The sequence below is a fragment of the Vicugna pacos genome, chromosome 1, assembly GCF_048564905.1.
Source record: "Vicugna pacos chromosome 1, VicPac4, whole genome shotgun sequence".
Classification (NCBI taxonomy): Eukaryota; Metazoa; Chordata; class Mammalia; order Artiodactyla; family Camelidae; genus Vicugna; species Vicugna pacos.
The window spans coordinates 14,122,680-14,385,243 of record NC_132987.1 but is presented as its reverse complement, the minus strand read 5'-3'; the positions used below and the strand labels follow the sequence as shown (position 1 = coordinate 14,385,243).

At 44.1% G+C, this 262,564-nt stretch overlaps 5 protein-coding genes, 2 long non-coding RNA genes and 2 other non-coding genes across 13 annotated transcripts; 4 read left to right on the top strand and 5 right to left on the bottom strand.

Annotated features, from left to right (window-relative positions):
• The first annotated feature begins 18,126 nt into the window (after positions 1-18,126).
• On the top strand, positions 18,127-72,532 carry RAB6B (RAB6B, member RAS oncogene family). Of its 2 annotated transcripts, none has more exons than XM_006214559.4 (8): positions 18,127-18,583; positions 45,873-45,931; positions 62,142-62,195; positions 62,367-62,472; positions 63,866-63,977; positions 64,884-64,977; positions 67,730-67,796; positions 69,394-72,532. In XM_006214559.4, the coding sequence occupies exons 1-8, from the start codon at positions 18,514-18,516 to the stop codon at positions 69,456-69,458; spliced, it is 627 nt and encodes a 208-aa protein (XP_006214621.2). In that variant the 5' UTR covers positions 18,127-18,513; the 3' UTR covers positions 69,459-72,532. The 2 variants fall into 2 exon arrangements, with proteins under 2 accessions (XP_006214621.2, XP_072811075.1); XM_072954974.1 differs by lacking the exon at positions 18,127-18,583 and adding an exon at positions 43,884-44,095.
• Positions 72,533-78,777: 6,245 nt separating this feature from the next.
• Positions 78,778-100,958, bottom strand: SRPRB (SRP receptor subunit beta). The gene is made up of 7 exons (XM_006214561.3): positions 100,757-100,958; positions 100,031-100,125; positions 99,036-99,113; positions 96,242-96,324; positions 87,358-87,494; positions 84,342-84,396; positions 78,778-80,918 (listed from the first exon to the last, which is right to left on the bottom strand). Exons 1-7 carry the CDS (start codon positions 100,908-100,910, stop codon positions 80,705-80,707), a joined length of 816 nt encoding a protein of 271 aa, XP_006214623.1. The 5' UTR covers positions 100,911-100,958; the 3' UTR covers positions 78,778-80,704.
• On the top strand, positions 99,488-99,560 carry TRNAT-AGU (transfer RNA threonine (anticodon AGU)). The gene has a single exon. It is a non-coding gene; the product is annotated as a tRNA-Thr (tRNA).
• Positions 100,959-101,058: 100 nt separating the features above from the next.
• LOC140691347 (uncharacterized) lies at positions 101,059-133,257 on the top strand. Of its 2 annotated transcripts, XR_012066991.1 has the most exons (5): positions 101,059-101,225; positions 105,674-105,847; positions 114,992-115,076; positions 117,001-117,141; positions 132,882-133,257. It is a non-coding gene; the product is annotated as an uncharacterized lncRNA (long non-coding RNA). The 2 variants fall into 2 exon arrangements; XR_012066983.1 differs by lacking the exon at positions 117,001-117,141.
• LOC102544452 (serotransferrin) lies at positions 105,633-135,776 on the bottom strand. Its single transcript, XM_072954698.1, has 17 exons — positions 135,565-135,776; positions 133,399-133,568; positions 127,570-127,678; positions 126,608-126,784; positions 125,697-125,844; positions 124,964-125,019; positions 124,260-124,438; positions 123,364-123,541; positions 121,997-122,151; positions 120,590-120,680; positions 119,978-120,016; positions 118,465-118,623; positions 115,705-115,849; positions 114,496-114,560; positions 110,873-111,057; positions 109,470-109,659; positions 105,633-105,826 (listed from the first exon to the last, which is right to left on the bottom strand). The coding sequence occupies exons 1-17, from the start codon at positions 135,605-135,607 to the stop codon at positions 105,792-105,794; spliced, it is 2,124 nt and encodes a 707-aa protein (XP_072810799.1). The 5' UTR covers positions 135,608-135,776; the 3' UTR covers positions 105,633-105,791.
• An 18,936-nt stretch (positions 135,777-154,712) lies between these two features.
• Positions 154,713-190,884, bottom strand: LOC102544716 (inhibitor of carbonic anhydrase-like). Its single transcript, XM_031677907.2, has 17 exons — positions 190,784-190,884; positions 185,102-185,274; positions 181,674-181,782; positions 180,685-180,843; positions 179,260-179,407; positions 178,218-178,273; positions 176,065-176,243; positions 174,548-174,719; positions 173,510-173,652; positions 171,234-171,324; positions 170,005-170,061; positions 168,721-168,876; positions 165,802-165,943; positions 157,930-157,994; positions 157,081-157,265; positions 155,624-155,810; positions 154,713-154,832 (listed from the first exon to the last, which is right to left on the bottom strand). The coding sequence occupies exons 1-17, from the start codon at positions 190,824-190,826 to the stop codon at positions 154,798-154,800; spliced, it is 2,100 nt and encodes a 699-aa protein (XP_031533767.1). The 5' UTR covers positions 190,827-190,884; the 3' UTR covers positions 154,713-154,797.
• Positions 190,885-203,150: 12,266 nt separating this feature from the next.
• Positions 203,151-207,900, bottom strand: LOC107034571 (uncharacterized). The gene is made up of 4 exons (XR_001460098.3): positions 207,168-207,900; positions 206,914-206,970; positions 204,583-204,656; positions 203,151-203,442 (listed from the first exon to the last, which is right to left on the bottom strand). It is a non-coding gene; the product is annotated as an uncharacterized lncRNA (long non-coding RNA).
• A 78-nt stretch (positions 207,901-207,978) lies between these two features.
• TOPBP1 (DNA topoisomerase II binding protein 1) lies at positions 207,979-262,059 on the top strand. 3 transcript variants are annotated; one of them, XM_072954389.1, is made up of 28 exons: positions 207,979-208,163; positions 208,797-208,887; positions 210,795-210,929; positions 212,429-212,572; positions 213,240-213,421; positions 214,645-214,841; positions 216,296-216,475; positions 217,228-217,382; positions 219,223-219,386; positions 219,536-219,786; positions 224,777-225,120; positions 225,783-225,955; positions 229,750-229,961; positions 231,216-231,502; positions 237,738-237,911; positions 238,002-238,111; positions 241,416-241,539; positions 242,140-242,286; positions 242,404-242,506; positions 243,805-243,997; positions 245,799-246,019; positions 246,865-247,034; positions 247,268-247,379; positions 249,906-250,069; positions 250,841-250,978; positions 256,730-256,819; positions 256,997-257,158; positions 261,245-262,059. In XM_072954389.1, the coding sequence occupies exons 2-28, from the start codon at positions 208,804-208,806 to the stop codon at positions 261,386-261,388; spliced, it is 4,560 nt and encodes a 1,519-aa protein (XP_072810490.1). In that variant the 5' UTR covers positions 207,979-208,163; positions 208,797-208,803; the 3' UTR covers positions 261,389-262,059. The 3 variants fall into 3 exon arrangements, with proteins under 3 accessions (XP_072810490.1, XP_006214624.2, XP_072810540.1); XM_006214562.4 differs by having other exon boundaries at positions 217,213-217,382; XM_072954439.1 differs by lacking the exons at positions 207,979-208,163; positions 208,797-208,887 and adding an exon at positions 211,429-211,558 and having other exon boundaries at positions 210,806-210,929; positions 217,213-217,382.
• On the bottom strand, positions 228,753-228,825 carry TRNAV-AAC (transfer RNA valine (anticodon AAC)). Its single transcript has one exon. It is a non-coding gene; the product is annotated as a tRNA-Val (tRNA).
• Positions 262,060-262,564: the final 505 nt, after the last annotated feature.

The following is a 262,564-nucleotide window of genomic DNA, read 5'->3' as shown; positions in this document are numbered from 1 at the left end:
CAGCCCTGCTTCTCCCCAGAGCCTGGAAACCTTGCAGCGCCCGAGACTAGGGCCAGCTCCCTGGGCACACCCCAGCCATGCTCCCCGCCACGCCAGTCCTAGGAAGCCTGCCCTCTGCCTCACTCCCTCTCCCAGTCCCTCAAGGGATGAACAAAATGGAAGGAAAGGAAGAGTCTGCAGGAACCTTTTAATTGCATCCTTCCTTGACCTTTCTTGGCTCCAGATACAGAAAATGCAGTGATAATTAAACACCATGTTGTCATAAATTATCCTTTGGCCCAAAGCCCTCTGGAGTGATCCTTCCCATAGCCCCATGGTAGAGGCCAGACTGGTCTTCAGGCCCCAGTTGAAGATGAGGAATTTGCAATCAAGGAAGTAACCACTGGGGTCAACTCTGTGCAAATAACTGGCCAGACCTGGACTCAAACCAGGCTGTCCAGCCCTGTCTGTCTGCTCCAGCTCCAGCTTATACTGAAATTGGAGGCGGGTGGAAGTGCCTCTGTTCCCAAGGGAGTTCACTGGCCTGCCAGGGGCAGGTGGGGGCATCTACTGAGGGTGAAGGGAAGTGGGTGATGGAGGTGGAGAGAGCCAGGTAGTGTTTCACTTACCCACCTTCTATTCAGGTCACAACACAACATTACAACTGTTCATTAACCAAGGCAGCGTCAGCCCTATCGCACCCGGAGTCAAAAGAAAGTCACAGAGAAAAGGGACAAAGGAAAAAAAGGCCATCAGGAGAAAAGGCCCCCAGAGGGCTGCACACAGACAGACCTTCAAGGGGACACCTCCACCTGGTGACGGGTTAGCAGATCCTCGCTTGGCAGATTCTCACGAAGCCACATTGTGATTTTCTCCAACCGCCCTCAAAGATGGAGAGATACAGCTAAGTTTGGGGCTGGATCTAGTCAGTATCAAGTTGATATTAAAATATTATATTACAGATTCCCAGAGGAGTTGGCAGGTGCTGTGTGTGTGTGAAAGAAAGAAACGGGAGAAAAAACCCCAAAACAACAACCCAAAACCCCGTGAATCCAAGAGAAAAACCTTACCTTTTACAACCACAGGAACTACACACCTGGGAGAAGTGTCTACCTCCTGCTAATAGCACAGATTTCACTATAACCTTCCATCAGAGGTTAAATATGTGAACAGGTCGTGGGCAAGCCCTTGGCAAATCGTTACCGGAGAGAAAGTTTTTCTCCCATGACACACTCTGCCCGTTCGTCCACTCTCTGCTCCGTCCCCGCCCCTGCTGTGCTGTTGCCACACTGCACGGTGTCACCGCAGCCTGCTGGCGTCCCTGCCCCCTGGGCACCTGCTCCAACTCAATAACAGTGCACGGACCTTTACAGTTTGCAAAACCACCCATTCATTAAACAAATTCCTGTAACTGTAACTCAGCATAGGCTTGGCTGTGCTGTAGTAACAAACGTCATCCATCTGTCATGTGACATGACGGCAGTGCATGTCTGGCTCACCTAAAGTCTACTATGGGTCTGGGTGACTCTCCGGGACATGTGGTAGCTGAGTACCTTTATTTCATAACGTCCTGCCTCAGGTGATGGGGCAGGGCCAGGAAGTCCCCGCAGGTCTTGCACTGCTAAGGAAATGTTTTGGCCCAGAAGTAACATGCCTCGCCTGCACTCGGGGGCTGGCTCTAACGAAGCAGAGTGGAGTGGTGGCAGAGGGCGATGCAGGGTCAGGGAAGGGTTCTCCTGTGATGGTAGAGATGTGCTGGGGCAAAGAGCCACAGGATCCAGGAGGCTGAGGAGTCAAAGAGAAGGGCCCTGAGGAGGGGGTTGGTGAGCTGATCCCCAGTAGAGGAATCTCACCCAGATCTTCCCGCAGCCCCGGGGAGGCCGGTACAACTAGTCCTGTCCTACAGATGGGGAAAACAAAGGCCCTCTGAGTTGTCACTCGTGCCTCATTTATTCACTTAGTACCTGATGTCCATGAGGACAAAAGGGAACACACACCTGGTCCCTAACCTTCAAGGGCACATAATTAGGAGCAAGAATAAGACTTTAACAGAAGGCAAAGGCCAAGTGCTGCGAGCTCATTCAGAGAGGTCAGAGAAGCGGCTTGATCCTCGTCTTGCAGGATAGGCTAGATTCCAAGAGATTTCAAAGTGCAGGTGAAGACATTCCAGGCGTAGGTCAGGAAGCAAGGAAACCTGTGCCAGTTCTGAGAACTTGCTGGACACAGGATGTGTGAAGGAGAGCCAGGGTCATCTCTGGAGAGGTGGTCGTGTCCCGGCTTAGAACTGGAGGGTCTTGAGGGCTGCCTTGCACCATGAGTGGTGGGACCAGTCTGGTCCTGTCTCCTGGCTCAGGGCCCAAGCCCACCTCTTCCCATTCAGGGCCTGAGAGGAGGGCCTAGGAGCCCCAGCCAACCGATCCCAGGGAGGTGCTTCCAGCTTGGGTCCCCTCCTGGACTCTGGCTACCCTGGGAAGGGGCTACTGCATGGGCCATGTCATCCTTCAGGGAGGGGCCCCCAGTACCCCCAGCACACACCAGCCCACCCAGCACACTCCCAGGGAGTCCCCACTTCTGGTGTTGGGAGGAACCACTCCTTTGCAGCCTCCTTCTTGGCCGGAGCTCCAGGGCTGCCCCAGCCCCGGGGAGGGACTGGCAGGGTCGGGGTGGGGTGGGATGGAAGCTGCTCTATCCCCTCCCTTCCCCCTCCACCTCCTATCTCTCCCTTTCCGGGTGCTGAAAGCCCAGGCTTGGAGCTGGGAGTCAGAAAGACTGAGTCTCAGGGCAGACTGGGGCAGCTAATTCAAAGGAGTGTCCATTCAGACCCCCGGTGTGTCTATCATCAACCCCTTTCACTTTGCTTTGTGGTCCATAAATGTGCGATACGTCGGGTGTCCCCTTCTACAGACACCAAATCCATAAACGTGACCTCAGAGGTCCCAGATAGGGGCCAAAATTTGCTTAAACTTCAGTCTTCATTATGAGGCAGAAGCTTTCCCTTGGGTCCCCACTGGCAGACCCAGGCAGGTTTCAGTGTTCCGGTCCAGCTCCTTCGCCCCGGTTGCCTCTCCAGACACGCCGAGGTTCCAGAAGGGCTCCTGCAGCCCAGCCTTTCAATAGCTCAGGTGTGTTGAGCGCTCAGACATGGTTCTAAGAGCTTCCCATACGTTTGCACCTTTAATCGTCACCACAGTCCAATGAGATGCAGTTATCAGGCCGTTTGCCGTGAGGAACCTGAGGCACAGCGGGCTATAGTCCAGGTTCCTTTTCTCTCCTTTCCACCGCAGACAGGCGGCGCGGGGCAGGCGGCTGGGGTCTGCAGAGCCCAGACCCGAGCCGCGGGAGCCAGGCCAAGCGACAGGTGGCCACCAGGGGGCGCCGCCCGCCGCGCCGGGGCCCTGCAGCGACACGCGGGCGCACCACGCCCCGCCGGCCGGACGGACGCAGGGGAGCCCCGCTCTGCGTCCCGACCGCGCACCTTGCCGTGGGCTCCCCGCCACCCGGCCCCACGCTCCTCTCTCAAACCAGCGTCCTCGCCCTGGCGTCCTCGGGCCTACCGGGCTCCTCTCGCCCATCCCACGCCCGCATGCATCCTTCCATCCTGACCTCCCCGAGCAGCCCGGGTCTGAGCCCGCCTGCGCCTGCCCACCGGACGTGGCCTTGAGATTTCCCTCTCCTGTCCCGCGATAAAGCACCATTTAGTCTGTTTATCTGTATTTTCGGTACAAAAGTGTGATAAACACATTACAGGATGAGAAAAGTAGAGAAAAGGATGCCAGGAAGCAGCGAAAGGGCCCGCGGGCACACACGCGGCTTCCTCCATGCCGTCCGCCTTGTCGTGGGCAGGGCGGGCTGTCACCCTAGCCCGCCGTGTGGGGTCCCTCCCCACAGCGCCGCCGCCTGGGGAGCACAGTTCCGCCACTGCAGGGGGCTCAGGTATCCTCGCGTCCCTCCTTCCTCTCGTTCCTAGAGCACCTCCTGGGCCCTGGCCCTGAGATAGGAGCGGGCACCAGAGTGAAACCCAAGTCTACATCCCGAACCCTGTCCATCCTGGGGCGTATCCAATCGCCCATCCTGTCGCATCAGGCAAGTGCTGGGCACCAGGCTTGTGGCGGTGAACAAGACAAACAGAACCCCTTCTCCCTTGCAATTTACACTTTGGGAAGGAAGACTGACATAACCAAGAAGGTTCACAAATCGTGTGGCTGCAAATGGCTAATAATCAATTACAGGTGCAGCAGTACCAAGAAGGAAAAGTGTAGACAGGTGCCTGGATCGAAATGCAGGGCAAAGGTGGGGTATGCGGTGGTAACACGAAGGTAATACAGGCCAGTTCCCTAAGGGCACTGGGGATCAGGAGCTGAGGAGGCAAGCTCTAGCTGAATCTCTCTCTCTCTTTTTTAAATTAGGTTTTATTTTATTTTTTTTTTATTGAAGTACAGTCTGTTACAATGTGTCGGTCTCTGGCGAACAGCGCAATGTCCCAGTCATACATGTACATATATACATTCATTTTCATATTCTTTTTCATTAAAGATTATTACAAGATATTGAATACAGTTCCTTGTGCTATACAGAAGACACTTGTTTTTAAATCTATTTTTATATATAGTAGCTAACATTTGCAAATCTCAAACTCCCAAATTTATCCCTTCCCAACCCCCCACTTTTCCCCTGGTAACCATAAGATTGTTTACTATGTCTGCAAGTCTATTTCTGTTTTGTAGATGAGTTCATAGTGTACTTTTTTTTTCTTTTTTTTTTTCAGATTCCGCATGAGTGATATCACACAGTATTTTTCTTTCTTTTTTTTTGTCTTAACTTCACTTAGAATGACAATCTCCAGGTCCATCCATGTTGCTGCGAATGGCATTGTTTTTTATGGCTGAGTAGTATTCCATTGTGTAAATATACCACATCTTCTTTATCCAGTCGTCTGTCGATGGACATTTAGGTTGTTTCCATGTCTTGGCTGTTGTAAATAGTGCTACTATGAACATTGAGGTGCATGTATCTTTTTGAATTAGAGTTCCATTTGGATATATATCCAGGAGTGGGATTGCTGGATCATATGGTAAGTCTGTTGTTAGTTTTTTAAACTTTGTGCCCGTTTCTCTTAGTTCTGTCAGCCAAGAGGCTGCCGTGCACTTCTCCAAGCCTCACGGCTTCCGGCTCCATCCCCGCTGAACTCCCCGTTGCAAAGGGGGCATCCCAGCGTAAGAGCGCTATTCCTGCTTTGCCGCTCTCTCCCTGCAGGGCGAGTCCTGCACTAATTTCCTTTTTCTTCTTTTTTTTTTTTTTCCTCCTGCCAGGTTTGTGAGGAATTTTGTCTTTTGAAGAAAGCAATGCGCTGTCAAAGTTCAGCAGGTGTTCTGAGTGAACGGGTGGGTCTGTGGATGTCTCTCTTGGTGTATTTGTGGGAGAAGGTGAGCTAAAAGTGTCCTACTCTGCCATCTTGGCTGCTCCCCTCCGGCTGAATCTTGAAGGATAGAGCAAGTCTGTTGAGCAGGGGCCTTAGAACAAAGGTGTTCTGGGCAGAGGGGACTGCAGGAGTGAAGACTCAGAGATGAGGAAGCTTGAGGTGCGTTTGCCCGGAGGGCAGGGGTAGGTGGCACAGTTACAAGCTGCAGGAGGCTGAGTGTAGCAGGAGGCAGACTCTAGAGGGAGGGCCTACCATGTACACCTCTTTTAGTTACTGGGTGCTGCCTGTGGGTAACGGGAAGCTACTGACAGGTTTTTAAGAGGCAAGATGCAACCAAATTTCTGGGTTTAAAAGGCTGCTGGCTCTGCATGTGCACTTGGGAAGGGGAGACTGGCTAACAAAGCTAGGTTCTTAGGAAGGAGGCCTCCTTCTTGTCATTGTCGCTGCTGGGGGCACTAGCATTAAAGGAGATCAGAGCTGAGATGGTCCAGTGGGTCCAGAGCTTTCCAGGACCCACAGGCTCCCAGTGGCCTGGCTGAGCTGCCCAGAGTGCTGGGGGTTAGCATGAGACCAGCTGGAGTGGGGTCCCTGCACCAAAATGTGCCTTGTTCGAAAGCAGATGTTGGAAACTGGCTGTCTCTAGGCCCAACACATGGGTTCTAATTAGCCCACATGACATTTATGTTTTTAATTAGCTGCAAACATTGGGAGACTTTGTATCTTGGGTTTTGTTTTTTTTTTTTTCTGGGAAAAACCCTGGGCCAGCCCTCCAGCCAGACATTGAGGGACTGGAGCCGAGTAGAGACCACCCTTTCAGGTGGTCTCTTTATTCGGAAGGTTGCTGCGGTCCCCACCCTTAAAGAGTCAAGCTAAGCCACCAGAAATCCAGGTGACTGTTGGAAAGGACTGGTCCAGAACTGGGGCCAGGAGAAGGAGCAAAAGGCTGTGTTTGAGAAATAACCGCCAGGTGGATGACTGCCTGGTTGAAGCCATGAGGGACAGTGGTGACTACAGGGGGTTGGTTTGGTCCAAACAGAACTCCCATATTGCTCCCCAAACCTCCTTTCACCGACTTTCCCATCTCACTTAGTGGCACCCCTATTGATTAGACCAAAAACTTGGAAGCAATAAAAAATAAGCTTTTTAAAAAATCAACTTTATTGACATATAATCTGCATACAACAAAAGACATTAATTTTAAGCCTATTTACTGTTCAGTGAGTTTTGGCCAATGTTTGCAAGCATGCAACCATCATTTTAATCCAGATATAGAACATTTCCATGACCGCCAGGAAATTTTTTGATACCCTTTTGCAGTCAATACTACCATCACCTCCTTACCTTGTCCTCCTTCCTCATGTAAACCATCACTGATATGCTTTATTTCACTATAGATAACTTTACTTGTTTTAGAATTTCATGTAAATGGGATCACACAATACATACTCTTAAGTGCCAGGCTTTTTTTGCTTAGCATAATGTTTCTGAGATTCATTCATGTGATTGTGGATACATAACAGTTTATTCCTTTTTCTTGCTGGTTAGTATTCCATTGGATGAATAGACCATAATTTGCTTACCCAATTACCTGAGTAGTTTGGTTGTTAACATTTTTTTTCACTACTATGAGTAAAACTGCTATGAACATTTGGGCACAAGTCTTTTCATGGATGCATTTCCCTTGGAGAAATACCTGGTAGTAAAAATTGATCATAGCATGTGTGTGTGTCTAACTTTCTAAGAAGCTGCCTGTTTCCAAAGTGGAAGTGGAAGTGGAAGACCCTGGTAATGATCTCTCATGTAGAGTTCAAGTAGCACTAACAATAAAAAAAAAGACTGATAAATTGAACTGCATTAAAAAAAATACCCCTTGGGAGAAGGAAAGAGCTCAGTGGTACAGCACATGCTTAGCATGCATGAGGTCCTGGGTTCGATCCCCAGTACCTGCATTAAATAAATAAACAAACAAACAAACAAACTTCTTTTCATCAAAAATGCCATTAAAAGAGTGAAACGGGAAGCCACAGAGAAGAAAAAGAGATTTCCAATTTATAGAACAGGAAAAAAATTGTATCCAGAATCTGTGCATTAAACTCTTATACACATAAACAAGAAAAAGATGCACCCATTAGAGAAATGGACAAAAAATGTGAACACGTACCTCCCAAAAGAGGATGTCCAAATGGCCAGCAAGTATATTAAAATGTACTTTATATCATTAGTCATCAAGGAAATAAAAAATACAACTACACCTAAAACTGATCTACTGTATAGCATAGGGAACTACATTCAATTTCTTGTAATAACATATAATGGAAACGAATTGGAAAAAATATATATGTATATATACCTATAACTGATTCACTTTGCTGTATACCTGAAACTAACATTGTGAATCAACTACACTTCAATGAAAAACAAAATTTAAAAAAGAAGGCTATAAAAAAAATAAGAATGGAGATTTCCTGGGGTGCGTAGCAGAGGACGCACATCCAGAGAGGGGCTACACACCCTGACACAGCCCCAGCAAGCGCCCCCTTTCAGTTCTGGCTCACAAACTGTGGGCCCCATTGTTTCAATGTGAACGATGCTGCCCGCCCAGGCCCCGGCACAGTCAGGAAAAGGAGAGAGACGTGTGGTCAGAACTGACTCCGGCGGAAACAAGTCGGGGCTGGAAGCACGAAAGCCCAGCATGGCCAGTTGTGGGTCAGTACGTCCCTTTCTGCCTCCCTGTCCTCACCCAGGGTCCAAAAGAGCAAAGACTCAGGCCCCCAGCGCGGGCGTCTTCTCTGGCTGAGGCTTTCCCTTCTCCCTGCAGAGAGGCCTCAGGAAGTGAGGCCATGGGCCCCGCACAGCGCTGCTGGGCAGAGCCGGGCTCTGCCTTGGTCTAGGGCAGTGATGGAGACCTCCCAGGCCGGGGCTTCACAACTCGGATCAGAGTAAATTCACACATTCACAGCTTTCAGATGGAAACCTTAATTTATGCAGTATGAGAAGAGAAAAACATTGCTAGCTCTTTCCCAAGTGTAGGCCCTGGGATTAGCTAAATGGCCCTCAAAGATATAACCTCTCCCTAATTCCAGAACCTGCGAAGGTTACTTTTATGCAGCAGTAATCAAGGATCTGAACATAAGAGATTCTATGGGATTATCTGGGTGGACCCTAATACAATCACAAGTGTCCTTCTAAGAGAGAGAGAGAGGAAGATGCGACACGAGGAGAAGGCAGTGGACCACAGAGAGACTGGACTGAAATGGCCACGAGACAAGACACACGGACAGTCACCAGAAGCCGGAAGAGGCAAGGATTCTCCCCTGCAGCCTCCCGATGGAGCGCCGCCCTCCTGATGTCTTCATCTCCGCCCAGCGATCCTAGTTCTGCGTCTCGAACTGTCAGAAGAAACTGCTGTTATTCTCTGTTGGTGCAAGCAAATGTTCACCAGCTCTGTGGTCATCTGTCACAGCCGCCGAAGGAAGCTGGTACACTGCACCTCAGCCAGAAACCCATGTTCTTACAACTTCCCCTTGACAGAGTTTCTACAATTTTGGTTTTCAACCCAATTGGCCAGCAAACAGGAAGGATTTCCTTTCTTTACACAACTCTGTGGTTGTAAAGCACAATCTTAGCCTGGAGCTGGGGGTGGGGTCTGCTGTGTACCCAGCCCCCCACGAAATGATACCCTATGCTGGGAACTGGGCATCACTATGCCCCACACCCCATAATTGTCATAAAAAGGTGCTATGTTTTTATTGAAAAGTGAATATGCTACTAGTTCTCACATAAATATTTTTATAAAAGAAAGCTTACCATTAAAATTCTTATTGCCCAGAGACTCTATTTAGTTTAAATACTCTCAGATTAATTACAGCAAGGTTGGAGGGGACACGGTCAAGGATTACTTGTCAAGGGGTTGTGAGCAAATTTATCTTCCTACCACAAATATGATTTGCGACTCTAGATAAATATTCATAGTTTTTTATAACAAGCATCTTAATAATGACACTTTTCTGTAACAAATATACAAAGTTAAACAAGCGCAGATGTTTCTATGTCCCGAGATTAAGGGTTAAGTTCCAAAGAGAAGTAACAGTAAACCTAGAGTTAAACTTAGAAGTTTGCAGAGCACTCCTGCTAATAGACTACTTACAGTAATGATGACAAGATTCAAATAAGCAGAGAATTAATTTTTAAAAATTTTCTCTCATATGAAGGAAAACCAGGACGAGTTTTGGAAAAAAAGAATGCATACTTATTATAAATTATTCAACAAGCACTGCATAGAGGTTAAAAAAATTTCAAATGTCACTGCTCATAAATAATTCGTATTTACATTGGGAGGGTATCATTCTAGACATTATTTCATGCATGTGTTCCGGAAAGACTACAAAGATATATTGAAATATGGTGATACATATGTGACTGTTTTTATACATTACTGGTTATATTATTTCATTTCATTTCATTTTGAATGAAAGAGAAATCAAAAGGAAAATGAAAGAAGTGTAAAATTTCACATAAATATTTATTCACCTCAAGAGAGTTGTTTTTTTTTTAAAGATCCTTCTATAATTATGAAAAGAGATTTGGGGGCAGGGAACACACTGAGATGAGAGTAATTGTTTTTACACTTCATCCTTCAGTGTAGGCGTTATCACTTGACTCGCTGACGTGAAGGATGAAGACGTCAGATCCAGAGCCTTTCTTTCCTGTCCCCCCACGTCATCACATATTGGGATAATAATATTCTTCTATAAATAGTATTTCTATTTTAGTCTGTAACTATAACTTGTAAAATGTTTTATATTACTACTACGTCACAGTTCAGTGTTTCCAACTCCTAACACAGCTTCTCCACTCCTGAAATCGTCACTTTGATTTACAGACATTTAACTTCAAGTAAGACCCTTACCCCTTTCTGTTAATAATATTTATTTCTTGGATGTTTTTACTCATAGTAGTACTTATCTGCTACACTATTTCCCCTTAAATTTTTTCCTCTAACTTACTATGATTTATTGTTTCTTAATATTTAAAGGTTTCCCAAGATTTCGAGAAATAAAAAGATTCTCCCCAATGTCACACAGCAAGGGTGCAAAGTCAAAGAGGCAAATATGGGCCTAATTTCAAAGCGCACCCTCTTGTCATCTCTCTGTCACCCACTGCCCTCATTCACTTACACACTTGTTCGTTACCAATCAATCCCACTGATGCAGCTCTGTCTCTATCCATCTGTTACACCATCTGCCCATCAAACATCCATCTACCTCCTTCTTCTTCACTCCATTCACACACCCATGATGCAAACTTACATGTATATACGTAGCCATTTATCTGTCCAGGTGTTTCCCCTATTCCATCTGCCAGTCCACCCGCCACCCCTCCCATCACCTATCCATCCATTTATCTACATTCGTTTTCTCCAGCATCCATCCACCCATACATGGATATGTACCTACCTACATCCACTCATCCAGACTTTCATCGATTCATCTATTCACCCACAAAGCCACCCAGTCAAAAATCAGTCCATCTCATGTCCCTTGGATCCTTTTGTCCTATTAATTTATCTACTCATTCAACCAGTTTCTCAACTGATCCAACCAGTAATAACACTGAAACTCAGACCCTCCATAGAACAGGGAGCCATATCTTTCTAAGATGCTCTTCTAGTCTCATTTCATTTCCCATCTGTCAAGAGAAGATCGCAGCATTCCACGGACACAGCAAGGAGGTCTGTGAGCCGCATCCTAACTGTCTCACAGCCATAGGAAAATTCTTGCAACAGAGAATGTGGGTCTTATGGTATCCTATTAAACATGGAGCCCGCTGTTAACTATATTCCCAATAAGTGAATCTTCTAATCTTCTTACAGTAACCAATCCCTTTTACTGAAGAGTCATCAGCAAACAGGACAGCTACAGACCATGAGGCAGAAATTTTACCCATATTTGGACTCATTTAGACTTCCTCCATCACTGGCCTGATATTTTCCTTGTGGGAACAACTTTTCATCAATCCACCCACTGCTTAGTTCTCTGGCCACCCAGCACTGAATGTGCTTGCCAATTTATACATAGTTTAAAATCACTTTCCTCACCCACCTTGTAGGTTAAGCGCCAGGAAGCACCACTTCAATGGACCGTGGCGAGAACTTGATGGGAGAGAAGCTCAGTTCCTCACTCAGATGAGTGATTCACTGCTAGAAGGATTGGATCAAGGCGATTCAAGAAAAACACAAGTCACGACTAATCAAGAGGAAAGAGCACAGAAAGAAAAATAAATGTGAAAGACTCTCGCAGATAATTTGCAAAGGAAAAAAAAAAGGAAACTATAATCAAACCTAAAACTGAAAAAGCAAAAAGAGAAAGCGGAAGAAGGAGGAAGAAGAAGACATGAATAATAATGCTAAGGAATACAAGTTAGGGAACTAGCCTGGTCTTCTGGTTGCCTCCCCGAAAAATCAAGGATAGAGAAATTACAGAATTGAGATGGAGGAACTAATAGAAGCACTGTGACCAACCCCTGGGAGACTGAAGCTGGGTGACTAATGTGAAAATTAGTAGCAGTCTGAGGTGGGAGTGGCAGGTACGGAGGTGGGACGAAAGATGTTACGTTCTTGTCATTCCTCTCTGTCCTCTTTCCCGGAAGATGATGGGTGGCCTCTGCCATCGGAGGAAAGGAATCGGCGGCAACAGCTTGGCTGCTCTGGGGGGCCCAGGTGATATCAGAGCCTTGCCGTGTTGGGATCCAAAAACAGACGCAGGCTGCCCAGATGCCCAGGCGTTTGCTCTTCCATCCCAGCGTCCTCCAAAGCCTCATGGATGTGAGATGACGGTTTCAAGGACAGGGAATGAGCTTAGGAATTGCGGCTGACCATTCTAAAGATTTTGTCTTCTGTCTGCGCTGAAAAATGAACTTATTTACAAAACAGAAACAGACTCACAGACATAGAAAACAAACTTATGGTTACCAGTGGGGAAAGGGAGTGAGAAGGGACAAATTGGGACTTCGATATTTGCAGATACTAACTACTATATATAAAATAGATAAACAACAAGTTTTTACTGTAGAGCACAGGGAAGTCTATTCAATATCTTATAGTAATCTATAATAAAAAAGAGTATGAAAAGGAATCTATGTTTGTATATGGATGACTGAAACATTATGCTGTACACCAGAAATTGACACAGCATAGTAACTGACAGTACTTCAATTTTAAAAAGGAAAAAAAAACCCCTCAAAAATGCTAAAAAAAATTGGGCAAAACCAATCTTTGCTGAAATATCTGAATAGTTCTTTCCTTCGCGGGAGCAGATTACTGACTGGGAGCAGGCGTGATGGAAACTTCTGGGGGTACAGGTAATATTCCTTTTCTTGATCTGACTGGTGGTTACACAGCAAAAATTCATTAAGCTGTACACTTGTGATTTGTGGACTTTTATGCATGCATGTTATATTTCAATAAAATGTACATTAAAAATGTAGGCAGAAAGGTGGAGTAAACATATTTTCCAATTCTTCCCGCTAAGCACAACTAGGTATTATATACAAAACAAGCATAAGAAAACTCTAAAGGGTGGAGGGAAGAAGGTAGACCAGTTTTGGACCTTGGGATCTGAGGAATGACACAGTGCTAAGTTCCTTGGGTTTTCTTTTTTATCTCATATATCCTGGACTTGGAGCTGAAGAAGCTGGTGACTCAGAAACACCACGAAGCACGGACAAAAATAAAGCCCCAACAATAGCTCGTTCTCTGTAGTCAATGGACCAGGAACAAGGCAGCCCAGCAAGGCAGAAAACTCTTAGTCAAACACCGCAGAAAAAAACCGTGAAGTCTCCCCACCACCACCTACCTACCTACCCCACCAAAGTCCAAGGGTGACTCTGGACTTCCACCATGGCCATTTATTTTCCCTTTAGAGTGTATTTGGCAAAGCAGCACTGTATAAACCGCTCAGTAACTAGGACACAGCTTACACAGCCATGTTAGATTCATAGGCATCACCAGCAGCAAGTTAGAAACCGAAAAACAATACCGACCTCCAAGGCTCCTATCATTTTTAAAGAGAGAAAGGCAGAACTATGTCCTATCTGAACAGCTGAGTGTTTTAAGGAACATCACCTGCCATCTTCTTAAGTTTTAATATTCACAAAGGCTTAGTTTTAATATTTACAAAAGCAGCTGATTATGTCTACAGCTAGATCAACATGCCCCAACCCTTGGGCTAGGATGGGGGTGTCGGAGAAGGTCAAGAGGGGAGCTGGGCCTTTTGTCCCCACTGGGCAGTATAGGGGCCTCCCACCTGCAGCACCAGCGAAGACCACGTGAAGAGTGGACATCCACCCCCTCCCCCACAGAAACAAGACCTACCTGATCTTTGACAAAGTGCAAAAAGGAATTTGATAGAGCAACAATGATGCTGGAGCAACTGGGCATTCATAGGCAAAAAACAAAACAAAACAAAACAAAAACTAAAAACAAACCTCCAATCTAAGTCCCGCCGCTCATACAAATTGAACTCAAATGGGATCAGAAACTGAAATGTAGAACATAAATCTGTTTTTAAGCCGTTAGAAAAAGACATAGAAAATCTTTGGGACTTAGGGCTTAAAACGAAGAGTTCTTAGACATGGCAGTGAAAGCACAATCCTCAAGAGGAGAGAAATCAATAGGTGGGCTTCCGCAAAATTGAAAACTGTTCCTTTGCAAAAATCCTGGTTAAGAGGAAGAAAAGACAAACCGCAGACTGGAAGGAAATATTTGCAGACCACGTATCTGACGAAGGACTAGTATCTGGAATATCTAGAGAACTCTCAAAACTCAACAGCAAAAACCAAACAATCCAATCAAAAAGTACACAAGAGACATGAACAGATATTTCACCAAAGAGGACATACAGATGGCAAATAAGCACATGAAAAGATGTTCAAAGTCATTAGCCATGAGGGAAATGCAGATTAAAACCACAGTGGGATATCACTATGCACACCTCGCAGAAGACTTGAAAAAGAAACAGTGACAAAACCAAATGCTCGTGAGGATGTGAAGAGCCTGGACCCCTCAGACGTTGCTGGTAGAACTGACAAGTGGGACAGTCACTCTGGAAGCCAGTTTGACTGTCCCTTTGAAAAACAAACATGCAGCTACCATAGGACCCAGCAACTGCAGTCCTTGGCATTTGTCCCAGAGAAATAAAATCTTATGTTCACACAAAAACCTGTACATGAATGTTCATAGCAGTTCTCCTTATAATGGCCCCAATCTGGAAATAACCCGGTGCCCTTCAGTGGGTGAATGGGTAAACAAACTGTGGTAATCCCGCCTATGGAATTCTACCAGCAGTAAAACGGACCCAACTATTCATACACACCACCTGGATGAACCTCTGCAGAATTACGCTGCGTGGAAAGTGCCAGCCCCAAAAGGTTACCGGTTACCTACTGTATAAGCCGACTTACATAACATTCTTACAATGACAAAATTACTGAGACAAAGAAAGGTTCAGTGTTTGCTAGAGGTTAGGACGGGAGTGGGGCAGGAGGAAGTGACTATGGCTATAAAAGGACCTCGTGAAGGTGGAAATGTTCTGCACCCTGACCGTACCAGTGTCCAGGTCCTGGCTGTGATGTTGTGTTGTAGTTTTGCAAGATGTGGATGTTACCATTGAGGGACTCCGGATAAATGATACGCAAGATCTGTCTTATTTCTTACACTGCTTGTGAATCTACAAGGATCTCAAAAGTTAAAGTTTAATTTAAAAGTGCTTATAATAGCAAAGAGCCGAGAATAGCCAAGACTTTACGGTAGAAAATAAAAAACACAGGTGAAGACATAGAACTATTTAACCTGAGGGCTATAGTTGGAAAACAGTTTGGCATTAAGATAAAACGTATACTTGGTTCTGTGCCTCAGTTTATCTCCTCAATACGTAGCTTAGAACAACTCCCCACAGGAGTAAAGAGTAGTCCCAGCAGCATTATTTGTAGTAGCAGAAAGAAAACTGGGCGCATTTTTCCAGTATTAATCTCCTGGTTTTACCAATGTACTATGGCTATGTGAGATATTATCCTTAAGTATTTCAGATTTTTAAACTGGACACATTTCACTGAAAATGATTTTAAAATTGGGGCAGAAGACAGAGTACGAAATCCCAGTGAAAAATTTAAAAACTGCTGCTATATGCATGAACAGATTTAATATTAAGAAAAATGCAAGTCATTGGAAAGAAGACGCCATTACATAGAGTTCAAAAGATGCAAATAAAACAAAGTGTTATTGAAGGACTCATCCAAATTTGATAAAACTCAAAGAAGGGTCAGCTGGGGGTTCTGGATTTCTGTGCTGGGCAGGGAAGGGGGTGCAGTGGAGGGAACCACAGAGGCCTCAAAATCTTATAATATTGGTTTCTCCAGCTGGGGGAGGGTAAATGGGCATTCAGAATTGTAGGTTTTCTTCACAATTTACATATACATTGTACACCCTCAAAAAGAAGCTTTAAGAAATTCAAACAATGGAAGACAAAGATGCCATGTGGGAGAAACTTGTTCTAGCAAGGTTGCCAAACTGAGTGTCACGGTGGCCACGTTTCACATTTTTTTGCCACCTAGAGAAAGCCTGTCTTCTTCGGGGCAGGTTAAGAATAAGACCCCAAATCAGGGGAGGCAAGTAATGACAAAAGGTGGGGAAAGAAAGGGACATGGAGCCAACTCTGACTCTCACAGGACGGTGACCACATTCTGTGAGCCATGCCACTGTTTGCTCCAGCTACAGCCCATGCCCCTGTGTTTAAAGTGGTTGGAGCTGGGTTTTGTCGTTTGAACTGAAGAATCCTAACAGAGTCCCACAAGCGTTCTGGCCCACAGACAACACGCAGGCTGACCTAGAGGCTGAGAGGTGCCCAGAGGGACTCGTGTCCCTTCCCACCATCCCATATTGCCTCACCGTCTCATGTATGGACTGGATGGCCCGGGAGGGCATGAGACTTGCCCAGACTCACCTAAAAGATGGTACTTTTTCTGTCGTGCCTCAATTGCTTCGTCTTGCCACAGACGATTTCCTCAGGAACACACGAGGGTATGGGAAGACAGCACCAGATGTTAGGAGAAAATGCCCATTGGAGGAAGATTACCTGGTTGAGTGTCTCCCCTACCCCTTCTATGGAGGGACCACTCAAGAGGCAGGAAGAGCTGCGGATTGGGAGTGCCATCTCCTTCCAGAGCTTCCTTCAGCCCCATGCTGGATGCTGTCTCCCGGGAGAGCAAAATCCCAGGGCAGAAGTGGGGTGGGAGTTTGGAAGGGGCCCCTGAGCCTGAAGCCATAAAGCCAGCGGGATGACCTACAGTCCCTGGAGCTCCAAACCAAAAGGACATTTGTTCTGATTTGGGTTCTAGACATTCACTCAAACATTCAACAACTATTTACTAAGTTCTGAGCTAGGTCCTTGGGATTCAGTAGTAGAGCCTCAGCTCTGCTTTCATGGAACTCACTCTCTGGTTTTTAAGAAGCAATGAGAGAAGGAGAGACTCTAGGCAAACAAACCAGGGAGCTAGATGGGAAGGCATTTCAAGAAAGCCCTGAGTTAAAAAGAGGGCAAGAAATGTCCCCTGGAAACTTCCAGAGATGAAGGTTGCTTTTCACTTTTCTTCTGTATAACACACACACACACACACACACACACACACACACACACACACACACACACACAGCTTGTTCCCAAACGTTGGGGTTATAATCCCAAATAAATGTTCAGACCAGGTGGAGGCAGCTTTGTAAAACCCAAACGTTGGGGTTATAATCCCAAATAAATGTTCAGACCAGGTGGAAGCAGCTTTGTAAAACCTCAATTAACCACAATGCTAGGCTCGAGCTGGCAGTACTTCTAACACAGGGCATCTTCTGCCTGTTCTCACCCACTCACAACTTACTCTGTGTGCCTTAACGGGTCAGGTGAATATAGAGGCAAGTGAGAGGTCCCCCTCCTGGCCTCGGGGACTTATTGTCCAGATACACTTAATTGCCAGGGCAATGAGTGGCATTGTCAGCGGTGGCCCCAGGGTCCAGAAATCCACAGCACTGTCCTGGAGAGGGTCACGCTGATTTTCAGAGCGTAATTGCTCCTTCTCTCCCACGAGGTAGCAGGTTTAGGATAAAATGACCATTAGAAGCTGTTGGTTTGAGGTAGGTGCTCCTATTACTGGTGCCTCCTCTCTCGCTGGTAAGGTCTGCGGGGACACCTATGACCCCACAGAGGCACCCAGAGGAGGGATCTGGGGCTAAAGGCGCGAGGGAGGGCCAGAGATGCACAGGACTGCAATAGAGCCAGTCTGCGCCCACATGGTCCACCACACCCTGCCCCTCCCCCCTACTCCTTTCCTTTCTGCCCTCTCGGATGGCTGCGCTGAGTGTGCATCGGTGTCGCGGGCGGTAGAGGAAGGGACTGGCATCTAGGTTTAAAGACCAGAAACAAACGTCCCCTGACAATTTCATGTCATTTTCTGGATTCAAAGGAGGGGTGGAGTGGGGAAGACAGACGTAGACGGGCAAAGAGAGAGGGTCCGATTTAGGGGCCTCTCGGAGGCACGGGGAGAAGGTCCTCTCCCACCCAGATGCGGGCTCCAGGTGGGTGGGCGAACATCCCCCAGCCCCGCAGCGCCGCGGGCCCCGCATGACATCAGAGGCTGGGGAGAGCGCAGAGCGCAGGCGCGGGAGGAGAGAGGCGGGAGGGGGGGCCGACTGGTGCGACTACGGAGAGCGCTCCTCCGCCCCGCGCGCCGTCCCTGCGCCCCGCTCCGCCCGCGCCTTGCTGTCCGCGCCGCGCCTCGGGCGTCCAGAGCGCGCCCCTCGCACCGCATCAAGCGCCGCCCGCGGCAGCCCAGCCCCAGCCTTCCTCCTCCGCCTCCTCCTCCTCCTTTTTCTCCTCCTCCTCCGCCGCCGCTGGACACGCAGCCGCAGGCCGGGGCCGGGACGCAGCTGGGGAGTCAGGGACGCGCGCAGCCAGCCCTTCCCCCTCCGGCTCCCGCACCGCCGGCCGCCTCCCCTCGCCCTCCTCCTCTCCCCGCCCTGCTCCTTCGCTTCTCCTCCTCCTCCTCCTCTCCCAGCCCCGGCTGCCAGCACCATGTCCGCAGGGGGAGATTTTGGGAACCCACTGAGAAAATTCAAGTTGGTGTTCCTGGGGGAGCAGAGCGGTAAGTACCCCGCTTATTCTCTTGGCTGGGCGCCGAGTCAGCCCCCGCCGCCAAATCATCCACCCCATTGCGACCCCGGCCGCGGATCGGCTGGGAAAGGCCCCTCCGTGCCTGGATAGAGGGGAGGGATGGAGATGGAGAGATCGGGGCCGGCTCGGGTGGGGCCGGGTATGGAAGGGACTAAGGGTAAGAACCTTGGAGACGCTGGGGGCAAAGGTGGGGGTGAGGGTGCGATCTGGGGTGGGGGCTCGGGGTGCAGGTGCGTTGCGGCGGGGAGGCTGGAGGGCGGCGGCTCACTCGGCGGCGCCGGCCGAGGCGTGCAGGTTCCGGGCTCGCTGGCTCGCTCGCACTGCGGCACCGGCTGCGGGCGACCGCGCAGGTGGCCGGGCGCCCCTCTTTGCAGAACGAGACGGGGCTGGCGTCTAGCCGCCCCCAACCTTGCAGCACCGGAGGGGTTCCCTGCGGCCCCTGCTCTGAACCGTGCGTAATTACGGGCACGTCCAGGCCCCGGGGCCGACGGCAGCGGGAGGGAGACCGACACCTGTCTTCTCTGGAAAGATCGGGTGCAGGTCGTGGGGGAACAGGTCGCCTACCTCCCCTGGTTTATGTCCGACTGGGCACAGAAGATTCTAGACACGTTGCCCTTCGCCGGTGTGTGTTAGCTTCTTTGGGGATATGGGGTCTGGGCAGCAAGGATTCCTAATGTGAGGTGGATTTGAGGGATAATACGGGGCGCCTCGCACCAAGAGCCGTGAAGCCTGGCGCTGGGCAGAGAAAGGACCAGGCGACACGCCCTGCCTGGCTTCCCAGCTCCCCTCCCGAGAGCGTTGGCGGCGGATTCTTCCCACCCCCACCTCCCAGCTCACCGCCCTTCTTGGGGGAGGGGAGGTCACCGTGGCAGCGGGCCAGGGGCGGGGGGAGGGGGAGACAGACCGCTTACGTGCGGTCCAGCAGCCTCCCTGGGAAAGCATCTCTGAAACCCAAGGTGGGAAGATCAGATTGAAGAGCACGGACCCCCTGACACTTGTAGGAGGGAGTGGCTCTCAGAGCATCCCTCCAGAGGCTCTCACCTGGGGCTGCAGGGAGACAAGCTGGGCCCTGACCAGCTCTGCTCTGGGAGAATGCAGTCCCTGCGGGCGGGACCACCAGCTCTGGCTCTACTGACCAGTCCAGTTCACCTAATTTGGTGCCTGTCTGTACACGGGGCCAAGACAAACACAACCTTGAGAGGACCTGGTGGGCTGGGGGAACAATGTCTCTGTGATGTGTGTACTCGTGGGTGGCGGAGGTCACATGGCAGGCTCCTGCCTGCTGCTGCTCATTACCTGGGATGGAGGGTTGGCTCAGGGAAAGGTATCAGAAGGTGGTCAAGGTCTAATGAGGGTTTGGGGGCCAGGCTGACATTTCAGAACAAGATCCACTCAACCAGCCAGCCCTGTGTCCGGAAGTCAGAGTTTCTGATCTTAATACATTCCAGTTTCAGAGAACTAACTTCTTGTGCCTGAAAGAATTTGGTGGGGGGGCGGGTCTTCACATCCCAGTGCTAGTCTTACTGGGCCTGGAGCCCTGGGAGTTGAATTCTTAGCTGTATTCCCTTGGGCAGATTTCGAGGCCTCTGTGAGCCTTAGTTTCTTTCTCTGTGAAACGGTTGCTTGAGGGCAGTTCTCTTAGCCCTTCGTGTTCCCCCAGTGCCTCTCCAAGGGCCTGGACCCTGGGAGATTCTCAGCAAACACTTGTTTATTCCCAGTCTGAACACGCTTCAGTCATGGATCAGGGGTTTGATGAGCGGAATGTCTCTGGTGTGTTTGAGCAAATATTCGGATCTTCCTCAGAATCCCTGAGGCTGAGGCCCCTGCTGGGCCCTGCAAACTTGCTTTGCACCTAAAATCACAGAAAGGAAAGCTGAAGGCCTCAAAGTGTGAGTCTCCACTTCCCCAGCGATTTATATGGCGAGTCTGTGCCCCAGGGCAGGGGCAGGGAGTGGGCCCAGAGTCCTGTTGTGAGTTGTTAACATTTCTGGGGCTGGAACTCGTGTCTCCTGTTCCCAGTCACTAACATGTCATTGGGAAATAAGGTGACCTTGAATTGGGGAAGACAAGAATTGGGAGCCTTCCTGAGAAGGGTGAGGGTTGCTGTAGTCTGGTCAGGCTTTTGGCTAGGTTGGGTGACTTGGAAGGGGTGCCGGGCTAGTTGTTTGGGAGCATGGTTCTGGGCCCTTGGGACATGGTCATTAAGGCACTGCCATCAGTGAGCCTGGCTATTAGCCACTCTGGTTCCCTCTGGCAGGGAGCCCCAGGCCCTGAAAAACCTCCTCCCACTTTAATATGTCATTGGTGGGTTGTTTACCATAGATTTTACAGATCTTCTGGGGGCCCTGAGTTAGGTAGGGGACATGTGCATCCCTAAGCCTGATGGGACGGGGGACTGCCACTACGGCCACGACTTCCATCTTGCCTGCAGTGCACTTTTACACGTGTTGGTCCTTTGTGCCCACATCCTCTGCAGCCTGTGTGGTGGAGGGAGCAGCCCTCACCCGCACCCTGGCTCACCCTCCCTGTGTGACCTCCAAGGTAACCTCCCCTTCTGTACATGGGGAACTTGGGTCAGCTGAGCACAACAGAGACTTCTAGAACAGCATAGGCTGGCCTGTATGGGCTGTCCCTGGAAAGGGGCCAGGGGAAGGGGCTGGAGGGATGTGGCCTTCTCTAGTTTCCTGTGCCTGGCATAGTGGTAGCATTTCTCTAAGACAGCTGGATCCCAGAGAGGAGTGCCTGCCTCAGGGCCGAGCGATGAAAGGGTGCCCTTGACCAGATAACCCTGGGACCATCACGCCTTCAAAGATCTCAGGGACCTGGTTTGAGTGGGAAGCCTTGAGGAGCCACCCTGGAGAGAACACCTCTAGCCCACAAGAGAGCGCCCCCTCCTGGCAGCAGAATGGTGGCTGTGCCCTGGACCATGGGATACAGGCTGGCCGGCAGTGTCAGCTTGGCAGGCGGAGGGATTGTGGGGAGGGTGCTGTGGACCCAGATGAAGGGTTTCCTTGCAGTAGGGAGGCTGTGCAGTCCTGCTGGTGCTCAGAAGGCTCTCTGGGTCTGCTGGCCGTGCCATTGTGCTGACGGCAGTGGTGGGGGACTGGAGGAGGGCACTTGTGCACTTGGTGGTGTCCATAGAAGGCAGTCATGAGCAGGTGTCTGCAGAAGGTACCCAGCCCTCCTCCTGAATTCTGATGCATCCCCTGGGGCTTCTCCACGTGTGTGGCAGGGCGGAGGGATGGGACGTGTGTGCGGCCCTCTGGCCTCTGCTCATCTGCCTTCCTTGAGGCTCCTCCAGCTGAAGCAGGAGGATTGAGGGACACAAGGGCGATCTACTTTCCCAGCCTGAGGCCAGCAGGCCAGCTTCTCCCTCTAATCGGTCTCCCCCCTGAGCCCCCTCCCCACCCCCCAGCAGTTGTGCTGCTGGAGGCACCATCCACCTCAAGCACAGGGTGAATGGCACTCCTGGCCTCAGCACAGTGACCCTGCGGGCAGCTTAGATCGTTCAGTCATTTGTTCCATCACCCCCCCTCCCTTCCCTTCCCCTCCCCCTCTCTCCCTTCCTCCTTCCAGCATCCCTTTATTTATTCAGTCAGTTCTTTGAGTGTATCCCTGTATCATGGAACTTATGGTCCACTGGGGAGCCTAGACATATGTGGGTATAATTACAGTAAAGGTCCGTGAGCACTGGGAAGAGGGAGAGAGGAGCAGCCACTGTGGGAGCACATAGCAGGGCGTCCTCCCCACCTTTGGGGGCGGGTGTCAGAGGAGGAAGTGCTTCTGTCTGCTGGGACTCCTTTGGGCTGAAGCAGGGAGCAGGTCTTGCCAGGGGCCCGCCCTCGCCAGGGAGCTTTATCTGCTCTCCTCCCTGCTCTGTAGAAGTGTGTGGGGTGGGAGCAGGAGGGTGAGGGTGACCCGCAGGCATCAACCTGATAGTGCTGAGGAGGGAGGGGTGGTGCCCCCACGTCCATCTCATTCCTCGCCGCCCCGCAGGGCTCACCCTCCCCACCGTGGTGGCCCAGCCTGGCCTCTGCCTTCCCTCCACCCACTCTGCCACAGCCACCCAGGGGCCACCGCTGGCCTGGGGCTTGTGCTGGAGCCACGTCCCACTGCCTCCCAGCCCCTCTGGCTCTGCTGAGCCCAGCCCACTGGGGCACCCACCATGGTGGAGCTTTTTTCTGTTTTTTTCCTGAGGTTTTTAAAAAACAATTCCTTGCTGCCCCATGACCTCTGTTGTCTTGGTTGCTCAGGATTTTTAAGTGTTTATTAGTTTTTTTCTAGGTACAAATGCCCCATCTGAACGTTGAGTCCCTTCAGAGCAAATGTCAGCACCTTGAGGTGACTAGATCTTAGTCATCTTTCCCCCTCCCCGCCTGCAGGAGGTTTGTGCTCATTAAACGTCTCATCTGAAAATGATGAGAGACCTTTGCCATGTGGGATTCGCTGATGGCCCCTCCGTAGATTGAAAGTGAAAGAAATCAAGGCGGCTTTGAGATAGGGTTGTTCATCCTGACACCTGCCGCTTTCTCAAGCCCGGAGATTTTTTATCAGCAACACTGAAGCATCTTTCACAGAGGATGGGATCATTTAGCCTCGGTCATGCCCAACGCAGCATTCCTCTCACAGAAGCTGAATTCTTCAGGGCAGCCCTTATCCCCACCGCCTTCTCTGAAGAACTGTGAGAAAGCAGCCAGGCCAGCAGAAGGGTGGGGCGGAAGGGACACATCCAACCCCAGCAGAGCTCACTCTGAGATCTGGGATAAATTACCACGCAGCTCTGTGCCTCAGCCCCTCTCTGCCCCAATGGCTGGAATGAGAGAGAGAGAACTTGAGTGTTGGGTACAGACCCAGAACCTTTGCTTTATTTTGTTTGAAGAGGTGTGGGGGCGGTGAGACAGACAGACAGTCAGACAGACACCAAGATGAGAAGTAACTTGTAGTTGGTTTAGGAGAAAGGTGGCGCCCTCAGTGTTGATGATAGATAACTCGAGAACTAGCCAGAAAAGAAAAAAGAAGGAATGAGGACACTCTCTGTGCAGATGTAATAGTAATTGCCATCGTTTGCATGGTCTGATCATCATTATCATTTGCAGCCTCCAAATTGTAATGAATACCATTAAAATGTAACCGGGTAACCTCATTGTCCTTCGCTACTTATCACGTCCCTAAAATCAGCCCATGAATATTTATGCTTATAGGTATTGCTTTGACATTGCAGATTGGCCCAGGGCAGGCCTGAGGGTGGTACCATCTGTGTCCCACCCAGGCTGCAGAGTCCCTGTCCTCCGGCCGCGTGTCCTCCACTGTTGCAGAATGAATGAGCCATTGAGTGCGCAGGGCTGTCTGGTCTCAATGTAAATAATTTAGAGAAAATTGATGCACAGACCCACGGGGGAAGGTGAGGGAAGGTTAGGTAGAACAGCAAAATTGATAAGCATCAGGGGTGGGCTGCTGTACTGGGCATTTCCTCAGCCGTCTATGTGTCTGTCTGTCTGTCATCCTTTTCCATTTCTCACCACAGAGAAGATGGGGAAGGTTGCCAGGGAGAAGCACCAGACACGCCCTTGAGATGGGCAGCTTTTGTGAGAGCCCGAAAGACAGGCTGCTGGGAAGTGGGGCCCCAGGCAGGGCCTGGGCACTGAAGCCCCGAGGGGGTTGCAGTGGTGAAGAGGCTGGTCTCCGCTTCCTGGAACACGGCAGGAGAGGAGGAAGGTTCCTGGAACAGGGCAGGAGAGGGCTCCTCACAGAGGTCCTTTACTCTTTTGGGGGGGTTTGAACTTTCCCACTCCCTTTATTATTTCGGTAACTTGGGCCCGGAACTAAGTGGGATCTTTTTGAAAAAGGAAATTTCACTGCCGTGACTACATCGTCATTTTCGTAAAATTATCTATTTTTAGTAGAAAAGCATATTTGTCCTGGTCTCTTGGTAACAAGGCCAATGGGAGCCTGGGTGACTCAACCACGTGTCCTGGGCTGGGTACCACCTCTTCCCAGGTGGTGGCACACCCAAGGGACAGACCAGGGTTCAGGACAAAGCAGGTGATAACCTCACCCCTGAGGGCAGAATAGAGCCTTTAAAGCAAAGGTTACTTCCAGAAAAATGCATCAAAAGGAAGGCAGACTGGAGCTCCAGCAGGTGCTGTGGGCGGTGGACAGGCCAGGGAGGAAGACTTCATTCCAGTGCATTCTGTGCTGGAGACCACAGCTTTTGTCCAGGGCCTGGACAGTTGGGGAAGGGGCTTGCTGTCTTAGTGGGGTTTCCCTAGAGAAAGGGGTTTCCCCTATGGGGGTAACTGGCACACCCAGTCTCCCCTGCAGCTGGAGATGAGGTGAGGGCAGGTCACAGAGGCGGGCCCACGCGTGAGCTGGAACTTCATCCCAAGGGAGGTGGAGAACTGATGGAGAGGCTCAGCCGGGGAGTGGCTCAAGCACGTCGCTGCCTCGGAAGGGTCGCCATTCTAGTGGCTTGGAGAGGAGGGTGGATGAGCAGGGCTCCATTTCTTCCTGACAAAATGGAGCTGACCCTCCTGGGTTCCTGTGTCCTTCCCCCAGTTAACTCAGGTGGCATCTAGGAAAACCACTGTACCCAAGGCTCCACCAAGCACCATGACCTTCCCTGCACCCTATGGTAGGTGTAAGATCCATCCTGTTTTGTAGGCCAGGAGGCAGAGTCTCAGAGAGAGCTGGTCATGCCCAGGGACTCATGGCTGGTGTGGCAGGATTGGAATCCGAACCCTGGTCACACAAGAAACAGGAAACTGTTGGGCCTCCTGCCTCAAAGGCAGGCCAGGCTCGGGGTTGGGTGGGGTTGGGGGGCAGTGGACAGAAGAATGGTGAGGCCTTATGGACACGAGGTGCCCCGTGAATGCCTCCCAGGGAATTACACACGAAGTTCTTTGCTGAAGAGGAGCCAGTGAGCACAGCATGGAGGTGGGCGGAAGAGGCCTTAGATTCCCCCAGGCTGGCGAGGGGAGGGGGCCCTGAGCCGGGAGGAGGACAGTGGGTTCCCGGAAGGAAGCAGGTCTCTGTGCAAGAGTTTGATGGAGCCGGGGTTGCATAGCAGGCACTCCGTTCTCATGCAGAATGAGCTGCTTATCCGGGGAGATTTGCAAGGAGCTGCTTTGGGTGGCGGGTGGTGGCAGCTAAAGCCGGCCATGAGCCCGTGGCCCACTGCGGTGGAGGAGGGACGCTCCCCAGGTTCCAGCTGAGAACTTATTACCAGGAAGGGAAGAGCCAGTCACACTGAGCAGTTGGCTCCCACCTGCTCTGGGGTAATCCTTCCCCTAGCCTCACCCTCCCTCCAGGCCTGGAGATATCAGGGCCCCGGAGACGCTAGTTCTGTCCGGGGTCTGCCTCCAGCTGGCTGTGTGGATGGATAAGCCCCAGCCCATCTCCGGCTTTCTCCATCTGTCCCCGGAGGCTCACTTGCTGATCACTCAGCCCACTGGAGCTCTAACTGGTTCTATAATTCAGCGCCAGCTTAGAGTATGATGCCAAGCCAGTAACACTCCCAGCCTGGACACGGCATGGGTTAGCGGGGCTGCAGGGATGTAGGCACGGGATCAGGGCCTCTGCCAAATGTTCCCCCCGGAACTGCCCCAGGTCCCAGTGCAGGGTCGTCTCCAGGCTGCCACCTCTTCTCTTGGCAGGCATTCTAGGCCCACCTGCCTGGGCCCAGCCCTCCCTGCTGTGCCCCTGGGGTGCTCTAGCTCATCCTTTCTGATGATGTGTTTGGCTCAGGTTGCCAGGCAACAGGGATGGGGTTGTCCTGCCCTTCCTGCTGGCAGACGTTTATTCCGTACAGAGAGGACCCGTGATGAGGACAGCAGAAGGGTGACAGCTCCCAGGTACTCCGACTCCAGGACTCCCTTCTGCAGCCAGGTGTGTGGGTGGTAGGCAGGGAGGGCTGGGAAAGGGTCAGAGCCACCCGGGGTATGCCGTGTCCCCAGCGGACCAGCAGCCTTATTGACCTAGTCCCGGCTCCTACTCCAGCCCCATCACCAACGCAGTCCTGCTGAGCCCTGGGCTGCCGCCCTAGGTGTCTGGGTGTTGGGATGTATCAGGACCACTCTGTGCTCATTTTCCTCCCGAGACAGTAGGGTATTCATTCCCTTGTTGGACTTTCATGAAGACCAAGTATATCAGTACATGGCACGTGTTAAATGCTCCAGTGAGAGGTAATTTTGTTAATGAAATAGTGACAGCGATCCCTCACCTCCGTGCATACACAAGGGGAAGAGAAGTAGGGTGCGAGGTTTTGAGACTCACTGAGGGACCATTTTTGTGTAGTGAGTGGCAGGACACGCGTCCCTGTGATCTGACAGGTGGGGCTGCTTATCCCATATTACAGATGAGGGAAGTGGGGCTCTGAGAGGCATCGGCAGTCACACAGAGTGCAGGACCCAGAAGCCGTTAGTACTCAGCTGAGAAGAGCCCCCAGCTCTCTGAGTCCACGGTCGGTTGGTGTTTTCCCTGCTGCCCTGCCCAGCAGGGAGGGGCAGACTCACCCAAACCTGCTGTGTGGCCCCACAGCTGCTCACAAGCAGAGCACCTCAGCTTCACTGCTTCTGGCCTTCCCCGAGGACACGGCCCAGGGGACTGCAGGCTAGAGGTTCTGTAGCGCTGTTCGTAGGACAGTGCTTGGCCCAAGGTAAGTAGGTAGTAAGTCTCAGCCAGTGTCAATAGGAACATTAAGTACACAGCAAGGCTGTGGGCATGGTCTCCTGGAGGAATCAGGGAAGGCTTCCTGGAGGAGGTAGTGCCCAGTGAACAGAATTCACTGGCAGGCAAGGGGAGGCATTGTGAGCAGAGGAAGCCTGGCTGTGCCAAGGCCGAGGGCTGTGAAGGGCATGGTCCTCCTGGGGAATCGAGGGTGGTTTACGGTGGCTGGACCTTGGCGTGGGTTGTGGGAGCGTGGTGAGAGGAGTTGAATCCAGGTTCCTGGGGCTTTGTGTCCACACACAGGAGTATGGGTCTTCCCTGCAGGCAGCGGGATCCACTGGGGGGTTTCAGCCAAGGAGAGACATGCACATGGGTTGGAAGATGAGGATGTGGCCCAGTTGCAGGCAGGCAATCCAGGTGGCCTGAACCAGGCCAGCTGGGAACATGCAGAGGATGGCATTTAGAGGAAGGCTTGTGAGAGGTGAGCTTGAACTTCCTTCTGGCCCTCAAGCTCAGCTCCACTGGGGATGCATATTTCCTTGATTGTTTCTCTGTCGAGTGAGGACTCAGAAACAATGAAGGGCTGTAGGGGAGGGGCTTTTGTCCTTCTCTGCAAGGCCACACTGTCTTCAGGTGGACCCAGACTGGCCACCTTCAGCCCCTCTGTCCTTCCAGCCTTTACAGTGACCTGGGTTTCCTGACCGCTTCTGTCCTGCCTGGGTGCTCCTGGACTGCTGGCAGTCCTGCCGGACTCTTCCCCTCTGCCACCTGCTCAGGGCGGGATGTGCCCCCTGGTGAGAAGCTGGCCATCGGGCGTGTAATCTCCCCAGGCCCGTGGTCCTTGGGTGTGCAAGCTTCGCCAGCCCCGTCTGGCCGCTGGGTGTGGGGGCTCCCTCCACCCTCTGTCACCAGGTCTGTGAGCTCCCGTGCCCTCTTGTGCAGCCTCCTGTCACTGCCCCCTTGGTGGGCTCCTCCTCCAGCACACACCTGACTTTTGCTTTCTTCTGTGGATTCCCTTGCTCTTCTCTGCTGGCTTCCGGCTCCCCAGCAAGCGCAGGGGGCTCTGAGGACTTGAGGGAGGACTATGTGGGAAAGAACCTCCCTCCTTGGACACAGAAACCCAACCTTAAGCCAGCTGCACAAAACGCAAAAGGTGGGAGCCACGGGGAGGCAGGGGGCTGCCACCCTGAACCCAGCCCCCGTGCAGAGGGGCAGGCTGTTCGGTCCCCTGCCTGCAGGCCCGCTCATGGTCCGATGAGCTGTTCTCCAGGCCTGAAACCCCTGCCTCCAAAGCCCTGGTGGCCTCTGCTCCCTACCCCTCCTGTCATCTGCCCAAGCAGTGCTCATAGAGGTTACCGAGCCCCACCTGGGGATTCCTTTGCCAGTGTAGCTGGTGGGGGGAGAATATCCTAATTATGCATCACTGTCAGTTGCAATGTCCCCTTTGAGCAGGGCCACAGTAGTTGTCTATGAGGTCAGGACGGCTAAGGGGACCTGTGCCCTCAAGTTGATACTCAGCAGAGGTGTCACCCTTGCCCAGGGTTCCTGGCACAGAGAAAATGGCCTGGAAGTTGGTCACAAGCAGCCCAGCTCAGCTTTGATCTGTTCAAACCCCTGCTGGTCCCCTGGTTGTCCCCACCCTTGGGGCGGAGGCAGGACCAAGAGATGCATCCCTGGTTCAGGACTGGACAGCTGCAGGTGTGGCCTCCCCACAGGAAACAGTCCCCTCCAGGGGCCGTGTGCAGATTCCGAGAGAGGTAGAGAAAATGGCCCTGTTGATGAACGGGGAGTAAACGTGGCTCAAACTGAAGGAATAAAGTGAAGGATTCAGAACAGACGTTTCTTGTGTATTTCCTGGTCCAGTGGAGCAAGAGGGCTGGGAGAGGAGAACCAGGGGAGTCAGGGAGGTATGAGGGAAAGAGAGCCATGAGAACACTGAGGTGCTGGGGAGACGCGCCCACCAGACAGACAGATGTACATGTGTCCCCGCTGCAGGGCCAGCAGGCCACGCGCTGCGGCCTTGGGAAAGCCCAGTGGTACAGGGCTCCAGGGAGTGGTAGTGTCCATCCTGGGGTCCTGACCAAAAAGAATTAAAGGCTGGAGGATCCCATGGAGGCACTGATTGGTATTGGGGCACAGGAGTGATGGGACCAATTCTGTATCTGTGTGGAGGACCAGATGAGCGATGGGGGCTACAGCTGTAAGGAGGGCTGACGACCCCAGCCAGGCAGAGCAGGGGTGGAGAAGGGATCTCGCCTCTTCCTGGGGGATGAGGGAGGGCATCATCAGCTCCACTGCCGCAGTGCTGCAGACGCTGGGCTTCCACGAGCAGATTGAGCCTTGCCTCTCCCTCCCCGAGGCCGGTCCACTCTGCCCCACAGGGACCCTGCCGTTCCCAGACTGGGCTGCCATGAATAGGGTCAAGCCTTGAGGGCAGGAGATCTTTGGTTCTGTTCTTCTCTGTGTAGAGAGCTCCTCTGAGAAAGGTTTCTTTTTAGGGAGAAAAAAGCCACTCCCAGATTAGCCACTTATTTTTAGGATATTAACAGATCCTACTTGTCACACCAGGATCCGGAAATTCTCCTCTGATTCTAATTCATGAAGCACCCCCTTTTTCTCCTCCACATCCAGCCAACGCACTTGAGGCTGCTGCCCAGATCAGAATGTAAAGTGCAGGCCTGGAGAGGTGCCCAGCTGGCCCTCCCACCCTGGTCCTCTCCTACCTGCGTCATCAGAGGGCAGGACTCCAGGTGCTGAGCCAGAAGAACTCAGCTCCTCCCCTGCCTCCATCACGCAGCTCGAGGGTCGCTCGAAGACAGAGTTCAGGTCTAGACAGCAGTGTCTGCTCATCTACCCACCTCAGCTCAGGGGAGGGCTGGGAGTGCTGTGGGAAATGCGTGGGGAGGTCATCACAGCCCCTGCCCTCCTACAGCCTCTGCCCAGGCTGGCTGGTGGCTTCAGTCTAAGGCAGAGAGACCTGTGAGGCTCTGTTGCAGGTGATCAGCCACCTCGCCCCACTGTGGGAGAGGAGGCGGAGGCAGAGTGAAGAGAAGAGGGGCATCTTTTAGGAATGTGAGATAGTGTAGCAGATGTGACCTAAGGTGACCCGAATGGGACACCCCCTTGTCTGGTCCCCTCCCTCTGAGTGCAGGTGGAACCTAACACTTGCCTCTTGCCAGTATTGTAGGGCAGAGATGAGGGGCTGTCAGTCCCATGGTTGTTTCTTTAGAAAACTCCTCCTACTGGCCTTGAAGAAGTGAACTGCCGTGTGGTGAGAGGGCAATGAGCGGGTCACGTGGCTAGGAACTGTGGGTGGCCTCTAGGGAAAAAGCAGCCCCTGGCTGGCAGCCCACAGGAAAACAGAGACTCAGTCCTCCAGCCACAAGGAACTGAATTCTGTCAACAACCACAGACAGGAACTTGGAGGAGGACCGTGGGCTCCTGAGAGACACGGAGCTCAGCCAGGACACGATTGTAGCCTTGTAAGACTGAGCAGAGGACCCAGAAAAGCCGAGCCCAGACTCCTGCTCCACAGGAACAGTGACATAAGAAATGTGTGCTGTTTTGATCCACTAACTTTGTGATGTTTGTTACACAGCAGAAGATAACTAATACAGATGGGGGTGAAGATTTTCCAGGGAGGATACATCTTAGCGATGCCCTCCTCTTGTAGACAAGGAGTTGGAGCCTCCAGGAGGGGCTGTGACCTGTCCCCAGTTAAGCAGCTGGCTGGGGCCACCTGAAGCAGGCCCGAGGGAGGCCCCTGGGAGTCTTGGTTCTGCTACTGCTCTCCCTTCGTGTGGCCTTGAGCAAACCCACCTGCCTCCTGGGCCTCTGATTTTTCTCTCTGTTACTGGATCAGACAATCTCTAGGTGCCTTCTTGCCATGGCTTGGTATTCTGAGGCCACTCTGATCTGTCTTTGGGCTTTGGGGCCTTAGTTTGGTTTAATCTCTGCTGCTCCTCCCGTGTTGTGTGTTTCCACTGGGGCCCAGGAGGTGGGATCTTCCTGTCGTGTGCGCACTTTGGTAAGCCTGTGGGCTCAGGGGTGGAGCCCTTGGCTGTGCACCAGGAGAGATGCTGTCTGCCTGTGACCCCAGTGCTGTGTGATCTTGGGCAAGTGATCCCTCTTCTTTGACCTCACATGTCCTCAGCTCAGTGAGAGGCTTGGGCCAGGTTGGTTCCAGAGTCTTCGATAGTTCACACCATCTGTGATGCTGCTTTTGAGAAGGCCTGCTTAAGGAGCTGGAGCTTGTGACGTGGGGACAGGTGAGCCTGGCTACATCTCCTTGTTGTGGTACCGGGGCATCCAAGTCCAGGCGCAGACCTGGATATTGACCCACATCCTTGTTCTCCTAGGCTGGTTCTCTGGCCACCACAGTGCCTGGCCAGCAGTCATCTCTGGTCCACAAAGGCTGGAGACATAGAGCTCCTCCTTGCCTGCTGGGTGGTCCTGTGTCGTTTCAGGCCCAGGGTCCCAGAGATCGAGAGTGTGTTTTCCACCCCAGAAACAATGGTCCTCATCTCTAAACTTCATCTGGAAGTTGAATCCTGAGCAGGTGCCCTTGAGCCCATCCTAAGGCAGGAGGGGTCTTCTTCCTCTTGGCTGAATGGGGAGGTCTCCACGTCCACTCTCCCCTCACCAGCTAGCTCTGGACCTGCAGGGGCTGGGATTGCACCCCGTCCTCCTTGGTAGAGCAGCAAAAGGAGAACAGAGAGAGCAGGCTGTGTGAGGATGTGTGCAGGGACAGGAAGAGGCCAATGCGGGGAGCAGCTCGCTGTGCTCATGGAGGCTGTAAAGTCGGCACCCGCGGTTGGCCAGCCCAGGCTTCCTCCAAAGGATGCCTTGCCTCCAGCAGCCCGGGACCTAGAGGCCACCTTCCACCTGCCTGGACAAGCTTGGCCTCATGGCCAGGTCACAGCTGGGCCCCTTTGGATGGGAGCTGTGGGTCCATTGTCACAAGGCCCCTCTGACTGGACCTCAACTGACCATCTGGGAAACACAAGCTGTGCCTCTCAGCACTGTTTACCCGTTGTCCCTGCCCAACTCTCCTCCCTATGGGTGAAGTTTTAACATCAACACTGCCAGCAATTTGCCTTGGGAGAAAAAGCATAAATGTGAGCATGTATATTACTTTGCCAACCTCCATGCTGTGGATGGGCCAAGAGTTCCTCTCAGTTAAATAAACTACCAAATTGCATTAATACCAGCCTTGTCAAAAGGTCAAGCTGGCGGTGGGGAATTCAGCATGTGCTTCCTCCTTCTCTCAAACATACACATCCTCACTAGGAGTTAATTCTTCCTAGCACTCATGCAGCTACTCAGACACATGACATGACTGGCCAGCGTGGGGTCTGGCTGGAGTTGAGCTGAGCCTCAAGCCATTTGAAATGAAGTGCATCCTGCCCACCTGGGTCTGGCCGTCCAGGGAAGCCAGCCTGGAGGGTAACTGTGTGTGCACTGCGGGTAGGGGCTTCTGTCCCACCTGGGAGCGGAGGGTGGCTAGCACTCAGAACTAGCAGGCACTGGTGCTGCTGTTGGAGCCTGGAGAGGGGGTCCTGTGCCTTTTCGAAGCTGCCAAGAGTGTTTGAGATGGTGGGCTGACTGTGGTTGGGAGGAGCTCTGCAGCCCACACGAGCTGTGTGGTCAAATCCCAGGTGGTTTTCAAGAAATCCTAAAGATGTCATTCTTGACCAGGATCTCAGTTTCACAGCTAAGACACCAGGGGGACTAGAGAGTCCCCCGGACCCCAACCAGAGCTTCTGGTGCCTGCTGAATTGAGAGAGAGAGAGAGAGAGAGAGAGAGAGAGAGGGAGAGAGAGAGAGAGAGTGTGTGTGTGTGTGTGTGTGTGTGTGTGTGTCCCATGGTTAGGAGGGCTCACAGCAGTTCCCCAGTGCCCTGCTAGGTCCTAGTTCTTTGTGAAGACTATTGGTGCCACGTGCAAGTACATTCTGGTTCCTTAAGAAAATTTCATGTTGTCTAGAGTGTTTAAGTAATCAGAACAAGCCATTTCCTGGATGTGCTTGGAATCCCTGAGACATGGATGTAATACACATGTGTACATGTGTGTGCATAATTTAAAAAAAACCACGTTTCTTTGTTTCTTTTTTCCATTAACTTTTTATTTTGCTGTAATTTTAGGCTTATAGAAAGTTGCAAGAATAGTATAAAGACTTTATTTATGCCTTTCACCCAGAATGTTAACTTCTTGCCGCTCTCGTGGGACTCATAGCACTTCTGTAACGTAGGCACTTCTGCCCCTTGTACAAATGAGGACTCCTCAGAGAGGATAGTAACTAACCCAGGATCACACAGCAGATAAGTGGCAGAACCAGGATTAAAATGCAGGTCTGTCAGACTGTATGGGGTGTGTACTGACCCTGCGTGATGTAAGTGTGAGTGTGTGGATGTCCTGTTCCTTCTGCCCAAAGAACCTCCTTTCTGGTGCTGTAGGTTTGGGAGCAATAAATTGTCTTGGCATCTGACTTCTTTATTTCACCTTCATTTTTGAAAGCCTTCTGCTGGGTATAGAAATCTGTGTTGACACTATTTTTCCTCCAGGACTTTGGAGATGTCACTTCATTTTCTTCGGGTTTGCATGGCTTCTGCATTTCTTTGGGTTTGCATGGTTTCTAAGAAGGTAACAAAGATTTTCTATATTTCCTTAGGTCTGTGGTCCAATGTATTTTTGTTGTTTTGGTTTAAGCAGTTATCTTTTAAAGAGATTTAAATGATAACAAAAGAAATCTTACATGCTTACCCATGGAGGGACCGCTCCCTGTGTTCCACGTCCTGTTACGTAAGTCCACAGTTCCATCTGGTATCATTTGACTTTTTCCTGGAGGACTACCTGTTACATTTCTTGTTGTGAGGGTCTGCTAGTAATGAATTCTGTCAGCTTTTGAGTATTTGGGAAAGGTTTTATTTCATCTTTGTTTTTGAAAGACGTTAGATAGTATTTATCTAGAAAGTTACAGAATTCTAGGTCAATGGGTTTTTCTTTCCGCGCTTTACCAATAGTGCCCCATTGTCTTCTTGCTTGCCTTGTTTTGAGGAAAAAATTGCAGTCTTCTTTATATTTATTTGTTGTCTTTGTTTCTCTCAATAAAATGTGTCTTTTTTTCCCCCCTGACTACTTTTATTTTTACTTTTTTCCCCATTCCTTCCTGATTCTGTGCCATTTGATTATGATGTGCCTTGGTGTGCTTTCTTTTATGTTCCCTTTGCTTGCAGTAGATTGAACTTTTTGGATCTGAGGATTTATATTTTCTCTCAAATGTGGAATATTTTCAGTAATTATTTCTCCAAATTTTTTTCTGTTACCCCCTGCCCCCACCAGTCCTTCGGTGACTCCAGTTACACGCATGTTAGTCCACTTGATGGCATCCAACAGCTCACTGGTGTTCCAATCAGCAGTTTCTATTCTTTTTACTCTGTGTTTTATTTTAGATTTTACTGTGTCTTCGAGTTCACTGATCTTTTCTTCTGCAGTTAATCTGTTGCCAACCACATCTAGTGTATTTTTCATCTCCCATGTTGCATTTTTTTTCCTTCTAGGAGGTCGATTTGTGTCTTTCTTAATGTCCTTCCACATCTCTGTTTAACTGTTTGAACATATGAAATGCAGTCATAATAGCTGTTTTCTAATGTCTGTCTGCTAATTCTAACATCTGGGTCAGTTTGGGGTTGATTTTGATTGATTTTTTCCCCCTCCTCATTAGGGACCCACTTTATTGCTTCTTTAGCCTGGTAATTTATTATTAGATGCTAGGCATCGTGAACTTTGCTGTGTTGTGTGTTGGATTGGTTTTGTATTCCTATAAATATCCTTAGGGTTTGTTAGCTGGGCCTGGAGTGGGGCTCAGTCCTGGGCTAATTATTTCCCCCTCCTGAGGCACAGCCCTTCTGAATTAACTCCCATGTCCTATGAATGAGGACGCTTTTCCCTCGAGTTGGGAGGAACAGGCACTCTCCCCAGGCCTGTGTGGATGCCAGGCATGGTTTTCCTTTAATCCATTTGGGTGGTTCTTTCCCAAGACTTGAGTCATTTCTTTACACACATTTGCTGATCGATCCTCAGCTGAAGACTTTGGCCGCTTTGCAGACCTCTGGTGTTCTCTGTGCCTCCTCTCTGGTACTCTGTCTTGTGACCTTCTGCTGCCTTGTTTTCTCTGGACTTTTAGCTCTATCTCCTCAACTTAAGGAGTCTTCCAGATTTCACCTGCTCCCCACTCCATGTGTCCTGTCCTGAAATTTTCTCAAAGCAACAATTTGGGGGAAGTCGTGGGGGGCGCTCACTCATCTGTTTCATGTCTCTCAGGGTTTACTGTCTTTCACTGCCTGATGTACTGTCTTGAAAATCATTTTCTCGTGTATTTTGTCTGTCTTTTGGTTGTTCCCAGTGAGAAGATAAATCTGGTCGCTGTTGCTTGATGTTGACCAGAAGCTAACGTCTTGTGCCTTTGCTTTTTCATTTAATCATTTGTTTGCGAGGGACACTGGTTTGAGCCCATAACTGCAGACATTGGCTTGGGTAGGGGTTATTGTCATTCCAGTTGGCATCCTTAAGTTTCATCCATGATATTCATCCAATTAGTTATATAAACATAAATTTGCCCTTTAACGGGCTGCAGGATTTCTGCATGCTAGACCTTTTGCAAGAACTTTCTGCTACCCAACTCTTATAAAGCTCGTTTTCAGCAACTAGTTTGGGTTTTTTTCATGAAGACTGTGATTTTTTTTTTTTTTTTTTTTTTTTTTTGCTTTGACTGCCAGGGAGCTCAGGCAATTAGTCTGACCTCAGTGACTGGGTAAGATATATATCCAGACAAACTTTTTGCTCCAGTCTTCTCTTTTTAGCTTATTTATCCTGTGCCTTGTATCTCCCTCAGAATTCTTAGTTGCAAATAAGAGAAATCTGCTCTTGCTATGCAGCTGATTTGAGCAGACAGTGAATATATGAGAGGGATGACTGGGCAGTTCAGAGTCTCCGGGAGGGCCAGAGAACCAGGCTTGGAGCAGCAGCCTGAGTCACATCAGGACTGGTCCAGGGGGAGATACAGTCCCTGTGCTGGGTACCGGCAAGGCTGATGCTGAAACCCACATCATGGCCACCCCTTTGTGTGGAATCCAGGGGCATCCCACACGTCACTAGATTCATGTTCGTCATTTCTGGTGAGTGTCATGTGAGCATCTGATGGCAAAAGCTTAGGTCATGTGCCTCCAACAGAGCTGCAAGAGAAGCTCCTGCACTGGGGAGGATGGCTTTGGACCTCCCCAGACACAGTAGGGGTATTCAGAGGGACTGGGTAGCTGTTCACTATTGTTATTGGTGGCTGCTATACCCTGATATTATTTTAAACAGTTATATCTTCAGAAATCACCGTGATCCTTTTTGGGGGAAAATAAAAAGGAAAGGGTTAACGTGGGCTATCAAATGAGTGTGAGCACCCCTGTGCACAGCAGTCATGCAGGCAGCGCAGCCTCTCCCTCCGGGCGGGGCACCCTTTCTGGCTGCTGTGCCCCTCGGCCCCTTCTTGATCTCTCAGGCTTCCAGGCCAGGTGAGGGTGGAAGTGGGGATGGCTGGGATGAAATATCTGAAGGTTAGTGAGGTCCAAGGTCAGAGGACTCCGCCCACAGCCAGCAATGAGGCCTCCTTGGGTACTTGCATCCAGCCACATTCCAGGCTTGGGAAGTGTTGCCACTCACCTGAAAGCGGAAGCAGGCCTTGAAGACCATCTAGCCTGACCTCCCTGGTCCTCTTAGCCTGGTGAGCGGCGGAGCTGAGGTGCATGTCGGTGGGGAGCAGGGAGTGGAGGACACCTGGCGGCCCCTGACGCAGGGCAGGCCTCCCTGGCATCGCTGGGCTTAGACAGAGGAGATGGGGCAGGCGGAGGACAATGGGCAAGCGAGAAGGTCAGGAATGGGCCAGGCTCGCAACTGGAGGAGGAGAAAAGGCCAGGGCCAGACCAGCCCCCACCACTGGCCCGCGACCCCTCCTCCTCCTCCCTCGTCTGTTCTGTCTTCCCCGGGTCCCCCGGTGAGGCCCAGGTGGCTGAGCATCCTCTGGCAGAGGGATTTAACACACTTAATTAAAGTGTCCAATGAAGAGCTTTGCATATTTCTTAATTACCGTCTGAATCTTTTGGGGGACGGTTTGAAATGGGATTTTCACGTGTTTCCTCATTTAGCCTACGGTGAGCCAGCTGGCCCCTCAGGGCTCAGGTAGGAACTGGCAGAGCTCCCAGGCCAGAGCTGCTTTTCTGAGCATGGGCGGCAGGGTGGGATGCGCAATGAGAGCCAAGCCCCTGGCGCCCCATGCTTGTCCACCCTTCAGGAAGGATGGGCTGGGTTTTCTGGTTTGTGAAAACAGAACAAAAGGAAACAAGGATCAGACAGATGCAGCTCTTCCCCTGTCCAGCTGTTCCTCTTGTCACCACAGGGCCTAAGGGCTGTGCACCCCACGGTCAGGCCAGTAATGGGGGGCTTTGTGGGCAGGGGGTGCAGGGGAAGGGCAGGGTCCTCTCCCCAGGCCCTTGCAGAGAAGGGACACTGGACCAGGACAGCCTGGCCCCCTTCCCAGCATCAGGAGGAGGCCTGGGCCCCTCAGTGGGCAGGCCCCTCCCGGCACTCCACAGCAGTTCCCATCTGTGTTCCGGTAACTGAGCTGGTGGGATGTCTGAGTCAGCTGGGCCCATCCTGGGACTGGGGTGCTGGCCTGAGCCTTGGGGAAGTAGATTTGTCTTTTCGGTCCCGAGGGCCACCTGGTGACAGCTGCAGACCTTCTCCGACCTGGGCTGGCTGGTGGGGGCTGTGTGGGTCAAGGATGCAGAGATTCTTTCCCTGGCATGTGGACTGCTCTCCTGAAAAACACAGGCGTCAAGAGGTGGGCAGCCCGCTGGAGCAGCCTAGAGGTGGCAGTGAGTTCTGCCCCATCTTTCCCGCCTCACATTCAGGGCCCAGCTCTGTGACCTTGAGGAGGACCAGACAAGGCCCCACCAACCACCCAGCGGCGCCCCAGTGCTGGTGTGGACGGGACATGTGAGTGTATGGCTGAGAGCAGACGGTGGGGCAGATTCGGGCTTGGCTCTGTGAGGGGGAGGCCCCGTGGGTGGAACACACGCCGCCAGGTCTGGGAAGACCCTCTACCAAGTCTCCAGCTAATTTCTTCTGCTCTGCCTCACATTTTTCCCCATTTCTGGCCCTCACGGCAATCTCTCCACCTCCACCCACACCTGCCATGAAGATGACAGGTTGGAGACAGGTCCTTCATGGAGGGAGACAGTGTCGGAGTGGGAGTCTGGGGCTCATAGTCCACTCAGCTATCACTGTGTGGCCCGGGCACCAGCCACGCCTAGGAGCCCTCGTGGGCACTGACCCCAAAGCCCTGGAAGGGTTTAGCTTCACATGGCAGCTGTGGAGAGATGTGGGTAAGGGACAGCTGTATGCAGAGGACATTGTGGCCCCATATCAAAAATCTATTACCTGGGACCTGCCACTGTGATGCAGACTAGGGCCCATGGGAGGCTGGTGGAGTGAGTGGCCCAGGTGGATGAGGTCCATGTGAGTGAAGGGCTAGCATTCAGTCCACCCTGCACTGGTGGTTTCCAGGGTGTGTGGGACTGAGCTCATCTGGACAGCCCATGGGTTTGCGAGACTCCTCAGCCCCCGGCTTACATGTGGGTAAGAAAATGACTTTCATGGTGATGTCAGTAATGAAAAGTAAGCTAAGATCCTCAGCTCATGAGGTTGAATGATTATTAATCATTATATAATTTTTCCACCCTAATGTAGTGCTGATATTTGTGCTGTGATCTGACAATTTTAAAGAGTTTTTATGGGTGACCTGAATCCAGGATGATGACTTGGTGTTTGCTCTGTGTCCAGTTTACTCGGACTAAGGAATGGCCTCATCATCTGCCAGGCTTGAAGTCAGGTGACAAAGAGGCTGGGCTCTCCTCTAAATCTCACCAGTTACTGGGTTCCGTCACCCTCCTCTGCTCCCCACTTCTCCCCCGCCCCACTGCCTCTGCTTTAACTGAGGGCCAACCTCTCTTGCTGGACTCCTGCCCCAGATGTGTCCCCCTGCCCCATAGAAGTGCAAGTTTTCTTCTTAAAACACATTTCTGTTACTCTGGTTACCTAATGCTATGTAACAACAATCCCCCCTACCAAAAAAAAAAACAAACAACTTAGTGGGTCAAGACAACAAGAATGTGTACTGATGCTCAGGAATCTGTAGTTTGGGTGGGTCCTGGTGGGGAAAGGGTGTCTCTGTTCCACTTTGAGGGCTCCAAGGCTGGGGCTTGAGTCATCTGAAGGCTGGCCCGCCCACAGGTCTGCTGGCTGCTGGCGAGGGGCGTCCCTTTCTTGCTGCATGGGTGTCTCCGGGTGGTACTCCCATGTATAGGCGGCACTGAGCTTCCTCACAGCATGGCGGCTGGGATGAAGGGCTAGCTCCCGGGGTGTGAGGGACCCAGACAGAAGCGGAGCTGCCTTTTCTAACCCGGCCTTCAGAGTCGCACACAGTGCCATTTCTGCGAGTCACGGGCACCCGGAGAGAGGATCCACGCTCCTTCATGTGGCCGCATGGCCCGGCCATCTCAACCCTGCCCCCCTGAGGGCGTATAAAGCAAACTAACAAACTGACTTCCCTGATGCAAAACTGTTTGCTGATTCATCCACTACTGAGAATAACTTTAATCGAGAGGCTAAGCTCCAGGATGGAGATAATGGACTGCTAATTCAGAAGAGTGGACAGACCCGCCGGAGTGCCTCCTGAAGATTTGTTGAGGTTAAGAGGAATACGGCACCCTGTAAAACACCCTGATTGTTATCACCTTTTCTGTTCCGTCCAGGTTTTCTGTAAAACCTCAAGACCCCAGCTCCAAGAGGGGCTCACGATCTTTAAGGCGTTAGCCTGCTCTGACTCCCTTTGCCGGGCAAAATTATAAAGCTGCTCTGTCCTTTGCTCCCCAAACTCTGCCTCTGAGTTTGAGTTTGCCTCTCGGGGTGCAGAGGCTGATTTTTCGGCAACACCCCCAGGCTTGCCTCTGTCTGTCCCTTCCCTCCCTCCGCTACTGGCCCCAGAGATGGAATTTGGTTTAAATCAATCTGCTGGCCATAGGGCACTTGCTTTAACAATGCTTGTCACTTACTCTTCTCCTCACACACCCCGTCTGGCCCCATTTTCCCTGAGACAAAGGTCGGATGTGGCTATAGAGGCTTCCAAGTGTGTCCCCCACACTCTCGACCATGCCGCTGCCCCCACCGCCCGTAACCTGGCTTGTCGCCTCCCCTCTCTCCCCACAAGCTTTTCCTTTCCCTGCCTCTGCGTTTGCTCACCGTGTTCCCCCCACCTGAAATGCCTGTTCCCCTTTGCCCCCATGCCCCCCTTCCCACCATTGGGCAGCTGCCCTGCCCCCTCCTTGCAGCCCCCCTGCCTGCCCAGCCACCCGGGCCCCTGCCCTTTGTGATCTCCTGCTTTGCTGCTGGTCAGACCTTTCCATAAACCGGCGCAACGTGGTGCACAAGCTGAGGACTTCGGCGTCGTTTCTGGGTTTATACGGCAGCTCCACTGCTTCCCAGCTCCGTGACATGGGGATAAGAACGAACTCCGGATCATGACAAGGATTACGTGAGGAAACCCAGGAAGTTCTTGTCTGGCTCTGAATAGAAGCCCAGGGAGAGTTAGCGTTTCCATTCCCTCTTTCTGGAGGCTCCTAGTCAGTGCTCAAGTAACGAATTCTCAAGAGAGGAAAAATGCATCTCCTTGCTTAATCGTGTGGGACTAAACTACCAGAAGATTACAGGAATATTGCTGAGCCACGAGCAGAGAGGAAGAAAGCTCAATAATGATTTGCCTACTTGTTTCTAATAAAATCCTGCCAGTAGAGCTGAATCTTTGCCCTCGGAAAGAGCTTCGCTGTGCTGCAGTCTTGTCTGAGAGCTGTTGGAAGGGAAGTGGGATGGGGTGACCTTGAGAACAGCTGTGTGGGGAGGGCAGCTCTCTCAGGGCTGCAGGCCGGATAGGGGGTGGGGGCGGAGGGGGGAGAGGAGAGGGGGGAGGGCGCCCCCCCATGTCTCTGGCCCCTCCCACTGCCCAGCCCTGTCTGAGCTGCTTGAATGTGCTGCCTCTCTTGGGTACCCCCTTGGCCTTGGCCCAGCGGCAGTGCCCAGTCAGGTGATGGCTCCAGCTGTCCTGCTGCTCTTTATGGTGACACTGAGAGTGACCAAGTAGGTGGGCTGTGCAAGCTCTCTGTTTCCAGGTTCCAGCACCTTCCACCCAGGGCAGTTGTTGAGGGTGGGGTATGCGGTGAGGAAGGGGCCTCTGCCCTTCAGGGGGAGAGGAACATGGCACAGGTGGCCCCCTTACCCCCCAGCTCCTTTATGTGATGCCAGGGCACCAGTGGGTAAGGGGCTCCTTTGTAAAGCTCTGCCCCAGGGCCCTAGAGACAAAGCGCGGAGGACACCTTCCCCAATTTCCCCTTGGACAGGGTGGCCCAGGCTCTGCTCTGAGCGCTGGTGGGTCTCCTGCAGACTGGTGAGCCCCGCACTGGAGCCCTGGGGCCAAGGATCAGGGTGACAGCCCTGTGGTCAGTCTTGCTCAGGTTGGGGCGGGGACGGGACACACCAGCCACAGTGTTGATGCACATTTACCTGCAGTGACAGACGAGGGCCACGGGGAAGGACGGACAGTGGGAGGGCTCTAAGCAGGGAGGCCAAGCTGACAGGTTCAGGCAGGGTCTGAGCCATGTTATCCTGACAGCTGTGGAAAAAGCCTGAGTGGTCTTGGGGAAACAGTCAGGCAGAGAAGGGGAGGGCTTCTGCTCTGAGGGAAGAGAAAAACTGGCCTAGAAGGATGGGGAGAAATCACTCCCTTTTGCAGCAAGTCAATGAGTCCAGGCCTCAGTTGGTGTGCTCTGCCCCAGGCATTCAAACTCCCCCTCCTGCTTTCTGGGCCCCCCTTATACCCCACAGGGGCCTTAATCCCCAGTTTCTGACCTTCCAGATTGGGTCAAGCACTGACTAAGTAGGGCGAGGCCCCCACCTCCAGCCCATCTCAAGAAAAAGGTGCCTTGGCTTGGCAAGGCTATCCCCGGTGAGGGCTGTGACGTCCACGGTGGTGGCAATAGCAAACCAGAAAAATCCTGAAATCCAGCAGGACCCAAGGATTCTGAGGAGCGTCCGGAATAGGAGCTCAGTTCCTGGTCCAGCCGCCTCATCCTGGCCGCACTCGGCTCCGGCCCTGGGCAGGATGCTGTCAGCTTGCTTCCCCTTGGGTCAAACGGAGATGACATGAGTACCCGCTTCGGACTTGAGGACTAACCAGGGTGGTCTTAAGGGCTGAGTGCAGCACTGCTGCAGGCGCAGAAGTCCTGCAAGCTTCTGGCAGGCAGGTGTCCCATCTCCTCTGTTTACTGCTGTTGTGTAAATCTTTGCCTGGTTCAGCCCTTGGGGTGTGCCTCAAATGTGCTCTGTAAATACAGGGTTCAGGTGTTTTGTTGATTGTGGGAAAGCTCAGGAAATGCTGGCACCAACCAGGACCCACACCTAACGTTCCTCCTGCACAGTCCCAAGACACGGCTGGTTTCCTTGTGATTTTCTCCTTTCTCCCAGCGGTCACCCTGCCAGCCAGTGCGATGCCACTGGCCGTGGCTGTGGCCTTGAGAAGGGGGAACTTGGCATGAGAAGCCAGGTGAGGATTCCTAAACTCTCAGCTACTCCATGAACCTCCGGTTCCTTTAGCGGCGTTTTGGGATTCGGCTGTCTCTCCTCCCCGCCTGCTCAGCTCAGGGAAGAGCCTGGTGGAGAAGAGGGTGGTGCTTTTCCACCTTCTCTTCACCCTGCTCCCCGATGCCCGCCCCCTTCTCCCCGAGGTGTAGGATGCTGTGTATCACCACCAAGGGAAGCTACCAGTGGGCCCCGCCGTGCCTCTCTTCCTGAAGAGGAAGTAACTCCCCATTTTCTCTTGGAAAAGGAGGATGCTGTGTGCTCCCTGATCTCGTCCCCCTCCTGCTAGCTGGGGTTACTCCACTTTTCACTCTTTTGTCCCCTAAGCAGTTCCCAGCTAGGCCTTTCTGTGGCTGTATAGTCTCCGAGCAGATCCTCCGGGTATGGGAAGCCCCCACTTCACACCTTCATGTGAATTTAAAGCAATTGGAAAGCACTGTACATACTTAAAATTTCTGTTGGAAACTCAAAAAGCAGTTTCCAGGTAACTTACAGGAGATCCTGGGTGCATTACTGCTCAGCCCAGAGATGTTCAGAAGAGAAATGAGACTGTTCTGACACCAGCAGGTGTACTGCAATTCAGTCCCGGCTCTGCCCACCCCGAGTTGATGTCAGACTGCCCAGGTTTAAGGACCTAGTCCCCAGAGAGACTGCCGTCCACTTCAGGCACCAGCTGTGAGTGGGATCCCCAGGGACACCTGCACTTCTGACCAACTGGCTACAAATCTGGGGGTCCCCACGACCCTCCTCAGCTTCCATAGTTCACCGCATCAACTCACAGAACTCAGGGAAGCATTCCACTTAATGACAGTTTGTCTGTGAAAGATACAAACCAGGAACAGCCCAAAGAAAAGACACAAAGGTCAGGGTCTGGGAGGACCTGGTACTGAGCTGCGTGCCTTCTCCCTGTGAAGTCGGGGTACCTCGCCCTCCTGGCACGTGGGTGTGTCCACCAACCAGAAAGCTTCGGTGTTATTGGGGTTTCATGGCTTAGGCACTGTTGATTGAGCGTCAGCCACGTGACTGAACTCAGTCTCCACCCTGCCTTCCCTCGTGGGCTCAAAGCCCCAAGCTCTAATCACAAGGTTGGTCCCGCTGGCATAACCCCACCCTGAAGCCATTAGGGGCCCACCAGGAGTCACCTCATGAGCAGAAGCTCTGGTGTGATCCAGGGACTCAGAAATAGCTAAGACAGTACTTTTACTCCCACCCAAGAACCAAAGAGGAGTCAGATTCTTTGCCATACCGCAGAGGTGGTGGTGTTTGTTTTTCAGCTGGTATCTGGAGATGGCCTCAGCTGTCACAGCTGCCTGCTCCCTCCTTCCACTTTTAAGCATTTTCCACGTGCCTGGCACTTTTGTTATCTTACTTGATTCTTAGTACTGCCCTTTGAAATCTCTGATGTTGTTATGCCCGTTTTAAAATGAGGCACTGAGGTTCAGAGGGGTGGTGACCACCTCAAAATGACACAGCTAAATAGTACCCCCAGGCTTTGAATCCAGCTAACCAATCCTGGCTCAAAGGTGGGGCATCTAAGTTTGCCCCACAGTGTGTCAGGTGCTCCTTCTGGCTGGAAGACAATTGCCTTTCCTTTACAAATGCCGGCTGTTGAGAGAGGGTCGCATTCGTCTGATGCCTGGTGTCCTATTGAGGCTTCCATGCTGGAATAGGGCCTTTCCCAGAGGAGCCCTGTTGGGTTGCCATGCTCTATCCCGGCAGTGACCAGCCACCTGCCAGGCCCAGCCTGTGGACATCCCGTCTGAGAATCGGGAAGAGGCATAATGGAGAACTCTTGGGTGCTGGCTCTTTTGCTTTCCCCGCCAGAGTTATCTGTCTCCAGCAGCTTGGAGCAGAAGGGGCTCTGAGCCAAGCCCTGCCGGTCTAGTCCCCTCTGAGCTTTCCAGGGCCATGGCCGACTCGGTGGGATGGTGTGGAGAAGCACCCCATGCTGGGCCTGACCTAACAAATGCTCCTTCTCCTCCTTCCTCCCCTCCCAGATACTCAGAAACGCTGTAGTAGGCATTTCTGCTGCTGCCAGGCCCCAGGGGACCCGCACAGGGTTAGGTCAGAAGCCAAACACTGCAGTTTGGGAAATTAGCAGCACTCGTGGGATTCCCTAAACCATACCAGTGCTTCTCGGTTGGGGGTGTTACTGCCCCTTAGAGGGCATTTGCAGATGTCCAGGGGAGTCCACAATGACTGAAGAGCCTGCCAGCATTTCCCCAGCGAGGTCCAGGGACGCTAAGCATCCTATGAAAAGCTGGACGGTCAGAAGGGGCTCACACATTATGGAGACTAGTCCTGCCCATGAGAGACACTGGGAAATGACCCATTTACTCCCCCTGCCCCCTCATTCCTTGAAAAGCCACCTTCCTCACCAGTCCCCAGGCTGAACGGCTGGGAAGTAAAGGAGCCTGCCCCCCTCCCCGCCTGTGACCAATGGCAAGGCAGTATTTCCAGGTGAACGTGGGCGCACTGAGGGGAGCACCTTGTAGTGCACACGCTTGCTCTGATTCTTCATGGGAGGCTCTTGCATCGTTTGGGCTCTTGTGGGGAGACCTGGATTTGGGTGGTAAGAATTCACAAGGCGGAGGGGAAGCCTCCTTGGTGCCGGGCAAGAACTCCCATGTGGCCCTCCAGGTGTAGACGGGGCTACCTCGCCTCGAGGTCTCTCTCTTTGGGGCGGTGGGGGCTGTGGGGGCGGTGGAGGGTGGTACTCCCGCCTTCCACTTCTGCTTCTGCATCTCTTCTTCTCCTCTGGGTTTTTTGTTTCATTGTCTGTTTTTGTCACGTGAGATGTGTTTAGAGGAGCTTGGATCCTAGCGTGGATCACGGCTGAACCCCTCTCTTCTTGTTTTACAGTCGGGAAGACGTCTCTGATCACGCGGTTCATGTATGACAGCTTCGACAACACGTACCAGGTGAGCTCCTGGGTCCCCGCCCCGAGCGCCCGTGGTGTCTGCAGCCATGACCGGCTCGCTGATGCTGGGGTGAGAGCAGGGCATTCGCGGGTCCCAGGGTGTCCATATAGCCTTGGAGGATTTTCCCATCTGTGCACTGGTCCCAGCCCGGTGAAGACCCTGAGCCCTTCTGAAAATCCAAACCTCCCTGAAGGAAACGCAAAATGAGGGAAGTGAAAGAGCAGAAGAACTTGCTTCTCGAGTGTGGCTGTTTGCTGGACCTTCATACACACACACACTCACACACTCACACACATACACACACACACACACACACACACACACACGGTTGCTAAGGCACTTTCTTCCTTGGAGAGGCTGGTGTGATGGGCCTAACCCCACCTTACATGGGCAAGAGACTGGATGGAGTGACCTGTGTGGCTCCTGGCTCTCAAAGGTGGCCTGGAGTCAAATAGCGGTGACTCCAGATGGCCTAAGTCTGAGCTCTTGGGGGTCAGTAATATTTCACTTTCCTGGCACCGCTGATGAGTGGGCAGGTTTGTGCAAATGATATGAATTTTCCCTGCAACTATAGCTTTTAATGCAAGGAGCTGAAGTTAATCATTTCAACTATTTTTGAGAAAAAATGTATTGTTTCCTTCCTTAAGACAGAAACTATAATGCATTTTTTTAAGCCACTGGGTTCTGTGAGATACTGGTTCTCAGGAATGTTAGTAGGTGTTATTCGAGAAAAAAAAAGGCAGGGAGAAAGGTTCAATGCTTGTATAAATTTAGAGAACTCTGGACAAAAGTAAACGGACTTCTCTACTGCAGGGCTTCTCAGGGCCTTTACTGTATCAATGTATGGTTTTGATTTGTGGAAATAGAGGTGCAGTGTGCAGGATCTCCTGGATGTATTTAGTCATGGAATCCTTTTGCCATCGAATCCTCAAAGGATTTATAGAACACACTGGGGGCTGCTGTGCTAAGAGGTCTGCCAACCTTCCTGGACTTACGAAGTGTACAGAGCACAGCTCACTACGGATCACAGCTCTCTGTCTACTGTTCAGCCTGTCTGTCTCCCTCTGGACTAGTCAGTATCTTTGCCTCAAATACAGCCCCTTTCTCTGCCTCCCTCTCAATCCCTGCTTTTCCTGCTGTCATCTGAAATACCAGATACCTAGTGTACTTGGTAAGAATTGACTGAAGGGTGAGGACGTGGGGCCCCAAGTGACGTGCACAGCCTTGTGCGTCGGCTCTGGGATGATGATTGCAGCTGCACTTCGTGTTGGTTGAGTTTCTCCAGACCAGGGCTTTGTACCCTGGTGGGCTTGTCAGAGACCTCTCCCACAGGGGGAGCCCCACTGCGTCGTATTGCATTCGAGTCACTGCTCTAACGGACTTCAGTTCTCAAGTCTGACTTGTATTCACTTATTTGTGTGTGTGTGTGTGTGTGTATGAATGGCCTCACAGATATTATTTTGGTTATTTGATTTTTTAAATATTAAGTCATTTATAATATTTCTTATTAATGTCCAACTGATAATAGTGATACTTGTGGTTGGTGTTCTTGGCAGTGGTGGGAGGCAGAGGTGGCCCCAGGGCCTTTGCAGTGGTCCTCACTGGCATGGATCAAAGCCTCAACTCCTCCCCAAGTCACTTGAGTCCCTCAAAATCTCAGCTCACCTCCGTCTCCAGTGTCACCTCCCATGGCCCACTGCTTGTCCTATATCCTGTGGTCCAGCGGGCCTCCCTGCTTGCTGCTTCCTGCTCAGTGATCCTGTCATGCCTCCATGCCTGGCCTGTGATGTTGCTTCTGCTGAAACGCCCTTCCCTCTTCTCTCCTCTCTTCTGCTGTGAAAAATTCCTCTGACTCATCAAGGCTCAGAGCACACGTTTGCTCTGCAGTTGGGGCCCTCCATGCTCTTCCACGCCCCTTTTCCCCTGGCACATGGACCTCAGGGCTCCTTTGGCCTCCCAACTCTACAGGAACTCCTGCTCTGGCTCCTGGATGGGCTCGGGGCCTGGGTAAGGCCAGGACCCCTGGGATCCACTGCTGCATTCGTGGGCCCAGCACAGGGCCTGCCCCCCACAGCTGGTGTCAGGTGCCTGCTGGTACCAAAGTGGCTTCAAGAGACATTGTCTGCCTTGGTTTTTAGACTCCATCAGACTGACAGGCCATAGGGGCCCAGTGTCGATGTCCAATGTTGTGGCAAGAGGCGGAGGAAGCCCAGAGGAGAGCAAGTGCCCTCCCCACAGCAGGTTTTTCTGAGTTTTTTTTTTTTTTTTTTTTTTTTTTTGCTGCAGGTACAGTTTCTTTCCCAATACCCTCTAAAATGGTAATTAGACTAAGAGGCTGGGGCTCCAATTTTGTGCGTACACAGGCTCATGCTAATGAATTCTCTGGAGATGGAGAGGGGGAACTGTTTTTCCTTAACGTGCTGGCAGAGACACTCCGGGAGTAGCCAAGATCCCCAAGGGCTCTGGGGGTGTCCCCAGTTGTCCCCCGGCACTGTGACCATGCCTCACTGCCACCCACAAATGTCCTGTTTGTCAGCCAGTACAGCCCAGCAGAGCCCCTACCTTGATTAGCTGAGGTGCCCAGACAGTTCCCAGGACAGAGGCACCACTCCCTCCCTCCCATCCTTCCTGTGTGTGTCCCATCCCCCGCCCCCATTCACTTATTCTGATGGCCGAGGTCTGTCAAGTGCTTACTCTGTGTTTGGAGAGGCAGTAGGAGAAAGCTACCACAGAATCTGGTCCTGCCCTGAACCGGGGCATGGATGGTGGAGGGACTTCAGTCTCACCCTGGGTGGCAGCCAGCCTCCCTCTGTCTGGGGCTGAGCATGCCTGAGGCCCCAGGGGCTAGCGTGAGGGCCCACCGGACCTGCAGAGCGGGGCTCCCCCACAGGCCCTGGGGAGAAGCCAACTTGTTGGCCTGTGGCCTCGGGAAAGTGGGTCTCCAGCCGCCTCCTGCCTGGCACTGCCCCTACACGCACGTGTACCTTGTTCTCCTTCTGACACACGCATGCCCCAACCTCCCACCACCCCACCCATCACCTGGTCTAAATCCACTCACTTAAAGAAGGGAAAGATCAAGACTTAGAAACGGCCTGGTGAGAGTCATGTCTGCAACAATTCTCTTGTATAAAACGCCAACTAAGAAACCTCTTTCAAAATGTACTAAGAAGAAACTGTGGTGAGACTAGCCCCCCTCCCCCTCCAGAGGCCAGTGAAACCCACCTACCCGCCTGGCCCTTGGCCCACCTGTTTGAAACCACACTGGAGCCAGCTGGCACCTGGGAGTTGTGGGGGGAGATGCGCTCCTCCGGGTTTTTTCACGGGTCCCTCACGGGTTCTCCAACTTGGCTGGACGCTAGCATTACCTGCTGAGGGGATGGCCAGAGATGCCCAGGCTAGCTCAGGCACTAGTATTTTTAAATCTCAGTGATGACTGAGATGAGCTGACAGCCAAGGCTGGAGCCTCCCAGGCCCATGCCTGGACCTCCCACCACAGCACAGGTTAGGAAAGCAGCCTAATGGGTCCCGGTCTGCTGGAGCTCACCCACCCTCACCTGCTCCCGGGAGCATCTCTGGAGGACTCACTGGGGCACTCCCTGGGTCCCACGGTGCCTTCAGGAAGGGGACAGCATCACTGCACCTCACAGGCCGAGGGGCCGCCTGAGTTGTTCCCAGCTCCTCAGAGATCTGGCCGCTCTGCCCCGCGGCGTACCTCTCTCACCCTTGGTCTGTATTAGTTTCCTGAGGCTGCTATGACAAGTTGCCACAAACCAAGTGGCTTTAAACAACAGAGATTTATGTTCTTACAATTCTGGAGGCCAGAATTCTGGAATCAGCGGAGCTGAGCTCCCTCGGAAGGCCTCCGAGAGAATCCTGCCTGCCACTCCCGGCTGCTGGCAGCTCCGGCCATCCCTGGCGTGGCGCTTCATGGCTCTGATCTCTGCCTCTGTCTCACACGGCCTTCTCGCTGTGTCTGTGTGTCCTCTCCTCTTCTTATAAGGGCACCAGTCATTGGATTTAGGGCCCACCCTAACTCCTGGATGATTTTTCATCTTGAGGCCCTTAACTCATGCATTCATGAAGACCCTTTTTCCAGATAAGGTCACATCCTGAGGTTCCAGGGGGACAGAATTTGTGGGGTGGGGGGCACTCTTCAACCCACCATAGTGTCCCAGCACCTCCCAGTCTGATCCCACTGGGGATGCTCTGCCACCCATGCTGCCTCCCAGCACAGGCCCTCCGGGCTCCAAGCCCCTCTGGCCCAGCATCCGACCCGGGGAAGCCATTTCCCCCAGGAGCTTATCTCGGCAGCAAGTCTTTTTTGTTCATACAGGGGTTTTCAAAATGATCAGATGTTCCTTTGTGTAACATTTGTAAGTTGATTTATTAAAGTAAATAGGTTTTCTGGGGCCTGGTCATTGACCCTCTGGAGCCGTCCCTCTGAATGCTCTGCAGCTCCCCAACCCGCACCTGCCCCACCCGACCTTTCAGCCCTGCAGCGGGGTTAGCCTTGCAGGGGAGCTGAGCTGCAGCTGGGCCACACACCTGTAAGTCCCAGGTGCTCAGGAAGGGGGCATTTGTGACAGATCATGGTGTGTGGAGGGCTATGCTTTGTCCGTGTAGGGTTGGATGCTCTAAGTTTCTCCTTCGGGGGCAGCAAGTTCTGCTAATGCTTGTCCATCTGTTGTGGGAGAATAGGTTCTTGCCTTGCTTAGGAAAGAATTTTCCTGAAAGCAAGTTTATTTAGAGAGTAAAGTGAAAAGCAAGTTTATTTAGAGAGATACACACTCACAGACAGAGTGGGGTCTGTCTCAGAAGGGAAAACGGCTTTGGAGATACACACTCCATAGGCAGAACATGGGCCGTCTCAGAAGGCAAGAGCCAGAGCAACCGCGAGGTGCGGAGCTGTTAGGTTTTATGGGCTCAGTAATTTCATATGCTAATGAGTAGGAGGATTATTCCAACTACTTTGGGAAAGGGGTGGGGATTTCCAGGACCCCCTCCCCCCGCCACCTTTTGACCTCTTAGAGTCAGCCTAGAAACTGTCATAGCCCTGTGGCTGTGCCATGAGGCTCACGGTCTACTGGAAGTTTCTTCCTTCAAAACATTGCTGCACCCAGAGGCCTGGGTTCAAATCCCAGCTCTGTCACTGAGCTGAGAGACTCTGGGCCAGCATCCCAGGTTCTCAGTGTTGTGTATTTTTAACCTGGAAATTATTTGGATGGGATTTAACCTAGACCATATCACCTAGACCAGTGGTCTCAAACTTTAGCAATAGGGATGTAGCTAATTTGTTAACGTAGCTCATGGAAGTCTTAAAGTCTAGATGATGGAAAATTATAGGCCCCAAGCACTGTTGATACAAATGTGCATTACCAGACACTATCTAGAGAGCAAAACGAATTAACAACTCCACAGTAAACTAAGTTGGTAATGATGGAGTGAAGCCAACAACTTGCTGATGAAGTGTTTTTATGGGAAACTGTGGGCCCCCAGCCATGCCTGCATACACACAGGTGCAGAGCTCTGCCACTCGGCCAGATGATGCCGGAGCCCTGGACTTCTGGCAGAACACTGGACTCCATCTTTCATTAACTCTAGCAACATGATGGCTTTATCATGTTAATACAGTAGAGTTCCATCTTTCACAAACATCAAGTCCTATGGCCAAAATGAGAGGCGACTTTCATATAGTGAAATGCTGCTGAATGCCAGGCAGCTTGGCAAGACAACCCTGCCCTCAGAGACCCGCTGGGGCACCACCAGTCACCCAGGGGCCCCCTTTGGGCATTTACCTGGGACTGATCTGAGAGCAGACTCCCTCTAACGTCCTTTCTTTCCCTCCCTCCTCTCCCCGTCCTTTTCTCCCTCTCTTTTGTCATGCATTTGCAAATTAGGAATGCAGTCAGCCTCTGGGTACAGAAAGCAGACTAACTGTGGCTTAAACAAGGAGGGGTTTTGATTTTTCAGGTGCAAGAAGTCACAGTGGGATGTGAGGTGGCCCAGCTTTGCGGTGAGGGTGACGCCATCAGGCAGGCCCCAGACCCCTGCTGTCATTCTGTTCTGCCTTCTTGTTCTGTGGGCTCTCGTCTTCATGCAGCCTGGCCATTGCTGCTCCACACATCACCTCTGCATTCGAGGCAGCAGAAAGCAAGAGCTTGCCTAGAATCCCCGCCCCCTCCAGCAGACTGCAGCGAATGTCTTATTGGCCGGAATGGAATCACACGATCACCTTTACCCTCTAGAAAGTCTGGGGAAAGCAGAATTTCTCTTTTACAGTTTTCAGGCCAGCAAGGGAGTAGGAGGTTGCCAATCGGTATTGGGTGAGTCCAACAGCACTTGCTAGTATTAAGAAGTTAAATGGACCCATGATGCAACTCTCTGCCCCAGATTTTAGTAATTCTTTAATTCACTTTGTAGGTTACTTGTTGATAGCTCTTAGGTGGCCTCAGAAATCCACCTCCCAGAACACTTTTCTCCCTAAGAGCTGCAGAGAGGGCCTGTGCACCTGGATCCACCTGTGACCCTGTGGGAGACCTTGCAGGGAGCTTCAGGCCACACATCCGTGGGCGTCTGTGTGGCTTTTGAAGAGCTTGACTAATTTTGATGCAATTGAACCCCCTTATTTAAAGCTGGAAGGTGCATATTGTTTGGTTCATGTTTCAGAGCACAGTCAAGTAATAAAACAGCAATCAGTAAATTTTTGAATTGGGTGATGACTAGCACAAGGCACTCCCCATTTTGGGAAGAAAGTCACCACTAGAAGTGTGTAGACTTTGAGGCTGAGGTGGCTGAAAGAATCCAGGTACCTGGCTGTGGCCTCCAGAGCCAGCCGCCCCTCCCCACAGCACTTGGTTGAGCTGTTGGGAAGGACAGGCTCTGCCCAGCTTGTTCTGTCTCCTTCCCCCACCATGTGCACTTGCTGGTCTGAATCCTTAAGTTTCGCCAGCCTCATTTGCATGCTAATTTGCATGACTTTACCCTGATCCTCTCATCTGATGGTTGGTGGTGCAGAGCGCAAACAGCAGCTTCATTGTCAAGGGTCTGTCATCCCCAGCTGCTTTCTGCCATTTACGGATGCTTCCCCAGCCACGGGCCAAGGCCTGGCCCAGGCTAAAAGAAGACATACATACACTCCTTTTCATGATTTCTCTTCCTGGGAAGAGAATCTTGAGTCAATTTATGCAAATTACCATGCAAATTTCTACCGCAGACTTTATTACTGTCTTGTCAGAATGTGGATGCAAAATTACATTTCATAATAAATGCACACAGCAAAGGCGATTTCAACAAGTGCCTCGTGAAACATCTCTTTCCTCGGGGATCCGCTGGGCCAGTGGGAGCCCTTGTGCAGAGGGAGGCGTGTAACGTGCCACCATTCTGCACTACGCATCTGAGCCCCTGCTGACACTGGCTAATACCACCTTTAGAAGAAGATAAATGGAGATGCAGCTGTGAAATCTGTCTTTGTTAAGGTTCCTCATGTTTTGTATAAGGTGATGTGCCTGCCGTTTTTCATAAGTGGTACAGTTGGCAGGCACAGTGATTTTAAGGAATAAATAAGCATCGCCAGGTTTGGGGAGATCTAATCACAGCAGGATGCAGTCTAGCCTCCTTGGAGGGGCCTCAGCAGTATGGAAGGCTTATGCAGCACTGCCAAAGGGGTGGGGAGGATCAGGGGGTCCTGGACTGGCAGGAGAGTCCCCAGAGTCAAGCTTGCTGCTCATGTTGTCTTGATATCCTCTTTACATCCCTGTGGAATAGTTAGTTTCCAGGTAGAATAATTTACTGCATGCCTCATAAGAGAAAAAGGAAGTACATAGAATGAATGCTGTGGCCAAGACTCCATGGTTCTTTGGGAGCCCACCTCTGTGAGGGTCAGCCTTTCCTGAAGCTCTGGGAACATTCCTTTATTGGGATGTTAATAGGGATTACAAGCACAAAGGTTCCTAGGGCCAAGAAGCTTGAGAAACAATTAAGTGACATGAAATTGTTCATGACGCTTCAGCGCAGGACTTCTCAGAGCCTTTATTATGCCAGTGTGCTTTATGGCTCCCCACTAAGGGCTAGAGCATGCAGCCTTTCCTAGAAACACTTGATCACAGTTTACTTTCATCCATAGTTGGCCTCCCTAATGGGGCCATGTTCCACATAACCAGCCTGAGGAACATTGCTGGAGGGTCTCCTGGGGGTGGGTGAGTTTCTACACCTTCTCTTGGAAATCCCTTGGTCAGTTGGTCAGTCCTCATTTTGTTTCCACAGAGCACCTTGACACAGTCTAACTCATCTGATCTAACAGCCCTTGTAGGAAGCTATGAGTATCCATTTTTTAGAGATGAGAAGCTGGGGGCCACAGGGGCTGTCATTTTTCCAGGACTCTCCCAACCCAGTGTTCTTCCGATTGTACAGCGTTCAGACCCTGCCAATAGGCACCAGCAGAGTCACTGAAAACAGACCAGGGCCCTCTGGACACATGACCCCACGCAGGTCCATTTCAGTGGGGCACTCTGCTAGCTGCATGCCAGATCCTCTGAGGCTGGTCGTGGCCTGCCCTCGGGGCATTGACAGGGAGTCTAGGTTTGTAGACAGAAATCTGTCCCCTTTCCCCATGGAGGCTTCTGGTCACCTCAGCCTCTCAGCCTCCTGGCATCACCAGGGCTGTGTGTATATCATCCATCTGGGCTTTACCTCCAAAGCAGAATTGACTCCCTCCCCACCCCACACCCCCACCCATGCAAGCATCTTACACCCATTCCTACCCACATACACATACTTTGACATGCAAATACATAGTTGCACGCACACACTTGTGTGTCCACTCGTACACACCTGCCCATCAGTACACTCACACCGTGTGACCTGACCTTTGAGCGGGAATGCACGTTATGTCACGTAACAGGAAATTAGGACTTCTGGGGCCTTTTATAGGAGGGGGTGGCCTCCCTGGGTAGCTAGTTTTTCTTTTTGTCTGATGTCCCCATATTATCCTTTTACATCATTTCTACTGATCTGTTTTCAAGGTCACTGACTGTTTCATCTGTCATCTGCTCTCTGTGGTTAAGCCTGTCATTCATTTAGCAATTTCAGATTCTGTATGTTTCAATTCCAAATTTGTATTTGCTTCTTTATAGTTCCTGTTTCTCTGCTGAGATTTAAAACTCTGCGCCTTCATTCTGAGCATATTTTTCTTTATGTGTTTGAGCATAATTCTATTAGCTGTTTAAAAATACTTGCTACTTGCAACATCTGGGTCACCTCAGGGCTGGTCTCCATTTATTCTCTTTCTATCTTGAATATGGCTTTTACTTCATATGTCTAGTAGTTTTGAGTTACATCCTACATATTGTGATTAAGACTGTGGACTGCATTTGTTTCTTCGGAAGAGTGTTCGCTGGACCCAAATTCTTATTTCTTTTCCTTGTGGTAGGCAGCAGCTTAAAATTCTGTTCAGATTTGTTTGTTTGTCTGTTTGGTTTTCAAGTCTTAGGTTGCATGTGGCTTGTTTGGGTCAGAGATTTGGGCAGCATTTACATGCAGAATTTGGGGTGCCCTGTCTGTGGCTTTCTCATTTCCAGGATTTTCCACACTTTCTGGCTGCTGTGATAGCTTTACGATTTGCCCTCTCATTTCTCAACCAGTAGGACTGTGGGTTTCTTGCCAGGTTTTAGCCTCCCCTGAGCTCCAGCCAGGGCTGCCGTCAGGTGAGTGAACAGTCAGAAAAACAGGAGCCTCACCCAGGGCCGTTCTCTTGTTAAGTGTTGACTCTCCTCCAGATTCTACCTGCTTTTGGTCACTTTCCAGTGCCTTCAGACAGTTGTTTGTTATGTTTCTCCAGAGTTTATAATCATAATCTGCAAGGTAATTCTGATGGGAGCTCTGCCCTTATGGAAATCAGACCTCTCCCTTTCCCTTCATCTGGGGTTTACCCTCTAGACCTCCCACCCGCCACTACCTCCCCTCTTCACCTGCTGGAAAGTTAGTATTCGCTCAAGGACTTGCATAGTTGCCCTGACTTTTCTCAAGAAATCAATCAGAAGCAATGTCCTCTTCCTCTTAGGGCCCTGCTAACTACACTGGTCCTTCCCATCTGTCAGGGACCACAGTTCTGTGTGCTAATCTTAGCTCCTCCACAAGGTGGGAAGTTCAAGGCTGAATCCTGAACTCTGAATGGGTGTTGACCACGAGGAAGAACAGCCCCAGGGAGGGAACAGCTCCTTATAGGCCAGGACCAGCGCTTGTTCTGGTCTGGGTCTAACACAGAGTAGGCACTCAAGAGTGGATGAATGAATGAGTAGTCATTACTTGCACCATATGCCAGGAAGGCGCTGCCCAGGGAAGACCGTGACCACTTTCTCCCTGCAGATCTGGCCCTTCTGGGAGAGATGGGCTCCAGCTGGCAGCAGCGTAGGGCCAACTATTTGTGCCTTATTTTTGGAAAAAATAAATGGTGTCAAGGAGCTATAAAGTTTCTGGTAACCAAGGCTATCTTAAAAGTTCTTGTTTCTATTCTGTCCTTAGAGAGCTGACTCTTGTTGTTGTTAAAATACAAATGAACTTCCCCTTAAGTGGGCTTTGCTGAGCTATTAGGGCTAATGACGGTAAGATTCTGACAGTTGGGAGCCCCCCACATACTCGGTGACAGCTTCAGAAATGAAGGGTTTTCAGGAAGCAGAGGGAGTGCAGCTCAACAGTCAAGAGCAGGGGCTTTGCAGGCAGGGAGACCTGGGTTCCAGTCCTACCTCTGCCACCAGCACCTGTATGACCTCAGTTCTGAGTGAGCCTTGGCTTCTCCACCTGTGATCAGCCCTTCTGCAGGCACGGACATTTCCATCCATCTCTCACCTCGGGCAGGGACTCTGCCCTCCTCCGGGACACCGCAGCCTCCCCAGACCAGTCACTGCATGAACTCAGTCTCCGCAGCTGTCTGCAAACTTTACTGCACAAACGAGTTACCTGAGGGCTTGTCAGGAATTCTGATTCCCAGACTGACACCCCGGAGGTTGTGATTCTGTCTGTCTGGGCCAGGCTCCGAAATCTGCATGTTTAACCAGCTCCTGATGTGACCTGAAGCATGGAGCAAGGGCAAAACAAAGGGGAGGATGCTACCAACTATCACTGATAGGGATGAAAACAGAAGGTAATCAAGGGCGAACTGCTTGCTGTTATATTTACCCCAGGACTTACCACTACTGGTGCTCCTATGTTCCTTCTTTAAAGATCCAGACTTCCATCTGTAAAATTTCCCTTCAGCCTAAAGCATTTCTTGTAATGAGGGTTCACTGGTGACAAATGATCACAGCTTTCCCTTACCCAAAAATGTTTTTGTTTTGCCTTCATTGCTTTCAACTTTATTTTTTGTTAGTTTTTCATACTTACTCTTCTTAGCAGTTTTTAAAATAGATTTGTTTACTTTATTTTTATTTTATTTATTTTTTGAAGGCGGAGGTGATTAGGTTTATTTATTTATTTCCTTATTCTTTCAGCAGAGGTACTGGGGATTGGACCCAGGACAGGACCTGGGGCATGCTCAGCATGCCCTCTACCACTGAGCTATAGCCTCCTCCCCCCTCACCTTCATTGTTGAAGGAACTTTTCACTGGCTGTGGAATTCTAGGTTGACATGATGGTGGTGGTGGTGGTGGTGGTGGTGGTGGTGGTTTTAGAACTTTAAGGATACTGTTGCATTGTCTTCTGTCCTCAGCTGTTTCCGAAGGGAAATCATTCCTGTCATTATTCCTTTGTTTGTATTGTGTCTTTCTGTTTCCTAACCACTGTTAAGGTTTTCTCTGTATCTTTAGTTTTCAGTAGTTTGACTATGACTTACGTAGGTGTGATTTTCTCTGTCTGTATCTTGTTTCCGGTTCCCTGAGCTTCTTGGAGCTGTGGGTTGATGTTTCTAATCAAATTGAGAAAATATTTGGCCACTAGTTTTGGGGGTGGGGAGATAATTAGGCTTATTTATTTTTTTATCTATTTATCTATTTATTTATTTATTTATTTTAATGGAGGTACTGGGGATTGAACCCAGGACTTCAGGTATGCTAAGCACACATTCTACCACTGAGCTATACCCTCCACCTCCTTTTTTTGTTTGTTTTTAATTTATTTCTTTTTCTTTCTTTCTTTCTTTCTTTCTTTCTTTCTTTCTTTCTTTCTTTCTTTCTTTCTTTCTCTCTTTCCTTTCTTTCTCTCTTTTCTCTCTTTCTTTCTCTTTCTTTCTTTCTTTCTCTTTTTTTCTTTTTTGCCACTAGCTTTAAAAACATTTTTTTGCTAATTCTGTTTTTACTCTCTTTCTAAAACCCCAACTACATGTTTATCAGGTCATTTTATATCATCCTAGAAGTTCTGTTCATTTTTATTGCATCCTTTTTAAAATCTGTGCTTCAGTTTGAACAGTTTCTTCTGGCCTGACTTCAAGTTCACTGTTCTTTCCTCTGAAGTGTCCCAGCTGCTGTTACTCAAATCTAGTGAGTTTTCATTTCATATATTGTTTTTTGTGTGTGTGTTCAGATTTCTGGGTCCTTAGTCTTTATATATCTCTTGAAATTTACCCATCATACTCTTTTCCTTTATATTTTTGACACACTTATAACAAAGTCCTTGTCTGCCAGTCCAACATATGAGTCACCTGGGGATCTGCTTCTGCTGAGTTTTTTCTTGATTATGGCTTGAATTTCCTGCTTCTTTATGTTTAGTCCTTTATTATTGTGTCCACTGACGTTGTGAATAATAAATTCTAGAGATTCTTGGATTCTGTTACCATCCTCTGAAGAGTGTTGAATTTTATTTTAATAGGTAATTAGATTATAGGCAGCCCATCTCTTTTTGTTTTTTGTGTGCGTGTTTTTTTTTTTTTTTTGAAAAGGGTTTACTTACCATGTTTAAACTTTGTTAAGATAGGTCTCTTTGGGTTTTTCCCTTAGTCCTCTGATGTAGCCCTTCCTTAGTCCTGAGATGATGAGCTTTCTCCCAAAGCCGGCTCTTCTGGGATTCTAATGAAAAGCCTGAGTTGTTTACCAAGTCCTTCTAACTTGGTGAGACTAGAAAGCTACTTCGGGGAAAAATTGGTTAAATGTAGGATCTCACTGAGTTCTCTTCTCTTCCTGTAGAGATTGTGACCCCTCCGTTTTCTGCCTGTTTTTGGTCAGTTTTGCAAATTGTTATTTCTTGTATTTGTCCAGAGCTGATAATAGTTATCTGGGAGAGGGTTAGTTTGATGCCAGCTACTTAGCCATTATTGGAAGCAAAACTTATGAAGATGTTTTTGAGCAGAGCTGATGGCTCAGCCATATCCAAGGACAGTGGCTCTGCTTTGGCACCTGTCTGTATTCATGTGGAAAGGTCTGTAGTGGCTCAGGAGCCTGGGTGGGTGGGAGAGCGGCCAGAACAGGTCTGAGGGAGTGGGCAGTTAAGGAACCAGGTGTTTCTCTGGTGTAGAAGAAGCATGAGAATGGGAATAAAGGTGGGAGAGAGCCGGAGCGATAGGAAGTTGACCTTAATTTCCTCATCACCACTGATTTGGTCAGGCTATTGTGAGGGGTAATAAAGTACGTGTGTGTCCAGTAAATGGTGTTTATGATTATGGAGATCACGGGGCTGAGCTTTATTAGGGCTTGATCCAAATGGCACAGTCTTTGTCTTAGCATCTGGTGATTTCTCTGTCCTCCATGGAAGCACACATGATGTGAAATGAGTTGTCATTGTTATATCATCATCAAGAACACGATCAGGAACCCCTGCTGCCTACCGTTGAGGGATATGCTTCTCCGTGCTTGTTTGCTTTATCAGGTTAGAGTTAGCCTATGTTAAAAGAAACCCAAAATAACAGTGGCTTAAGCAAGGTAGAAGTTCAGTTGTCTGTCGCACAGAGTCTGGGTGTGAGCAGTCCAAGGCTGGTGAGGAGGCTCTACCGGGCAGGAACTCGGGCTTCCTGTCTCATGCATCTGTCATCTGAATGGGCCAATGTGATTTATTATCACCTGTCTTCATTCCAAGCGGTGGGAAAGGGAAAGGGGCAACGGTGGGTACTTCCCCATGTCCCCAGGAAGGACCCATCCTAGAAGATGCATATGTCACCTTCACATCCCATTGACCAGAACTTGGCCATCCAGCTACAAGGGAAGCTGGGAAATACCATCTTTATTTGGGGCAGCCAGGGGTCCATCTACACATTCAGAGTCCTGTTACTGTAGAAAAGGAGACTACATGTTGGGGGACAGCCAGCAGTCCCTGATACCAAACCTCAGCTCATGCACCTGCTTTTTAGTTCAGGGGTCACTTTGCAGAAGGAGCCTGGCCCTCCCTGGGGAGTCCCCTGAGCACTGGAGTTGAGACATGTCCACCTGCTCTGTACATTTCTCCTTGTGGATATCAGCAGACAAGAACTGTTGCTCTAACATATACCAATAAATGAATATTGTGTGACTATTAAGGAACAAGGCTCAGTCCACAAGCTGCTCCTTAATTCCAGACTTATTCCCCAGTGGCTATACCATGCAGGGAGGGTGTGCAAAGCTGGGGTTGAAAGAGCCCAAGTGAAGCCAAGATTTTAACGCCGATCCTCCCAGCTCTGTCACTGATTGGCAGAGTCATACAGGCATGTGCTTTAACTTCCCTGGTCTCCAAAGTAGGGGCCTGGGTTGTGTCTGAGGTGTTTGCTTAGCACACATGTTCTAGAATTGTATGATTCCATGACACTCCCGATCTTTGCTTTAAGGCCAGCTTCCAGGAGGACACAGCCACCTTAACTCCTTTGTGGAAGGGGCAGGAGTCGGGGGTACATGTACATGCGTACAGTCATCTGGGGGACCTGCGGACATGGCTTTCTCTGTTTCCTTGGTCTTCCCTGGTTGTGGCTTTGTAGTCCGAAGTCAGTGTGCAATTTTCCATTCAGTTAAGCTTACTGTTTAAACTTTGTTTTTCTTTCAAAATATTTCTTGAACTATTATATGTTCATTGTAGAAAACAGAGAAAAGTATAAACCCAATTAAAAAAAAAAGAAAACAGAGAAAAGTATGATGAAGGAAGCAAAAAAATCACCCACCCACCAGTACTCAGAGACTGGCTCTGTTAAGGCCTCAGTGTATTCCCTACACTTCAACATCTAAGAAAATCTGAAAAATACTTTAAAAAATCTCCACTTCAGTTAATCAAATTGGGGTCACACTCTGCATGATGTTTTGTAACCTGCTTTTTTTCACCTGAGGACCATTTCCCCAGATGCTTAAATATTTTTGAAGAACGTGATTTTTAATGGCTGCCAAAGTTTCTAATCATTTGGATGAACTACACTGGACTTAACTAGTGTCCTGACATTCAGGCTGTGTCTGAATCACCATTATTATTAACTACGTAACAGTGACTATTTCATACTGACAGCATCTTAGCTCCTGTCACAAACACTGGGTGCACCAGAGAGGTTGGGTGGCCTGCCTCAGGCCACACAGCAAGGAAGTGGTGGGTCCCAGCCATCTGGCCACAAGGCTGACTATACTCTGCCCAGCTACCCCTCCTGGTGCTGGGACAGAGCGGGCATAGGCATGGCATAGGGGTGCTAAGGAAAGTTGGCTTCCAGTGTGTGGTTTGGATAGAAAAGAGCCAGTGGGGTTTCCCAGTGAGATGCTGCTGTGGGTGACTGCGATGCCCCTGGGGAAAGCCAGCTGCTCTCTATCCCCACACCACAGCAGGATGCCCTGCTCCCACTCCACCCCCTCCCACCTGGGCAGCAGTGAACCCAAGCTGGGCACCTGAGTTCCAGGCCTGAGCAGATAGACTTTGGGAGCGTGGAGGGGAGGCTGGGAGGGACAGAGGGAGGTGGGGCCAAGCAGCCTGGGGCTGGGAGGCCACCCAGCTCCTGCTCCTCCAGGCCCCCATCCGAGTGGGGCAGGAGACACCCGGTCCAGTGGCGTTGTTCCTGGGGAAGCCGCCTCGCCCGCTCTCATCCCCGTCCAAAGCACTTTTCTCTTTCTCTCCAAAGGGTATCACTCTCTAAAAACCTATCCTTATTTTTTTTGAGCTCAGACTCACTTCTTCTGAGAGGGGCCAGTGGGCTCACTGTTGAGTTAGGGGGTGTGGGAGCAGCAGAGCGAACCCACGCGAGGCTTGACGTGGGGTCCCCTTTGGCTGGTGGGGTCCCTGCCTGGATCACTGAGCTTTTGCCCCTTCCCCTGAGCCCTTTCGGTTTTGACTTTTCTGTGCTTTGCTCTAACAGGCAACCATTGGGATTGACTTCTTGTCAAAGACCATGTACTTGGAGGATCGTACGGTGAGTGCCTGACTTGAGACCTGGGAGGACTGGGAGGGCTCCTTGGGACCAGTCGCCTGGGGCACTGAGAGCCCATGAGTGCCCAGAGCTTCCAGCATCGCAGACCCTGGATCCCCCCAGTCCCACCATGTCTTCACTGCCCCCCTGAGCCTCCTGCCTTCCCTGTGACAGGTGCGACTGCAGCTCTGGGACACAGCCGGCCAGGAGAGGTTCCGCAGCCTGATCCCCAGCTACATCCGGGACTCCACGGTGGCCGTGGTGGTGTACGACATCACAAGTGAGTGCGGGGCCTGAGTGCCGGGCGCAAGGCAGCTCAAGGGACTCACAGCCCCAGCCAGGCTGCAGTCTGTGTGTGTGTGTGCGTGCGCGTGCATGTGCACGTGTACATGCTGGTCCTCTCGATGCAGGAAGGCAGGTGCCCTGGGGGCGGCGGGGGGTGGGGTGAGTTGCCTTTGAACCCTCCCTGACTCCTGCAACAGGTCCGATGTACAAGACTGGGGTGGCCCTGCGCAGAGCAGGGGCCCGTGTGTGGAGGGGGGCAGACGCTCACCAGGCCCTCGGGGCCCTCCCATGCCCTGGCTGCCAGAGGGAGCCCTAGGAAGTGGCTTCTCTGTGTGTGTCAAGATGGGAGAAGACTGGTCTCTGGGCCAACCCTGACCTGGCAGCCATGGTTTTGCCAGCGGACATCCCAGCTCGTCACAGGGCTCCCAGGGAGGCGAGGCCTGAGAGGTCCAGGAGAGCCAGGGATGGGCTGCACTTCTGGCCAAAACAGCTGTTCTTGAGACCAACTGCACCGCCCTGAGGGAGGCTCGTGGGGCTGGGGGTGAGCCTTACTGCCCAGGCAGGTGTGCTGGCACACACCTGGCCAGCCTGTGGGCTGCCGTCATGCCTGTGGTGGGAGGATGCCCCGGCCTGCTGCCTCCAGCTCTGCTCGCCCGCTCCTTCCACCGCTCCCCCTGACCGCAGGCTCCCTGCACACCTGAGAGCAGTTGGGAGCTCGGCCCTGCAGGGGCTGGAACTCCTGCAGCCTGATGCTGAGCAGAAGGGAGTTCAGGCTGTGGGAAGCCCAGGTTCCCAGGACAGCGAGCTCCCCTCCCCTTTGGCTTCGCACTATGACTGCTCCTCTGCGAGGCCCGTCCCGGCTTCTGCCCTGAAACTGCCTAGCTTTTGTCTGCTCCTGGGGCCACCTTCCCCCTCCTCTTTCCTGCAGAGCTCTGGGAAGCCCCTCTGGCCTTTCCAGTGTTCCTCTGAGCTTCTCTCAGGGCTTCTGCGGTCCCCACACACGTTGTCACAATGTTTCCCAGCCCAGTCAAGTCCTCTGCACCCATTTCTTACTCTGCTCTGAGCCTCCAAAGTCAGGTCTCTCAAGTGGGCCCTAAAACCACTAGTCCGTGTAGCAATCACGACCCAGTGGCCTTCCAGACGCCATGAATGCTGTCCCCAGAGGGTGGCTCAGCACCGTGAGGGTCTCTCCAGGGCCCCAGGGCACAGCTCCATGAATCCTCCGGAAGGCCTGTGCCCCCACCCCTCCCAGGTGTCTGAGGTGCACGCTCCCCCGTCTCCCTCCTGCTCCTGCTCTCACTGCCTTCCCACCCTTCCCTTCCCACCTTCCCCCTCTCCCTCCGGGGCTGCCTCTCACTGGCAGTTTCATCCCCACTTTGCACCTCCAGATCTCAACTCCTTCCAGCAGACCTCTAAGTGGATCGATGATGTCAGGACAGAGAGGGGCAGCGATGTCATTATCATGCTGGTGGGCAACAAGACGGACCTGGCCGACAAGAGGTAGGTGCTGGGGGCTGCAGCTCTTCCTGGACGGGGAGTTCTGGGACGCATGCGTGGTGAGGACGCTGTCTGACCTGTCCTCGCGCATCTGGAAAGGACCTCTGGGGCACCAGAGACTTTGAAGTCACCAATAGACGCCTGCCCACAGGTGTTCATCTCTGAAGCCCCACCTTCCAGGTTGGCAAGGGCTGGGCACACCTCTGGGCTCCCACCTGCCCTGCCCCTGTGAAACGCCTGTGCTGGTGGGGGTGTGAGGTCCTGGTCCCCAGGCGTGAACACAGTTTCCCGGGCTGTTGCTGTGTCATGTGACACTTTCCCTGAAGAGGCTGCTCCGTGCTGCCCTCCAGGCACCGGGCTCCCCACCCTGCCCTTCCCTGCACTTGTCCGCTCATCTCATGGGTCAGATAAAGCAACAGGTCATGGACAGAGGGCTTTCTGACTGTTTAGGGAATCATCTGAATTCGAGGCTGCTTTATTAGAATCCTGTCCTTGAAGTGAAGAAAATGTCCTCAAAGCCCAGCTCCTTTGCAGGACATGACCTTGGGGCCATTGCTTTTAACCTCAGTGTTCTCATTTGGAAAATGGGGCAGATGCGACCACCCAGAGAGGTGGTGTGTGGCTGGCACTGTAGGCTCTGACAGTGGTGACACTGGGAAAGGTGGGTAAGGGACAGCAGCCCCCCTGCCTCAGGACCTGCTCCTGAACTGGACGATACTGCGAAGGAGTGGACAGGGGCTGGCGTCCTGCCTATGGCCTGTGCCCTGTGCCCTCTGCGTCCTGAGGGAGTTGTGGGGTCCAGCCCTGGGCTTAGGGCTCACTGAAGGGCCCTCCTCATCTAAGGCTCCCTCCACCTCCATCAGCGGCTACTTCTCTACTGAACTGATTTGCCCGTCCCCTCCCCTCCAGGCAGATAACCATTGAGGAGGGCGAGCAGCGCGCCAAAGAACTGAGCGTCATGTTCATCGAGACCAGCGCGAAGACTGGCTACAACGTGAAGCAGGTGGGATGCACCGCCTTGGTCAGGCGCCCGCATGTGGCTTCTGGCACGTTTGGCCACGGGCTTGGCCCTGCCTTGCCCAAGGGGCTAGTGACTAGGTAGGGCAGCTAACCAGCACAGCCATAAAGGCACCCGATGGGGAACGAGGGAGCCTCCAGAGCTCTAAAGCACAGGAGGGAGGGAGCACTCACTCTCAGGGTGTCGGGAGATGTCAGCATTAGCCACACACGGCAACCAGCCCGGCAGACCCTGAGCCCGCTGTGTGTGTCCAGCCACCAACTTCCAGGCGGCTGAGAGAAGCAGCAGTCCCTCCCTCTTTCCTAACTTGGGATGGGGCTGCAGGAAATTCTATCTAATCAGCATTTTGGGGTTTCAGGCTTTGTGCTTGAGCTGGGAGGGTCAGGCAGGCTCGGAGGAAAGGGCCGACCCACATACCTTGGAGCTCTGGGCAGTCAGAATCATCGGAGGAACTGTAGAGGGACAGGGCTAAGCCTCGGAGCAGGGGGCTTCTCCTGGGTCCACAGACCCCCAAGGAGTCCGTGGATGGTTTGGCCGGTCAGTGGACTTAGGTGGGAAAAAACCCCACCTGTCTCTTCACTAGCCTCTATCAGGTCTCCTGCGTTTCCTGCAGCGGTGAGCGTGGGCAGCACGACTCCAGATGTTAGCAGCATCATCGCAACAGTGGTCACAGCTGCTTTCTTGTCACCTTCCAGGGTCGTGGGTTTCTGGAACTTTACACACATCCCTACCTCAGTATCTCAGGGGTTCAGACCCGCTGCCAGCTTTTGCTCCTTAACACGTCCGTGAGTCTGTGAGGTGCTGCCGCGTCACAAGTCTGTGTCTTAAAGATTTGTAGAAGTCTATTTCAATCCTAAATGGTTTCCTTTATACAAAATTCCTATGTAATTTATTTCACACACTTAAAAGGAGCCCATAGGCTCTACCAGATCACCAAAGGAGTCTTTCGTTAAAAAAGGTGAGGAATCCCTGTCTTCCTGGAAAAGAGGACTGGGAGAGGCAATGAGGGAGGGTGGTCTGGGCCAGGGGACCAGCATGGGCACAGTAGCAGCTGGAGGCGTGTCGGGGCCTGGCCGGGGTCACTTCTGCCCTACTGCCCCCAGCAGTGCCCAGAAGCACTAGACAAGCTGCCACTGAAGCAGCTGGCCAGACACAGTGAGGGTTCATCCCCCCTGGGCAGTGCCAGTGCTAGTGCCAGTGGGAGGTGGCAGAGGAGTGGGAAGGGACAGAAAAGGAGGCCCCAAACCCCCAGGACTCAGTGCCCTCTGCCCCACTTGGAGTGCCTTCAGTGTTCACATTGGCTCCCATCCCCTTCCCAGCCTCCTTCCATGTAACTCCGGGGCTGCCGTGGGGTCCCCTGGAAGGGGGAGTTACCTGTCCCTGGAGGCCTGCAGAAGACACTGGGCTGCTACTCTGTGCAGCGCTGATGGAAAGGCATGGGGGGCAGGGAAGCAGAGGATGTGGTCCCAGGGGTCAGCGTCAGGGAGATGCTTTCCAGAATGCTCTGAAGCCAGGTGATGGTCTGAGCAGGGGTTGAATATGGTCAGTTCAGTTCAAACCCTGTGTGGTTCAGAGGAGTCTCAGTGCAGTGCAGATTCCTGGACTCTGAATGTGATCATATCTGCTCTCGGAGGCCTGCATGTACCCCAGGAGCTTCCATCTAACTGGCAGCTTGACCACTGGCAAAGGCTGAGACCATTGTGAGAGCCAGACAGGCAGAGCAGGGCTCCCTGGGGCGAGGCCATGGAGGAAGGCTCAGGGGAGGGACTGGGCCCTCTGAACTCTCTGCCACTTCTGCCCGCCCTGCTCCAGACCCGCTGCAGCCCAGCCACGGGGCCCCATCCCACGCCGAGGCCGCCGTCTTCCCCACTCTGGCCCTCGGTCCTGTCACCCAGCCTGGGTGCTCCCACAGGGCTGGGCTCCGGGGTGAGACCCCCAAGACTCACCTTGTCTTCAGAGAGCCCACCAGGTTCCTGCAGCTGGTGTTTGTGGGGAGACGGGAGAGCATTCACAGTCTTCTGGTGCCTTGTACTTCTGCCTTGTACTTGTTGTCACCCCCTAGATTCCACGTCTGCCGGCCCCAAACCTGCCAGCCACAGAACCCTACCTGTGCACATACGCCGCACACACTCACATCTCCCCACACTTACACAGATTCACACACACACACAGATGCCACACGTGCACATCCATACCACATATACTGCTCTACACACAACATAGACATCACACTCACACCCACAACCCAAGCAAAGCCATAATATCACATTCACACTCCTGTGTCCTTATTCCCAGCAAACAGTCTCCCAGCACTCAGCTGCCTTGACGCCCTTGGACTCACAAGGCTCCCAGAGAAGAGGGTCATTGTCTCAAGGGCAGATGGAAAGTCTGTTCCCCACGCCTGGTCCCCACGTGGGCAGTGGGACAGAAGCCCGCCCGAGAGCTCGTCTCCCAGGGCCTAGATCATTTTCCGCACTGGAGTAGGTCCCTTGTCACCATGAGCCACGCTCAGCCCCTGGTGACCCCGTGGCCAGCCTCCCTGGGTAAGGGGCCTGCTGTGGCCCAACGCTGTGAGAGGCGCTGGGGCGCGGGAGAGGTCAGGTGCAGCCCCCGCCGTCCAGGGCGGGACAGAAGGAGAGCAGAGCCCCAGGTCAGGAGGTGAAGAGGTGAGAGGGTGGAGACACGGGAGCAGGGAGGGAGGGGCTGGGGCTCACGCTGCGTCTCCCCCTCTCTCCAGCTCTTCCGACGTGTGGCCTCTGCTCTGCCTGGAATGGAGAATGTCCAGGAGAAAAGCAAAGAAGGGAGTATCCTTTTCCTTTGACAGGGATGAAGCTGGCCTCCTGGGTCTGCATTGAGACCCCATCCAGCTCGAACTATCTAAGCTTCTACTTCCAAAACAGCGTGGGGATGCCAGAGGGATGTGTGTGGAGGGACGGTGCAGGGCAGGGAGTGAGAAATAGTAACTCTGCCCTTTCCGGTGAACATAGATTTGTATTTCACAAGTAGACTCTCCACTTCTGTGCACTGAGACATGATTTCAACGTGGTTCAACCTCCTCTACACAAGACAGCTCCCCTCACAGGTGCCTCCTTCCCTGTCCTGCCTGCTTCCTCGGCCCAGCCCTGCACAGCCCCGGGCCTCCCCGCTGTTCCAGGGGCAGGGTCTGCACCCCACTCACAGTCACCCCAAACCTCAGGCCACACACAGAAGCAGAAACAGAGGCTCAGAGAGGTAGTCTGAATTGTCCAGTGGGAAGGAAGGTAGTTGTTTATTGTCTGTTTACTAGTTTCTTTATACTCTGAATGTTATTTTAAAATGTGTTTATGTATATATACCCTACATATACACACGAAACAAGATAAAAATGCCCGTTATATGTGCATACACACACATAAGAGAACTAGGGTGTAGGGAGAATAAGGAAAAGTCAGAGACAAAGTCATACTCAGAGTATATGCCGTGGCTGAGTGGGCAGAAACTGGAAAGGAGGGAAGGTGGTCTTTTGAGGATGAATGGCTTTTTATAGTATTTAACCCTGAAAGAAGCTCCCCCATCATTCTTGCATGGGGCCCCATCCCTCCCTAGGATGCCAGCTACGGGCCCCAGAGCAGGGCTGCCTCTCCCTCCACTGCTCCCAGCCCGGGTGGAGCCCCACAGCAGCCCGGAGCCCGGCAGGGGATGGGGCGATTCTGTGCGGGGCTGAGGGCCTGGGCCTCAGCTGTGACCAGGTCTGGCCTGACGGGGTTTTCAGCCTGGTGAGGGCAGCGGGAACAGCCTGGCTGAGCATTTAAGCACCCACGCCTCTGGGGTTCTTATGGGTGCTTCGCCTGCCCACAGTCCTCACGGCACCGACGGAAGGGGCTGGAGAGGGGGCTGTGCTGAGGCCCTTCCGAGGGAGGTGGCTTCTCGCAGCAGCAGCAGCCGCCGCGGGGTCTAAGTGACACGCTCTGCCTGGGAGCTTGAGGGGTCGAGGTGGCTACGCCACCCCGGGCAAGGGCCCCGTGGCCCCGTGACTTGCGAGGTGAGATCCATGCCCGGCCGGCGGGCTCTCCACCTGCAGTGCTCTCTGGGGTGGGGCTGGGAGGCGGCGCTCCAGCAGCAGTGGGTCCCCGCGAAGGCTTCTGAGAAAGGATCTGGCCTGCCCCTGTTTCGACGGTCATCCCACAGCCCAGGTCAAGCTTAGCTTCGGGTGGATGGCGGTGAGGGCTTGTGGGAGGGGTGAGGAAGAGCAGGAGGGTTGGGAGCTCGTGACTCGCATCCTTCCCACCCAGGCCAAGCGAAGAGCGAGTCCCTGGGTGTCTGCGGAGGGACGGAAGGGCTGAGCCGGGCAGATGAGGGTACAAGGGGCGGGGGCGGGATCTCCTCCGGGAGCGTCATCTTCCTTAGCCCCGCCCCCCGCAGTGATCGACATCAAGCTGGACAAACCCCAGGAGCCCCCGGCCAGCGAGGGCGGCTGCTCCTGCTAATGCAGCCTGACCGCCGGCTTCCTCTGACACTACTCGCTTGTTGTGTTGCTTCCTATTGGTTAGCTTCCTAAGGGGGGTGGGAAATGAGCTTATCCAGATGGGAGGATTTTTCTTTTCTCTCTGTCTCTAGGAGTCGGGTGGGGTGGGGCGGGAGGCTGGGCATCAGGGGTCACGTCACTCTTAACAGCCGTTACTTAAACAACTATTTTTTGGTTTGGTTGTAATATATTGTACTTTATTAAGATTGCCAAAAACTGTTAAAATTAAAAAAAAATTTAAATCATGTGTATACAACTTTTTGCCAGATAAAAATGTAGTCATTTTTATTTGAAAGATGTGCTTTTTTTGTTTTTGTATATTTGTAAACTTACAGAGAACCTTTTCCACGCACCTCCTCCTTCCCGTCCTCTTTGAAGGGTTCATCCCCTCTGCCCTCCTCCTGCCCCCAGCCCAATAGATTAAAACAATTAATCTGGGCAATTTAATTCGGCTCCAGTCCTGGGCTGTCTGGCCCAGACCAACACAAACAGGCCCCACCTGGTTAAATCAAACGCTGATTGAACGAAACAGCCTCTGAAGAGGCAGCTCTGCCCCTGTCCTTTCGTGGCCAGGGTAGGGACATCAGCCACGGCCCCAAGCTGAAATTAAGGCCTTGTGGACTGCAGGGAGTCCAGCCACAGGCCCACTGGAATTACTTCTGCCTCTTTGTCTTCTCCATGAAAAGCCTTGAAGGGGTGGAGGGCACTTGCCACAGGCAGCCGTCTGTGCTCTGTGGTCTGCCCAGTGATTGGCAGAAGAAGAGGCCATGGGACGGATGGGGTGCTGTTGACCACTGTGGGCTGGGGCAATGTGTGGTTTATAGAATTGGGGCACCATGTGTAGTTCTGAAAATGTTTTAACCAACCCGTCCAGCCGTCAGCACACATGTCTAGGTTGAAGCTAAGGGAAGGGCAAAAGGAAACTCGGCGTCTGCCCCCCTGAAGCCCTCCTCCTTGGATGCCAGGGAGGCTGGAGCCTACATCACGCAGTGTTGGTCCACCTGTGATTAGAGAAGGGAGGGTTGTCTGCAGAGCTGCCGCCTGGAGGGTGCATGTTCACTGATGCTTGGTTGTTGACACTGTTGAGTGCTGTTCTGGAAAAGTTGACCTCTTGACGTGTTTCCGCCACATTGGCCCAGTGTAGTTGAAATCTGTGTGCACAGAGCTTTGCAGACATTGTACCGGTACTCTGGTTGCCCGAGGGTAGGGCGGAGGCAGGGTCTCCAGCAGCCTGCCCAGGGAGAGCCTCCTTGCCATTTTTGATTCATTTCTGAGAAGGGCTTAGTCCTGAAGACCTACCTGTAAAACTTCTGAAGAGAACTTTCTCTTCCACTAAGTGATGTAGCCCTCCTGGCCAGCATTCCAAATAGATCCAGCCTCACCAACCCTGAGCCTGCATGAAACCAGGCAGTGGGCAGCAACTCTGGCCCAAAACAGTAAACCCCGCCCTCCAAGCCAGCACTGACTCTTCTCCAGGCTGCTGTTTGGCTTGTCACAGATGAGCTAAATGACCATCTGGGGTGTGGTAGGGGGTAAATTCCTCCATAAAACAGGGCTCCAATAAGTTACTGCAACGCATTTGGAACTTCTCAGAAACTAATCCAAAATGGCAGCCAGTTAGCGCAGCAGAACCTGGCAGAGCTCACTGACATTTGGCCAGGGGGCCTGCCACACACTCAGCCCAGGAGACTGTATGTCAGAACTGATCTTTAGAGAGGAATTTATCTTCAGGAGAAGAAAAGAGGAAGCAGGGTTTCCACTGAGCTCCTCTTCCAGAAGGCAAAGACCGATGTACGACCGTAATTCCAATGTCACGTGTTTAGTTTTTATATGTGTGTACATAATTATGTATAGAGATAGACTTGTGTATACACCTGCCACACACATTCTCACAGAGATACATGTGCTCAATGTATATTCTTGTTTTTCCTGCTCTCAAGTTGGAATTTGCATTGTGATAACCGTTTTGGAAATCAAAAGTACTGCAACGTGTTGAAATAAGAAATACTTAATATTGTCCCAAAACTTGTGATTGTCTTGCCATCAATAAAATAACGCATAGACGTGTTAACTACAGGCAAAAATAGCCCCACGGGAATATGCACATCATTTCCCTATGTATTTATATGCACAGGTGTGCGTGCCCACGTGGGCCAGTACCCCCTCCATGGCACACCCCTAAGTGGTGCTTGTTGGAAGAGCGTTTACTTACCTTGTGAGAATTCACAGGGGTCCAGGTGACAGCACCCGGCTTGGCTGGCAGTGAGGCCCATTGCTTGTGGCCCCTGGGAGAGCCCCATGTGTAGGGATCTCATTCGGTCTCAATGAATGAATGGATGGTGGATTTTATTTTCTTGGTACTAAACAGTGCTTTTTCTTAAAACATCCTTGTAAAAAAGGTAGAAACTCAGCCCCCTTCTCAGGTGCACACATATCCAAGGCACCGTGAACGTTTTTTTCCATCACAGCCTTGAGGAACTGTAAGAGACGCTGTAGATACCACATGGCTCCATGTGGCCTCCGGGAGCCCTTCTTTCCCAGCATGTACACAAAATCCTACCTTTTGAGCCCAGGCGCTCCCTCTGAAGGTGAGGGTGGGTTGCCTCCTCCCATCCTCCCATCTTGGTTCCCTGGGCCCTGTTTCCTCAGGCCTGATCTATACCCCTCGTTCCTGGGTGTGTCGGGGCAGCTGGAGCTCTGGCATAGAAGGGCGTTGGGTCGTTGGCTCCTGTTTTAGGCTGGTGTCATCACTGTCCTCTTGCTTGTAGGTAGGATCTTGACTCAGAGTTTAGGTTCAATAGTGAAATGATCACATTTCCTTGTAGAAAATGTCATGAAAGTCCTCAGCATCCCTGGTGAGAGTACCCCATCATTGCCGTATCCAGGTGGGCTAGCGAGAGGCAAAGGGCAGGAAGCCTTTTAGGAGTGATCTCAGTTTACCAGTGGTTTGGTCCCCTTCCGCATAGAGCAGCCCTGACCTGGAAGTTGAGCAGAGTCATCTTCTGTAGCCCTCTTTTTTCTTTGAGGAATCTCAAAGAAAAGTCGTCAAGAAAGCTCCTGTTGTGTGGGCATCTGAAAAATCATGCATACGATGGGGAAAGCAGGAAATGTATCTGTGAATGCACACACACGCCGGAGTGAAAGCGGGACGCCAGCATCCTGAGTGCTGGAACTGCGGCTGTGTGGTCCGAGGTTAGCAAGTGTGGTGACTTGGTCATTGGCCTCCCTGACATCACTGTCGCCACTCTCTTCCTGTCAGCATCCTCAAACGATAATGTCCCAGGTCTGAGGAGCAATGGCCAGATGGGTTCAAGTATCTCAGGCAACAAACAGAAATGGTGGTAGCTAAGGGTGCAGACACGTCTTGAATGCGACATCTCTGTCCTCCCAGGGGCTGGCCAGTGCTGGGAGCCCCTGCCCTCAGGTACCAGGTGTGACAATAATGGCACCGCTGGCTTCGGTGTCCTGTAGGCAGAGCAGCCTCATTCCTTCACATGGTGGAAGGCAGGTGAGGGTGTCAGGATGTGAGAATAGGTAGCCGAGGGCTGTGAGTCATGTCTGAGCCATGAGGGGCAGCTGAGCAGAAGCGTGTCTTCATCAACCAAGCAAGGTTGTGTGTTCACTGGTTTCCTAACTACCTCTCCCCAGGAATGTGAGGCATTGTCACCTGGCTACAGCAGAGTGAGGCGGGGGGCTCGTAACCCTTCCTATGCCAGACGGAGAAGGGTGACTTCCTTATCATCACCCAGCAAGGCAGCCGGTGGTCAGAAGAAAGGTGTTTCCATATTTCATCCATCACCAACCTGTGTGTACAAACGTGATGTACACTGGCACCCAGAGCGCTGCTGGGCACGCGTGCTCCTCAGACCATCCCTACTCTGGTCCAGACGTAAGAGTCTGTCCGGCGCATCTGAGTGAGCCAGGAAAGAATCCATGTACATTTCAGGCTCCTCCATTGCAAAGAAGGGCCAGTCCCCAAGTCCACTCTGATTGTCAGACCAGGGCATCCTTTGAATATGTTGTTTGAAATGAACTACTTCAGTGTTCTAAAACCTTGGGCTTTCAGTGTATAAACTCCCTGGACGCCAGACCCCCGTGCGGCTGACACTCCCGGCAGGGTGTGGTTTATCCTTGCAATGGGGTCTGGATGCTTCCTTCCGCTGGGAAGCCTCCATACATTGACGGCCAGCCTGTATCACGTGGTGTGTGTCACCTTTCCCCGCACCTGTCCCCATAAAAGTGATTGGCCATGAGAAGCCCAGAGGGTGGTATTTCCATCTCTCCCTGGCTCAGCAGGCTTAAATGGCCACATTGACTTTACATAAAACTGTGTAAAATGTGGAAGACTCAGCATGTTGATCAAATAAACTGTCCTGATTCTCAACACAAAGCCTCTTGTCTACTGTTTCTAAGTGGTGCAGTCACATATGGGGGGGTGGGGAGGGGAAAGCTAGATTTCTTCACGTGCGTGCTCTGCAAAGACCCTCTCGTGTCTGGATGATGTGTTCACCACAAAGCCCTTTGCTTCTTCCTCCTGTTCACCTGGGCTCTCTACCAACTTGGAAGGGGGAAGGGCTGGACACACTAATATGATTACATCCACACTCTCTTCCATAATCTCCATTCTGCCTAAAGGCTGATGGAAAGGGAATCTCAGGAGAAGTGAGACTCCTACCATCCCTGCTCTCCACTCACCATGGCTGAGGGTTAGGAAGGATGGATGTGGAGACTGGATCGGTCTTCCTTCCGGTGATTTCCAGGAAGCTATTTAAAGGCAAGAAGTTCAGATGAACCATAATCACCTTTCAGATGACACTACGCTGCCACGTACCACCTCATGCCGGTTGGAGCATCCCTGAGACCGCCCTTCCGTCTTGGTCATCTCCAGACTAAAAGGTGCCCTGAAGGCCAGGACAGTGGTGGGACTAATCCAAAGAGGAAGCAAAGGCCAGGACACAGAACTGCCCTGGTCTGAGAATGCTGGGAACCCTGGGGCTGTACAGTAAGCCACGTTCACCAGGTCTCATCCTTCTTCAAGTTCAGCCTTCACTATCTTTCGCCTATAAGGGTTCTAAAGTTTCTGGAACACCCTCCAATCTGCCATCTCAAGGAAGCTATTTCTAATTAGGAGGGACAGGAAATAGATGGCCCTACCCACTGAGCCTAGCTTTTCTGGCTGCCAGATGCAAAATGTGAGGTTAAGAGGTACAGGGCATGTGAAGGGGCAGAGGCCTGAGAGCCAAGCGCACATGCCTGTGTGGACCAGGTCAAAGCCAGCTGTTTGCGACAAGCAGTCATTCCCCAAGACTGGTGTTCAGGGCGACGTGTCTGGAGTGGATCATCCCCCTGAGCGTGGTGGTCACATGCACAGTGTCCAGCAGCTCCTTCCCCCGCAGGTGAGGGAAGCACTGTTGGGATTCCCTACACGCTGTGATGAATGTCCTCCCTGGAGTGAGCATGGCGCCGCTCGAGGTGGCTTTGTCTATCACTGTAGCTGTGTTTCACTGGCCAGCGACCAAGAGTTCAGAAAGGAGCTTTGATAATCCTTTGCCAATCTCAAATTTTTTAAATTATTTTTAAAATTGAAATATAGTTAATTTACAATGCTGTGTTAGTTTCAGGTGTACAGCAAAGTGATTCAATTATACATATATACTTTTATTCAGATTCTTTTCCACTATAGGTTACTACAAGATATTGAATACAGTTCCCTGTGCTATACAGTAGGTCTTAACTTATCTATTTTATATACAGCAGTGTGTATACGTTAATCCCAAACTCCTAGTTTATCCCTTCTCACCCCTCTGCTTTCCCCTTTGGTAACCATAAATTTGTTTTCTATGTCTGTGAGTCTATTTCTGTTTCATAAATAAGTTCATTTGTATCATCTTTTTAGATTCCACATATAATGACACCATATTTGTCTTTCTGATTTACTTAGGATGATAATCTCTAGGACCATCCATGTTGCTGCAAATGGCATTATTTCATAATTTTTTATGGTTGAGTTATGTTCACATACATACACACACACACACACACACACACATACATACATACATCTTATTTATCCATTTATTTATCAGTGGACATTTAGGTTGCTTCCATGTCTTGGCTGTTGTAAACAGTGCTGCTATGAACACCTGGGTGCAGGTATCTTTTCGAGTTGGAGTTTTCTCTGGATATATGCCCAGGAGTGGGATTGCTGGATCATATGGTGAGTCTATTTTTAGTTTTTTACGGAACCTCCATACTGTTCTCCATAGTGGCTGTACCAATTTACATTCCCACCAGCAGTTTAGGAGGGTTCCCTTTTCTCCACACCCTCTCCAACGTTTATTGTTTATAGAGTTTTTAATGACAGCTGTTCTGACTGGTGTGAGGTGATACCTCATTGTAGTTTTGATTTGTATTTCTCTAATAATTAGTGATACTGTGCATCTTTTCATGTGCCTGTTGGCCATCTGGATGTCTTCTTTGGAGAAATGTCCATTAGGACTTCAGCCCATTTTTTGATGGGGTTGTTTTTTGATACTATGAGCTGTTGGAGCTGTTTGTATATTTTGGAAATTAATCCCTTGTCAGTAGCATCATTTGCAAATATATTCTTCCAGACTGAGGTTTTTTTCATTTTCTTTATGGTTTCCTTTGCTGTGCAAAAGCTTTTAAATTTAATTAGGTCCCATTTGTTTATTTTTATTTCTATTACTCTAGGAGACAGATCCAAAAGAAGATTTCTGCGATTAATGTCAAAGAGTGTTCTGCCTGTGTTTCCCTCTAGGAATTTTAGAGTATCCAGTCTTACATTTAGGTCTTTAATCTATTTTGAGTTCATTTTTGTATATGGTATTAGAGAATGTTCTAATTTCATTCTTTTACGTGTGGCTGTCCAGTTTTCCCACCAGCACTTAGAAGGGACTGTCTTTTCTCTATTGTATATCCTTGCCTTCTTTGTTGTAGATTAGTTGGCCGTAAGCGTGTGGGTTTATTTCCAGGATTTCTACCCTGTTCTATAGATGTATATGTCTGTTTTTGTGCCGGTACCATATACTGTTTTGATTACTGTAGCTTAGTCTGAAGTCAGGGAGCATGATTCCCTCAGCTTTTCCTTCTCAAGATTGTTTTGGCTATTTGGGGTCTTTTGTGTTTCTGTACAAATTGAAAATTTTTTTTGTTCTAGTTTCATGAAAAATGCCACTGGTAATTTGATAGGGATTGCACTGAGTCTGTACATTGCCTTGAGTACTATGGCCATTTTAACATATTGATTCTTCCAATCCAAGAATGTAGTATATCTTTCCATCTGTTTGTGTCATCTTCGGTTTCTTTCATCAGCAGCTTATAGTTTTTGATGTACAGGTCTTTTGCCTCTTTAGGTAGGTTTATTCCTAGGTTTTTTTCCCCATTTTTTAAAAAAAAAAGCATATTTCAGTTGAAACAAAAAGATCTTAAGTCAAAAGAACACCAAGTGCCTCACACAGGGCAGGACCACAGCGAGGATGCTGGAGTTCCAGGAGGCACAGAGACACAGGTCATGAGAAGTGGCAGCCCTGCTGGGGCTGCATGGGTGGTGCAACCGCACAAGAAAGGGCGAAGGTGAGGGCAGCCCTGAGGCAGTTGACCTTGAGGTCCACGCAGTGCTGGGGCTCTCCTGCAGCCATGATGGATGGAGCTCATGCTAATGAGATGAGGGGAGAGCAGGGGGCCACACGGAAAAGGCACATTTCTTAACCTCAGGGTGGGACCATGTGCCTGCAAAAGCAGGAACTGCGCCATACTTAGTATTCCCAGAGCCTGGCATGGTGCTTGGCATTTTCCGAATGAATTAAGGCCATGCATGGCTCTCTTGAGTAAACAACAGTTTAGAACTTCACAGCTGAAAGGGAAATGGGACTACTTTCCTGTGCAAGTCAGGTGAGGTGATCACCTTCCTTTAAATACGTGAAGAGCTGAAATAGAAGAGCATCTTAATTGCTGCTGACACACCTTTAAGTGAGTATGGGCATAAACCAGTTGAAGGTTTGATCTTTCTCTTCTAAGCTCAACCCTTAAAAAAGAAAAATCGTAATATTCTGGCTGAAATGACCTCAACCCAATGAAACAGCCAAGTGGCTGACACACAGCAAAGCCACCAGAATCCCAGGGGCACTGATTCAGCAGGCGTGGGAAGACACAGGGGGCAGACCCCAGGAACTCCCCGCCAACAGCAGATGTTGTTGATCAGAAACTAGGATCCCAGCAAACTGTCAGGCACCTGGCAGTGGAGGGGCCACTAAGGCCCCCAGGGAAGCACTGAAGGTACTGCAGTAAACAGGCGGCCTCTGCCTGCGAGTGTGCCCTGTACCTGGTGGGGACTCCAGGCCAGAGCTGGGCAGTATTCCCCAGTGCAGTGAGTGCCCAGGGTTCACTCATCACACCTGCCCTCCACGCGGGCATCTCGCCAGGGCCTGCACCTCTCCACTCGCAGGGCACAGGGTCATTCACATCAGGTGGCAGCTGCCCTGGGAGCAGGTCCCTGTGCCCTCCACACGCAGTGGCTCAGACACTGCCACATTCCCAAGAAGGCGGTGTTTCAAGCCACAACTGTCCCATCTGTGACATACAGTCATGCCTAGTCTGCTGTTTCCTGTGACCTGACATCCCTCTTTCCACTCTGGCCATACCTGCTTGCTTCCCATCCCACGAAGAAATGGGCCTACTTTGGCTAAACAGCCCCAGAGCCACAAGAGGATAATTGGACCTCTCATCAAAAACCCTTCCAAGCTCCCAAGGATAAGTGACCATGACCTCACGCTGGCCCACACCCACAAGAATGGGATGACTGGAGCACAGGGTTAGGAAGCTGGATGAGAGTGCCCGGGGGTAACCTGCTTGCTTACTTCGCCCTGTGAGAAAAACTGAACAGGGCCTGTGGCCCAAAGGTCTTAAAACACACCAAAGGCACAAGATTTACTCCAGAAGGCCAGATCACCTGGCAGGGTGCTCCCAGGAGCCCCATGCGCTTGGTAAAGGTCATGTGAAGCATGCAGATTCCCAGCACCAACCCCGATCTACCACTGAACTGCATGTTCAGAAGCAGGGTCCTCAAAGGAGCTGTTTAACAAGTATCCCGGATAATTCTGATGCACACTAACACTGGGGAATCACTGAGATCTAACGTTCCTTTTGCAAAAGATCATCTTTAGGTCTTCAATCACTTATCTCGTCTATTGCTTCCTCCCAGAAAGTAAAACACGTCATTAACCAGAAAAAAACAACACAAAGAGAGCTGACAGACCACGTGCCTCTTAACGGAAGCATCAAGCCATCGATTTTTATTCATGTGAGCACGTCCTATGATTATGTGAACACGTCACATTCATCACTTTCCTTTTGGGTTTCTGGTTCACCATTCTTACCAACTTCCTTAAGTTACTACTTGGCTAATAATAAAAGGTCAGGAATAGACTCCAAGGGACAGTAAGAACACTGGCAGCAGAGGCCTCCCGCTAACCCTGCCAGGGTTGGAGTCTAACATCCTGAGGTCGGCCTGTGTCTACTTCATGCTCCGGCCGCAAGGTGTGTGATGCAGGGGGTGGGGGTGGGGGCGGGGGAGGCGGCGGCCAGCGGCCCCCCATTCGCAGCACAGGGAGGGGTGACAGTAGGCAGAGGCTTGGGCCATAGTGCCTGTGGGGACCACACTCACTGGGACGTCATCGACTCCATGCTTCTCTCCCTGAGTCTCCCCATCCCTCGAGGCCGTGTGCAACTCCTGGGGTGCCCTCTGCCTCCCCTCTCATGGCTTCCTGCACTGTTCTCACAGGGACTAGCTTCGCCCTTATCCACAGCCACCTGTCCCCCTTTAAGCTTTAGTTGGCTTGTCCCTGAGTGTGTGAGGCAGGAATAGAGAGTTCGATCCCAGGTATGCTGCAATCTCAGGCCCCGGAAACTTGAAGGGAACCTGAATCCTAACACATGCTCCCAGTTGTACTCACCATACCATTCCATTCCATTCAGTTGCTTTGAGCCACACAGCTTGTTTTATTCACCAAGAAATATATTCATCACTTATAAAAGCCATTAAAAAAAAAGCCACACGTTTAAGAAGACAGCAAAGCACATCACTTTGAAAAGGCTGACATTTTTTTTTTAAACCGTCAGCACTTTAAACACCTAGAGGACTTTTTTCATTTTGTGCTTGTCCCACGGCAGTCAAGCTCAGAGGACAAAACTGTAGCTCATCAAACAGCACATGAAGACAGCCCAGGAGCCCTCATGCCTTTAGAAAAACAAAACAGCTTCTAAACCTCCATCAATTCCCCGGTGAAGGAAAACCACTAGAACATGCTAGATCCTTGGAATCTGGGGGTTTAGCACTTACAGTTCCATCACCTGGGAGTGACTCCAAGGATTCACAACATGGGTTTCAAACCAGCGTGCTATGAGGCTGGAGTGTGGACCAGTCACTGAGCTGACTTAGAACAGACCATCATCAACACAGCTCTGCTGCCTTCTACCTGTCTTCACATGTCGAGAGACTACATTTTTTAAAATTATTATTTTTTGTTTGTTTGTTTGTTTTTGGAAGGAGGAGGTAATTAGATTTATTTATGTATTTATTTAAATTTATTTATTTCTTTTAACGGAGGTGCTGGGGATTGAACCCAGGACCTCGTGCACGCTAGGCACACACTCTACCACTAAGCTCTACCCTCCCCTGGGGAGAAGATACCGTAACTGCACCTACAAATCTGAGGATTCACAGAGGACTAGATGATGTACTGCCCGTGAATGTCAAGGACAACTGGAAATCAACTGGTTCCCTACACAGACAGGTCTGTTTTCAGGAAAAAGGGACCAAAGCACCAAAGCAGAGGATAAGAAGACTTTTCAGATGATTCCATACTCTTATGATAAGATGCTCTCTGCATGCATTCCTTTCATTAAACGTTTACCTTACATCAAGCATATGCTAGAGAGAAGTTACATTCACTTTAAAAAGAGAAGACACGTGAGTCAAATAAAAGTGACTCGCTTGAGAGCAATAAGGGAGAAATGAACCTAAAAAAAAAATTCCATGCTAGTTTTAACAATAATTTGTTTCCAGAACAGGGAAACGTTTCTAACTACATTTGCACTCCGTCTTTATCAACTTCAGACTACCATGTCCTTTTCCAAAACTGTCAGTCACACACACACACAGTCACGTCTTGTGTTTGGATCTGCCCATCACGCGATCTTAGCCAGCCATTTCTCCAGGTCCTGGATGTCAGCAGAGCTGGTGTCCCCTCTTCCACCCTTGGCACTACACTCCAGGAACTCCACTTTGAGGGGCAGCTGTGAGAATTCAAATTCTTTGCCTTTCTTTCCCAGCTGAGCAGGAGCAGCGCTGGAACTGTCCAGTGTGCTGGGGGCAGCGGAACGGGTGACTCGTAAAGTATTGCTGTTGAGGCAAAAGGAAAATGAGTCAGGAAACAAAAAGAGCTTAATTTTTATATAATGATTAAAGGCCTTTAGGAAACCATATTAATTTCTAAATATTTCAGCATTCGTTTAAATACTTAATCATAAAACTGTTAATTTAGCTATTAAGATTATAGAGTTACTCTCTTGGAAAGACAGGCCAGGGGTCCAAGCTTACATGGCCAGATGATGGCAGGTCAATAACAAACCAAGGTCACACCAACCTTCTTTCAGCCTGGAGCCCTCTTCTACTAGGATTTCCTGCATGATGTCGTTTTAAAATGTATTTTAAAATTACATGCAATAAATATTATAAACCTTTATGTTTCTGAAAGTTAAGTGGGGATAAATAGGGTATTTATATTAATCTCGAGTCCACCTGGATACAGAGCTCAGAAATACACAAACTGCAGGTTTTCATATCCAGTTTGGGGATAATTACTCTCCAATATCTTCAGCCACTAAAACTTTCCCAGTTCAAGTCACTTAACTGCCACCTGCTGGCCCTAATAAGAAGTGCAAGCAACGCTCATTTGTCTGCTACGCACCTTCCTGCTAATCCAGGAGCAGAGGACAGGGTGACAATCTGCTCTCCTACAAATAAAGCATTTCTTGGTGCTGAAGATTTCATGAAAGTTAGTAAAGAATCCACAGGAAAAACTAAATACCTTGTTTAGAAAGACACACACATCTGGGAAAAGTATTTTAAAAAACAAATAATACAAAACTTAAGATATTACTTATTTCTTGGAGGAAAAAGAGAAAAGCATTTGGGGAGGAGTACATGGGGCCTTCTAAGCAAGGTGGTGGGTCTGTGGGTGTTCATTTTACTATTCTTTAGACTCAATATATATGTCATATATACTCCCTTATATGTAAGGTATTTTACAATTAAAGAAAAACTTTAAAAGGCAAAAAAGCTAAAACATCACATGAATTCAGTTCTTGCCCTAAGGCCACGTAAAAATAGTAAACTCTGATTCAGAAGACTATGAAATGCACAAAGCTGAAGGGGCCAAATTCTTATAAACACAGGATTAAACTAAAATTAGACTCCTAATTCACCTGGTATTAACTTTTATAACTCTTTTAACATTTAATTTCACTGCTTTATAATATTTCTTTCTGTATAGTTTTTCTATGGCTCTTTAGAGTGAAAAGCAAATGGGCTAAGAAAAATGTGTTTTAAACATGGGAAGACTTGGACCATACTGTTTGAAAAATGCATACACAAATAATAGTGATCACTTTTTTCACAAAGGTAATTCTTAACTATTGCAACAGATGTAGGACAGAGACAAAAGCTTTCCCAGACACACAAACGCTGTGGGAGTTCATCACTACTAGTCCTGCCTTACAAGAAATGCTAAAGGGGCTTTTTCAAGGTGAAATGACACTAATTAACAACATGAAAACATATGAAAGTATAAAACTTGGTGTAACAGTAAAAACATACTAAAATTCAGAATAATCTCTAATAAGGGAGGCAGGAAGAAACTCGGAAAGTAACGGACATTTTTATGGCTTTGATGGTGGTGGTTTCACAGGTATATGCTTATCCCTAAATCGAGGTGTGTACATTAAGTATGTATAGCTTTCTAGATAGCAATTATACCTCAATAAAAAGGTTAATTTTTTTTCTTTTGATATTCAATTTGAAGGCATGATGTCTTTGGTAAATCTGATTGGCTAACTTTTCAATTATATATTAAAAGCTTAAAGCATATGGAATTAGGGGGGAGGCTACAGCTCAGTGGTAGTGTACATGCCTAGTATGCATGAGGTCCTGGGTTCAGTCCCCAGCCTCTCCATTAAAATGAATACATAAATAAACCTAAAGCATATGGAATTAAATATATTATTCTCTACTAAAAGGAAAAAAAAAAGAAACCACAGAAAATGACAGACCAGAGCTGGTAAAATTTTTCTGTAAACAGCAATAAATTAAATTTATTTTGGGCTTGTGGTGACATTTAATCTCAGTCACGTATTTTTCTACTTTTCTTTTTTTCTTACTAGTCCTATAAAAATGTAAAGCTACTCTTCGCTTGCAGACCCTTAGCAGGGGTATGTCGACCCCTGAAGCAAATCGTCTTCTACTGGACTCTAACCTCCCGCGTACAGGAGCTCCATCACACTTCCTCCTATAGCCACACCCTAAGTGCAAGTCTCCGCATACACTAGATGCATTACAGGTGCTTGTCAAATGAATAAAGGAGAACGTAAATGACAGTGGGGAAAAATGTACTAAAAGTTGAATTTATACAACTTCCCCTCATTTTATTCTTTAATTAGAAGTGTCCTTACACAACAGCAATAAGAAAAAGTAACCTGCTTTGTTATAATGTTGATAGTATTTTCTAGGTAAGCAACCTGTTAGCTAGCTCTTAGAAAACAGTAACAACAAAAACATGTTAGATTCCTTAAAATTTAAAAGTTTATAGCTTAGGGGGAGGGTACAGCTCAGTGGTAAAGTGCATGTTTAGCATGCAGGAGGTCTTGGGTTCAATCCCCAGTTCCTCCATTAAAAAAATGGGGGGGGGGTGGAGGGATAAATGGGAGACTGGGATTTGCAGACACTAACTACTATGTATAAAATAAACAAGGTCCTACTGTGTAGCACAGGGAACTATATTCAATATCTTGGGGGGTTATAGCTCAGTGGTAGAGCACAAGCTCAGCATGCAGGAAATCTTGGGTTCAATCCCCAGAGCCTCCATCAAATAAACAAATAATAAAAATAAATTAATTAATTAACCTAATTACCTCCCCCTCAAAAAAAAATCTTCTAATAGCCTATAATGAAGACGAATATGAAAATATATATATAAAACTGAATCACTATGCTGTATATCAGAAATTAACACACTGTAAACCGACTATACTTCAATAAAAGAATAAAATAAAACAAATGAACCAAAAACAAAAGCTTACAGCTTAATTTACAAATTCTTAAATACCAAAATTAAGGTAAATGATACTGCTACATAGCTTAAAAACAAAAAGGTAAGCTACAAAACAGTATCATAGATGTTTACATTCTTCCAAAGTGTTCTTTTCTTATTCTGTCAACACAAACTTTCACGGCCTTCAAATTTTTTAATCTTTAAAATCTTTCATATCTGCTATAAATGAGCTAGAAACAATGGGAAAATAAACTGAGCCTACAGTCTCAATAAACTTGAGACCTTTCCACAAAAATTCTGAATATCTAGAAACATCCACATGAATAATTTTTATAATTCCACTAATCCTGTTGTCAGCTATTTAACAAGTACGTTTCACATCGATCTTCAGGCTAATTGTGACAACGATACACAACCAAAGATGCCGAGTGATTTATTCACATTTTCTAAACATTAAGAAGATATACAATTAACTAATAGGACTTATTCTTACTTACAGTTCTTTTTCAAGCTGCTGCTGAATTAACTTTGCTGATTTTGCCATTGTAATGTCTGCAAAGAAATAAAGACATTTTTGTAGTTTAAAGCAGAAAGGGTCTTTTCCCAAGATTTCTTGCACATATGGAAAATTCCTACTTAAACCAGTAAATTTCTCTGCCTCACCACTTTTTTAAAAGAGTTTTTTATTACTAGTATTTCCTGTATCAAAGTAAGCTTTATATTTGAGTATTTATATTATGATAATACTTATAAATATATTAACTTAGTGACCCTAAAATTGATAAGTTCTTTCACTAAAGTTTGCCACATCTTATAGACCTTTTAAATCAACCCACATATGTAAGTCCAGCCAGTTTAACAAAAAGAAAAACTACCAGCTTTGTGATTTTTAACAAGAGCCTGCAGTCCGACAGAAATACCCTACCTGTCATATACACCAGTCATATAATAGTAAACTAAGCACATTTCCAGCAGACTCTAAGGTGGTATGTTACAGCGTCAAGTGCACATTGGTAATAAACAAGCACTGATTTAACACCAGCAGAAGCCAAATAAACATTACTTCCTCTTCTTATACTGAACAGAAGAAATAAAGAAGTCAGGGGATGATCCTAAGGCTGATTCCTGACTAGTCACTGTTACAGTTATTACTAGCTTGCCTCTGAGCAATGCACCGGGCTCCTCGTAGAATGAGAATATTAGATCTGAAAGAGGCCTATGAAGATCAAATAGTCTTTTTTCAGTCTTTTTTAGAAAAGAGGAGAGATTATGGCATTCATTATTGAGGTAACATGGTTTACAACATTATATACATTTCACATGTACAACGTTATGATCTGACTTCTGTGTACACTACAGCGTGCTCACCACCAAGTTTAGTTTCTACCCGTCACCACACAGTAGTGGGTGCTGGTACCTTTTTGGGTTAGTGCTTTCATTATCTTTAGATAAATACTCAGATGGTGGGATTGCTGGATCACATGGTAGTTCTATTCTTAATTTTTTGAGGAACCTCCACACTGTCTTCCACAGTGGCTGCACCAATTTACGTTCCCACCAGCAGTGCGCGAGGGATCCCCTTTCTCCACATCCTCCCCGACACTGGCTATTTCTCATCCTTCTGACAACAGCCATGCTAATGGGTGTGAGGTGATGTCTCACTGTGGTTTGGATTTGCGTTTCCCTGGTAATTAATGACGTTCCTCTTCACTAGTGCTGAACATCTTCACACGTGCCTGCTGGCCACCTGTACCTTTTCCAGAAAAAACATCTGTTCAGATCCTCTGCCCTTTTTAAAATCGTGTTGTTTGGGTTTTTGTGCTGTTGTTGAGTTATGTGAGTTCTTTAAGTATTTTGGGTATTAACTCCTTATCAGATGTATGATTTGAAAATATCTTCTCCCATTTGGCAGGTAGTCTTTTCGTTTCGTTGACGGTTTCCTGTGCTGGGCAGAGCTTCTGTTTGATGTGGTCCCACTTGTTCATTTTTCTTTTTGTTTGCCTTGCTTGAGGAGACAGATCCAAAAAGATACTGCTAAAACCAACGTCAGAGTCCAGACTCCCTGTTTTCTTCTAGCACTCTTACGGTTTCAGGTCTTACATTCAAGTCTTTAATCCATCTTGAGTTAATTTTGGGCTATGGTATAAGAAAGAGGCCTAGTTTCATTCTTTCATACACAGTTGTCCAGGTTTCCCAACACTGCTTACTGAGCACATTGCTCTTTCTCCGTTGTATGTTCTTTGCTCCTTTGTTGTCAATTAATTGTCCATATATGTGTGGGTTTATTTCTGGGCTTCCAGTTCTGTTCCACTGATCTGTGTGTCTGTTTTTCTGCTAATACCATGCTGTTTTGAGCACCACAGCTTTGTAGTATAATTTGAAATCGGGGTATGATACCTCTATCTTTGTTCTTTTTTCTCAAGATTGCTTTGGCTATTTGCAGCCTTTTATGGTTTCATACAAATATTAGGAATTTTTGTTCTATTTCTGTGAAAAATGTCATTGGGACTTTTATAGGGATTGTTGCATTGAATCCATAGATGGTTAAAATAGTGTTAATTCTTCCAATCCACGAGCACAAAATATCTTTCCATTTCTTTGTCTTCCATTTCTTTCAACAATGTTTTACAGTTTTCAGTGTACAGGTTTTTCACTTCCTTGGTTAAATTTATTCCTAGGTATTTTATTCTTTTTGCTCCAATTGTAAATGGGAATGTCTTCTGAATTTCTTTCTGCTAGTTTGCTGTTGGTGTACAGAAACACAACAGATCTCTGTATACTGATTTTGTGCCCTGCAACTTGACTGTATTCATTTATTATTTCCAATAGGTTTTTGGTGGAGTCTTCTGCCTCTACGTGTCCAGGCCGCCCACCTTCAGATGTACAGACTTGTGGGTCTCTCCAGCATCCCAGTGTGCTGGACGTGGGAACTTCTGTTCAGTTACGGATGTTTTACTAGTTGCAGAATAAGGGGGAGAGACAGAGGAGACGCCTCACACCGTGTGATGCTGACATCCCTCCTAATCTGATCTTAAAGGTAGTGAAGCTGAAACCTAGTTTTACCGGGTGCCACTAAAAAGGTTCTCATGCTTATGAGGTTAAAGAAAAACAACTTCTGCAAACTCCCTTGGATGAAATGTGCTAAATGGCAAACTTATTTGAAAGGAGAGATTCCATCCAGTCCTTCCACAACTGTGTATCTGATGAGACGTACTGTCAGTCTGATGAACTTAATTTGGTAAAGTAAAATGATTTATAATTAAAAAAATAAAACATGTATCAAACAACAATTGATAATCGTCACTCCTTTGTCATTCCTGAGAACAGCCTGGTAATGAGACTAATGAAAACGCAGAAGTATAAATACATTTTAAGGCTTAGAATCCTTACGTTAAGTAGCTCATTAGCAATTGTCTGTCATCCTCAGTAATAACAATTGTAGATAATTGTATTAATTCTAACTAGCAATCCCAGAAATGTATCAATTATTATTGCCAGAAGACATGAGGATACCTTGCTTATTGCAAGCAATTAAGAATGATGGTGTGTTCTTCAGACCCATACTGTCAAGGAGGACTTGATACAGAAACTCGGCCACATCCTTCACCTCTCGCTGGAAGGATGCACTATCCACAACAAATACGATAGCCCTGAAGGGGGAAAAAAAAGAGTGAGCATGCAAAAGTGCAGTATTATACTGAGAAACAGGAGGAGGGTATACAGCTCAGTGGCAGTGTGCCTGGCATGTATGAAGCCTGGGTTCAATCCCCAGTACCTCCATTTAAACAAACAAACAAACAAATCTAATTACCCTCCCCCAAAAGAAACAAAGAAAGAAAAAGAAAAATGACATTCTCAATTTTGTCCAATTCAATCCTAATGAGTAATACAAAACAAACTCACACGCAGATGTGTGCACAAGTAATCACACAGCACAAATACTGAACAAAGGGCTACTGACTACTACTATGTATCAATGATTGTATCTAAAAAGACAACAGGAAATGATGCTTCCCCTCTAGTCCTGGAAGTTGTCATACACAAAACCATGTGATAAAACACTAGACAGATCTATGCATCCGCTGTAGCAGGAACAAACAAAAAGATCATTTACATAAAATCTGGTCAAGAAGACTTAAAGGTCAGCTGAATTTTAGCCAGACAAAAATTACTGTGGCACAGACTGTCTGGAAGGTAATATATTTAGGATACCAAGCAGTGGGACAATATGCCCTAGAGAACTCAAGGAAAGCTCAGGTAGCAAAGGGGTGTGACACACTGACCTACAGAGTTTATGCTTTTCTATCTTACAAAGAATATTGGTCCCTAAATGGAAGATAGATAAAACTAAAAGGATAATCAAATTAGAAACAATGTGACCAGGTAGGGTCAAACTCAAGGCAGAAACAGTGAGAATCCTCATGTGCCAGAAATGAAGACGTGTCAAAGCTAAAGCAAAGCAGTCCAGGAAAACAGCAGGTAACAGGCCTTAGAGATGAGGGTCGGAATGCCCAGGAGAATGTGCAATGGCCAATATGCAGTTGGAGAGCTGGAAATGAAACACTCTGTGCAAAGCCTAGAACTTAAAAGTAGTCTAGTGGAGAGCACTGTGGGAAAATCATCCAAGAAGAACTGAAACACCGGGTCGCCTGTGTCACACACAGATACAGGGTATGAATTTACACCTTCTCAGGGTCAGATGCCCAAGCAGGAAGAGTCATATAAAAATTGGGCCAGACTCAATGAACCCTTATGGCCCCCAATAGAAGGAAATATGAACCCCTTCTGGAGAGAGGCTTTCACATCCTAAATCAATAAAAAAAAACAGCAATCACAACATCAACAACAAAATCTAATTCCCGTGAATAAGGGGTCCTGGACCAAAAATTACAAATCACAGAAAATAAACCATTATGAGGAAGAACCACAAAAACAGATTAATCAGCACCCAAAACTAAAAATAATGAAGCAATTGATAAAATATTTTAAACTATTTAAGAGAATAGTAGACACCATAATAAAAGAATAAAGTTAGCATAAAAACAAACAGGCTGATTTTAAAAGATAGGTTTTTAGAAGTAAAGAATAAACAAAATTAATAACAACTCAATGGGAAAGTTAAGCAGAGAATACTCACAGTTGAAAAGCATACAGCAAACTACAAAACAAAGATGAAAACATCATACTATATGCACAGTAAAAAGACTTGGAAGATGTGACAGAGAAAAGGCAAGAAAGGCAGAAATGATATGGTTCAATGATTTAAAAAGAGTTCCAGGAGGTGAAACTGAGAATGTGGAAACAGAATAGCTGAAAGGATAACATTGAGAATTTTCCAGAACTGAATAGGTGACTCGTTAAACTGAAACAGCACACTTGAATTCCAGGCATGACAAAACTTAGAAATCACCCCTGAACAGAGGTTAAAAAGACAGATGAAATGACAATTAGACTGCACACCTGCTTTCTCATCTACAACAGCAGATAGCTGAAGCCTTCATTGTGATGAAAGAAATAACTACCACCAGGATATTATATACAGCTAAAAGTTACTCAAAAATAAAGGCCAATGAAAAAACTTTCAAATGAACAAAAGGTGAGAAACTTTATGTCTTTTTCAGCATTTCTGGAAACACCTCAAAAAGAAAATTAAAAGAAAACTGAATCAAAAGGGAAGATTAAGAGTCAAGAAGTAATCAAGAAAAAAGAAATCCATATATATCCTGGTGATTCGAGGTAATCAACAAATAGAGGATAAAAATATTACTGTTGGGGGTTAAAAAGGAGGAAAGAAGAATAAAACGAAAGGAAGATGGAAGGAAGATCAAAGCTACGTATTTTAAGATTCATTTAAAGAAAATTGCTATTACTGATTTTAAACTTCTGCTAAGTAATCTATGTTAAAAAGAAGGGGGAAGGGCAGAGGATAACCATGAAAAGAGTAGAAATAGCATATTACAAACCAATAGAGGAGGTAAAAATGAGATTGAGGAAACTTGATGAACTCAGAAGGTAAGGCTAAAAACCAAGAAGTCACAGATCAATACACAGTTGACCCCTGAACAAGGTGGGGGTCAAGGACACTGACCCTCTACACAGTCAAAAATCTGTGTGTAACTTTACAGTCAGCACTCTGTATCCGAGGTCTGGCACTGGCAGATCCAACCAACCACAGACCATGTAGTACTGCAGTATATATCAAGTGAAAGAGAGCTGGGCCAAGATGGTGGAGTAGAAGGTGCCAATCTACACATAATAGGGGTCCCAGAAGGAGAAGAAACAACAAAGGGTATCAAAATGTATTTGAAGAAATCATTACTGAAAATTTTCCAAACCTAAAGAAGGAAACAGATATCCAAGTACAGGAAACACAGAAGGTCCCCAACAAGAAGAATCCAAACAGACCTACACAAGGGCATATTATAATTAAGATGGCCAAAGTTAAAGATTCTAAACGCAGCAAGAGAAAAACAAAGAGTTAGTTATAAGGGAACCCCCCCATAAGGCTTTCAGCTGATTTCTCTACACAAACATTGCTGGCCAGAAGGGAGAAGCAAGATATATTCAAAGTTCTGAAGATGAAAATCTGCAACCTAGTATCAGCAAGAATATCCTTTAGAAGGAGAGAGAGAGAATTTTTCAGGCAAGCAAAAACTAAAAGAATACAGCAATATTAAACCTACCCGAAAAGAAATATTAAAATGTCTTCTCGAAATAGAAAAAAAGCCGGAAGCTATAGAAAAGGGAAAAATCACAATTGGAAATGTGATAACTACAATGGACTGCAAGAGGATAAACACGAAGATGTAAAAAGAGGACACAAAAATCATAAATTATGGGAAGGGGGAGCAAGAAAATGTACATTTTCCTTTCATTCTTCTTAAGATATGTTTCAGCCTATCTCATTACCAGTCTGAAGCAAAGAGATGTAGTACTGGGTTAACATACTTGAAAAATAGGGTAACCACAAATCAAAGTATACAACAGAGTCACAAAAACCAAAACCAAAACAACCCCAAACTAACACAAAAGAACTAAAGCACAAAAGGAAAAACAGAAAGAGAAAGGAAGCAACAAAAAAGAAATACAAAATCAACTGGAAAACAAAGTTTAAAATGGCAATAAACACACCTCTACCAATAATTACTGTAATTGTCAATGGACTAAATGCACTAATCAAAAGACACAGAATGGAAGACTGGATAACAAAACAAGAGCCTACAATATCCTGTTTATAACAAGTTTATATTATATAGCACAGGCAACTATATTCAATATTTTGCAGTAACCTATAATGAAAAAGAATATGAAAAGGAATATATATGTATATCTATGACTGAAACATTATGCTGTACGCCAGAAATTGACACAATGTAAACTGACTATACTTCAATTTAAAAAAAAGGAAAAAAATAATTGAAAGTGTACAAGTAGGCTCACACAGTTCAAACCCATGTTGTTCAAGGGTCCACTTTATTTAAATGACTTTTGAATTTGCATTTATGGTGATTATAACTTAAGTTCATTTGTATCTTCATATTTTGAATGTTTTAGTTACCCAAAATACTTGATTCAAAGAGTAATTACACTGAAAATTATTTTTAAAAACTTTATAAATGGAAACAGGAAAAGAAAAAAATTTTTAATTAGAAATTAAAACCCAATTATGGGAAAATTTATCATTTCTGGATTTGTATCATCTAAGGAATGAAAACTCACACAACCTTCAGTTTTCATTCCAGCATGAAAGAAGTTGGAATTCACCACTGCATTCTAACAATAAGTAAAAAACTGACCAAACTGAAAAATCAACAGCACTTAGAGTCATCAGAGAAGTGAGGTTATCAAATGGTCCAATTCCTTGAAAGACACCATCTGCCAAAACGCACAGAAGAAACAGACAATCTGAATAGCCCTAAATCTAGTAAAGAAACTGAATCAATAACCAAAAACCTTCTAAAACAGAAATTACTAGGCACAGGTCGGGTGACTAGTATATCCTATCAAATGTTTAAGGAAGTTGATACAATGTTACATGTCAAATATATTTGATTTTTAAAAATTAAGAAAGAAATTATACCAATTCTCTACAATGTCTTTCAGAAAGTAGAAACACAGGGAATATTTCCTTACTCATTCTATGAGGCCAGCGTTACTTTAATGACCAAAGACATTACAAGAAAGGAAGACTACAGACAAATATCTCTCATGAATAGAGATGCAAAAATCCTTTAGAAAGTATAGCAAATCGAACCCAACAACATATAAAAAGAATTATATAAGCCATGACTAATGGGTTTTGGACCCAATTCCAACGTGGGGGATGGGGGTTTCCCACACCAGCAACCAATGCTCCTGACACCAGCTGGGTGTCATACAATTCAGTGCAATTCCGACACTATCTACGTGGAGATAGCATCAGATTCCACAGGTTAAGAGCTCGGTCCTACAACACTGCCCTCCACTTCAGATGCCAATCACAAGCCCAGATCATTACCTGTGCTCTTTGACCAACAGGCTACAGATTGGAAGGTCTCACAACTTCGTCCTTTGATCTGATTAATTTGGTAAAGTGGACCTCAGATGCCTGTCAAAAGTCCAGGTTATTACCTGGACTTCTAACTGACTGGCTACAAATCAGAGGTTCCCATGACCACACCTCACCTTCTTGGATTCAATTAATTTGCCTGAGCAGCTCACAGAACTCAAGAAGCCCATTTATTCACTACCAGTTTATTGCAAAAGATATTAAAGGATACAAAGCAACAGCCAGATGAAAAGATACATTGGCGAGGTCAGGAAAAAAAGGATGTTTTGTCCCTGTGGAGTTTGGGCCCTGCAGGGTGGCACGTGGAAGCATTCTGGTTCCCCAACCTAGAAGCACTCTGAACCCTATCCTTTCAGGGTTTAATGGAGGCACAATTATATAGCATGGTTGATTGAATAACTAACCACTGGTAATGGAGTCAAACTCCAGCCTCTCCTCTCCTCTTCCCAGATGGGAATAGAAGTTTCAACCCTCTAATCACATGGTTGGTTCTCCTGGCACGCAGCCCCCATCCTTAGGTGCTTTCCAAAAGTCACCTCAATACATAACAAAACACAACTTTATCACTCACATCCCTTAGGAAATTCCAAGGGTTTTAGGAGCTCTTGTGCCAAAAATGAGGATGAAGACCAAATATATATTTCTCATCATAAATCACAGTATCACAACAACCAAGTAGTATGCAAGGCTGGTTCAACATTCAAAAATCAACTGACATAATTACATCCATAAACTAAAAAAGAAAAATAGATCCAAAAAAGCACTTGACAAAATCCAACACCCATTCATGATAAAAACTCCTAGTAAACTAAGACCAGAGGGGAACTTCCTTAACTTGATAAAGAATATCTACAAAAACCATATAGCTAACATTATACTTAATAGTGAAAAAAATCAAAGCTGTCCTGTTAAGACCAGGACAAGCAAGGATGTCCCATCTCACCACTGCTTTTGCAACATCGTACTGGAATTCCAAGCTAATGCATTAGGACAAGAAAAGGAAGTAAGAGGTATACAGACTAGGAAGGAAGAAATGAAAATGTCTTTGTAGCACATGAAATGACTGTCTGTGTAGAAAATCTGAAAGCATCAACAAAGCTCAGGAATTAACAAGCAAGTATAGCAGAATTGCAGGATACAAGGTTGACACACAAATGAATCGCTTACCCAAATATCAGGAATGAACAAATGGAATTTGATATTAAAAACACAATGCCATCTACATTAGCATCCTCCAAAAGGAATCTCAGGTATAAATACATCATACGATCTATATGAGGAAAACTAAACTATGAAACTCTAATCAACAAAATCAAAGTAGAACTAGAAAAGTGGAGAGATACTCCACGTTCATGGATAGGAATACTGGATAGTATCACGAGGTCAGTTCTTCCCAACTTGATCTATAGATTTAATGCAATTCCAATCAAAATCTCACAAACTTGTTTTGTGGATACTGAAGTTTATATGAAGAGGCAAAAGACCCAAAACAGCCAATACGATACCGTAGAACAAAGCTGGAGAACTGACATTACCAACTTACTATCAAACTATAGTAATCAAGACAACATGATATAAGTGAAAGATCAATATAACAGAATAGAGTCCAAAAAGAGAGCCTCATAAATAGTCATGTGATCTTTGACAGAGGAACAAATACAGTCTTTTCAACAAATAGTGCTGGAGAGTGCAAAACAAAACAAAACAAAAAGAGTCTAGATACAGAACTTACATCTTTCACAAAAATTAACTTAAAATGAATCACATACCTAAATGTAAACCAGAACTATAAAACTCCTAGGAAATAACACTGGAGAAAACCTAGATCATCTTGAGTTTGACAATGACTTTTAAGGTACAACACAATCCAAGAAAAGAGTCAATAAACTGGACTCCAATAAAGATAAAAATGTCAGCTCTACAAAAGTCAACATCAAGAGAATGAGAAAACAAGCCACAGACTGGGAGAAAATATTTGCAAAAGATATATCTGATAAAAGACTGTTATCCAAAATATGTAAAAACTCTTCAAACCCAACAGTAAGAAAACAACTCAGTTTAAAAAATGGGTCAAAGATCTTTACAGACACCTCACTGGACAAGATTTAGATAACTTATAAATAGCAAATAAGTATACGAAAAGATGTTCCACGTCATATGTCATTAGGGAAATGCAAAATAAAACAATTAAATACCACTACATACCCATTAGAATAGCCAAAATCCAAAACGCTGACAACACTAAACGCTGGGGAGGATGCAGAGCAAGTGGAGCTGTCACTCAGCACTGATGGGAATACGAAGTGGTACAGCCACTTTGGAAGACAGTTTGGTGACTTCTCACAAAATTAAACACACTCTCACTATATGATTCTGTGATATCTGCTCCTTGCTATTTACTCAAAACTTTATGTTCACACAAAAACTAACTTTATTCATAATTGCCAAAAATTGGAAGCAACCAAGATGTCCTTCAGTAGGTGAATAGGTAAATGAACTGTGGTACAGCCAGACAATGAAACATCATTCAGCACTAAAAAGAAATGAGGAATCAAGCAATGAAAAGACCCGGAAAAACTTAAATGCACATTACTAAGTGAAAGAAGGCAGCGTGAAAAGGCTACATACTGTATGTTTCCAACTATATGACACTCTGGAAAAGGCAAAACTATAGAGATGGTAAAAAGATGAGTGGTTGTCGGGTTAGGGGAGAGAGGGATGAACTGACAGGACAGGGGATTTTTAGGGCAGCGCAACTACTCTGTATGGTACTGTGAGGGTGAATACATACCATTATACATTTGTTCAAATTCCTAGAACATACAACATCAGGAATGGATCCTCACGTAAAATATAAACTCTGGGTGTTCATGACCTGTCAATTTAGGTACACTGATCGTAACAAATGAACTACTTCGGTGGAGGATGCTGATAACAGGGGAGGCTAGGCCTGTGTAGAGGTGAGGTTATATGGAAAATCTCTGTATCTTCTGCTTAATTTTGCTGTGAACCTAAAACTGTCTAAAAATAAAGTTTGGATTTTTTTTTTAAATCAAGTAACAGTCTTATTTATGATAGATTGCTCATCACCACCACCTTGTGGACAAGGAAGCAACAAGAAAATACAAGCCAAGGTATCTTCAAAAATAAGGAAGGAAAAAACTAGCTCATTCCATCAAACCAAAGAGTCCATCAAATAAAAGACATATTATTATTTCAGGTACAACTAAGAAAGAAAATACTGCCAATTAAACTGTAACACCGTCAACTGTAAGTAGCATTCCAAATAGATATTAAAATGTGTCTTAAAATCCATGAGAGGTGGTATTTTGATTTCCCTCAAGTTCTTACCAGTGTTAGAGACGAAAAAAGAATAAAGTGTCTTAAACTGAAGCATGAGAAATTTAAGAAATGAAAGAGTAACACAAGGATGATACTAAAAGAAATATGAAAATATTGTTCTGTATGTTTCAGGCATCAATTTTAGACAATCTAAGGATAGAAATATATAATGTTGGATTTTAATAACTTCCAGGATTCCACCTAGCTTTAAAATTCTTTTTTCAGTTTTAATAGTTCTACACATTATCAAATCTGTCCTCAGAGTAAATAAAAAATTTATCAACAGGATAATAAGCATAAATGCTTTCTGAACACTCTGAGAAACACTTTCAAACATTATCTTACATGATAATGTGAAAGTGGGCTTGCAACCCAGAAACGGCTGACCCCAGGGTCCATGCTCTTTCCACTCCAGGACACCAGGTTGCCTCCCAAAACCAGAGGAAAAACAACACAGGTGTCCTCTATGTACAAAGTTCAGACAAGCTCATTTCACTTCCTACTTACCTGGCTGAAGCCTTAAACCGCTCTAAGAACTGAAGTCTCAAGCTCTCATGGCCAGGGAGGTCAATCAAGGTCAGGCTAGTCCCCTAAGGATGGCAGCAACAATATTAAATTCATGTTTCACCTTGATTCACATCCATAACATAAATCATTCATTTCAGATCTCAGGTATTAGAAATGTAACCCAGTTAATTAATGAACCAAAAGAGTCACTGTAACTAATTAATGAATCAAATAAAAAACATATTACTATTTCAGGTACATCTACGAAAGAAAATACTGCCAATTAATGAATCAAACAAATGTTCACAGAGCGTCTCCTATTTACAAATCATTAGTGGAGACTCTGGGGATTTAACAATGTGCAAAATCAGACGTGGTGCCTGCTCTAACAGGGCTTATAATCAGAAAGATCAACACAATATGAAATTACATATAAATGTAAAATTACAACTTTGATAAATGTTCTAAGGGTACAAGAGAAACTAACCCTGTCTGGGGAAATTAGGGAAGTCCATGTGAGGCTGAGGCTGAGGAAATATACCAGTATGAATAAAAGCAAAACCAGTAATAAATATTCACAAACTAAATAATGTAATATAAGAACCTACACTCCATCATATAGCGTGTTGCCACTACAGAGACCCCTAACCTTTATAAAAACAAAACATTCCTTCATATTTCTACCATAAGTTAATTTTAAAATGTATGCCACTAGACAAATCATTTATTTGTTCCAACTTTGTTAATATTTTGTGTCAATTCTTGATCTAGGGGACAATCATCGAACAGGGTGGGGCTGTCCCCCTACTGAGCAGACTCGTTAAGCACCCACTTACATGCTGTTCTTTCCAGGCCTTCATTCTTGAACTCAAGTTCAATGCAGATGTGACTATGCTCAATGATAAGGCTCTCAGGTTTAGCCCTAGAACCTGCATCAGACTCATGCATCACCTCTCAGATGCTCTGCCTTCTCCACAGACAGCCTCAATCGCTATTCAGCAGGAGGGGGTCAGCACTATGCACAGATATGACTTAATTACAGCTGGATACATTATGAACTGACACTTAATCTGAGCAGTCTTTTATAGGTAAATATATGATATGTATTAGCCTTTCTTTTAAAAAATACTGGTAAGAGTCTAGGGACCTTAGGCTGGGACCCACTACCACATTTCATAATCAGCACCACACCACATACCATGAACAACTCATAAGCTACAACGCTAGGTATGTTACTGTCTTGAGAGACTAGACCTAAAACATAAAGGGGGTAGGAGAAAAAAGAAGGGAGGAGTGTTTTACATATGCAATAGAAACATGCAAGTCTCATACGTAATGTTAAGTTTTCTAATAGTCATATTAAAAGAGAAACAGGTCAAATTTTTAAAACATATATTATGTAATCCAATGTATCTAAAATATTAGATTTAAAATATTATTTTTTAATATATAATTTAAAACTCAAGAAATTATTTATATTTTACATTCTTTTTTTCCTTCCAAATCTTCAAGACCTGGTGTATATTTCATACTTACAGCACCCTTCAACTTAAACTAGTCACACTTCAGGTGCTCAGTAGTCACACCGTGGCTACTGTATTGGAAAGTACAGGTCTAAAGCATACCCTGGAATACCCTACTTTAAAAAATCTGGTACAAATGCCTAAAGAATTAAAGAACTCCCAAACTTGAAATCTGAATCCTTGGGGGTTTCAAAAAATCTGAGCCATAGAGAGTGCCATTATTAAAAAAAAGAAAAAAAAATCTAAGACATTGAAAAGAATGTCTCTTTTCCTTTGCTTATAATGAATGGTTAATTCTGGAGGGAACAGAAAAGAGTCAGGGGGACCCAAGGAGAGAGGGAAAAGGTTCCTAAGGTCAGCATTCTAATTCACCCATCTATACATCCACTCCAACCAGCCATCCACCTTCCCTCCACTCACTCACCAAATACTTCTTAAGCATTATTATCGACTTGGCAGTCACTGTCTAATTCTGGAGACACACAGGTACATAAAAAGTCCTTTCTCATGATTCCTTATTGGTACTTTTGAAATATACTCATGTATACTCTTTAACAGAGCCATTGTAACACTTTGTAAAAGCAAAAGATTGTAACAACAAAAAACTGTATGTCTGTTAATAGGTCTCTTATTAAATAAAGCCTTAATTGTATGGTACAGCCACAAAATGGAATACTAGGCAGCGCATAAATCAACCAGGTAGTACTATGTATGCAAACGAGGGGGAAAAAAAGGAAAAACAAACGCAAGTAGTATCAGCAGTATCAGTCATATTGTTAAATTTTTTAAAAAGTCATATTGTTAAAATTTTAAAAAAATGGGGTGGGAGACAGAACAGTGTTAAAAAAGGAAAAAAGTAAAGGATAAACACATATAGTTATACAGCACAGACCACCTGGAAGGCTACACAGGAAAATGGTAAATTACTTCTAAGGAGAAGAGTTAGACTTTTCTAAGACCTTATATTCAAAACATAAATGAGAAGAAAAAGGCTTAATGCTCACCCTTAAGAACTCATGGTAAAGCTGGAAAGAAGACAGAGAAACAAAAACTAATAAAATGCAGTGCATGAGATACAAAAGCAGGGAAGGGCAGGAGTAAGTCTACTGCTTGGATGGCCAAGGGCAGAATTTGTCACATGGACTATATTTATCCATAAAAATAAGGTATAAATGGTACCTACGCCCTCAGAGTAATTCATCCTAGAAATGTCTTCTCCTGACAAACCGAAGTAAAATTGTCAGACCCCCAACATTCTCGGAACCCCTTACCCTGTTATTGTTGACTCTGTATGCAGCAGAGCTGTCAGTGATGGAAGTCTGAGTGTCTCTGTAAAGGCCTGTTAACAACTGTAAAAAAAAACAAAACAATATGTCAGAGATCAGAGTAGACATACATAGCAATCTAAAGTAAGTATTTTTGCTCTAAGTGTTAGATCAAATACATGAATGTTGCTTGCAACAGCTGAAAGGGACCATACTGATTTTCTTCCCTTTGCTTGTAGAAAAATCTACTTAATTGCAAACTTCATTCCCCTCTTCCCAATGAAAGAAGGAAAAAAACTATGATTTTTACACTATTATTTTCAAATAACAGCTTCAAGTGGTTAGTGGCCAAATTTACTGACCTTCCATTAACATTTCTAAACATCTTTGATGATTAGAAATTATATTTCTTCAGTGGAAGGGAAATAATTTATACTCTCAAAAAGAAGAGTAATGGGGGAGGGTACAGCTCAGTGGTAGAGTGCATGCCTAGTATGCATGAGGTCCTGGGTTCAATCCCCAGTACTTCCATTAAAAAATAAATAAATAAACCTAATAACCTCCCCCCAAAAAACCAAAAAAGACTATTTTTAAAATAAAAATTAAAAATAGAAAAGTAATAAGGAGAAAACCTCTGCTACTCTCTGTAGCAAAAAAGCAAACATTTAAACATGCTAAATAGACTAAAAATAAACATTAGTGAAAATAAGCGTAATTAGCCCAAGATGTTGAGAATCCCCCTTTAAAAAAGTTTCTTTGACAAACTCTCAGAAGAGTTTGTCACAAGAGTTACACACTGTATGACGATTACTGTCTTGTATCTTTTCAGCTGTTCTGGCATCCTTTAGCCACAGCATGAAAGTAGTCAATATATAAAATCTTTAAATGGGATAAAGGCTAAATGTCAGTATCTGGCAAGTGCAAAAAAATCCCAGGAATAATGGGATGCCCTAAAATTTCCTATCAAGTTTAATAGGAGAGGTGTAAATCACAGCATTTACTCGGACAAAGAGCAATGTTTTCCCGGAGTCACAAAGGCCAACAAGAAGAACGGCTCTTTGACTGCTCCTTCTGCTCCGGATGAACTTCCAGAACACTGTGGAATAAAGAAAACCAAAATTATGCCTTGATTGTCAACAATCCCCGTGTACGGCTGGGTCCGGGGAAATTAACAGAAGTCTACCACAGAACACTTCTTTCATTCCAGAACTTACTTTCACTGTTATTACCAGCATTGTAATCGTTGCTGTAGTCGTTAGGAGATCCGCTGAGTGTCAGCCACTATCAACTGTCAACTTTTCTGTATCTGCAGCCCCTATCCCAACTGTGTACTACTCAAGCGCAGTCTTGCCTTATTAACTTCGTACCCCAGCACCCAGCTCGCAAACACCGAACGCTCAAACTTGGAGCAAAGACCCTTTAAGTCTAGTAGTAAGAGCAATAGAAGTCGGGGGTGCGGGGCGGGGATCGCGCTCAGGCGGAACAGGGGCTAGTAACCCGTACCCAAGGAGCAGGAAGTCACTCCGGGGGTCGCGGAGGATCCCCTTTAACATAGAGCTGTTTCTACCGCTTCAGGCAGGAGAGCAGGGTGGTATAAGGGGTGGTCTCCCTCTCCAGACGCCCCCCAGGTGCCATCTCTGCCCCGCGTCCGCGGTCTGCACAAGCCCAGTCCTAGCCCGGATCCCCGCCCGTCCTGCACCCGCCACATCCATCGGCCGTCTCTTTACCTAGGGTCAGCAGCACCGCGAGGAGCGCCACCACGACTGACAGCAGCGTCGGGTCCCTCTGCTGCAGCTCCTGCCGCAAGGAGTCCAGGTAGGGCTGGAAAGTGCCCCCGGCACCGCCGCCATCCCCCACCCGCCGGGAGTCCGCGGAAGCCATGGCTGAGATGCGTGGTATCCGGCACCGCGAAAGCAACGTGGCCCTGGGCTCTGCGCAGGCGTGCGCAGCGGAGCATCACGGGAGTGGTAGTTCCTAAATTGTATTTCCTCCTTCAGAGGCCGGAATCCCGAAGGTCCTGATGGGAGTTGTAGTTCTCTTGGACTTCGGGCTTCCGCCGAAAGTCTGGGCAGCCAGCCACAGGTGTGTGAGTCAAATGTCGCCGCTCTCTTCATGGTTCTTGACAAAATGATGGGTGAATAAAATGAATGACTCAAGAAATCTTTATTGAGGATTTCCAGTCGCTCCATTTGGGAGGTGAGTCTTATGAGGAACTCAAGCATTACACAAACATTTCATCTGAATATAATGTGGCACGGGGTGACAGAGGATGTAAGTAGCGATTTGAGAATGCAAGAAGGAACGCTTAGTCCATCGTAGGTTCAGAGAACAGTTCCTGGAGAAAAATGCCAGGAACTGAGCCAAGAAGGATCCGTTAGCCTCTTCAGGCGTGACAGAAAAAAGGGTGCTCTGTGCAGAAGAAAGTGAGCAATTTGATGTCCCCACACTGTAAATCTAGGGCTGCAACTGAAATACCTACATTAAGGGAAGCAGCCAGGAAAATCCATAGGAGGGGTGGGGATGATTGAAAACTGCAGCTGTCACTCCTGCCCAAAGGAGGCAGCCACCACTCTGCCAGGCAGGTATGTGGGACCACGGTGGCCAGTTCTTCAGTTTTTCAAGATAAGCCAGAAAGAAAGGTTTTTAAGGGAAATTTCCCACTTTTCAAATTTCAGCAAATAATAAGAACTTGTGGCCCAAATAAAACACCTCATCGGGTCAGAAGTGGCCAGCCTAGGGGCTCTGCCGGTTTTCAGTCTCTGTCATTAGCAGGTGTCTTTGCAGCAGAAGTGGCAGAAGATGAAACAGGAAATGTTGGCAAAAACCAGGCCTGAAGGGAATGTGTGCTATGCTGAGGAACCTAGGCCTTATCCAGAATGCAGTAAGAATTTTCGGTTGGAGGTGAGATTGATGATTGTCAGATCAATGGAGAGCTGTGGTTTGAGAGAAAAAAGACTGGGGGTAGGGAGACTAGCTGGAGACTATTGCTGTATTTTGACAAATGAGGCACAGGGGCTGAGCCAGGGACAGAGGTAAGTGTGGAAAGGCAGCCACAGCTATGAGAGATATTTAGAAGGAAAATATATAGGATTTGGTGATTAACTGGATATGCCGAGTTAAGAAGAAAGAGAGTTATCAAGACTGCATCTGAAGCAATTGGTGTGCATTACTGGGAAGATCAAAGTGCTTAACATAAATTAGAGAATTCAGTTAGAGGGACTTTGGAGCTGGGAGCAGAGCAAGGATGAAAATCACCTCTCTTTTGTGTATGTGGAGTTTCCAGTGACTCTGGGGAATCTAAAATCGTATATCAAGCAGGTGATACAGTGAACAAATGTGAGGTTTCAGCAGTAGGTGCTATTTTCACTTGGGAGTCATATGTAAACAAGTGGTCATTAAATCATGGAGCTCACGAAGAGTGAGGAGGAGAGGGGACCACACCAAGAAGCCTAAGAAGGGAGAGTCAGTGACACAGGAGTAAAATACGTCCTGGAAATAGTCAGCAGCATCTCTGCAACAGATGATGAGGCTTGAATGAAAGTGGGCTCAGGGGAAACATCAGGGTGAGGATTGGGAGGAGGGTTATGGAAGCAAGACTGTAGGAGGTAGAGAAAAGGGTGGATCATGAGATTAATTACTAATGTTAATGAGTGCTTGCTAGTTCCAGGCATTGTTCTAAATACTTTATTAATGTGTATAATCCTCACAATGACCCACTATCCTAGTTTTACTGAAGGCAAACTGAGATGGGGGTTAAGTAACCCACCTGGTGATCCCAGGCAGTTAGGCGCCTTTATACGCTCTGACACAGCACAATTCATTTTCCAGGCATTTTGTTGATAAAGGTGGGCAACAGGGACTCCAGATCAGGGAAGGATGTTTAGGATGTGAGGTTAAAGGGAGTAAACCAACTACTATATTTTAAATTAGCATTATCAATTAAAAGTATCAGAACTGACAGTAATCTTACCACATTCTATTTCTTTTCTTTCTTATGGTCCCGATCCCTGCTCTGTATCCCCCACCCAACACACACACACACACACACACACACACACACACACACACACACACGCGTGCACACACAGCTCCTTTATAACTTCTCTTAGGGACTAAAAATGCAGGGAAGAGGGGAAGGACCAGACATGGAGAACACCTGCTGTAACTGGGCTGACTGCATAAGGATTTGTAGTCAGAGCTCTGTGAGTGGACAAGTGCTATGTTTTGCAGTGAAATTTGGGCATGAAGAAGGAAGGGTTTGATATGATAAGACAGGGTCATATTGTTTTTTCAGTTTGTTTCCTGGGTGTTATGAAGTCAGAAGAAATGTGCACACCTTCCACATTCGAGTGAGGAGGTGGTGCCACCATGATCAGGATGGAGAGCAGGAGAGGATGGTGTCAGCAGCTTCCTGTCCTCTCACATCTCCACCCTGAGGGTTCCACAGCCCCCCGGGGGCTCTATGGGGACGAGTGTGAAAGAAGGACTCCCAGATACTGACTGCTGCTGGCTGAACGTGCTCTGCTCCCTGCTTCTAACAGCAGGTGGAGAGTTACAGCAAAACCAATACAGATAATTTTTCCTTCTCTTCCACTAGTTAAAATGGCTCATTCACTGGATACATTTTCCCTCTTCTGTACCCAGTAGCTCCAAATCACAAAACAGAGCCTATCTCAGACTCAGGGACACCAATCATGTGACTCTCCTATCCTGGTTTATCTCTTTAACTCTGTTTCTTTGAAAAAATAGAGCATTAAAAAAAAAGAATTAAAATGAGACATGTTTACTATATTAAAAACTCAAGTAGTAATGAAAGATGAAAGAAGAAAGCCACAAATCACCTTAGTTTTTATACCTATAGGGTCTGGTGAACATGATTGCAGACATTTCTCTGTACAGATGTACTGACAGGAAGGCAGTCTAATGGGAGGAATAAATAAAAATGAACAGAAATTATTTTCAGAGACTATAATATACATTGCTGTGTTCACAGTCCCGAGAGCAGTGCCTGGATCATAGTAGGTACGCAGTGCAATGCCGATAAAATTAGATTTGTTGACTCATTGCAGTAAGACAGACCGAATGCCAGAGGAATGGTGGGGCATCTCACCAAACAAAGGAAAAGAAAGAGTTATCATAGAATTTAGGGTGAGGATGGAGTTTGGGTGGATATTGCATAAAGTCAAGTGTTGCTAGGCTCAAAGAAAAACAGGGCTGTGTGTGAAAATGTGAACATTAGGTCTGGACTGCTAAGTGGACCCACGGTCTGTTTCCTTGGATACTAGAAAGTTGAGAGATGGGGACTTTTGGGTCCAGAAACCCCCTACCTGCAGCTCTGCCCCTGAGTGTAAATTGAGGCTGTGGTAGGAATTAGGGAATGAAGGGGCAAACCGCAGAGTTGTTTAGAAGACACATTCAACAGCGCTTGCTGACATTGGATGTGGAAAGAGGGAAAATAGTGAATTGAAATTTGACTCCTCGGTTTACGACTCCTGTGAGTGGGTAGCAGACCATATCTTTAACTGATATGAAACACATGGAAACAACAGTTGGATTAGGGAGGCAGGAGAGGGAAGAGGCAAGATGATCACCTCGCTTTTTATTTGTTGGACTTTGGATTTCTGTGAGAACTCTACAGTATCGATGCCCAGGAAGGAGGAGGTATGAGTGTGAGACACTGGAGGCAGGGATCAGAACTATAGATATAGATGCCCAGGAGGCATTCTCATTCCTTAGGGAGGGTTTGGAAAGTGAGAAGAGCACTGGATCAAGAGAAGGACCCCAGGAAGATTACCCTGCGATTCCAGAACTGGTAGGATGAACCCACAGTAAGACCACAAATGGACAGAGAGGTAGGCACCAAAGCAGAGAGCTGCCACCTCAGCGAAGCTGGGGTGAGTTCCAAGGAAGGGTGAACAGTGTCAACAGACTCCGGGATAAAAGAACTGAAATTGGTTTTCACAGCTGGCAGGTGGATGGTGACCTTGACCAGCGTAGCTGCGGGGGAGTGAGTAGAGCAGAAGGCTGATTTCTGTGTGTTCAGCCTTTAACAACAAGTGAGGTGTGGACAGAAAGAGGCTCCACCTTTCAGGAGCTCCACTCAGAAGGGGAGGAGATGGGGCAGTGGCTGCTGTGGGAATCGGGGTCCAGGATGATTTTTAGCAAGAAGAATTTCCAGTGATTCACTTTTCCAAGCCTTAAGGGTCAGGGCTTCAAGTATATTTGATGAAATGTATTAAAAATATTTTTTAAATATTTAAATCTGTATTCTTTTCCTCTACTGCCTTGAGCACCCCATCTCAATACTCACCCCACATCCCCCTTCCTGCCCCTTCCTAGCAACACACACACATACACACACACACACACACACAAACACACGCACAGCCATGTGCAATTGATTCTACTATAATGATATTATAATGACCATGCAGATCCCTTTTAGAAAGAATTGCAACTGGGACTGTACCCAGAAGGTGTGGCTGTGGCAAAGTGCAGACGGATCTTGAGCTCTGAAGGAAGAGCTAGTTGCACGTGTGTTTAGTCAGATTAAAGAAATTCTTTCAGACCAAACATTTAGGAAAAAATGAAATTTTAAAAAGATAAAACCAATAATAATTTTTATTTATTTTTTTGTCCTGCAGAGGTACCACCACCAAACTGTGAAGGCAACCAAACCACTCGAGCCAGCAAACCCAGGGGGAAGCATATGCGTCATATGAGCTCCCATCTCCAGCAGGTGGTGGCCCCCAGTCTTGGATTTTAATCTCTGTGGAAAGTGCAGGCTTCCAGGAGTTCTGTGGGGGCAAAGCAGAGAGGTAGGACAGTTAAAATCTACCTGTATTTATTTTCTGTTGAGTGAATTAACAGTTAAGCCTGATAAAAAGGTACTCAGACCTGTTGCCCTGCTCTTCTGATGGGTGGACATGGCCATTCCCCCAGTGGCCTCCTCCTCCTCCCTGCGCAGCCCCTGTACCAACACCGGGCCCCACACCAAGGATGGTGACATGATTTCCCTGCCCCACATCATCCCCCACCTTGTGTCTTATGAATGGGGCTCCCACACCTGAGTCCATGTGGCTGGAAGGAACCTAGGAGGACTCCTCTCTGACCTCTTCTTTAGTCAGGTGAGGAACTAACATAAGGAGATGCGCTAAGCACCCAGCACGTGTCGGCTTCCATGCTAGGGGCTGGGGATGGAGCAGGGTCCAGCAGAGTCAGAGTCTCCCCCATCACGGACGATATAGTTAGGTAAATATAACTGGGGTGCTCACAACAGTGGCCATGGACAAGCATGTTCCTTACACTAGAATTATGTGGACAGCTGTTAAAATGCAGAAACCCTGAACCTGCCATAGACTTGCTGAATCAGTATCCCCAGGGCCTGGGAATCAGTATCTTAAGGACCGTGGCTCATGGACCTGGACTCTGCAGCCGAAGAATACTCGCCCTATAGCTACACGGTATTCTCCCACGTCTTCCAAATGATTCCACTTGATGAAATGATGTGTGTTTCACCGTCTTCTAACTCTTAGAAAACTGATGTCCTAGATGAGTTCAGGCACATCTCATTTTATTGTGTTTTCCTTTATTGCGCTTCACAGATATTGTGTTGTTTTTTTTTAACAAATTGATGGTTTGTGGCAGCCGTGTGTCCAGTAAGTCTATTGGCGCCATTTTTCCAATAGCATTTGCTCACTTCATGTCTCTGTGTCACATTTTGGTAATTCTTGAAATAGTTCAGGCTTTTTCATTATTATTATGGTGATCTGTGATCAGTGATCTTTGATGTCACTGTTGTTAAACTATTTTGGGGCCCCACCAGCCATGCCCATTAAGACAGCAAACTTAATCGATAGATGCTGTGTGTGTTTTGGCTGCTCCACCAACACAACAGTATTGAAATTAAGCCAGTGAATAGCCCTACAATGGCCTCTAAGCGTTCAAGTGAAGGGAAGAGTCACACAAGTCTCACTTTAAATCGAAAGCTAGAAATGATTAAGCTCAGTGACGAAGGCATGTCGAAAACCAAGATACGCCTCTTGTGCCAAACAGTTAGCCAAGTTATGAATGCAAAGGAAAAGTTCTTAGAGGAAATTAAAAATACTACTCCAGTGAACACAGAAATGATAAGAAAGCGAAACAGCCTTATAGCTGATATGGAGAAAGTTTTAGCAGTCTGGATAAAAGATGAAACCAGCCATAACATTCCTTTAAGCCAAAGCCTAATCCACAGCAAGGCCTGAACTCTCTTCACTTCTGTGAAGGCCGAGAGAGGCGAGGAAGCTGCAGAAGAAAAGTTTGCAGAGGTTGGTTCACGAGGTTTAAGGAGAGAAGCCGTCTCCATAACATAAAAGTGCGAGGTGAAGTAACGGGTGCTGATACAGAAGCTGCAGCAAGTTCTCCAGAAGACCTCGCCAAGGTAGTCAGTGAAGGTGGCTACACTAAAGGACAGATTTTCGATGTTGATGGAACAGCCTTAAATGGAAGGAGACGCCATCAAGGACTTTCATAGCTAGAGAGGAGGAGTCAGTGCCTGGCTTCAAAGCTTCAAAGGACAGGCTGCCACTCCTGTTAGGGGCTAATGCAGCTGTTGACTTGAAGATGACGCCAATGCCCATTTAGCGTTCTGAGAGTCCTACAGCCCTAAAGAATTATGCTCAGTCTACTCTGTGTGTGCTCTAGAAATGGAAGAACAAAGCCTGGATGACAGCACATCTGTTTAAAACATGGTTTAGTGATATTTTAAGCCCACTTTTGAGACCTGCTGCTCAGAAAGAAAGATTCCTTTCAAAATATGACTGCTCCCTGACAGTGCACCTGATCACCCAAGAGCTCTGATGGAGAGGGACGGCGAGATTCATGCTGTTGTCATGCCTGCAACACAGCACCCGTTCTGCGGTCCATGGATCAAGGAGTCATTCCGACTTTCAAGTCTTATTATTTAAGAAATACATTTCATAAAGCTATAGCTGCTATAGATAATGATTCCTCTGATGGATCTGGGCACAGTCAACAGAAAAGCTTCTGGAAAGGCTTCCTCATTCTCGACACCATTAAGGACATTTTTGATTCATGGGAGAGGTTGGAATATCAACATGAACAGGTTTGGAAGAAGTTGATTCCAACCCTCATAGATGACTTTGAGGGGTTCAAGACTCCAGGGGAGGAAGTAACTGCAGATGTAGTAGAAACAGCAAGAGGACTAGAATTAGAAGTGAAGCCTGAAGATGTGACTGTCTTGCTGCAATCTCATGATAGAATTTTAATGGATGAGGAGTTGCTGCTTATAGATGAGCAGAGAGAGTGGTTTCTTGAGATGGAGTCTACTCCTGGTGAAGATGCTGTGAAGATTGTCGAAATGACAACAAAGGGTTTAGAATATTACGTAAACCTGTTTGATACAGCAGCGGCAGGGCTTGAGAAGACTGACCTCAATTTTGAAAGAAGTTCTACTGTGGCTAAAATGCTATCACACAGCAACACATGCTACAGAGAAATGGTTCATGAAAGGAACAGTCAACTGACATGGCAAACTTCATTGTTGTCTTATTTTAAGAAATTGCCACAGCCACTCCAGCCTTAGGCAACCACCCCCCTGGTCCTTTAGCAGCCATGAACATGGAAGCAAAACCTTCCACCAGCAAAAAGATTATGACTCGCTAAAGGCTCAGATGATAGTTAACATTTTTTAGCAATGAAGTATTTTTAACTAAGATACGTACATTGTTAGACATTGTTTAGACATAATGCCATTGCACACTTTTTGTGTAGTGCAAACATAACTTTTACATGCGCTGGGAAACCAAAAACTTCATGTGACTTGTTTTATCGCAGTGTTCTGAAACAGAACCCACACAATCTCTGAGGTATGCCTGTAGTGTGTAGGACAACTTTAGAGTTACCAGAACTGATCATTGTTCGAGCTCTCAGGAGCAGTGCCATGTAAAAGAACTCTGCGATGCTGCGAATGTTCTCTTTAGTCTCCTACGTAGAGCCACATGTATCTGTGGAACACTTAAATTATGGCTGATGTGACAGAGGAACTAAATTTAAAATTTTGTTTAATATTAATTAGTATAAATTTAAATAGCCCCATGCAGCTAGAGGCTACCATTTCAAACAGTGCAGCTCTGTATAAAAAGGAGTTTAGAGAGAGCCATGAGCATAGATGCATCACTCTCTTCCTTTCTTTAGGAATAGCATGGAATTCTGCATGTCCAAGATTTCACTGCCTTAGTGCCCTCAGCCATGTCCCCTTAACCATCTGTGCATACGAGTAGCCTTTCATTCACACTGGGATTGCATTGTTCCCTCATTATTTCTCTTGTCCATTGGTCATCTCTTGGTGACTACAGCCCACTCCTCCTTTTGTGTCCAGCACCCAGAACCCCAACCGTATTTGCTTTGCAGGTTCCCCATGCTGTTCCTTCTACTCACTTGATTTTGAACATTGGTTCAGGTTAGACACAGCCGTGACATATGCATGTCCTAAGTAGGATTCATATGTTGTTTTGTCCGGAAGTGTAGCCAAACATTTGGTGTCATCTCTGAACAGAAGGTCCTTGGTTTCTGACTGGAACATACAAAAACTGCCCGAGCAGTCATTTCCATTTTTTCCAAATTCATGCTGTCAAATGGACAGAAAGCACATGGGGACCTGTGACAAAGAGCTGCTGGGAGCACAAGGATGGGCTGGAGGAGGAGGCTAAAGGAGCCGGGAACCAGCCTGGGAAGAAAGGGAGGCTGCAAAGGATGTCCCAGGATCTTCCCACATCCCTCACCTGGCATTCACACAATTATGGACCCCAAATCCATGCTTCCATGAGGCCCCAGAGTCCTCTGTGGGGTCTATCTTGGCCCCATCTCCTGGGAACAGTCCCTCCCTCCCCCCTCCCACCCACCCTCTGCTGACTTCTGTGATCTCTCTTCCCCACTTCGTTGGCCATGGCCTTGGAGACTGCTTCCAGGAAATGAGAGGACAAAAACGTGTCCCCTCTAAGTATTATTATCAAAGAAGATATTAAATATAAGCCACCCAGTGAGGGCTGGTACAGGTAGCTGCTGAAAGTTCATGTTTGACTGCATCTTTGTTCCTGTCTTGATAAAGGCTTGACTCCTCTAGGCCTTCTAAGATTATAAGTGAAATAATAATTACAAAAAGTTTAGCATTCCGTCTAGAACCCAGGAAATGTTTATTAAATGCTAATTATTAGTATCATTTACCTTAAGAGGACTCACAAAGGAATACTATCTTAATCAAAAAAAGAAAAGAAAACTGATGGTGGATCAGCAGGCAGGACGCTGTCGCTGAGGGTGGGTGGTGTTTGCGGGGGGAGGATGAGAACACACAGGCAGCCCCCTCCCCAACAAGGCCAGCCCTGGTTGGTTGTTCCCCCAGAGGACAAGCTCCCTCAGGGTAGGGTTCCTGGGTTTTTCTGCCTGTTGGAATGGTTCTCAGTCTGCCTATGCAAGAGAAACACAGTCTACATTTCATGACTCGTATCAAGAAGGGCTGGGAAACAGGACCAGTCACCTTCATTTAAAAAAAAAAAAGGCAAAGGCAGGGGAATGTGAGGGTACCACAGAGCAAGGTCAGAGCCCAGATGCAAGGGAGATGCTTAGACCCGGGAAATGTGCATTAGATGGTGTGTGGCCGTCGGTGAGCAGAAGATACGAGAGGAGCCAGGCCTGGGAGACCCAGTTCCACAATCCATGCCCTTCCAATTCTTGCCTTCCGAAAAAGAATGCTGGAATGTGGGCTGGCACTTGGCTGTGAACTCTCCCAAACAGTCCACACCCACCTGGGGAAGGAAGGGTTGGAGGCCCTGGCTGGTCCATACCTGCTGGCTAAGTAGCTCATTGCGAACACAAGCTGCCTTATCTTCCCGTGAGACCACAGCATGATGTGGGGCTTGGGCCAGGTGGCAGCTCTCAGCCTCGTCCACAGACTTCCTGGTGCCATCAGTGCACAACAGCTGAAAATTCTCTGGCTTCAGGTCTTTTGCCCACGCGTCAGTGTTCCTTCCTGGGTACAGAAAAGGTGGGTCAGCGACAGCTTTGATCAAGGCACCCTCAGGGCAGGGATGTGACCAACACACTGGCATGTGGAGGGCCTGGACCCAGTAGCCAGCAGGGGTTACAGTGATGTGGAGAGGCAGAGATTTGCCAGGAATTCTCAGCAACCATGCCTTCCAATCTGCCCACCTAGCTGGGGAGAGTGAGCCACATTCTGTGGATGATGTTCAAAAAGATCTTCATTTCTACTAAATCCCAAAGCATTTGGACCTCATGCTCCAGTGTAGGAAGACTGTGACCCTCTAAGCAGGTTGACAATCTCTGTGTTATACCATCAGGCACTAGCAAGCAAAAGAACTCTCCCCAGATGCCCCTTTGGAAGGTGGATCAGTGTTTGAAACCGGGCTCCTTTATACTAGCTCTGCGTGCAATGCACGCATGCCCCTGTGTGTACAGGTCCATATTCCTGTTCTCAGCCCTCTGCTTCATTGTTTCTGTATTCTCTCTAAAAAAGAGAATCTCACCCATTCTCAGGGTTTAAGCTCCTTCCTCCTGAGGCAATTCTCAAATAAGTTTTCCCAATTTGTGCTTCTCTCCTAAAATGCAGGATTGTGGTCTTTTTCTTAATTTAGTTTTTATTTAATTTTTTCATTTACTTGAGCAACTAATACATGAATTCGCTATCACAAAATTTTAAACTTATTTATATATAAGGTAAAAACACCCCTTTTTCTATACTCCTCAAGTGGACACTTCCGGTTTGAATAGAAAACTCCAAAGTCTCTCCCCACCAGCAATTGCACACATCTTTTGCTCACCTTCTAATATTTCTCCTTTCCTTTCTTACTAGTCCCTCTACCTCAACACCTTCCAATGAAATCCGGCCTGATTCTCTCCAAACCCATTCTATTCTACTTAGCAATTTAAGCATTTATTCAATACTATGTTCTCAGCCCTCTGCAAGACACAGTCTTATTGGAGTTGAAATAGCATGCATACCAAGAGGAAAAAATGCAGGGCACAGATGATAACATTTTACATTTTTTATTTGTAACACACTCTAAATGCTATGGGAGCTGGGGAGCCAGCCCAATGAGAGCACATTAACCTGGGAAAGGTAGCTGGAGAAGGCAAGGTTTCAGGTGTGTCCTGTAACATGCGTAGGGTTGAGAGGAGAAAGGAATGCTTTTCTGTGGGAGGATGGCGGGTTCTAGCAAGATGCAGGGACCAGTAGGTGCCTGGTATTTCTAATGGATGGGGGAGAGCAGCCCACTGGGACAGAATCTTGGGCAGTTGGGCTGAACACGCCCAGGCCCCGCACACCCTGGCGAGTGTGGGATGGAGTATAGCATTTAGGTGGGAAGCAAAGTGGGTCTTTGGGGACTTATGAATGGAAATCAGTGTTAATGCATCAGCCTGAAATAGGATAATTAGGAAAAATGAGAAGGGAGATGATTCGGTCTGGGTTAAGAGCAGTGGGCATGTGGAAGGCATGATAAAAATGTTCTTTCCAATAACAATAATGCTTGTTTATTGTGGCTTATTTGTAAAATGCTATAGTTGAAGGAAGAAAACTTTGAAACCCTTATAATCCCACAGCATTCACTTTCAACGTTGGTGCCTTTCTTCTGGTCTCTTTTCTAGACCCTCGTATAATATGCAGACACATATCTACGTAATTAGATCATACAGTCCACATGCCTTTGTATCCTGACTCTTCCATATCACAACATACCATAGGATTTAATGAAGACATATTCTGAAGAAACAAAAAACATACTAACTAAGAGACTAATCTAGGCTTGACTGGCAGGGCATATATTGAAGCCCTTCCATAGGAGCAGAGGCTGTGTAAAGAGGATTGGGTTTTGAGAGAAGGGTGAGGAGTTTGGATTCCTACAAGTTGAGGTTGCAATGCCAGTGTACTTTGTACATAAAAATGACCCCAGGGGCAAATAGAGATCCTATTCAGAAGGGTACAAGAAGAAATCGGGGTAGGGGCAAAGAACCAGTCTGGGGTAACACTCAGGTAGCCCGAAAAAGGACAGCCCTTTAAGGAAAAGGCAAAAATAACAAGAGGGAAGAATGAAAAATTAGCCAAACCAATATTCCTTCAAGTACGTACTTAGCAACTTCTGTGTACCATACACTGTGGCTGGTGATGGAATATAAGAGGAGGCGAAAAGGACTCCAAGCGTCCCTGTAGCCAGTTTATTACAGAAGGTGATGAATTCGATATTAAAAGCAGTGTGGACAGAAGATTCTGTTGTGGGATGGGGTGTGCCATCTGGGAAGGCTTCTTGGAGGAGTTGGTCCTGCAGTAGTTCATTCGAAATGAGGTTGGGTAAAGGGCATGAGGAAGGGAGGGAAGTAATAACCGCCTGGACTCTAGGGGGTGCTATAAGCAGCTAGTGATACAGAGTGGACAGATGGGAATGCTCATTCTTACCAACATTTCAAAAAGTTTTTGTCGTGTTTGTTAATGTCATAGCCATCTAATATTCACATATTCACCCGCTAGTTTAGTACCCACTGAAGGTCCTTCCTTGAATCAGTTATTACTATATTGGTTGCCAAATAGTAGTTATTTTAGCTTCATAATTATTTCTACATCTAGAATTAGCTTTCTATCGTAAGGAAGATCTTTCCCTTCATACTCATTTGTTTAATCAGGATGGACTCATGTGTTCTTATTTTATTCAATGGGTTATTATGTCTTAAAACTATTTCTTTTAATGCTCAAAATGTCCCAGATTTGGTTAGTGGAGGGCCTTTAGAATGGCTTCTATGTGCTCTGACACATCCCATCTCTCTGAGCGCTTCAGCATCATGTTCTGAGTTCATCGTATACTTTTCCTGCCCCTGTCCCAGAATCAGCTATTTTTCCAGGGGGCCCTGGTTCCTTCTATTGGAGAATGGTTCTAGAAGCCAAGGTCTTAGGTGCTCATTCCTACAGGGGTGCCACTGTCTATGTGTTGTTTTTTTTTTCAGTGGACCTGTAGTATATTTAAATATATATTGGGCCTGGAAATACAGGCAATAGTTATAAAGGACCTTTGGGGGATAATTCACAAAATTTGAATAGGGACTACGGACATGACGAGTATTTAATCCACATTAGTATAAGCTTCCTATCGTGGTCATTGTGATGTGGGTATGTAAGAGAAAGCCCTCATTCTTAGGAAATGTGCCCTGAAGTATTTAGGGGAAAGGAGGCACAGGGCCTGCACCTGTGGGAAGGCTCCTGGGAGGGGAGTCAAAGCCACTGGGAACCCCATGGTTCTTGCCACTTTGCCTTCCCAGGAGAATGCTTTTCTCTTCACTGAACAGACAGATTGAGAATCAGAGCTCTGGACCCTGACAAAGTCCATAATACTTCCACAAAGACATCTTGAACACAAGAGAACCAGTGACCCTGATTTACGGGAACAAAGGGTTGTGCACGTACCATTCGTGTTCTGCATGACAGTCTGGTCTTTCACAAAGGCCACGTCTCCCTTCTCAACCAGACATCTGCAGGGTCCCAGATAGGGAGAGAGAAGAAAAGAGGTCAGAGACACCTCTGTCATTCAGGAAGATCACCTTATAGAACCAGCACTGGCCATCTGGTAGCAACTGTGACTCCCACTTTATCATTAATTCTTCCATATTATGGAGGTAAGTAACAAAGAAAAAGGAAACAGCACCTCTGATAGACTTTGCAGTTATACAGTCTCAGTTCTACACACTAAATGCTAAATTCTGGCACAGTTTCTCCAACAGAGCTGCATCCATTTCCTTGCATCAGCACAGACATTAGGAGGGCAATCTTCCAGCAAGGTGATTCCTTATTCACAGTCTACTTGCAAAATTGGAAACTTGTGGACTGTGAATTGTACTTACTCTAACTCACAAGGTGGTTCTAACTGGAGAATTGGGATAATCTTTGCTTTTTCCTTCCCTAGTGAGAAGTTCGGTTATAATACCACCATCATCGTGAAGTTGATGGATTCATGAACTGCTATGTGACACAGGCCTGAGTCAGAAAGGGTAGGTAAAAAGTAATACGGTCATAAGGTGCACTGGTGTCTCTTTAAAAAATGATAAAGACTCCATGAGACAGAGCTGCGACTCAGAATGTAAAAATCATGTACTTTACTTTTGCATATTTCCATGCTTCCCCCAGAGGTGCACAGAAGAGCATGAGTCCGACGGTTGACTCCTATGTTTGTTCAACTACAGCAAGGTTTCCTCACTTTGGCACTTAGTGACATTTGGGGCCAGATAATTCTTTATTGTAGGGTGCTGTCCTTTGCATGCAGAATGTTGAGCCGCCTTTACTAATTAAATGCCAGTATCACCCCCAACCCTATTGATAATCAAAAACATCTCCAGGCACTGCCAAATGTCCCCTGAGGAACCAGTCGCCCCCTGTTGGGAACTTCTCATCTGCACCGTATTGCCACTCTTTGCTGTCTATGACCAACAGGTCCGGAGACAGTGTCCTGAGGGACCTGGATGCCCCTTCACACAGGTCTCTACACATGTCTGTAAATGTGGCACCATAACATGAAGGACTAACAGGCTGGGAACGTAAGAATCTCACCTGAGTTCCTCAAAAGGAATCTTGTCAGGGCTGAGGTTATTATTATATTTGCATGAAGGTTACAAGACTCACCTGAAAGCCCCTGTATAGCCGTAGTATCGCTCATGGTTGTTGGGAAGACACTCCTTTCCCGGAGACGTTTCGGAGCCGATACACAGAGCACAGAGGCTGGAGTTTTTCTGAGACCCAGGGGCACAGCCTGAACTGAAAAATTTATCTGTGCAGGAGAATGAGAGGGAGTCAGCTCTTCCTGAGTCAATAGGAGTGGCCTTTTTTTTTTTTCTTTAACACATCACAGGTGGGTATGGCCCAGGATAGGTAGAACATACTTATCCTGTGACCTGCCGCCAACTCAGGACCTGCCAGTCTATAGGCTTTAAAAGGAAACTTGATTGAGATTGGGAATGGTTAGTGACCATCACAATTCAGGGGGCGGGGATCCCACGGGCCTCCCGATAGTGTCGTCACTTGTCTAAAGAGAGAAGTGATGGAAATGAGATGAAAGACGACCTGCAAAGGGTAAAATTGGAGGTCTCGCTCCCTGAGCTTGTGCTGCTTGCTTTCAGGCGTTTCTTCCCTCTGCTGTTTATTAGAAGAGTCTTTAACAGGACTTAGAACTCCAAGTGCAAGAAAGTGCTGGGGGATTTTACTCCCAGTTCACCTGCTCTCCCGTGGCTGCATAACTGCCGGGACGCTCAGGAGAGCAGAGCGGGTGCCCTTGCGGGTGGGCCACAGAACTGCTGAATGTCGACCCAGCCACACTGTACTTCCTGGCAAACTGATGTCGCAGAACGCAACAGTATAGAAGTGCGGTCTCATCTCCAAATCCCTCCTCTCCATCAGCACACACACGGGACTTCCCTGGTGCGTAGCGGTCTTTAGAGGCCTCTCCTTTTAAAGTAGCTCAGGAAGTTAAAGTGCATAAGAACCATAAGAAAACATGTCCATAGTGAACTTACATGCAGATTTTTACGGGGTAGAACTAAGCTCATAACTGAAGATAATCAGAGGACACACAATAAACTGATTTCCACGCCTTTGAAGGGGCCTAGTTGCTGAGCAGTCATCCGGTGAGACTGCCAAGATCCTAAAGAGACCCCAGGATCCCTCCCACCACCTAGAAAGTCTCGTAGCAAGGCTTGTAGCTGTCCAGCCAGGGTTTCTTAGTAACAAAGATCAAGTTGGTTTTTGCCTTTTTGTTCTTCCATTAATTTTTTACTAGAGATATAATTGACATGTAACATTATATTAGTTTCAGGTGTACAACATGATTCGCTATTGCAAATATATTGTGAAATGATCACCACAATATGTGTAGTTAACATACATCACCTTACAGAGTTAAAAATTTTTTTTTCTTGTGTCTAGGACTTCCAAAACTAGGTTGAATAAAAGTGGCAAAAGCAGGCATCCTTGTCTCGTTCCTGATCGTAGAGGAAATGCTTTCAGCTTTTCACTGTTGGATACGTTAGCTGTGGGTCTGTCATACGTGGCCCTTATTATGTCAAGGTCTGTTCCTCTGTACTCAGTTTCTGCAGGGTTTTTTTTTTTATCATAAATGGATGTTGAATTTTACTGAAAGCTTTTTTCCTGCATTTATTGAGATGATCACTTGATTTTATTCTTCATTTTGTTAATGTGATGTATCACATAAAAAATTGTTTTCTTGTGATGAGAGCTTTTAAGACCTACTCTCTTAGCAACTTTCAAAAATGCAGTATGGCATAATTAACTATAGTCACCATGCTGTACATTACATCTTCATGACTTACTTATTCTGTAACTGAAGCTCATACCTTTTGAGCACCTTCACCCACTTTGCCCACCCCCAGCCCCTGCCTCTGGTAACTACCAATGTTCTCTCTGTGTCTATGAGCTCAGGTTGTTTGAGTTTGTTGTTTGTTTGTTTAGATTCCACGTATAAATGAGAACATACAGTATTTGTCTTTCTCTGTCTGACTTATTTCGCTTAGCATAGTGCCTTCAAGGTCCATCCACTTGCCATTGTTGCAAGTGGCAAGGTTTCTTTCTTTTTTATGGCTCAATAATATTCTATTGTATGTATATATAAACCACAATTTATCCATTCATTCATGATGGACACTTAGGTTCTTTCTGTATCACAGCTGTTATAAATAATGCTGCAGTGAAGATGTGGGTGCATATATCTTTTCAAGTTAGTATTTTTGTTTTCTTCCAATAAATACCCAGAACTGAAATTGTTGGATCACATGGTAATTCTATTTTTAACTTCTTGATCAAAAATCTAGTTTTATTTGGGGCAGAAACATGCCCAAATAAAAGATGACATTTCCCAGCCTCTTTTACATCTAAATGTGACTATATATCCCATTTGGGGGCAGTGAGAAGTTAGCTGAAGTAATTGGGTTAGAGTGCCTGAATGGCTGCTTTAATAAGGTGGCATATACTTCAAGTGCCCTTCCTCCTTTTCCTTGAGGTTGCCTGTCTTGAATGTAATGGCAACCATGGGTGACCTTGAAGACAGAGGCGTCATGCTCAGAATGGTGGAGAAGGAAGAGAGAGGAGCCTGGGTTTCTAATGACAGTATCAGCCAGGAACTGCTCATCTCTGGTCTTTTGTACGAGAGAGAGAGTAGATGTATGTTGACTTAAGTCGTTGCGTGCAACTGAGAAGAACCATTCTGATCCAGCTCCTCAGCCCTACCATTACTTTTAGATACTTCCTTGAAGTTCACTAAACCAAACTGTATTACCATAGAACCAGGGCCACAGCATTTTATACCGTACCACACTCTTCCCTGAAGTCTGTCCACCTGGTCCTGACCACAGTGCCCTCTCAGAGCTCACTCACCAAAGTCACAGTGGTTAATCATGTTGTAGAGCAGGCCCATGGGTATGTTCCAGCCAGCAGTTCTGTCCACTCCGGTGTGGCAGGACTTCCTGCCTTGCAGATTGTTCCAGTTGAGATCATCACCTGATGATGACTTAACCACAGCCACGGCAAGATACCCTACAAGGAAGACACCAAAAAAGGGAGTGTTAACATGACTGGAGCCTCCAGGGTGTCCGTCTACAATCAAAGCCTGCCACCTCCCTATGGAGCATAGTTATCCCGAATCATTCCTTCTCTCTTTGAAAGGGTCTTCCCAACAACTGATTGAGGGGAATTACAAGTCATTCCAGGAGGTGGAGATGAATCTGAACTGGGAAAACACAATAGTAAGAATACATTATCATCAGAGCATTGGCTGGTGTGTAGCCCTTCCCCAAATGCATGAAGCTACTGACCTTATAAGCCAGCAACTGACCCTCCACTGTGGAGCAGCAGAGGAATGGATACTCAAGAGTACGTTCTATGCATTAACAATTGTTAGGAAAAAGTAGTAAATGAGCGATAAACTGCAGGGATATTCTGGCCAGATGTTTTGTGCTAAGGAGAATATAAGTTTACAGCAGAATAAATATGCTAAGTGAAACCTGTCAGAGTCAAGTTAGCTGCCATGTTAGCAGCAAATACATGCTGGTCTTTAAAACTGGGAATAGAAAGAATGTCAACTCATGATTTCAGTTTTCCAATTTAATTAATTCAGGAAATTGTTTCCAACAGAAAAGATGCAAGTTTTATTGTCCATGGAATAAGAATGGTTCTGGTTTTAACTAAAGAGCTTGGTTCCTAGTGTGCTGGAGAGAGGCTGGAAGGTTGTAATTGGGAAAAGTGATGAGGACAGACTTGCACACAAATGGCTGGAAATGACCCGCAGGGACTTGAGGACGGGCCCCAGGGCCCACCTTGATAAGATTTCCTGTCTTGCTCTTGCCACACCTACCAGATCTACCCCTAGCCAGAGCCCTGGGTGAGAGCCGGGTTGGCCTGGGTTCCTGGGCCTTCCGCTGGCTTGGAGGCTGGGCAATTTCATGCCCCTAAACATCTGCCTGTGTGAGCCACTCTCGTCAGCCCTGCCAGGCACATATAAGCAAGGCTCCTTGGCTGGTGCTAACTCTCAGCTAAAACTTTGCAGGCCTCATGCAACGTGAGACAGTCGGGGGTGGGGGGGAGGGCCTGAATTTGCTTGCTGGATGTTGGAGTCTAGATAGCTTGTAATCTCTCTGAGCTGTTGGTCCTCTTATGCATTCTTAGAGGATACAAGAGCTACCTTATACGATTAAATGAGAAATCCTGTGTGCAAGTCATGGGAAGTGTAGAAGAGCAATCCTCATTGCTAGTTACCCTCCTCCCATGATTCTTTTGCATTCTGAAAATTGGCCTCTTATGTACTTTTGATTTAAATGTAAACTTCTTTTACCCTTTCCCAAAAGCAATGGGAATTTTTCTTAAACTCATGAGGTTACCAACCCCAACTCACCTTTCTCTAGTGTGTTTTCACAAGTGTTGCCAGAAGTGTCTGGAGAGGAGAAAAGGAAGCAGTCATTAAACGCTGATTTGTAGATTGGAAATCGTCTTTCCCATGTGCAGTTCAGAATAAACAGAGCCAGGAGAACTATCTACATAACAGCAGTTCCCAAAAGGTCCAGGCTGTCTTTTTCAAGTTCACTTTAGCTTATTGGAATTAGCCCAAATTGCACATTTCAAGTTTTTTGCTCTATCTGTCCCATGGCCACAGAGATCCCTGCTGACTATGCTTGAATCCGTGCACCAGGGCAACATGAGATGTATGAGTTTGGGAAGCAAGAAGGCCTGCCAGGAATCCCATCTGAGAATCCAGCTGTCCTCGAAATAGGGGTCACTTTTAGCTAGAACTTCCCGGTGCAAAGCCTCCAGCTCCCTTGTGGAACAGCCCATCCCTCAAGATACTTGTGGGGACTAGACGTGAGAGAGCCCAGAGCCTAGGAAGTAAGAGATGCTCAATCAGCAAGAGCTTTATGGCCCATGTGGTATGAATCTAGCTGTGATTTTCAATCTCCTCTCTCCATGGCCCAGAGGCAATGAAACTCTGAGATGCGCCCCCTCCACGTACAGTAGTTCTCCGCCAGGACAGGCACCAGACCACATTTGCCCGCGATGTAGACAAAGCCTCCATCCAAGCTCATGGCATCAGCTTCTCCTTTCTGCAAAGACACAGCACATCACAGCAGGTGAAGAGAGACCAGCTTCTGTCCCACATGCCCTGTCAACGGTTCCCTTGAAGCCGCCTTGGCCAACACTGGATGTGAAGGCCCTGGAAGACAGAAGGTGCTAGTACCGGACCCCCAAAGGGTCAGTCAGGCACCTCCAACATAGAAAATAAAAGGTACTCTCATTTTCATCCAAACCATGATGAACTAATGATCAACTCTGGGTGCTTAGTTTCTTCAGGAGCAAAGACCACATTTAGTCCCTCTGTCCTCTCATAGGACGCACTGTCCCAGAGACTCTCACAACACCTTTCTGACACCAAGAATTCTCATTTGTAAGGCAGATGCGTGGAGTCACGGACTCTGGGCTGTGTCTGCAGTATAGAGTGCCTCCTGATGGGGGCTCCAGCCCTGAATCTTGGCCACATTGGCTGAGTGCTTTTACAGAGCTTGGTCAATACAAGATCTTCAATGAATGAATCAAATAAACTTATATGATTTAATAGAGCTAATAAGCCCCAAATTTCAGAGATGCTTAAATTCAGCAATACTGCCAAGCTTCCCATTGAGCCTGAAAATATACTTTTGAGGAAATGTGGGAAACTGTTCGAGCAAAATGTGTTAAGTGGGCAAAAACATGCAAGTATGATTCATAATAGCGAAAAGATGAGACCAAATTTGATGCTCAATAGCAAGGAAATGACTCAACAATTTACAGCACATTCATACTCTGAAATAGATGTCAACATTAAGACATTGTATTTTCAAAGAATGGTTTGTGATAAGGGAAAAGCTCCCTAGGTAACATTAGGTGAGAAAAGGGTAGTAAGTTTTATATATGATGTGATCCTCCCGTTAACAGGATCTCCTCTGATAAGATGGTCATGATTCATTTTTATGTATTTTCTTCTTTATGCCCTTCAGTTATCTAAAAGCAAACATGGAATGCTCTTGTGAGCAACAAAGCTAAACTTCTACCTGCTTGCACAGTAACATGACTCTGTCACCCTTGTCACAGCCCACGGTGGGTCTCAGGCACACCCACACCGAGGTCCACCCTTCCTAAGCAGACATGCCTCAGATTGCCCTCTAACGGGGTTGTAACACCAGGAGGAAACAGAGCCTTAAGGAGCCCTTCAGATCCACCAGCTCAAAGGTCCTGAAGCTCCCGTGGGGCTGGGCACCCACAGTGAAGGCAAGGTTCCTAGGAACTTGGCCTTTCGTATCATTCCCAGGAACACTCACTCAGCCGGGGGACAGGCAGGCAGCAGTGGCAAGGATGCTGCCCTGCGGAGGCAGGAGTGACGTACCATGATCTTGGCAATACAATCTTCAGTGGTCTCTTCTGACTCACACTCTATATGCCCGCTACTGCTCACGCTCCATGCATCACACTTTTTCCTCTCCATGTGACCCACTGTACACCATTTCACCTTCTTGCACCCATCCTTCGAGGTGTCTGGGACTAGAACATAAGGAAGAGAATCAGAGATAAGGAGACCCCTCAGATGTTGCCTGCTGGGCAATATGAAGCTAACTGTCCTCATGAAAATGTTGGAATTTTTTGGCAAAACAAACACATCCCACTCAAGGAATTCATCTCTTAGAATCAAAGGCAGTAACAGTCTCTTGGTTGGTTTCTTATCATTTTGATTTAGCTTAAAGTTATTTTTTTCCAGCAGCCGGTACTCCTTCCAGCCCTGAGGCACTCGATCACTTCTGGCTGTTTTTTTCCCCCCTCTTCTTTTAGAAATAGCATTTAACCATCGGAGCCGTTGTTATATTTTCAGTCACTGCTTACTGTCTGTTCCCTGCAGGAGAACATGAGTGTGGCAGGGCAAGGGCCATGCCTGTCTTGTTCTCCATGGGCCCCTTGATGTTCGGGGCGGTGCCTGATTCATGGTCAGTGCAGTAAACGTCTGCTGAATACATGGACACCCACCCAACTTTTAGACTCAGCCCAAGAGACTTCTTCAGGGGAGCCTCACCTCAATTCCAGGATCTGTTTTCCTTTGTTTTGCACTCTTATAAAGCCATAATATTTTATTCTGGTTTTTTTTTCTGCTGAGGAAATCTCTCATATTTAATTGATCATTCAACAGAGTGACTATTCCTTGAACATCTGTCTTCCCTGCTGGTCTGAAAGTTCCATGACAGCAGAAGCTAACAGATCTTCGTCTCATCATTGTATGCTCAGCATGTAGCACAGTGTATGGCTAGATGGTCAATAAATGTCTGTTGAATGAATATTCAAATTTACCCCAATACCTAAAAAATTCAGGAGTAGGATTGACCTGTCTAAAGCTCCAGCTTCACCATGGCACATATTGACCGTAATACTGGCTGCAGACATGCAAGTTTGTGGCAGTTTCATCCTATTTGACTTACTTTGTGCCAGGTTAATTGGCTTCTCAAGGTAGGATAGGGTGGCCCTGATTTATACGAGGGAAAGTGCTGGTATCAATACAAGTCATTTTAAGCATGAATTTCCCTTAATGCCCTCTGGTGCTGTCCAGGCCCATCTCATGATGACTAACACCATTCAGCATCCATCTAACACTGGGCTGCACAGGCGAGGCAGATAAAGGATCATCGGGACCTGGAAAGAGTATCGCTGGTCCCCACCCTTACCAGATTCCAAGCTCCTAGGGTCACATGATCCTTCCCAAATACTTACGTGTTTCTCCTCTTAGGTTACGAACAGCAGTGACATATTCATATCCAAGGTACAGCTGGGAGTCCATCTTAGGGGGGATCTTTAAGAACCCATTGGCAGAGTCCTTAAACAGTAGGTCCTTTCCATGAGGGGAGCGGAAGAGCTGGAAGTCCGTAGATTTATCTTTGCCAAAATGTTGCTGTTTGTAATAAAACACAGAACCAAATGACTACAGCAACACGGGAGGCTGCAATATGGCACTGAAGAAAATTTAGAAACCCAGGAAACCAAATGAAAACTGAAATTTTCAAGATGCCAGGAGAGAGAGCGGCTGGACCTGCTCTTTCCCACCCAGCACCTTCTCCATTCACAGCCCTCTTGGGCCACGTTAACACCTGATTTCCCTGAACGTGTTTCTGTGCTTGTCTCCCTGGCTGGATGAGAGCTCACTGAGCACAAGAAATGCATCTCCTTCGGAGGCTGACACTGTGTGGTTCCACTTAGACCTCTGATGGGCAGATGGGAGGGCAGGGTGTGAGAAGGTCGGCTCAGCTCTGGCGTTCTGCTGCTCTAGAGGAGGAGAGCTGGCTGTGTGTGCCACTCCCTTGCAGTCAGGCTGAGGGACGTGGGAAGAGATATCATTTCACTTCCATCGGGAGAGAAACGGAATAGAGCAATAAGGAGCATCTTCATGTCACTGGTCCAAAACGTAAGGGTCTGGCAGACCAGGCCATAGGACCAGGCTCTGTGCAGCTCTGAGAGGAGGCCCTGCTGAGTGCTTTCATACAAGCAGGTGGTGTTTCCTTCTACGTCCTGAACACAGAAGGACTTCTACAGTGGCAAGAAGGGAGTGAAGGAAGATGCCCCTAATCCAAGCAGGGTCTGCTAAGCAGGAAAGAGGACAGTGGATTCAATACCTGGGCCTGGTTGAGAAGCTCCCAGATCAAGTCCTCCTTGCCGCCCACGCTGCGGGCCACGACGGCGTGGGAAGGGACCCGCGCCAGGTGGCACTCCTTGTATTCGTCCACAGGCTTCCGGGTGTTGTCCCTGCAGAGCAGCTCATACTGGTCCCTGTCAGCCTTGTTAGCCAGGTTCTCTGGGGGAGGGAAGCCCAGATGAGCCGGCTGCAGGCAGAGTCATGAGCCCTTGTACCCTCCTCTCCCTTGCAACCCCACTGAATCCTAAACTGTGTGAGCTAAGAAGCCTCGAGTGAACCCTGAGAGCCAGAAGGAAACTGACTTGCCAAAGATCCCACAGCCAGTTATAGGCCAAGAAGCTTCTGATGCCCAGTTCAGGGTGACTGCCTGTACCCCACAATAGGTTTCATCTCGGCAGGCTTACTACAGGCCAAGGTCAGCCAGACCTGCCCCCAATCCTTTGCTATCACAACACTGACCAGGAGGAAGGGTCCCTGTGTCCAGGAGGTTGAATGATGGAAAGAGGCCCAGGAGTCCAGGGGAGCACTCCACAGGCACACACCTCTGCACAGGTAAACACCCCAGCAGTGATAAAGGCGGAGCACACTATGCTCATCTCTGACTACTGAGCCTTGAAAAGGAGGCAGAAAGAAAAGGAGGGCCCTCTGTTTGGAGAGAACTCCAAATTCTTCCCCATCACGTACCCAGTACCGTTGAGTGCTTGACAAAGGCCACATCCCCAGCACCGTCCATCAGACACCTGTGGGTAAGAGACTCATTAGGAGAGTTCCTGCCGGGCAAGCCCTTCTTCTCGGGCTTGAGGGTCTGACCCCACTGTCCAGCCCTGGGACAAGGGCAGAGCCTGTCCTCAGACCTGCAGCTGTGGAAGCACCATGGTGCCCTGCCATCCGGGGTACCACCAAATTGGGGGGATGAGCCCACAGGACCTGGAGGTCCTTCACCATGTGCCCCAAAGCATCAAAAAGGCATTGAAGATACTGAAAAATGTTTTGAGACTTCTGGTGGAGGATACAGGCATAGGGTCTCCTGAAGGAGGAAAGGTGCCCTTGGCTCTCTATACACGTTTAGGATATAACCAAGGGGAATGAGGGAGCAAGAAAGGAGCCACATCAGCTGCCTGCACAGGGGCAGTGAAGGCAGGCAGGAGAGAGGCCAGTGCATTGAGTGGGTTACACTGATGCAGTGGAAAGCAGAGGGTCTGTCACCAAAGAATGGTGTGGACACTAGGGCCATGCCTGTCACTTCAGGCTCTGCCTAGTCCACTGAGAGAACTCTCGGGAGACAGTAAGGGTCCCAGGAGAGGGGCTCCCTTTTCAACTTCATAGGAGGGGAGCACGCGCTGGCCTGTAGGGAGCCCCAGCGTGAGGACACCGGACACTTAGGAGCCCAGACGGAGCAGGAGTTTGTCCCACTCACTTGAAGGCCCCCGAGTAGCCGAAGTACGGTTCGTGGTTGGAGCAGGCGCACTTGTCCGTTCCTTTCCCCGCACACAGTTGACACAGTTTGGGGAAGGCTGTCCGATCCGCACAGGGGACACAGCTGGCCGCGAAGAAATTGGACGCTGCTGCTCAATGTGGAGAAACAGAGGCACAGAGCATGAGCCAGCCTGGCCAGAAGCCATTACAGCCCCCGGCCCAGACTTGCGAGGGAATAGAGCGAGACCCAAACAAAACCAGCACCCCCAGACCCAGTTCGCCCTTGTGAGTGTTCACGCTTCAAGATCAAGGATTTCCGAAGAGGGATGAGTTAACCCCTGCCCTCCCAACCCCTTCCCCAGAACCAGGCCTGTGCCTGCCACCAACCAAGGCCTGTCTTAGGTCACTGTCAGCCCCCTTCCCTGCCTTATCCGACTGGAACAACTCAGAGAGAGGTCTCCTCTGGGGGCCCGAGAGATTGGGGGACCTGCCTGGAGAGGTGCAGGCCAAGTTCACGGCCAGCAGATAGCCACCAGAGAAAGCTCCAGCAGAATGGGAAACACATCAGCCACAGACAGGAAAGCACCCCAGGGAAGTGGACAGAGGGGCCCAGCAACCTTGGCCCTGACTGCAGCCCTCCATCGGGCCTGATGCCCTTCCCCCACCTCCCCACTCCTCAGGACCACTTCTAGTGGGGTGTCGGGAGCTCTGAGAAAAAAGGACTCTTGTGACAGCCCCTAATGGCTGCCAGTGCAGCAGACCTGCCAGTTTAAAGCTAGTTAACCTCCCATCTCCACTCTCAGAGTCATCACACTTGACCACTGGATCGTGTCTGAGTGACCCCAGTGTGGCCCGTGTGGGCATCTGGAGAAGAGATGCTTGCCGAGGGCACTCACTCTCCTGCCCACTTACCTTTCTGAAGAGATTCCTGTGGCTCAGGCAGTTTCCAATAAAGTAAGCCCATGGGGATGTTCCACCCAGCAGACCTGCCAAGGCCTGTGTGGCAGGACTTCTTGCCTTGGAGCTGGTTCAGCTGGAAGTTACTGCCCTTCTTCACCACGGCCACAGAGTAATATTTGGTTTGTGGATCTGCAAAGGCACAATGTGAATGAAAGACTCTCAAACTGGGCCCCAGGGAAGCATTGCTCATCACTGCTGGGCTCCTGAGTAAGAAAGGGGAACCCAGGGATAACATTTATGGTGGGTTGGGTCGTAAAGAGGGAAGGATCAAAAAAACCTCCCTAGGCTTGCGGGGGAAAGAAAGGACCACAGAGGAGACGTTGGTAATAACCCTTCAGGCAAACCCAGGAGCACGAAGGCCACGTACACGCACATCCCGATGCTTTTGCCTAGCCTCACACTCTGTGGGGAGTGTCTGCCTTACACCTGCCAAGCGAGGCCCCCCAGGAGACTGGAACTGTGGCAGCAGAGGCCACATCATGGCTCTGTCTAAGTGGTCCTGTCCCCTGACACAGGCCCAGGGACAGTCGGATTGCTCTCAGAAGAGATGCAGGGCTGTCAGGGCACTGACTCTGTGGTCTCTCCCCTGAGTGGGATTCTTGGCGGGCTCCTCTTTACAGCTCCAAGCCCCAGTGGTTCAGCTCGGTGGCGCACAGCCTGCTCTGTTTCTCCAGAGAGCACACATTATGGCCCAGGAGGTCCGCATCATGAGCACCAGTCCTCAACCAGCCCAAAGACCCAGAACCCTTGAGCTGTGTCTGTGGTGGTCGATGGGGTCCCTCATTCCCCATTCACTCCCCAGCGGGGGGAAGCTCGTCAGGATCTAATCCCCATTACCAGCCCAAATGAGACAAGCATCTACCAGGAGAGAGCAAAGGCCACAGACGCCTTCCTCCGCCCCCGGGGGGACTCACCATCTTTTGACCCATAGAACTCTGCCACGACCGGCTTTAGGCTGTAGGGCTTCAGGCCGGCCTCGAACACCAAGCCCGCGTCCAGTGTCACAGCATCAGCTTCATCGTCCTGGAAGAGACCAGACCAGACTCCAATGAAGCCCTTACGTCCGAGGAAGGCCTACCCATACTTGGGCACATGGGGGTGACTGGCAGGGCTCCCTGGATCTGGGGCCGAGACCTCACACAACACCACGGGCTTCAGTTGACTCTCCCTCCCTGGTGAAGGGGATTTGGCCACCACGTTTTTACTCCTCGTGCAGAGAGGAAGGAATGGCTCATTTTTCTCTTTTCCCTGGTGAAGAGTCCAGCTCTCGGCCCAGAAAACTACTGTGATTTTTCAAGATTGACCTGAATTACAGAGGCTTTACCAGCAGGCCTCTTGGGGGAAACCTGCCCCCCGCCACCCAGCACCAGCCTGGGTGCAATGGCCAAGCACGACCGGCTCTGAGAGGCTGCGGTCAAGGTCTCGGTTCCCCCCCTTGGCCCTGCTCTTATGCAAGTTTACATTTCAAGCCAGGTGCTTGCCTTTGGTGACCTCCTTATCGTGGGCCTTCTGCTGAGGTCTTCCTCAGGCGCCTCTGTCGAGACTGCCTTATGGCGGAAGGGAGCCTTGAAAACACCCTTCTCTACTCTGATTTAATACCCAGTACTTTTCCTTCCTGCCCTGGGTCCACATAACTGCAGGAGTCTTTTGTTCAGGGATTGCTGCTGTCTCTGGGTTTAACTTCTTTCTTATTTTCTGAACTGAGTGTTAAATGCTAATTATTACATCTATTATGGCTGATGGTTCATTTGATCAACTACTCAGACGCCACTGTCCAACTCAGCTGCATTTTACACATACAAAAATAGAGGCACAGAAAGTTTAAGTCACTTCCCCTGGCCACAGAGCTAGTAAGTCATGGGGCTGGGGTTTGAATCCAGGCAGTGTGGGTTTATTTCTTCCAATACACTGTTACTTGCTGGTTCTTTTGCTTTTGTTTTTAGTTTTTGCTTCTACTAATTCCCATCTTTAAACCAATAGTTCATTTGAAAGATTATAGATAACTTCCCACTATGTCTAGAATTTATCTTCTCTTAAAGTGAGAAACACTGTCTCTTTTTTTTTAGCACTGTCTTTTATATAGGCACTTAATAACATATTTTAATTGCCTTTTTTCTTGCTTCGAGTATCTTTAATCAGAATGATTTTCTTGAAGCCTTTGCTGGTACTCCATAAATAGCTCTTATTGATTTAAATTACAAGGCAGAAACTATAGCTCCACGATTTGTGTCCTGTTACAGGTAAGTAATAAAACAATACTATTTCTAAATGAAATAAAATAATAATGTAAGCCAAACTATATATTTGTCTAGCTGAAACTTTTCTTTCAATGGTTGAAATTGTTTCTGTCTTTTTGTTGTAATAAAGCGTATAACATAAAATCTACCATTTAATAATTTTTAAGTGTACATTTCAGTGCCATTGAAAACATTCACAACTGGTGAAGGACTCTCTTATTTCACAACTAGACTCCGTATATGACAAAATCTTTGTGTCTTTCTTGATATCTCAAAGGGTAGGTGAAATCTCCAGAGGCTCTCCTCACCCACCCCAAAAGGAAATTAGTAAACAAACAAGAGCTTTTTCTAGAGCAGTGAGGTTGGGGCTTTCTTGGTCCAGACACCAGGAATCTGGGCAAGATTCACTGGGGCCTCAGGGGCTCCGGAACCAAAGAGCCAAGTCCCAGCTCATGGGGTCCATGAGAGCAACAGGGGTTCCCAAGGGAACCCGAACCAGCAGGGAGGGGGAGGATTAAAATCACACGTGACCTCCCGGCTGCAGATAACCAAACCCACAAAGAGGCAGGCCACAATGCATGGACATCAACAGGAACAAGAGACTTGGGCCCCCAAGGACTGTGGAGGTTGGAATTGTCAGAAGCAATGAACAAGCGCTACAACGTGTGTACTTTGTGTGCAAAGTGAAAGCTACAATCATGGAGATAAGCACAGAGAAGGAAATTATCAGGGACAAAAAGAAAAGTTGTTTAAACTGGTGCTTCTAGAAGCAAAGCAATATAACTGTTGAAATAAAAAGTGAACGAATCAGCAACAAGTTGAGTAGACATGTTAAATTGAGAATTAGGGAACCGGAAGCGATACCTGAAGAATTTATCCTGGGTGCTGCTAAAAAGAGGTGCAGAGACAGAAGCTATGAAAGAGGGGTTAAAAAATATGGAAGCTAGATTAAAGAAGGCCTAACATGTGTCTTCTTGGGATCCTAGCATTAAAAAAAAAGAACTGAAGAAAGGGCAGTATTTAAAGAGATAATGCTGCAAATTTTCCAGGACCGATGAAAACCGTAACTCCAAAGATCTAGGATATTCTTAGCAAGATAAGTACCAAGATTTCATAACTGGAAATACCATAGTGAATATATGGAGCATCCTAGACCAAGGGCATGAACTCTCAGGGTTATCCTGAGAGAAGATGATTGAAGGAATAACAGGGTAACACCAGACTTTTCAATGACTGCAATGAAAATCAGGAGACAGTGGAATATGATTTTAAAACAGTATAAAAATGTCAAGCTAAAATTATACATTCAGAAAAATTATCATTCAAGAATAAGGGGACGATTAAAGCATTTGCAGACAAAACAAACAAGCAAACAACAGAGAGAGTTTAACACCAAGAGACTGACTCTAAAATAGCACCAAAGGAACATATTTCAAGAAGAAAACATATTCCAGAAGGATGGTCTGAAATATAAGAAGAAATGGTAAACAGATCAAATGGCAAAAACGTTAGGTAAATCCAAATCTCTCTTTCTCTCTCTCCTCCCTCCCTCTTTCTGAATTTTTTGGTATGTACACACACACATATTTGTATAGTATTTATATGTACTGTCAACAAATATATGAAATATCTACATTCCAGGGTTAAGAAAAGATAGACATAAAATATCAAATAGTAATATCTAATCAGGGAAGAAGGAAGTCTGAGTTACTGTATTTCAGTTTTTTTATTGTTTCAGAAGGGGACTCAGGATTATTTTACTGTAAAATTTGTTAAGCTAAAATTATACAATAAAAATTGAAAGGAAATCATTAAAGAATATAAATAAATCATTTAAGTTTATTACCAGTGGGGGAAAAGAGGAATAAAGGGAGAACAATCTAAATGAACACACACATGTACAAACTCAATTTTTAAAAATCAGAAATTAGGGGGCAAGCAGGACTAAGAGAAATGAAAAAGTAATATGGCAGAAATAAGTCAAAATTTATCAATGATAATGATTATTATTGGTCTAAATTTACCATGTAAAATAAATAAGATTGTCAGATTGCATTAATAAACAAAATCCAGCAATATACAGTTTTCAAAAGAGACACCTGAAGGATAAACACATAGAAAGTCAAAAATAAAGGAATGGAAAAAGACTCAGTATTTATACAATGGAATACTACTCAGTCATAAAAAGAATAAAGTAATGCCATTTGCAGCAACATGGATAGATCTAGAGATGGTCATTCTAAGTGAAGTAAGTCAGAAAGAGAAAGAAAAATACCATATGATATCACTCATATGTGGAATCAAAAAAAAAGAAAAAAAAAGGACATTATGAACTCATCTACAAAACAGAAACAGACTCGCAGACATAGTAAACAATTTTATAGTTACTGGGAGAAAGGGGGTGGGAAGGGATAAATTTGGGAGTTTGAGATTTACAAATGTTAGCCACTATATATAGATTTTAAAAAAGTTTCCGCTATATAGCACAGGGAACTATGTTCAATATGTTGTAATAACCTTTAATGAAAAAAAAGATGAAAACGAATATATGTTCTTTATACACTCATGACTAAGACATTGTGCTGTACACCAGAAATTGACACATTGTAACTGATGGTACTGCAATAAAAAAAGGAAAAGATACAGAAGGAGAATACTAACCAAAATAGATTTGATGTAGTATGTTAATATCAGAAAAATAGAGGTTAGTCAAAAAGCACTGACAGAGATAATGATTATTTCATAATGATAAAATAGCAAATTCACCAAGAACGATATGGATTAGTCTCTCATACACTGCTGGTGAGAGTGGAAATTGGAATAACTACATTGGATTTGCTTAAAACCCAAATACATTTGGCATTGTCTTAAAAGTAAAATACTCACATATCCCATGGCACAGAAAATCTGCTCCTACATCTATATTCAAGAAAAACTATTAATACTTGTGTCCCAGGAGATTTGTATAGAAATACTCCTCAAGCCCTGATTAGAAAAACAAAAAACTGGAAACAATCCAAATGCCTAATGACCCGAAAAGAAAAAATAAATTGTGGTACCCTAACACAATGGACTTTTGTAGAGCTCTCAAAATGAATGAACAATAGGGGTGAAATCTTAGCATAATATTGTGGGGGGAGAAAAACAAGTATAAGAAGACAGCACATAGTAAAGTCATGTTTATAAAATATTTTAAGAAGCAAAACTATATGAACGTTCACACATACCTATAAAAGTCTTGAAACTAAGATAAAAGGCAAGAAAGTTTAAGGATTCTGTTTGCACTGGATGGGGAAACTCATAAGTAGCTGTAAGTAGGGCAAGTGTTACATCACCCCGAGTGGTGCTGTTCCCACAGAATCCAGTGCAGCCACACAGCCGCCCTAGAAGTGAGCTATTGTTAATGACAAAGTTCCAAGAACCTCTAGTGGGTTTGTGGATAACATTGTTTCATATTATTAATATATTTAAAAACAAAGAGGGGCATGCATATACCAAAGCTGAAAGCATGTAATAAATCAAGAATTATAATTAACCCATGATAGTAACTGAGGTTCAGTTTTTTTTAAAAAACCACGGAATAGTCCAGTTGTTTGTACCAAATCACTGATCCTTGAGTTAATCATGCTCCATTTGGCTGAGTAAACCTCTCCCACCTCATTCTTCCTTCCAGTCTCCTGCCGGCTCTGCTCTTGTCACCCTAGCCTCCCTACAGAAACCCAAACAAGCCCAGCTCTCCCCATGTCTCAGGCCCTTTGCACACGGTATGGTTCATCAGCTGGCATATTCTACCCATGGCCCTTGGCAAGCTTACCTGTGCTCATCCCTGGGGTTTCAGCTTCATTGCTCCCTCTCAGGGAGATTGTCCCTGACACCCAGGCCAAAGCAAGTTTCCTCTGAGAGTTTCTGTTTCTTTTCCTTCGTTGTCCATCACACAATTTGAAATTACATGTCTACTTATTTGCATGTTTTTCTTCTCTCCTGACTAGACTGTATGCTCCTCAAGAGCAAGGACCATGCGTGTTTAAATTCACCACTGCAGCCCCATTGCCCAGCACAGGGTCTGACACATGTTCAGATGGGCAGGAACAATGCTGAAGGAGTGAAGAGTATTTGGAAAACCTAGAAATCAAAGGGATCGGCCATCATCTGCAGTCATGACGGTGTATTCCTCTTCCCTGCGTGCATCATTCATCTACATCTTGCAATGCATCGAGAACTTCCAAAACAGTGTTACATGGTCATCTTGATAGTAAGCACTCTTGTTTTATTCTCTGAGTTCAGAGAACTTAGTGGCTCAAAATAGTCCCCTTTCAGAGTATGTTGGATTTTGCTTTACGACTCATCAAAGGTGGACCGATCCTATTTCCACTTCTGAAGTGATTTTATCAGCACTAGGAGTTGGCTGCTCCCCACGCCGCCCCCTACCTGTGAGTACAGAATCACCTCAGGAGAAAGAGAAAGTATGGGTTTTCTTCCACTCTCCTTTAGGCAGCAGTGACTTACCGCAATGGCCTTGATGCAGTCGAGATAGCTGGTTTTCTTTACGCAGGAGACAACAGGACCAGCCTCAAGGACAGTATTCATATTTTCACGGAAACTGGAGCACTTACTGGCTTCATGACTTGAAACGGTGCACCATCTCACAGTTTTATCAGGGACAGCCAGGCACAGCCCTAGGGAGAGACACCAGAGATCCCTGTGTCAGTGGGAGACAGCTGCACCCACTTCGGAAGGGTCATGGAGGCTGCATCCCCTCTGTCCTGCCCTCCTTCCACTCCTGTCCACAAACAATGAAGGGCATGGGCTCCGCTACACTCTGAGTCTGGGGACAAGTGATGGGCACACCAGTGGCCTCTTAGTTTCCCACTGACCAGCCTGTGCTGGTCAGAGGGATGCCGGCTTAACCATCAGCTCTCAATTGGAGACAGTGATCTGCTCCTCTGTTCTCTGAGTCTCCTTCATTCACCGTCATGGCCTGTGACCTGCCACGGGACACAGACTTCAGGATGCACAAGGAAGTTTTAGCTACATCAAGGTGTTGGCTCAGTGCTACAACTCTGGGAAGCCAGAAGGGTAGGCATTACATCTTTTAGTATTTAGTATCTTTTAGAGATGAGGAAACTGGGCTCAGAGAGGGCTACTTTACCCAAGGTTACCTAGCCTGTTAGTAGCTGGTCGCTAGTTAGTAGACCAGGTCTCCAGACTTTGGTCTCTGCCCAGGGAACAAAAGAAGATAACGTTGAGTTGTTTTCCATCTTCTTGGCCAGTAGATAGGGGTAAATGACTGATGAAGCAACGAATTTGTTTGTGACACTTGTCTGTCATCCTCTGATTCAGGAATAACTAGAAACTCCACGTATTGAATGTTTTTCTCTGTTTCTGATGATCCATCCCTCAATTTCTACCATTAGGCTTTTTGGCTGCCACTGGGAGAAGCTAAAGCCAGCCATGTCTGTAGTTATTAATCCACATGTTTGCAGACATGTTGTCCCCATGATGTGAGCATTTGGCACTGCCCCCAAAGCCCTCTGTCATTTCTTCTCTGTGGACTAACAGTACAGGGCTGACTTAGGGAAGTTGATGAATATCCGCAAAGCACAAAGCAGGAGCAGGGAGGGAATGGCTCTCCCAGATAGAAAAGGAGGGGCCGTAGGGAATTACTCCCCCAAGCACCCTTTATTCTACCTCTGCCCTTGGGAAATCAAAGCAGGCAACAGGGGGTCAGTGGTAGGTCCTCCCCAAAACCACTTCTCCAAACCCTCCCCAAACTACCCCTCTTGAGGTCCCAGGGCAGGAATTTGCCCTCAGTCATATATTTACTTTCCACAGCCCTATGAGATTTTTCTGAAGTTGGGAAGAGGGGAGGGCAAAGGCAGGCAAGGTGGGTGGACTCTCAAGGGCTAACTTTTTCAGGAGAGACAAATAACCTCACACAGAAGGCTCCAAAGATATGACAAATGCCCCATGAGTGGCAGGCAAAAGTTAGAAGATACAGGGGGCCCAACAGTTTCAAGAGATGATGGGTGTGGGAGTGCCATCCAGTGACAGGCTCTGAAGCACAGATGGTGTGCAGCAAAGTCCACTCCACTAGTGCCTGGATCTGTGGTCTCATTTATTCTCACCTGACCCCCAGTCCAGGCTATCCTACCCTTCTCACTGCTAAGGACCCAAAAAGTTTGGCTTCAAATTCCACACTCTGAACCCCTTGACAGCCCTGCCTCATTAGCGGGCCATGGAAAGCATCAACAGCATCCATGGGGCATGAGACCATCCTTGGGGATTGGGGCACATTGGGGGAGGTCTTGAAAGCCATTCTAAGCTGTTTGGACTTGCTTGAAACCGCAGCGAAGGGATTTGCTAAACCATGATGGAAGTGCCCCAATTTATTGTATTCCCCTACTACAAGATTTATTGGATACGAGGAGGAGGAAGCAAGGAGAGCGTGAAAAGGTGGCAGAGGCACAGGCAGCACCAGCAGATGCAAGCTGGTGTAAAGCTGCCCCATAGCTGTCCCCGAGGCTGTGCTGAAGGAGGTGCAGAGGGGCGGCGGAGAGAAGTAAAGGAGAGGTCTCGGGCTTCCAGCCAGAACACTAAGCCCAGGGCCGGTGCGGCGGGCTCCGGGGCGCAGGGGGCTCGGCGACTCCGGGCCTTCCCAGGGCCCGCACTCACCCAGGACCGCGCAGGCCAACAGGGCGCGGACGGCGAGCCTCATCCTCCCGGGGTCTGCGGTGCGATGCGATGGGGAGTGCCAAGCACAGAGGGACCTGCTTCTGCGCCTTCTCCCTGCGTCCCGCGCCTCTTTATCCCCCGCGGGGCTGGCCAAGCACAATCTTTGACCTCCTATGTTTGCGCAGCCCACTTGCCCAATCTCCCCTCAGCCCTCCCCCTTCTCTCCGCGCCCTGGCTGATCACCTCATTTCCTGACCTCTGGGACGGACCCATGGATGGAGTCCAGCAGAAAAATGCTGATTGGAGGGAAAGAAAAATCAACCCGTTGTTAACGCGCACTTGTTCTGTGCCAGGAGCAGAGCTGCCCAGGGCAGGGACGGGGATGGCTCTGCTTCCGAATCCCGAGGTGCCAGAGCTGGTTGTGCGCATTCCGTAGATGGAAGAGGGAAGGGCACTGCCCCAAATGCAGACTAGAACAGGGGAATACAGGCAAAGACCTTCCTGGGAGAGGATGTGAGAGAAGAATGAAGCTGGTCTTGAGTCAAAAACAGGCCAAGCCTCCTTCACTTGTTGCCAGGTGCCCCCAGAAATCCTGCTCTGTCCTGGACCCTTAAAGCCCCGCGGAGGAACTGGCCCTCTCCTTGCGCACAGACCCGGGACTGATAACCTTCCTTCCCGTCATGCAGTCTGCTGGACACCTTGGCTAGGGACAGAGTTACAAGGGAGTCCGAGTCTCTCCTTCAAGAAGCTGCCCGGGAATGTGGTCAAGACTCTGTGACACACAGAACAAAGTGACACAGGCGCACAAAGAAAGGGACCCAGGAGAGGATGTCGCCTGATCTCAAGGCCCTGGGTCATCCCTGGCTCCCTCCAGAAAAGTGGTCTCCAAACCATTTTGATAGCCCATCATTATCCGGAAAATACTGAGGCGGTCCATTCTATGTATATACTTTTAAAACTAGTATTATGTACATTTCAATCATGAGAGGAATAGAAATTTTTTTAAACAATGAGACAAAGATGAAACATTTATTTTAAAATCTCTATTTATTCTGCCCTATACACAATGAACAATATTTCAAGGTAAAATACGCACTTAGGGAAAGGGCAAAGTTTCTGATAGTAGCTGTAAATTATCAAGATAATTTTAGGATTTTCTTAAGTTACTTCTTAACCAATCCAATCAGATGACCATTGTTTTTGGTCCTATTTACACTAACAGATTTACACTAGATGTGTCAGTAGTGTCGTCTGATTTCTGTTCACCTGTGTTAGTATTACCAGAATCATCTAATTCTCGTTTCTTTGCAGGAATCTTTCTAAGGCATTGGTGCATTTTATGAGGTCTGAGGAGTTAAGCCACATTGCCTAATCTGTGCGTCCGCTTTGCTGGGCACGTGCAAACCGCAAAATGTGGAGTCACAAAAGCCAAAAGCAAAGGCCAAGTCAGGGAGTCGCACCTCCCAGCACCCCTTCCCCCACCCCTCCCCTTGTGAGGTGTTCCCTGTCATTCTTCAGGACACCTCAAAGCCCCTCCGTGATGCGTCGGCCCGGCCTGTAGACCAGGTGCGAGACAATACTCATCCCCATGTGAAATAGGGGTGTTAACTTGTTCATCTTTTGCATGAAGAGTGAATGTAACCGGAAGGTAAGTTCTATTTCCCACACCCCAGTAAGCTGGCTCACATACAAGGAGTTACACACACCCCACCGCAGAGAGCATTGCTTTAGCAGGGGCTTTCTGTCTATGGTAAGGACATATGGTAAGGACAATCCCAGCCCTCCAAATCCCTGCCCTACCATGAAGAAGAGTGGCAGCTGCTGCCCTTCCTCAGCCCCTGCCCTCGTGGGCCCTCCTCCTCAAGCCTTGGGGAACCCAGGTTTGGAGACCACTTTGCTGGAGGGAGCCAGGAATGACCCAGCAGGCATTAGGGGAGTCTGGCTTCATGTGGGGAACCTTAGGGTACAGAGATGAAGCTGGAGGTAGAAAGTCAGAGGCAGGGCTGGCTGGGAGGAGACTCCACAGAGCAGGGTGCCAACACACATCTGAGACCATCTGCAGGCCCTGCATGAGCTTGCAGAGTCTGCCCAGAAGCAGGAAGGAGAGTTGCCAAGTGTGGAGCTAATCCACCAACTCAGGGCAGCTCAGTGGAGAGCATGGTGGGCAGATGGACCATGATCCTCCCCCCTGGGGCCCTCCTGCACTCACACAGTGAGCCTTTCCTGAGGCAGCGCCTCTGGGAACAGGCCCACAGCCTAGCCCGAGTCCCTCAGAGAGACCACTCTGGCCAGCCAACCCCACGCCCTGCCTCAAAGGAGCCCTCTGAGTCTAAGGCCGAGACGTGCAGGGAGAAAAAGTGCACAGCCCAGGGATCTGAAGGAGGGCCGGAGGAGACACAGAGAACCGGATCCACCATCATCTGCTCAGGTGGACCTTAGTTCCTGCTCAGGAGGACAAGCTAGAGTGTCTGCCACTCCCCGGAGGCAGGGGAAAGGCCAGCTGTGGTGTATATGTTCACCCACCTTGGCTGTAAGGCTGGTTGGATGGGGGTGTGTGGAGGAGAGAGGTTAAAATATCAGTGTTCCGTGTCCTTGGTGGCCCATGACACTTGTCCCTGCGCTCTCCCATGTGGTGTTTAATTCTTTACTGGAGACACTCTGGAGCTGGGAAGCTCATTGTCCCTCTTTTACAGCTTAATGATGGCTAACAGCTACTGAGATTCACTGGGCCCTTACCACAGCTGTCTGAGATTGGTACATTAGAATCCCATTTTACAGATGAGATGAGGAAACTGAGGCCCTAAGGGGTTAACAACTTGTCAGGGTCAGCTGGTGAGCCAGGTGCAAAATTAGGCAGTCTGCTTCCAGAGCGTTTGTTCCAATGCACCAGGGATCCGGACTCTCCCAGGAAATGGGGACACACAGAGGCCAAAGGGCTCACCTGGGCTCACCCTGAGGAACAGGGCACTCCTAGCCCTGCCACTTCTCCACAGACGCGTAGCCCCCCCGTTTCTGTCTGCAGAGAGGCTTGTCTCTCTGGGAGAGGTCTGGGTGCCCCCACTGCAGAACCTCAGGCATGCACTGGCTTGTCACGCTCGGGTGGAAGGAAAGGATCATCTTTTCAGCTCTTCCATGTGCCAGGCACTGTTCTGGGGCAAGGCTTTGTGATCTTGACCAACTGTCTTAGAAGATGAGATCAGCCCCCCATTTTTTAGATGTGGACACTGCAGTAAAATAACAGGTGCTCATTCACAGAGCTCTGGGACCTGAACTCAAATCTCCTGAGTCCCAGCCCTCTCTAGACCACAGCTGCCTTCTTGATTTTGATCTTCTTTACTTTTTTTTTTTTTAATATTGATCTTCTCTTTATTTCTCCAGAAGAGAAGGGGGAAAAAGAGAGGAAGGAAAGGAAGAAGGGAGGGAGGGAGGGAGAAGAGAAACAGAGAGAGAGAGAGAAGCGAGCTTCCAGCTACAAACCAGTCTAAGTCATGACCCAAATTTTCCACCACAAGCTGAATAAAACTCCGAAATTTCAACAGAATTGGCCCTTTTGTCAAAAGAGCTGAACTTGTGTGTACGTGCAGGGGGCTGGGTGGCTGGCCTAGAGGGGATGGGCACGGAGATGTTGGTTCTCTGAACCAATATTTGTTGTTTTCAAATGTTGCCTCATTTACAAAGAAGCAGAGCAAACAAAGAGCTTCTGTCTGCTTGAACCAGCCCCTCCTCCCCCTTCCCCTCGCTGCTCTCTGCCCAGCACCAGGGCTTCGCTTCTGAAAGACCTGCCTCGGGGTCATCGGGAAGGCAGGAAGGTGGGATCCGGCAGCCTGGGAACTGTGCTCAGAGACTGTGTTTATCCTGCAGACCTGCCGGCTCAGGGATGAGTGCCGAGATAGTTGGGAACCAACAGCAGAGTCCTTTTAGGAAAGTGTCAGGTAACTTGAAATGCCACACACCACCACCTCTCTCTCTCTCTCTCTCTCTCTCTCTCTCTCTCTCTCTCTCTCTCTCACTTCTGGCCCTCAGAATTCCCTGAACAATGAACGATTCTTGTGGTTCTATTCTTTCTCTGTAAAAATAGTCCATAAAAATACCCTTTTCATGAAGAATAGTCCAGAGCCAGATAGCTTCACTGATGAATTCTACCAAACATTTAAGAAGAATTAAAACAATCTTACACACACTGTAATAGGAAAAGAAGGAACACTCCTTGACTAAGTTTTTGAGGCCAGTAAGTATAGTTTGAAAGCAAAAACCATCAAGATTATCATGACAAAGTTTAAAAAAAATACATTTTGTCAACATAGATGCAAAAATCCTAAGCAAAATATTAGCAAATTGAATCCAGCAATATCTAAAAAGAATACTAAATCATTACCAAGTTGAATTTATTCCAGGAATATTAGTTATCTTTTAAAAAATAAATCTATCAGTGTAATTGATCACATTAACAGGATAAAGGAGAAAAATTATATGAACTTATCAGTGGGTAGAGGAACAGCATTTGGTAAAATCCAATAACCATTTATTTAAAAACTCTCTTAGCAAACTTATTCTAGGAAATTTGCTTAATCTGATAAAATGTATGTATGTGTGTGTGTGGAACATGTACATTAGAACCTTTATATATGCAATCATATTTAGTTGTGAAATGGTCAATGAAAGCTTTCCCTTTGAGGTTGAGCAAAAAGATCAGATGGTCTACTATTATAATTTCTATTCAACATTTTCACTTGCAGTCCTTGCCAGTCTGGTCAGGTATGAAAATGACATAATAAATAAAAGGATTGACAAGGGAAAAATAAAACTTCTACTTTCACAGATGATATGATAGTAAACGTATAAAATTCTAAAGAAACAAGGTTAAATATTAGAAAAATAAATGAGTTAGGCAGTATTGCTGAATACAAGGTAAATGCACAAAAATCAATTATAATTCTATATTCAAAATGAAAAAACATGAAAATGCTATTTAAAAGAGTGTAAGAATAACTAATGTTAAGAAACAAGTCTACCAAAAGATGTCTAAAATTTTTACACTTCAAATTATAAAATATTGCTCAGAAAAATTAAAGAAACTATATATTAATGAAGGGCTATACCCAGAAAGTGGAGTGGTGGCCCAATGCTAGAAGATGTCAGTTCTTCCCAGATTAATACACAGGTTCAATGCACTCACAATGTAACTCCCAATAAGTGTTTTATATTTTCTGGTGGGAATCGACAATGTAATTCCAAAGTGTATATGGAAATGCAAAAGACCTTACATAGATATTTGGTTGGTTGTGTGGGTTGTAGCATACCAAGAACAGAATGTATTTTATTTTTCCTGAACTTTTCTGTCTAACTCTAAGTACTGACATCTAAAATATAATTGCTTTGTCTATCCAATTCAGGTGTTCATTATCAGTAAAATTATCTAAGTCCTTCCTATAGCTTGATACTGGACTGTTAGTATGAGTGAAAATTATTAATAGTCTACTAAATAAGTATTTGTAGACCTATATCCACCACAATTGTTATATAGTTCTAATGTTTATTCCAATGTTTCCACATTAAGAAGTAAATTAACCTCTTGACTAGCTATAGTTTAAGCTATATTTCAGATTTCTCTCCTCTTCCCCCTTCTTTTACATATACATGAAAAATTTCAGATATACACAGAAGTAGAGAAAATTATGAAATAAACTCACATGCACATCTTACTCAACTTCAGCAGTTGTCAATATTTTGCCAACCTTCTATCATCCATCCACCCACTTCTTTTTTTCCTGGAATAACAAATGTCATATTATTTCTTCCTCAAAAGTATGCATCTCTAACAGCTCAGCAGTTTTTTTTAATGTATGACCATACTGCATTTATTACACTTGTCAAAATGAACAGTTATTCACTATTACCATCCAAGTCAATTTCCCTGGTTGTCTAAAAAATCTTTTTGATACCTTGTTCAAATTAAAGACTAAAAAAAGATCCAGGTGTTGAATTGGTGATGTCTCTTAAATCTCTTTTACTCTAAAACAGCCCTCCTAACCTTCTATGCTACTTACTCATTGAAGAAACTGCATCATTTTCTCCTTTCCAAGATTCTGGATTTGGCTGATGTGGACCCTTGCGGTGTGATTTGACATGCTATTTTTTATTTAGCGGAATTTTGTAGAAAGTCTCTCAGTTTGAGTTTGTGTGAAATTGCCTCATGATTTGACTCAGCGTGTGCATTTCTGGCAGCAACATCACAGAAATGATGCTGCGTTCTTCTCAGGGTGTTGCATTAGAAGGAGCGCAATAGTAACGCATCCCATTATCACTTCTGTTACCTCTGCTTGGTCAAGGTGGTATCTGACAGGTTTCCACACTGTAAATTTCCCTTTGTAATTAATGAGCAGTTTGTAGGGAGGTATTTTGAGACTACTTAATATTTTTTTCCTCATCAGAGTTTCATCCCCCCGTTTTAGCATTCATTGATGGTTCTGGCCTGAATCAATTATTACCATATTGGTTGCCAAGTAGTGATTTTCTGATTATATCATTCCTTGTATATTTATCAATTGACATTGTAAAGTAAATGAGTGTTTCTCTTCTCTATTTAATTTTTTATTTCCTTTTGTTTGTTTTTATCAGCATGGATGTAAGGGTTTCTTTTTTACTCAGTGGGTTATATATAATACTCTACTGCCATTCCTTTCTTCCCATTATTTATTGTGCTAAAATATACATAACATGAAGTTTATCATCTTAACTATTTTTGAGTGTACAGTTCAGTGGTATTAAATATATTCATATTGTGCAAACTGTCACCGTCATCCATCTCCGGAATTCTTCAAGCTATGAAATTGAAACTCTGTAACAATAATTCAGTAATAAAACAGTAAACAATAATTCCTCATTTTCCCCTACTGCCAGACCCTGGCAATCACCCCTTTACTGTCTGTCTCTATGATTTTTGATTACTCTGAGTACTTCATTTAAGTGGAATCATACAATATTTGCCTTTTGTGATTGACTTACTTCACTTACTGTAATGTCTTAGCTTCTTCCATGCTGTAGCATATGTCAATAATTTCCTTCCTTTTAAAAGCTGAATAATAAAAATATTCCATTGTATGTATAGATTGTATTTGCTTATCCATTCATCTAAGAATGGATGCTTGGGTGGCTTCCACATTTTAGCTATTGCAAATAGTACTTCTATAAACATGGGTGTGTAAATATCTCTACGAGACCCTGTTTTCAATTCTTTTGGGTATATACTCTGAAGTGGAATTTCTGGATCATAAGATAATTCTCTAATTTTTTTGAGGAAACTCCATACTGTTTTCCACAATGGCTGTACCATTTTACATTCCCACCAGCAGTGGGTTGATTAAGACCAGCAGGGTTTTAATGTATCCACATCTTTACCAACACTTACTACTTTCTGGTTTTTTGATACTATCATTCCAGTGGATAGGAGATGGTATCTCAATGTAGATTTGATTTGCACTTCCCTAATTATTAGTGATGCTGAGCATCTTTTCATGTGCCTATTGACCATTCATATAATTTCTTTTCAGAAAAATTCTATTCAAGTCCTTTGCCCATTTTTGAATTGGTTGTTTATTTTTCTGTAGCTGAGTTTTAGGAGTTTTCTATTTATTTTGGATATTAGTCCTGTGTCAGTTATCTGATATGCAAATATTTTTCTCCCATCCTATGGGTTATTTTTCACTGCTTATAGTGTCTTTTGATGCACAAAAGTTTTAATTTTCATTAAGTTCAATCTGTCTGTTTTTGCTTTTGTTGCCTGTACCTTGATGTCACATCCAAGAAATCATTGCCAGGGCCAATGTCATGAAGCCTCTGCCCTATGATTTCTCCTAAGCATTTTATACTTTTAGGGCTTAAATTTAGGTCTTTCAATAATTTTGAGGTAATTTTCATATGGTATTAGGTGTGAATCCAACTTCATTCTTTTGCATGTTTATATCCAGTTTTCTTAGCACAGTTTGTTGAAAAGACTGTCCTGTCACCCACTGAATAACTTGGGCTCCCTTTGGAAAATCATTTGACCATATATGCCAGTGTTTATTTCTGGCCTTTCCATCCTATGCCTTTGGTCTATATGTCTGTCTGTGTGCCAGTGCCATGCTCTTTTGATATCTGTAACATAGAATGTTATGTTTGTTGGTATGTTTTGAAATCAGAAAATGTGAGTCCTCCAGCTTTTTCTTATTCAAGGGGGTTTTGGCCATTCAGGATCACTTGAGATTCCATATGCATTTTAGGATTTTTTTTTATTTCTTAGAAAATGTCATTGGAATTTTGATAGGGATTGCGTTTAATTGGTAGATTGTTCGGGGTAGTATCAACATCATAACAATGTTAAGCCTTCTAATCCATAAGCATGGAATGTCTTTACATTTATTTTATGTCTTCTTTAACTTCTTTTAGTAGTGTTTTGTAGTTTCATTGTGCAAGTCTTTCACCTCTTTGGTCAAGATAATTCTAAGCATCTTTTTGAAACTATCATGAATTGGTTTTCTTAAATTCCTTTTTGGCTTGCTCCTTGTTATATAGAAAAGCAGCTGAGAGGGGGAGGGTATAGCTCAGTGGTAGAGCATTAAAATGAATAAATAAACCTAATTACCTCCCCCCAAACAAACAAAAACAAACAAAAACATTTTTTAAAAAGAAAAGCAACTCATTTTTGTGGGTTGATTTTGTATCCAGCTACTTTGCTAAATTTATTAATTAGTTCTAACACTTTTTTTGGTAGAATCATTAGGGTTTTCTACATAAAAAATTCTATCTGCCAGCAGAGATAATTCTACTTTTTCCTTTCCAGTTTGGATGCCTTTATTTTTATTTCTCTGGTTGGAACTTCTATTACTGTGTTGAACAAAAGTTGTGAAAATAAGCATCCTTGCCTTGTTCGTGATCTTAGAGGAAAAGCCGTCAGTCTTTCACTGTTGAGTATGATTTCTGCTGTGGGTTTTTCCATTTATGGCTTTTATTATGTCGAGGTAGTTTCCGTCTATTCCTAGTTTGTTGAGTGATTTTTTTCAATGAAAGACTGTTGGGTTTAGTCAAAAGCTTTTTCTACTTCAATTTAGATGATTACATGGGGTTTTTCCTTCATTCTGTTAATGTGATGTATTACACTGATCAATTTGCATATGTAGAACTGTCTTTGCATCACGGAAATATATCCCAGTTGGTCATGGGGTTGTCTAATTTCACTTGTGATTTCTCCTTTGTTCCATTGGTTGTGTAAGAGTATATTGTTTTACTTCCACAAAATTGGGAATTTTCCAATTTTCCTCTTGTTATTGGTTTTAACTTCATTCTGTTGTGGTCAGAAGATAACTCTGTATTCTATCTATCTTTTAAAATCTACTGAGACTTAATGTGTGGCCTAATATATGTTTATCCTGGAAAATGTCCCATGTGCACTTGAGAAGAACGTATATTCTGTTATTGTTGGGTAGAGTGTTCTGTATGTCTGATCCAGTTGGTTTAATGAATTGTTAATGTCCTCTGTTTCCATGCTTACCTTCTATCTGGTTATTCTGTCCATTACTGAGAGTAGAGTATTGACATCTCCAACTATTATTGTACAACTATTTCTCCCTCCAATTCTGTCGATTTTTGCTTCATATATTTTGGTGGTCTATTATTAGGTTTGTAAATGTAATTATTATATATTTTTGCTGTATTGAAACCTTTATTAATGCATAATGTCCTTCTTTATCTCTTTAAAGCTTTTAAATTTAAAGTCTATTTTGTCGAATATTATTATAGCCAACACTGTTCTCTTTTGGCTACTATTTGCATGGAATATTTTCTTCCACCATTTCACATTCAATCTATTTGTGTCTTTGGACCAAAGTAAGTCTCTTGTAGACAGTGTATTATTGGATCATGTGTTCTTCCCATTCTGCTAATTTCTGTCTTTTGATTGGAGAATTTAATCTATTTACATTGAAAGAAATTACTGATAAAGAGGGACTTCTGTCACAGTACTATTTGTTTTCTATATGCCTTATAGCTTTTTTTTGGCTTGCTTCTCATTTCCAGCATTCCTGTCTTCTCCTGTGTTTAGTTGATTCTTTTGGTAGTGAAACATTTTAATTTTCCTCTCATTTCCTTGTGTGTATTCTGAGCTATTTTCCTTGTGCTCACTATGGAAATTACATCCCAAAGTTATAACACTCTAATTTGAATTTATGCCATCTTAACTTGAATAACACACAAAAATGCTTCTTTACAGCTCCACTCCCCACCCCTTTCAGTTGTTTGATGTCATAAAATTACATCTTTACACATTGTGTCTGAAAACACAAACTAATAATTTTTTATGCATTGGTCTCTTATATATGTAGAAAACAATATGTAGAGTTGCATCCGAGTATTGTTACAATAATACTAGCTTTTATAATCCCTCGTGTATTTTCCTTTACTGTGATTTTTATTTCTGCAGAAGGCTTCAAGTTGTTGTCTAGTGTCCTTTGATTTCAACCTGCAGGACTCCTTTTAGTGTTTCTTGCAGGGCAGTTCTAGTGGTAACAAATTCCCCTAGATTTTGCTTATCTGGGAAAGTCTTAATTTCTCCCTCACTTTTGAAGGACAGCTTTGCCAGATATAGGATTCTTGACTGACAGTGTTTGTTTTTTTTTTTTTCTTTCTTTCTTTTAGCACTCTAATCAGCCCACAGCCTTCGGACCACCAAAGGTTTTGAAGAGGACTCTGTTATAATCTTATTGAAGATCCCTTGTATGTCAAGAGTTGCTTCTCCCTTTCTGCATTTAAAGTCATCTTTTTGTCTTTGGCTTTTGACAGTTTGGTTAAAACATGTCTCAGAGTACTTCCTGAGTTCATCTTACTTGGTGTTCGGTGAGCTTTTTGGAGTTACATTCATGTCTTTCATCAAATCTAGGAACCTTTTGACCATTATTTCCTCAGATATTCTCTCCGCTGCTTTCTCTTGTCCTTCTGGGACTCCCACAGTGCATATGTTATTCTGCATTATGGTGACTCATAGTTCCCTTATTCTTTGTTCACTTTTTCTCCATATGTTTTCCTTTTTATTCCTCAACTCAATCATTTTAATTGTCCCATCTTTCAGTGCACTGATTCTTCTGCTTGTTGAAATATGCCTTTGAGTCCCCTCTATTGAATTTTTATTTTAGTTATTGTACTTTTTAGCTTCAGAATTTCTTTTAGGTTTCTTTTTAAATTTTCTATCTCATTATTGGTATTTCCATTTTGTTTATACATTTTTTTTTCAGCTTTTCCACATCGCCTTTTAGTTCTTTGAACACTTTTAAAACAGTTCTTTTAAAGTTGTTATCCTGTAGATCCATCATGAGGTCTTTTTCAGGACTAGTTCCTGTTTTGTTTTTTACCTCCCATTGAATGGGCCATACTATTTCTTTGTATTCTTTGTGTTTGTGTTGTTATGAAAACTGGAGATTTGAATCTAACAATATAGTGACTCTGAAAATCAGATTCTCCTTCTTCCTCAGGGTTTACAGTTTTGTCTTGTTTTGTTTTGTTTTTATTGCTGTAGGCTATCTCTGTGCCAAGGATCAGCCTGAAATACAAACTTAAGGTCTTTTGATATATTTTTGATCCTGCACCTTCCCCTGGGTATGCACAATGACTTTCTAATTTCTTCTGAATATGTACTTGCTTTTGAATACCCTAGTCTTAAAGGTCTGGTTCTCAAAAGGGAGAAAGACAGAAAAATGAAGGGGGAGAGGGTAAAAAGGTGTCAGTCCTTTAAATCCTCTGGAAGTCTCTTGGAGGAGGAAGATCTTGCAACAAAGAGGGGAAGGGCAATAACAATGACTTCCCTCCTCTGTATCTGCACTTCCATGTTCAGAAGCAATCAATGACCGTAACACGATCCCCAATATTTGCACGACAGAATCCTTATTGCCCACCCTGGATTCACAAGCTATGTGCAAGCTGCTCCTGGAATACATGCACAGCTACCTGACATGAGGCAGGGAGGAGGGGGATGGGTAGCCACTGCCAAGCTAAGAACTGAGATTGACTGAAATTAATGGCAATTTACCCTTTAAGCCTTCGCCTAGAAGTTGGAGGCTTTTAATAGACTCCAAAGTTCAAAAATACTTATATTAAACAGATTCAACCGCTGTAATTATTGTCTGGGTAGGAAGACGAATTCTTGGTGCTTTATACTCTGCTATCTTCCAGGAATCCTCTTCTTCCCTTATTTTGATGATCAGATTGTTGTCCTTCAGGCTCGCGCCTGCTATTTTTCACAAGCCCAATAATTTTTTAAGCACTTCACTTTTTGGTAGAATAAGACATTCAGGCTTACCTCATAGTGTCTCTATCTCAGCTCTTGTAATCTCTGTTTCTGGAATCTCATTTCTCTAAGAAACTTTATCCTTTTAGCACAGAATCGTATTTAGGAAACAAAACGAGGGTGCTAGGTGTGGTCACTGCTTTGGAGATAAACTGATAGTAGGACCTCCCAAGAGACAGATATATAGATATTGATACAGATCTCCATAATAACACACACCTCTATCCATTTCCGTCTCTTTCTCTCTCCAACCATGAGTTCACACTGATTCCTCCAATTCCAGCTGAACACCACAGCAAATCTAGTTTTCTTTCTCCTCATATTTGCAACTCCCTTCTCTCTGACAGTGAGAAAGCTGGATCCCAATATTCTCAGTATCTTTAACTATTTGCTCCTTTCCTCTGTGTATAATCAATCTCCTGATCCTCCAGCTGCCCTTGGCCCCAGTCTCTCAGGCTCCACTGCCCCTGGCCACCTCAAGGAAAAGGAGGAGAACAAATAACTATTTTTAACTGAAGAAAAGAACAGAAAAGGGAAGGAAAGAGAACAAAGCAGGGAAAAGGAAAAGAAAGAGGAGCCTTTTTACCTGTCTCCACAGTCACACAGTATACTGTGAAGGGCTGAGCAGGATCGTGTGCAGAATGAGGAATTACTGAATAGAGGATGGTCAGCATTTTTCACCATTGAACAAACCTCTGGGCTCCTTTCCCTCAACTCAGTCATTCTTCTAGAATGTAATGGTAGAGACTAGAGCCTATCTGTCCTTGTTTCAAAAGCCAGAGATTTCCATTCTGCAAGCAAAAGAACCTCCTAAGAAAACCCTTTCCTTATCAGTATAATGTTCAACCTAACCCAGCTGCAGCTGGCCTCTAGGCAAATAGGTACAGAAGCCACTGACCCTGAAGCTGAGTGGACTCTGGAAACTGTCATGTGTAAATAAACAAAAGTCCCTGATCAAAGGCAGGCATGCAGGAGAATTTGGTCTTCTCGGGTATGCTCTTTGCAGGTCACTTGGACAGGTTTGGCAAAGATGGGGAGGGGTTAGATGTCAGGGCCAGGGGCACAGTTTAGAGCCCCATGGCTGGGTTGATTTCAGGCAAAATTGTGAAACAGGCGGCATCTGTCCCGGGATGGAATATCTGTCCAGGGGTCCCTCAGGCCTCTGCATACTGTTCATGCCTTTTATTCACCTGTCCATTCTTGAGGACAGATACTGGGTGTTGTCTTGCGCAATCTGTGGAATAAAATGCATATGAAATTGGAGTCAGAGACTCCTGGGTTTGAATCGTAGGCCACTTAAAAGCTACATGATGCTGGACAATTTACTAATCTATTCCTAGCATCTGCTTTCTCTTTAGTAATAGGAATATGGTTACCTACCTCCTCGGGTCATTTTGAAGATTACTCACAGTGCTATTAAAGGACTAGTCCTGCCTGACAGGTAGCAGTCACCAACAGATGGCAGTGACTATCATTATTACAGAACGGCCAGCCCAGGCTAAGTAATCACATTCAGTGAATGAATGAAGTGGCCCCACGTAATTTCTTTATGGCCTCTTCCATTGCTAGTGGGCCCTTGAGCAAAACACACCCTGAAAGAGCATCTAGCACAATGATCTTGTTTTACAGACAGAAAAACTGAGGCCCAGCCAGAGGACATAACTGGTAGGGTGCCCAGCAAAGTAGACAAAGCTAGAACTAGGACTCTGGGCTCAGCATCCTGAGCTATCCCCACCACCCTGTGACACACTTTCTTGGAAGGTATCATTCACATTGTCTTCATTTAGGGATTTCACTTCCCATTGCTCTTTTACCAAGAGAATCCAAGTCCTGGGATCTTCCGGTGGGCCCATGAGGAGGGGCTGGTTAAGCTGAGCAGAGTCTAGTGCTCTTGGGGTAAAACAAACAGGTCACAGTTTCCTCTACCGCCCCAACGGCAAACGCCATTGTTTGATGTCCAGGCTCACCATGGGAAAAGTCTAGCAAAGTCCACCTCGCTTCTCAGCTGTTCCAAAGTAAACCTCTGACCTACACAGATTTGTATTCAATTGGTGTCAGCTCTTGGTTTCCACAGTTGAATTATCTCACCCTTTTAGTTGCCCTAAATGTTCCGCAGATAGGCCTTTCACATAAATATATGAAAGGTGTCTGTATATGCAAGAAGACCTGTTAGCCCCAGAGGGTAGCATTGACCTGAAAATAGATTAAGTAGCTTCTTAATCTAAACTCCTTCACCCCAAGGGAAGGTGATGTGAGCTTGCAGAGGAATCACTGGCCTGGAGCTATGAATACACAAAAATTGTACATCAAGGGGTGCGCATGCATGTGTGTGTTACTAGGGTGAGTCTCAGGATTTTATTTATCCTCAAAGGGGCCCATTAGTACCCCCAACATGTTGAAATACTAAACATTAATGACCTACCTTAGTCTTCTTTCTAAGTCTTAGAATTGGGAGAAAGTGAAGGTAGGGTACTTGATGGCTCTTTTCTATTGCCAGGGAAAAGTTCTTGGTGGACCAGGAACTTCAGGCTTCTGCCTCAGGTTTGTGCCACTCAAGACTGCAAGGGTGGCTCTCCTGGTGGGGAAACTGGTGGCAGAAACTCAAGTCCCTCAGAGGCAACAGTCTCTGAGGCTTTGGGCAGCAGTGCCTGAGAACTCTGTAGCAGGTCAAACTCTAGAAGAGAGTCTGCCTAGAAGCCCCGGTGTCAAGCACAAGCCTGTAGCTCCCTAGGGGCGTCCTGCAGGGAGATAACCTAGGACTGGACGTGAAGATACCTTTCCCAAGAAGGACCTAAATGATCTGGAGCAATTTGGTGCAAGAGACATTGGTGGAAGTGGAGTCAACTTTGTGTAGGAAAGGGACAAGGAGGATGAAGTAAAAAAAAAAAAAGGTTTAGACCAAAGCAGACAAAGGAATAAAACCAAGAAACCCAAGAAAGCAAGCTACTATGTTTTTGAATAAATCACAAAACAACAGAAGAGAGGGCTCTGTAAAGTAAGAAACTCTTTCCTGAAAATAACCTTATTCTAAAAGCTCAAATTGCACCTTGAATTGAGTAATAGACAGTACCATGGTCAAATACTATACAAAGTTATTACAAAAAATAATAAATCAGGAGAAAAATCACATCCCTACAGACAAGGAAAGCATGCCAGAAAGAGGTACCCACAAAATATCCAAACTCTGTAACCTACACAAAAATGTGGAGAGAGCCACAAACAGTAAAGACGTGGGTAAATATTAAAGATTTTTGTTTTTCATTTTTAAATTTCTTTAAAAGATAATAGATGGCAGGATGTAAAAATAATAAAAATACATTGTGGAGTTTCTAACATATGTAGCAGTAGAACGTATGGTAATGCGAGCACAAAAGACAGAAGAGGGATACCAGTGGGTAGTGCAGCCAACTTGCATCGACGCGCAAAAGCTGTGTGTATCTCTTCTCAACTCTGAACTCATTGACGCCCCTTTGGTAGCTTGAGATCATCCACGGCCAGAGTATTTACTCCATGAAACTAGCAAATGATGCAAATCAAGGCCTTTTTTAACTTGAAGGTCTAGTTGTTAAATGTTTATCTGCACATCACTGGGGAAAGTGGAGCTGTACTATATAGGATCTTATGTATCACAAAGCAATATAGCATTATTTGATGCTAGTATTAAGCTAAAGATTTAGATTATAAAACTCAGAGAAGACATTGAAAAATAAAAGAATAGCTAATAAGCCAATAGAGAAGATAAAATAAAATACTAAAAACTATTCAATTAATCCAATAGGAGACAGAAAAGAGGAAGCAAGGAACAAAGAACAGATGAGACAGACAGAAAACAAATATGAACAATTACATGACATATAAATGAACTAAATGCATCATTTAAAAAGGAAGAGAATGTCACACTGAATGAAAAAAGAAGAACTGAACTATATGCTCTTTATAAGAAACCCTCCTTAATATAAAGAAATAGATTAAAATTAAAAGAATGGAAAACAATACACCAAATACAAACTATCATAAGAAAGGCAGAGTGGACATATTAATAGCCAGTGAAATAGACTTAAAGATAAGAAGTATTTCCAGGACACCTGGGGACATTTCAAAATGATAAGGGAGTCAATTCATCAAGAAAGCCTAACATTTTAAATGTGTATGTACCCAACAAAGCCTCCACATATAGAAAGCAAAATCTGATCAAACTGGGGGAGAAATGAGCAAATCCATACTTGCAGTTGGAGAGTTCAATCCTCTTCTCTCAGTAATTAATGCAAAAAGTAGACAAGAAATGAGTCAAGCAGAGGATTTGAACAATAACTTTAGCCAGCTTGACCTAATTGGTACTTATAGAACTATACTGCTTAGTAGCGAACTACACCAAACAATTAAGAATACCTATTTTTTTCAAGTATACGTAGAACATCCACCAAGACAGGCCATGTGCTGGGAAAAAAAAAAACCTAAAAAACCCAAACTCTCAATAAATTTAACAGGATTGAAGTTATACAGAATATATATCCTCTACCCACAAAAAAATTAAATTAGAAATCAATTACAAAATCATATCTGGAAAATCATGACATATTTAGAAATTAAAATAGCTTTTAAATAATGAACAGATTAAAGAAGAAATCTTTGAAAAATTAGAAAAATTTTTACCTCAGTGATAATGAAAATAAACATATTAAAATTTGTGGGATGCAGCTAAACTACTGCTTAGAGGGAAAATTATTATTTTAAATGTCTATATTAGAGTAAAATGTTCTAAATATTGATCTAAGGTTGTACCTTAAGAATCTAAGAAGAAAGAAAATTAAATGAAAAATAAGTAGAAGAAAGGAAATAAGATTAAGAGCAGAAAATGAAACAGAAAATAAACAATAATGAAAATTTTTATAAAGCCAAAAATTCACTCTAAGAAAAGTTCAAGAAAATTGATAAAGGTACAGCTAGACTGATCAAAAACAAGAAGCAAGAAAACACAAATGACCAGTATGAAAATGGAAGAAGAAATATCACTACACATCCTATAAATATTAAAAGAAGAATAAAGAAATATTTTGATTAATTTTATGGCAAAAATAGACAATTTAAGTGAAAAAGACAAATTCCTTGAAACAAAAATTTTGCCACTTTAGATTTTCATTGGTTCTTTTTTTTTTTTTTGGAGGTAATTAGGTTTTTAATTTATTTTTTAATGGAGGCACTGGGGATTGAACCCAGGACCTCATGCAGGCTAAGCAGATGCTCTACCACCCCACCCCATTTTTTTTTTAAACCTTACACTTTTTTCTTTGTTATGTTCATGTTTTCATTTAAATCCTCGGACCTGTTTGTAACAACTGTTTAAATGTTGCCTGAATACCATTATCTTTGTGGTTTCTAGGTATGTTTCTATTGGTTTGTTTTCCTTATGACTCTGAGTCACATTTTGTGCATCTCTGCCCATCTGGTAATTTTTGCATTTGATGCTGGATACTATGTATGCTACACTGTTGAATATTTGGATTTTGTTGTCTTCCTTTAGTGAGTACTGAGGTTTGTTTTATAAGGCGGTCAAGTGACTTGCGGATCCACTTGATCCCACCAGGGCTAGTGTCACTCTCAGTAAGGGCCGTTTTAGAACAGCCCTTAGTCTACAATTATTTCAGCCCCAGACGCCTTCAGTGAAAAGCTAGGTGTTCAGGGAGGTCTCTTCGCCTGACTTGGTAGGAACGTGAATGATTCCTGGCCCCGTGGGGGCCCTGAGCATTGGTCAGCTTATGGGTCTCTCACAATTATCTTTGCCTAGCCTGATGGACTTCAGTTTTATTCTACACACAGGCAGATTAGCATTTTGCCAAAGATTCAAGGAGACCCCGATACAGATCTCTTCTGTGTACAAATTCCAGTCCCCCAATTCCTATCCCTGTTTCTTCATCTCAGTGTGATGGGCTCTCTTATGTTTCTGCTCCCTTTGCGGTGATCTGGAAAATTCCTCTAGGCTAAAAGTGGAGTTATCATTCTGTTCACATCTTCTCTTTTCCTTCTTTCAAGGATCAAAGTCCTGCACTGTTATCGTCCAATGTTTGAAAACATTTGTTTCGTATTATTTTTTCCAGTTTTTCAGTTGTTTATGGAAAGAGGGCAAATCCTATACTGGTTAATCTTCCACAGGCAGAAGCGGAAGTCCACACTCACAAAACCAACACTCAACAACCTATAACTTAGGTCCCCAGGCAGCATTTACTGAGGCTCCACCGTCGGCTGGGATCGCGGTAATAACAGCGATGGCAAAATCTCTGAAAAGAAACTGGCTTAAACGAGTGTAAATCAGGAAGCTGACTGTAAAAGGGTAGCAGGATTGGGTTCTTGCAGTAATTTTAATAGTTTTCAATTAATCTGATCAGGATTTTGATTCCACTTGACATTATGAAATTTAAATGCTCACATATATTTTTAACATACATAAACTCATTCCTTATCCTTTGTTTTCACTATGTAAGTCCTTGATACGGCACACGTTGATGCCTTTTTTTTTTTGCACACTTGTAATCACCAACCACTCAGACTCCCATCAGATTTATTGCTTAAATTCTATTTAAGTGAGTTCACTCTTGGGTAAAATAATCAAAGAATAGGGAGGGAAGTTGAGCTCATCTTATAAGGGGCTTAAGAAAAGATATAATTTAATAGAGATTCCATTCAGAAGCGCAATTCTAGTATAAAGAAACAGTTCTTCCCACCCCCAAATCTGAGAACATTTAATGAAGTTTTCTGAGAAGACACAATAATTTTCATTCATTTTAATTTTTGCATCAGTTACAGCACATAATTATAAAGATAACTGACATTAACACAGGCCTGCCACACAGACGAGTGAGAATGTGGTCCCACCGCATCCACGGGTTCTGAGCATCTTGGCCGTTGCCCACTTTGAACAGTTTTTAATTTCCATGGAATGTGCAGGCGTCCAGAAGTTCTGTGAGATGAAACATAAGAGGAAGACCATCAGGTACTGCCTGTGTTTATTAAACTCATTTCTGTTCCTCTTTTCTAAAAGCAAATGGTAGGTAATAAGGATTTTTCTTTAAAACTCTCTCTCTCTCCCCCCACTAACTGATGTCAGTGCTAACCTTAAACATCTACGTTTTCCTTTCCTCCTCTCTCATCATCTCTAACGCATGATATAATTTAACAAAATTTCAGGCACACTCTCAATAATTTGATGTTTTTCAGCTCTAATTTTATTTCTCCAATTTATTTCCTTTTGAGGCAGCTATGCTGTTTCTATAATGTACAGAAATAGAGAGGAACGACCTACTTAGTGTGCATATATAGAAATGGCCTACTTAATGCTAGCAATGCTTTGTTTCTATTAATATTATTTATACATTTTACCTAAAATCTTTGAAAGTTGGTCCTTTATAAGTGGTATTTATCTGTCATTTCCAGCCCTCTCCCTATACTGAAGTGCTCACACACATACATTTTCATTCTCTCAGCCGAAAAATAGAAATATATATGTTAGCAAGTTCAATTCCCAGATGATCTCAAGTTCTATTGTACTCTGTCTTCTTCAGACAACTTGGCTTTTTTTCAGGTAGTCCTATTCTGCTGCCTAATTGAGTTGTGTGCTTGGTTAGCCAGGAGCAAGCCCTCCAAATCCTTGTGTTCCTATTCGTACTGGCCCAGGACTTGGCACAGGTCATCCTTAATACAAACATGCTTACTGGACCCCGACTTTATTGCTCCTCTATTTGTTCTACTCACCGGAGGGTAAGCACTGTCTCATGTTAGCAATAACCTGAAGATACTCTGGCCCTAAGTATTTTTGATAAGTTGTTTTGTCCTGAAGTTTAGCCAAACATTCCGTGTCGTCACTGAAGAGCAGGTCCTTGTTTGGGGACTTGAACAGCTGGAACATCCTGTATTCAAACCCATTTCTTCCAAAGAGCTCCTGGATCAGACAGACAGACAGACAGTGAGTGACCAGTGGCACCGGGCAGCATGGGGTTGCGTGCTCTGCCTCAGAAGCCCTGAGCCTGCTGGGCTGCCCTGAGTCCCTGGGAAACCTGGGACACGGCGACATGTACGAGGCACTGTAGTCAAATGGCCAGAAGCACAGCCTCTGGGTTCAAATCCTGGCCTGAGCTTTTCCTGTCGTATGACTTTAGGAAAATTCTTGACTGAGCTCAGTGAACCTCAGTTTACCCATCTGTAAATGGAGATAATTACACGAATTAGTGAGATGATCTGTGTAAAGTGATGGCTACATAGAAAGAGCACCACGTTTGCCGCCGTATCACTATCCAGCCACCACTGCCGGATGCTTTCAGCTCTCTGGGTCATGCTTGCAGGTCTCCCTGCTGTGTGGAGCCCTCGCTACTTTGCCTTTTCTGTTCCCTGGATCTGCCCCAGGCACTGACCACTGCCGTCTCTTCCTGCCTCTCCCCTCTCTTCATTCGTCCACTTCCCTTGTACCAAGGTGGCAGCTCGCCCTGTGTGGGCCCCACCCCTTCAAAAGTCCACGAGCAAGTGCTTCTTGTTTTGCCAGCTCTCACTGGGTCATCATTCTTTTACCGGGATGTGCGCATATGCTAAGATATGGATTCCTCATCTGGGGCTCCTCCAGGAACGGGGTGTGCTAGTGCGAAATGCAGAAGAGCCTTTGGGTTTTCCTTGAGATCATCTGATCCAGGCAGCCTCTATTCCATACAATCAGCCCTTGATGGCTGCCTGCAGAGGTCAGAAGCTGCCCAAATGTTGGCTGTTCGACTTTCATGAAGCCCAAAACAGTGCTCAGCCTGGCCAGTTCAGGAAACACACTGGGACCCTCCCTAGGTCAGGCGGAGGACCCTCCGTTCCGCCTTTCTCGCATGCACCCAGCCTAGTGTGAAGGGACTGAGCCAACTCCCTTACTCCTGTGACAGAACAAGCCCAAGAGGTACCCTGGCTCTGCTCAGAGAGCCGAGTGAGTCTCAGGGAGGCGTGGCGATGCCTACGTGCCTGAGACTCTTCCAGTCTTCTGTGATATTCTAGACAGCCCCGGAGCAAGAAGTGAACACAGCCACCACCCTTCCACTTTCAGCAGACGCAGGACCCCCGACTTAGGGAGGAAGGCCCCCTGCCCAGGGAGAGAGCACGTGTGGCCGGGCTGGAGGTGTGTGTGTGCAGCTTTGCGAGTGAACTGAGTATTTATTTGGAGGATGAGGACTGAAGGCCCATACCTGTTGGTTGAAGAGCATTCTGCGGACAAAATCTGCCTTATCTTTCCTTGAGACCACAGCATGATTTGGGACCACGGCCAGGTGGCAGCTCTGGGCCTCAGTCACAGGCTTTCTGGTGCCATCAAGACACAGCAGCTGAAAGTCCTCCTTCTTCAGACCCTTTGCCCAGGCCTCGGGGTTCTTTCCTGGGGAGAAAGAGGAGGTGGATGGGCCAAAGCTGATGGCTGTGGTCAAAGTACCCTCACTGGGTGCATGTGACCGAACACCGGTGTCTGGGAGAATTACGGAGACAAATGAAACAATAAAGCTTTCAGAACAAAACAGAAGAGAAACATTCATAAAGGCATAAACTCATAACCTTTTTGGTTAGTGCTTTTTCAGTCCCGTTAAAGGCAAAGATTTCTTCAACAGGCCTGAAAAGCACTAGCTGGAAGGGAAAAGACTGAGCGATTGAACTATTTTAAAATTAAGAATGTTCTTCAAAAGACATCATTAAGAAAGTGAAAAGACATGCCTTTTCAGAGAGGGATGAGATACTTGCAATACATACAGCTGACAAAAACTGGTATCCAGAATATACAGGACGCCTAAAATCAAGAGAGCAAACGTGCTCATATGGACAGTGGCCTCCGTGTGTCTGTTGGTTGGGTTCAAGGCCAATGTGATAATCAACCCTGCCCAGTCTGACCAGACGTAAGAATTTTCTCATTCCCTAAATAAAAGACATTAGGACCAAAGTCACTGGAGTCTGATGGGGCTAATAAACTTCCCCCGTTGCCACCTGGGGAGTGATTTTCCAGGACAGACTCGGAGTTTTCCGAGGGAGGAAGGGGCAGCGCCGGCACTGACCGTCAGTGTTCTGCAGGACCGTGGGGTGCTTCACAAAGGCCACGTCTCCCTTCTCCACCAGACACCTGCATGGCGAGGGTCAGGTCAGCAAGAAGGGCCGACAGGAGTGGGAGGGAGAGCGGGAGGCTCGCGTCCCCTCTCCCCGGGCCACTCGACATGTCTGACACGGACCGCTCACTCCCCCACACACAACTGTCGTGCCTGGCTGTCCCTGGGAACTCGAGGGGAAATGTAATAGGAGAAGAAATCTGCTTGTTTTGTTTCTACTGTAGATACCCACTGTTTGCTTCCTTATTTTAAATGCAGATCAATTTCTCCACAGGAGATGCTTGTGCTCTCGTGTTAACAGGGATATTGGGGGGAGGGTACAGCTCAAATGGTAGAGCACATGCTCAGCATGCATGAGGTCCTGGGTTCAGTCCCCATGTATCCTCTCTAAAAAAAGTAAATAAATAAGTAAACCTAATTACCTCCGTCCCACCCCAAAACAAAGCAAACAAACAAACAAAAAACAGGGATATTCAAGGATGATTCTCAGTTGGATAGAAACTCACATCAGAGATTAAAATCAGCATGGAAGATGTGATTCTGAAAGAGTCATCACACACATACAGCTACTCAGCCTTAATACACGTTAATGTGCATCACTAGATATATGTCCACGCGTAATCCCCTCAAAAAAGTTTCTCTGTGTTTAAGGTGCATTTGTGTTGTTGTTCAAGTACCGTCAGCTTACAATGTGTCAATTTCCAGTATATAGCACAATGTCTCAGTCATACATACACATACATATGTTCATTTTCATATTCTTTTTTATTATAGGTTACTACAAGGTATTGAATATAGTTACCTGTGCTATACGGAAGAAACTTGTTGTTTATATATTTATATATACTAGTTAATATTTAAAAATCTACTCAGCCATAAAAAAGACTAAAATAATGCTGTTTGCAGCAATATGGATGGACCTGGAGATCATCATTCTAAGTGAAGTAAGCCAGAAGGAGAAGAAAATACCGTATGATACATTCATGTGGAATCTGAGGTGTATTCTTTATGAGAAATGTTGAGCACACTAAGAAATCAGTTTTGTGATATTCAGTCAGTTGGAAATTGATATTAATCATTAATTTTCAGGAGCACCTCTCCAGTTGTCTCTCCAGTCTTCAGGTCTCTCAATTCTCAGCTAGGATCAGTTACTCCCATTCAATCTTCCTACAGAGACTTGCCCTATTTCTTTGCTTTACTCCCCCAGCCACAGAATCTCAGCCCTGAATGAGCATGATCACCTGCCTCAGGTGTGTCTGCACCTCAGCAGTAAGGCAGACCTGAACTTCCCGATCATTAACGTCACCTGGGCATTCCTGTGGTCCCTGCTCTACTCCGGACCTGTGGTTCTCAAAGTGTAGGCTGGATTTCCAGCATCAGCACCGTGGGGAACTCACTAGAAATGTACATTCTACTAAGTCGCTTTGCTGTACCCATGATACTAACATTGGAAATCGACTACACTTCAATAAAAAAAAAATAAGAATTAAAAAAAAGAGAGAAATGCACATTCTCAGCTCCCACCCCAGACCTACTACTGGCTCAGGAACTCTGGGGGTGGGGTCCAGAATCTCTGTTTTAACAAGGCCTCTGGGAGATTGGTGCTCTAGTGTGAGACCACTGCTGAGACACTCCCCTCCCTGCTCCATCGAGCAGTGACTTCAAAACGTTCTCCCACTTCCCGCAAACCTGTCTCTCCACATACCCTTCCCAACCTTCACTCTGACGTGTGCGCCCGCATCCCAGAGGAAACACAGAAATCATCACATGGGCTCATTTCAGCATCCCTCTGCCACATCCTGCAGCCCAAGTCTCCAGCACTCTTCTCCTGCCCTCCAGGTACAAAGGAGGGGGGAAGGCCTCCTCCCCAGGTGCCCTGCATCCCACCCCACCCCCCTCAGGCACTTCCCACTGTAGTTATCCTCTGTCCTCTATAACCCTTGTGCTCTTTCCATCAACATGCACACTTCTTTTTAAAACAAACAAACAATAAGCCCTGCCTTGGTCTCACACTGCCCTCAGCCATGGGCCTCTCTCCTCGACTCATCCAAGCACCTAAAAAGATCATAGCACTAACCATCAGCACCCCTGCACACAACCCTCTCTGACCCTTGCCAATCATCTTATGGGACTGACTCACTATTGAATCAGTTCCTGCCGGAGTCACCAGATGCAGGGGCCAGTGCGCCGTCCTTGTTTTACTTGATCTCTCAAGTTCATCCTTTCCCAGTGATATGAAATTCCATCTTTGCTATAGACCAAATCTAGTCTGTCCATGGGTTTGTATTGGAAGGTGTTTCTTTTCCATTGATTGATTTGTCATTCACATAAACCAGCCTGGACTGATCATAGTCTCACAATACTATATAGTATTAAAATGTGATTTTTTTTTTTAGATTTTACATACTAAGCTTTATGTAGGAACTGAACATAAGAAAGAAAATAATATTAGCAGCCAACATTTATTGAGCACTTACTGTGATGGCCGTCATAAAATTTAATTGTCATAGCAACATATGAAGAAGATAATTAATATAATGTGATTTTTTATATCTAGGAAAACAAAATTGCCTCTGTAGAATTTTATTTATAAATTTTTGGTTCTTATTTGGTCTACCAAATTTTCATACTTTTTTGAGAACTGACTCCCCCTCCACATTCCCTTCAATTCACCTGATCACAGTGGAGGAAGCTAGACGTTAACAATGCAACTTCACTGCACGAGCTGGACAAGGAGGAAGTTCCACCTGAACTTGGCTGACAATCCCGTTTCCTGGGGGCCGGGACATTATGGTCTGTGTTTGACTGCTTCTTTATAACTGAGGAGCTGGAACAATATCGGGGCTGCTGGTCACAGACTTTTTCCTCCATGTAGCCTGAGAAACAGAAACCCACCCTGTAGGGAAAGAGAAGTGAGGCAGATGTGCAGAAAGAAGAGAGACAGGGGAAGCAGAGTGTATCCCCTTATGCTAAAAACTCATTCATCGTTTATCTGGAATTCTAATTTAACTGGGGGGCCTGAATTTTACCTGGTGACTCTTGCCTTAAAGCATCTTGGCTGGGTCCTTGGTGTGGGGGGGGGAGGCTCCCACACACCTGTTAAAACATCCCCTTGGATTAAGTTGGTTCACGTGAGGTTTTATTCACTTGCAACCAAAGCCCTTATTCATTTTATTAAAGAAAAAAGGTTTTAATCAAGATAAGTTGAGAAGATGTATAGTTTTCCAGAGAGTGAAAAGAGCTAAAAAAAACATAAAGCAAGACAGGTGGATATGAAACATTGGTGAGGGTGTGTGTGTGTGTGTGTGCGTGTGTGTGTAAAATTACAGAGTGGCCAGGAAAGAAATCCTTGAAAAATTCTAAAGTTGATGAGGGACCTAGCCATGATGATATGAGAAGGAAGAGCACTCCAGATGGGGGTAAGAGCAAATGCAAAGGCCCTGAGGCAGGAGCATGCCTGATATCTTCAAGAAACAGCTGGGATGCCAAGATGCCTGAAGCAGAGAGAGCAAGGGGAAAGGTAGGAAATTAGGTCATACAGCGCCTTCCCAGATCACAAGGGGGCCATACAGGTCAAAGAAGGACCTTGGCTTTTACTCTAAGTAATATGGGAAATCACTGGGGGGATTTAAGCAGAGAAATATGATCCTCTGACTTATATTTTAACAGAATCACTCTTGCTAATGTGTTCAGAATAGACTGTGGCTTGGGGAGGAATAGGACAGATGACAGAAACCTGTTAGCGGGGCTACAATCTGGGGAGATATGATGGTAGTTTGGATCAAGGTGGTACCAGTGGAGATAGGTGATGAGGTCAATTCTGGCTACCCTCTGCAGGCCAACATGATTTGATGATGACCCAGATACAGAGTCTGAGAGAAAGAGTAGACACATAACATACGCACCCCAAGGTTTTGACTTTTTCCTAAAGAAAAAATGGAGTTGCCTTTAACTGAGATGGGGAAGATGACAGGAGGTACTGGTTTGGGTAGGAGTGTGTGAAATTTCAGAAGCTCAGTTTGGGACATTTAAATTTGAGATGCTGATTAGAAATCCAAGTGGAGATGCCCAGGAGGTAGTTGGATGTATGACTCTAGCATTCCACCTGGAGATTTGAAGAGATGGCTGAACAGGAATGTAAATTTGGGAATTATCAGTATATAGATGGATCAAAACTAGATAAAACCACCCAGGTGTGGGCATGAAAAGAGAAAACCAAGGATGAAGCCCTGAGACACGCCGACAAGGCAGAACCAGCAAAGAGACTGAGACTCAGTAACAGGACAGAGAGGAGGGAATCCAAGAGAGTGTAGTATCCTGAAGCACAGGAAGAAAATGTATGCGAGAGGAGGAAGTGATGGGTGGTACCAATGATCTGGTCTTTGGATTTATTTAGCAACATTGAGGCCACTGGTGATTTAAAAGTGCAGTTGCCTCTGCGTGGCAGGTGGTGGTGTACCAAGGGGGAGGTGTGTTGGGAGCAGACTCTCCACATGCCAACAGTGAGGAGGAAGGTTTTCTGCAAGTAATTTAAATACAATAATAAAACCAGCTCCACTGGTTGGGGCTGGGGGAGGTGAACAGATTCTCAAACTGGGTATTAGGGAGATTGAAAGGAGAAAAACTGAAATGAGCAAGGATGTGAAAACACACTGCTTCGAGGAATTGTAAAGAGAAGAAGCAACTTGGGAATTTGCTGGAAAGTGAGATCAAGAGAAGTTTTACCTATTTCTTTATGTTTGAGATGAAAAGATAGCAGCATGTTTGTATGCTGATGGAAACCATCCTGTAGAGAATGGGGTGTGAGGATGCAGGAGAGAGAGGGAAGTACTGGGGCCACGCCCTCGAACGGACTGGAGGGGAGGCGACCAATGCAGGTGCAGGACTGGGCTCAGCCAGGAGGCAGCCTGCTCTTTCTGAATAAGAGGACAGAGGGCAGCGTCGATGGGCACAGAGGCCAGCACAGGGGCAGACGTAGCAGTGGGACATCCTCTTTTTTGTCACTGTTGTTTTTTTTTAACATCTTTATTGTGGTATGGTTCCTATACAGTAAAATACACATATTTCAGATGTACACTTTGATGAATTTTGATAGACGTATAACACCAGTGACACCACCACCACAATCAAGATAGCTAACAGCTCCATCACTCCCCAAGGGGTGCAATTTTCAAATTCCCAATTTACCCCTTCCCACCCCCTTTACTCCCTGGTAACCATAAGTTTGTTCTCTATGTCTGTGAGTCTGTTTCTGTTTTGTAGATAAATTTGTTTGTGTCCTTTTTTTTTTTTTAGATTCCACATATAAGCGATATCATATGGCATTTTTCTTTCTCTTTTTGGTGGGACATCCTCTTTTGGTTGCTTCCATTTTCTCAGGTGAAATAGGAAACAATGGTGTGACAGATGGAGGAAGAGGTTTTGGAGGACTGAGAAGAGGAAAGAGTGTGGAATGGTCTTCCAGGAGAGGAGGCTGGTGAGTGTGTTAGGTAGCGAGATAAGTGGGGACACTGGGTAGACAGATGGCAGAGAGGGAGTGTGGTCCAGATGATGGCATTATACCCGCCTCCAGCATAAAGGGGCTTTACTTCTTCTAAATGAGTGGCAGCAAGAAACTGGTTGGAATCCAACAGCCACGACTGCAGGGTAGCAGAAAGGAATTAACCAGACACAACCCAGTGTTCGTTGTATTATAATTAACTGCGGTTTAGGCCCCCTGCCATGGGTGTTTCTGTGTACATCATGGGTAAGGACATGCGCAAAGGGACCAAATGTGACTCAGCGCTCCGGGGACAAGAGCTGTCAATCAATCAAGAGACCACCTCTGAGCGAGGGCATGAGAGAAAAGAGAGACAAGAACCGTGGCTTTTTCCTCCTTTGGATCAGCTCGTCTCCCATTCTTGGGGTGTACTTTTCCTTTCTTTTTAAATAAATCGTTTAAAATCTTTCGCTACACAACGAACCATGTCCTGACTGTAAACTTGTCTTCCGTGTATGACAAAAATCAGGGTCTTTACCTTTTGGGGTAACAAGTGGACTAGAGACAGAGGCCTCATCTGAGTTGGGTTCTCACTACTTCACAGGGAGGCCTGTCAGCCTGGAAGTGTCAGCGCTGAGTAGTGGGAGGCTGGACCTAACCCAGGTCAGGGCTCAGCCAGGGGAGGGGACAGGCATCTGAAGATGTGCACAGCGGGGTAATTATCACGGTTCGCTGTGGAACGTGTGCTGGGTATTGAGGGGGAGAAGGACAGGAAGTAGGGTGAGAACAGGGAAGAGTCTGCAGGATCAACAGATCACAGGTCAGTAGGAGTGAAGGGCTGTTGAGTCAGGAAGCTAGAGGGAGAGAAAGGCAGGCAGGAGGTGATGGTGAGAATAAGATGTTCGGAGCTAAGATTGTTCACCTTCATTTTGGAAAGAGGGGAAGTCGTGGTTCAGGACAAAACTCTGAGGACGGCGTTCTAGGTCCTCTGTGATGCTATCATAATCATACTGAAATGGGGCCATCGATCCTAATATCAATGCACCTCCCAATGTAAAGTTAAACTATTTTAGCTTAGGCTTAATGTTCAGCAATACTGTGGTAGCAGGATCTGTGAAATAGATCATTTATGTATGGCTTATGATGGGGACAAAACTTTGGAGAGGACGAGATGAGGTAGTCTGGTAGTGCGATGAATAGAAGGATCATTTCTAGAGGCTCACACCATCTCCACACCATAGCCACACAGCCCGAATCCACACAACACGCCCTAGTGCCTCAAATTGTCCACGCTGCCCACTCACTGTCCCCTCCTCCCATGTCCACCACTCAGGCCTCAAACACAGCATGATCTGTCCCGGCCCCTGCCTTTGTCCTCTCTGCTCCTTCCTCCTGGATTACTCTTCTCCCAATTTTCTCAGGCCTGATGCCCTCTCAGTATTTAACCCTCAGTTCACATGGCCCCTCTGATACTGAGGCCTTCCCTAGTCACCTTTGCTAAGATTGTCCTCAAGTCACTGCCCACCCTTTGTTACCTCCGCAGCACTTTATCACAGTTTGGAAGTGATTGTCCTTTATGACTTTTATCCTACTGTCCCCACGAGACTCAGGGAGTCGTAGGAGATGTGTGTCCCATTGCTGCGTTATATAACCCCTCTGCCTAGAACAATGCCTGTCACATACAAGGTGCTCAATAAATATTTCTGGAATGGATGAAGGAGCCCAGAAATATCTGTTCTTAAACTGTACTCATCCACTGGGTGTGAGAAGCACGTGTACAGTGTCCTTCTTTTTATTTTTTTTAATTGAAGTATAGTTAGTTACAATGTGTCAGTTTCTGGTGTGCAGCACAGTGCCCCAGTCATGCATATACATAACATATATTCGTTTCCATATTCTTTTTCATTAATGATTATTACAAGATAGTGACTATAGTTCCCTGTGCTATACAAAAGGAATTTGTTTTTTATCTATTTTTATATATAGTGGCTATTGTTTGCAAATCTCAAACTCCCAAATTTATCCCTCTTCCTTTTATTTTAAACTGAGGTTCTGAAAGATCCTGTGACCTGTTCACAGCCACACAAAAGAAAGGATCAAAGATAGAAGCGGGGTTGAGACCCTGCGTCCGTCATTCTTGCCTCTCCCCAGGCGCCCGAGGTCAGCTGGCTCTGCCCCAGAGTTCCAGTCCTTGGGGCCACCTGGAACCTGCAGCTCTGTCTGTTCCCTAACTCTGGCTCCTCCTAAATGTAGCACCCAGACAGCGGGATGATGAAAGAGGTGAAGAGATAAGAAGTTCACCTGGTTGGGGCCCAAGTGGAAGGGGGTGGATGGACGCTACTCACCTGAGCGCCCCACTGGAGCCGTAGTACCCCTCCTGGCTGTTGGGAGCACACCTGTGGGCTGACTTACTGTGACCGCTGCAAAGAGCACAGAGGCTGGACTCTGGATCAGACCCAGGGGCACAGCTTTGACTGAAGAACTTATCTGCACAGGAGGACACAGGAGGTCAGCTTTTGTTGCCTGTGTAGGCAAGAAAGACTCAGATTCTGTCCCTAAAATTGCCTGAGTGATATAAAAACACATTCAGGTATTTAATACCATATTATTAGAAACAAAAATCTTTTGGAATAAAAAAAAAGTTGCAGCTGGAGCAAAGTAAAGGGGGACTGGCTGAAACTGGGACAAGGGTCTGTGAGCTCACAGAAGTCCTGGCACAGGGCAGTGGCGTGGAAGGGTGGACACAGATTTAACCCTAAGAGAGAGGACAGAATTAGAAGTCCTGGCTGGCTGCACCTGTCCCGCGTGCTTCCTGACCTCTGCCGCCCTTGTCCTTCTTCTCAAGGTCGGCCACCATGACTCAAAGGCCATGAAGTGGCCAGAGAGGCCTAGCCACCAAGCCTTGTGCCCGGGGCACCGTGGTGAGGAAATCTTACAGGCCCTGCCCCCCTGGACCCCAAGCCCCCGGGCAATAGTCTCAACTCAAGTAACCACACCAGTGAATTCGTGTGTCTCCACTGTGCTCTGGGGAAAAGAACATGGTTCCAAGGCTACAGATAAAGGAACGAGGTGTAGACAGGGGAGTCAGATAAAGAATAAATAGGAATTACTCAAGTGAAGGGCGAAGGGACAATCTTTACAGACAGGGAGCAGCATCTGCAAAGGCCTAGGGTGAGGGTTTCGGGGCAGTGGGGCAAACAGCACAGAGAGCTTAATGGAGGCCATTGGGCCTGGACCACCCAGAGGCCCAGTGAGTGAGAGGAGTCCGGGTCCAAACCACATGTTGTTGTTTTGCACCTTTGTGTACATCTGTTCTTTATCCATACAGAAATGGGAAGCCTCTGAAGGGCTTCAGACAAAGCTGGGCCAGGGGTCTAGCAGTGGGGTGAGCCGGGGAAGATTGGGGTGCAGATAGCAGGCAGGAGTCCAGAGGATGTGAGGGCAGCTTGGACCAGAGTAGCACAAAGGGGAGGGGCCAGGTAGAGGGAGGAGAAGCTGGCATCACTGGTGATGGACGGGCGTGTGGAGGATGACAGCTTGGTTTCCAGCTATGCCTGTGGCTGGACTGTGGGGGCGTCCTCCAAGCTAGGTAGCCCTACAGAGATGACACATTCCATTTTGTACAGGTTGAGCTTCATGTGCCTTTGAGCTATCTGACTACACAGTGTCAAGCAGGCAGCTCGATATATACAGGTCTGGAGGTCAAGGAGAGATCTGTGCTAGGGAGGAAAACTTGACAGTTATCAACTTACAGACACAACATTAATAATTGTGACAGCAGCAAACATTTATCTAGTGCTCGCTATGTGCCTAGCTTTGCACAGATAGTATTTGTTTAGATGGTAATCAAGGCTAGAGGCATGGATGTGAGTGCTTGGGGGTTGGATTTAGAGTAAAGGAGAAGTTGCTTTAAGCAACTCAAATATTTATTAACCAGGTTGGGAAAGGGGGACTTTGTAGGGATAGGAGGAAAAGGGTAGCCGTGTGTTTTCACAAGAGCCAGGAGATTGTGGATTAAGGTGATTTGAAGAAGGAGAGGTCATGGAGGAACAGGTTGAGCAACACAGAGGTCCCCATGGCCTTGAGCAGAGCTCTCTGTGTGGAACGATGCTATGGAGCCCGAGGGCGGGGAGAGCAGCCGTGAGCAGGAGGTGAGTGGCTCAGACCGGGCTTCGAAGAGGTCTGGCCTTAAAGGGGAGGAGTAGGCTGGAGGGGAATGTTGGGAGCGGGAGGATTTTTACAGATCAAAGACACTGGATGCATTTACATGTTGAAAGAAATTGTTGACTCTATCAGAGGAAGAAGTAGCAGTCACCAACGGCGAGGCTCTGGGCAGGGGCACAAGGCAGGGGCCCACACCAGGTGCTGGTGGGAGGGCTGGCTGGTTGTGGGGGGAGGCTGAGCAGATGCGGCCAGCAGGAGCCCTCAAGCTTTGGTTGGTGGGGTGTTGACGGGAAACTTTTTGACTTTCAGTTGTCCCTTGCAGGTGCAGATGATATCATCTGCTGAGAAAGGGTGATATATGGGTGTGGGGTGGAGATGTCTGGACAGATAGGATGTTAGGATAATTATTCAGAAGTGTGGGGTGTGGAGCAGAGAAACGGTGGGGGTGCTCCTGAGCTCCGGGGCCCCCTGAGGCCAGCAGCTGGAGCATTTCCATGGAACGAACTGCTCTGCGCTGTGACATCCTCCAGCTATGTTCAGCTGCTAAGTGCAGAGGGCTGAGATGGCAGTGATGGGGTTCATGCAGGGCTGGGATCTGTCAGATGGCTGAGGACACCAGGGGGGCAGGAGCCTGTTAAGTATTGGCGAGAGTGTTGCTGAAATGACTAACGTGAAAATTTAAGAGGAGGATGAAAATGAGAGATGAAGATTCACTGGTCTAAGGTTTTCAATTAAGAAAGCAGCCAATTCAGTTTACATGGGAAAACAACACAGACAGACAACCCCCCACATGTGCACACCTACATCCCGCTCTTGCATTGCAACCGAGGCTCCTTCCCCGAGTCAGATGAAAGACACAAAGAGTAGGATATTTCCCTGAGATCTGCCCTTTGGGCCAAGCCACGCCCCTCAGAAGCAAGTGGGGGTGGGGCAGGAGATGTGAAAGGGGAGTCTGGCTAAGGAGATGTGAAGCCGCCCACTTGTCTGTCCAGCCCTGGACCACACCACCCATTCATGCTGTTCCTTGATCTGAAGTTTTCCCCTATCCCGGCACAGGCCCCAGGGAGGGGCTGCCACCCCGCCGCCCAGAGCACACTCACCAAGTTGACAGGACCCAGTCTGGTTGTGTATGAAACCCATGGGGACGTGCCAGCCTGCAGAAGTGCCAACTGCACCGTGGCAGGACTTCTTCCCTTGCAGAGAGTTCCAGGTGAGGTCGGCATCTGACTTCTTGACCAAGGCCACGACGTAGTAACCTTGCAACAGAGACATCAACGTGCAATTTCAAGTCCTCCAGGGCCCTCCAAAAATGTACCCCGGGGCCGCTGCAGCTCTCCCCCGCCTGCCGTTTGCCCAGGGGAGGGGGACAGCTTGAGGCCCTCGCCTTGCTTGAGCAGGAGATCCTCCCAGTAGACATCACGGTTAGGTACTGGGCCAAACAGACTGACTCTAATGCTCTCCAGGCATGTCTGCATACATACACTCACAAATATTTACGCACACACTTCAGACTTGTTCAACGGAATCCTGCTCTACGTTCTTTTCTGCCAGTTGCCTTGTTCTTCCTCAATGATGCGTTGTAGACAGCTTGTTGATTCCGCAGAAGTAGATGCGGCTATCTTATTCTATTTATTAGTTGAAGCTAAGTTACGTCCCACTGTATGGAGGTATGGTATTTTATAATCCCCCGGTGGTGAGCATTTACGTTGTGACCCACTTCCCCTATTACAAACCACTTCTCTAAACAAATCTTTGTACGTAGGAGTGTGCATCTGTTTACGTTATTTCTGTTGAACAGAAAGAACTTTAATGACTTCTTAAAGTTGTCTTTGGTTTTCTAGGTTTGCAGTAATACCCGCACCTCCGACTCCCCTCCCCCCGTGAGGCCTCCACATGGCACCAGGCAAGGCAGGGGCAGGCTCCTGCCCGCCGTGCTGACCTCCGTGCAGAGATGGGTGGCAGCACGTGCCGGGGAGCACCCCGGGGGCTCAGCAGGGGCACGGGGTTTCCAGTCACGCGGCCTCTGCTCAAGCCCAGGTGCCGCCACTCCCTGGCTGTGTGGCCCTGGGCAAGTCCCACAGTCCCTGAGCCTCACTTTCCCATCTGGGTGACACGGACAACGATGCCACATGCTACAGGACTGCTGAGCAGAGTGAGCAGGAACATGCAAGCAGGAGTCCTCTGTCGACTGTGAAGGACCCGAGAATTAGTAATTATTATCACACAGCTCACCACAGACTTACCTCCTCACAATGAACTCAGTGGCAGGGTCTTCTTTTATTTCACATCTCTAGTAACTTTTGTTTATTTGTAAAGCTTTCCTCACCGTCTCCCGGACAACAGGCCTTTACCTTTAAGGCCCAGTGTCACTGATTCTGACTCACCTTCCGTGGGTGTGTTTACACACTTAGATCCAAACTGCTCTTTGCCATCATGAGACACTAAAAAGAAAAAGAAAAAGAACTGAGGTACAGGGCATTAAACGCTCACATTACTCAAGCCGGAGTCAGAATTCTCAGTCTCAATAGGATTAAAATGAGGAGAAAGGCTCACTCAGCAGTTTGTCACTGGCCGCCAACAAGCCAAGATTCTGCAGCCCTACTTTACCTCCTCCCCCCGATCTTTGTTATTTGAACATTAGGTTCCACCCCAGAATCTGCTCAACACTCCGGGAGCTACAGACAAGGAAAATGGGATGTTCAATGAAGGGGTTGAGGGGGAGAGCAGAAGCCACTGACGGCCTTGCCAGAGGTCCTGTCGCATTTGCTGTTTGGTTCTAGTCATCCTGACACTCTCCCCTTCAGAGCTCTGGGCTGGGAGGCAATCGTTAGAGTCTTGCTATGTTGGAGGGGAGGGATCCAGCCCATGTTGTCAGAAAGACCTGGATGCAGCCTTTATTCTACCTGAGACACATCACTCAGCTTCCCCCAAGCCTTAGTTTTCACACCTGTAAAATGGGGATCCCACTATGTTCACTATGTTCAACTTCACAAAGTTGTTTTGCTTTGAAGGGCAAAGTGTGGTTTCTCCCTCACTGCCAGGCAGATGGGGGGTTCAACAAATGATACTGGTGAAGTGCTTTTTCTGGGGGAGGCTTTATTTCTCCAGGTGGATGGATCCCCACTAAAGACCAGGACCTTGTGGCCCTGTGCTTCAGTGTCCCAGTGCGGCTGAGTGAGTTAACTTGGGATTAGCAAATTTGGCAAAAGGATCTAGGCCCCTGTGGCTCAGAGGGTGGTGTCCACTGTCTCACCAGTGACAGAATGTGTTTTCTTCTGCCCTCAGCCAGGGGGCCAGCCAGCAGATCTGTCCTCCTGAACTGATGGGCACTCCAACTCAAGGACAATTTGCCGAGCCCTGTGGCCAGCTCTACGCCATGCCCTCCAACATCACCCTTCCAGTAATAAAGGTGTTATTTTGATTTCTTTCTGCCTAACTCCTGCCTCTATATCTTAACTGGCTCTGACTCTGGGGAAGTTAGATGTAAGCTACTAGCTCCCTCTGTTCCAACAATAGTTACTGTTATGTCAACCCTGAACTAAATCATTTCCTCATCTTTCCATGTCCACGTAGCCAGAGGGAAGAAAACACAGAGACCCTTCCCCCGACGTACGGTAGTTCTCCGCCAGGACAGGCACCAGACCACACTTGCCCGCGATGTAGACAAAGCCTCCATCCAAGGTCATGGCGTCAGCTTCTCCTTTCTGAAGTTAAGAAATAAATCAACAGCACAACAGTGAGGCTGTTACGCTGTCTCACCCTCAGAGGTTTCCACCTTGTTGGCTTCCTGTCCCATGTTCTTTGATAAACCAGATGGTGGATTACCCTAAGCTTGTACCACATAAACACAGGGTTTAGAAACCTGGTCACGCCTTTAGCCTGTTCACCCAGGAGCAAACACCCAACCCAGGTCATGCTCCCTGGACGGCTCTGTGTCCTCTCATGGGACCCATTCTGAGTACCGGGCACGCCCACACCGCACTTTCTTTGTGACCCATTGCCACTCACTCAACAATCCACATGGTCTGACTCAGGGTATGTATTTAATCTGTTTCTATGCAACACTTTTTCTTCCATATGGCAGAGTTTAATTCTGTTCCTATAACCCCATTAGCACACTACTCAAATGATTCATTAAAATTAACATATAATTTTAATCAATAAACTTTTCCAACAACTTAACAAAATATGTGTACCTACAGTCACAGATGAGGTGATCAAGAAGAAAACACACAGACACACTCTGCTCTTTACCTGTTAACTGCCCTTCTAGAAAACTGTCTTAAAACAGTAGTCATTGTACTAAAATAAAATAAAATAAAAAACAGTAGTAACTATAGAAGCAAAAACTTACCAAGCCCTTACTGTGTACCAAGTCATTTTCTAAACACTTTACAGTGATTGCAGTGATTACAGGCATATTCCTCACAAAACCCAGCAAGGTAGGCATTATAATTCTCCCCCTTTTAGACATTAGTAAACTGAAGCAGAGAGAGGTTAAGTAATTTGTCCAATAGACAGCCACTAAGACTTAAACTTAGGTAGTGTAATTCCTTAGCTTCTGCCCATAATCACAATGTAACAGCCTCCGGGATCTGACTGTTCCAAAGGACACTTCCCTAAATACAATTCTATGTACGGTTTTTTTCCACCCATAAAATGAGTGAAAAATCTGCCTCATAGGCTGATCATGAGGATTAAAAGAGTTAATGTAAGTTAAGAGTTCATACACATGTGTGGCACTTAAAGTAACTCCAGATATATTGACTGTCATTAATATTAAAGGTACACTGAGAAATATTGATGGATATAAGGCAAAAATCTTCAATCCCATATTACCTATAATGGCAAAGGATTTGGAAATAATTCAAATGCAGATATTTAGAAATTGGCTAAATAAGTTGAGGCAGAAATACTTGGTGGACTATTATGCAGCCATTAAAAATGTATTTTAAATGAATGCTTCATTAGCTAAGAAAGTGCACCAGCTGTGCTCAAGAATTGAAACAATAATAATTGCTAACATTCACTGACTTTTTATTATAGGCCAGGCAATTTTACAAGCATTCAAATTCATTTAATTCCGATAATTGACAAATTTAGGAGACTGTATACATTGCAAGATCTTAATATTATGAGTTGGTCCCAGGAAGGTTTACCAAAATTATGAACTTCTTAAGAAAAACTGTAGTGTCTCCTAAGTTTGTCAGTTTTTCAGTCTTTTATTTATAAGTTTATTTTTTTCTAATCGCAAAAATATTGTCTGCTCATAGAGAAATGGACAGTTAATAACCAATGCCATACCATAAGTCAGAAATTATGTGCTGCTAATTTTTGAGTGATGAAATTGTAAATATTATTTATTTTTCATTTCTCTTTATCACCAGAAAAAAAAAAAAACTTACTTGCCCAGAGGACTGAAAAGATTGATTTGCTTTCACAATCCACAGGGGCCCTGACTACCCAATTTCCGAGGCAAGACCCTCAGAGCTCCCTGGACTGCAGAGCTGAGCTTTTTTTTTTTGTGTGTGGAGGGGTGGATTTAGGTTTATTTATTTATGTATTTTTTGAATATTAGGTACTGGGGATTGAACCTAGAACCTTGTGCACACGAAGCATGTGCTCTGCCACTGAGCTATACCCTCCCGCCTGCAGAGCTGAACTCTTAAGGAGTCTGGGTCCTGGGCTGCTCTGTACTTTCAAGCTGGAGGGACCTGTGGGTACAGCGGGGAGGGGAGCTTTGGAGAGTTGGGGACAGCACATAATAGGTGCGTCTCATGCTCAAGGCTGATGGGGAGACACTCAGGAAGGGAGCCTTCAACCTGACTCAGCAGAAGCGCCGTGTGCCCGGGTGTCCAAGGCCAGCTGCGAAGGCCCGGCCCTGCCTACCACGATGGCGGCAATGCAGTCCTCGGTGGTCTCCGCCGCTGTGCACCTCAAGATGCCACCGCTCAGGGCGCTCCACTCGTCACACTTGGCCTTCTCGTGCTGGCTCACTGCGCACCACATCACCCTCTGGGGGTCTTCTGCACCTAGAAATGGTGGAGAAGAGCCAGAGATGCAAAGGAAGCCCCGAGATGGGACTAGGGGGTTAGCGCCCCTGGCTTCAGAGTGGCTGCCCCAGAGGCCCTCGCTGACAGGCTTGGCATGTCTTGTGCCCATGTCGCAGCTCATTCCCGCCCATCACCTCCCAGGAGACATGAGGAACTTGGTTCCCAGAAACAGCAGTGAAGACAGAGCAACAGCCCCCCTCTGCACCTCCCCAAATCAGTCATCAGCTCCCCGGGGGGGAGGCTTCTCTGAGCCCCAGCCCAGCGCAGGGCCTTCTGGGGTTTTCTCTCACAGGACGGGGTTCTCCCATCCAGAGAGTGTTCCCCAGTCAGAAGTCAGTGCCATCTGTTCTGGGTGGGCCTGCTTGCTCTCCCCCTCACCCAGTCTTTGCTCTCCAAGTATGCCCACGTTTAACACAGAGGTTTGGGTAGATGTTCAGTAACTACTGGCTAACTAAATAAAGGGGGGAAAAATAAGGAAGGAAGAAATGAACCATGAACAATTGGGATCCAAAGGAAAGTAGTAGCTGGATTAGAACCTGAAATTCTAGCTGTGCTCCTGACCTTGGCAGAGGCCATGTTCCCGTTTCAGTTTAGGATGGCCTGTTCTCCCCAGCAAACAGACCTACTGCCAGGTGGGACAACTCTGGTTAATCCAAAGGAGCCAGGACCATCATGACCTCAAGTTGCCTGTAATCTGTGGGCCTTCCATTATTGAGACCTCTTCCCAGCTCAGCAGAAAAGCCCCACAGGAGCCCAGCACAGTTGGTAGCACCCTCGGGCCCCTCCAGTGAGGCTTGCAGACACCGAGAAAGCCCCCTGGGCCCCCACCCTGCCCCTGCCAAGCTCTCCAGGTCCCTCCCAGGACCTTACCCACCTCTCCTTAGACGCTCAATGGCAGCAACATACTCATATCCCAGGTATAGCTTGGTGTCCATCTTAGGTGGGACTCTTAACAACCCCTGGGTGGCGTCTGTGAACAGCAGGTCCTTTCCATGAGGAGAGTGGAAGAGCTGGAATCCCGTTGTCTTGTCTTTTCCAAAATGTTCCTGTTCAAAGGATAAAAGAAACGGTGACAGGAGGAGGCTGGCATAGAGAGATAAAGGGCAGACAAACACCAAAGCAGACAAGGAAAACAGAAAGGGAGGGAAATACGAGCGCTGAGAGTGAAGGCTGTGACCGAGGCCCTCCGCAGCCCCTGTGGCTCACAAGGTTCCCGAGTCTTCTCCAGGGAACGCTTGACCCAGATCCCGGCTTGTCCACCTTGGGCAGCCTCAGGGAAACTGCCAGGGGTTGCCCTCCAGGGCTGCACCAAAGGTGATGGGCCCCATGGGCCAGGCAGCTGTCCCTCTCCTGTGCCGCTCTCCCATGGGGCAGTCAGTGACGGCAGCCTCACCGCTGGCCGCCTGATTTTGCCCCAGGTGGCCCCAGCAGGCTTCATCCTGAAGCAGCTGGTGATCCAGGACCTTTAAGCCTGGAGGTCAGAAGTTCTGGACATGTTTGTCACCCTAGGCCTACCGTTGAAGGACTTCAAGCAGTTCCTTCCCCTTTCTGACCCCCCCCAAAAACGAAGGGCTCTTGGCTTGTAACTCCTGCCACCTGGCCCAAACCCATTCCTGACTGTACCTCCCCACAGCACCCATCCACACGCTTTTTGCAATGTCTGCCTGCTCTTTGCTTTTGCAGGGGCTCAGCACAAAATGTCACCTGCTACGTTCTCTGGCACACCCCAACACTTCCTTGGGGTGCACACATCTTACTCTCCGGGCCCAGGAACCTTCCCAGAGACAGTCTGCAAATCAGTCCCTCTGTCCTTTTCAAAGTACACAATCCACGCCCCCAAGGTTGTGCCCTCTGGGGATGATTTGTGCGCACAATGTGCTCGTTGTACATTCTGTGATGGGCCCAAGGGCAGGTCTTTTTGTCTAGTCCATCTCTGAACGTCCAGTGTTGAGCAGAGGGCACTGACAGAGACGGGGTGGTGACAGATGGGGGCTGGCTGTGGGAGAGGGCAGCCAGCGCAGGACAGAGAATGCTCATGGCCACTGAGGGTCCCCTGTCAATGGGATTGGCGGAACAGCTCCTGTAGGAGGGGCATCTGTGCTGCTTCCTGAAGGCCCCTTTAGGACTGAGAAGAATAAAATGGGGCAACAAGGGGCGTCTGTCAAGTCTTTGGGCCACCACGTGGATGACGCCAAACAAGGGAAGTTTCGTGGCCACTGCAGGCTTTCCTGCATCCAGACTGAGTGCTTGTTGGTGAAGTGGAGGACCTGTGGCCTGGGTCCTGCTGTGTCCCACACCCAGGACTTCCAGAAGGCCAGAAGGAATGAAGGGAAATGCCCCAAATCCAAGCAGGGGCCCCTGAGCAGGAGGAGCGGGCAATGGGTGGGTCACCTGGGCCTGGTTGAGAAGCTCCCAGATCAAGTCCTCCTTGCCGCCCACGCTGCGGGCCACGACGGCGTGGGAAGGGACCCGCGCCAGGTGGCACTCCTTGTATTCGTCCACAGGCTTCCGGGTGTTGTCCCTGCAGAGCAGCTCATACTGGTCCCTGTCAGCCTTGTTAGCCAGGTTCTCTGGGGGAGGGAAGCCCAGATGAGCCGGCTGCAGGCAGAGCCACAAGCCCTGGTCCCTGCTCCTCCCCGAATCACAAACTATTTGGGAATTTGCTGAAATAACTTTCTGGGCCCAAGATGGAGCCACTCCTGCCTGGGATGACACGTCAGCCAACCGAAACTTAGATGACTTCCACGTGCCTATAAGTGCTCCACTTGGCCAGAAGCGCAGACCCATCGGTCAGCCAGTTCCCCAATGCCGGGTCACCTCTGGCATCTATCCTTCCTTCCTTCCTCTCACACCCTGCAAAGTGGACTCTGTGGCCCTGTTAGATAGTTAGATAAGTGGGGGCACTGGGCAGATGAGTGGAGGAGAAGGCAGATGGTCCAGAAAATGGCATCACGCCCGCCTCCAGCATAAAGGGGCTTTACTTCTTCTAAATGAGCACCAGCAAGAAACCGGTTAGAACCCGATAGCCACAACTGCTCATTAGCGGACACAACCCAGTGCTCATTTTAATGTAATGCTATTGTGGCTTAGGCCCCTGCCTCATAGGTTTTTCTGTGTGCATCATGGGTAAGGACATGCACAAAGGGAACAAACATGACTGCACGTTCCAGGGGCAAGAGCCGTCAATCAATCAAGAGACCACCTTTAAGTGAGCGTATAAGACAAGAGACCAAAGACCCCTGCCATCTGCCCTTGGATCAGCCCACCTCCTATTCTTGGAGCTGTACTTTCTCTTTGCTAATAAATCCTTTAAAATCTTTCGCTACACAATGCACCGTCTCCTGTCTGTAATCTTATCTTTCAGGTATGACAAGAACTGGGGTCTTTTCTTTTTCCCTTTTGGGGTAACAGCCCCACCACCACTCATCCTCTCCCCTAAAGGCCAGTGGATAGTCTCTCATAAACTTCTCCTTAAAAGGCAATAAGGGAATCTGTTAGAATAGCGGACACGTGACTTTCTGCAAAGGGAAATCGGGATGGTCTGGGACAATTGGTTTTCAGAAATCGAGGATGTTTTCAATGCTTGCGGGGGGAGTGTTGGAAGACTCTGTCCACTGGCATCACTGTGCTGCCTTGAGCAGCCCGAGGGAATGACAGTGGCAATTATTTGGAACAGTTGATTCTGGGAGACGAAACCCATAGATGACCTCACTAATTAAAATCCCTGATAATAAGACATGCATCAAGTGCCAAAATGCTAACAAACCAGGTCAGTGTGTAATAATGAAGGACAGTGAATTGTGAATGGCTGAACCAGGAACAAAGGACGCTCCGTTTCTATTTCATGTCAGGGAAAGACACCAGGCTGGGGGGAACTCAGCCCATGGAAAAGGTGAGGATTCAGAATTCTCCTTGAGGTAGCAGACGCTGATTTTAAAAGTGAACCTAAAATAGAATACACATCCTTTTTTTTTTAAACATCTTAAATGATACAAGTGTTTTCTGCATCTGATAGAAATTTAATTGGTTATAAAATCCAGAATCCGTAACCAAATATTCCTTAAATACTATTTTGTTTCTGATAAATTGCCCAGAACACTGGAAAGTTTTTTTTTTTAAATATAGAAATGAAGAAATACATTTTTGTCTATGGTAGTAAAGCTTTTGCAACAGATTTCATTGTAGTTGTGCTAATAAGTTCTGAAATCAATATAATTATTTGCTTAAGGGGATTAAAGCATTTAGGAGCTGTTTATAATGAAGCATTCAGGAGAATGTGATTAGACCTGAAATTGGTGTTTCAGTAACTAAGAATTTGATTATGAAAACTGGTGGTGAGTAATGTTTAAATGTTCACAAAATTTGTTTAGTAGATTTACAGACTGAACAAACTGAGCACTAAACAAAGTACGAATAACAGAAATGCTTTTTAGATAGAAACTCTCCTATTTCATTAAAGATCTTGCCGTCACCATCTCTAGACAGAAGGAAACTCTGGGGAGAGAACCAGGTCCCCTGGCCAGGGCGTGGCGCACAGCCCTTACCGAACACAGTCATGTGCCTCACGAAGCTCACGTCCCCCGCACCGTCCTGCAGACACCTGGGGGACAGGACAGCTGCAGTCAGGCCACTGCCCACAACACAGCCTCGCCCCTCCCCTAGTAGCCCCCCACGGAGGCTCTGCCCTGGCCACCGGCACACAGGACTTTGCCCACAGTTTCCTGCGCTTCCATCTGTCCTCACAGAGGCGATGGCCCTGTCTGAAGGGTCTTTGAAACCCCAGAGCCAAGCCCAGGTCTGAAGCAGGCAGGAGCCCCATAAGGCACATCCCAGGCAACTCTGGGGAGGGACGGTGTCAAAGAGGGACCTCACCTCCCTCTTCGAAGGCAGCCTAAAGCAACAGATTTTTTTTTGTAATTGAAGTATGCTTGATTCACAATGTTGTGTTAGTTTCAGGTGTACAGCAAAGTGATTCAGTTATACCTACACACATATATATTATTTTTCAGATACTTTTCCATTATAGGTTATTACAAGGTACTGAATATAGTTCCCTGTGCTACACAGTAGGTCCTTGTTGTTTAACTATTCAGATTTTTAAAACATAAAGATTTAAAGTCTTTTACATACAGGACAACCACTCTAGATAGCCTTGGACTCCTGGCCAGCTTTGCTGTGGCTTGGATTGGGAGCTATTTCTCTTACAATGCGTGGAGTATAAAGAGGTGCCTGCTTGTAGGGGGCCTAGAGGGAGGGGGGACGGAGGGAAACCCTGACACCGGGAGATGCTTAGGGAGGAAAAAGGGCCGGGGGAGGTCCTGGCCTTTGGCTGGGCCAGGAACCCAAGCCTGTGTTGGTGGATCCAAGGACCTCCCTGGTCCAGGCCCTGGACTCTGGGGAGACAAGGGGGGCTCCCCCACACAAGGCTGCTACTTAGGCTGGTCAGGAGTGAGGGTAGGCTGTGGGAGGCACTCAGGACCCTGGGCTTCATGGTGATGCTCTAGTGTCTAGGGCAGGCCCTGTTCACTCCCTGGCCTTAGTTTCTCCACCATCAAGTTAGGAGGAGGAGCAAGGGGTCCCACTCACCTGAAGGCACCTGAGTAGCCGAAGTATGGTTCGTCGGAGTTGCAGGCGCACTTGTCCGTCCCTTTCCCCACACAGAGTTGACACAGCTTGGGGAAAGCTGTCCGATTCATACAGGGCATACAGCTGGCCTCGAAGAAATTGGACATTGCTGCTCAACACAGAGACAGAAGGACCTCAGGGCGTGAGCTGGCGTGGCCCCTGGGGGCCTCTGGGTGTGTGTGTGCACGTATGCATGAGCGGGCCTGTGTGACAGCCCAGGAGTCTGCACGTGCTGCAGGACTGTCCTGGGGAAGCCACTGTGTAGTGGCGGTGGACAGTGCCTGGGCCCGAGGGCACAGGTGGCCCGGGTCCCTGTGGGTTCGGGCATCACAGTCACCATGGGCCAAGGGCTCCAGCCCACGAGGTGTTTCCCAGCCTGTCCACTGCAGGACCCGAGAACTGTGAACTACACTGAACAAAGCTGCCATCCCAGCGCCACCTACCTGGTCAAATCAGCAATACGGAGGCCCCAGGGTCGGGGGGCGGGGGCAGACAGAACTTTAAACTCGCAGGAACCCCCAGTAGCCCTGATCTCAGGACAGGGTCGCACCCATCCCTCTGCTCTTCCGATCCGGGGCCTGCATGGCTCACGGGATCCTTCTTCTAGAATTCATGGGCAGAGGTTGGGAGATAACTTATCTGGTAGGGGTGAGGGGCTGCCAATAGCTACCTCATGACCACCTAGACAGATGTCCAGCAATGTCTGATACTGAAGCCAAGCGGGACCCCCAAGAAAGGGCAAACCTGGCCAGAGCTGTGGCCAGGCTGCAGCACCCCCTAACCCCAGCAGCCCCTAACACAGGAGAAACATGCAATGTTTCTGCAGCAATGCTGGCAGGGCTCAGAAAGACACACTTTTGCAGAGTGCAGAAAAGTTGGCTGTCAACTTTCAGGGGCTGAAAAGGCACCCCAGGCTCACCTTGGCTCGTCATAACGGAACAAGAGACTGGAGTACACAAAAAGTACAGCTCTGTCTGCTCACCCCCTCTCGCCTTCATTCCAAGCCCCCACCCAGGGCACCGAGGCCCGACTGCGGGCGGTGCAGCGCTCATCCCTAGTGAGCTTTCCTGGGCAGCTGGAAAGGAGTTTCCCCTCTGCGTCGCCACGATGGCCCTGGTCAAGCCAAACTGGGATTACTGTGAATGGGAGGTTGTCAGGAGCCTAGAGACAGGGGCATCTCTGCTGAGAGAAGGAAAAACTCAGCTGGCAGTCCCCGAGGGTCACGGGTGCAGCAGACCCAGCCAGGAGCACGTTTACAGCAGGTTGTCCTCACCCCGTGTTGGAGTTTATGAAACCTGTACACCTGACGGTGATGGTAAGGCTCCAGTACAATCCATGTGGACAACTGGAGTAGGAGACAGAAGGCACCCAGCCCGGCCAGCTTACCTGCTTCCAGGGAGTCAGAGGGAGATCCCCTAACGAGGGTGTTCCAGCCAGCAGACCATCCCAGGCCCGTGTGGCAGGTCTTCCTGCCTTGCAGCTGGCCCAGCTGGAAGCTGCTGCCCTTCTTCGCCACAGCTACGACATAATGGTGGGTCTGTGGATCTGCAGAGCAGAGAAAGAAGGACCAAAGGAAGAGGCCACATCATTGCACCGACTGTGTGTACAATGAGGAATTTGGGGAGATCCTAGGACCTGCAGCATCTCCTGGTAAGTGGGCATAAAAGGAAAGGGAATGGCCTTTACTCGACAGGAGAAAGAAAACTGTTCCTTTTTAAGGCAATAAACTTTAATCCTTTTTCACATCAGTCATTACAGAGCCTGCAGCTCCTGGTCATTCTGCTGTTACTGTTTCTCCCCAAGGACTTTTCTCCCTTCTCTGCTTCTCTGTCTGCAGCCCAGACACGAAGGTGAAGGTACCTGGGCCACCCCCAGGATTCTGCCAGGGCCCTGCAAGTTGGGCTCAGCTGGAAGCAGGATATGCTCACACACACTGGTGACACTCGTGGACAAGTATGGCAGGAGGCAAAACTTCATTCTTTGACTCCCCAAAACCTCTCCTCACAACATTCACAGGCCGATGTTCTACGGCACCTGAGGGCACTTGGCACAGGGAAGAGGCTCTCGGGCCTGTGTGTCTCTGAAGACGGGCCTCCCATTGGTGCAACTCCACTGGGTGGGTGGTGGACTCTGGAGACTGCATCCCCCTCTCAGTCAGCAGCACCAGCGGCTTTCCCATCAGGATGTATAATGTTCACAGCTTCCCAGGGAGAACCAAGGTCCCAGCCTCCATGGGTCAGCGGAGGGGACAGCCTCTCACGTTCCAAAGAGCTCCAGCAACTTTGTTCCCTGCAAGTGTAATGCTGACAGAGCCCCTGTCTCCCCCCGTGGCTGCTGTGTCAGAACAGAGACCTGGGTCCCCACGGAGGACGCACCATCTTTTGACCCATAGAATTCTGCCACAATGGGCTTCAGGTTATAGGTGGCCAGGCCTTCCTGAATCAGCAAACTGCCTTCGACGGTCACAGCATCTGCCTGTTTTGCCTGAAAGGGAAGAGACCAGACGTGAATGTAGCCCCTCACCTAACCCTCTGCTGGGGACACTTGCCACATAGATACCTGCATGGCTCAGACCTCCTCCGCCTCCCTCGTGTAGGCTCGAAAGCCTTCTCCGTGAGCCTTTCCCTGACCACGCTCTTTAAGCTACCACCTTGCAAATGCTGGAAGCCTTCTGTTTTTCTCCTGAGACTTTATCAACCACCTGACAAGCCTTTTTCGTTTATTGCTTGTTCTCCCCTTTGGAATGCAAGCTCTGCCAATGTGGGGATATTACTGCTGTGTGGGTTTAGCCTCTTGAATCCTAGCAGCTACTGCAAGTAGATGTTCAATAAATCTCTCTGGATAAGTGAGTAAATGAACTATAGAATATTTCCATCCATAAGAAGTCATGTTTTGCACTCTTGAATCTGGATTCCTCCTCCAAGGATCTGTCAGCTAAGGTTTCCTTCCTTCCTGTGAGAAGCAGTAAACTCACAGCCTCTTCTCAAAAATGAGGGTGGATCATTTCCCTCACCATCACGGAAAACTTTTTTTCGTTTGTTTCTTGCAGCTAAAAGTTTGTACCTCCTAATCTCCTTCACCTATTTCTTTCTTCCTCCTATCTGCCTCCCCTCTGGCAATCACCTGTTTGTTCTCTGTATCTATGACTCTGTTTCTGTTCTGTTCTATTTGTTCATTTGCTTTGTTTTTTAGATCCCACATATCAGTGAAATCATACAGTATTTGTCTTTCTCTGTCTGAGTTATTTCACTTAGCATAATACCTTCAAGGTTTGTCATTGTTGTCACAAATGGCAAGATTTCATTTTTTATGGCTGAGTAATACTCCGTTGTATATATACACCATTGCTCCTTTATTCATTCATACTGATGGCCACTTAGGTTGCTTCCATATCTTGACTATTGTAAATAATGCTTTTTATTCATGTATTAACTGACATTTAAAGTAATTTAGCTTTTTATAAATTTAATATTGTTTCTATATATTTGCTTCTCTTTCCCCATCCCATTTTTTCTTATGCATATTTTATAATAGTTATTCATATATGTGTATGTATGTATATAAAGTTAGTACCCTATTGGATGCATATATCAGAAACCAGCTTAAGAAAAGGAGGGATTTAGTATAAAGGTAAAAGGACAAGAAGACCACAAGGCCTTGTGAGCACCATCAAGGTCAGAAGCAACAAGAATTGACATGGGTTTCAGTCCATCCCCAGGGGCTCTGGCTCTGGCTCTCACTCTACCCTGCTTTATATATGTCTTCCCTCCTGACTATGTCTTCCTCCAGTTCCACTATCAGATGCAAAGACAACAGTCTTACAGAGGCTGCTTAACCAGCTCCCACAGTTGCATAAGGTCAGATTCCTGTAACAAATCAATTCTGTCCATACATGTGCACACATACATATACATATTGGAATGAATTAGAGAAAAATACATAAATCAAAGTTTGTATGCCTCTTTATGACCTTTACTGAAAACTTCTAAAGTGTCTCCCGGAAGTGATGTTGAAATTCCTAACTTACAGTGCCAAGAGAAATTCATACCAATTTTATCCAAAACTACCAGAAAGAAACACTATCATTTAAGAAATATTATTACATAACGAATTATAAACTGTGACTTTAAGGATGGATTAATTTGCATCTCTTTGATTATTAAAAAGGATGAACATTTTTCCTTCCTTGTTTATATCATTAGTTGCAATTTCTGTGAGTAGTTTGTTTATAGCTTGTTATTCTTATAAATTTAAACATCTTTATATAGCTTTTACACTATGCTGTTTTGTCATAGCTGATGTGTATATATTTTTCTGTATGCTTAGGGCTTTAAAAATTTTTTTTCAGAGATTTAAAATTTTCCATCTCCAAAGTTGCCTAATTTTGTGATTTATCTTGTTATATCCATCTATATTAGTAAACTTGAGCCAAACTAGGAATTTATTTTGGTAAATGGATTAAAAATCTCACTTGATTTTATTTCTAAATGGCTACCTTGTCCAACTAAAAAATCCTTTCTCAACCATTGGTTTAGAAAGATTGCCTTATCTTACATACCTGTCTAAATCCACATGTCTTACATAAAATTAAGCCTCAGGCTCTAGTGCCCTAAGTTTGGACATTTATCATAGTTTCCATCTACATCATATCTTGTAGATAATTAGAGAGATGGATGGATTTCCAAACATCCAAGACATCTAAGTTTGCTACATCTGTCGAAGGACGCTGTTCTTTGTAACACTGTTATTTGAATACGTTATGAGAGGAGGTGTGTAAGTCAGTGGTACAGTGTGTGCTTAGCATGCATGAGGTCCCGAGTTCAATCCCCAGTACCCCCATTAAAATCAATCATTCAATCAATCAGTATGTTATAGTTCCAGGCAGGCCTCAGTCACTCCCCTGGCAATTTTATTTTTCATACTATTTTATATTCTCATCCATGCATTTTCTTAAGAATTTAAAAATTATTTTAATAACTTTTAAAATTATAATACATTTTTCATGAAAATTATATTAATTTTAGGAATTAATTTTGAAGACTATGCAAATATATGATGTTTAGTCTTCCTGTCTAGGAATATGGCATATGTTTTAATTTGTTAATAAATATTTTTCACTTGCCCCAGACTTTTGTTTTATATTCATGACAATCTTGCAAATCTCTCATGTGATTTTTTTTCCTGAAACATTTTCCTGTGTATCATTTTTAATGTAAATGAGATCACAATTTGGGGCTATTTTTCCCCAACTAGTGATTGTTCATATATGAAAATAACGTTAATTGTGATATATTTATCCTTTACCAAACTAATTTTTTCACTAATAAACATCTCTCTTGATTCCACTGTACTTCCTAAGCATGCAATTGTCTGGAAAATATTGGTATTTTGTTTGTTTCCGACTCACAGGCATTTTATATCTTACTGCATTACTGGGAAATTCCAAAAACAGTATTAAGTAATAATAGTGATACTACAGCTTCTTGTTTATTTCTCAGTATTGGTAGATTTCCCTTCCAGTGCAGGTCTGGCTCTGCTTTACCACGGGCATTTTCACTGAGTCCTCCTCTACCAGTTGTTTAATTATTATTGTTGTTTTCACTAGTAATGAATGTTGAACACCTATGTTTTTGTCTACACACGATCTCTGTACTTTCAGGTCTCTAGCTTATTTCTTTCTCCTCTAAAGCACGGTCTAGTTCCTGTGGGGAGAAAATTGTTCTGAAGCCATAAACAATAACATGTGCAGAAAAAGAAGAAAGTATTGATTTCCTTCCATTCTCTCTAGGCAGCAGTGACTTACCTCAATGGCCCTGAGGCAGGCAAGGTAAGAGTCTCTCTTTATACAGGTGATATGAGCACCTTCCAATGGAATGAGTTTGCTCATAATACCGCTGAAATGGGAGCACTTCTTGGACTCAGAACTCGAGACCACGCACCATCTCACAGTTTTCTCAAAAACAGCCAAACACAGCCCTGGGGGGAGAGAGGGCAGGAGTGTAAGGGACCCACCGCACCCACCTTTCTCTGCTGGAAGAAGAAGTTAAAGACAAGGTCCAGGCTTGGCTGAGAGGGGTAGACACAAATTGGATCGGCTGCCAGGCTCACATACATTCTCAGGTCCCATTTCTCTGATTGTACCTTTCCCCGTGGAGAGAAAAAGCGAAAAGCATCCCCCAAAAGCTAAATATAGAACTACCATATGACCCAGAAATTCTGCTCCTAAGTACAGATCCAAAAGAATCAAAAACAGGTACTCCAATACATATATACAAATATTCATAGCAGCACTATTCACCACGGTCAAAAAAGGTGGAAACAACCCAAATACACATCAGTGGATGAACTGACAAACAAAATATAATATGTCTGTACGACGAAATGTATTCTACCATAAAAAGAATAAAGTGCTGCTACATGCTACAACATTGATAAGGCTTGAAAATATTACGCTAAATGAAAGAAGTCAGGCATAAAAGGCCACATGTTACATGATTCCATTTATATGAAGTATCTAGAATAGGTAAATCCATAGAGACAAAAAGAAACCTGGTGGTGGCCAGGGGCTGGGGGACAGGAGGATGGGTACTGACTGTTTATGGGTACTGGGTCTTCTCTTGGGGAGATGAAATTGCGTTGGAACCAGATAGAGGTGGTAGTTACCTAACACTGTGACTGTACTAAATACCACCGAATTGTACGCTTTTAAATGATTAATTTTATGTTAGTGAATTTACCTCGAAAGAAAAAAAAACATCATGAGAAGGAAGCTGTGGGCCTAGTGACTTAGTCTTTATCTTGACATTGGATACTCTAACCTTCCATGGTGAAAACTGCCCTGGCATTAAAATCAGAGGCTGTTTATTTCACTGGTGCTTTAAGCTGCAGTAACTAGTGTCGAGAATATTACAAAGGCAACATGCTGCTTACAAATCTAGGGTATTTGAGCAAAATGTTATCTTAGATGAAATCTAGAAGGTGAAGGTTACAGCATTAACAGCCAGCAATTTTTTTTCTTTTTTCTTTAATTTGAAGTATAGTCAGTTTACAATGTTGTGTCAATTTCAGGTGTACGGCACAATAGTTCAGTCATACATGTACATACATATATTCACTTTCATATTCTTTTTCTTTCTTGTTTTTAATAGGAACATACATATATTTGTTTTCATATTCTCTTTCAGTTACTATAAGATAGTAAATATAGTTCCCCATGCTTCTATTCTTTTTCATTATAGGTTACTACCAGATACTGAATAAAGTTCCCTGTGCTGTACAGTATAAACTTGTTGTTTATCTATTTTATATATAGTAGTTAGTATCTGCAAATCTCAACTAGTGATTTTTGAGGAGGCCTCGCATGTCAGGGAGTGGGCCAGGTACATGGCCCTCTTCTAACGTCCACAAGTGTTCTGCCAGTTGAATATTGGTGTTCCAATTTTGTAGATGAGACTAAACAAAAAAAGCAAACAACAACAACAAAAAACTGTCAGAGGTATCAAATAATGAGAGATGAAGCTAATATTTGAAACACTCAGCTCTATTTGACTCCAAAATCTGTACTGCCTTTTAACTATCTGTAAGCAAGAAATATCAAAAGGAATGGGGCAGGAGGTAAATTTCCTCAGAGAGAATCCTATACCAAAGAGCTACTGTATACAATTGCAGTTTTTCTTTCCTTTCTCAAAGGTAAGCACTTAGTGGGAAAGCCTTTTGGAAAGTCTGCATTTTCAGTCACCTGTGCTTATGTTCAGATGATTACAACTCTAGCTTTGGCACTTCCCATGTTTTTTAGAAGTGTGAGTATAAAATAGGGTGAATGACGTTCGCATTGTTGAGGAAAAAAGCTAAAGTATTGACAGACACATGGTATGAAAACAGGGAGCTTATCAACAATAGAATTGGAAGATTTATATTACCTTCAAAACTTACTACGAATTGACAGTAACCAAGGCAGGGTGCTATTGGCACAAGAAGAGACACAGAGCTCAATGGAACAGAACACAGAGTCTAGAAATTGACCCACATAAAGGTCAGTACATTTTCAACAAAGCTGCCAAGGTAATTCAGGAGGCAAAAGGATATTCTTTTCAAAAACAAGTCCTAGAATAACTGGATATGAGAAAAGTAAATCTCAACTCTTACTTTACACCATATAGAAAAAAATTAACTAAAAATGTACCATAGACTAAAACATAAAAACTGAGGCTCTAAAACTTCTAAAGTAAAACCGAGAGGAAAATATTGTGACTTTAGGGATAGCCAATTTCATTTTTAGAGAGGACACAAACATAAAAACAAAAAAAATGAAAATAGGTAGGTGAACCTGATGGAAATGTAAAACAGCTGCTCTTCAAAATATATCTTTTGGAAAATGGAAAATTAAGCTACAAATTTGAAGAAAACAATTGCAATACATCTATTTGACCAAGGGCTTGTATCCAGAATAAATAAAGGACTTTTTAAACTCAATAATAAGTCGAATAATCCAACTGAAAAAATATTGAAATATTTGAAATATTTGAACAGATGCTTTATAAAAGAAGATATACAAGTGGCCAATAAAAACAGGAAAAAAGTGTTCAATATTATTACTCATCAGAGAAATGCAATTTAAAACCATGGTGAGATGCCACAACACACCTATTAGAATGGCTAAATGTGAACATACTGACAACACCAAGTGTTGGCAGGATGTCCAGCAACTGAAATTCTCATATTGCTGGTGGGAATGTAAAATGGTACAACTACTCAGAAAAGTTTGACATTTTCTTAACAAGGTAAACATACACTTACCATTTTGACCCAGGATACCACTCTTAGATGTTTATTCAAAAGAAATGAAAACATATGTCCACCCAAAGACTCGTACACTAACATTCATAGCAGCTTTAGTCTTAATACGCCCAAACTGCAGCCAACCTCAACATCCACTAACAAATGCATAGAAAACAAACTGTGGTAAAGCCACACCACAGCATACTACTCAGCAATAAAAAGGAGTGAACTTTGCTACCACAACAATGTGGATGAACCCCAGACAATTATGCTGAGTGAAAAAAAAATCCAGACACAAAAGACTATGTACTGTATGATTCCATTAATGTGAAATCCTAGAAAAGGCAAAACTTATCAAAAGTGGGGGAAAAATGGGAATGACTGGGAAGGGGTAGGGAACAGTTTGGGAGTGATGGCAATGTTCTATATCGTGACTGTGGCAGTAGTTACATGGGTAGGTATATTTGTCAAAATTCACTGAACTGTATGTATACTTAAAGGAGGGCATTTTATTATATGTAAGTTATACATCAATAAAAATGATTTTAAAAAGACAAAGAACGAGAGTGTGTGCAAGCAAGCTAAGGGTCGGTGGAGTAAAGTAACCTAAACGAAGCTAGCCATCAATAACTCCACCTGACAGTGTGATGATTTCAAGAAGGGGTGATTGTGGGGCGGGTATCACTCAGTGCTGTAGAGGGCAAGCTTAGCATGCATGGGGTCCTGGGTTCAATCCCCAGGACCGCCACTAAAATTTTTTTAAATAAAAACTTAAAAAGATAAAGTATATATATGTGTGTGTGTGTTATATATATATACTTTATATATACATACATATATATATACACACACATATATATATGGGCAATCAGAGCCCATAGTGAATATTTCAATCTGATCCTGGAAGGGAAAAGCTGCTGATGGCCACATGTTCACTACATGGAGAAATCTCTTCCCCAGAAGAGCAAGAAACAGAGAAAGTAGGTGGTGGCCAAGGTGGAGGATGTTCTGAGCCCCTGGTTCTTGGCTCTTGCAAGGCCTACTAATAACCACTCCCTCTCCTTTGGCCTTTTGAGTTTAAACCAGTTTGGCTGCATATCTGTCATTTGCCACCAGAAGAGTTTTTGTTGGCAGAGAACACTGAGCTTTGAAGAAGGCACGTCCTGGACTGCAGCTGTGTCCAGCAGCCAAGAGGAACGGAATGTGGGAGGTGGGGGACAATGCTGGGGGAGAGGCAGCTCCTGCCTCTGGTTTGTAAACACAGAACTGACTGGGAAAATGAACTTTTGGTCAGTATCTGACACTGCCAAGAGAGGGGATGGAGGGAGAACAAACACCACAAGCCCTGTTCAGGAACAATGAGGGAGAGACCAGGGGGCTGTACTTTGGATTTCCTGCAAGGTAGCGGGACCACAGCTGTAGCTACCTTGCCAGCCTGCCCCAGCCCCAGGCCAGCTCCCTGTGTAGCCCTAGGTGGCAGCACTGGGCCAGGGAGGGTCCACCACAAGCACTCCTCGCCCTTCCTGCCTTCTCCTTCTGCCCTGCCTAGGCTACCCCTTCCCCCATGATAGATGCCCTATTCCAGAAATGCTTTGACAGCCTGAGACTTGCCTGAGCCAGGGCTGGACAAACCCAGTTGTTAAGCCAGGGAGGACTGTCCTCCTGCATCTCGGTGACTTTTCACCATTGTCTTCCTTACAGCTACCCAGCCAAGAGCTCTGCTGGCCCCCAACACAGGAAGAGGCCCCTCATATTTATGTGCAGGATTTTTTTCCAGTGATAACTCACCTATGCCTAGAGCTGTGTCCTTAGGTACCTAACCTCATTTCACTTTCACAGCAACTGCATATTTGTTGTGAAAAAGCAATTTCTACAGAACTGAGGAAATTAGCTCAGAGGGGGCAAGGGATCACCCAGAGTCACATGGCACTGAGTGGTGGGTGGATCCCATTCTAGGCTGATTGTTTCTCCCCTGTATTCCCTCACCTCCCTGGTTTGTGGTAGGGATGGGAAGCATTGTACAGTTTAGAGCAGAAAAGATCTTTTTAGTTACATACCTGACATGCCGTGTGCCCCCTTCCCCTTCTTAGTAATAATCCATAAGCCCTGGAATTCTGCTTGACCTTGTTTCCTCCGCCGTGAACTGGTTCAACAACCTCTAGGCTAGGGGTCATGAACTTTTTCTGTAACGGACTAGCTGGTCAATTACTAGATTTGTAGGGGACACACAATCTCTGTGGCAATTACTTAACCCTGCGCTTAAAGCCTGAAAGCAGCCATGGACAATACTTAAATGAATCAGCATGATGCTGCTGCTGCAAAAAAATTCTATTTATCGATGCTGACATTCGAATTTCATGCAATTTTCGTGTGTCAACTAGTCTTTTTTATTCTCTTTCATCCATATAAAGATGTATAAACCATTCTTAGCTCATTGGGCCGTACGTCAGGCAGCAGGCGGAATTTGGCCGGCTGGTTCTAGTTTGTGAACCCCTGCTCTAGGCTGCCGGTTTCTGCAAGGGCGAAAGTTTGTCAGGTGCAAGGATGCCGCGGCAGGCGGAAGGTACTTTGTGGCCAGCCAGGCGCTGGGCTGCTTTGAGGTCTCTTAGATCAGGCAGTGCAGTATCCTGCGATGGCTGACCCTTGGCTAGCATCCTGTCCCTAACCTGGAGGGCCGGCCCCCACCCGGCTCCCCGTGCGTACTCACCCAGAGACCCCGCGCACAGCAGGACACAGATGGCGAGCCTCATTCTCCGCTGCGGGCACACGACAGCCACCCGGCTTCCAGGACCTCCGCCAGTTTTACCTGCCCGCGACGGGGCGGCTCCGCCTCCTCCCAAGGGTTCGCCCTCCCTTGCCGGTGGATCGTGCTCGCCACACCCCCACTCCAACCCCCGGGCCACTTGCCCGCCCACCCGCGTTTGCTCCCTATGCCCAGCGCCCTGAGCTGGGTCTCCGCTCGCGGGCCAGGGGTGCGCACCCCGGAGGTACCAGCCGCAGCAACCCAGGAGCCCGCTGGGCTGACTGCCTTACTCCACAGAGAGAGAAACTGAGACCGGAGACCAAGAGTGAACGCCTGGGCCCCAGGTTAGTTACTGGAAGGCAGGTTCCCTGATCCCCCCAGACATTCATGTAGATAAGCAACTCTTAGATGTTTTGAACACAGACTCCTCGGGACTGAGGGGCGGTCCACGAGGTGAAAACGGTGGACCCTTTCCCCAGGAAAGCATGTGCACACGTATACACGTTTTAAACACAATTTTCAGGGATCCTCAGACTCCTCCTCCGAAAGCAGCTCAGTTATCCACTCCGGGTCCCTCCTGCAAACTCCCTCAGCCCCCACCTCCGTGACACGGTCCCCTGCAACCTTCTGCTGCAGGCTGAGGTCAGGCGAAGCGCTAAACCGAGAGGGTGGCTTCTACCCACCCTCTCGGTTTAGCCCAGTCTTCCTGAAGTCTGTGACCTCTGTCTAAGGGAAGTCTTCTGAATTTAGATAGAGTTTGAAGAACTTTTTCTTGAAGTATAATAAACACACATAAAAGTTCACATATCCTGAGAATACAATTTAATGAATTATCACCAAATCAGCACATGTGTATAAAAAGTACCCACATCAAGAAACAACATTAACAGAGCTGGGATGCCTGTCTTCCAGTTACCTTCCATCTCCCCATAAAGACATCCATTATCTTGACTTCTAGCAACATTGACTAATTCTGCTGATTTTTTTTAACATAGATATTGAATCACACAATATGTACAAATTTGGCTTCTTTCACTTGAGCCTATATTTGTAAGATTCATCTATGTTGCTATGTATAGTTGGCCTTCAGGCAATGTTGGTGTTGCGTATGACCCCATACTGTGTCTGCAGGACATGCTATTTATCTTTCCTGTTAATGACAGTAGTTTCCAGTTTGGGCTCTTATTGTGAGTGCTACTGTGAACATTCTGGCACACGTCTTTTCCTGCACATGTGTATGTATTTCTGCAGGGTATTTTATTTTCCAGGAAGAGTAATTGCTTGCTTATAAAGTAGGTGCATGTTCAACTCTGATAGATACGGCCAGTTTCCCCCAGCGGTTGAACCAATTTTCACTCCCACTTTAAAAGTAGGACAGTTTGATTGTTCCACGGTTTTGCTGTTTTCCTGGGAGTGTTGGTGGTTTTGCGCTATAATTTTGAGTTTCTCTGATGACTAATGAGGTTGAGCACCTTTCTATATGCTTATTGGCTATTTAGATGCCCTCTTGTTCAAGTCGTCTGCCCTGAATACATTTTAAATAGGCTTTTTATCAAATGAAGTTTTGGGACTGGCAATATAATAATTCAAACTGCAAACCAAGACTCGTCTAATAAAGCAGCCTCGGCATTTGGCCTTAAGAATGTAAGAATGTATTACAATTGAATTTAAACAGTCTGCCTTATTATTTTATCCCACCATAGCTCTTATTCTGCCCACTCTCCTTGTGTGCAAAGGGTGAATCTTTGTTAAGGAAATACTGTTGTTTGTTTCAGCTCCTACCAAGACTATGAAAAGTTCTTCCCTCTGCCAGAGACTAACCCTGCCCTCCACTGAGGCCAGAGATAGTCCTGGGAGTAAGAAGAGGCTGTAAATCACAGAAGTCACGAGGTCAAGAGCACAAGACTATGATACGCAAACCTGGCCTCTCCTCCATTTTCCTGAAATACACACACATACACACACACACACCTCAGATTAAACAGTATCCACTTCTGCAACTTGCAAACATCACCATCCTTGGACAACCAGTGGGGCAGATTCCTCTCCCCTTTCATACCACCTCCAGCCAACTGAGTTGAGTTTTCAGCTTAGGAAACGTACATTATCCCTCTCTATGTGCCAGATGACAGGGTGGAGTGAGGAGGGGAACTTTCACATCTGGTCAGCTTCTGAGGTGATCCTCTGGACTTTGGAGTGAGGCCAGGTGGAGCACACTGAGAAAGGCTTAAGGGCCTCAGTTTACCTAGGATCCGTGCTGAGCAGAGAAGCTGGCAGGGTCCGTGACGACCACACCCCATCTGCTTGTGAGCTGGAAATAGCTAGCATATTTCTAGTCAGAGACTAAAGCACTCTGTAGACCAGCAATCCCTCCTGAACATCATCCCACAGAACAGGATGAACAAGTCCTCCCCTTGGTGAGACAATCATCAGGGGGTCTCCGGCATGGGGTTTGCCTCAGAGACTGCTAAGGGGTAAACCCTTACTCTGGGTCTACTGTGATGGGGACATTGTCCTGAAGACCACCTGCTGCACCCACCCATGCTGAAGACACTAACAGGCCAGAGACTCTGAGTCAGACTCTCACAACTTCCACCTCTCCTTCCACTCAGGAATCCTTTGACCTTTAGAATTTCGATAATGAAAATAGCATTTCCTCTTTTTAATCTAGAGAAAAGGGAATATGTACAATTTTAAAGTGAAACTTTTATTGAACTTACATATAGAAAGTGTACAAATCACGTGTACGGCCAATAGATTGACATACCATGAACACACCTGTGTAACCCACACTCAGAGAAAGAGAATATTGCCAGCACCCTAGAAGCCCCTCCTCCCTCTTAGAGTCACCAATAATCAAAAGTAACCATTATTCTGATTTTGAACACCATAGTTGAGTTTCACCTGTTTTTGTATTTTATACAAATGGAATAATAAAGTAAACACTATTTTCTGTCTTAGTTCTTTGTCTAAACATAATATTTGTGAAAGTTGACCATGCTGTTTCACATATTGTAATTTGTTCATGCTCACTGCTGTGTAGTATTCCAATGGTGAATATATCAATGACTATTGATGGACATTTGATTTTTTTTTTTCAATTTGAGGCTATTATGAAGTAATTACTGCTGTGAAAAAATCTTGTGCGTATCTGTTGGTGACATGTATATGCATTTCTGTTGATTCTATACAAAAGGGAACAATTTCTAGATCACAGCATATGCCTATGTTCAGCTTTAGAAACTGCTGCCAGGGCAGGAGGGGAGTGGCTATAGTTCAGTGGGAGAGTGCATGCCTAGCACGCACAAGGTCCTGGGTTCAATCCCTAGCATCTCCATTAAAATAAGTAAATAAATAGTAAAATAAAAACTTAATTACCTCCCCCCTACAAAAAAATATTAAAAAAAACCCTGCTGCCAAAATGTTCTTAAAGTAGTTTTCAGTTTCCACTTTCCTCCCGCTCCTAACAGTGCATAAAAGTTTCAGTTGTCCCACATCCTTGTCCACACTTGGTTTGGGCTGACTGTTTAATTTTAGCTCTCCTGGAGCATATGATACTCATTACAGTTTTGATGACTGATGACTGGTAAAGTTGAATACGTTTTCACATGTTTATTGGCAATTCAGATATCTTCTTTCATGGTATGATGATTTTTTTCCCTCTTTTTTAATTGAAGTACAGTCAATTACAATGTGTCAATTTCTGGTGTACAGCGCAATGTGATATGCCTATTTTTATTGGATTATTTGACAATTTTTTATTGCATTGTAGGATTTCTTTTTAAATTCTAGGTTTGAGAACTTTACTGGACACAAGTGCTTCAAATACCTTCTTCCGTTTGTAGCTTGTCTTTCACTCTTGATGATGTCTTTGAATAAACAGAAATTTTAAACATTTCTGAGTCCAATTTCAACATTTTCCTTTATGTTTAGCACTTTTTTTGTCAACTGTTTAAGAAATCTTTGCCTATACCAAGTTCATGAAAATAGCTCTTATGTTTTCTTTTAGGAGATTTATAGTTTTAGCCCTCACATTTAGCACTGAAATCTATCTGGAATTGATTTTTTTTTTTTTTTAGCAGAGAAAGGTTTAATTGCAGGGTTCAAGCAAGGTGAATGGATGGCTTTTCTTAACATGACATTTTTTGCCCCAAATATTTACTCATTAGGTCTCCTGGAATTTTAATAAATGGTTTATAAACCCTCTAATCTGTACTATCCAACTACACCTATAAACTGAATGACTTGGTGAGCTAGCATGATGTCACAGAAGACAAGGTTGAGCAGCATGGCCTAAACTCTTTTGGAACTCTATTTGTGAATGGTGTGAGATAGAAGCGTTCCCCTCTCATTTATATGCCCAGTTGACCCAGCATCATTTACTAGAAAGATAATTCTTTCCTTACTGCACTTTAGTATAAATGTTATCAAAAATCAGATAACTGTCTATGTGTTTCTGGACTCTCCATTCTGGTCTACTGATCTATATATCAATCCTTCCACTTATAACTCATTGTTTTAATCTCTGTAACTTTATATCTTCATATTTCATATTTCATAGTTAAGTCCTCCCATTTGTCCTTCAAGATGGACTTGGTTTGTTTGCTTATTGTCGTGGTTGTTTTAGCTTCTGCAATTCCGTGTACATTTTTAAATTGACATCTCAATTTCCGGGAAAAAAAAAACCTGCAGAGATTTGATTGCAACTCACTGTCTCCAGGGAGTTAGGAGTGTGGAACTATTCAAAATATTGGTCAGTTTGGAGGGTCCTGACATCTTGACAATTTTATGCCTTGAAATGTATGAATATGGTATATCCTTCCAATAATTTAGCTCTTCTTTACTAGGTCTTCTCTTGATAATATTTTATTATAGTGTTCAATTTAAAGATCTTGCACATCCTTACTGGATTTGTTCCTAGATACCAACTGCTCTTTGGTGCTATTATAATGGCATCATTATTTTAATTCATTTTCCATTTGTTTCTTGCTGGTATGTATAAAAACAATTGGTTTTTGTATACTGACCTCGAATCAGTGACCTTATTAAATTATCTTATTAATCATAAGATAGTATAATATCTGTATAGTTTTAAAACATTTAGAAATTATAACATGAATCATCAGTGCATTTAGTGCTTTGATGTTAGAAGAAGTATCATTAAATGTATAGACATAATTAGATCGTTGCTTTTTGTTTAAACTAGGCAGTTAAAATGGCTGTGAAGACTGACTCTAAACCAAGATTCCTCAAATAACTATTGGAACTGCACAATAAAAAATTATATAATTATAATAATTTCTTTTGGATTTTCTGTGTATATAGTTATTTTTGTGTGAATTAATATTTTTTGTTTGCTCTTTTCCAGTTCTTATAATTTTATTTCTCTTTCTTAATTTACTGCACTGACTAAAACTTCCAATCACTGCATAGAATCGGTGATAGCACAGAAAAGTTTTCAATAATTCACCATTAGGTAAAATGTCTGCTAGTGTTCTGTTTTGTTTTGTTTTCAATATTATTTAGATGTTTAGATTAATGAAGCTCTCTTCCTTCCTGGTTGCCATTTTTTAAAAAAAATCATGAATGGGTGTTGAATTTTTATCAAGTATTTTTTCTATACTTACTGACATAATCATATGATTATGCCTCCTTTTTATGTTAATGTGGAGAACTACTCTTAGTGATTTTTAAATGTTAAACCACTAAAACATTCCTGGAATAAACCTCACTTGGTTGTTACGTATAATGCTTTCTAATATATTGCTGACGGTGAAATTCTAATATTTTCTTTGTGATTTTTTGCATCTATCTCATCTTTTTTCATGAGACAATTTATTCTTCATTTTTTCTCTATTTCAATTTCCCTGTAAGTTTGGTTTTAAGGTTATGCAAAGTGGGAAATGTTGTCCCTTTTCTTATTCCTTGGAAGACATCTAAAAGTAGGGTTATTTTCTTCTTAAATGTTTGGAAGTCTTCACCAGTAAAGTCACCCATGTCTAGAGTTTTATTAGTGGAAAGATTTTCAATTCAAGAGTAAATTTCTTTAACAGCTAGAAAAGTGTTCAGATTTTCTGATTCTTCAAGTTTCAGAATTGGTACACTTTGTTTTTCAATAAATTTGTCCATTTCATCTAAATTTCAAATTTATTGATGTAAAGTTGTTCACAATATAAAGATAATATTGTTCATTTTTAATGTTTACTAGGTTATTATAAAGGATATTATAAGGGATATAGATGAAAAGCCAGACGAAGAGGTTCATGGGTGAAGTCTGGAAGGGTCTGGCATACAGGACCATCTGCCCCTGAGGAACACCTGGAGCGCATCACCCTCAGCACGAGAAAGTGTTCACAGACCTGGAAGCGCCTATACATTTTTATGTATTGAGTATCCTTGCTATAACTTTCTTTTTCATTCCTGAAATTTAGGTTTTCTTTTTTTCTTGATTAGTATTACCAGAGTTTTATCTGTTTTATTCATCTTCAAGAGCCAAATTTCGGCTTTGTTGATTTCTCAATTGCAAATTCACTTCTTATTTCATTGATTTTTACTCTCTTGACTTTCTTTGGGTTTTGGTTTTTTTTCCTTTCCTAGTTTTTATAAAAGGGAGTTAAGATCATTGACCTTCAGCCCCTCTTCTACTCTAATATATGGATCAAAGGTGATAAATTTCCCTAAAAGCACTCCTTTTCTTGATATATCTTTATGATTATCCCCAGAATATTTAAATATATGTTCTAATTCAAAATATATTCTAATTTTCATTGTGATAGCTTATTTGACTCATAGTTTATTTAGAAATGTACTACTTGATCTCCTGTATTTGCAACTTCCTGCTAATCTTTTATTACTTACGTCTAGCTTAGTTCCAGTATGTTAAGGTATCATGCTCTGAATAATTTCAGCCTTTTGAAATGTGTTGAAGATTGTTTGCTGGTCCAGCATACAGTCACTTTTTGTAGTTTAGTGTGCATTTAAAAATAATGAGTATTCTGTGGTTGTTGGGTAAAGTGTATTATTTGTGTGTATATATAAAATATGTAATATTTATGTATAATATATAAAGTACCTATGTAAATGTATATGTATATATAAATTGCAAATTGTGTTGTTCAGTTCTATCTTTGAATTTTTATCCAATTTTTCTATTAGCACTGGAGAAAGATGTATTAAAGTTCCCCACTGTGATTGTGGATTTGTCTATTTCTTCTTTTAATTCTGTAAATTTTTGCTTTATATATTTTAAATTATATTTTTGAGTGCATACATATTTGAGTTTTGGGGATTGTGATCTCTTACCTGTAGGTTAGTCCCTTTATAATTATGATCATTATGAAATGCCTCTTTATCTCTAGTGATGTTTCGTGCCTTAGATTCTTGTCTAACACGGATATAGTTACACCAGCTTTCTTTTGATTGTTGTATGCATTTTTTATTGTTTTTAATTTGGGAGGAGGTAATTAGGTTTTTATTTATTTTCAATGGAGGTACTGGGCATTGAACTTAGGACCTTGTGCATGCTAGGCACGCGCTGTAACCCTGAACTATACCCTCCCCACTGTATACAGTTTTTTCATCCTTTTGTGCTCAGTGTTTCTGTGCCCTTATATTTCAAGTGTGTCTTTCATAAGCAACATGTATTTTAAAAGTTCCATCTGACAACCTTAGACTTTTAATTGGCATATATAGTTTGTTGACATCGAATGTAATTACTGATTATTTGGGTGTTATCTACCACCTTATTATTTTTTTCTATTTGGCTAACCTGTTTTATGTTTCCTTTCCTCTCTTTTCCTGCCTTCTTTTAGATTAGTCATTTTTTAAAAATTAGCTTATCCTTTTCTCTCTTAACTTGTTAGTTACATGTTATTTTTCTCTTTTTTTTAGTGAGTACGCAATCAAGTACAACACACATACTCTTGACTTACAGTGTAAGGAAAGTTATCACTGCTACAACTTCTTTGTTAGTGGTAGGGGCTTTATAACAAGTTCATTTACTATCTTCTGTCTCTTGTGTTATTGTTATGCATTTTTAATTACATTTATAGTTTAGAATGCCATAAAATATTATTGTTTGTTTATTAAGTCAGTATTTATCTATATCTAACCACATATTTACTCTCTTCATTGCTCTTCACGCCTTCCTCAATTTCTTTTTGTTTTCTTTTTCTTTTTTTCTATTCTTTTTCTGGGGGTGTAATTAGGTTTATTTTTTTTTTAATTTATTTTTAGTGGTGATACTCAGGATTGTCAACTGAAATAAAATCACGCAACGTGATAGTAGTGGGTTAAGTTTTATTCGGGGTAAAACGAGGACCATAGCCCGGGAGACAACATCTCAGATAGCTATGAGGAACTGTTCCAAAGAGGTGGTGGAAAACTCAGTATTATATCCGATTTCAGTGAAGGGTAGGTACGTGCAGTCAAGTACATGTTTCGGCAGAGGCTGCTGCTAGTCACAGGGAGAAGAAGGCACTGTTAATGATTTTAGTGCTTTCTAGGTATGAAGAGATGCAAGAATTTGGGCTTATGAAATCTTCTCCTGATAATATCTAATTATTTAAGGCCTGTTCAGTCAATTTCCCCAGAGCACAGAGTGCATCATTCCTGAATTCCTTTCAGGGAGTGTTGGAGGTCAGCAGCTACAGCGGCTTGTGATGTAATCCAAGCAGGGTTAGATGGCAAGTGTCAACATGATCCAATCCTTGTAGAGGCAGGTGGCAAGTGCCAGTTTTCAGTTAGCAGGACTGAACCCAGGACCTAGTGTATGCTAAGCATGCACTCTATCCCTGAGCTACACCCTCCCCACAACTCCTTCTTAAATTTCTGTTTCTATCTGGGATCATTTTTATTCTATCTAAAGAATTTCTTTCCCTAAGTGCAAATTTTCTGGCAAAGACTTTTCTCAGGGTCTTAAGGGTTTATAACTAATAGTTGCATAGAGGTTTTCTTTTTTCCCATTGAGTGTAATATTCTACCCTGTTACTTTCTTCCATGACTTTAATAGTGACACTGTATTGTGTTCTTCCATCCATAGTTTCTGTTGAGAAGTCAACTGAAGTCAGTTGCTCCTTTGCTCCTTTGCTCCTTTGCTCCTTTGATAGTAACGTGTCTTTCTCCTCTGGCTGCTTTTAAAACATTCCTTTTATCTTCCTTATGTTCTTTGGTTTGACCACGGTAGGACAAAGTATGATTTTACCCTAACTGTGAATGTGTGGGCTATTTTTCATCATTTTTGGAAAATTCTCTGCCATTGTTTGTTTAAATATTCCTCCTGATTATTCTCTGTTGACTCTACTTCTGTGATTTTAATTGTATGTGTGGGAATCTTTTAAACATACACAGATGTATTATACTTTTATTTTTTCTGTATTTCCATCTTTTCCCTCTGCTCTAGTTTGGGTATTTTATATTAACCTGTTTTATGCTTTACTAGTCCCCTTTTCTCTGCATCTATTGTATTGCTAAAGCCATTTAATGAGAAATTAACATTAATTATTGCCTTTTTCATGTAAAAATTTTTTTGGAGTAAAACAGACTCCTTTGCTATGTACAAGGTTATTTCTGAGTTGCAAAAATTCTCTTTCCATGGTTTCATAATTCCTGTATTCCTCCATTCAATCTTGGCTGCCACAATCAGACAAAGTACAGAGACACTTTTTCTTGCATCTTGCTTTTTTCACTGCTAAAATTTCCATTTCATTTCTTCTTCATAGATTTCAGTTCTCCAATGAAATTCTCCACCTTTTACACTATTTTGACCATCTTATTCTCTATTTTTACCACATTTTACTCTATTCTCTTGGCCCTAATAATCATAGTTTTTAAAGGTCCTTGTCTGTCTGCTGGTGCAGCATCTGGATTATTTGCAGATGTATTCATATTGTGTGCATTTCTATTAGTTTTTTGGACATATAGTTCTCCTGGCACGCCTTTTAATTTTTGCTTAAACAACTGGATATTGTATATGGTATTTCGTAGAGGCTCCAGATGACATATCATCATTTCCAGAGTGTGTTCACTCTTCTATTCTGCTAAGAAGTTACAATGGGGACTAGTCACTTTCATCCAATCTAGATTTGGCTGAATCAAGACTAATTTGCAGTTTTGACAGGTTCCTATATTCTCTCACTGAAAGCCTGGGGTGGTGGGCAGAAAAATGGCCCTCCCCCCAAAGATGCCTATGTCCTAATCCCAAGAACAGTGAATATGTTATGTTACATGGCAGGGGAGGATTAAGGTTGCAGATGGAATTAAAGTTGTTAATCAGGTAGTTTGGGGATAAAGAGATGGTCCTAAATTATATGGGTGGGTCAGTGTAATCACAAGGGTCCTTTAATGTGGAAAAGGGAAGCAGAAGTGTGTCTGAGCGAGGCAATGTAAGAAAGACTGCACTTGCTGGCTTCGAAGATGGAAGAGGGTAGAGCCCTGAGCTAAGAAATGTGAGCAGCCCTAAAGCTGGGAAAGGCAAGAAAATGGATTCTCCTGTGGAGACTTCAAAAAGGAGTGCACAACCCTGCTGACACCTTGAGTTCAGCCCAATGAGATCCATTTCAAACTTCAGACCTACAGGCTATAGAACTGTAAGATAATAAATTTGCTTTAAGCCACTAAATTTGTGGTGCTTTTTACAGAAGCAACAGGAGACTAACACACCCAGCATAGTCTCTGGGACCTCTCTAAGGTGTGGAATTAATTTTTACCTCCCATTCTATGGAGCTTCAAATTGTGCCAAATATCTTAAGGGGAAAACTGGTCATTTGTCAGGCTTAGCTCTCTGCACCTCCCTTCTCATTGGGATCTGGCCTCCAATTCTGTTTTTCCAGCCCTGACATTGCCAAAGCTCTGCTAGTAGTGGCCTTTTGCTCAGGCAAAGCCAGATACCTCTTACCCTGTGCCCAGAAGTGGCAAATTCCCCCAGGGAAATGTGGTTGTGGAATGTTATCTCACCTCTCTGGGTCACCCCCTCCCTTTTCCAGAAATCTGGCACCTCTAATCTCTAATGCTCTTAAGCTTAGATGTTTTCCGGTGATTTATTGACATCTAGATGTATTCAATAAGAGCACAGTTCCTACACAAGCTACTTCTCACCGTCACAGAAGCACAAGTGAGGACTATGTTAGCTTCTCATTGTTAATCTTTATTTTTCAAGACTGTAGCATATTGTTACTGAATGAATGAATTTCACAAGCTATTAGGCTCACTTATAATTGCTCTAATTCTTCATTTACTCATACCTATGAAAGGAAATAGGTATCTGTGAGAGCAGAGACCGCATTTTTCAAGTTCAACATCCTAATCCTAGGTTGGAAAATAGTGCCTGGTATAATATAAGGCTCAAAAAATTATCAAATAGATGAATAAATGCACATAACGGATTGTCTCAAAAGTGGATTGAGCAATCATCTCTGTAAGCCTGTGGACAAAAGTCAAATAGGGTCAAGAGATGAACATTGCTCCTAAGGTTGATGATCTACCTAAAGCTAACAGCCTAAATCCAACAGGCCAAGGTGCATTCTGACCTCTGCGGACCAAAGTCTGCAAACTTCCTATGTACCAGGGCAGAGTCACATTGCAAAGGGAGGGCACCCACGTGCTAGAGCCATCCCTGTTGCTTGGGCACAATCTCTCACAATAAATAGCAGAGCAGTTAAGAAGATTGTACCGTAGGAAACAATTCAAAGGCTTCATGATGAATTTTGGAAAATCAGGAATTTGTAAATTTATCATTAATGATGTGCCAGGCACTGAGCTAAGTGCTTTTCAAATATTAATTTATAGTAACCCTAAGAGGGAGATGCTCTTGTCATCTCCATTTCGTAGAGGAAGAAAATGAGGCACAGAGAGGTTGAGGAACTTGCCCGAGGTCAGACAGCCAGTACACGTTAGAGCCAGCGTTCAAGCTAGGCAGCGCTCTTCCACAGTCCCGCCCTCCCCACTGTGGCCTCTGGAGCAATTTCACTCTTTCCTTTTTCCAAGGGCCTCTGTGATAACCAAGACTACCTCTTGAAGTGGCAACACATTTGTTTAAGCCCTGTCAACTTCAGAATTGACTAGGTTGCTACTGGTTGCTGTCACAAATCCCTGAATCTCAACAGTTTAACATAACAGAGGTTGGCTTCTTGCTAGTATAATGCCCAGTCGACAGCAGTGGTGGTGATTTGCTGGAGAGGCAGCGGTGGGGAGTTTAACCTTCATAGCTCTGGTCAGTTATTCAGACATCCAGGCTGAGAGATTTTTTTTTTTAATAATGGCAAACTTTATTGGCATAAATCACAGGAATTGAAATGGGGGAAAGCCAGGTTATAAGTTTAAAGAGGAAAAAAAAAATCAAACCAAATAACCACTGACCCAGAGGGTGGACCTCTGAAACCCCATGCCCTCTAGGGGAGGGGCCTGGGGCAGGTCACTGTAAACAGAGCAGTAAGGCCTGTGGGTGGAAGTGGAGACATCAGACCTGTGGGGGTTGGGGGGCTGGCTGACCTTCCCAGACCCCTGCTGCTTCCCAGTCCGCACCAAGGAGGGACCCTCTTCGGGACCACAGCACACTCCAGGCTGAGATTTTTGCTCCATCATTTTCAACGTGTGGTTTCCGAGACTGCCAACATACATGCTGACATCTAGAAATAGAAATGTGGGAGGCAGTGTAAGAGGTTTGCATGGACCAAGCTTGGAAGTGATAAACATCACTTCTACTTTTATTATATTGGTTATAGCTCAGTCACTTAACCCCACCTAGATGTAAACAGGATAGGAACTGGAATCCCTGGCTGGGCAATTTTTTTCCCCCCAGCAACAACATATACTATGAAGGAGAGGCATATGTCTTGGGTCTTTTATCTTAGTTTGAGTTCCTCCAGAAAACACATTTTTAGACAAGACTTTTCAAATGTTTTATTTGATAAGTATAGAAACACAGGTTAGAGAATGGGAAGTAAGACAGAGATAAGAAGGCATCCAAAGGATGTACGGACAAGTCAGTTACCACTGTGGAGCCTGGGGCTTAATTTCACTGGGGAAACTCTGGGAGCCAGGGTAGAATATCCCAACCAAGGGGCTGGCAAACAAGAGCCTTCATACACCAACTCCTGCTAGTCATTGAGAGTTTTTCCCATGGGCCATAAATCCCCTGCCTCCCTGCCTTCTGTGCAGGTGGCAAAGCAGACTCCGGGTGTCAAAGAATGCCCGTATGCAAAAAAAAAAAAAAAAGGTTCTGGAAGTTGGAAGTTTCCCAGTGTGCCTGTGAGGGGTGAGGTTGACGGATACATACGGGATACTAAGGGTCTGCTCCATGGTCTCTGCCAGAATCCACCACGTGGTCCAGTGACATATGGACTAAAAAGACCAGCTGCTGCTCACCCCTTATCCCCGTCCAATCGCATACGTAACATACAGTGGTGGAGCAGGGACAGAATAGCAACAATAAAACTCCATTTCATAAAGGGGAGGGGTGGAGACTGGGAGCTATTCCTGGTCAGTATCAGCTTTGAAGTCCTACTGGGCAGGCGTGTGAATTAATCAGGCGGGGTGGTTCCTCTGCTCTCTGAAAGTAGTTCCTTCGCTCATTGCTCTCCAAGGTCCTGGCAGCCCCCTCTGGGAGGGCCTACTTTTCCACTCCCTTCTCTAGCCAGGTCTGGATGGGCTACTGAGGAGTCTGTGCTCCTCGGGGGCTGTATGACTTTTCACCCACTTCCTACTATGCAAGCTTGAAGACTGTGTCAAAGTTCGAACACTCCAGATTTCTGGTTTTCTTTAGTCACCTTCAGATCTTTTTGCTCCCAGTCAGTTTCATGTGGTGGTCTTCAACTTCACACATACAAGACAAGGCCAAGGCCTGATGGTGAGAAGATACATGAGACACTTTTAGATTTAGATCACGTATTACTTCCATAGATGTCAAAAAAAGAAGCCAAAAGTACCTCCCACACACCAAAAAGGATGACACCAAAGCAAAGGGGCTGGTGAGTACAACTTGAGTTGTGGGAAACCCCATGGCTGGGGAGCCAAATCTAGATGGCAGCTAAGTGCTTTTATACTCTGCAGCTCTATCCTGGGGGGAGTGGTGCAGGAAGCCCCACACCTCATCAGAATCTGGGAGGTGATGAAAACTATCTGATGACAGCCTCCTAGAGGAGCTAGGAAGACGGTTGGGAGGTGGCCTCCATCCCCTCATATTCCATATGTTTGGCTGGGGCTCAGATGCGCTGCAGCTCCAACCTTTGCCTATATGGGTGTGTGCAGGGTCGTCAGGAAGCCACGGCAGAGCTGTTCCCCTACAGTAGTAGCCACACCCACCGTTCTCTCCTGGACTCATTTTCAAGACTCTCTCTCAATTGATAGTGCCTACCCAGCTTAGATGGGAGGACCAAACTCTTTACAAGAACATTTCCACATGGATGGGTTGTAATGGACGTTTGCTGTGCAAAGGTTTATCTCTTGTTTTGGGGGCCTAGATGTAGTCAGCTTTTCCAATCTTGCAAAACCCCACAGGTTTGAATTTTTTAATTCCCTTTTATTTTTTGTGTGCAGGCAAGCCAATTCTTCTCAGTAACCAATAGCAACCAACACGTGTTGCTGACATTCTATTTTACCTGCTCTTCCCTACATTTCAGCAGACTCAGTAGGCCTACTGAAGTCTCCTTTCCCATTACCCTCCTACCTTCCAGGTACTGAAGACAACAGTTTCGTTAAATATTTGCCACTACAAAGACTATTTCTGTAGCAATAAAGATCATTACTAATCTCATTTCAAAAATTATACATCCCCTTATTTTTACACATTTCTTTGCATACAGCACTGGAAACAAATGTAAAACTCTATCACTGGAAAAAACCTATTTTTAGCTTATTTTTTAGTTTTCAGAAATCTTATCTATGTAGCAAAATATAACAAGAACTACTCATATTCCTATCATTCGTATTTTAAAAGTAACTATTTTGTCATATTTGTTTCCTGTACTTTTTTATTCTACAAACAGATAAAGTTCCCTTTAAACTTACTCCAAGCAGGGTCTGGAGTGTCTGGCTCTAGGTGACAGAAGTGTCAAAGAAACAGAGGGGTGGCCCTGAATGCCAGGGAGGGGAGGGGAAAGTTAATCCCCAGACCCCAACTTCGGAGGCAGCTTCCTGAGGGCACATCACAATGATTCCCCATTTTCAACAAAATCTTCATGGACCAAAACCCATATAACGACTTTCATCCTTTACTAAGGAACTGCTCTTCAGGCAAACTAACATGCATCAGAACCAGTCTGAGGGGCTTGTTAAACTCAGAGCAATGGACTCAGTAGATGTGGGGTTGAGCTCAAGAATGTACATTTCTACAAGTTCTCAGCTGATGCTGATGCTCCCGGTCCCTGCACCCTGCAGGTAGAGAACCAGTGCTCCAGCTAATGCCCCAGACTAGGTACCTCGGAGACAGACCGTCTCTGCCCATGTAGAGACACAAACGGGAGACCCTCTCATCTGGTCTCCTATTTTACAGATGAGGTCGACTCCCTGCTATTTAAAACCAGTCGCTAAAAGCTAAAGGGTTGATATCATTTCCCTCCTCTTCTTTAGCAGCACCTACGACTCCCCTCCCCCTGTGAGGCCTCCACATGGCACCAGGCAAGTCAGGGGCAGGCTCCTGCCCGCCATGCTGACCTCTGTGCAGAGATGGGTGGCAGCACGTGCCGGAGAGCACCCTGGGGGCTCAGCAGGGGCACAGGGTTTCCAGTCATGCGACCTCTGCTCAAGCCCAGGTGCCGCCACTCCCTGGCTGTGTGGCCCTGGGCAAGTCCCACAGTCCCTGAGCCTCACTTTCCCATCTGTGTGACACGGACAATGATGCCACATGCTACAGGACTGCTGAGCAGAGTGAGCAGGAATGTGCAAACAGGAGTCCTCTGTCGACTGTGAAGGACCCAAGAATTAGTAATTATTATCACACAGCTCTCCACAGACTTACCTCCTCACAATGAACTTGGTGGCAGGATCTTCTTTTTATTCCACATCTCTAGTAACTTTCATTTATGTATAAGGCTTTCCTCACCCTCTCCCCGACAACAGGCCTTTACCTTTAAGCCACAGTGTCACTGATTCTGACTCACCTTCCGTGGGTGTGTTTACACATTTAGATCCAAGCTGTTCTTTGCCATATTGAGACTCTAAAAAGAAAAAGAAAAAGAAAAACAGTCAAGGCACAGAGGATTAAACTCTCACATTACTTAACCTTTGATGAAAAAGAATATGAAAACGGATATATGTATATATATGTACGACTGAGACATTATGTTGCACACCAGAAATTGACACATTGTTTCTGACTATACTTCAATAAAAAAAAATAAAAAAATAAACTTACATTACTCAAGCAGAGTCATAATCTTCTTAACCTCAGTAGTCAAGAATAAAATGAGAAGAAATGTGAACGCAGCAGTTTGTCATTGGCCGTCAACAAGCCAAGATTCTGTAGTTCTTTACTTCCTCTCCCCTGATTTTTGTTATTTGAACATTAGGTTCCATCCTAGAATATGCCCAACACTCGTGGTGTTACACAGCAGGAAAATGGGATGCTCACTGAAAAGGTTTGGGGCAGGGGAACCCCTGAAGACCCTGGGAAAGAACTCTTTCGCGTCACCCTGACATCTTTCTTCTCCTTAGATCTCTTGGCTGTGGTAGCTGGTGAGCAGGTGAGCACGTTCGTTCTTTATTGGAGGAAAAAGAATCCAGTCCGCCAGCCCTTGGGGTCAAAAAGACTTGGATGCAGTCTTAATACTAACACTCACTGAGATCTTAAACACATCGTTTAATTTCTCTAAGCGTCAGTTTTTAACATCTGTAAAATGGAGATACCACCATTTGCCTCACAGAGCTGTTCTGAATGATAATATAGTTTCTCGTTGTAAAATATTTATTGAGGAATCTCTCTTTTCCCTGACTTTATTTTTTGGATGTGTTAGGGCCTCTTCTAGCCATGGGCGCTTGTCGAACTCCCAACAGAGCCCAGGTCCGCCCTTACAAGCCATAAACCCAGAGGCTCTAGCCCTAGCCTTCCCGGGATGCCACGGCCGGATGCACCACTCCACCCCCGCGGGCACCGCTCCACAGCAAATGGACAACTCCGCCCTCTCCCGCAGCTACCACGGCGTCACTTCCGCCGGAAGAGGCGGGAACGTTCGCGCGGCGGGCGCGAAAGTCGGTTCGAGATTCGGCAATTTCCGGGTCTGAGCCTACTTCGGGGCCGGGGGCGCCGCCGGGTGCGGCGGGGGTGCGCCGGGCTGGCGCCCGACCCCAGCTACCGTCCCGCGGGCCGCGCGCCCCCCGACTCACAGCCGGGAGACTCCCAGGCTCCACCGAGGTGAGTGAGGCTCGTAGAGAGGACGCAGCTCCAGCCCCACCCCGCCAGGGAGTCGCGACGCGGCCTCTGGCCTTCGGGGCCGAGGTTTCTCAACCCTGTAAACGGCTCCCGGACCAGCGGGTGGGACTTAGACGTGAGAGAGGACGTGGCTGCGGCTGGATGGAGAGCCGGGCCTTTGCCTGGGACCCGGGGAGCAAGAGCGTCCGGTCTTTTAGGAGGCATGACTTTGCTCGCTGATTTTCCTGTTTATATTTAAAGTCTGTTTACTGAGAGCTGAACAAGCGGGGTCCACGGATACCCACAGGGACCTTTTCGTTCTGAGCATCCTTGAGCTAAGTGCAATTGAATGTCCATAGGCCTACGGGACTTAGAGCCTCAGGGCATAGGCCCTCGATGTATTCAATTTAGCGACCTTAATTTCGTCCTCTGATTTGCAAAGATTGGTGTTGTCATCTTTTTCCTTGACTTTGCCCACCTTCTGGTGTTTACAAACTGTAATGGACGAATTCACGGGCAAGACCAGAATGTTTGTTCATAGGCGTTCTTACCTGTGCAGAAAAATAGTTGCTTTAAACATTTAACTTCATATGTAATGCGTTTTTGCTCTTATTAATGGTTCCTTTATTTTGCCAGTTCAAAAATGTCCAAAAATGACAAAGAACCGTTTTTTGTGAAGTTTTTAAAGTCGTCAGACAATTCCGAATGTTTTTTTAAAGCTCTTGAGGTAAGAATTCTTGAAAACGTCTTGTTTGATGCTGTGAATTTTCTTGTTTTGGTGCTCTTGATTTATTTGGCCTTATATGTCTTACTCAGTTATTTAATTTTCTTAATAGTTTTACTGTAGTCTACATTAGGAGAGATATCATTGTTACACATTTTTAAATTGACATATTATGTATTGGCAGAGGCTTGCAATCTTAATGGCATTTCTATTGAAAGTGGTGGACCAGCTGTTCTTGGAAATAAAGTTGTTTTGTCTATTACCCATAGACCTTTGTGTGTTGAAAAATTTGAGTTGGTCCTGTATTGGTTACCCTTCATTATTTTTGTTAATTGTTTAAAGTTTCATTATGTACAGTGTATTATGGGAGAATATAGGGGTAGCGTAGAGCCTTGCTACGCACAGACCCCAGCAGCATCACCATGGCCTGAAAGTTGGGTCCCAGCTCAGAATTACCAATTAGAATCTGCTTTTTTACAAGATCCTTTGCACATTAAAGTTTAAGAAACACTGTTGTAGCAGGTTTTTCTTTGAAGGTTCATTCCTTCAGTAAATAATCATCTGATAAGCAGTATTCTAGTACTTGGGATACATCAGTGATCAGAGCAGGCAAAGATCTATACTTTCTTAGAACTTACATTCTGTTCTAGCAGGAAGAAATAGGCATTAATCAGACATGTAAATGAGTAAACTGTATAGTATGTTAAAAGTGCTAAGTGCTGTGGGAAGAGAAAAGCAAAACAGGTTAAAGGAGAGTATTTTAGATAGAGAAGGGAAAGTTACAATTTATTTTAAGTAGAATGTGATCAGGGTAGACTTTATGGAGAAGACAATATTTGAGTACTCTTGGAGCAGGTGAGATAATGAGCAATGCAGATATCTAGGGAAGGTTTCAGACAGAGGGGACAATCATACACAGGCCCCCCAGGAAAGTGCTTACATTGTCTATCCAACACGAGTGTGGCTGTGGTGTAGTGAGCAAGGGATGGAGGAAGAAGGTTAAGGTGTGCTTAAGAGAGGAGAGTAGAGAGGTTATGTGGGCCTTGTGGGCCATTGTAAGGACTTCAGCTTTTTCTTCCAGTGAGATGATGAGCCAGTGGAGGGTTTTAATCAGAGGAGTAACGTGATCTGAGTTAGTGGTTTTGAAAGGATCACTAAGTATTTAACATAGGACTTCCAACATTTGCTCAGAAAATATTTGAGTGCTTACTGGGAGCCAGGATATGTTGGCAAACAAGATAGATCATGAAACTTTCATTCTTATAAGGGAGAGAGACAAAAACTATAGCTATATGTAATATCAATGTTATTTTTCTTCATAAAATACATTAGAGGGATAGAGAAAAAGTATTTTAGAAAGTATGATCAGGAAAGGCATCTCTGAGGAGGTGACATTGAGCAGATCTGATTGAAGTGAGAGATCAAGTCAGGGGAAGTCCTGGGAGAAGAGTGTTCCAGGCAGCAGGAACAAGACAAAGCATCTAATTGAGATCATGTTTAGCTTGTTCAGGCCTAGCAAGAAAACAGGAGTGGCTAGAGGAGAGTGAGCCAAAGGGATGAGAGGTAGAAGGTAAGTGCTGGAGATAGGCAGGGGCCAGACCCTGTGGTCTTGTAGGCCACTGTAAGAAATTTGGATTTTATTCTGAGTGGTCAAAAGCTATGGGAGGTTTTGAGCAGAGTGGCATGGCCTGATTTGTATTGTTGAAAAGATTAACTCTGTGTAGAGAACAGAGTTAGGACAAGGGAGGGAGAAGGAACCACTTTGGAGATTTTTGCAGAGGTCTAGTGAGAGATGACAGTTGCTTTCAATAGGATAAGGGCTGGATTTGAGATGGACTTTGAAGATGGAGTTCATAGGACATAAATACAGGTAAATAATTTTAGATGCATTATTTCATTTTTTCTTTCAGTCAATAAAAGAGTTCCAGTCAGAAGAATATCTTCAGATTATTACAGAAGAAGAGGCATTGAAGATAAAGGAGAATGATAGATCACTTTATATCTGTGACCCTTTTAGTGGCATTGTCTTTGATCATCTCAGAAAGGTTTGCTCACTTTAGTATATTCCTTCGGTGGCCTGTTTTTCTGGTGTTTTTGTTTCAGTGAACATAAGTTCTTTACTGATCATGAAATATTTTGCAAATTATGAATATAGGAAATCTTTTGGTTTTGGAAGCCCAGAATAGTATTTTTAAAGGTTAATCATATTACAATAGTCTTTGGTTAATATGCAGTTTTTATATTTCAGGGAATTTAGCTTCATTGAGTATAAGTTAACCTGATAGTAATGAAGCATTTTATTGATAAAGTTCTATTGTACTTACATTCAGTTTGATTACAAGAAATATAAAGGAAAAATAATAAAGAGTAGGAAAAGACTTCAACATAATGCTTGGTTACTTACTGTCTTACCTATGTGCACTTGAATTTTAGTACCTGTACCTTGTATAGGGTCTAAAAAATCATATGCTAAAAGGAATCATTTTAGGGATGAGCATTGCTAATATACCAATGAGCCATCTTATTTCTTTCTGTTGATTCTAGAGTCTACTGACTCATTACTTTTTTGGTGTCTGGACAAGAGAGAAGCATTGAAATAAAAGTAAACTGGCTGTAATTCCATCCAGATTACAAAGAAGTGATTCTTGTTTGAAGGAGAAGAAAACGTAGAAGAGTAGGTAGATGCAGTACTGTCTGTGCAGTATACAGAAGGTCTGTGCCCACCTTTGCCAGAAGCATTGCTGGTCTCACCCTCCTTTTGCAAATAACACTGGCTTGTCAGATAGAATCAGTAGCATCAAAATCTCACTTTTCTTATGACTGACCAAAAAGATAGCAACAGTCACTTCCCCTGTAGATTTTTAAATTAGTCATGCTTTGGTGACTTTGGCAACTGTAGGCTTTTAGTCTGGCTTGGATATGCTGATGTCAAGCAAGACTGTCACCTTTCTCAATTATCAGTGAAAATGAAAGGTCATTTTCTGAGTAACCTGCAGTATCTTAGGAGAAGTCATTGTGGGTCTTCCTTGGGAAGACATTAAGTTGTGGACAAAATATTTTTTTTTAATGTAGAAAATGCCTAGGATTATACTTTTTTTGGTAATACAATAGGTATTTTAGAGGAGGATTATTTGGGCTGTTATAATTTTAAACTGCTTCATTGGCTGGGTGCTTCATTTGAAAAGTAAATGTAGGGATTTCCTAATTATTACAGCATAAATTTATTACTCATATCACCTGTCATTAAAATTGTGTTTGTTTCAGAGATTTAATGGCAGTTTAATGCCAGTTTTAAGTCAGTGTGGCTTTTAGAGCTTATTTCTTTGGATAGCCTACATTGTTTGATTTGCTTGGGTGTGTATGTTAACATGTGGTATGTGTGAGGAATTATATAATGGTCTTCATTTTTGTTTTTCTTGTTACAATTTCGTGGTTTTTTCCCCATGATCATTAACCTCTATAAAAAATTGGTAAATATTACAAAACATAATTTTATAAGACTGGAGGGCTTTTCCTACTTATTTAAACTTTTTCTTTTTTGTAGCTTGGCTGCAGAATTGTCGGTCCTCAAGTAGTCATATTTTGTATGCACCACCAGCGATGTGTCCCAAGAGCTGAGCATCCAGTTTATAATATGGTTATGTCTGATGTAACCATATCTTGTACAAGCTTGGAAAAAGACAAAAGGGTAGGTGTTGAGAGGAATGTCATGATCTCTCTCTCTCTCTTCATATATATTTTCGCACACTTAATTTTTCTCTGTGCAGGGGCTACTTTGAAAGACCTTGCACATGGTATTCATGACTTAACAACAAAGTCAGGATGGCAGTGTATTTTTTTTTAATTTTTAGATAAATTGAATACAGTGAAATCTTTCATTGAAAACTGGCTAATTGAAATTTTTTGTTTTGATTTAAAAAGGAAACTCATTTTTTTCTGCATAATCGATGAGTGTGTTTTTCAGTCACATTTTTTCCACCATTGGTTAATCTTTTAAAAAAGGATTCTGAGAGTTATATATAACATATATGTTTTTATATATTATATATATAATTTATATTTTTTAATTATGTGTATATTAAAATATATTGTTTACTATAGAAGCAACATAGTTAAATTCATGGATTTGAAAAAGATAAATATAGAAAAATAATGTGTATAAAGATAATCTAACATTTATACTTTATATTTATCTTCCAAAAAGTAATTTTGTTTATTATTTAACTTTATAGTGGTGAGAAATGTTTGTGCATTCAAGCTAACAACAGCAAAAGATTTTTATGGGATATCGTATGAAAAACTGGAAGAGATTGTTTGCTTCAGTGTTAATAATATATTTTCTTTTGGGGCTACAGGAAGAAGTTCATAAATATGTACAAATGATGGGTGGACGTGTATACAGAGACCTTAACATATCAGTAACTCACCTTATTGCAGGAGAAGTTGGTAGCAAAAAATACCTAGTTGCTGCGAACCTAAGGAAACCTATTTTGCTTCCTTCTTGGATAAAAACACTTTGGGAGAAGTCACAGGAGAAGTAAGAAAGATATTTAGACATTTTCTAGATTTGAAAAAATGATACATTCAATCATTTTGACATACTGTTGGTTTTCATAGGGGAGATTTTATGATACCCTCTTTGGATTTGCCATTTTGGTGCAAAAATAGGATCATTATTCTTTCCTCCAATGGAAAAAAAAGACAATCTACGAGCTGTCATTATCATGGTACAAGTTGATAGGTAGAATGAGCTGTGGGCTTAGCATTAGCTATAAGAAATGCTTTGATAATAAAATTGTTTTCAGTAATAAACATTCATTAAATAGTTGAGAAAATCAATGTGGCAAGTGTAGCTGTTATGTTGCCTTATCCTCCAAGGCTGTGCCCATATGTTAAGTTGGAGAGTAAATTTTAACTGCTTTGGCTTTTGTGTTCCCTCCCAAAAGGGGCATATGTAAGGTTGAATATAAACATACGTAAGCCGTTAACTGAAATGTGATCATTCAGTAAATGTTAATTGAGCCTATTTTATGTACCTGGCGTGAGCTAGGCATTAGGTATAAGTAGAGAGCAAAACAGGACAGCAGCTGTGCCTTTGTGGAGCTTAGAGCCTATTTCAAAGGATAGAATTGAGTTACCTTTAAAATTAGACTAACAACCAAAAAGTCCAGGCAGGTACCACTGCTTGAATTAAATAGGCATTTTTCCAGTCTTCCTTTCAACACCACCCAGCACATCCTAAACACATCTCCTCATTGGCACCCTCATTCTTAGCCTGTCTCATCAGCACATCTGCCTAGTATGGCAAAGAATTATATTTTTGTTGGTATTCTGCCAAAAATCATTGCTTATTATTTATATAGTATAGTGGACGAATTAAAAATCTGTTTTCTAGTAGACAACCAAAGAACCTTTGGGTGTTAGATAGAAATTTAGAAATTTTGGAAAATGCACTGCTTTGACCAGCATGGACTTAGAGTTAATGAAATATATATTTTCCCTTAATACAGTTTTATTTGAGAGGCTCTATCTGAAACATTAATTTTTATTAGAGACATGATTTGAGCTAGATGAGCAATTAGTATAATTCTAAGTGTGTTTGTCAGTTCTCCTTTTCTCAAAAATGATTAAAATGCTAAAAAATGAGGAAATCATTCGTGATATTCCTATTGTTTGTCATTATTCTCCTGGTAAATTTTTAAACTATCTGATGTATTAAATATGTTGATTTTTTTCCTTTTTATCATTTGTTTTCCCCAGAAAAATAGCTAGGTATACCGATATAAACATGGAAGACTTCAAGTGTCCTGTTTTTCTTGGTTGCATAATCTGTGTGACTGGCTTATGTGGCTTAGACAGGAAAGCAGTACAGCGACTCACAGTTAAGCATGGAGGTCAATACATGGGACAATTAAAAATGAATGAATGTACACACCTCATTGTACAAGAACCAAAAGGTAAAATTGTTTCCCAAATGGATGAATGCAAGATTGTCTCTAGTATTGAACATTTTAAAATCTTTATAGCATAGCTTTTACTTGTGACATGTCATAAATCTGCTATGATATTTTTTCCTCTAAAGTCTTAAAAAGATCGTTCGGTTTACAATCTGTAGGAAAATTACATGAGTATCCTAGTGTTTACAAGATCATTGAATAAATATTAAACAAAAATTTCCAGTGATGTTTTATCTAAATTTATTATCAGAGCTTTAAGTCCCCACATGTTACCAAATACTTAAGAGATGAAAAATTTGGGTGAATAACAAAAAAGCTAGTAGATGTAGCTAAATTGCGGTTTTTCCTAATGATAAATTTTAAAGTCTTGGCATAGTTTTTAATTGAATGAATCAGCTTTGCTGAACGAACTACAAGTTTTAACTTGAAGATAACACCTTGCAGAACATGAGACAATTAAAAGAAGAAAATTACATTACCAAGAAACAGCAATTAAAATTGTTACTAATTTTGGTGTTCTATAACCTTTATACCTATTCTGGAAAATATTTTTTATCAGTACTCTTAAAATATGTAAAAATTGATAAGATGAGAATTTTGTTAATATTTTTATCTCTATTTTTATTTGTACTGTGTTTTACAAAACTACCTAAGTAAGAAATAAAATTAGAAAAAAAAAGTTAAAGTTAATTGATAATTGTCCTTAAGTCAGAACTTCAGGTATGGCCAATTATGATTGTGTGTAAAGTTGATAACTGCTGTTGGTTTTCTGAATCTGAAGACAGTTCATCTCTTAGCTCTGGAGAATGTAAAAAAGGAAAACCTTTTCATGTTACTGTTTACTACATTTGACCTCAATTTCTCTATCATACTATTTCAGAATGCATTGTATTAAAAGTTTTTTAAGGCAATAAGAAAATACATTTTTAAATATGATTTATTTATCTATTCACCTGTCTACCCTAGACTTCAAATAGAATCGTATTGACATAGGAGTAGTCTATTGAAAGTTGGTATTTTTTATATTGCAGACATTTACACTTTTCACAGTTGTTTCATGCAGTCTTACTAAAACCACATAATTCTGTGAGTTATCCCATGTTACAGACTAAGAAGCTGGTTTAAAAATTTTAAGTGATAGAGGCTATACTCGGTCAAGTCTGACATTATTTCAGTTGCCCCACAGTTGCCTCTGTCTCTGCAATTTAGTAAAAGATAAACCCCCTCACATAGCATGTGCGTTTACACAACACATAGAAAATATAATTGGGTAATAACCTAAAATATTACTTTTTCATACACTATATAGCCTATTGGTTAAAAGTAAGAATAATTGCTGGTAACTTTAATTTTGTCTCAGGTGGGTTTTTTTTCCATAACCTGTCATAATTTGAGTATTTCTGCAAAAACAGATTTTAATGGTTTGCATCTCTCTCTCTCAATGAACATAATAGGTCAAAAATATGAATGTGCCAAAAGATGGAATGTACACTGTGTGACCACACAGTGGTTTTTTGACAGTGTTGAGAAAGGTTTTTGTCAGGATGAATCTATGTACAAGACCGAGCCTAGACCAGAAACAAAGAGTATGCCTGATACTTCAACTCCTACTGGCCAGATCAACACAATTGATAGTAAGTCTCTGTAGGATTAAATAAACAATCATTTTAAGACAATCAGTTTTCTGTGTAAGAATTTATTTGTTAATGGGATCAGTGAGGTACAGTAATGAATTTCATCTTTTCTTGCCGTGCTTCCAGGTATAATTGTATAATAAAATAACCAAATTGTATTAAAAAATTAGTCCAGAGCTCCTGATATTTCTTTTTATAATGAATGCATGCTTTCTTTTATACCCTGATGTAGTGTAGAAGATGATTAAAGAAATTAAGAATACTAGTAGGTAAAGACTTAAAATAAGGGAATTCATTTTTTAAAACTTGACTGGCATACAAATATTAGTAAATTTTCTTTGTTAGTTTACTGCAACTGTTATAGATCATCTATATTCATATAAAATTTGAAACCTTTTCTGTCTTGGAGGTACCATGTTAGAAATTTAACAAATGTTATAAAATCTTTTTCAAATATAAGCTTCCTGGACCTTAAAGTCAGCAACGTCAGATTTTTATTGAATCAAGTCACTACCAGGGAAATGTATTAAATACATTTTCATTTAAATAAGATATGAACCTTAATTTCATTTTCCCTTTTCATACTTTGCCACCAACATTTTCAGTAAAAGCATTTGAATCTTAATTTGGAAACTGATTATAGCTCTTTTTGTATAAGGAAAGTTAATCTATAGGAAAATGTGTAATCAGAATTATTTTATATTCATAAATTTTTACATCTCTTGTTTAATACGTAGGTCGTACTCTTTCAGATGTCAGCCATATTTCCAACATCAATGCGAGTTGCATAAATGAATCTATATATAATTCAGTTCTTAATAGCAAAGTGGAGCCTACTTTTGAAAATCTGGAAAATCTGGATGTCAGTGCATTTCAAGCACCTGAAGATTTATTGGATGGTTGTCGGGTATGTCTTTAACATGTAGTAAATGCAGTAAGTGATAATATACATTAGTACTTCTGGTTTCACTTTGAAGACCCTTCAGAGTTGGACTTGGCCTTATCTGTGTAAACCCTCCACTCTAGCTAAGCAGATGCTCTCATTAGGCCATGTCCATCTTTTAGCTGTTAGGGTCTCTCTGCCTGGGATGTACCTCCATCTGTCATCCCTTGAAGTTCATAGCACTTTTCAACTCTGCTCATAATTTTTCCATCTACTGTGTTTTGAGAGCATTTAGTTTCTGAACCACTTAATGGATTTTTATTTATACCATCATTTATTAGGTGTTTATAATTTGCTAGACACTGTTAATTATTTCATATATATTGTTAATATGTTGTATATAATCCCACATAATTCCCATGAATAACTAAAACAGATACCATCTTGAGTCTAAGACTTCGAGGATTTAAGTTCTTGTTCAGAGTCTCACACCAAGTAGCCAGCCATCTACTCCAAACCCTGTATTCCTAGCCTGTATGAGGCACACTGCTTTGTTTAATAACTCTTGGGCTATTTAATTTTTTGTGTGTCTGAGTAACTATCTTATAGTGCCTTGATGGAAACATCACATGTGTCTTCTAGAACTGAATACTATATATACTATATATATTTCTGCTTGTAGAATCAATAGGCTATGCATTAATTCTCAGTATCAAAGATTTAACCCTATTTTATTGCTAAGGAAACTGGACAAATTACCTTCTTTCTATACTTTTAAAACTTAGTTTACTGGCAGAACAGAAATTCTGTTGCATAATCTTTTATCCTAGACAATACTAATTCTGGATATGACTTTTAATTATTCTTTACTTAGAGGAAGTGTATGATTTCTAATTTTTGTTAAAAAATAGTCTTTGTTTCCTTTTTAAAATTTTTTTTTTGAATTTTTTAATAGAATTTTTTAAGCTTTTAGTTTTTGGCGGGATGGGGGAAGTAATTAGGTATTTACTTATTTGTAAGGGAGGTTCTGGGGATTGAACCCACCACATCATGCATGCTAAGCTTGTGCTCTACCACTGAGGTATACCCTCCCCCCAAAATATATTCTAGTAATAAAGGTTATTTAGTTTAGGATATAAATGCAGTTAGGAACAGAATGATCATTCTTAAGAAATTTTTTAAAGACACGTTATTAATATAAAGAAGATTGTTATTGATTAAATTGGCTTAAATATATACATATTGATAGTTAAAAACAAGTTATTGCATACATATTATCCTCAAAGCATTATGCTCAGCTCTTTGACTTAAATTTTCTTATTTAGTCAACTCTGGAAAAGATATCTCAATTTATAAATTAGAAAATTGGTTTAAAGTGTCTTAAGTATCTTGGCATGGTCATATGGTTAATCATTGGCAGCTAAACCAAAGTTTAAACCTAGATTTTTTGAATTCAGACATTTAACTCCAGTTTATTTCTATAATTACTGTAAAATTTATAGGTAGAAAGATCTTTACAATTTAAGAGGCTATCTGCATTTTAGAAATTTCTGTGCACTAATATTCAGAAGATAATTGATTCTGGCTTCTATTTTATTTAAAGCCTCAAAATACCTATCAAGTATCTACTGTAAAGGATAAAATGCTCTGAGATTGTGAGGAAGTGATAAAATAAAAATTAAGAATCCTTAAAAAATCAGTTTCAGCAAGTACTCCAACTCCTAACAAATGGTAAAATGTACATGAATTGTCTTATTTACATACAATGGGTTTAGATGTATATTTTTAATAAATTGGTTTCTATGGAGAGAAATAAACCATTTTAAATGCATTAATCTAAAGTAAGTGTTTTCTTTCTTTGCAGATATATCTTTGCGGTTTTAGTGGCCGAAAGCTAGATAAACTAAGAAGGCTTATTAACAGTGGAGGTGGAGTTCGTTTTAATCAGCTAAATGAAGATGTAACTCATGTTATTGTGGGAGATTATGATGACGAATTGAAGCAGTTTTGGGATAAATCAACCCACAGGTTTTGTCAGTTTTTAATTCAAAGCAATTTTTACTATGTAATGATTTTTCTTAAAATTACATGTCCCTGCAGTTATGGAAGCTGCGTGGCAAGTGGGATGATGGCCTTTATCGTTTAAACTAATATATAACAATGTTCTATTTTTGTAGGCCTCATGTGGTGGGAGCACAGTGGTTGCTAGAGTGTTTTAGTAAAGGTTATATGCTTCCTGAAGAGCAATATATCCATGCTAACTACCGGCCAGTGGAAATTCCAGTTTCAGATCAACCTGAAGGTAAAGCAGCCCTTTTAAAAAGAAAGAACAGCACCTTCTCTAAGAAAGACTTTGCTCCTAATGAAAAGCATGAACAAGCTGATGAAGATCTGCTCTCTCAATACGTGGATAATAACCCAACAGTAGGTAAGAAAGAGTGATTAGTGCTTACAGTCTTTAAGAAATATTTTAGTAGCAGAATGCATACGTAAGTGATTTCTGCCAGATGCTCTAGAACTAGAGTTGAACTAACCTTTTTCTTCCCTTAAAGTTTTATGTTTGTTACTTTTTCTCTAAGCAGGCAAGACTAAGGGGTTCTGGACCCTCTGACCCCCTCTTCTCTCCCCAGCTCACCTGTTCAACTTCGATCTGTTTTATATACAGGCATCACTTGGTTTGTGTGAGTTTATAACAGCCTGAGCTTTTATTTTAACCTTATAACAAATGCGTCTTACTTGGTTATTGTGGTCTTTAATGCATATAATGCACGTGTATATTGCTGTAAGTAATATATACACTGTTCCATTTTGTGTATGTTTTAACTTACATAAATGATACATAGCGTGTACTCTTTTGCTGCATTGCCCGGAACATGAGAGATTCATCCAATACAAGTAACTAGTTATAAATATACCATACATAATTTATTTTCCCACCTGGGACATTTTTATTGTGTGGACATGGCTGATTGATAGGATATGTGCATCTTCAACTTTCTTGTATAATGCGTGCTGCTTTCTGAGAGCCTTTAAAAAAATTATTTATTATTGTATTGTTTAATTTTAATTTTACTTTTGGTGGGGTTGGGGAGGCAGTTAGGTTTATTAATTTTTTGAGGAGGTATTGGGGATTGAACCCAGGACCTCGTGCATGCTAAGCACATGTTCTACCACTTGAGCTATACCCTACCCCTGCTTTCTGAAGTGTTTGTTATAGTTTGCCACTATATACTAGAATAATAGTAAGGATTCCTGTTGTTGCACATTCTTTCAGCATTTAGTATTTCTTGTAAGGCTTGAAATTTTTGTTAATTTGATGGATGTAAGGTAGGATCTCATTGTGATTTTAATTTCATAACTGATTGCTAGTAAGATAGAGCATCTTTTTGAGTGTTATTTGGCCATAATATTTTAAGATAGTTGAATTTTTCAATCTATTATTTTGTGGTATGTGCTTTTCTATCTTATGTAAGAAGTTTTCCTATCCTAAGGTCATAAAGTTATTATATATATACTTTTCAGAAGTCTTAAAATTTTATTTTATCACATGTACATCTTTAATCCATGTGGAGTTAATTTTTGTATATAAGTGTTCAAATTGTACCTTATCCATGTGGATAATCACTTTTTTTCAAACTTTTTATTGAATAAGCTATCCTTTCTTCACTAATTTGCACTGCTGCCTCTGTCATTTATTAAGACTATGTTATGTGGGAATCTGTTGAGGCTTTTTATTCTGTTCCACTGAGATACCACACTGATAAACCATCTTGTTATTATGCCTTGTGATATGGTTTGATACCTGAGATAAAAAGATTCTAATTTTCTTTACAAAAGTGTCTTACCTATTGTATACAAATTTTTAAAATTAGTTTGTCAATTTGAACAAAATCAACATGGGAATTTGGTTGAAATTGTATAGAATTTATAGTTTGAAGCAAAATTGACATATTTACAATGAAAAGATCTTCCTATCCATTACAATATAATGACTGTATAAGATCCTAAACATGCTTTGTTACAACAACTATTCTTAATTTATTTTCTATCTGTATTATGTAGTCATGTCTTGAAATTACATTTTTGATCTGTTTGCTGGTGTATAAGAATGAAGTATTTTCAATATTGATCTCAAGTCTCATTTTTAAACTTTTCTGTAGAACATTTTGGGTATTGAATTTTTTTAATTAAGGTAAAATATACATAACAATATATCATTGTAACCATTTTTAGGTGTACAATTCAGTGGTATTAATTATATTCACAGTGTTGTGCCACCGTCATTACTGTTCATCCCAGAACCTTTTTGTCTTCCCAAACTGAAACTTTACAGCCATTAAACAATAACTCCCTATTCCTGCCTTCACCCAGTCGCTGGCAACTACCATTTTGTTTTCTGTTTCTGTGAATTTGGCTATTGTAGGTAGTTCATATAAGTGGGAGTCATACAATATCTGTTCTTTTGTGTCTGGCTTATTTCACTTAGCGTAATGCCTTTAAGGTTCATCCATGTTTTAGCATGTGTCAGAATTTCATTCCTTTTTTTGAGACCTCTAAGTTACTTTATTGGCTGGATGTTTCTTGGACCATCATACCTGTGTAAATCTGTACCCTAACTTACTTTGAGGACCAGCCTATGATGATAAATTTTCCCAGAAGAGATGTTTTCCCCTTTGACTCAAAGCCAAAATCAAGTGTGCCTGTCATCTCCTTTTGCAGGGTGGATTTGGTGGTGGTGGTGGTGGTGACTGGTTGGTTTTGAGCTACATTTTTACTATTGGCACTTCCCTTTAGGGTTTCTGAGTTTGTTTCCTCAGGGTATCCTGTACCTCATCTCTAATTTGTTTGAAACCTTGACTTGACTCCTGTCCCCCTGTGTGATATCCTTAAATTCCAAGGGTCTGGTTCACTACCAAAATAAATCCAGGGTAACCATTAGCTCAGTAGTCACTTAATGCTCTGGATTCATGCTACTACTTCATTTTTAGCCCTTGAGAATTTCCCTTGCTTTCTTGCAAACTCAGCTATGCATTTGTAAGGATGCCTTTAATATTTCATCCTCTGTTTTCAAGTGTTTTATAGTGATAAGGTTTTGAATGTCTAACCTACCATATTCCTAGAAGGAAACTTTCAGTATTCCTTTTTTAATCCACACTGTTTCTGTTCATCATGTACTGAAAATCTGATTTTTGTCAGACCATTTGCTTATGCTTCAGTAGTATCAGCAGATCATCCTAATTTTTTAGGGTTTTGTGGTATAAAGAAGCCACAGGTTGACTGGAAGCAGTTCTGTGCACTATCCTTCAGCAAGCAGCTACTGTCTACTGACTTTGAAAGGATTTAGTGGCAGTAAATCTCAGTGAATTCCCAAGCACCTTAAAAGAATGTAATCAAGTATTTTACAGTTACTTCTTAAAGCAAAATTACTTTTGCTTTAACAAAATTATTATTAAAAAAGAGCTTTTTTAATAATAGGATTGTAAAAAATGTCAGGCGTCCAAATGATGTCTATTTGAAAAGAGGTTTATTGCTAAAATAAATGGAAAGAACTTCTGTAGACATGTTAATTTAGTCTGAGTCTTTAATAACTTTAGAGTTTTAGTAGTAGTCTGAAATTACACTGGATTTCTTCCCATCTCACCACCAATATACAGACATCAAACAAAGTGGGTTTTTTTCCTTCTTAGATGTGATTGTGAATACTTGTAATTGCAAAAAAATTTGCTTTTATATTTTATACTAGAAATAGCTACTTTAAAAACTACTTTTTCCATAATGTTGTATAATATATCACCTTTATTTCCATCTAAGCTTATTCATCCTCAAATATATCTATAAATTTTAAATATACTATTATCCTTTATTCCTTATAGTATGAAACTTGAGGGTCAAAGAGTCTCCTGACCTGCTGATCAGTAAATGCTCTAGACAAAACTGCTTCTTCAGTGTCAGTAACATTATTTAAATACTTGTATTAAGTAGGAATTAAAGTATGTGTGTATGTATATGTGTCTAAATATATATATGGCAGTAATTAGTTTAAAATGTTATTGTCTGTTGAAGATGAGGATAGAGATTAAAAGATGGCACTGTAACATAATGCTGTGGATCCTAGAGGCAGATAGACTTTGGTTTTTATTTCATTTCTGCCACCTGATAACTGTATGACCTTAGATAAGTTACACAACCTCTTTAAGCCTGACTTTCTTCTTGGAAGAAAGGGTATAGATATACCAGTAGTATCAGCCTCATAGTTTCTTTCTTTTTTTTTTTTTTTGACATTTTTTATTGATTTATAATCATTTTAGAATGTTGTGTCAAATTCCAGTGTAGAGCACAATTTTTCAGTTATACATAGCCTCATAGTTTCTGGAGCATTGATTACATGCATGTAAAGCACTTAGCCACAGTGCTTGTATAAATAAATAAGTGAAGAATCCTTGAATAGCTTCCGGGCTGGTTGGAATCCCATGAAGTAGGGCTTGGCAAACTTTTTTTTATAAAAGGCTAGACAGTAAATATTTTAGGCTTTTCTAGCCACATTCTATCTCTGTCACATATTCTATTTTGTTTTGTTCTGTTTTTGCAACCTTTTAAAAATGTAAAAGCCATTAACACACGGAGCCCACTTTGGCTCCTAGGCTATAGTTTGCCAATCTCTGCCATAAGGTGTTACCTTCCAACAAGGCACCACTATAGCTTTCAAAAAATACTGAGTTTTTACCTCTTAAACTTCTAGGATTGATTTCACAATATTTATTGTGTATTAGGGACTGCATTTTTGTTACAGACATTTATGTTTTGAAACAGCAATTTTTTTTTCTTCTACCCATTTGTCAGCCAACTTTATCCTAAAATGAAATAGTAGAGACTATTTATTGGATCCTTGATCAGTTGTTCTCATAAGAAATCTGTATAGAAGCTAAATAGCTCCAATTTTGGTATGAAACACTTGAGAAATTTTTGGAAGAGAAGTAACCATAATTCCCTTATTGCATTTATTCAGTTATTTCCATGTGAAGGGCTTGACCACTTATGCCTGTTACCTCTTTGTTCCTTAATGATATTTTCTCAATTCTACTGTGAATTATTTAAACCAGTTTTGGAACTAAGACAGGCCCTTGGAGTTACTGGAGCTTCATAATTTTCAACTAATTAGAGTTTCTAATACTCTCAGTATACTTAGAATAGAAACATGATTGCTGCATCCTTCCTAATGGAAGATGGTAATATTGGCAACACTGTTGGTAACCCAGAAGTTGGGGTGGGTTCATATTCTTTCCTCACTGTATATTTATAAAGCTTTAGTTTTTTAAGTGTGGTCACAATTCTCAGGCTCCATGTTACCTTAATATCTTTACTAGGGAATAAACTTTATAGAAATTATCTGTTAGAAAACATTTCTTTTTCTGTTCCAGTTGAAGCTGTGAAGTCTGAAGCGGAGCCCTTTAATGATTCTACTCATGTTGAGCCCTGTAATGATTCTACTCATGTTTCTCTGCAAGAAGAAAATCAGTCTTCTGTCAGTCATTGCCTCCCTGATGCTTCTACAATTACTGAAGAAGGTTTATTTAGGCAAAGGAGTTTCCTTGTTTTGGGTTTTAGTAATGAAAATGAAACTAGTATTGCAACTATCATAAGAGAAAATGCTGGAAAAGTTGTATCTCTTCAGAGCAGAACTGTTGCTGATTATGCTGTGGTTCCTCTGCTGGGGTGTGAAGTACGGGCAACTGTGGGAGAAGTTGTTACCAATACTTGGCTGGTAAGAAAACACTCTGGCCCCTGAAATGTAGTATTGAAGAATATCTGAATGCTATGAGTGCTAATGTTTATTTCTTAGTTCAGTTTCAGTAAATTGGTATTTGGATTTGAGCACTGTCTGGATTTTGCTTTTAGCAGAGAAAATTATAAATAGTGAAATACCCAAGTTTCTTGGTCCTAATCCTGGTAAAATAAAGGTTATTGTATTGGAGGGCCATACCAGCAACGTTCCTTCTCAGGAAGTTACTCCACATCATCTCATACTATTTCAGTTTTCCTTGTTTTCTCACAACCAAAACATAACATTCACTTTTGTACTATTCCATGTTATTGGCTTATCACGGATAATTTCACCATTGGTTTTTTTTTTAAACTTTCCAAGAATTAAGAGAAAAAAATTATAAACTAATACAATGGAAGAAATTAAATTTAAAGCAATATTCAGTAAATTCAATGATATTTAGTATCCTGTATAATGAATTGATTTAAATATATCTTTAAATATTATAATTTTAAATGTGTTGAGAATGAGCATACACAAGTTTATATTAAAGTAAAATTGCTTTTCATCCAAACTGAAGTTACTGCTACTGTAACTGAAACAGTGTTAGCCATTGGTTGCTTATTTCAGGTTGATGTTAATGTTTCTCTTGTTTTTAAAAGGTAACTTGTATAGAATATCAGACTTTAACTGATCCAAAGTCAAATCCTCTCTTCACGCCAGTCCCAGTAATGGCAGGAATGACTCCTTTAGAGAAGTGTGTTGTTTCATTCAGCCAATGTGTAGGAGCAGAAAAAGATTCATTGACATTCTTAGCAAATCGCCTTGGAGCAAGGTATGTAGTTTTTTTAGTGCACCTGCTGTCTTGGTGTACTTTCTATCTGCTTTGACTTGTAGAAGAGCATTCAAATTAGAATTTGGCTGGGTGTCTTCATAATATTTATGGGAAGTTCATTATTTATCTATGATGGCTCAAAGTGGGAGAGGGGAATGTGCTGTTAGATGGATGCCTGGCAAATGTTAAGACTGCAGGCATTAATGCTTACCTACCAGGAAAAGGAAGATTTAAAGCTGATACATGGGCCATTATTGAATATTACTTGTCTAAATAAGCATTACTCCCTTTCATGTGCCATATGGATGATTTATTCTTTCTCAGTATACATTCATTGTTTCTCTGCAATGCAGATGGTAAGTGGGAATAATGAATACTTTGGGAGAAGGAAAATAAATTTAAAAGTTAATTCCAAAGTCCAAATTAGCCCAACCCCTAAATGAACATTAGATAGTGGCTAAAGAAGGTAGAAAACTGTTGTATCAGTAAATGTAAATGAACTAAACTTTTACATTAAAGGAAAAGTTCTTTTAGATTAGATTTTGAAGCAACACTTAAAGTGCTTTTAAACAAAGGACACACCTAGGCCAAAGTGATTCAGAACATTTGGGGAAAAAAAAGATGGGAAAAGGTATGTCAAGTAAATGCAGATAAAAAGAAAGAAGGGGGTTGCAATTTTAATGTTAGATGCCAGACAAGTTTGGAGTCAAATCAGAAGGCATTAAATGAGAAAAAGAAGAGCACTATAAGTAAACAGTGCTGGTCATACCGAAGGTAATATATATATTGTTAAAATACATATATATACATGCTATATATATATATATATACACTATGTATACATACACAACATACATATACACACACACACACACACACACTCAGTAGAGCATGACTGTCATAAAACAAAAGCAACAGGAGATACGAGGAGGAATCAGCAGAAACACATTACTTGTAGGAGACTTTAATTCCTTTTACTTCATGACAAGTCAAAGAGGAAACAAGGAAGGAAAAACAGATTTGTATTTAAACAGCACAGTTAGCTATCTATTCCTGAAACAGTGACCATACCTTTTCAGATGCCTGTGGCCTGTAAAGAAATTGGCCACAAAGAAAACCTCAATAAATGAAAGTAGAAAGTACAGACCATAGCCTAGAAATCATTATCAACATAATAGTAACAAGCAACTGCAGTGCCCATATTGTGACCTCAAAATACCATTTCCCACTAAAAAAACTGAAGCTTAAAAAAATGGTCAAGTCTAGATCTGAGTGCCAGTGAATTTGGAATATTTTGTCAGACCAGATAGCAAGTATATTAACCAAAAACTACTAAGGGAGCGTTGCGTCCAAAGGACCTCCACTGGCCAAAGGCAGGAAAGTTAAGTATTACTAGAGATAACAGGGAACAGGAAGAGGAGAGGAAGCCTACAAGCTAAAAGACACAAAAAGTTAAATGAAATGTTCAAGTATGCACTGTGATAAAACTAAAGAAAAGTAAGGAAGTGATTACCATAAATATCCAAATAATGGCTACTATTAGGAAGGGAGGGAAGGGGAGCTATTATGGAGAAGAGGCATGTTGGAGAGGTTCTGGAGTGACTGGTAAGATTCTGTGTTCTGACGTGGGTGGGGATATAAGGATATTCCCCTTATGATAATTCAGTAAATTATTTCCTTTTCTGCTGTGTTCTGTATTTGAATTATACTGAGTAATAAAAAGCTTTTAGAAAAAACAAATTGTAGAAAATAACAAAAATATGGCAGCAGACTCTAAGGGGTGTAACTAACACAGTGCTCAGAAAAATTCAGTAAAGTGCTTATGCAGAAAATTAATATACAGAAGTCACTGACCTTCATATACACAGCCAGCTAGAAGAGCTAAGGAAAACAAAAATCTTTTACCACATCTGTGGTAAAATAAACACCTAACAACATGATGTGGAATCTTAAAACAAAACTAAACAAATTAATAAACAAAACAAAACTGAAATAGGGGGAGGGTATAGCTCAGTGGTAGAGTGCATGCCTAGTATGAATGAGGTCCTGGTTCAATCCCTGGTACCTCCATTAAAATAAGTATATGTAGTCCCCCCCTCCCCCGAAAATAAATAGAGAGAGAGAGAGAGAGAGATAGATAAATTTAAAAAATAGATTCATAGATATAGAGAACAAACTACTGGTCACCAGAGGGGAAAAGAATGGGGGGTTGGGCAAAATAGGTGAAGGGAATTAAGAGGTACAAACTTTTCGTTATAAAATAGTCGTGGGGGTGTAATATACATCATAAGGAAAATAGTAATGCTGTAATAGCTTTGTATAGTGACAGATGGTCACTTGGCTTATGGTGTTGATCATTTTTGTAATGTATTTAAATATCAAATCACTGTGTTGTACACCTGAAGCTAATACAATGTATGCTAACTATACTTCAATATTAAAAAAATAAGTTTAAAATGAAACTTAGAAGAGCTACTGAAACTTGTAAAATGCTATTGAGGGAAACAAAATAAGACTTGAATGGTAAGAAAGATGTACATGTTCATGGATAGGAAGACTAAACATTATAAAGAAGTTTCTCTTATCCCCAGCATTAATATATAAATTTTACATGATCTCAGTAAAAATGCTGAAGAAATTTTTTTGTTTGTTTTGTGTCACGCATCAGTGCTCTTGCTATCAGTAAGTACTTTTTAAAAATTGTACTTTGTTTTTCATTTACTCAGCAAATTTTTAAGACACCCCCCCACCTTTTTTGGGGGGTGGGAGGTAATTAGGTTTACTTATTTACTTTTGATGGAGGTACTGGTGATTGAACCCAGGACCTCATGCATGTTAGGCATGCACTCTACCACTGAGCTACACCCTCCCCAGAGATTTTTTAGAGAGGGCAATAAGCAAACTAATTCTTAAATTCATGGGAAAATATTAGCAAGCAGGAAAGTCATGAAAATTCTGAAATAGAATAGTTATTTAAATATATTTTGTAAATTTCACTAAATAATAGTGTGTCTATAAGTAGTGGAAAGTGATATATCAACTTGAGGAAGAGATGGTTTATTTAATAAATAGGATTCAGTAAAGTTGGAGCCATACTTAAGAGCCAGCAAAATAAATACCAAATTGTTCAGTGGGTGAAATGTGAAGAATGAAACCATGAAAAGTACTAGGAAAAACATGGGAGATTAAACAAATCTTAAAAATGAGGAACTAGAACCTAAAGCCTAGAGATCATAGAAGAAAAGACAATTCCATTTATATTTCAAGTGATGGACTTCTGTTTCTGCCCCCACATTCTCTTTAATATTCTGTGATCTTTAGATAGTCACTTAATTTTTCTGTATATTTCCCCAGGTTGTATCTTTACAATAATTTGTAAAATATTGATAACTCACAAATATTGAGAGGATCGAATGAGATTATATGTGAAAATGCTTAGAGAAATTGTAGTTGGCTGAAAGGTATAACGTATTATTCATATACTCCCCTTGTTCTGCTGGTTGTTTGATGCCCCTTTGTGGGAGGAAAGGCAGGGTGAGTGGGTAATTTTTCTGGTTATTTCTTAAAAGTCTAGTTTAATTTGCTTATGTTTTTATAAATTGTAGCAGTACATTTTTATCCTAGAGTAAGCATTTGTAGGGGGATTGATTTAAGAACTAGAACCAACTTTCAATCTGTGAGTATTTTTTTTTATACTTAGAAGTCTAACAACACTGTCATATTAGAAACTTCATTCTTATTTTGCTGGCTAATTGTGCACATGACCATTTGCTTTCTTTAAATATAACTTCCAGGGTTCAAGAATTCTTCGTTCGCAAATCCAATGCAAAGAAAGGCATGTTTGCCAGTACACATCTTATATTGAAAGAACCAGGTGGTTCTAAATATGAAGCTGCCAAGAAGTGGAAATTGCCAGCAGTCACTATAGCTTGGCTGTTGGAGACTGCTAGAATGGGGAAGAGAGCAAATGAAAGCCATTTTCTGATTGAAAATTCACATAAAGAAGGTTAATATTTTCATTTTGTTCTTTATTTTGTTCAGTTTGACAATTTCTGGGATATGAATGTACTAAAGCTTGTTATTAGGAAAGGTCATTGATTTCCCCCTTTCACGTGAGCCATGTTGGGCATTCATTCTGAGGGGAAGGGAATAAATGTGCGTTCATAGCACAAATGTTTAATTTGTATCCATACTCTTAAGTGTAGGCACTACCTGAAAGCTAGAGGATACAAAATAATAAAGGAGCATCCTAGGGTCTCAGTGTTTGACGTCTAAAGATGTGAGCTTAGATCCCATTAACTGTTCCTTCTGTGGCTCCCACTGACACACCGTGTAATTAAAGTGCTCTCTAGTCCTCATCTTTGGACTTTTGTATGTTTTCTCTTGCCCACCTCAAGCTTGCTTGTTCCTCCTTATCTTTCAGTTCTCAGTTTTGATGTCACTTTCCCTGGAAAGATTGTCTTGACTCACCAAGTATGGCTTTTGTCTTGCCATGACACCCTGTCCCTTTTATAGCTCTTATCCTAATATTATCAATCTAGTTTACGTTCATGTTTCCATGTTCAGCCACATGCTCTGAAAAGGTGAAGAGTGTGCGTGTCTTGTGCATTATATATTTTCATTGCCTGGCGTTGGGCCTGTCATGGGGCACCTGTCTAATAAGTGTTTCTGTTAAGTGTTGAAAAAAAGGTGGGAGTCAGGGTGGGAGGACACAGTAGCCCCTCTTGTAAGATGATGGCATCCCTGGGCGCACTTCAGGGACAAGTCAGTAGCTTGGGAACAGCTCTCAGAGCTATCATTACTTTTACCTAGACAAACTGGGAATTTTACAACTGAGGCAAAGTAATGTTTATAGGTCATATTAAACATTCATTAAGGAACTTCCAGAAACTTGACTGTAGTTGTTAACTCTGAGTATATGTAATTGGAATTTTCTTTTTACTCTGCTGTTGACTAACATGACATTTATTTATGTAATTTGGGGCAAATTTTGAGGTTTATTGAGAATGTTTCAAGTTGAAACAAGTTGCAACAGGAAATCTAATTTCATTAATCAGTTCAGTTATATGCTTGTCTAACTCAACATATATTTTAATGTATCATCCAGTTTGTTTCTTGGAAAGTAGATTTAAAGTGTACTTGAGAAGTCACATGAAAATTAGCAATAAGATATAAAAATATTACTTCTCATGTGCCTCTTTAGAGACAAAAAGATGGCATTAGTGGCTCACATTTGTTTCTTTTCCTTTAAAATCTCTAGAGCAAGGTTTGGAAACTGAAACAACAAAAGGGGTGAATCTGAGTCCAGATACTCCAGAGCATCCTGTCACCCACCTGGAAACTCACAGAAAAACAGCTGTTACACCTTTAGATATGAACCGCTTTCAGAGTAAAGCTTTCCATGCCGTGATTTCACAGCACTCTGGACAGGCTTCAGTCTCCCCTGCAGTGGGACAGCCACTTCAGAAGGAGCCCTCATTACATCTGGATACACCATCAAAATTTCTGTCCAAGGACAAACTCTTTAAGCCTTCCTTTGATGTGAAGGTAAGGTTTATAGAGAATGGTCCTGGAGTTAACAATTTTATAGTTTATACAGTTAAAGCACCGAATTCTCCATCGTCTCTAAAGTTTGTAGTAGTAACTTTTCCAGAGGTGTTAGTGAGTAGATTCGTAGTGTTGGGTCCCAGTGTGTACCCAGGTTTGAGGTAACAGCTAGAGAGGTATATGGTGTGAAATCAGTACATCTGGGTTCAAATCCTAGATCTCTCATCAACAGTATGACTCACAGATCGTTTAACATATCTGAACATCAGTTCCTTTTGTATGAGGATAATATCACTTACTCTGAAAACTTACAGGATTATCACAAGAATCCAATGAAATGGTGTGATGAAATAATTCATAAACTACAAAATAATACAAATACATTGCTACTTATGCTTTGATTCTAGGAGTACACCCAGTGCTCTCTTTCTGAAAATGTCCTATTATCACTTTACTTTTCTATCATTTCCCTTAAAAAGATGAGTTAAGTGTGCAGCTTTCTTTGATCTCCTGAGCCCTGGAGTATGGCTCCCTTTCTGAAAAATTCTTTAACAAATCCAGGACTAATTCAGCCTTTTCAGATGGTTTCCTTTTATTCCCCCAAAATAATTTTCTTCGTTGTTCCTTTAGTAGCTTTTGGCCTTTCAAGTGGCTTTTCAAACCATAATCTATTTTTTATCCATGAACCTTTGCAAAATTATTGTAACATTCATCTGTTGAGGTCTTTTGCTCATAGAGCTTAATGATTTTTACTAGTATGTTTTGGAGCAGACTTTAAAAAGTTTACAGGCTGTTCATCTTCAGAAAATAAATATAAATTGATACTTCGGACAATTTTCTCCAAGCTAATCTTTGAAGAAATTTCTACTGAAGTAACATTTTGTGTGACTAACACTGTTCCTCATGCCTTAAGAGATAGAGGAAACCACTGGTGGGAACTGGGATCTAGAATCAGGCCTCTGCTTTGCCTCTTGAAGGCTTTTAAGGCAAGTCCACCTGTTTGGGTTTCATTACCCCATCTGTAAAATCATGGCGCATACCTAGATGGTGTCTGAGGTCTCATAGCTCACAGACTCTTTGAAAAGTAAATGAAATAACATTAGGAGGCAAGAAGGTGGTGGGAATATTTTCAGTCATCGATACCATTCTTTAGAGACCTTGCAGTGGAAAGCTCATGGTTCTGAAGTGGTCTCAGTGAAGATAAAAAACGTGTTTAAATGTATCATTGTTTAGAGTCACAGTTTAATTAGCAGTGTTTCTCTTTCTCTTTTCTTGGGAGGATGATATATAAAATAATACTTCATCTTATTATAATCAGTGAGTATTCAAATTGATGTAATATGGTATATTGAATTTTTCTTCTGAAAACAAAAGGGCCATGAGTCCGTATGGGTCACAAAATTGAATGTATATTGGGCCTCACAATAAAAAAACACCCTTTATTTAAACTTAACTTTTAATTGACTCACATCAGAAAAGTACAACAAATGTGCTGCTAAATAAAACATCAGTGTTAACAGTTGGGAAGCCACAGTACATGTTTGGAAAGGGATCATTGCCAGTGTTGTAGAACCTTCCTCATGCCCTTACCTGTCACCCCTTCCTCCCCAAAGGTGACACTCCTGACTTCTAACACTAGCTTTATTATGCTTGTTTTTCAAATAGCTAGAATCATACATTCTTTTGAGTCTATTTTTGTTCGACCTTCATTTGGAAGAGTTGTCCATGTTGCTACCTGTAACTATAGTTCACTGATTCTATTACTATATAATAATCCATTGTGTGGATATAATGCAGTTTACATATCTGGTTTACCATTGGCGGGCATTTAGGTGGTTGCTATTTTGCTCTTACAAGCATAAGATCCATGCTGTGCAACTGTGAACATTCTTGTGCATGTCTCTTGGAATATGTGTGCATGCCTTTCTTTTTGGTATATACCTAGAAGTGAAATTGCTGGGTCAGTAGAGACTGACGAGCTGTCCAAATGGTTGTACCAGGTTATACTCCCACCAGCAGTGTATTGAGCCCCCAGTTGCCTCATCCTTGCCAAAGAGGTATTATAACTTTTAAAAAAATATTTTACTTGGAAATAATTTCTGACTTAGAAAAAGTTGCAAAATAGAAATAGTACAACGAATACTCATATACCCTTTACTCAGCTATGTAGAGTTTTCATTAATTTCCAGGTGAAAGGAGTTTGTTTCATTTTAATTTCTAGTTTTATTGCATTGTGATCAGTGTTTGTAATAATTCTACTTCACAGAACTTACTGATCTTGTCTTCATACCCTGATATATGATCAATTTTTGAGAACATTCCTTGATTTTTGAGATTCCTGGAGAAGAAGGTATATTCTCTATCAGGCTTTTCTCTATCTAAACAAAAGATCTGGCTGATTATGTTAGTTAGATCTTTTATATCTTTTCCTGCTTTTTGTTCATTTAACCCTTCTTATACTAACAGGTATTTTCAAGTTTCCTAATATTGGTATGTTTTATTTCTCCTTGAATCTCCTGTGGTTTTTGTTTTCAAAAGATACTTACTGTGTTACTTAGGGCACAGATATTCGTAACTGTTATGTAAATTGGAATGTATCTTTTGTCTCATTTAATGCTTTTTGGCTTGAGGTCTACTTTGGTATCAGGATTTAAGTCCCTACTCTCTCATTGTTTTCTCTTATCTGTGCATTTCTTTATTTTTAGCCTTTTCAGATTGCTGTGTTTTAAGTGGGTCTCCTCTATACAGTGTAGAGATGGGTTTTGCTTTCTGAGCCATTTTGAAATTTTTTCTTTAAATTAGGCAAGTTTAACCCATTCACATGTAATATGACTTATATTTGGTCTCAGTTCTGGCACATGTTATGTTGTAATTGCTATGTGATTATGTTTTATATATGTTTATCATGTTTCTTCATTTATTGTGTTTTCTTTGTTTTGGGTTTTGTCTTTCCTTTTAGCATTTAGGAAAGGGTTTGTTTGTTTGTTTTAGTCTCATGGTTCCCTTTGTATTGATATTTCTTACAGTGTCCTTAATCCCCCTTCCTCTTTTAACCTTTTATTTGTCAGTTTAAATTATGTCTTGACCCCTACTTACTGTTTCTGTCATGGTCAGTAATCTTACTCTGTGTCCCCCTTTTCTCTCTTCCACTATTTTTAATTGCATTTTTCTACTTTGTCAGAAAATAAAATGTTTATGTGTTCTTCAACCCCTGGACCTCACCCTTATTTTAATCTTAACTCTGCATTTAAAGGTACAAAATGCTCACTGTCTGTCCTTTGTGGAGCTTCCCTGTCATCTTCTGGTAGGATGAAATTCATCCTCTAGTAGTTTCCTCAGGAAGGGCTTATGTGTACAGGGGTTTATGAGTTCTGCTCATTTAAGACTTTTACTAAGGCCTTGATTCTTCAGCAGATTGTTTGAATGTACTTTTCTTGGTTTGTGTTTTTTCCCTTGAGTCTCCTGAAAATGCTTCTCCGCTGCTGCCTTGCTTTCATGTGTATTATATTTGAAAATTCTCAGGCTAGTCTAGTTATGTTATCTGTAAGTTATTTCATCTTTCTTGCTTGAAGGCTATCTGGATTTTTTTTTTTAATCTTTAAAGTTTAATTGTTTTACAAGGGTATGTCTAGTTATTGATCATTCTTCCATCGGTTTTCCCTAGTATTTGGTGAATTCTTAAATGTTTAAGAATTTGGATCCTTCTCCAAAATATTTGATCTGAGAGATTAGAGGAATGGAGCTGCCAGTCAACTGAACTGAATAGAATGTGTTGGGGCGTAAAGTTCAAGAATTCATATTTTGGACACATGAAGTTTGAGATGTCTGCTAGGCATCCAGGTACTTTTGTCATTTAGGCAGTTACACATAAACCCTGAAGTTTGAGGAATGGTCTGGGCAAGAGAAAGAAATTTGGAGATCTGAGTTTGTTGATAATATTTAAAGCCATATGAAAAGAGATGCCAAGAGAGCAGGAGAAGAAGACAGAAGTGGTCTAAGGAACACCCTGAGGGGCTCACATTTGGAGCCTTAAAAGCCAAGTTAAGAAAGTATTTGAGGAAGGAGTGGTTAACTGTGTCATATGCTGCTGAAAGATCAAGAAAGGTGAGAACAGAAAACTGACCACTGGATTTCGCATTGTGGAGGAGACTGTTGATCTTAACTGTAAGGATTATGATGACATTGTTGAGGTGGAAGCCAGTGTGGATTCATATGGAAATGTAGGAAGAGTTGGAGACATTGAATATAAACAATGCCTTTGAGGAGTCTTACTATAAAGGGGAACCAAGAAATGGGATGGTAGCTGTAGGGCAAAGTAGAGTCAAAGGAGGCTATTTCATTTTTAAGGTGAAAGAAGTAACTGTATGCCGATGGGACTAATCCAGTAGAGATCCACTTGATGCAGATGAGGGGGAAGAATTGGTGAGAGGGGTTGGGAGCTAGTGTTTCAATGGAGGAAAGAAGCAGGAGGGAAGCGGTGTTCACTGCACAGATGCTGAAGGTGGGTAGACGTGGTTTAGGAGTACATGAAGAATCCTTTTAAATGCTACAGAGAAATTAAGAAAAACTTTAGCAAATATCCTTAATTACCATGTTCTTGCCAAAAAAAATTAAATATCATGAAAATCTAGAAAGGTAGTATAGATTCTGTTAACAATGCAAGCAGAAATGGTATATGAAATCTGAGAAGAATAATTGAGGGTAGGCACTAGCCCTGCTAATTATTGAAACATCTCCTAAAGCTGCAGTATTTGAAGCAGTGTGTTGTTATCACATGAATAATCAAATCAGTGCACAAGATTACACCCCATTCTTCTATCTATATAGAAGAATGTGTCGTATGATAAAGGTGGCATTCAAATCAGACAGCTGGGTAGCCATCTGAGAAAAGTTAGGATGCAACCTCACACCTCACTCAGAATGAGTTTCAGAGGATCAGGTATTTAAATACAAGAAATGAAGGCATAAAAATTCTAGAACAAGCTATGAGAAAGTGAATTTGTTTTTGAAAAATTCCAGTGAGAGGAAAGCCTTTCTAACTATAACATAATACCAAAAGAAATAAAAGATCGGTATGAATTTGACAGCATAAAAAAAGTCTTTACATTCGACTATGCAGATTTTATAAATGTGCAGTAAAAGTATTTGTTTAAAAAAACTTCTCCATGGCGAAAATTTGACAAAATGGGAACAAATGTGTATATATCACAGTGGTGACAGATACATAAAAATTTATACAAATATATTTATGAAAGTGGATATTAAAAAAAGACAACCCATTGTGAAAATGGGTGAAAGAATAGGAAGAGATAGCTGTCACAAAAAAATTAAATAGAAATATACATACGTAAAGATGTTTAATTTCATTCAGTTTAAGAGGATGGAAAATTAAAGCAAGGAGATAATTTTTTTAACCTATCAAGTTGGCAGAAAAAAAATCTGGTTACTCACTGTTCTGTCAAGCATGTTGGGGAACACTGATGCTTTCCTTATGAGAATATCAATGTTGGTATACGTTTTGCTTAAATAGTTACTTTTGCTGTTGCCTGTGCAGAGCATCATTATACTGGCAAAAGACTGTTAATCTGAATATTCATCAGTTGAGCACTGGTTAAATACCTTCTGCTGCACAGAACACATGGGATACTATGCAGACGGAAAGAGAACGAGCACAGGTCCCTGGACAGCAGTGACCCCCACTCTTAGGGGGTTCTGGGTGGCTTGGAAACAGGAATATATTTTGTGCCTTTGAAGATTTGTCACAGTTCGCAGCTCAGTCTGACTATTGAACCTTCCTTATAGTTGATGTCATGCTAATATCCAGCCTTGCTTACTTTTTTCCTTCTGTGTTTTTCGTTTGCTTATTTGTTTTGTTTTTTTGTTATCATTTATTTTAACTGCAACTTCAGCTCTTAAGATGAGACAAATGTAAGCGCTGCTGAATATGTAAGCTTGGTAGTCTCTGAACCAGTTTGCTGGACAGTATGAAATTTTTTTTCTTCTTTGTGTATAGGTACGGATAATATTTCATTCCTTTTGTTGTTTGGGGAAAGGCCAGAGGAGGATAAAGCTATAATCCATTTAACTGAGGATTATCCCCCGTCTCCCTTCACCTCTCCTCTTTGTCTTTCCTTATCTATTTACCTCTCTCTCTTCCCTTCTCTCCCCTCTTCTTCTTTCTCTCCTTTCACCTTCTTATCTCCCTCTCTCTCCCTCTCCCCCTCCAAACACACAGGATGCACTTGCAGCCTTGGAAACTCCAGGAGGTGCCAGCCAGCAGAAGAGGAAACTGAGTACACCGCTCTCAGAAGTTATTGTCAGAAACCTGAAACTTGCTTTGGCAAATAGTTCTCGAAATGCTGTCGCTCTTTCTGCCAGCCCTCAGCTAAAGGATGCCCAATCAGAGAAGGTAGAATTAGATCTCTTATTAAAAGGGAGTTTTAGATAAAACATTTAAACCTATAATGGTTGATCCGTTTCTTTTCTTTTCCACGGGCAGGAAGAAGCTCCAAAGCCCCTTCACAAGGTGGTTGTGTGTGTGAGTAAGAAACTCAGTAAGAAGCAGAGTGAACTAAATGCGATTGCAGCCTCTCTAGGAGCTGACTACAGGTATTTGCACAATTTTCTCTTTGGTGGTGATATGGCCCAAATTTATAGGGAAACCTTAAGCTGTTGTGAGGATCTACAAAGAAACTATTTTGGCTTTCACTATGTCATATTATCTACAAAATCTCTCCAATTGACTTTTAATTGACTACGTCCTTTTAAAATACTCTCTCCCATGTCAATTCACTCTTATATGTGTGTTTTTAGGGTATGTTTAACAAATACATGAGACCCTATTTTGTGCCACTAAAAATCCTTGTCTTTAGCGAGTTTACAGTCTAGTAATACATTTGGGTCTGAGAGTAAGCATGTTTTTAAAATTTAACTTTAGTGATTTTCAAATTAGAGCCCTTCTGTGAATAGTACTAAGTCCTGCAGCACTCCTGAATTTAAATGGTCTTTTTTGAGGATGTTTTAAATTCTGTGATTTTTACTACATTGGAAGCATAGATTATCAGATCTGCTGTCATTCTGACAGCCAAGCCAGAGCTGGGTCTCTAGCACAAGTGGCGTCAATATCAGGGATTGAGAGACGCTTGCCTATTCCAGCCAATCCTGAGCTGACTGTACTTTTCCATTGTCTGTGGTGCTAGCCTTCTTGATCGCTTGTTTTCAGCCATTCATACCTAGCATAGTGATTGGTCTTTGAAGAAACAGTTGGAGCAATATGATTAGCTTCATCGTAATTCAGTTATCTTTCTGTATGCTAAAGAAATTAGATTAGGAGAATATAAAAATAAAATTTATCTGTGACAATTATAAGCATCTTAGTATTTAATTCATCTGTTGTAGAAGAGTGAAGCTTTCTTACTTTAAACTATGATCTGTATTTATGTATTATTCTATAACATTATCTATAATTATATTACATAATTACCTAATGTTATATTTATGTTATTTATTACCAGTTGCTAAGCAATTAGTATTAGCCAAGCATTATCTCGTTTCATTCTCACAATAGCCGTATGAGGGTACACATATTTGTCAAAGTTGAATGCTTCCTTGGATATTGTTTTTCTATGTGGATTTGATGTGAGACTTAAAAGGAAAATATAAGACTTGTGTTTTTCTAAGATTTAAAATGCCAGTCTTCTCAGGATGAAAAATAAAGTACGTTGCTGAAATTCCTAAGTAGGGTTTAACTGGCCAATTGCATTAGAGTTTGTATTAAATGTATTCCTGAAGTGGATTTCTGAGACTTGGTAATGAATGAGAGAGAAGAACTCTTTTAATATGTAAAGGTTTCAGTATCTCTGCGCTCATGGGGTAGTCAGTTCTCAAGTGAGGATGTCCCAGGTGTTCTCTTCCATAAGCTAGGACCAGAACGTCCTTTTAAAGAGATCATCTGACGCTGTCTCCTGCCTTCAACATCCAGACGAGATCTTCTCAACATACCAAAGCAGCATTCCATTTTTATTGCAAATATTTATATGACATTTTTTCTATTAAAACAGATTTCATAAATATAACTTACCTACTTTTATCATTAAAAAATTCAAGTAGAAGGCACATAATAATAGAATGTATGTTTAGGGGAAAATAGAATATTTATATTTTTGCATTCATATGTAAGATCACTTCAAATGCTACAACTATGAGGCTGAAACAGACATGGAGACTCAGATACCACGAGCAGCATTTCTGTTTGTAATATGATTTTACCAAGGGTTCTTCACATTTGGCAAAGTTTCAAAGTAAGCAGGGTAGTCTTACATCAATTACTCAGTACTTGAATGTCTGGTATATTAGTGTATATTAAAACTGCAAAACTTATAAGCTGTCTTCATATGTAAAACAGGTTCTAGACTCATCTAATTATAAACAACTTTTTTTTTAACCTATGAGAATTTCTTTCGGAACATTGGAAAATCATGTAGGGATATTTGTATGTATGACTATTGCCCAGAATTTCTAGCAGCCTTAGACATTACAGATTGCTAATAGCACCCCCAAAATACAAACACAACCACAAGCACACCACAGATTTCTAAAGTAGTTCCTGAAAACACTGATCTGTGCCAATGACTGGGCAGATAAGTTTTATTAGAACACAGTCATGCCTGTTTTCATATTGTCTATGGCTGCTTGCATACAGCAGGACGAGAGTGGAGTAGTTGTGAAAGGAATTGTGCTGCAAAGCCTTTTAAGAAAAAATTTGCCAACTCCTGATCTGTCTACATCTAATATCTACAACCATTCATAGTCTGTCCTTGAAAGACCTCTGAGGACTAAATCGCGTAGTTCCTGTATTCATAGTGGAGTTGAATAGTAGTAAACTACAATGATTCAGGCAAAAAGTATTCCTCTGTTTTTCTGAATTACCTTGCTAATTTATTTAAGTTTTATTGTTTTACCTCACAGCAGAAATAGAAACAGTTATTAGAAAGACTAACAATTCAGTTAGCAAGGGTTTTTTCACTATTACTTTTAAGGGTACACGGGCAGTAGGAAAGAGAGATGTTTATAATTTAGGAGGAAAAGTCCTCTTAAATACTCCTCCTTACTAGTTTAACTTGGCTATTTAAAAAGTTCAGAGATGTTTCTTATTTAGGAAATGGAAAGTATGTTGTGTCCATAAAGAGAAATGTCTGTTTATTTTGATTATATTTAGAAATACAATTTTTATTTTCTCTTTTGTTTTTACTTGATCTTTTGAAGGGTGACACATTTTGCTTTTTTTAGATTATTTTCCTAGGTCAAGGGAATATTAAATGGGAAGAAATCAGGAGCACAATATAATAGCTAAGAGCGTGGGTCTTGAAGTCAAAACTGACTTCACTACCGCTTAACTCACTGAATATCCTTGAACATGTTGCTTTAACCATGTCCTTCAGTTTTCTTATCTGTAAAATGGATAAAATAATACCAGTGCTTTAGGATTGTTGTGAGGAATGGATGAGATAATCATGTGTAAAGTACACGGTCTGTTACAGGGCGCAGAGCAAATGTTCAGTGAACAGTGACAGCCGACAGCTGGTAGGCAGAGTTGGTACTTTGCCATTTCATTAATTTGAAATACCTTTATTGTTACCATAAAGTGATACGACAAAAGAGAAAACTGAAACAGTTCAGAATAGAATACAGAAGAAAGTAATATTTTAACAAATATCCTTCTAAACATCTCCCAGTGTTTATATACCTAGAGATACACGTATAAAATTTGACAGTGAAATTGGAGCCTATCATTTAATGTTTTTGCTTACTCTGGTTTTTGAAAGTTTTGTGAAGGTCACATTAGACAGTAATAATGATCTTAAGCTAATGTAGATACTTCAGTTATTCAATTTTTTGTATTTGGTTGTTTCAGGTGGAGTTTTGATGAGACAGTGACTCATTTCATTTATCAAGGGCGACCAAATGACACCAATCGAGAATATAAATCTGTAAAAGAAAGAGGGATACACGTTGTTTCAGAGCACTGGCTTTTAGAAGTAAGCAGTACTTTTTTCCCTCCTGTCCATGTTAACTGAAAATGTATACAAACAGTATTTCAAATCACAAACCCATTTCTCTATATGTAAACAAGTTTGATAACCTTAGTTAAATTGCACATTTCATTTCTTTGGCATCCAAAATGTAAGATCTTTAATCCTTAAATGCATAAAGAGTCTTTAACAGGTGTTCTTTCTGATTCTCCAGTTCTTTTCACAAATTAAAAATGATATGAAAGAATACTTTATAATAATTTGAGGAGAATTAGTTTAGCATGCCAATGCAGTTTAGGAATGTTTTTCTTCTTTCCTTTTCTTTTTTTTCTGAATATTCCCTGGAGTGTGATTGATATGTTGGCAAAAGCATAGAAATAGAATTAGATTTTATACTTTAGTGGCCAGGACACTAAAAAATGAGGACAGTTTAATTGTCATTTGTATGATGGACTTTTTAAGTGGCAGGTGCTTTTCAAAGCTTTAATTTTGTGAACTTTTGCCACCTTAGAATATAACGTATTGGTTGTCTTTATCCTACTTAACATCGTTTGTTTGCTAAGATTTTTTTTCAGTCCTGTTTTAAAGCACACCATTGTATTGCAGTGTGCCCAAGAGTATAAACATCTTCCTGAATCTCTTTATCCACATACTTATAACCCCAAAATGAGCTTGGATATCAGTGCAGTGCAAGATGGCAGACTCTGTAATAATCGACTGCTCTCAGCTGACTCAACAACAAAGGACGATGAGGTAGATACTATGGATGGCATGTTCACCCCCGCTTTAAGCTGAATGTATAGTTATATATTGCTGTGAAACCTTATACCAGGCTTGGTTTGAGAAATTCTCATTTTTCTCCTTCAATAGCCAGATGATTTGCCTTTAGAAGAAAATGATGTAGACAGTATGACCACCAATAATAAAGAATCAGCAACATCAAATGGATATGGAAGGAATGAATGTAAAGGAGGTAAAATATTTTGAATTACCCCCCAATTTTTTTTATAAATACCTGTCTTTCATATAGAATGCTTCCTTTGTATCAGATGGAAGAATAAACTTATTTTCTATGTTGCTAAATACAAGTAAAGCATATATTTAAGGGTTGAATTAAGGTTCCAGTTATTTAAGTAATAGTTGGCAAAGCTTTAAGTGATTTAAGTGTGAAACTTGAAATCTGTGGAACCAGGTGCTTTGCAGAGTTACTGTGACACAGCCCTAGTCTGTTAAAGTAGGCGGGGTTGGCAGTTCTTTTCAAAAATTTGTTCTTTGGTTCAGTTCTTTCCAATAGTTTTCAGAAAGTTTTATTGCATGTACAATATATTTTAACATAAGTTCACATGGTTTTAAAGATATGGAAGGAGGTGTGAAGAGTTTCTCCCACCCTTCTGATATTGTTTTCCTATGGGTCCTTCTAGAGCTGTTTTATGCATACACAGTCATCAACGTATATGTTTTCTCCTTCTCCACTTTTAAAAAAATACATAGGTGGTAGATTACTATATATGCTATTTTATACTTGATCTTGATCTTTTTATTTAACAATTCAACTGGTGGAGTGTCATATTAGTATATAAGGAGCTTCTTCAGTCTTTTCCCCTTTTTTGGCCACTGTGTGGTATTCACAGTATGAATGGTCCCCTTCATTTACCCAGTCCCTTGTTGGTGGGCACGTGGGTTATTTCTAATTTTTTACTGTTACAAAGAGTGCTGCAATGGGTAATCTTATACCTATCGGTGTCCTCTTTTTAATGGATTAATATTTTCTAATTTCCTTATTTATCCTGCCCTAGCAGAGCTCTCCCTATCTTGACTTACCTGTTTAGTTAGTCCCACTCTGTTCATTCCAAAAATGTTTATTTAGTATCTTCTTCAGTTTTTAGTCTATAGGGAAACCAAAGATAAATATGTTGTGGTCTGTAGTTTTGAGGACCATAGGGGAAAATCACATACATAAAAGACTTTAATGTACCTCACGGTGTAGGACAGAACGTGAGAAGGTGAGAAGCAGGCAGGCAACTCTACAAAAGTTTGATGACTGCTGGTCTTAGCAGAGCATCTTCGAAGCTGTGCAGTCCTCATAGGAAGGGCTGCCTTCATGTTCTGCAGTTTTTGTAGTCTTAGTATGTTACTGTAGCCTACAGCAAGTATTCAGTGAATGTCAAGTTAACAAATCTGTGTTCAGCCAAATCTAGACAAAGTAGTTAATGTGAACGGGTATGACAAAAAGGAAGAACATACCTTGATTGGTGTGTTTTTGTTTGCAAGCTCTGACACAGACCTTGGAGATGAGAGAGAACTTCCAAAAGCAGCTGCAGGAGATAATGTCTGCAACGTCAATAGTGAAACCCCAAGGGCAGAGGGCTTCGCTTTCAAGAAGTGGTTGTAACAGTGCCTCTTCAACCCCTGACAGCACGCGCTCTGCCCGCAGCGGACGAAGCCGAGTCTTGGAGGCACTGAGGTACGCGCCAGTCGCTGGTGGTGGAACAGTTTTTCCTCCTTCCCTCCCTTGTTCCAGGCAGTTGTAGAATTCTTACTTGGGGACAGTGAGCAGAGGTTTGTTCCATATGAAACACCTGCTTCCAGTGAGGCATGATTAATACATTTTACTACCTCCCCTGAGAAAGAAATGATTTTAAGATCCAGTTTGCCTTGTTTGAAGTGGATTCCGTGGACAGTCCTGTGTTCTTAGTATTAGATAATATTAATAGTAAATACATAATATATAAAAATTTAAGCAGTTCTTTCTTACTGGAACTACGTGCATTTTGTATTCTCTTTACAAATGTATCTTCTAGGAGAAGTGATTACAGATCTTGATGTGCTGTGACTTAAGTTCAGTAGCATAACTTCATCTTTTTTTTTTTGAGTGAAGGTAGATTTATTCAGAGAGATACATTGAAAGGCAAGAGAAAGGGCATGAGGTGTGGGTTGGGTGCTCAGATTAAAAGTAAGTACACACTCCACAGACAGAATGTGGGCCGTCTCCGAAGAGGGAGAGAGAGGGGCGGCCAACTTCATCTTTTATTTCATAGAAAAATCTCTAATTGTGTGATGAGTGTTATAGTACTTATATCTTGAACTGATTAATTGAATTACGCATTTATCTTACTTTAACTCTATCTTTCATGAGGCCAGTTCTTTATCTGAATACTGAGCAAAAATGGCTTTTTGTTTAATATTCTTCAGATCATGTTTTGTCATTAGAGAGAGCCTAAATCTTGTACCAAGTCAGAGTAAGTAAATATTCTCTGAGAATATTTAGGCCATCTTGTATTTGAGGCAGATGAACTCTGGGAATATCATCAGATTTGGCAGATTATTTTTACTAAGAATCCATTGTGTATATACAGTGAAATACTCAGTACATACATTGAAGGAAATTACTTGGGGTTATCTTTACTTCCCAGTGGAGTTGTTAAAATTACACCATAAAACACACTTCACTCTGGCTCACTGTTTGACTCTGGGAGGTTTGATTACCAGTAGCCACAAGGACCTCCTTTTAAGGCAGCCTGTTAACATTGTGCTTCCTGTGTACTTATGGTTATTTCAAGTGGTAAGTATACAACTACTGACTGGTAAACAAAGTCACCAGGTTTCCGAACATTACTATGTTTCCCTAGCCCTATATGGTTAAGAGAAATCCCCCCCTTTTTTTTAAATTGAAATGTAGTTGAATTACAGTATTGTGATAGTTTCTGGTGTACAGCAAAGTGATTCAGTTATACATATGTATATTCTTTTTCCTGCTCTTTATCATTATAGGTTATTGCAGGATACTGAATGTAGTTCCCTGTGCTGTACACTAGGACATTGTTCATCTATTTTATATACATCACTATTATATATAATAGTGTGTAAATCTGTTAATCCCAAGCTCCTAATTTATCCCTCCCCCACTTTTCACCTTTGGTGACTGTAAGTTTAAGAGCAATCCTCTTTTTAAACTCAGCAGTCATTCCACAATTTTTAAAAATTTTTCTTGACAGTAAACTTTCCCCTTTGAAATTTTAAATAGGACATTCAGTCAAAATACGTGTTTTATTTTCTAAGTAAAACAGGTAAGTTTCTGGGAGAAACATTTTAAAAAGAAAAAATTTCCCAAGGTTTATTTATTCAATAAATGTTTTTAAGTGTTTATTGTGTGCTAGACGGGAGGCATGTAAAAGTGCACCACTAATTTACAGTCGAGCTTAGGGAATTTACATGTGTGGATTTTACTATGGCTGTTTGTTAGAACTGTCACTTTTATTTCTTAGGCAGTCTCGTCAGACAGTACCTGATGTCAACACAGAGCCCTCCCAAAATGAACAGATCATTTGGGACGACCCTACAGCCAGGGAGGAGAGAGCAAGGCTCGCCAGCAATTTGCAGTGGCCTAGTTGTCCCACACAGTACTCTGAGCTTCAGGTTGATGTCAAACAGTTGGAGGATTCTCCTTTCCAGAAGCCTTTACATGATTCAAAAATTGCTGAACAGGGTAATGAGAAAGAAATCTATTTAATTGTTTGTATTAAGTACATGTTGACCTCTTAAACAGATAAGCATCTTGTGATTCTCTGAACTGTACATGCAAACGAAAAACTTCAAAATTGATGTTTCTGATTTAATTTAAACTTTTAAAAGTCAGAGAAATAATTGTAAATTGAGGTAATTTATCAGTAAATTGATAAAAGTTATTTCATTCTTAAATTTGGAAATCAAGATTAGGAATTTCTTTTTCCCAGACCTTTTTCCAGTCTTTTTTGCATTTGTGTAGTTAATGCTTAGTTTTTCTCCCAGTCACCTTGTTCTCATTTGAAGTCTTCTTCTAAATTCCACCCAACACATACCTACATTTGTTCATTGAATTTGTGTGAGTTTCTCTGAATTCCCTGTTTTTTCTTTCCTTGGGCTTTACCTTGAAAGCAGAGTGCTTTCTATCTTTCATCTTTGGTCATCTCTCCCCTACCTCCCTTCTCTCTCACATCCCATGATTTTTCCTCTACACTAGATATATGGATTTCTCTCTGCTTTTGGCTTTCTCCAAGTGTGGAATTGCTCTCATTTTTAAAATTTAGGTTACATTTTACCAGTGAAAGCTTGGTATTTAAAGAAACGGCTAGAGAAGCCCATGGGTAACACCATTTTCCCTTTTAAAGCTAATCAATTGCACTTATTTATAAGCTCTAGAAATAGGCTACTTCTTTTGCATGTTCTTTTTACATTCCAGAATTTATGTTTAACTGTATCTTGGCTAAGACAGATGAGAATATTTCCCAGAATTTGTTCCTAATCATATTTGGGTAACATCACACAGCAGCATTTTTTTTTTTTTGCCCTCAGCTGTCTGTGATCCTGGAAACACGTGTGTGACTGAAGAAGCCGCAAAACACCCAATCGCTGAAGAAGTGGAAACTCCCATGAAAGACAGCCACTTGATCCCTACACCGCAGGCTCCCAGCATTGCCTTCCCTCTGGCCAACCCGCCTGTGGCTCCACACCCTAGAGAAGAGGTTTGTTTATCCTCAGTATGGTGATAAGGCTTTTGGATATTGCTGTTTTGCTGTGTTCAGAATTTGTTGATGATATCAAGGATTCATCAGATGTTGAAAGCTACATTTCTTTGTACTCTCTTGTTATTTCTGTATTTGATAACTCAGAAGACTAAAATGTCAATATAAAAGAATCGTATACCTGATAACTTTTTTTACGTTAATTTTTTCTAAAATAAACTCTTCCATTCCAGATTATAACGATAGAGGAGACCAATGAAGATTTAAAAAAACAGTACACATTTCAGCTGTCATCTCTGAATCCTCAAGAACGTATCGATTATTGTCATCTGATTGAAAAACTAGGTACAAGTATTTTCCTGAGGTCAAAAATGTCCCATATGTTAACCTTATTTGGAAGTCACATGTGGCTGATATTGATATCATTTGTAAGCTGTAGAAATTGAGATTAAAAAGACAGGTAACTTGTCTAAGGCTGTACATTGAGTCAGCACTGGAACTTTGATTTTATAAAGCTCTAATCTAAATCTAAAGTCACTGGGTCATGGGATTGAAAGCTTTAGATTGAAACCAACTATTATGATTTGAGACTCTCTTGTGCTGCTTTGAGCATTTGTTCATTGTTGAAACCTCGGACAAAATTAACGAAATTATAAACTTACAATATAATTAAAACCACATTTTAATGAAGTTGAAGGGACAGTGATACCCGGAGAGGAGCTCCCTTTGGTGTGATAGTCTTACTCCACCAGTTGTCAGGCTCTCTATCGGACACCATTCTGGAAGCCACTCCGAGCAGCGCTGTCCAGTAGAAATGGAATATGAGCCACATATGTCACTGGAAACTTTCTAGTAGCTACATGTTTAAAAGTAAAAAGAAACAAGTGAAATTAATTTTAAACATATTTTACGTAACCTAGTATATGCAAAATATATTCAGCATGTAATTTGCATAAAATATGTGAGAGAGTGAGATATTTTACCTTTTTTTCCTGCTGAGTCTTTGAAATCTGGGATATATTTTACCCTTCTAGCATATCTCAGTTTGGACTGGCTGTGCTTCAGGTGTTAGGTAACCATATGTGGCTAAAGGCTACTGTATTGGACAGAGCAGCCCTATAGAGTTAAGAACATCATAGGAAGAGAACTTAATGTGATAGCTTTATACATAGCAAACATTAAGAAATAATGGTTTTTTATAATAGTGGCCCTGAGTCATCAAGAAAGATTTAGTATCATTTAGTGCTACCCTTTTAAGTATGTGGAGAACCGTGATACACTTTTTTTTTTAGGTTTCTATTAGATACAGTTGTACTCTTGAGAAGCTATGTTTCATGGAAACTTTACTCACATAGAACACTTTGTGTTGGAGCTGTAAGTTAGAATTGCTAAGCTTTACCTAGAGCTCAGCAAAATGGAATGCTTTCGCATGTCTGTCTCCTACAGTTTGTTCCATCTCTGTAAACTGTTGGCAAGAGTAGTAGCAACTAACGGAGACTTATCTAGAGGAGGACAGAGTGCAGAGGCAGATGGGTACAGACTCTGCTGGAACTGGGAGTCTGTGACTAGAGGGTTTTTGATACTAGAATGCATAGATACCCTTCATTGTATAAATGAAGCAACTGTCGCCAGCTGCCCAACTGCTGTACATAAATAAATCCATTATGTTGTCTGGATCACAGTATAAATTTGTTACATAGAATTAGATATTGATATGAATAATGGAATTTTTACCGTCTTGTCCTTCCGTCGCTGTGATCCTGGGTGAGTTACTCTACCTGTGTCCTCATGTGTAAATTGCAGATAATAACAGAAACATACCTTCATAGAGTTGTGAGGATTAAATGAGTTAATAATCTGGAGCACTTTCTTTAGTCCCTTGCATATTTGCAGTAAGTGCTCAGAAACTCTTGCTGCTATTATCATTAGAGACCTCTGTAAAGCATGAGATCCAATGTTTTGTTGAAATCTTAGGAAGTCCTTAATACAGCTCTGTCTAACCAGTAGTCAGGTTAACCTCTGAAGTATAAACCAAAAGCCATGCTTTACATAAGCTTATATTTCCTTATGCCTTCTTTCCTCAAAGTCAGACTTCATACATACGTATCTGAGAGGAGGGTTCAGCTCCCACCTGTTTACACTAGGTAAACAGAGGTTTACCTAGTGTGTGTTTTGCTCCCGAGTGTCTGTGTTGATCTACTGACATTATTTCCACTCACAAAAAATCTCTTTTGCTTTTAGCTGTAGATGCTTCCTTTTGACCTCCATCTCCCTGGTTATATATATTCAGTGCTTGAAATTTGCTATGGTAGTTGAGAGACTTAACAGGTGCAATGACCAGCTGCAGTTTGTGGCCTTTGTAGTCTATTTCTTTTTATATCTTAATTGTAACAAACCAATGGCAGACAAGCAGGAAAGTGAAGATTCACTATTGAGATAGGAAGGAGTTTTTGTTAACTATAATAGATCTGATAATGGCATTATAGCTGTATAAGAAAATTTCCATATATTTTAGAGATGCATACTGAATACATAGGAGTAGAGTCAGATGATGTCTTATATTTGCTTTAAAATGGTTAAGCAGGAAAGGCGGTTAGATTCAAGTAAGGATGGCAAAACTTTGATAATTTTAGAACCTAGGTAGTCAGTGTATGGAGATTCATTTTACTGTTTTATCTACTTTTGTGTTTTAAATTTTCATAATAAACATTATGTTATTAAAAAAATTTGTAAAGTAAAATAATTGTCAGTCAAGGGTTTTTGGGTTTTGGGGGGCATTTTGTTCATAAGTAATTTCTATGAATAGTTGAGATACATTTTTCTGAGGAAAAATTTAAGAATCAATAAAGTACCAATTTTTCTCTAATTAAGGTGGATTAGTGATTGAGAAGCAGTGCTTTGATCCCAACTGTACACACATTGTTGTGGGACATCCGCTTCGAAACGAGAAGTATTTAGGCTCAGTGGCAGCTGGGAAGTGGGTGCTTCATCGCTCCTACCTTGAAGCATGCAGGACTGCTGGGCGGTTCGTGCCGGTGTGTATTCAAATTAATGTGAAGGGTGGTTTTTCTTTAAAAGTAAACATCTTAATAATTGGTTCCAGTACATATAGTGACTGTTCATGTAATTGAAATAACCAGATATGACCAATTAAATTATACTAATTTTATAAGGTTCCTGTTAACAGTTAAAGCAAAAAAATTTGAGGATCATAGATGCAGATTCTTAGTTATATCAGTTTTATTTACTATAATTTGAATGGATTTTTTTTAATTGAAATAACATTAGAAAATTACAGGATTATCTCATAAGCTTTTATCTTTATTGCCAATCCATAAAATATTAACTAGTGACTTGAAATATTTTGGTTCCTAACTGACTTTCACAGTAATATCTATCATGTAGTTTTTGAAGTTTTCAATCAAGATCCCTTAGGGATCTCTTCTATAGACAGGTAATCAAGCTGTTAATGTAGATCTCCTCTGACACCAGGTCCTTCTGTGAAGTTCATCTTGCAGTAGGTGAAGCCTAATGATCTTAAATATTACCAGTTGCTAAGATGTAGTTAAATGTGTTTCTTAGAAAAGTATGCAATATTTTTCTGATTTCTAATTAAAACCAATGTACTTGACTCTTACATGAAGCCAAATTAATCTACATTTCCTCCATGCTCATAAACTGATGCTTACTCAGTACTCTTTGTATTTATAGGAATTGAATGTGTAGCTTTTATAACTCTCACTGGATTGTGACCTCCTTCAGGATATATTGTAGGAACTCAAAAGTTTGTTGGGCTAATTCTCTAGGAAGAAGACTATGAATGGGGAAGTAGTTCCATACTTGATGTTTTGACTGGAATCAACGCACAGCAACGAAAACTAGCACTTGCAGCAATGAGATGGAGGAAGAAAATCCAGCAAAGACAAGAATCAGGCATTGTCGAGGTATTAATGTATATAATTATGTAGGTAGTGTAAATGGTATTCAGTGTCATGACTATTCCAGGTTGTAAAATTTTTTTTTATAAATCTGAAAAAAGCTGTATGTTCTTATTTTAAAGGCAGTTTGTTTTCATTACAGCAAAATCAGAAAATGAAACATAAAAACAAATCAAACAGAACAAAACAGCCTCCCTTAGAGCACCATCAATTACTGTGACCATCCCCATGTATGTTTTTCCAAACCTGCATCGTCTATCTGTGAAGCTAGCTATCAAACAAAATGGGATCATTACCACATTATTTTGTAACCTGTTTTTTTAAACTAAATTATGAACATCTTTTCCATGACCATAAACACACCCCCACACTAGCATTTTTAATGTTTAAGGAATATTTTCTAAGCAAGACATTATTCCAGGTGCTGCAGTTTATATATGAAAATGGGCAAGATCATCTCTGCCCTCATGTGGGTAACGGTTTTTTTCCCTTTGTATCATTTAGGTCATTTCCATATTTTTGCTTTTACAAACAATGATGTGATGGATCTCTTGTAGTTAAATGTTTGTATACACTCATAATTTTTGAATGATCGCATTGGTTACTCTGTTTGTCCCTCTGGGTTTACTCCACATCCTTCTTGGCCTTGCTCTGTGGCCCACATCACTGGGCTCACTTACCTTCTGGTGATGGGAAGCACTAGCAGGACGTTGGAGTGGGGCAGTAGAGGGAGATGGATGATGTATTCTGACTGCCACCCTCCCTCCTTGTGGATTTTCATTAGCTGCATTCTTGTATTGATGATGGCTTTTGTGTGTGGGCACCCCTCCCAGAACTCAGTTCTCAGCTCACCCCATGATACTGTGCCATTCCTTGTTGGTTTACCTTAACCTTGTCTTGGAGCATTCTTCATTAAACCCTTCTCACTTACCCCAGGAGAGTAGGCTGTAGGGGAGAAAATTTTCCCTCATTCCCTTCTAGGTTCTTTGGCTGGTCTAAGAATCAAATTGACATATGACAGATTAACAGGAGAAAAACCAAATTTAATTTTGTTAAAGGGAGCACCATAAAAAAAAAAAATGAGATCCAAGGGTAAGTCGGGCAGATGAGGCTTACATCTCATCCTGAGCTAGGGAATGGGGTAGGAGCTTGAGGCTTCAGAGGGCAGAAGTGATTCACAGGATGATAAGAGCAGATGTTTGGTAATTAGATGTTTGCCCTGCCATACAGATGGATCTTTCACATAAAAAGCTGTCTCTGGTAGCCGTGCTCTTTCTAGGCCAGGTCCCCTATCTGAATTCTTATAGGTAGTCAAGGGAGAGGTAGAAGTTTTTCTTGAATCTGCTGGGCCTTTTTTTTTTTTTTCTTCCTGTTTTTCCACTATATGTTCATGCATTTATTTTATAAAATTTCCCAGCTTCTAGGCATTATCTCATTTTTTCTTTTATTTTGCTCTTGAATCAGCAGTTAGTTACTGGAATTCCTTAAAACTCTCAGTTTTATGAAGGTATCTTCCTGCTTTGCTTTTCTTGAACCTCTTCTCTCCTTTTCCACATCTTGGATGGAGTCAAGCAGAGGTTGATTCCTGGTTTCAGGAAAGAGCGGGCCAATAAGACCAGCGAGGATGGGGAAGGCTCCATAGATGATCCAGGGCAGGTGGGGAGAATACATCATTAGGATCATGATGAGGGGAGATAGGACTGCCCCAATATTAGCAGCAATTCCCAGGATTCCTGTAGCTGTTACCCCATAGAAAAGAAGGATATTTAGCCATTTGTGGCCCTTCACTCCAAAAATCAGAGTTTTATCATTGGCATAAACATTTCCATTGCATTAAAAACAACAAAATACCTAGAAATAAACTTAACCAAGGAGGTTACCTATACTCTGAAAACTGTAAAACATTGATGAAGGAAATTGAAGATGATACAAAGAAATGGAAAGATTTCTTGTGCTTTTGGATTGGAAGAACCAACAGTGTCAAAATGGCCATACTACCCAAAGCAATCCACAGATCCAGTGCAACCCCAGTCAAAATACTCCTGACAATTTTCACGGAACTAAAACAAGCAATTCCAAAATTTATTATGGAACCATAGAAGACATCAAATTGCCAAGACAATCTTTCGTAGGTTTTTTTTTTTCTTTTTTCTTTATGTTCTCTTTTCTTGTGGTTTGATGACTAGAGAAGTTCCTTTAACATTTGTTATAAAGCAGGTTTGGCGGTACTGAATTCTTTTAGCTTTTGTTTATCGGTGAAGCGTTAGATTTTTCCATCAAATCTGAATGAGAGCCTTCCTGGATAGAATATTCTTGGTTGTAAGTTTTGCCCTTTCATCACTTTAAATATATCTTGCCACTCCCTTCCAGCCTCTAGAGTTTCTACTGAAAAATCAGCTGGTAACCTAATGGGAGTTCCCTTGTATGTTATTTGTTGCTTTTCTCTTGCTGATTTTAATATTTTCTCCTTATCCTTAATTTTTGTCAGTTTGATTACTGTGAGCCTTGGTGTGTTCCCCTGTTTAGTTGATCCTGTGTAGAACTCTCTGTGCTTCCTGGACTTGGGTAACCATTTCCTTTCCCAGGTTGAAGATGTTTTCAGTTATCTTTTCAAAAATTTTCTCAGGTCCTTTCTCTTTCCTCTTTCTGGGACCCCTATAATGCAAATATTACTGCTTCATGTTGTCCCAGAGTACTCTTAAACTATCCTCATTTCTTTAACCTTTTTTCTTTTTTTCTGTTCTGCAATAGTATTTCCTCTAATCTAGCTCACTGATCCATTTTTATGCCTCATTTAATCTATTCTTGGTTCCTTCTAGTGTTTTTTTCATTTCAGTTTTATTCTTCAACACTGTTTGGGCATTCTTTATATTTTCCAGCTCTTTGCTAAAAACTTCACTCTGTGCATCTGTACTTCTCTTGAGTTCTCTGAACATCTTTGCCATCATTACTTTAAACTCTTTCTCAGATAAATTGCCTATCTCCTCATCATTTATTTCTTCTGGGATTTTATCTTGTCCCTTGGCTTGTGAGATACTCCTCTGTGGCCTCATATTGTCTGTCTTTCTATTTGTATTTTTAGGTTGGTTAGTTACGTTTCTTGACCTTGGAGAGGTGGCTCTCTGTGGGAGACGTCCTATGCGTCCCATCAGTACACTCCTCTCTTGTTACCCAAGGGCCAGGGTTCAGCTGGTCCCAGTGCAGAGTCTGGCCTGTGTTTGTGGATTCCTTCCACAGGCTTTGGGATTGTTGCTTTCTTATTTCTGGTATCTGCCCCTTGTGGGTGAGGCTGGACTAGAGGCTTATGCAGGTTTTCTGGCAGGAGGAGTTGGTGACTGCCCACTGCTGGGTGGAGTTTTGTCCGGGACCTCTGGTGGGTAGGGCCATGTCTAGAGGTGTTTGTGGCTCAGGAAGTCTGCTGGCAGGTTGAGCTGTGTTCCCACCCAGTATGTTGTTTGGCCTGAGGCTTCCCAGTCCTTAAGCCTACAGGCTGTTGGATGGAGCTAGGCCTTCGTGCTGATGATCTAATCAAGATGTCAGCCTCCAGGAAAGCTCGTATATATGAACACTCCTGAAATGTCCACCACCAGTTTTTATGTCCCCTGAGTGAGGCACAGCCATCTCCTACGTCCCCAGGAGACCCTCCAAAACCAGCAGGCAGGCCTGGCCCAGGTTCCTATGAAATTACTGCCTCTGTCCTTGGACCTGGCACGCACAAGATTCTGTGTACGCTTCCCAAGAGAGTGAAGTCTCTGTTTCCCCCAGTCCCATGGGGCTCCTGTAGTTAAGCCCCACTGGCCTTCAAAACCAGATGTCCTGGGGTCTCCTCTTCCTCCCAGTGGTGGAACCGTGGCCTGGGGAGCCTGAGATGGGGCTCACAACTCTTACTTCTGGGGGAGGGCCTCTGCAACTTGTTCTTCAGCTTGTGGGTCACTCACCTGGCGGGTATGGGGCCCAATTATATCACATGCACACACCTCCTACCGTCCCACTGTGGTTCCCTTTATGTTTCCAGTTGAAAAAGATCATTTTTGCTAGGTTCCAGTCTTTTTTTTTTTTTTGATGGTTGTCTAGCAGTCAGTTATGGTTGTAGTTGTGAGGAGAGGCGAGCTCATGGTCCTGCCATCTTGACTGGCAGTCTTCTCCTCCAAATTGTAAACTTTTTAAGAAAATATGCTTGACAAAATAATAATTCTATTTTTTATCCCTTGGTTGATATACTTAGTTTGGGCATCCGAAATTCAGCTTAGTGTTAATTCCTAATTCTTCTAATTGTGTTCGACAGTAAGGTATATATCTATATGTTGATCGTTCTTTTAAAAATCATTTATATCTGTAAAATGTGACCCATACTATATTTCTTCCAAAGAATCTCTTCAGCATCTATCTCCAGGGGTTCTCAGCTTGAGGTCCACCGACTCTCCCAAAGTTTATAGATCAAATTCAAGAAGGAAAAAATACATCCTTGTTTTTACTAACCTCTAATTGAAAGTTCACATTTCCTTCATTAGAAGTCGAGGCAACAAACCACAACACTATTAACAAGATCTGTGACTCTGCCCCATGGAAATCAGATATTTTTGCTTGTGTTAACAGTTGCAAGTATCTTGAAATATTGTTCATCACTACTTAAAATTATAGTACACACAGATGTCCCCAGGTTGTGATGGTTCAACTTGACGATGGTGCAAAAGTGGTACACATTCAGTAGAAACCATACTTTGAATCTTGTATTTTGATTTTGAACTTTTCCCGGGCTAGCGACATGCAGCACAGCCCTCTCTCGTGATGCTGGGCAGTGGCAGTGAGCCGCGCGATCACAGGGGTGAACAAGCAGTACACTCACAGTCATTCTGGCTTTCCCTTTCAGTAAGGCGTTCAATAAGTTACATGAACTAGTCAGCCCTTTGTTAAAAAATAGGGTTTGTGTTCGATGATTTTGCCCAGCCATAGGCTAATGTAAGTGTTCTGAGCGGGTTTAAGCTAGGCTGCTGTAAGCAATGGTGTTTGATAGGTTAGGTGTATTAAATGCATTTTTGACTAAATGATATTTTCAACTTATGATGGGTTTAATGTAGAAGCACATCTATTATGTCATAATTTTTTAAACATTTTGATAATTTTCAATAAATGGTTTCCTTCGTAATACTTTATACTTCATTTTGAACATTAAAAAAATTCATGTGGTATGGAAATTCCATCTCAATAAAACTGTTATTTTTAAAAAATTACTTAGAGGACAGAGCCATAGGTTTCACTAGACTGCTAAAGGGGTCCGTGGCTCACAAAAAGGTTAAGAACCCTAGTTATATCGTCTTTTGTGTTGTATTCTGAGTTCTCTGCTGTCTCCAAGTCCTTTTTAGCCTTGATTCTCTTTCATGTTTCCAGTTTGCACTTTCAAGAGAAATACAGTGGAGATTCCATCTAATCTACTGTTATTTAGGCTCTACTCTTGATTAATTGTAAGAAAAAAATACTAAAAAAGGCTACACAAATGTCAAGTTGCTTTAATGTTACCTAACCATTAAATCATTTTCCTTCATTCTTCAAGTATTTATTGATGACCTACTATGTACTGTGCACCATGGCTGTGTGTTTCAGAGTATTCTGACCAAAACAGTTACTGTGTTCCTCAGAAGTAAAGGTTATAAGATTATTCCTTGACATAAAACTAAGTCTACAGATGAAATGTATTATTTGTATTATTTTGTCATTTATTTTCCAAATAATTTCAACACTGATTATGTTTATTTGTAGGGGGCGTTTAGTGGATGGAAAGTTATTTTACATGTTGATCAGTCCCGAGAAGCAGGATTCAAACGCCTTCTTCAGTCAGGAGGAGCAAAGGTTTGTATTAAATCAACTTACTGAATTTTTTATAAGGATTATTTCTAACCAGGGTTACTGTGATCAGTTCTTGATTCTCTTCGGCGTTTTGTGAGATGGTAATCCTCACGTATAGATTGTACAGTTGAACGACTTCAGGACACTGACAGATTGTGATGCTTCTTGTTTTTCCCTTAGGTGCTACCTGGTCATTCTGTATCTTTATTTAAAGAAGCTACACATCTCTTTTCTGACTTTAATAAACTGAAACAAGGAGACTCAGGAGTAAATATAGCAGAAGCTGCTGCCCAGAACGTGCGTTGCTTGAAAACAGAGTACATTGCTGATTATCTTATGCAGGTTTGTAGGATCCTATCCTTGACCTCCTCATGACCAAAGATGTGCTTCTCTGCGTAGAGACAGAAATACACAACAAAACCCTCAAGCGTTTGCTCCCTGGAGGGCTCACTACGCTCTGGTTCAGAATTGGCCTGTGTTGGGTGATTTGTGTGGGCAAAGAAAAATCTTCCTGACACAGGAGTGCCTAAATGCCAGCAGGAATCAGCAAAGTATGGCATGTGGTTGTAAATGTCTTACCACAAAGGATTTGAAACAGAATAGTGTAGAAATAGGGGGAAGCCAAAACCCACCTGTTTTGTGATCATTGCTGCTTGGGTTTGGAAGCTGGTCAGGGTTTAACAGAAGGAATGCCTGAAACATCAACAGGAAGCCTCTGTCCTAAAGCAGTGGGATTCATACCGACCAGGAATTAGTTAGCCAGTCCTAGCTCTCCTTGAACACCTACATAACTTTTTAAAAAATCTCAATTTGTTAAGACGTGAGGTTTTAAAATTCTACCCATTTGGAAAGGGCAGGGGTTGGGGGAGTGTGGAGGACCCTCCTGTATGTACCTCATCCCCCCTGAAGTTCCTGATCGGGTGCATCTAAGATGAGCACCACTACTGAATAGTCACCTAAACTGTGCAGTGCTAAGTGTTTGTACAAGTGCTGTCATTTTTTCCCTTACATATAAAAGAGTGTGTAGAACATACGTCCTGGTTAACGAACAGCAAAATGTCATCCCAGTGCCCAGGGTAAGAAATAGAAGATTGAGAGACCCATAGGAGCCCCCCGCTGCTCCTCCCCGCTTGCATCTCCCTCGTTCCCCACCAGAAGCAATCACTGGCTGACTTTTGGTTATTCGTGTCCTTGCCTTTCTCAGGGTTGTAAAGTGCATCAGGTACTAAATGTCTGGAGAAACGTATAGAGGGAGTGAGCTGCTCTGTATTTCTGCATCTGAGTTCATGATTTCCTGTCCCTTGCTCCTATGAATAGGTCAAAACCGAACAGTTCTGTAGGGTGAGGCAGTAGGCTCAGGAGGGGAGAGCAGCAGCTTCATGTCAAGTTCATGGCCAAGATAAACCAGGCATAGGTAAGACTCTGAGATAGGCTCACCCTAGTATTCTCACTTCAGGTTAAAAACTAGATGTGGTGGCTGCAGGGATCTTGGTGATGACGGCCTTCAACGTGTCTTCAGTCACATTGCTGCAATCTGGTTGATCACGCTTTGTCTACTTCTGTGCACTGCCGTCATCCCAGGAGCTCCATTCATCATCCTTTGTCTCTCTTCTCTGTTGGGTCTCCTGTTTCTGAGTCCCGTGTCATCCTGATACGCTCTCTCATGTTGATGGAGGTCTTGTCTAGTAACTTGAGAAAGAACACATGGGAGGTAAATTGCTTACGACTTTCTATGTGTGAAAATTCTTTTTTCTGTGCTCACATTTGACTGAAGTTTGGCCTGGCGTCAAATTCTAGGTTGAAATCTGCTTTCTGTTAGACTTTTTGATTGCTTGTCTCCTTGCTTCTAGTATTGCTGTTTAGTAGTCCAAAGCCATTTTGATTCATAATCCTTTATATGTAACTGTAAACTAGTAGGAAGTTCTTTTTGTCCCCAGTTTTCTGAAATTTAAAATGATACACTGTCATGAAGGTCTGTGTATATATTGCTGAGCAGTACAGATGTACCACAGTTAGTTTAATCGTTAACCTACTGAAGGACATTTGAGTTGTTTCCAGCTTGGATCTATGATTAAAGCTGCTGTAAACATTTGTGTACAGTTTATATGTGAATGTTAAGATTTCACTGCACCGGGATGAATGCCCAAGTGTGTGTTTCCAGAGTGGTCATAATTCTACATTCCTACCATGAGTGGATCCAGTTTCTCTGTCCTTATCAGCATTTAGTTGTTTTTCATTTTAGCCATTTCAGTTGGTATATAATGAATGATCTCTCTTGTGGTTTTGACTTGCATTTCCCTCACGGCTAATCAAAGTGAACATCTTTTTGTGTGCTTCTTTGCCATGTTTATATCCACTCTTCATTGAAATAAATGTTCATGTCTTTTGCCCCATTTTCTAATTTAATTGTTGTTTTTTTTTTTTTTACCATTGAGCCTTGACAGGTGTTTCAGATGCCAGTCCTCTGTTGGATGTGTATTTGTGCATATTTTCTCTCAGTCTATGACTTATCTATTTATCCATTTACCTTTATCCTCTTATCAGGGCTTTTTGCAGAACAGTTTTTAAAAATGTTTTATAGTTTTTACATTGTATGTCTATGATCCATTTTGAGCTAATTTTCACAAAAAGTGTAAGGTTTAGGTCAAAATTTGGGGTTGTGGGTGTTAGGGTTTTTTGTTTGTTTGTTTGATTGCTATGGCGTGTCCAGTTGCTCCAGCACCATTTCTTAAAAGAAGTATCCTCCATTTAGTTGCATTTGCACGTTTGTCAAAATTCAGTTGGGCATTTTGTGTGGGTCTGTTTCTGAATTTCCTGTTATGTCCCACTGATCTGTGTGTGTCTTTCCTTCTGCAAGACTGTCTTAATCACTATGTGTATAATAAGCCCTAATATTGGGTAGTGATTCCTTCCTATTTATTCCTCTTTGTCAATATTGTTGCTATTCTAGGGCCTCTCTCTCTCTATATATATATATATATTTTTTTTGCCTGTACCTTTATTTGTAAATTTTTAGATAAGCTTGTTCATCTAAAAAAACACCTTGCTGTGATTTCGATAGGATTGCATTAATCAGTTTGAGTGATTTACATCTTTACTGTGTTAAGTCTTTCAGTCCTTGAACACAGCTCATCTCTATTTGGGTTGTCTTTGATTCCTTTCATGAACAGTTTGTAATTTTCAGTATTTCCGTTTTGGAGGTGATTGTTTTACTGAGAGTAGATCATAGTCTGCTTCTTCGTGTGTGTAATAATTTTGGATGTATCCCGCACATTGGGAATCAGTTGTAGAAACTAGATTCTGTGGTGTTCCTCTGAAGAGTACCACTCCATCTGTTTAGCTGGCAGTTTACTTGGCTGAGCTCCTGCCGTGAGTGGCAGCTCAAACCTCAGCTTGGTTCCTGGAGCTTTGCCTTGAGTTGCTTTGCACATACATGATTCAGCGGTCGAGCGAGGCTTTGATCAGCATTTATAACACAGAGTTTGGGTTTCTGCCCTCCCACTTTCTGGGATCTCCCGTGTCATTTTCTAGTGCTTTGGTTGCCGTTCTGTCCTGTGGTTCTTCAAGGTTTCCTATTAGAGTTTTAGCCAGTTAGTGTGACCCAGCAGGGCTTCTCCTCAGGCTGAAAGACATAAAAAATGAAAAGAGGAATTCACCCTCTTCCATTCCTTTCTTTCCAGCTGTCAACTCCCCTCAAGTATTAGCCTGATTTTGTTTCTTCTACAAAACCTTGTAGTAGTTGCTTTTAATATATTTTGGCTGGAAGTTATACTTGTTATCTGTAGAAGAGTTAAATCAAAAGGCAACTATCCATTATTTTGTGGTGATTCATTTTCATGTTATCTAGTCTGCCATGTTGCCAGAAGATTAAGTTTTATTATACTTTTAATAAGAGAAAAGGTCCTTATTTCAACGTTGGTAATAAGGTTATAAGGAAGAAAAATGCAAAGGTTTCAGACTTAAGTGGAGAAGTGTATGAATTTTGGCTTTGCCACCTGTTAGGTAGGTAACGTTGTGTTATTTAACCTTTTTTTATCTGTAAAATGGAGAATAAAAAACCTATCTCACATGTTTATTGTAAAAATAAAGTAAAAAAGATTTTCAAAAATTTACACTAAGCATAACTTCTCACGCTTAAATGATAACTATTAACTGTATTTTACTGTAGTTTCCATATTCAGTATTTAATCTATACAGATTAAACCATTAAGACCTGAGCTGGCCCCACTCTGCCTGAGCTTATAAACTTATTTTTTTGATAAAAGGTGAAATTTTGTCACAAAGGATCTGTTCACTAAAGGTGACAAGTGTTAAAATTGCTACCTTGAAAGGAAAATGTTTAAGTTTTTCTGGTCAGAAAGCAGAGTAAAGGAATCTGTAACCTGATGAACAGTTTGAAATCTGAAAAAACTTTTCTCCCTTTTACAGGAATCCCCTCCTCAAGTAGAAAATTACTGTCTCCCAGAAGCTGTCTCACTTCTTCAGAACAATAAGGAACCTGGGCCTGGATCCTCACAAAAGAGGAAAGCTCCCACAGAGAAAAATAAAATCAAACGACCTAGAGTGCAGTGATCGCATTTGCTCAGTTACCAGCATTAAATGTTTTTAATTTTGTACCCTGGATGTTACTGTGATGGATTTGTATAGTGCTTCAAAGACAAGAACCTGAAGGATTCGGCTTCAGTGTAACAACAGTGGCCCTGCTTGAAGTGTGTTTTTAACACCTGAAACTTTAATCACTGAAATACTAACTGCCCCTGAATGGAAAGGTGCCTGAAATAACAACAAAATACAGCCCCTCAGCTAGCGTGTCGTTAAACCACTTTGTCGTGTGTAAGGGGCTCTTTGTTTATTTATTTTCTTGTACATATCTGGGTCTGTAGCTTAGTGGAAGTTTTAGCAAGGTGATGGATTTTGCCTTACAATGTCTGCTTTAATTCACAGCGAGGAAGTTGTCAATTGGGATTTATTCGCTTTTTTCGCCTGAGTTCTATCTTCTCATCACCATTTTACCTCTTTTTAACAGGAGCCTGAGCACAAGGTTTAATGAGGAACTGAGGCTTTAAACTTAAATGTGTGTGTATATATGTATATGCATGTTTGTACAAACTTCTCTATGATGTCTGCCAAGTTTGGGCACTAAAACTTGGAAAATAAAAACAATGAAGAATAAAGTAGTGACTCAAAGTAGATAAGTTCAAATAGATAAGTTTTTAAAAAGAAATAAAACATTCTGGTATCTATTCTCTTATTGAAGCCATAAAAGGTTTGTGAAACGTAGCCTAAAAAGCACATTTCTAGTTACGTTTCTGGTGTTTGCTGTTTATGTGCAATATTGTGTCTAGTGGGTTAAAAAAAATAAGGAACTGCATAATTGCATTAGCCTTTATTAATCTAAACCTAACCACCAAATACTGTGTGCATTGCCATAATTTTCCAAATATAAAGCTACCTCATTTTGTTTAAGGGACAGATCAGTTAGGACTGTAATTTTGATGCAGACTGTTCAATTCCTAGTGAGTTTTTGAAAGGCAAACTCAAATGGTGATGGATTAACCTGGACACCAAACCACATTGTCGTCAGATTTTCGTCTAAACAGAGGAAGGGGTACCCCTGTCCTGCAGACTGTCCTGCTTTGAGCTAGTTCACAGCTGCGGACCTCACGAGGAGGTGGTTGCGGTTAGAGGAGGTCCTATGGGTGGGGCCCTAATTTGGCAGAACTGGTGACGTCACAAGGAGAGACCAGG

What these genes read in the sequence shown, in the direction of transcription:
- RAB6B (XM_006214559.4), top strand. Translation starts at nt 18,514, where the DNA reads ATGTCCGCAGGGGGAGATTTTGGGAACCCACTGAGAAAATTCAAGTTG. An exon ending in CTGGCTACAACGTGAAGCAG is followed by an intron (nt 64,978 to 67,729) that starts GTGGGATGCACC and finishes CCCTCTCTCCAG; the next exon opens with CTCTTCCGACGTGTGGCCTC. An exon ending in GGAGAAAAGCAAAGAAGGGA is followed by an intron (nt 67,797 to 69,393) that starts GTATCCTTTTCC and finishes CGCCCCCCGCAG; the next exon opens with TGATCGACATCAAGCTGGAC.
- SRPRB (XM_006214561.3), bottom strand. Translation starts at nt 100,910, where the DNA reads ATGGCTTCCGCGGACTCCCGGCGGGTGGGGGATGGCGGCGGTGCCGGG. An exon ending in CGGTTTAAGGCTTCAGCCAG is followed by an intron (nt 87,495 to 96,241) that starts GTAAGTAGGAAG and finishes TTCCCCCTTCAG; the next exon opens with GGCTATCGTATTTGTTGTGG. An exon ending in AATTGCTTGCAATAAGCAAG is followed by an intron (nt 84,397 to 87,357) that starts GTATCCTCATGT and finishes ATTTCTTTGCAG; the next exon opens with ACATTACAATGGCAAAATCA.
- LOC102544452 (XM_072954698.1), bottom strand. Translation starts at nt 135,607, where the DNA reads ATGAGGCTCGCCGTCCGCGCCCTGTTGGCCTGCGCGGTCCTGG. An exon ending in CAAGCACTCAACGGTACTGG is followed by an intron (nt 124,439 to 124,963) that starts GTACGTGATGGG and finishes TCCCTCCCCCAG; the next exon opens with AGAACCTGGCTAACAAGGCT. An exon ending in TGTCCTGGCGGAGAACTACT is followed by an intron (nt 120,017 to 120,589) that starts GTACGTGGAGGG and finishes TCTCCTCTCCAG; the next exon opens with ACACTTCTGGCAACACTTGT.
- LOC102544716 (XM_031677907.2), bottom strand. Translation starts at nt 190,826, where the DNA reads ATGAGGCTCGCCATCTGTGTCCTGCTGTGCGCGGGGTCTCTGG. An exon ending in CTCTGACTCCCTGGAAGCAG is followed by an intron (nt 179,408 to 180,684) that starts GTAAGCTGGCCG and finishes TGTGTTGAGCAG; the next exon opens with CAATGTCCAATTTCTTCGAG. An exon ending in GAGGCACATGACTGTGTTCG is followed by an intron (nt 176,244 to 178,217) that starts GTAAGGGCTGTG and finishes TCCCTCCCCCAG; the next exon opens with AGAACCTGGCTAACAAGGCT.
- TOPBP1 (XM_006214562.4), top strand. Translation starts at nt 208,804, where the DNA reads ATGTCCAAAAATGACAAAGAACCGTTTTTTGTGAAGTTTTTAAAGTCG. An exon ending in GTTTTTTTAAAGCTCTTGAG is followed by an intron (nt 208,888 to 210,794) that starts GTAAGAATTCTT and finishes TTTTTCTTTCAG; the next exon opens with TCAATAAAAGAGTTCCAGTC. An exon ending in CCAGATCAACACAATTGATA is followed by an intron (nt 216,476 to 217,212) that starts GTAAGTCTCTGT and finishes TTTAATACGTAG; the next exon opens with GTCGTACTCTTTCAGATGTC.